Source organism: Apostichopus japonicus, chromosome 9, assembly GCF_037975245.1.
Source record: "Apostichopus japonicus isolate 1M-3 chromosome 9, ASM3797524v1, whole genome shotgun sequence".
Classification (NCBI taxonomy): Eukaryota; Metazoa; Echinodermata; class Holothuroidea; order Aspidochirotida; family Stichopodidae; genus Apostichopus; species Apostichopus japonicus.
In genome coordinates this window covers 33,548,006-33,770,543 of record NC_092569.1, presented here as the reverse complement: position 1 = coordinate 33,770,543, position 222,538 = coordinate 33,548,006, and the positions used below count along the sequence as shown (strand labels likewise).

The following is a 222,538-nucleotide window of genomic DNA, read 5'->3' as shown; positions in this document are numbered from 1 at the left end:
CACCTGAGAAAAAAATAATCGCGAAGTTAAAGATACGAACAACTCTTATCTTTGTGCGAGATTCTCGTGTATTAATGATATATTTATTTATTTCCGGTTTTCTGTGTGTAAACCATGTCTGCTCTGTAGAGAGTGTCTTTCGCTTAATTTTTCAATATAAAGTTGTGAGATATTGGTTTACTTTGGTCTACTTACAAAGATATCTGAATAACCACTCTCGTCCGGTCACTCTGACAATGTAATCATTTTGCAATGTAGTAAAACGTACGAACACCGCTGAATTGATAAGCAAAAAGGACTGTATTTTAGGAGACAAAGTACCAAAAACACTTTTTTTTTCTCGTACATTGTGTATACTGTTAGCTACACTGACACAATGAAAATATTTTGAGCGTCAATTTAGTAAATTTGTGAAAAAAATAGATTTGGCGCGCTTCGCGCGTCCTAGCTTCATCGATGCTGTGAGAATTATTTAATCCTTCCACATGCATGTTAGCTAGTTAACCTTAACATTTTCTGCGCACTTCACGCGCACTATAGCTGCATTTGTTTCCGAGTAGACTTTTCTTTGACGCTTTTTTATTCCTTGCCAGAGGCAATAGGAATCTATGCAGTCACGCATGTGAGTGTGTGTTTCTGTGACGCCGGATTGTAATCACGATAACTGAATGATGCAAGATCCGATCGGTATCATACTTGGTGGGTAGGTTACCCATAGTGAGTAAATTTTCCTATTGTTTTTGGTGCCAATCTCATTAATATTCATAAATGGACGGACTCCGTATCTCGGTAACAGAATGGCCGATTTTGTTCTTACTTGTTTCGTGGCATTGCTATGAGGTGGGGTACATGTGTAGGTTGATACCTTATCGTATCTCATTAATATTCATGAGGGGCGGGCCAAATGTAATTTCGTTAAAAAGTCAATGACGCAAGGTTTCATTATCCCCATACTTAGGTGGTGGATTACCCATAGTGAGTATATGGTCCCTATTGTTTGTGGTGCCAATCTCATTAATATTCATGAGTGGGCGGGGCTTCGAACAATATCTTTAAATGCTTCAGTGGGGAAGCAACAACAATATGTAAAAGAGAAATCTCCTCTTGCAGTTAGTTCTTGGTAAACCCCCATTCTTACTGGACTAATAGTTTAAACCCTCCTACATCGGCTGTCAATCAATCGTCGACATTTCCGAGGAGGGGGATTGTCCAGGGGAATTGTCCGGCGGCAATTGTCATGGTTGGGAATTGTACGGAGTGGGAATTCGCCGGTGGGCAATTGTCAAGTTTGGCAATTGTCCGGGTGGGAATTGTCCGGGGGGGGGGGGCAATTGTCAGGATTGGGAATTGTTCGGGTGGGAATTGTCCGAGGGGGAATCGTCCGAGGGGTAATCGTCCGGGGGAAATTCGGGGGAAACACATCCATGATTCGAAGCACTGTGATAATAAGGAGAACCAGTCTTGTTGAGAGTTATTGGTGACTAATAACATTAATGAACAATATATTGAGCAATTCCGTTTCTTTGCTCTTCCGTGTTGTTTCAGTTTGTTAGAAGAATGACGAATTGTATGATAAGAATGCGGAGAGGGTGAAGAGTCTGACTAGGCGTAAAAAAAACCTTAGTTATGCTATCAGTATAGGCTAAAATAGGCTTAGTAAAGGAAGATGGTCCTATCCGTCTTGAAACCGGCTCGCCGTGGTTGCGAGGCGTAGAAAGTGCTACAGGTTTAAGGTGCCGAAAGCGCCAATATCCTCTTGTCGAGAAAGGCCATAGTTTTGTCCAGTGGGCCAAAAGGGCTTATTGTTAAGGCCCCAGTACCGTCGGTTGGCTTACCGGAAGCATGCCCAATCTCACCATCATTAAGTGCCATACGCCGTAAAGCACTATATTTATATATATATATATATATATATATATATATATATATATATATATATATATATATATATATATATATATATATATAAATATATATATATATATATATATATATATATATATATATATATATATATATATATATAAATATATATATATATATATATAAATATATATATATATATATATATATATATATATATATATATATATATATATATATATATATATATATATATATATATAAATATATATATATATATATAAATAAATATATATATATATATATATATATATATATATATATATATATATCCATGGCACCGCAATGGGTACCAAAATGGCACCGTCCTTTGCCAACATCTTTATGGGAAACCTCGAGAAAGAATTTTTATCTCGACAAAACTTGAAACCACACACGTGGTTACGTTACATTGACGATATCTTTATGATATGGACCCATGGTGAGGCAAATCTAAAACTCTTCATTGATGACATAAACTCGTTTCATCATACCATCAAATTCACTGCTGATTTTTCTGGACTTGGCGTTCACTTTCTGGACACTACCGTGACCCTACAAAATGGTTCACTCAAAACAGACTTGTTCAATAAACCCACGAACAAGCACAACTACCTCTTACCAAGCAGTTGCCATCCACGTCACTGTACCAGAAATATTCCGTACAGTCAAGCGTTGCGCATTCGACGCATTTGCTCCTCTGAAGTCGATTTTGATTCACGCACTAAAGAACTGTCACAACACCTCCTAAACAGACAGTATTTTCGGGGTACTATTGAAAATGCCATCAAAAAGGCTAAAAGCAAACCCCGTACCGAAACATTGACGTACAAAACTCGTCAAACCAGTTCCAAAAGGGTACCATTGGTTACTGAATTCCACCCTGGTCTCCCACCACTGGCTAATATCATTCAGAAGAATTTTCACCTACTTCAAGGCACCGAACGCCTGAAATCAGTATTCCCAGAATTACCTGTCATCGCTTTTAAAAGACCCAGCAACCTACGGGATATCTTAGTTCGGGCATCCTTTCGGGATGACACCCCATAAGGGGAAAGCAAAACAGAAACTACAGGATCATCGCCCTGTACACAAAATTGCAAAACGTGCTTACTTGTCGATTCGACCGGGGCCTTTCAGAGCAACCAAACCAAACGCACGTTCCAAATTCGGCACAAAATTAACTGCCTATCCAAAAATGTCATTTACCTCATCTACTGCAATATTTGTAACTTACAATACATTGGAGAGTCAAAAAACACTCTTAGAATGAGAATGACACAACATAGATCGGCGATCAAAACAAAAAAGATCTACCAACCTGTTGCAAATCACTTCAATCTCCAAAATCATTCAATTGAGAATTTGCGTGTTATTGCCATTGACCAGAACGATTCTTGGACAGATAAATCTAGGAAAGCGAAAGAAAATTTCTGGGAACTAAACCTAAAGACCACGGCACCATTCGGTTTAAACATCAGAAACGATTTGCCGTCCCAGATAAACCAAAACAATTCCTTTACAATTACGACGGAATCGGATTAAAATAATCCGACGCGGATTAAAATAATCCGAATTTCTAAAACTTCTGCTCAATTCAGCAGAAATCAGTAAGTCGCTTTGCCCTTACAACCATGCCGACATCTCCTCTATAAAACAGTTTCAATTCCTGCTACTCCTTGTCACTTTCGGTGATCATGCACTGAAGAAGAGCTAGTTTTGCTCGAAAGCTCTGCAAAAACCTAACATTGGCTGTTTTACTTCCAATCACTTACCTAATTCAATTATTGTATCTCACTCGAGATCCAGCCTTTCTCTAAATGCAGCATAGTTGTTTAACAGTTTTTCCGTTATTCCTATATATATATATACATATATATATATATATACATATATATATATATATATATATATATATATATATATAAATGAAAATCGTAATGAGTTGGAAAATCCCGGTTGAGGCTGAAAGTTTTTTCACTGTTCTTGATTTTCCAACTCATTACGATTTTCATTTATATATATTCATTTGCCTTTGTCGTTTACCTCCATTGCATTAACAATATATATATATATATATATATATATATATATATATATATATATATATATATATATATATATATATATCCATTCAAGTGTATGTTACATTGAATCTTTACACTCCCATCGATGTATGATATAATATGTAGGTGTGTGATCCTAGAAACCACTTTCACGCAATTGTTAATTTCTGACAAACTATTTTTTTTTTGGGGGGGGGGGGGGCTAGGTGAGGGTAAGAATTGAAAACACGAACAGAAAAATGAACATGTTCACTTTGATTTCTGATCTTATTCTTTTGTGAGACTCATACAATAATCAATTGTAAACTATCAAACAACAGTAACCTTGTTAACATTTACAATTTGACATTGATTTCAATAATTGCTATAAATCTTCTCATTCCCTTAAACATGAATTATTTGTCGAATTGCTCTGGTTGGAATATTTGTTGCATTTTCTGCTTTTTTTCTTGTCTTCAGCCCGTCCTGGTTTCCGACACTCGAAGATCTGTATGGATCTCTCCCTACTTTCTAAGTAAAGCATGCACTGTTGGACACTGTGTTATAGGGTGTTTTGTCTACACCGGCCGTATTTTCATATCTGTGTATTGCAGGCTGCATCCATAACTGTTCAAACTATAACTATACCAGAACATGTTCGTTCCTCGAGTAGAGCCGTCGTAGTCTCCGTTGAGGTGAGAAAGAGCGCAATAAGCGCAGTTGTCGCTGCCATCGGGAAAATAATAGCAATAATAACTATAACCGGGACAGTAAGACCGACACTGAGAAGCAGAATAAAAACGTCTACAGTGATAATATTCATAGAACCACCAGGCTCCTCTGTGTCTCTCAGCACAGTCGTAGCTGCTCCATCCATCGTTGTCCTCGTCTTTTGTACTGAATTGTTTATTGTTGCTACCAGACAAACGATCATAGCCTGCAACAAACAAGAAAGAGTAAATGAACCGATCAATTTATAAACTTTGAATGAATCCAACATCGGATACAAGTTAGAGGGCAATGCGTTTTTGTCTTACCAAGATGAAAACGTCAGTTCCGCGTATTTTGTTTTTTGTTTGTTTGCGTGTGTTGAATATTTATGATACAAAGGTAGGTATTTTGTCTTTGCAAGTACGTTATTATACAATTTTGTTTTTGTTTCGTTTTAAATACAATGCCACAATAAGTGCCACATACAAATGGGGAAACTACTCAAAGCAATTGCCAGGGTTTGGTTAGTATGGAGTCGCTAATATCGCTCTTTATTTTACATTTATTTATCGGAATGTATTGGCAATACTATTCATTCATTCTTTTAGTTGATTCTTATTTCCATATAGCCATCTGATTAGTCTCCTATACTATCAAAACTCGAGTTATAGATTTCTTGTGTGTGTCGGTATAAAGTCGTATATTTCTTGAATACTATTATGTGTAATTTAGTTTGCATAACCGAATGTTCATTTCTGTGCTTGTACCACACATGTTAACTTAGGCTTTTTTCGAATCTGGGCCAGGAGGGGTAGGGGAGGTGGGGGGCTGGGCTGTATGAGGTACCTAAATATATCCTTCAAGTTAGGAAAGCAAGGGTATCATTTAAAGATCCAATCCTGAGTAATCAAAGGTCCCTGTTTTACTGGGCATGGCAAGAAGGGTCCGTGTTAATTGTCATCGATTGTTCAATTTTTTACCCGATTTTTATAGCATAATGCAATCTTTAGATTTTTCAACCTGAGCTTCCATGTTGGAGTTTAAACGTAGGTTACACCAGGCACATGAAAGATCATGAGATAAATAAGTTTAAATGAAGAATAGAACTGACATAAAGTGAATTGACTATAAATGTTGTAGCTAATTAGAACATCTACTGTAATAGTCTTAAAGATTGCGTATGACGGTCACTCCTATCACGTTAGGTGCTTGTTACGTACAAACACGGCAAAGAGACCTGTGTTGCCAAGGAACAGCGAATATTATCGTCTGCTTCTTATGTCTATACACATTGTATACAGTCCTGAAAACCTACGTGCATTCCAGCTGTAGTTCAAACGTTTGAAAGAAAATAGGAATGTTTGGAATTGAAAATTGCTGTAAACATTGAACTCATATATCATTTAGCCAGAAATACGGTAGCTATGAGATCAAGACATTAGTTGTTTTAGAATAAACATTTAAAGAGTACTACAAGAATGAATTGCTATAGGGGAGCACGTCACGTGATCCTCCTTGGTTGGCACGTTTCTTTGTGTTGTTGTATTTTTTTTTTGGGGGGGGGGGTCTTCACGCTTTTCGTAATTGACGTAATCGTTCCAGATTTATGTATGCTTCAATGATTAGAACATCAACTACTCACCTGTTCCACTGTATGATCCAATTGATAGTCGATACTTGTCTGCCTCGTTATTAATGCTAAAAGTCGAATAGAGGGCGTAATACGATGATGAAGCGGAATCCCTTAGATCAATACGAAGCTGGTACGTAGTCTGGTTGGTCATAGAATGGATATATTTGTTACCTAGCCAGTGGTCTTGATTTTTATTACCGAAACCGTTCTTGTAGTCCAACCAACCAAGATAAAAGTCAACGGAGGCACTCGATCGTCGCTGGAAAACCTATGAAATGAAGAAAAAAAGGTACTCCAACTGTATAATGCATGACATCCAAAGCCGTAAAGTAGTTAACAAAGAAATGGATATTGTGAAATTTAGATAATTCGCAAGAGTATTTTTTTTCTTTATTTTTTTTCCTAAAATGGTCAAGTTCATCTCAACGAGATCTGCGGTGCATCATTTTGAGGAAAGTAAAGTATAATGTGAGGAAGTTCAAAATTTAAATCATTAAATGTTGCAAAACTCACCGTCCATCCTCCTCCGTTACTTTCCATCTCACAGTAAACTTGAATGCCGCTTGGCCAACCATCAGGGTAAATGGTGTAAACACCATCACTGAGTGTACCGGAAACATAAAGCTCGTAGCAATCTTTTGGGAGTACGCTTGTGCACGTCTCTCCGTCCCCTTCGTAGTTTGGATTGCAGTAACATTTACGGACACCGTTCCTCTCAGCACAGGTTGCGTGATCACTACATTGGTAACTCGCCTCTATAATCTGGTTGTTTTGGCAAGTTGATCTTCGTGTACATCCTGAATTGACGTAAAAATCGCCAACCTGTGTTAAGCCAAAAAGAAACAACAAATAAACAAGTTATTGCAGTAACATTTACGGACATCGTTCCTCTCATCACAGGTTGCGTCATCACTACACTGGTAACTCTCATCTATAAGACGGTTGTTCCTACAAGTTGAATTTCGTGTACATCTTGAATTGATGTAAAACGTGCCCTCCTAATTTAAGATATTCAGAGAAAAAAAAAATAGTAAACAAATTATTTGTCACAAATTTTCACAGTGAAATGAACAGGATGTCAACAATGGATGACCAATGTTAAACAAGTTTTATGGGTTTTTTTTTAAACCAACTCCGATGTAGGGGGCCTATGGATCCGCTATCAAGAACAAAGGTAGTCGTCAAATGTTGCATTCAACGGCTTATTGCGACTTAACATTAGGCCTACAATTAGTTGTAACCGCAAGACTATGGTATGAAGTATCCATGAATTTTGTTTTTGGTTTATAAGGGGATGCAAACTCGTATGTCTTATCTTCCTGATTAATGTAATACGTTCCTGACTGACAGTTTTGCCAGAACTGGCGACGGAGGTGGGGTTTATGCCCCTTTCCCAACCGCGATGTGAGCGCTACTCGGTTATCTGTAAATGTAATGTGATAATCAACAAGTTTAAATAATAGAAGATTTTCTTCTAATGATATGGACAATGAAGTAAGAGTAAAGCTTAAAAAGTCCTGAAAGAACCGTACTGACCCCTAATACACTTCCTTTTTCATCAACGAAGCAGTTGCATTGGTTGAGAGGGATGCATTGTCCTTGCTCTCTCAGATAATCGCCGACGCAAACACATTGCTCTGATTCTGTGCGAGAGGTAGCCGAGATGCAAGTATCGAGGTCTTCACAAGTCCTCTCACATGTCTCATTGCTAAATATCTCATTAGCTGGACACCATTCAATTTTTAATTCTAGACAACAGGAAAGGGAAAAAATGGTGAATAAAAGTAACCTGATACAGACACAACGAATATGACAAGTGCCAAAGAAAATGTTTTTTTAATTACTTCAATAATTGGCTGTCAGAAGGTTAAAGGAAAGTAACACACTTTCAGAAGCAGTTCGAATGACTTCAGAACATTTTAAATCACGCAGTGACCGCTCCTTTGTCACATTTATATTAATAGTTATTGAACATTACGAGATTACACCCCATAATTTGTTGTACAACTGAAGCCAGATAGTCATAGCTTTTGTTACAGGGTTTCTCTCAATGAAAGTATACTGCTCTCTGACAAAAAAGACAATTAATAGAAACTTCCAAATTTCGTTTGCGTTGGTTGTGCTGATGAAACTGGGGGACGTAACTGTATTCAGTGTAAGCGTTCTGTTGTACAAACGGTACATACGATTCCTTGGTCAGAGACAAGGTTAGTGTTGAGTACAAGGCAGTCTTGTAGTGAGTTCGTAATCACACTTTAACTTATGGAGGCATTTTGGAAATATAGTATAGATACTAATGCAAGATTAAGTATTTACACACGCGCTTTGAGCCTGTACTCACAATCACATGGTCAAACTGTTATCGCTACTGTATGCATTGTATCGTCATTGTACTCGCTGATTTACTATATGTATACTTGTACGATATGTATTGTAGCAGTTTCTTCAAACTAAGAAAAGATAATTGACAAGTTAAGTCTACCTCCAAAAGATCAATTCGTTCTTAGAATACACCTTTCAGTTTATGCACGTTTACTTTTGACATAAATGATATTCTTATTATTTGGCTTTATATTGAATAAGAATGTAAAAGACACTTACCATCTGATATTAGGAATTTACCTAAACTTGATATATAATATTTCCCCCATTCATCTGAGATACGAAAATCGTCGTATGTGACATAGTAAGTTTCTCCAGCAACGTTCTCAAAGTCCATTCTCAGTTGGTACCGCTTTTGATTTGTTAAGTAGGCAATTTTCTCATTTCCGATCCAGAACTCACTCCCTAGAAAGCCAAATCCATTTCTGAAGTCTTTCCAACTTCTATTAACATTTACAGAATCCAATCTTCTTCGCTGTAATACCTACAACGAATATCAAAAAGTTAAGCGTTAACCGGGACGTGATTAAATATGTATATTCGTTCCCTTAGGCTGCAATGCGATTTGTTGCTAAAAATTATTACACAGAAATAAGAATTTATATTTCTAACTTCAGTTTATAGTGTGTGGGCTAGAAGTTTACTGTTTTCTTGGAAGAAGAACTACACTGTTCTTAAATTTTAAAATATATAACATTGATTTAAACACTAGCTTCAATAACAATTATCAAGATTCTATTTGAAATAACGACTTTTATTACACCGCTATACATTACTATATGCAAAATTGTAAAAAAGGAATTTTTTACATATCTATTTCAAGTTGAAAAGGAAACAACAAGTAATCGGCCATACCGTCCAACCACCAGTATCAAGATCATTATCACAGTAAGCCTCAAACGGTTCCGGATGGCCATCTGGTTTAATAAGGTACACTCCAGATGTATTGTGGGTAGAGGAACAAGCATTCGATACTTCTTTGCAATCTCTCGGATACGCAGGTTGTTGAAAAACAAAGTATGAAGAACCTGTATGGAAAGTAAAACAAAGTTAACATTTTATTGGGACTGAAAAATCATTTCAGTTAACGAAAGTATTGCCTTAGATTCTCAGCCAATTGTAAGAGAACTAGTTTCGTTACATAAGAGTTAAGGTTATACATCAGTTTAAATGCCAACTATTACTCAACTGCAATATAGGAGAATATTTCGCGACTAAAATTATATACGGTAATCGTTATTGAATTCTCAGATGTAACTGTTTTGAATCATTAGCTTTGATTAGTTTTCAGCCTGCAATAAAATATTCAAAGACCAAATAACTTGAATTTAGTTTTCATCAAACTTCCGTAGTTATCAGTCTTATCCAAGTGAGATCAAAAGACTCATGAAGACAGTCCAATCCCATTTTTTTGAGCGTACCTGAGAAAATATCGATGTAGCACGTAGGGTGTGAAGAGACCGAAAATACGCGACTCAGAGAAAATCAATCTCATAATAAATGTTCGGAAATGTTGACACGATTGAAAAACACACATTTAGAGCAAACACTATAAAGAGCCAATGTTTTAGCCATTCAGCTGGCCAACTTAGTGTTAACATTTTTAATACATAGCTGATATAACTCACAGAGGTTACTTGTCATAATAAGGTAAGTCGGATGGCATAACTACTACACCTACCTGAAGACCGTACCTCGGCACTGACGATAACCTGCGTAATAAAAGAAGGATCAATTGAATCTGTTCGATCGGAAGAAACAACATTTAGGCAAACTGGTCCGATTTGTTTTAGTTTAAGGCAGTGGTTGTTTCGTTAGTCTTCTACTGAAATTAATATCTAGTCTGCAAGTCAATAAACACAGAACTGAACTTCATATTACCACTTCCATCCAGGAAATATTAGATTAATGGCATTTTCCGGGATTAGATATGTAAGCTAACGTAAAAGAACAAAGGCAATAGCCGGATGCTTCCTTAATTAAACTTAGTTGCGCATTCCAGACAGATGTTCTTTGTTCAAGTGATATTTTGACAGAACATTTCAGACATGATATGTAACGCATTTGTGTTTAACAGTCCTTTATTAAACGGGCGGATCTTTTATATCGTCCCAGCTATTCTTGTTGGAATATGATTACCGTGTCTTGATTATTACTTAGCAAATGGTAATTCTGAGATTTAAAAGGTGTCATTTTAAATGTAAGGTAAGTTCTTCGTCACAGACTTGTATATCTTACTAAATAAAAACCTCCATTCAAATTATTAAGGCACGAGATTGAGGGGGATGCATTTGTTGTATTAAACTATAAGGCGTAAAATAGTAAAAACATAGTCTGCGATAATTTTTGTCTTAATTGTTTTTTTCAGTTTCTTGCAAATTTCACAACATTTAAAGTTAAAATGTATTACAATATAGCAGTACGTTATGAACGAGAGAATATAGGACAACTTAGTTAAACGCTTATTCTACAAATGTATGTGGTATAGAAAAATAATAGAAAACTTAACATTAAATTTGTATTCTATAACATGATAATGATGACAATTGCAAGAGATAAAGAATTTTATCAGAAAATAGACAAACAATAATGAGGAAGATTTCAAAGAAATAAGAAATGTTTTCTTCCTTTCAGACCAAGACATTCAATAAATACAATTATGTAATTGTTTTGCCTTATGTTGTACAATTCGTGGGGTTTAAACTGTTACAGTAAGAATGATCTTTAGCAACTTAACCATTTACATTTTTCTTGTTTGGTAAATTCCGAATACTGATATTTCAGAACAGGCGAGTATATGGGAGTTTAATTGTCATGAAATTATGATGTTATCTGTCAAGACAAAAATATTGTATAGCATTTCCAGGAGATGAAGTGCATTTAGACAACTCTCTGAATAAACAAAAGGAAACGCTTTAGTTCTTTCCTGAAATGTCAACAGTTCTTTGATATAATTTTGTCTCCATCAAATGTTTGATTTTTTTAAAACAACGTCTGCAGACGGGTCATCTTGTCATTATAGCGTTAACGCGTTTATAATGTCAAGAGTTACTTTATCACGGTTTGGAGAAGAATATGTTCCTTTGATACAAGAATATCAAATCCCCTTTAACTTAAGTCATGAAAAATAAAATCAATAGAATCGAAATAATTACGAATTTTGATATTAGCTTCCCTGGTGGTACACTATGTACCATTGTTACAAAGAGATTGACGCGGTCAAAGGCGAATATTTTGGGATATAGCCAAATTAGCTTTTTTATGCCGATAACGCTTTTGAGGAAGCAATGACTTAGACTGTGTGAGACGTTATACTGTTCTATCTGCATTTATCATTGTGTTTATCGCAGTAATTTGATTGTCACAAGTCGTGTTTTTCTTGAATATGTTGCTCGTTCGAACGATAGCCACAAAATATCATATGGAGGAATTTAATTAGGTATCTTTCAACAAATCAGTGAATCGAAAGTGTTTCAAGCGAATTATTACCATGGATGGAGTTGTTAAGTGTTATGATATACTTTCTAGTTTTTCTAGCATGTGCTAGTAAAGCGACATTTAGATACAGTGTAACAGATTTGATGAATTTGTTTAATTTTTTAAAGTCTATTTTCCATATTGTTTGAGGCATAGGAAAATTTTCCTTTTGTATACCGAATTAGTTTATATGTTACTTTAAAACGACAAACGAACGTTCAGATTAGTACTCCACCGACCAGCCACATGGTAACATGACGGGAATGTGTGAGTCGGGTGGGAGGGTGTAATGACGGCCAGCGAGATGGGTTGGGTGTGGGTGAACGTCGGTGACTACGCCTCTCACATTTGTATTTACCATATGTATAAAACCTTCAAAGTCTTAACACGATAAACTAGCTCGTTGTATTCCAAAGTTTGGAGAAAAATTATTGCAGATTGTCATTAAAATGTTGTTAAACTGGATTATGTAGAAAGTAGGTTGTTCTCGATTAAAATGAAATGAAATTTACTTGTCGGTGGAAATTGTCTCTCTGCAATTATGTTGTCTCACTTGTTCCTGCATTGATGTTACTGTTACAGATTATATCCCAATTTGAATTTAAGAAAGAAAAAAAAGAATGTATGAATGAATTTTCATTTAGTGTTGAACATTAAAATTATTTTAGGACAAACAAGCAGAATAAAAATAAGGTTTTTTTTTATTGTTAAACATGGTTTCGGCATTGAAACGTCCCTTTGCAGTTATTTTATGTCCTTTGATTTATTTTCATGATTGGTGAAAATGTACATTTGCTTGTCAAACTATGTCCAGAATATGGCTTATGTTTTTAACTTTAACCCCCCCCCCAAAAAAAAAACTATAAAAATTAACTTTTAGACAAGGCATTTATGTAGATTTTAAAACAATTTTCTTTGTATTACTCGTAGTTTGACTTGATTTCAAACTTACTTAAAAATGGTCTTGTTAGGAGTTTTATATTGTGTCTGATTTTATACAAAGAGGCTAACTATTATGCGCTTTTATCCACATTTAGCCTTCACATTGATTCGTTTTAATGGTTGGTTTTGAAATTTAAAGGGTATAAACGAGAGATCCAACACTAGCTTACATCTAAATTGTTATAATTATATTTATTCGAAGGATTGGAATAAATTAATTCAAATAGTACAAAAATGGCAAATGATAAGATAAAAGAAACATCAGTTATAAAACAACTTATACGTATAAGTAACGTCTATGGCATTTGAAATCGACTTTCTTTCTTTTTGTTTTCTTCCAGTTTATTTGATTGAATATCATGTTCGTGTCACAGTAGTTATTTTTTTTTCAGTAATGCTTTTACATTACTACTAGTTGTTATTATCATCGCCAAAATCGATTCCACTTACTAGACTAACGTTTTAGAACATTTTATAATAGCGCGACACGTGAGTAAGTGATAGATAGTTAAACATGTCGCACAAATTTGACAAACAATACTTGATAGGTATTTCATTTTAACTCATAAGAATTAGAACAGACATAAGAATAGGATACTGATCATATGTGTATTTAGAAGAAAGTAAATTCTTTGTTTAATATTTAAATTGATTTATTGAATGAATGCAATACGAGCACCCTTTTTTTTTAAATATAGATCTTCGGTTTGGTAACGATATATCATAAATTCAGATTTAAGTTTGCCGTTCTAAATGTATTTCGTCATTTCGATTCCCCCTTACATTGGTATTGTAATACGACATTATATCTGAGTTGCTGTCACGCAGTTACTTTTGGTTAAGCTATATTACTTCTCTTTAAAACTCAATTATTGAGGAAGTACATATACTCTCTAGTTTGAAATCTATCTAATTTAACTGTCACTTCAAAATGCAGGCGATATAGATTTTTTTTTTTACAAACTTCATCATGTCTTAAAGTTTTTCTACTCGTATATCTAGTATCTTTGCGAATGTGCGGTCAAACGGTTCTATTAATCAATATCAAATATAATCTAAATTTTGTTTACTAGAAGCAACTAACAATATAGATGAGAAAAGAAACACTGAATCAGGAAATCACCGTTGGCTAGACACTAAAATCGCCAGAGACATCTCTTATGATCTTTCGTGAAAGCAATTTAAAGTCATATAGTAGTGTCTGAAAATAGACGTAGCACTCACAAAAGGTAATTGTCAATGTTTGGGCTTTGTAGCAGTCTTTTTTTCTTTGCTAATTTTGTACTGCAATAAACTTGAGTAACCTAAGTTTATGATATTCAGCAATAATCCCGTCCATATGTTTATATTTATATCACATTGTTAAATTTCTTTAAAGTTAGATTGACATGTAAACCATTTAGTTTTAATGTTTATCAACCTTGTTTCCTTGAATATGTGTTTAAAAAGAATGATCATATAACATATAACAAATATCGTTATTGTTTGTTGCAGACTGTTTGCCAAACATAGCTACATAAATAATGACATCTAAACAATTGATATCTATGAGCATGTGAAGGATGTAACCATATCGGCGCTCTTTATACATTTTCGAGCTGCAAAATTTCGCGTTTATATGATAGTTCACTGCAGCGATATCACCAAACTTAAACTGAAAATGTCTTCAAATTTGATTACAAAGAATGGAACCTTCCACTTTTTTAAAGTTAAGATATCATAATAAAAGAATGTACCATATCATTATAGTTGTATTCACAGTAGCTATAATACTGTTTACTATTTGAATTATAGGCTAACTTAACTATCTTTGTACTGGTATTTTGACATTGAAATGTTGTCTTTGTTTTTAGATTATCAAACGTCAATGTTGCTTTAAACTTGAATACCGACAACTTGAAAAAGGACAATGAATAACATAACTGCTCGGAAATCATATCAAAATAACAGAGCCGACAAGGGAAGTTGCTTTTGTACAGATTAGACTCAAGTTATACGTTATACGTATACAGTTTATGTAAAAATAGCAAAGCCTTTATAAAACATCTGTTCAACTTTAGACTGCATAGGAGAATATTGTATATTACCCATACAAAGAGTAAAGCTCTGTTTCGATAGGGGAATCGCATGATTGCATTTATAAAAAAAAAATATTTGAAATTATGAATCTTGAAATAACTGAGTGTTACTGTTTCGAATTTAGTTATTATTCTAGAAGAGAGAAGAATGGCATATGGAGCATGAATTTAAACTAAAATTAAAAAAAATGTGAATCAAAGCTCAATAATTTGTAAGATGTAATGAAGGATTGTTGTAACGTGTTGGTATACGGTTAAACAGTGGGGTTGGATATTTGAGGGGAACCTTGTGCGCTGACGTTATGTACATGATATTGGAAAGCTGTATACTCGAAATATGAAAAAGTATATTTTTACCTGGCCACATCACGAAACGTTATTGATTAAAAATTGGTGCGTAACAAAAAAATTTGAGATGTATAATTGGCTTTTATTCTTAAAATTGTACATGGAAGCACTTTTTAAAGAAGAAAGTTGTTATGTATATATTATTAAGTTAGAACGTTATGTTTTAAGGCGAAACACAGTTGTCCTTTAGCGAAGTTGAAAATACTCAGTATTTAAATTGAAGGCTTTCTTACTGAATGTCATTAAGTATTTTAATCCGTGTTTACCTATTTCGTTTGAGATGCTAACACTCAGTTTGTCTTAACATTTAACTTTAATAAGATTGGCGCAGCAGCACATTGTTGCGACTTAGCTTTCAAAACTTGAAACAGTCAGAAGATATTCAATAGAGTCATATATTTTTTTTAAACAAATTAAAAAATTAAAATACTTACCATTTCTGTTCCAAACAAGTTCCAAATCGTCAAAACAGTTAAACAAACTTTGAAAAAAATCTCCATGATTTCGGGTTTGAAGAAATGCCACGCTGAAATATATTCGATGAAGGGCAAGATGACAAATGACACAGAGTACCCATTTAGGGGTTACCAACACCTCATTGGAATGACCGTAGTAGTATGGATGTCCATTAATGCCATCGTTTTATTTGAAACATGATTAGTTGAACAGCTTATACAAAACGTACTGCGCATATAGAGTATTCGTAGGCTTGTATGTAAAGAAGACTATTCGACATGCGCAATCCAACTTTATATTATGTACAGCTATCTATATCCTGAGATTTTAGTCAATAGTACAGTAAGCTTCAGTTGCATCATGTTGAATTGTCCTTGCTCCAATAAAACCATTTAAACCACGTATTGCATAGCTAACGAATAGCGTGTCTCTAGTTCCAAGGACAGCAATGGTATTGCAAATTCAATAACTGTTAATATATTTTAGCTTTTTGGTCGCTTTTAATGCATATTATATTTAGCATGGTTCATGTTCAAGGGTTTTGTAGTGGTGTGTTAAACAACGTTCAGGCTACCTAGTCGATAAAAAGAGTCAGAATGCTGATTTTGCTGATTGTGGTTAAGATGTCATTTCGATATTCAGTTAGCTACGTTAGCTACGTTACAACGCTTTTTTTTGGCAGGAAAAAAATCAAGAAGTGTCGACTGGATGAATGGAAGTGTTATTGAACTACTTGGACTAGTCAGCACTTTATAACATGCATGAACTGGTACACTGTATCGTGTAAACAGTGAAATGTAATGTATGAGTTATACTACACTATCAATCATGCAAGGAATAATCTACAATTTTTAAACTGTTTGAAATAGTTTACACTTTACGCACTGTATGATGTAGTATTTAAGTTAAACACTACATTAACTAGTCTACACTATACAATTTATGATCTAGTCTACAATAAGCACACTGTATGAACTAGTTTACACTATATTCAAGGTATGATCTGATCTATACTATACAAACTATATAAACTATACCCGATGTGAACTATAGTGTACACTTTACACACTGTATTGGCTAGTCTACACTATATGGAAGGTATTACCTAGTCCACACTACACTACACACTGTATGAAATAGACTTCACTATATTCAAGGTATGATATAGTATATACTATACACACTGCACGAATTATACACAATGTGAACTATAGTCTACACTTTACGCTCTGTATGAACTAGTCGTAAGTATACACATTGTATGAATTATGTATACTCTATACACACCGTATGAACAAGCATATACCATACACTATGTATGCATTACGGTGTACAATATACACATTATATGGACTCTTCTACACCATACAAATGTATGAACTAATATATAGTGCATCTACACATTATCACCAATAACACACTATAGGGTTTTCTTTTTCCATTTTTTTTCATCATGTTGGACACATCTCTAAAAGATGTGGTAATCAAAATAGCCCTAATTGTGCACCAAACCCACCACCTGCTCCCAACAAGGAAGTATTGTTCATACAGTATACCGCTGCAAAACAATTCGAAACGGTGTTAAATATATATTTGTATACATTCTCATATATCTATCTATCTATATATATATATATATATATATATATATATATATATATATATATATATATATATATATATATATATATATATATATATATATATATATATATTTGTGTACAAATATCTTATTAACACCGTTTCGAATAGTTGTGAAGCGGCATACTGTATGAACAATACTTCCTTGTTTTATACTGCCTACGTCACATCCTGTTTGCGGGATCGAGTATTCTCACATCTCATTGCAATGTCGGCTGTTTTATTGGACGAGGACTTTTAAGTGAACTATAGGATTTACATCCATATCTTCTTTATACGTTTGGTACATATGGTACATTCATATCATAATTTGCTTGGACATAAACCTTTTATATATTGAAAGGCGTAGCTATAGGTAGTTCAAGCAGTTAATATATCCCTGGCCAGCATTTCTCAGGAGAGTCCTGAGGGTTGGTTCCCAACAGTATTAGCCAACGGATGACAACTGCCCGTGATGTTCTAGCAATAATGATTAAATGAGTACCAGCATGCCTACACCAAAGTATTATTTCGGTGACAGTGGCGTAGCCAGGGGTAGATGGAATGTACACTCTCCCCCATTCACACAGGACTTGCGGTGTGAAAATTGGGATGGCAAAGAAATTTGACAAAAGAATAAATAGCTATGATATATGATATTGGATAGGCTAGCTAATTTTACAGCACGGTGTGATCTGCTAATCAGGTTTCTCTCTTTAGATATAGTCTCCTTAGAAAGATATTTACCTCGACAAGTTAACTTCGAGTCAGTTATTGATACTTCTAGACAAAGTTCCGTGAGTCGTACGGCACTGGATTGTCGTATTTAATATAAGATCACTGGGAAAGGAGATAAATGTGTATACCTACCTACCAGTATTAATATGTATTTGTAAATGTTTGATATCGTTTATATAAACAAGGCCGGGGCCATTGGGACCACGGGAGAAGTACTTGCCCTGTCCCCAAAGTTTCTTGCAATAGTTAGCATTTTATAAAGCACCTTAATGTAGTTCAAATAATGGTAATGATAGTATCATATTGCTTCTAAGATCTCTGACACTACTTACCGTAGGCCCCGCACATTAAGCCCGTCCTTGTACGGACGTCAGAACAATTTTGTGTGTCTTAAGGCCCAGTCACATCTCACCGGATTGCACGAACGGACAAGAGTCCGCGCGAAAAACAGTCATCCGGTTATTTCCGTTGGCAAAAGTTGTCGCGCATACATCTGGGGATTGCAACGTACCGGAAGTTCAACGGTGAAACGGATTACAAACGTACAAGGGACGGACAGCAATGGACGAACAACGGAAAACAACGGAAGAACAACGAACGTACTAACGAACATCAACGGATAGTAACGAAATTACAACGGACAATTAACGGATAAAGAAAATACAAAACGTAGGAGTACCGGAAAGTAACGGACATACCGGACTAGTAACGGAGAAGAAACGGTCTAAAACCTGGGCCTCCGGAGTGCCTTGATATCAGGGGGCATCCTCATGAAGTTGATGAAAGATTTTGGTCTTCCATTCGCAGCTACTGCGTTAGTTGGTCATAAAGACTAAACTGCCGTCTTCTCTGTGGACCAAGCCAGGCCCTAGACCAGCATTTACGCCGAGCACGTCTCTTCCGTCTCTTCTTGACTTGTTCATAGTTCTTGATATTGGCTTCAATGATAAGCATCTGCGCTTGTAAAACTGACACTGTGGTGTGAAGCTTAATCTTTCTGAAGGGTCCATGATGTAGGTGTTGACGGTAGAGGTTATAGGAGCAGAATGAGGCGTGGAAGGCTGGGAGTGGACAAGGTGGAAGTACGCTGCATCTCCGTTCTATGTCCGTCTGTTATACTTTTCTGGCCTGAGTTCTTCCGTTTCTTCCGTGTAACGTACGTTACCTATCTGTTCATTGTCAGTTCTATTCCTTTACACTTCCGTTATTTCTACGTTAGTGTCCGTCGAATATACGGTATAGGTACTGTACTTCTACGTTTCATCCGTTCTTTGTCCGTTAATGATCCGGTGAGCAATAGCAATAACCAAAGACGAACGGAGAAATACAGTATGCCAAACGCATACAGAACGAACAAAACGCATGAAAAACTGATAAAACGGAAGCTTAACGGAGTAGTAACGAATTAATAACGGAGACTTTTTTCGGTGGATGTCAGTTCCAAGTTTTGTGCATGTTCAAAATCGACGCCGGACAAACCGGACCTCACCGTTAATGAAACGTAGACGGACGGAGGAGAACCGCAGACTAAACGGACACTACCGTACATCAACGGAGTGCCATTTTTTGTCTTTGTTCCCTCTCCGTTATTGCAATCCGGTGAGATGTGACTGGGACTTTAAATTTGAATTGCCTATCATAGTACAGGCTGTATTTGTTATGCAAAATGATATCAATACAAGCGTCAACTCAAAACTGGTTGACATTTTGGGATACGGTGGTAGTAAGAATTGGAACGTTTCGATAAAAGTCGATTTTTTTTGTCATGCCCTACATTAAGTTTTGAGCGCATTCAGTAGGAATGTTAAAAAAAAAGAGAAGCATGAACCAAATTTTGGAAGTATTCCTCCTTATTTCTGGAGTGACTATAGTTGGAAGAAAAGAAAACAGGATTTCCCATGTGAGCTGTCCTTTTTCGGGCGCGGAACAGAAACTATGATAGTGCTGTTTTGTCTGTAATTTACACTTTACTCTGAAATATTAATTCTTTTAGACCTCCCCTTTGAATAGTGTATAGCCGAATTTCGACACGTAAAAGAAACATATTTCCCAATTTTTTGGGTAAAAGTTGACATCATATTTAACCAATTATTTCATGCGACAAAAATTCAACCGTTGAGAAATTGCAGAGTTGACAGAAATTTCGAACAAACTAACTTCAGTAAATAAGTTTTACAATAAATCTCAAGAATTATCTAGTTGTTTTGTAAAGTACCCGTCAGAAGAAAATGAGAAATGCAATACTTGATACAATCATTGTCTATTTTACAAATTTAACAAAGTTTGCTAAAATTAAAAGTTTATCTCGTCATTTATTTAAATTACGTCATTATTAAACATTTTATATTAAATTTTGGCTAATAGAGGGCAGCAGAGCTGGCGAAAGAAGAGGAAGTATGGAAAGTTCAAGAGGCTATAAAACAAGCCGAGAAAGCAGAAGATTTGTAATTTGTTCCCATTTAATTAAACCAAATGTGACCAAAGACATCAGACATTAATTAGCTTTTATAAGTTTTTGAATATCATATTTTTTATTTTGGTTGCCAACAATATGTCAAAAAATAGAAGAAGCAGAAGATGGGATTCCGTCTTAATTGAGAAAAATATCCTTAAATAAGAAGATATCCTCAGAAAATGTTTTCAATGAAATAAAATAGAACCAAGGGTTGCTGAAATCTAACCGGAGTGCTCTATAGCTATTGTAGGTTGTCACATGGTGCCATATTTCACCCTGAAGACTGTAAGAATAATTACAATTTTCGTGATGATAGAAGTTATCTTAATACCATACTCATATACTTTGCAAGACAGTAGTAGAGGAAATACTAATAAAATGTTTGGGACAGGAAAGAAAGTAAAGTTAGATCATTTTCTACCTTTTTCTTTTATTCATAACTGTTTTCCATGCTTTGTTTAAAATTAGCCAACACGGATTGTGACCTGAATAAAGTTGAAAACATTCTGAAACGGTTAAAAAGGACATATTTTTATTTCCATGATACTTTGAAATAATGCTTTATGTTGATAGGAATGCTTTGTTAATATGATTGACCTCGAATCAGGAAGCAAGAGAAATGAGAAGGAAACCAAAATTAAAATGTTCAAAAACATTGGTTTCCATTTCACAGTTCCTAAACTTGTTTGATCCTTTAGTTGTACTTATTTGACTTTTTTGCAAACGTTGTGCATTTTTTCTTTTTTATTCATCTATCATGTTTAATTGAATTGAATGTCAAACCTTTTTTACAGCAACATAGATAGTGGTGAAATACGATGATAGCTCATTAGAAACCAGACAATCTGCTACGGGTATCAAGTGGGGTAACGATGATGACTTCTTTACAACAGTTAGTGTCTGAAAGACTGTGGCAAAGATAGCTACTTACCATGAGGGCAACCTTTTGCAAAGCTACTTGTTGTATTGTTGATTGTATGTGATTGGATGACGACTCTCCATATTGGTAAACACAAGACTAAATGAACAAGAATTGATCGTTATTACATTAGCCTCATTTATAGACATAAAACCATTTTATTCTGGTATTTTACAGGATTGGGAGAAAATGCAAGCACTGATAGTTAAGACTGGAAAGGAAGTCTTGAAAAGACGAGTCATGGAAACTGACCCAAATAAAATACGTCCTGAGACAGCTACCGATGTGAAAAACATCCTGTCTGCCTTTGACTTGGAACAAGTCCGTGATGTCAGTGCTGGGGCTGCTATATTCTTTGCATGGGTGAGTTTCGTGTCCTGCATTGTTGTGTAAGAGCAATTTGCCTTACATCAAGTTTGTTCCAAGGCATAGTTTCATTACAATGTAGCTATTTGGCTTAAACATTCAAATGTCAGTCCATAAATGTGTGTTCAACATAAAGTAATTTCAATTCCCCAACTTCTGCATTCCCCCTCTCCAAAGTAGTATTATTTCAATACTCATATCCATCGTTGGTGACCATACTGATAGGGTCCAAGCTGTCCAAGTGTTTGTAAAACTTATGTATTAAATTATGTCTTCCAAATCGTAATGACATGACAGACTGTAGTCATGGAAATTGCTGAATGAATATGAAATTAAATTTTATGTGTTAGGTATTAAAGCTTTTAACAGCATAGGTGGTGAATTGCCCATAGTGAGTATATGGTCCCTATTGTTTGTGGTGCCAATCTCATTTTTATTCATGTGTGGGCGGAGCTTCGAACAATATCTTTAAATGCTTCAGTGGGGAAGCAACAACAATATGTAAAAAAGAAATCTCCTCTTGCAGTTAGTTCTTGGTAAACCCCCATTCTTACTGGACTAATAGTTTAAACCCTCCTACAGCTGTCAATCAATCGTCGACATTTCCGAGGAGGGGTACTGTCCAGGGGAAATTGTCCGGCGGCAATTGTCATGGTTGGGAATTGTCCGGAGTGGGAATGCTCCGGTGGGCAATTGTCAAGTTTGGCAATTGTCCGGGTGGGAATTGTCCCGGGGGGGGGGGCAATTGTCAGGATTGGGAATTGTTCTGGTGGGAATTGTCCGAGGGGGAATCGTCCGATTGGTAATCGTCCGGGGGAAATTCGTCCGGGGGGGGGGGGGGTGGGTTGCCCGGGTAACCTAAATTAACAAAGAGGAATTTAGACTCGATGAACTTCTTCGAAACAACTCGACATCAAATTGTTCATGTAATATCTGTGCATAGCATATATATTTCCAATGAATTCGTACAAAACATCCAATAGCATGAGGCGACGATATCGCGTTAGTTCTTGTGTACTACCTCCACAAACTAGTGACTTTGATCAATAGTTAGATATAAGACGGTATACACATGTAGACTACCAGAGTGCGTGGTCGAACTACGGTATAACACATCCATGATTCGAAGCACTTTGATAAAAAGGAGAACCATCCTTGTTGAGAGTAATTGGTGACTAATAACATTAATGAACAATATATTGAGCAATTCCGTTTCTTTGCTCTTCCGTGTTGTTTCAGTTTGTTAGAAGAATGACGAATTGTATGATAATAATGCGGAGAGGGGGAAAGAGTCTGACTAGGCGTAAACACCCTTAGTTATGCTATCAGTATAGGCTAGAATAGGCTTAGTAAAGGAAGCTGGTCCTATCCGCCTGGAAACCGACTCGTCGTGGTTGCGAGGCGTAGAATGTGCTACAGGTTTAAGGTGCCGAAAGGGCCAATATCCTCTTGTCGAGAAAGGCCATAGTTTTGTCCAGTGCATGCTTTCACGCAGTGCATGGGCCAAAAGGGCCTATGGTTTCAAGGCCCCAGTACCGTCGGTTGGCTTACCGGAAGCATGCCCAATGTCACCATCATTAAGTGCCATACGCCGTAAACCACTGTATATATATATATATATATATATATATATATATATATATATATATATATATAAATGAAAAATATCAATGAAAATCGTAATGAGTTGGAAGATCCCGGTGGAGGCTGAAAGTTTTTTTACTGTTCTTGATTTTCCAACTCATTACTATTTTCATTTATATATATTCATTTGCCTTTGTCGTTTACCTCCATTGCATTAACATAATATACATATATATATATATATATATATATATCCTTTCAAGTGTATGTTGCATTGAATCTTTACACTTCCATCGATGTATGATATAATATGTAGGTGTGTGGTCGTAGAAACCACTTTCACGCAATTGTTAATTTCTGACAAACTATTTTTTTTTGGGGGGGGGGGGGCTAGGTGAGGGTTGGAATTGAAAACACGAAAAGAAAAATGGACATGTTCACTTTGATTTCTGATTTTATTCTTTTGTGAGACTCATACAATAATCAATTTACGAACTTTTAAGCAACAATAATCTGGTTAATATTAATATTTGACATCAATTTCAATTAATGCTAACTTCTCATTCCCTTAAAAATGAATTATTTGTTGAATCGTCCAATTCGTAACTTATGTTGCATTTTCTTCTTCTTTCTTGTCTATGGCACGGCCAGCTGTCCGATGCTCGAAGATCTGTATCGATCTTTCTTACTTTTCTTAGTAAAAACTGTTCTTTTGTGCAACTTGTTATTTATACAGTGTTTTGTCTACACAGGCCGTATTTTCATATCTGTGTATTGCAGGCTGCATCCGTAACCGTTCAAACTATCACTACTCCAGAACATGTGCGTTCCTCGAGTAGAGCCGTCGTAGTCTCCGTTGAGATTTGAATATCCACAACGACGACAATAGTTGCCATCAGGGTAATAATGGCAATAGTAATCACGAATGCAGTAACTATAATAATAATAATAATAATAACCGTACCACCAGGCTCCACGATGTCCCTCTGCACAGTCGTAACTACTACCGTCGTTGTCCTGGTCTTTTGTACTGAATTGTTTATTGTTGTTGTAAGACAAACGGTCATTACCTGCAAGAAACAAGAAAGACTAAATAAACCGTTCAATTTATCGACTTTGAACGATCGAACAGTGTATACAAGTTAGAGGGCAGTGCGTTCTTGTCCTGACAAGATAATAACGTCAGTTCCGCTTATTGTTTGTTTTTTGTGTTCATTAACTAAGATAAATAAGTAGGTAATTTGTCTTTGCAAGGACGTTTTTATACTTTTTTTTTAAATTTTTGTTCCGCTTGAAATACAGTGCCGCTACAGGAGTAACATACAGATGGGGAAACTACTTTAACCAAATACTACGTTTGGGTTACTAGAGTCGCTAATATCGCTCTTTCATTTTTATTTATTTATCGGCATTTAACACTACTATTCATTCTTTTATTTATTTGATTGTTATTTTGAAGGTAAAAAATAAGCTTACTAACTCTGTCAAACTCTAGTTATAAATTATTGTTTGTCACGGTGTTTAATGTTGTAATTTGTTGAATAATATGATGTATAATTTAATTTGCATAACCAACTTTTCATTTATGCCCTCATTCAACCCAGTACTTATTTTTTTTATTGTACCACATAGGCTAACTAAGGCTCTCTTCGAACTTAGATAAGGAGGGTGTGAGGGGGGGGGGGCTGTGTGATGTAGCTTCCTATCTTATTCAATTTAGGAAAACAAGGGTATCGTTGAAGGATCTAGTCCTGAGTAATCTTACTTGTTTTTATTACATACAAAGTAATAATTGCATTTTGCTGAAAAGGCCATCTCCCAATAAAACAAAAATCAAATAGACGGCATAATTATTTATGTCATTTTTATGGTTGTAATATAATATCTGCCCGGCTCCAAGTTCCCTGTTCTACTGTATACATGGTATACAGGGTGTTAGTGCCATCGATTGTTTAAATTCTTTACCCTATATCTATAGCACTTTGTAATCTTTGTATCTTTCAACCTGAGCTCATACGTTGGACTATAAACGTAGATTGAAATTTACACTATACACAAATCATGAAATAAATATGTTTTAATGAAGAATAGAACCGACATTGTATAAAGAGAATTTACTATGAATGTAGTAGCTAATATTTTAGGTTTTGAGAAACTAACCACACGTCTATATATTACATTTTATGAAAATCTTGAATGATATTAACCATTGAAATTGAAATATTTAGTTCTTATCGACATGTGCCATCTAGTCTCGTACGTATAACTTCTTCAAACAGGCTGATTGATTGATCACAATTTCTCTAATCCATACAGACGAATATTTAAAACTACATCCTTTCTGATTCCTCTGTTTCAATGTTCTATGAATGATAAAACCTAGATGACTTTATATATAACATGATTATATTAACATAGCGCCTCAACATTTTCAGATATGAGAATCATCGAATATACATACCACAGTTACGTGAAGGCACATGTGACATACATCCAGGTACTACTCATATATTATTAACCCCTTTGTAAGTGTTGCGAGTTTCGTAGGCAACAGCGCGCGGTAAGGCAACAGACATTTACGTCAAATTTCAGAATATTCGTTTAGGTTGGGATGATAGTGATGTTGAGATTTAATTTCTCTGTGTCAGAAATACATAGAGCTTGGCTACTATTAGAATATCAACTGCCATAGTTTTATATATTGTTAGGTACTTGTTACGTGCAAACACGGCAAGGAGACCTGCGTTGCCAATGAAAAGCGAATCTAATCGTCTGCTTCTTATGTCTGCACACATTGTATATAGTCCTGAAAACCTACGTGCGTTCCAGCTGTAGTTCAAACGTTTGAAAGAAAATAGCATAACCGAATGTTCATTTCTGTGCTTGTACCACAATTGTTAACTTAGGCTTTCTTCGAATCTGGGACAGGAGGGGAGGGGAGGTGGGGGGGTGTATGAGGTACCTAAATATATCCTACAAGTTAGGAAAGCATGGTATCATTTGAAGATCCAATCCTGAATAATCAAAGGTCCCTGTTTTACTGGGCATGGCAAGAAGGGTCCGTGTTAATTGTCATCGATTGTTCAATTTTTTACCCGATTTTTATAGCATAATGTAATCTTTAGATTTTTCAACCTGAGCTTGCATGTTGGAGTTTAAACGTAGATTACACCAGACACATGACAGATCATGAAATAAATAAGTTTAAATGAAGAATAGAACTGACATAAAGTGAATTGACTATAAATGTTGTAGCTACTATTAGAACATCTACTGTAATAGTCTTAAAGATTGCGTATGACGGTCACTCCTATCACGTTAGGTGCTTGTTACGTGCAAACACGGCAAAGAGACCTGTGTTGCCAAGGAACAGCGAATATTATCGTCTGCTTCTTATGTCTATTCGCATTGTATATTCTTGGAAACCTACGTGCGTTCCAACGGTAGTTCAAACGTTTGAATGAAAAAAGCAATGTTTGGAATTGAAAATTGCTGTGAAAATTGAAAACATATATCATTTAGCCAGGAATGCGGTAGCTATGAGATCAAGACGTTAATTGTTGTAGAATGCACATTCAAGGAGTACTACAAGAATCAGTTGCTATAGGGGAGCACGTCACTTATCCTCCATGTTTGGCATGTTTTTTCTTCTTCTTTTTTTTTGGGGGGAGGGGTCTTCACGCTTTTCCTAATTGACGTAATTGGTCCACATTTATGTATACGTCAATGATAAGAATGTCAACTACTTACCTGTATTTCCACTGTGTGATCCAACTGATAGTCGATACTTGTCTGCCTCGTTATTAATGCTAAAAGTCGAATAGATGGCGTATTTCGATGATGAAGCGGAATCCCTTAGGTCAATACGAAGCTGGTACGTTTTCTGGTTGGTCATAGAATGGATATATTTGTTACCTAGCCAGTGGTCTTCATTCTTATTACCGAAACCGTTCTTGTAGTCCAACCAACCAAGATAAAAGTCAACGGAGGCACTCGATCGTCGCTGGAAAACCTATGAATGAAAACAAAAAGGTAATCCAATTGTTTCATCTACTAATCCTTAAGGATATGACCAAAGCCGTAATAGAACTAATAAAGATTAAATATAAGATATATATATATATATATATTAATATATATATAAGTTTATTGTGATAGAACTTTTTTCTATTGGTCAAATTCAACTCAAGGAGATCTTCAGTGCATCGATTTGCAAAATGCAAACTACATTGTGTAAAAGGTAACAATTCAAAGCCCTGTTTGCATTACTCACTGTCCATCCTCCTCCGTTACTTTCCATCTCACAGTAAACCTGAATGCCGCTTGGCCAACCATCAGGGTAAATGGTGTAAACTCCATCACTGAGTGTACCGGAAACATAAAGCTCGTAGCAATCTTTTGGGACCACCTCGCGGGTGCACGTCACTCCGTTCCCTTCGTAGCCGTCATTACAGTAACATTTACGGACATCGTTCCTCTCATCACAGGTTGCGTCATCACTACACTGGTAACTCTCATCTATAAGACGGTTGTTCCTACAAGTTGAGTTTCGTGTACATCTTGAATTGATGTAAAACTTGCCCTCCTAATTTAAGATATTCAGAGAAAAAAAAAGTAAATAAATTATTTGTCACAAATTTTCACAGTGAAATGAACAGGATTTCAACAATGGATGACCAATGTTAAACAAGTTTTATATATTTTTTTAAAACCAACTCCGATGTAGGGGGCTTATGGATCCGCTATCAAGAACAAAATGTTGCATTCAACGGCTTATTGCGACTATACATTAGGCCTACAATTAGTTGTAACCGCAAGACTATGGTATGAAGTATCCATGAATTTTGTTTTTGGTTTATAAGGGGATGCAAACTCGTATGTCTTATCTTCCTGATTAATGTAATACGTTCCTGACTGACAGTTTTGCCAGAACTGGCGACGGAGGTGGGGTTTATGCCCCTTCCCAACCGCGATGTGAGCGCTACTCGGTTATCTGTAAATGTAATGTGATAATCAACAAGTTTAAATAGTAGAAGATTTTCTTCTAATGATATGGACAATGAAGTAAGAGTAAAGCTTAAAAAAGTCCTGAAAGAACCGTACTGACCCCTAATACACTTCCTTTTTCATCAACGAAGCAGTTGCATTGGTTGAGAGGGATGCATTGTCCTTGCTCTCTCAGATAATCGCCGACGCAAACACATTGCTCTGATTCTGTGAGAGAGGTAGCCGAGATGCAAGTATCGGGGTCTTCACAAGTCCTCTCACATGTCTCATTGCTAAATATCTCATTAGCTGGACACCATTCAATTTTTAATTCTAGACAACAGGAAAGGAAAAAAATGGTAAATAAAAGTAACCTGATACAGACACAACGAATATGACAAGTGCCAAAGAAAATGTTTTTTTAATTACTTCAATAATTGGCTGTCAGAAGGTTAAAGGAAAGTAACACACTTTCAGAAGCAGTTCGAATGACTTCAGAACATTTTAAATCACGCAGTGACCGCTCCTTTGTCACATTTATATTAATAGTTATTGAACATTACGAGATAACACCCCATCATTTGATGTACAACTGAAGCCAGATAGTCATAGCTTTTGTTACAGGGTTTCTCTCGGTGAAAGTAAACTGCTCTCTGACAAAAAAGACAATTAATAGAAACTTCCAAATTTCGTTTGCGTTGGTTGTGCTGATGAAACTGGGGGACGTAACTGTATTCAGTGTAAGCGTTCTGTTGTACAAACGGTACGTACGGTTCCTTGGTCAGAGACAAGGTTAGTGTTGAGTACAAGGCAGTCTTGTAGTGAGTTCGTAATCACACTTTAACTTATGGAGGCATTTTGGAAATATAGTATAGATACTAATGCAAGATTAAGTATTTACACTCGCGCTTTGAGCCTGTACTCACAATCATATGATCATACTGTTATCGCTACTATATGCATTGTATCGTCATTGTACTCGCTGATTTACTATATGTATACGTGTACGATATGTATTGAAGCAGTTTCTTCAAACTAAGAAAAGGTAATTGACATGTAAAGTCTACCTCCAAAAGATCAATTCGTTCTTAGAATACACTTTTCAGTTTATGCACGTTTACTTTTGACATAAATGATATTCTTATTATTTGGCTTTATATTGAATTAGAATGTAAAAGACACTTACCATCTGATATTAGGAATTTACCTAAACTTGATATATAATATTTCCCCCATTCATCTGAGATACGAAAATCGTCGTATGTGACATAGTAAGTTTCTCCAGCAACGTTCTCAAAGTCCATTCTCAGTTGGTACCGCTTTTGATTTGTTAAGTAGGCAATTTTCTCATTTCCGATCCAGAACTCACTCCCTAGAAAGCCAAATCCATTTCTGAAGTCTTTCCAACTTCTATTAAAATTTACAGAATCCAATCTTCTTCGCTGTAATACCTACAACGAATATCAAAAAGGTTAAGCGTTAACCGGGACGTGATTAAATATGTATATTCGTTCCCTTAGGCTGCAATGCGATTTGTTGCTAAAAATTATTACACAGAAATAAGAATTTATATTTCTAACTTCAGTTTATAGTGTGTGGGCTAGAAGTTTACTGTTTTCTTGGAAGAAGAACTACACTGTTCTTAAATTTCAAAATATATAACATCATTGATTTAAACACTAGCTTCAATAACAAATATCAAGATTTTATTTGAAAGAACGATTTTTATTACACCGCTATACATTACTGTATGCAAAATTGTAAAAAAGTAATTTTTTACATATCTATTTCAAGTTGAAAAGGAAACAACAAGTAATCGGCCATACCGTCCAACCACCAGTATCAAGATCATTATCACAGTAAGCCTCAAACGGTTCCGGATGGCCATCTGGTTTAATAAGGTACACTCCAGATGTATTGTGGGTAGAGGAACAAGCATTCGATACTTCTTTGCAATCTCTGGGATACGCAGGTTGTTGAAAAACAAAGTATGAAGAACCTGTATGGAAAGTAAAACAAAGTTAACATTTTATTGGGACTGAAAAATCATTTCAGTTAACGAAAGTATTGCCTTAGATTCTCAGCCAATTGTAAGAGAACTAGTTTCGTTACATAGGAGTTAAGGTTATACATCAGTTTAAATGCCAACTATTACTCAACTGCAATATAGGAGAATATTTCGCGACTAAAATTATATACGGTAATCGTTATTGAATTCTCAGATGTAACTGTTTTGAATCATTAGCTTTGATTAGTTTTCAGCCTGCAATAAAATATTCAAAGACCAAATAACTTGAATTTAGTTTTCATCAAACTTCCGTAGTTATCAGTCTTATCCAAGTGAGATCAAAAGACTCATGAAGACAGTCCAATCCCATTTTTTTGAGCGTACCTGAGAAAATATCGATGTAGCACGTAGGGTGTGAAGAGACCGAAAATACGCGACTCAGAGAAAATCAATCTCATAATAAATGTTCGGAAATGTTGACACGATTGAAAAACACACATTTAGAGCAAACACTATAAAGAGCCAATGTTTTAGCCATTCAGCTGGCCAACTTAGTGTTAACATTTATAATACATAGCTGATATAACTCACAGAGGTTACTTGTCATAATAAGGTAAGTCGGATGGCATAACTACTACACCTACCTGAAGACCGTACCTCGGCACTGACGATAACCTGCGTAATAAAAGAAGGATCAATTGAATCTGTTCGATCGGAAGAAACAGCATTTAGGCAAACTGGTCCGATTTGTTTTAGTTTAAGGCAGTGGTTGTTTCGTTAGTCTTCTACTGAAATTAATATCTAGTCTGCAAGTCAATAAACACAGAACTGAACTTCATATTACCACTTCCATCCAGGAAACATTAGATTAATGGCATTTTCCGGGATTAGATATGTAAGCTAACGTAAAAGAACAAAGGCAATAGCCGGCTGCTTCCTTAATTAAACTTAGTTGCTCATTGCAGACAGATGTTCTTTGTTCAAGTGATATTTTGACAGAACATTTCAGACATGATATGTAACGCATTTGTGTTTAACAGTCCTTTATTAAACGGGCGGATCTTTTATATCGTCCCAGCTATTCTTGTTGGAATATGATTACCGTGTCTTGATCATTACTTAGCAAATGGTAACTCTGAGATTTGAAAGGTGTCATTTTAAATGTAAGGTAAGTTCTTCGTCACAGACTTGTATATCTTACTAAATAAAAACCTCCATTCAAATTATTAAGGCACGAGATTGAGGGGGATGCATATGTTGTATTAAACTATAAGGCGTAAAATAGTAAAAACATAGTCTGCGATAATTTTTGTCTTAATTGTTTTTTCAGTTTCTTGCAAATTTCACAACATTTAAAGTTAAAATTTATTACAATATAGCAGTACGTTATGAACGAGAGAATATAGGACAACTTAGTTAAACGCTTATTCTACAAATGTATGTGGTATAGAAAAATTATAGAAAACTGAACATTAAATTTGTATTCTATAACATGATAATGATGAAAATTGCAAGAGATAAAGAATTTTATCATAAAATGGACAAAAAATAATGAGGAAGATTTCAAAGAAATAAGAAATGTTTTCTTCCTTTCAGACAAAGACATTCAATAAATACAATTCTATAATTGTTTTGCCTTATGTTGTACAATTCGTCGGCTTTAAACTTGTTACAGTTAGAATGATCTTTAGCAACTTAACCATTTACATTTTTCTTGTTTGGTAAATTCCGAATACTGATATTTCAGAACAGACGAGTATATGGGAGTTTAATTGTCATGAAATTATGATGTTATCTGTCAAGACAAAATATTGTATAGCATTTCCAGGAGATGAAGTGAATTAAGACAACTCTCTGAATAAACAAAAGGACACGCTTTAGTTCTTTCCTGAAATGTCAACAGTTCTTTGATATATTTTTGTCTCCATCAAATGTTTGATTTTTAAAACAACGTCTGCACACGGGTCATCTTGTCATTATAGCGTTAACACGTTTATCATGTCAAGAGTTACTTTATCACGTTTTGGAGAAGAATGAACATGTTCCTTTGATACAAGAATATCAAATCACCTTTAACTTAAGTCATGAAAAATAAAATCAATAGAATCGAAATAATTACGAATTTTGATATTAGCTTCCTTAGTGGTACACTATGTACCATTGTTACAAAGAGATTGACGCGGTCAAAGGCGAATATTTTGGGATATAGCCAAATTAGCTTTTTTTATGCCGATAACGCTTTTGAGGAAGCAATGACTTAGACTGTGTGAGACGTTATACTGTTCTATCTGCATTTTTCATTGTGTTTATCACAGTAATTTGATTGTCACAAGTCGTGTTTTTCTTGAATATGTTGCTCGTTCAAACGATAGCCACAAAATATCATATGGAGGAATTTAATTAGGTATCTTTCAACAAATGAGTGAATCGAAAGTGCTCAAGCGAATTATTACCATGTATGGAGTTGTTAAGTGTTATGATATACCGTCTAGTTTTTCTAACATGTGCTAGTAAAGCGACATTTAGATACAGTGTAACAGATATGATGAATTTGTTTAATTTTTTTAAAGTCTATTATCCATATTGTTTGAGGCATAGGAAAATTTTCCTTTTGTATAGGCCCTACCGAATTAGTTTATATGTTACTTTAAAACGACAAACGAACGTTAAGGTTAGAACTCCACCGAACAGTTACATGGTAACATGACGGGAAGGTGAGAGTCAGGTGGGAGGGTGTGATGACGGCCAGCGAAAAGGGTTGGGTGTGGGTGAACGTCGCTGACTACGCCTATCATATTTGTATTTAGCATATGTATAAACCTTTAATTTCTTAACACGATAAACTAGCTTGTTGTATTCCAAAGTTTGGAGAAAAATAATTGTAGATTGTCATTTAAATGTTGTTAAAATGGATTTTGTAGAAAGTAGGTTGTTCTCGATCAAAATGAAATGAAATTTATTTGTCGGTGGAAATTGTCTATCTGCAATTATTTTGTCTCACTTGTTCCTGCATTGATGTTACTGTTACAGATTATATCCCAATTTGAATTTCAGAAAGAAAAAAAAAAGTGTGTATGAATGAATTTTCATTTAGTGTTTAACATTAAAATTACTTTAGGACAAACAAGCAGAATAAAAATAAGGATTTTTATTGTTAAACATGGTTTCCGCATTGAAACGTCCCTATGCAGTTATTTTATGTCCTTTTATTTACTTTCATGATTGATGAAAATGTACATTTGCTTGTCAAACTATGTCCAGAATATGGCTTATATTTTTAACTTTACCCCACCCCGCGAAACAAAAACTTTAAAATTTGTGGTGAAATTGAGTGAAATTAACTTTTTGACAAGGCATTTATGTAGATTTTAAAACAATTTTCTTTGTATTACTTGTAGTTTGACTTGATTTCAAACTTACTTAAAAATGGTCTTGTTAGGAGTTTTATATTGTGTCTGATTTTATACAAAGAGGCTAACTATTATTCGCTTTTATCTACATTTAGCCTTCACATTGATTCGTTTTAACGGTTGGTTTTGAAATTTAAAGGGTATAAACGAGAGATCCAACACTAGCTTACATCTAAATTGTTATAATTATATTTATTCGAAGGATTGGAATAAATTAATTCAAATAGTACAAAAATGGCAAATGATAAGATCTTATAAAAGAAACATCAGTTATAAAACAACTTATACGTATAAGTAACCTCTATGGCATTTGAAATCGACTTTATTTCTTTTTGTTTTCTTCCAGTTTATTTGATTGAATATCATGTTCGTGTCACAGCAGTTATTTTTTTCAATAATGCTTTAACATTACTACTAGTTGTTATTATCATCGCCAAAATCGATTCCACTTACTAGATTAACTTTTAAGAACATTTTATAATAGCGCGACACGTGAATAAGTGATATATAGTTAAACATGTCGCACAAATTTGACAAACAATACTTGATAGGTATATCATTTTAACTCATAAGAATTAGAACAGACATAACAATAGGACAATGGTCATATGTGTATTTAGACGAAAGTAAATTCTTTGTTTAATATTTAAATTGATTTATTGAATGAATGCAATACGAGCACCTATTTTTTTAAATATAAATCTTCGGTTTCGTAACAAGGTATCATAAATTCAGATTTAAGTTTTCCGTTCTTAATTTATTTTCGTCCTTTCGATTCCCCCTTACATTGGTATTGTAATACGACATTAAATCTGAGTTGCTATCACGCAGTTACTTTGGTTAAGTTATATTACTTCTCTTTACAACTCAATTATTGAGGAAATACATATACTCTCTAGTTTGAAATCTATCTAATTTAACTGTCACTTCAAAATGCAGGCGATATAGATTTTATTTTTTTATTACAAACTTCATCATGTCTTAAAGTTTTTCTACTCGTAATATCTAGTATCTTTGCGAATGAGCGGTCAAACGGTTCTATTAATCAATATCAAAAATCTAAAAAAAAAATCTAAATTATATTTACTTGAAGCAACTAACAATATAGTTGAGGAAAGAAACATGGAATCAGGAAAACACCGTTGGCTAGACACTAAAATCGCCAGAGACATCTCTTATGATCGCATACCATTCTTTCGTGAAAGCAATTTAAAGTCATATAGTAGTGTCTGAAAATAGACATAGCACTCACAAAAAGGTAATTGTCAATGTTTGCATGTAGCAGTCTTTTTTTCTTTGCTAATTTTGTACTGCAATACACTCGAGTAACCTAAGTTTATGATATTCAGCAATAATCCCGTCCATATATTTATTTTTCTATCACCTTTTTAAATTTCTTTAAGTTAGATTGACATGTAAACCAGTTAGTTTTAATGTTTATCAACCTTGTTTCCTTGAATATGTGTTAAAAAAAAATGATCATATAACATATAACAAATATCGTTATTGTTTGTTGCAGACTGTTTGCCAAACATAGCTACATAGATACTGATATCTAAACAATTGATATCTATGAGCATGTGAAGGATGTAAACATTTCGGCACTCTTTCTACATTTTCGAGCTGCAAAATTTTGCGTTTAGATGATAGTTCGCTGCAGCAATATCACCAAACTTAAATTGAAAATGTCTTCAAATTTGATTACAAAGAATGGAACCTTCCACTTTTTTAAAGTTAAGATATCATACTAAAAGAATGTACCATATCATTATAGTTGTATTCACAGTAGCTATAATACTGTTTACTATTTGAAATATAGGCTAACTTAATTATCTTTGTACTGGTATTTTGACATAGAAATGTTGTCTTTGTTTTTAGATTATCAAACGTCAATGTTGCTTTAAAATTTAATACCGACAACTTGAAAAAGGACAATGAATAACATAACTGTTCGGAAATCATATCAAAATAACAAAACCGACAAGGGAAGTTGCCTTTGTACAGATTAGACTCAAGTTATACGTATACAGTTTATGAAAAAATAGCAAAGGCTTTATAAAACATCTGTTCAACTTTAGACTGCATAGGAGAATATTGTATATTGCCCATATACAAAGAGTAAAGCTCTGTTTCGATAGGGGAATCGCATGATTGAATTTTTTTTTTTTTAATATTTGAAATTATGAATCTTGAAATAACTGAATGTTACTGTTTCGCATTTAGTTATTATTCTAGAAGAGAGAAAAATGGCATATGGAGCATGAATTTAAACTAAAATAAAAAACATGTGAATCAAAGCTCAATAATTTGGAAAATGTAATCAAGGATTGTTGTAACGTGTTGGTATACGGTTAAACAGTGGGGTTGGATATTTGAGGGAACCTTGTGCGCTGACGTTATGTACGTGATATTGGTAAGCTGTATACTCGAAATATGAAAAAGTATATTTTTACCTGGCCACATCACGAAACGTTATTGATTACAAATTGGTGCGCAACAAAAAAAAATGAGATGTATAATTGGCTTTTATTCTTAGTATTATACATGGAAGCACGTTTCAAAGAACAAAGTTGTTATGTATATATTATTCAGTTAGAACGTTATGTTTTAAGGCGAAACACAGTTGTCCTTTAGCGAAGTTGAAAATAACCAATATTTAAATTGAAGGCTTTCTTACTGAATGTCATTAAGTATTTTAATCCGTGTTTACCTATTTCGTTGAGATGCTAACACTCAGTTTGTATTAACATTTAACTCTAATAAGATTGGCGCAGCAGCACATTGATGCGACTTAGCTTTCAAAACTTGAAACAGTCAGAAGATATTCAATAGAGTCATATACTTTTTAAAACAAATTAAAAAATTAAAATACTTACCATTTCTGTTCCAAACAAGTTCCAAATCGTCAAAACATTTAAACAAACTTTGAAAAAATTCTCCATGATTTCGGGTTTGAAGAAATGCCACGCTGAAATATATTCGATGAAGGGCAAGATGACAAATGACACAGAGTACCCATTTAGGGGTTACCAACACCTCATTGGAATGACCGAAGTAGTATGGATGTCCATTAATGCCATCGTTTTATTTGAAACATGATAAGTTGAACAGCTTATACAAAACGTACTGCACATATATAGTATTCTTTGGCTTGTATGTAAAGAAGACTATTCGACATGCGCAATCCAACTTATTATTATGTACAGCTATCTATATCTTGAGATTTTAGTCAATAGTACAGTAAGCTTCAGTTGCATTATGTTGAATTGTCCTTGCTCCAATAAAACCATTTTAAACCACGTATTGCATAGCTAATGAATATCGTGTCTCTAGTTCCAAGGACAGCAATGGTATTGCAAATTCAATAACTGTTAATATATTCTAGCTTTTTGGTCGCTTTTAATGCATGATATATTTAGCATGGCTCATGTTCAAGGGTTTTGTAGTGGTGTGTTAAACAACGTTCAGGCTACCTAGTCGATAAAAAGAGTCAGAATGCTGATTTTGCTGATTGTGGTTAAGATGTCATTTCGATATTCAGTTAGCTACGTTAGCTACGTTACAACGCTTTTTTTTTTTGGGCAGGAAAAAAATCAAGAAGTGTCGACTGGATGAATGGAAGTGTTATTGAACTACTTGGACTAGTCAGCACTTTATAACATGCATGAACTGGTACACTATATCGTGTAAACAGTGAAATGTAATGTATGAGTTATACACTATCAATCATGCAAGGAAAAATCTACAATTTTCAAACTGTTTCAAATAGTGTACACTTTACGCACTGTGTGATGTAGTATATAAGTTAAACACTACATTAACTAGTCTACACTATACAATTTATGATCTAGTCTACAATAAGAACACTGTATGAACTGGTTTACTCTATATTCAAGGTATGATCTGATCTATACTATACAAACTATATAAACTATACCCGATGTGAACTATAGTTTACAGTTTACACTCTATTGACTAGTCTACACTACATGGAAGGTATAACCTAGTCCACACTACACTACACACTGTATGTAAAAGTCTTCACTATATTCAAGGTATGATATAGTATATACTATACATACTGCACGAATTATACACAATGTGAACTATAGTCTACACTTCACGCACTGTAGGAACTAGTCTAAAGTATACACATTGTATGAATTATGTATACTCTACACACACCGTATGAACAAGCATATACCATACACTATGTATACATTACGGTGTACAATATAAACATTATATGGACTCTTTACACCATACAAATGTATGAACTAATATATAGTGCATCTACACATTACCACCAATAACACACTATAGGGTTTTCGTTTTCCATTTTTTTTCATCATGTTGGACACATCTCTAAAAGATGTGGTATTCAAAATAGCCCTAATTGTGCACCAAGCCCACCACCTGCTCCCAACAAGGAAGTATTGTTCATACAGTATACCGCTGCAAAACAATTCGAAACGGTGTTAAATATATATTTGTATACATTCTCATATATCTATATCTATATGTATATATATATATATGTATATATATATATATATATATATTTATATATATATATATATATATAATTGTGTACAAATATCTAATTAAGACCGTTTCGAATAGTTGTAAAGCGGTATACTGTATGAAAAATACTTCCTTGTTTTATTGTGCCTACGTCACATCCTGTTTGCGGGATCGAGTATTCTCACATCTCATTGAATAACAATGTCAGCTGTTTGATTTGACGAGGACTTTTAAATGAACTATAGGATTTACATCCATATCTTCTTTATACGTTTGGTACATATGGTACATTCATATCATACTTTGCTTTGACATAAACCTCTTATATATTGAAAGGCGTAGCTATTGGTGGTTCAAGCAGTTAATTCATCCCTGGCCAGCAGTTCTCAGGAGAGTCCTGAGGGTTGGTTCCAAACAGTATTGGCCAACAGATGACAACTGCCCGTGATGTTCTAGCATGAATAATTAAATGAGTACCAGCATGCCTACACCAAAGTATTATTTCGGTGACAGTGGCGTAGCCAGGGGTATAGATGGAATGTACACTCTCCCCCATGATTTGCGGTGTGAAAACTGGGATGGCAAAGAAATTTGACAAAAGAATAAATAGCTATGATATATGATATTGGATAGGCTAGCTAATTTTACAGCACGGTGTAATCTGCTACTCAGGTTTCCCTCTTTAGATATAGTCTCCTTAGCATAGAAAGATATTTACCTCAACAAGTTAACTTTGAGTCATTAATCGATACTTCTAGTCAAAGTTGCGTGAGTCTTACGGCACTGGATTGTAGTCTTTAATAAAAGATCACTGAGAAATCAGATAAATGTTAAAACCTACCTACCAGTATTACTATGTATTTGTAAATGTTTGATATCGTTAATATAAACAAGGCCATAGCCATTGGGACCACGGAAGAAGTACTTGCCCTGTCCCCAAAGTTTCTTGCAATAGTTAGCATTTTATAAAACACCTTAATGTAGTTCAAATAATGGTAATGATAGTATCATATTGCTTCTAAGATCTCTGACACTACTTACCGTAGGCTCCACACCTTAAGCCCGTCCGTGTACGGACGTCAGAACAATTTTGTCCCTTAAATTTGTATTGCCTATCATAGTACAGGCTGTATTTGTTATGCAAAATCATATCAATACAAGCGTCAACTCAAACTCCTTCGTAGTTATGCAATTCACACACATTCCGTGAGTAGGTCTAAAATAGTACAATCATAAATGAATTGAATTTTTTTTCGTCAATGCCTGGTATATGCACATAAAATTAAAATAAATAAATAAATACAATTCTTAGTCTTTTAAACTTTGAAGGTGCAATCCATGGCAGTTCTAGATCGTCTAGCTCTGTCTTTGTACATCTTACAGAAACAAATACGTAAACTGGTTGAACTTTTGGGATACGGTGGTAATAAGAATTGGAACGTTTCGATAAAAGTCGATTTTTTTTTTGTCATGCCCTACATTAAGATTTGAGCGCATTCAGTAGGAATGTTAAAAAAAGAAGCATGAACCAAATTTTGAAAGTATTCCTCCTTATTTCTGGAGTGACTATAGTTGAAAGAAAAGAAAACAGGATTACCCATGTGAGCTGTCCTTTTTCGGGCGCGGAACAGAAACTATAAAAGTGCTGATTTGTCTGTAATTTACACTTTACTCTGAAATATGAATTCTTTTAGACCTCCCGTTTGAATAGTGTATAGCCGAATTTCGACACGTAAAAGAAACATATTTCCCATTTTTGGGGGTAAAATTTGACATATTAAACCAATTATTTCATGCGACAAAAATTCAACCGTTGAGAAATTGCAGAGTTGACCGAAATTTCGAACAAAATAACTTCAGTAAATAAGTTTGACAATAAATCTCAAGAATTATCTAGTTGTTTTGTAAAGTACCCGTCAGAAGAAAATGAGAAATGCAAGACTTGATGCAATCATTGTCAATTTTACAAAGTTAACAAAGTTTGCTAAAATTAAAAGTTTATCTCGTCATTTTATTTAAATTACGTCATTATTAAACATTTAATATTAAGTTTTGGCTAATAGAGGGCAGCAGAGCTGGCGAAAGAAGAGGAAGTAGGGAAAGTTCAAGAGGCAATAAAACAAGCCGAGAAAGCAGAAGATTGGTAATTTGTTCCCATTTAATAAAACCAAATGTGATCAAAGAAGACACATTAATTAGCTTTTATAAGTTTTTGAATATCATATTTTTTATTTTGGTCGCCAACAATATGTCAAAAAATAGAAGAAGCAGAAGATGGGAACCCGTCTTAATTGAGAAAAGTATCCTTAAATAAGAAGATATCCTCAGAAAATATTTTCAAAGAAATAAAATAGAACCAAGGGTTGCTGAAGTCTAACCGGAGTGCTCTATAGCTATTGTAGGTTGCCACATGGTGACATATTTCACTCTGAAGACTGTAAGAATAATTACAATTTTCGTGATGATAGAAGTTATCTTAATACCATACTCATATACTTTGCAAGACAGTAGTAGAGGAAATACTAATAAAATGTTTGGGACAGGAAAGAAAGTAAAGTGAGATCATTTTCTACCTTTTTCTTTTATTAATAACTGTTTTCCATGCTTTGTTTAAAATTAGCCAACACGGATTGTGACCTGAATAAAGTTGAAAACATTCTGAAACGGTTCAATGCGACATATTTTTATTTCCATGATACTTTGAAATAATGCTTTATGTTGATAGGAATGCTTTGTAAATATGATTGACCTCGAATCAGGAAGCAAGAGAAATGAGAAGGAAACCAAAATTAAAATGTTCAAAAACATTGGTTTCCATTTCACAGTTCCTAAACTTGTTTGATCCTTTAGTATTACTTATTTGACTTTTTTGCAAACGTTGTGCATTTTTTCTTTTTTATTCATCTATCATGTTTAATTGAATTGAATGTCAAACCTTTTTTACAGCAACATACATAGTGGTGAAATACGATGATAGTTCATTAGAAACCAGGCAATCTGGTACGGGTATCAAGTGGGGTAACGATGGTGACTTCTTTACAACAGTTAGTGTCTGAAAGACTGTGGCAAAGATAGCTACTTACCATGAAGGCAACCTTTTGCAAAGCTACTTGTTGTATTGTTGATTGTATGTGATTGGATGACGACTCTCCATATTGGTAAACGCAAGACTAAATGAACAAGAATTGATCGTTATTACATTAGCCTCATTTATAGACATAAAACCATTTTATTCTGGTATTTTACAGGATTGGGAGAAAATGCAAGCACTGATAGGTAAGACTGGAAAGGAAGGCTTGAAAAGACAAGTCATGGAAAATGACCCAAATAAAATATGTCCTGAGACAGCTACCGAAGTGAAAGGCATCCTGTCTGCCTTTGACTTGGAACAAGTCCGTGATGTCAGTGCTGGGGCCGCTATATTCTTTGCATGGTTGGGTTTCGTGTCCTGCATTGTTGTGTAATAGCAATTTGCCTTACATCAAGTTTGTTCCAAGGCATAGTTTCATTACAATGTAGCTATTTGGCTTAACCATTCACATGTCAGTCCATAAATGTGTGTTCAACATAAAGTAATTTCAATCCCCCACCTTCTGCATTCCCCCTCTCCAAAGTAGTATTATTTCAATACTCATATCCATCGTTGGTGACCATACTGATAGGGTCCAAGCTGTCCAAGTGTTTGTAAAAATCATGTATTAAATTATGTCTTCCAAATCTTAATGACATGACAGACTGTGGTCATGGAAATTGCTGAATGAATATGAAATTAAATTTTATGTGTTAGGTATTAAAGCTTTTAACAGCATAGTTCTCCGGGCAGAAGCCAGCAGACAGTAATACCAATGTTCTGAGCAAACGTGGCAACTTTTTATTCCAGACGTTTGGGATTTTAAAGTTTGTGTGAACTCATGGACCCGTAGCATATCTGTTACAAATGACTGTATTCTGAAACGCTGAGTTGATTGTATGTACTTCCAGAATGCATCACAATATACTACAATGAAATGGCGATTAAATGTAAGAAACCCTTTGAATATATTTTTTGTCATGAAATTTACGTTATTTGGCTGGAAGTTTATCTGGAGAAAGTCTACATTCCAGTAAGCAGACTGGAGATGTTAATTTTTCATAATAATACAGTGGAATGAACAGTACAAAACATTACTGGTGTAAAGTGTTAGAGACAGTGTCAAAGGGCAAATAATTGTAAGTTAGGGTGGTTTTATGAGGCACATGGGTGGGGTTAGATTGGGGTGGGTTGAGGGGGGCAGATACTGTTAAGTTTGAAGCTACCATTATTATACGTTATAAATGAGGGTGAGTGTAAGCTTAATGCCAAAAGGAAGATGCTTCATTAGTCTACTGGAATAACCCATTGACTGGTAGGTAAATCAACTGTTTGCGGTTTGTTAGTCTAATGTGTTACAAAATCCACATCATGTAAAATACATGTAAAATGTAATCATCTTTCAGATAGTAATCATATAAATATTCCATTTTATCATTAAACAGTCGTCAGCAACGGAAGAAGATGTCCTGGAGCGTGAGAGGCAAGGGCAGGAGGAATCACGCCAACTGAGTGAGAAGGAGGACATAAAAAAATTAAGACAGAAAGAACTTCTGGATCTCTAACCATTACCATCTGAGTCAAAGCAGCTCACATTAGTAAGTTGGTTAGCTACAGAATATTTCTTGTATTCATTATTGGTCACCTTGATATCCAAAGATATTTCTTTCAATCTTAAAGGATCATAGTAAGCTAGCGAACACGCCAGGTGAATTTGTTTGAAGATGGAGCTGGATGATTGATTCATTCAAAGTTCTGCTTGTGCAGTTTCACTGAATGAAAACATGTTTAATAGGGTATTCTGGTGACAGACAATTGTAAACATATAAATTATTCCACACTAATAGTTAAAAACCCCATCTCAATATCATACCATGAACGTTTTTGACTGGATAAACCCTCAACTACTACAGGAAGTTGGATCACGGTAGGGGGTCTCTGATATCATCTTGGAAAATGCTCTTTGGAAGCTTTACTAAGACTACTATAATCTTCTTGTTTATTTGTCCTTGAAACATGATTCATTTGGATGTTTGGAAATATCACTAAATTTTAAACATTGAATATTCACAATACAAAAAGCTATGAGGATGTGGTTTCACGGTAAGATTTATATTCAGCAATTTGTTCAGCAATCAACTTAAGCCAACAGAATATTCTTTAAGACAAAAACAAGTTCAGATGCTTAACTTAACTTAACTGGTCATATTTCGTAAGATTAGTTTCTATTATAGACCAGTATACATACTGTGCCGTACGATATGAAGGTGTTGCCGCAATTGAAAGGCCTGCCTTGTGAAATATGTCAACATCTCTGGTATATCTTCATTTGTTGTTGCAATTAATCGTGTTTGCAGTTAGTTTCCAGTCAGAATATGCAATTTTAATCGAATCCATTAAACAAAAAGCTTTGGGTGTTTCTCAGTCTCGCTGCCACAAAGTAAGGGTTTCAGAAAGTCACAACTCCACGAGAGCAGAAACACAAGTAAAGGGAACATCACCGTGAAAAAGCACCTGATAGATTCAATATTCCATATTCTAGTTTTAAATGTAAAAGAATGCGAAAACTTTTACAGTCACGTTAAAATATATACATTCCTACAATGCACATGTAAGTGTGCGTCGTTTCATGTCGTTGGTTCTGCTAAAGAGAACTAAGTAACGCCTGTGGCCTATTGTATAGCAGTGTACAACTTCTCTAGTGTAAAATGATCTTTTTTCCTTGCACCTTATGGTAGGCAATCAGTCTCAAATAGTGGGGAATCGACTGATACCGATTTAAATCGACATAGGATTAAACTATGAATATCTGTGGCTTAGAATACTAACGAATAGGATTGATCTATAGATATCTGTGGCTTAGAATACTTATTAATATGATTAATCTATGAATACCTGCGGCTTATAATATTTACGAATAGGATTAAACTATGAATATCTGTGGCTTAGAATACTAACGAATAGGATAAAACTATGAATATATGTGGCTTATAATACTTAGGAATAGGACTGAAATATGAATATCTGTGGCTTAGAATACTTACGAATAAGATTAAACTATGGATATCTGTGGCTTATAATACTTACGAATAGGATTAAAATACACCATAAACAAAACAGCTGTATATATGAATATATGTGGCCTGCAACACTAACATAACAGCTGTATCTATGAATATCTGTGGCCTACAACACTAACAAAACGGCAATATCTATGAATATATGTGGCCTGCAACACTAACATAATAGATGTATCATGAATATATATGTGGCCTCCAACACTACTATAACATATGTGTCTATGAATATATGTGGCCTACAACACAAACAAAACAGCTGTACCTTTTAATATATGTGGCCTACAAGACTAACATATAATAAATGTAGGCCCCTATCTATGAATATAGGTGGCCTACAACATTAACATAACAGTTGTATATATGAATATATGTGGCCTACAACATTAACATAACAGTTGTATTTGTGAATATCTGTGGCCTCCCAACACTTACATAATATATGTATCTATGAATATATTTGGCCTCCAACACTTACGTAACAGATGCATCTATGGATATCTGTGGCTTATAATACTTACGAATAGGATTAAAATACACCATAAACAAAACAGCTGTATATATGAATATATGTGGCCTGCAACACTAACATAACAGCTGTATCTATGAATATCTGTGGCCTACAACACTAACAAAACGGCAATATCTATGAATATATGTGGCCTGCAACACTAACATAATAGATGTATCATGAATATATATGTGGCCTCCAACACTACTATAACATATGTGTCTATGAATATATGTGGCCTACAACACAAACAAAACAGCTGTACCTTTTAATATATGTGGCCTACAAGACTAACATATAATAAATGTAGGCCCCTATCTATGAATATAGGTGGCCTACAACATTAACATAACAGTTGTATATATGAATATATGTGGCCTACAACATTAACATAACAGTTGTATTTGTGAATATCTGTGGCCTCCCAACACTTACATAATATATGTATCTATGAATATATTTGGCCTCCAACACTTACGTAACAGATGCATCTATGGATATCTGTGTCCTACAACATTAACATAACAGCTGTATCTATCAATATATGTGGCCTACAACACTAATATAACATATGTATCTATGAATATATGTGGCCTCCAACACTAACATAATAGATGTATCTATGGATATCTGTGTCCTACAACACTAACATAACAGCTGTATCTATGAATATATGTGGCCTACAACACTAATATAACAGCTGTATCTATGAATACATGTGGCCTACAACACTAACATAGTATATGCATCTATGAATATCTGTGGCCTCCAACACTAACATATCAGCTGTATCTATGAATATCTGTGGCCTAAAACACTATTATAATAGATGTATCTATGGATATCTGTGTCCTACAACATTAACATAACAGCTGTATCTATGAATATCTGTGGCCTCCCAACACTAACATAACAGCTGTAACTATGGATATCTGTGGCCTACAGCACTAATATAACAGCTGTATCTATGAATACATGTGGCCTACAACACTAACATAATAGATGCATTTATGAATATCTGTTGCCCTCAACACTAACATAACATATGTATCTAGGAATATATGTGGCCTAAAACACTAACATAATAGATGTATCTATGGATATCTGTGTCCTACAATACTAATATAACAGCTGTATCTATGAGTACATGTGGCCTATAACACTAACATAATAGATGCATCTATGAACATCTGTGGCCTCCAACACTAACATAACATATGTATCTATGAATATATGTGGCCTAAAACACTTACATAATAGATGTATCTATGAATACATTTGGCCTATACAACACTAACAATAGAGCTTTCATATGCCTACATTTTAACATAAATACAAACAACTTGTGACAAGCGTAAAACAATATTGTGATAATTCGATAACTTACCGTACTGTATACTGACATCACCGAAAAAGTGCACATAGCAAATTGAACTTGACGCGGTTTTATTTTCAGGTATGGAATTGCCGTACGGTATAGTGCGTTTTTACATATAAAAACAGTGGCTATTTTATCTCTTTTGTGGTCTTCCGTTCGCAATTATTTTGCACAATTGCATAAGTTATATCTAAGTCATACTTTTTTTTCGGGAAGGGAAGATAAGGTGTGGTGGAATGTCAAGGTAATGTATGTGGTTGGAAAAGTAAAACCAAACGAGCTGATGTCTAGAACATTTCTTTGAGATATTTCCTAACGAGGCACGGTGTGAATAATTGGGTGAAACGCTTGTATACTCAAGCGACATACTTTCATGAAAGCAAAATCATGTACTGTTTCGCTTAATTAGATATTTCAAAACAAAAGTTATTACTGAACTTTAAATGCAAGTGTCATGTCATAGTAGCGCCTTCAGCTACATAGTAGTGTTCTCCCCCAAAATTCTTTACAAACGTGCGCTTGCTGTAAAAACAAAACTTAAAAGTGGTGTACAGCAAAATCGTAAATTTGTTCTTTTCGCCATTAGCTACGAGGCAAAAGAAAGAATGGATACTTTCGTAGTCTTCAAATGAAGAACGTGGAGAGAACGTAGAAGCATGCGCTAAATATTGTTCTCTCTTAAAAAGGAGAATGAAATGTCAGATTTCTTTTAATCGCTGGTTAAAGTTGATCCACGTATCCGCGAGATAAGTTATGGAGATTTGTAATGAAAATGGAATTAAGTAATTAAGCAAGTTTTGTATCGATAACATTTGTTTAATTTCCCATTTGTAATTAGATACTTAAAAAATTGTTTAGATAAGTCCGAGTTTTAAGTACACCTTTTTTTATCGATAGATTAAATGGCTTAAAGACTGTCAATGGCTGTCAATGATAAGATATATAACATTGCAGTAACTGAAACCGCGATAAGGATCATTTGTCCGTAAATATTATTGGTGGCCTCAGGCGCGGCGGAACTGACAATTATTGGGGAGGGGGGGCTAATGTGTGGAGACTATCTAAGCGGAGCGCCACCATCGGTTGGCGCGGAGCATAGAAGAAAATGTTGGGTTTTATTCAAACGCCCAGATGGCCGGAAACGGCACTTCCCGAGTGTTTTATGCTGCGAATACCTAACCCTAAAATATTGATCTCAAGCCTGCAATTTCGCAAATTGCACGTAAAAGGCTGTAAAAACATTGTAATTTGTATATTCGATGGTGTTTTAAGAGAGTAGCTATTACTCGTAGTGTACTCGCAAAGACGTTTTTGAGTGTAGTAAGGGCAGTGGCGGAGCTAGGGGTATTGGAAAGGGGGGCAAGAATAGTCTGTAGGGGCGCTTTCGACAATATCTAAGCGGAACGCCACCACAGGTTGGCGCCCCAGATACTCCCCAGATTGCAGGAAATGACCCTTTCCGGGCCTTGCTAATTTGCAGATAAACGGAGAATAAATAGGTGTCGTCGCCATTTTGTCGGAAAATTACACCAACAGAATATGACAAATGTCAATAGGTATATGAGAGCGCAATAAAATAGTCAATAATCGCGAATAAGAAAAAAAGTAGTGAAAAGCTGAAAAGGACGCCAGCAGTCCATTTGAGTCGGTCAGGGGGGGGGGCATCCGCCCCTGACTGTATATATGGACGCTCCGCCACTAAGTAAGGGGATGTTGGAGAACTGGCTGAAATGAGGCAAGTCATTGGCCTAAGACGAAGTTGTGTTACGCTTACCGGTACTCACACTCACTGCCGTTCCACTTTTCACGGGGCGTGAAGACGCGGTTGGGGTGACAATGTGGTCTATAGCCAGGGAACGGGCCGAGGGTGCCCCAGCAATTACTAAAATTATTACACCTATATTTTTGGTTTCGCCGCCACTGGTAGGCCTACTAACATAAACAGGCCCGTATCCAGGGGGCGTTAGGGGCGCGCGCCCCCCGGGAAAGGAAAAGAGGAGAGAAAAAAAAAGAGAAGGAAAAAGGGGAAAAAGAGGGGGTAAAGAGGAGGAAGGAGAGGAGGGAAGGGAAAAGAAAAAGAAGAAAGAAGAAAGAGAAAAAAAGGAGAAAAAGACGCACCCATCACTTCTTGAGATTGTTCCCATCTGCATGAAAACGCGCGCCCACAACCCTACGCACCACCCCTCTAATCGCTTCCCGATGACTTACGAAACTTAATGACATTCCCCCGTAGTACCAAGACCTCTTGACAAAATCCGGCTACACACCACTTTATCGATAACAAGTGATTGGGTTGTGTATTAGTGACGTACGGAAGCGTAGAAGGGACATTGCATTGTCGAGTTACCAACTTGACAAAACGACAATTATCTGCAAATTGACGAGTTGTCGAGATGGTAGCGTGACAAAATTCAGAAAATTGACGTTTTGACGAGATAACGGATCTCGTCAATGCATCAATTTTCTGCAAATTGACGAGTTGCACACTTACTACGTATACCATCTCGACAAGATGACAAAATTGAAAAAAAATGATGCATTGACGAATCCGTTATCTCGTCAAAACGTCAATTTTCTGAATTTTGTCATCTTGTCGAAATGGTAGTAGCTGTGCAACTCGTCAATTTGCAGAAAATTGATACATTGATGAGATCCGTTATCTCGTCAAAACGTCAATTTTCTGAATTTTGTCGTTTTGTCGAGATGGTAGTAAGTGTGCATTTCGCCAATTTGCGGAAAATTGATGCATTGACGAGATCCGTTATCTCGTCAAAACGTCAATTTTCTGAATTTTGTCACGTTACCATCTCGTCAACTCGTCAATTTGCACATAATTGTCGTTTTGTCGAGTTGGTAACTCGTCAATGCAATGTCCCTTCTATGCTTCCGTAGTGACGTCTAGAGGTCGTGCACTGACCAACATGGAGTGTGACGTCTCCCGACTTTGCAATTTCCAAAGATCAGGCCCCGAAAAATCCAAAGGGCACTGTACTGTATAGACATCTAGCAATATCTAACGATATCTAGCGATTAAAAAACCCAAGATCTTCCCTAAACTGAGGGCAGATAGAAAATCGAAGCCTTCAGTGTGTAATGAACTTGAAACTGTGCGTCTTTCGAAATGAAAAGAATGTGGGCGCAACTCCTATGGGCTCCTATGGGCCCTATGCTTAGGTTTGATAACTGTATTTGTACAGTAGTCTTCATTATACTCCATACAGTAGGGGGGGGGGGGGAACTTGCCCACCCCTGGAAAATTAAAACAAAGTTAAGCATTTGACATTTCAATAATTTCCCCCAACCAACAGTTCTCTAGTTATGTTCATTGCATACTGACCCATAATGCATTACTGAAATTATTGAAAGTCAGAATCCTAAGACATGAGATCTCAAAATAACCAGTGTGTAAATGCAACTTGGACGGGAAGTGTCTTTTCCGACGATCTAGGAGTATTTTTTGGCAAAATATCGGCGTACGCACCGCGCCAACCGATGGTGGCGCTCCGCTTAGATAGTATTCAGTAGTTGCTAGGCCTCCTGATAGGGGGCCCCTTTGGGCCAGGAGCCCCCCCCCCCCCCAGGCTCATCGTTACGCCACTGATGGAGCATTGCACAATAAACAGATAATAGTTATTTATTACAGTCTCATTTCAATTATTCGAATTTTTAAAGCAAACTGCAAATATCACATCATATCAGTGAGCATGAAAATGGTGTTCCGGGATGGACAGCCTCAAAACTGTAGATGTGCGTAGTGTTCGGTTCTGGAAATATCTGGTATATTTTAATTTCCTTCAACGAAGTTTTATAGTAGCCGATATAAGAGGTTTAATATTTGTACACCAATAAATTAACTGTGTCTGAATTTTCGAAAATTCCCTGACCACCATTCATCATCATACTTCCCTCTACTCGTGCAATTTTGACCGGTCCATTAGGGTTGAAGGAGGTTTTTCTATTGGTGTCCATAGATGAATATTTGTGCAACATTATGGGTTTTTTTAAAAGTGAATTTATTCACGAGAATTGTGAATTTTCAAATTCTGAACAAATAATGGGCTTAAAACCTTGAAAAATGGTGCTTACGGCTATTGTGGGCCGCGAAGTATAAAATCACCTACAAAAAGCAATGATCCACAGGAGATGCAATGAGGTCGAACAGGATGTGTGACTTGTGACAATCTTCAAAAAGGTTATGAATGAAAAAAACACTATTGGGAAATTCTTGGTTCTCAGGCAAAATTGTACATTTGGTAGGTCATTTCAAGCCCGAGAAGTGCCATTTCCGGTTATCTGGGGGGTATCAAAACCCGAAATTTTCTTGTACGCTGCGCGCCAACCGATGGTGGTGCTCCGCTTAGATAGTTCGCGCCCCCCGGGTTAGAAAATCCTGGATACGCCTCTGATAAAGATAACTCAGTACCAAAACTGTGGAGAAGATCAGCTATTCCGAAGTGTGCAATTGAAGTTACTACTTTAAGAAAAGTCACCCAAAAACGAGCCTGTGTGACAACAAACAACTTGTGCTTTTTACGTGCAAAGAAAACGGACACGGACCAAAGGTCAACAAAACAAAAAACAATCCCAGTCTCGTTTCACTCTCAACCCCAGTCCCATCGAAGATAGTGGTTGAGTTAATGTCTGCTTATAAAGGCTGTATACTGAAAGCCCATGTACAGTGTACACAGACAGGCCTGCACGTGTAGGCCAATACAGTGCATCGATAGATCGGATACACCAGTCTTAATTTAAATAACAATATAGCATTTAAATTCCTGCATACTTGATAAATAGCTGATGAACGCACAAGCTGGTACGACATTCGTGATTATCTGAATCAAGGTATACTTACCCTGCCTTATCTAGCCTTCATGCGCTTAGTCCGACCACTGAAAAACAAAACAAAAAGAGAAAAGCCTTTTATAACAGTTTGGATGAAAGCATCATGCAACAGACTGAACGAATACAAAAGTTCCGCCGCCAAGGAAAAGAAGACAAATAAGAAAGAAAGATGATTTAGCTTTATATTGGCTATATTTTATTTACACTAATTAATTGTGAGCGGTAAACAAACTAACATTCTCTTACCATTATGAATATCCCGGCGCACTTTATTAATCTCGTGTCCAGGGACGTAGCTAAGGCCTGACGATTGTGAGGGGGGAGGGGGTGGGGTGTAGTGGCTGAAATTCCAACTGGGTGGGTTTTGAAGCCAGAAAATTCCGACTTCTGCCTTTTACCCGCCCCCCCCCCCCCCGCTGGTACTCGTCAACGCGGATACGGAGGGCCCCCTTTGAGACATTTTTGAACAATTGAAGGTTCTTAGATGCGTTCTGGTGCAATGTTTTGCCGTTTCATCATTATCATATGATATCATATTATCAGCGATTTTGCTTCCGGTTTGAATTATTCTCTTACATGTTCTTTTACATATTATCAGAAAGACAAACATAGTGCTCTTTTACAATGTTTCCAGTAGGATGGTTCTTGTTTATTGTCCAATGTCTGGACTTTAATTCATTTGACGAACTTAACTGATGGACAATTTTAACTTTCATATTTAGCAGTGTAATAATTATTTATAGGAAGCGCGTATCACGTACGATTTTAGCTTAGCGTCATAACATGCTGTTCGTGCAACAACTTATGACGCATCATAACGGATGAGAACGCACGTTTTCGTCGTCGTTGTGCATACGATTCGTGACTCTCCATCAAGTGCGGTTAGGTAGGCTATATGCATTTTATTACGCAGTAGCCAACTGTAGGCTGGTAATAGGCTATAGGCTAAATTTAGCTAACTGCATCTGCCTAACCAAGTTCCTGAATCAGTAGGTCTGAATGTTAATACGATTATAATCGAGTTAACGGAGCTGACGAGTATCAAGATCAAAAGAGCACTGACAAAATACCATGCAAAAAACACCCAACAGTTTTTAACATTTTTTCGACACTGAAAGGGAGGAGCAGTTGCTCCCACTGCCCCCCCCCCCCCCTGGCTACGCCCCTAATATAAACTTACCTGAAGCTAGTGAACAGGGTCAACCCACCCAATAGCAAAATTAGTACATATATAAACCGAATTGAAGCTGGCGAACGTTGTACGGTAGATCTATTAGGCATTTATTTAGACTTTTAGAGTATTCAAAATCATACGAAGTTTTGTATGGTGGAGTATAAGGATCGCGAGATACAATTTCTCAACGTGGCAACGAAAACGTGGTAATTATGACTGATTAAAGGTCAATTTTGACCGAATTTTTTCAAATTTTTCAGAAAACTCCCCCTGGACAACTCCCACCCCGTCGACTCCCCACTGGACTATTACCCCCCGGACAATTACCCTCCAGGACAATTCCCCCTGGAACCCCCCCCCCAGGATTATTTTCCCCACACAATTGGCCCACAGATAATTGTCAATTCGGGAGCAACCAATTGGGACGATTTTATAACGCTAGTTACCAATAAAAGTGTGTGTGCGTACTATGTTATTTTATATCAGCATAACCAACAGGCCCAACTCACCTGAGAAAAAATTAATCGCGAAGTTAAAGATACGAACAACTCTTATCTTTGTGCGAGATTCTCGTGCATTACTGATATATTTATTTATTTCCGTTTTCTGTGTGTAAACCATGTCTGCCCTGTAGAGAGTGACTTTCGCTTAATTTTTCAACATATAGTTGTGAGATATTGGTTTACTTTGGTCTACTTACAAATATATCTGAATTACAACTTTCGTCCTGTCACTCTGACAATGTAATAATTTTGCAATGTAGTAAAACATACAAACACCGCTGAATTGTAAAGCACTGTTGTAAAGGACTGTATTTTAGGAGACAAAGTACCAAAAACACTTTTTTGTTTCGCGTGCATTGTGTATACTATTAGCTACACTGACACAATGATAATATTTTGGGCGTCAATTTAGTAAATTTGTGACAAAATAGATTTGGCGCGCTTCGCGCGTCCTAGCTTCATTGATGCTGTGAGAATTATTTACTCCTTCCACATGCATGTTAGCTAGATAACCTTAACATTTTCTGCGCACTATCCGCGCACTATAGCTGCATTTGTTTCCGGGTAGACTTTTCTTTGACTCTGTTTTATTCCTTGCCAGAGGCAATAGGAATCTATGCAGTCGCGCATGTGAGTGTGAATTTCTGTGACGCCGGCTTGTAATCACGATAACTGAATGATGCAAGATCCGATCGGTATCATACTTGGTGGGGTAGGTTACCCATGGTGAGTAAATTGTCCCTATCATTTTTGGTGCCAATCTCATTAATATTCATAAATGGACGGACTCCGTATCTCGGTAACCGAATGGCCGATTTTGTTCTTACTTGTTTCGTGGCATTGCTAAGAGGTGGGGTACATGCGTAGGTAAATACCTTATCGTATCTCATTAATATTCATTAGGGGCGGGCCAAATGTAATTTCGTTGAAAAGTCAATGACGCAAGTTTTCATTATTCCCATACTTAGGTGGTGGATTACCTATAGTAAGTATATGGTCCCTATTGTTTGTGGTGCCAATCTCATTAATATTCATGAGTGGGCGGGGCTTCGAACAATATCTTTAAATGCTTCAGTGGGGAAGCATCAACAAAATGTGAAAAAGAAATCTCCTCTTGCAGTTAGTTCTTGGTAAGCCCCCATTCTTACTGGACTAATAGTTTAAACCCGCCTACATCGGCTGTCAATCAATCGTCGACATTTCCGAGGAGGGGTATTGTCCAGGGCAATTGTCCGGCGGCAATTGTCATGGTTGGGAATTGTCCGGAGTGGGAATTCTCCGGTGGGCAATTGGCAAGTTTTTCGCAATTGTCCGGATGGGGATTGTCCGGGGGGGGGGGGCAATTGTCAGGATTGGGAATTGTTCGGGTGGGAATTGTCCGAGGGGGATTCGTCCGAGGGGTATTCGTCCGAGGGGAAATTCGTCCGGGGGGGGGGGGGGTTGTCCGGGTAACCTAAACGGACAAAGGGGAATTGAGACTTGATAAACTTCTTCGAAACAACGCGACATCAAATTGTTCATGTAATGTCTGTGCATAGCATACATATATTTGCAATTAATTCGTACAAAACATCCAATAGCATGAGGCGGCGATATCGCGTTAGTTCTTGTGTACTACCTCCACAAACCATGTGCCCTTGATCAACAGTTAGATATAGGAAAGGTACACATATAAACTGACAGAATGCGTGGTCGAACCACGGTATTAACACATCCATGATTCGAAGCACTGTGATAACAAGGAGAACCATTCTTGTTGAGAGTTATAGGTGACTAATAACATTAATGAACAATATATTGAGCAATTCCGTTTCTTTGCTCTTCCGTGTTGTTTCAGTTTGTTAGAAGAAAAACGAACTGTATAATAAGAAATGCGGAGAGGGGGAAAGAGTCTGACTAGGCATAAACACCCTTAGTCATGCTATCAGTATAGGCTAGAATATGCTTAGTAAAGGAAGATGGTCCTATCCGTCTGGAAATTGGCTCGTCGTGGTTGTGAGGCGTAGAATGTGCTACAGGTTTAAGGTGCCGAAGGCGCCAATATCCTCTTGTCGAGATGGGCCAAAGTTTTGTCCAGTGGGCCAAAAGGACCTATTGTTTCAAGGCCCCAGTACCGTCGGTTGGCTTACCGGAAGCATGTTTAATCTCACCTTCTTTAAGTGCCATACGCCGTAAACCACTATATTTATTTATATATATATGTATATATATATATATATATATGTATATATATATATATATATATATATATATATATATATATATATATATATATATATATATATATATATATATATATATATATATATATATATATATATATATATATATATATATATATATATATATATATATATATATATATATATAGGGGAGGCTCGAATCCCGGTGGAGGCTGAAAGTTTTTTCACTGTTCTTGATTTTCCAACTCATTACGATTTTCATTTATATATATATATATATATATATATATATATATATATATATATATATATATTTAAATGAAAATCGTAATGAGTTGGAAAATCCCGGTGGAGGCTGAAAGTTTTTTCACTGTTCTTGATTTTCCAACTCATTACGATTTTCATTTATATATATTCATTTGCCTTTGTCGTTTACCTCCATTGCATTAACATATAATATATCTATATATATCCTTTCAAGTGTATGTTACATTGAATCTTTAAACTTCCATCGATGTATGATATACTATGTAGGTGTGTGGTCCTAAAAACTACTGTCACGCAATTGTTAATTTCTGACAAACTATTTTTTTTTTGGGGGGGGGGGGGGCTAGGTGAGGGTTGGAATTGAAAACACGAAAAGAAAAATGGACATGTTCACTTTGATTTCTGATTTTATTCTTTTGTGAGACTTATACAATAATCAATCGTAAACTATCAAACAACAGTAAGCTAGTTAATATTTACATTTTGACATTGATTTCAATAATTGCTATAAATCTTCTCATTCCTTAAAAATGAATTATTTGTCGAATTGCTCTGGTTGGAGTATTTGTTGCATTTTCTGCTTTTTTCTTGTCTTCAGCCCGTCCTGGTTTCCGACACTCGAAGATCTGTATGGATCTCTCCCTACTTTCTAAGTAAAGCATGCACTGTTGGGCACTGTGTTACACAGTGTTTTGTCTACACCGGCCGTATTTTCATATCTGTGTATTGCAGGCTGCATCCGTAACCGTTCAAACTATAACTATACCAGTACATGTTCGTTCCTCGAGTAGAGCCGTCGTAGTCTCCGTTGAGGTGAGAGTAAGCGCAATATGCGCAGTTGTCGCTGCCATCGGGAAACAATATACAATAATAACTATAACTGGGACAGTAAGACCGACACTGAGAAGCAGAATAATAATTTGTACAGTAATAACTATAATAGAACCACCAGGCTCCTCTGTGTCTCTCAGCACAGTCGTAGCTGCTCCATCCATCGTTGTCCCGGTCTTTTGTACTGAATTGTTTATTGTTGCTACCAGACAAACTATCATAACCTGCAACAAACAAGAAAGAGTAAATGAACCGATCAATTTTTAAACTTTGAATGAATCCAACATCGGATACAAGTTAGAGGGCAGTGCGCTTTTGTCTTACTAAGATGAAAACGTCAGTTCCGCGTTTTTTGTTTGTTTGCGTGTGTTGAATATTTAGGATACATAGGTAGGTATCTTGTCTTTGCAAGTACGTTATTATACAGTGTTGTTTTTGTTCCGTTTGAAATACAATGCCACAATAGGAGCCACATACAGATGGGGAAACTTCTTAAAGCAATTGCCAGGGTTTGGTTACTGAAGAGTTGCTAATATCGCTCTTTATTTTACATTTATTTATCGGAATACTCTTCATTCATTCATTTAGTTGATTCTTATTTCTAAGTCCCCATCTGATTAGTCTCCTATACTATCAAAACTCGAGTTATAGATTTCTTGTGCGTGTCGGTATCAAGTCGTATATTTCTTGAATACTATTATGTGTAATTTAGTTTGCATAACTGAATGTTCATTTCTGTGCCTGTACAACACATGTTAACTTAGGCTTTCTTCGCATCTGGGCCAGGAGGGGAGGGGAGGTGGGGGACGGGGGCTGTATGAGGTACCTAAATATATCCTACAAGTTAGGAAAGCAAGGGTATCATTTAAAGATCCAATCCTAAGTAATCAAAGGTCCCTGTTTTACTTGGCATGGCAAGAAGGGTGTTAATTGCCATCGACTGTTCATTTTTTTACCCGATTTTTATAGCATATGTAATCTTTAGATTTTTCAACCTGAGCTTCCATGTTGGAGTTTAAACGCAGATTACACCAGACACATGAAAGATCATGAAATAAATAAGTTTAAATGAAGAATAGAACTGACATAAAGTGAATTGACTATAAATGTTGTAGCTAATATTAGAACATCTACTGTAATAGTCTTAAAGATTGCGTATGACGGTCACTCCTATCATGTTAGGTGCTTGTTACGTGCAAACACGACAAGGAGACCTGTGTTGCCAATGAACAGCGAATATTATCGTCTGCTTCTTATGTCTATTCGCATTGTATATTCTTGGAAACCTACGTGCGTTCCAACGGTAGTTCAAACGTTTGAATGAAAATAGCAATGTTTGGAATTGAGAATTGCTGTGAACATTGAAAACATATATCATTTAGCCAGGAATGCGGTAGCTATGAGATCAAGACATTAGTTGTTTTAGAATAAACATTTAAGGAGTACTACAAGAATTAGTTGCTATAGGGGAGCACGTCACTTATCCTCCATGTTTGGCATGTTTTTTTCTTCTTCTTTTGTTTGGGGGGGGGGGGGGGGTGAAGACGATTCTCCTAATTGACGTAATCGTTCCAGATTTATGTATACGTCAATGATTAGAATGTCAACTACTCACCTGTATTTCCACTGTGTGATCCAACTGATAGTCGATACTTGTCTGCCTCGTCAGTAATGCTAAAAGTCGAATAGACGGCGTATTTCGATGATGAAGCGGAATCCCTTAGATCAATACGAAGCTGGTACGTTTTCTGGTTGGTCATAGAGTGGATATATTTATTACCTAGCCAGTGGTCTTGATTCTTATTACCAAAACCGTTCTTGTAGTCCAACCAACCAAGATAAAAGTCAACGGAGGCACTCGATCGTCGCTGGAAAACCTATGAAATGAAAACAAAAAGGTAATCCAATTGTTTCATCTACTAATCCTTAAGGGTATGATATCCAAAGCCGTAGTAAAGTTAATAAAGATTAATATAAGATCTATACATATATATATATGTATATATATATATATATATATATATATATATATATATATATATATATATATATATATATACATATGTATATATACATACATATATATATATATATATATATATATATATATAAGTTTATTATGATAGAACTTTATTCTATTGGTCAAATTCAACTCAAGGAGATCTTCAGTGCATCGTTTTGCAAAATGCAAACTACATTGTGTAAAAGGTAACAATTCAAAGCCCTGTTTGCATTACTCACTGTCCATCCTCCTCCGTTACTTTCCATCTCACAGTAAACCTGAATGCCGCTTGGCCAACCATCAGGGTAAATGGTGTAAACTCCATCACTGAGTGTACCGGAAACATAAAGCTCGTAGCAATCTTTTGGGACCACCTCGCGGGTGCACGTCACTCCGTCCCCTTCGTAGCCATCATTACAGTAACATTTACGGACATCGTTCCTCTCATCACAGGTTGCGTCATCACTACACTGGTAACTCTCATCTATAAGACGGTTGTTCCTACAAGTTGAATTTCGTGTACATCGTGAATTGATGTAAAACTTGCCCTCCTAATTTAAGATATTCAGAGAGAAAAAAAAAATAATAAAAATAAATTATTTGTCACAAATTTTCCCTGGAAATGATCAGGATTTCAACGATGGATGACCAATGTTAAACAAGTTTTATGTTTTTTTTTTAAACCAACTCCGATGTAGGGGGCCTAGGGATCCGCTTAAGAACAAAGGTAGCCGTCAAATGCTGCATTCAACGGCTTATTGCGACTTAACATTAGGCCAACAATTAGTTGTAACCGCAAGACTATGGTATGAAGTATCCATGAATTTTGTTTTTTGGTTTATAAGGGGATGCAAACTCGTATGTCTTATCTTCCTGATTAATGTAATACGTTCCTGACTGACAGTTTTGCCAGAAGGCGAACCCGACGGAGGGTGGGGTTTATGCCCCTTTCCCAACCGCGATATGAGCGCTACTCGGTTATCTGTAAATGTAATGTGATAATCAACAAGTTTATATAGTAGAAGATTTTCTTCGAATGATATGGACAATGAAGTAAGAGTAAAGCTTAAAAAAGTCCTGAAAGAACCATACTGACCCCTAATACACTTCCTTTTTCATCAACGAAGCAGTTGCATTGGTTGAGAGGGATGCATTGTCCTTGCTCTCTCAGATAATCGCCGACGCAAACGCATTGCTCTGATTCTGTGCGAGAGGTAGCCGAGATGCAAGTATCGGGGTCTTCACAAGTCCTCTCACATGTCTCATTGCTAAATATCTCATTAGCTGGACACCATTCAATTTTTAATTCTAGGCAACAGGAAAGGGAAAAAAGGGTAAATAAAAGTAACCTGATACAGACACAACGAATATGACAAGTGCCAAAGAAAATGTTTTTTTCAATACTTCAATAGTTGGCTGTCAGAAGGTTAAAGGAAAGTAACACACTTTCAGAAGCAGTTTGAATGACTTCAGAACATTTAAAATCACGCAGTGACCGTTCCTTTGTCACATTTATATTAATAGTTATTGAACATTACGAGAAAACACCCCATCTTTTGTTGTACAACTGAAGCCAGATAGTCATAGCTTTTGTTACAGGGTTTCTCTCGGTGAAAGTATACTGCTCTCTGACAAAAAAGACAATTAATAGAAACTTCCAAATTTCGTTTGCGTTGGTTGTGCTGATGAAACTGGGAGACGTTCCTGTTTTCAGTGTAAGCGTTCTGTTGTACAAACGGTACATACGGTTCCTTGGTCAGAGCCAATGTTAGTGTTGAGTACGAAGCAGTCTTGTAGTGAGTGCGTAATCACACTTTAACTTATGGAGGCATTTTGGAAATATAGTATAGATACTAATGCAAGATTAAGTATTTACACTCGCGCTTTGAGCTTGTACTCGCAATCATATGATTATACTGTTATCGTTACTATATGTGTTGTATCGTCATTGTACTCGCTGATTTACTATATGTATACTTGTACGATATGTATTGTAGCAGTTTCTTCAAACTATGAAAAGATAATTGACATGTAAAGTCTACCTCCAAAAGATCCATTCGTTCTTAGAATGCACGTTTACTTATGACATAAATGATATTCTTATTATTTGGCTTTATATTGAATAAGAATGTAAAAGACACTTACCATCTGATATTAGGAATTTTCCTAAACTTGATATATAATATTTCCCCCATTCATCTGAGATACGAAAATCGTCGTATGTGACATAGTAAGTTTCTCCAGCAACGTTCTCAAAGTCCATTCTCAGTTGGTACCGCTTTTGATTTGTTAAGTAGGCAACTTTCTCATTTCCGATCCAAAACTCACTCCCTAGAAAGCCAAATCCATTTCTGAAGTCTTTCCAACTTCTATTAAAATTTACAGAATCCAATCTTCTTCGCTGTAATACCTACAACGAATATCAAAATGTTAAGCGTTAACCGGGACGTGATTGAATATGTATATTCGTTCCCTTAGGCTGCAATGCGATTTGTTGCTAACAATTATTACACAGAAATAAGAACTTATATTTCTAACTTAAGTTTATAGTGTGTTGGCTAGAAGTTTACTGTTTACTTGGAAGAAGAACTACACTGTTCTTAAATTTCAAAATATATAACATTGATTTAAACACTATCTTCAATAACAAATATCAATATTCTATTTGAAATAACGATTTTTATTACACCGCTTTATATTACTGTATGCAAAATTGTAAAAAAGTAATTTTTTACATATCTATTTCAAGTTGAAAAGGAAACATCAAGTAATCAGCCATACCGTCCAACCACCAGTATCAAGATCATTATCACAGTAAGCCTCAAACGGTTCTAGATAGCCATCTGGTTTAATTAGGTACACTCCAGATGTATTGTGTGTAGAGGAACATGCATTCGATACTTCTTTGCAATCTCTCGGATACGCAGGTTGTTGAAAAACGAAGTATGAAGAACCTGGATGAAAGTAAAACAAAGTTAACATTTTATTGGGACTGAAAAATTATTTCAGTTAACGAAAGTATTGCCTTAGATTCTCAGCCAATTGTAAGAGAACTAGTTTCGTTACATAAGAGTTAAAGTTATACATCAGTTTAAATGCCAACTATTACTCAACTGCAATATAGGAGAATATTTCGCGACTAAAATTATATACGGTAATCGTTATTGAATTCTCAGATGTAACTGCTTTGAATCATTAGTTTTGATTAGTTTTCAACCTGCAATAAAATATTCAAAGACCAAATAACTTGAATTTAGTTTTCATCAAACTTCCGTAGTTATCAGTCTTATCCAAGTGAGATCAAAAGACTCATGAAGACAGTCCAATCCCATTTTTTTTAGCGTACCGGAGAAAATATCGATGTAGCACGTAGGGTGTGAAGAGACCGAAAATACGCGACTTAGAGAAAATCAATCTCATAATAAATGTTCGGAAATGTTGACACGATTGAAAAACACACATTTAGAGCAAACACTATAAAGAGCCAATGTTTTAGCCATTCAGCTGGCCAACTTAGTGTTAACATTTATAATACATAACTGATATAACTCACAGAGGTTACTTGTCATAATAAGGTAAGTCGGATGGCATAACTACTACACCTACCTGAAGACCGTACCTCGGCACTGACGATAACCTGCGTAATAAAAGAAGGATCAAATGAATCTGTTCGATCGGAAGAAACAACATTTAGGCAAACTGGTCCGATTTGTTTTAGTTTAAGGCAGTGGTTGTTTCGTTAGTCTTCTACTGAAATTAATATCTAGTCTGCGAGTCAATAAAAACAGAACTGAACTTCATATTACCACTTCCATCCAGGAAACATTAGATTAATGGCATTTTCCGGGATTAGATATGTAAGCTAACGTAAAAGAACAAAGGCAATAGCCGGCTGCTTCCTTAATTAAACTTAGTTGCTCATTGCAGACAGATGTTCTTTGTTCAAGTGATATTTTGACAGAACATTTCAGACATGATATGTAACGCATTTGTGTTAAACAGTTCTTTATTGAAAGGACGGATCTTTTATATCGTCCCAGCTATTCTTGTTGGAATATGATTACCGTGTCTTGATCATTACTTAGCAAATGGTAACTCTGAGATTTAAAAGGTGTCATTTTAAATGTAAGGTAAGTTCTTTGTCTTAATTTTTTTTCAGTTTCTTGCAAATTTCACAACAATAAAAGTTAAAATGTATTACAATATAGCAGTACGTTATGAACTAGAGAATATAGGACAATCTTGTTAAACGCTAATTCTACAAATGTACGTAGTATTGACAAATAATAGAAAACAACATTAAAATTTGTCTTCTATTACATGATAATGATGACAACTGCAAGAGATAAAGAATTTATCAGGAAATGGACAAACAATAATGAGGAAGATTTCAAAGAAATAAGAAATGTTTTCTTCCTTTCAGACCAAGACATTCAATAAATACAATTCTGTAATTGTTTTGCCTTATGTTGTACAATTCGTCGGCTTTGAACTTGTTACAGTAAGAATGATCTTTAGCAACTTAACCATTTACATTTTTCTTGTTTGGTAAATTCCGAATACTGATATTTCAGAACAGACGAGTATATGGGAGTTTAATTGTCATGAAATTATGATGTTATCTGTCAAGACAAAAATATTGTATAGCATTTCCAGGAGATGAAGTGAATTTAGACAACTCTCTGAATAAACAAAAGGACACGCTTTAGTTCTTTTCTGAAATGTCAACAGTTCTTTGATATAATTTTGTCTCCATCAAATGTTTGATTTTTTAAAACAACGTCTGCACACGGGTCATCTTGTCATTATAGCGTTAACGCGTTTATAATGTCAAGAGTTACTTTATCACGGTTTGGAGAAGATTAATTATGTTCCTTTTGATACAAGAATATCAAATCACCTTTAACTTAAGTTATGAAAAATAAAATCAATTTATTTTCCCTAGTGGTACACTATGTGCCATTGTTACAAAGAGATTGACGCGGTCAAAGGCGAATATTTTGGGATATAGCCAAATTAGCTTTTTTATGCCGATAACGCTTTTGAGGAAGCAATGACTTAGACTGTGTGAGACGTTATACTGTTCCATCTGCATTTATCATTGTGTTTATCGCAGTAATTTGATTGTCACAAGTCGTGTTTTTCTTGAATATGTTGCTCGTTCGAACGATAGCCACAAAATATCATATGGAGGAATTTAATTAGGTATCTTTCAACAAATCTGTGAATCGAAAGTGTTTCAAGCGAATTATTACCATGTATGGAGTTGTTAAGTGTTATGATATACTTTCTAGTTTTTCTAACATGTGCTAGTAAAGCGACATTTAGATACAGTGTAACAGATATGATGAATTTGTTTAATTTTTTTAAAGTCTATTATCCATATTGTTTGAGGCATAGGAAAATTTTCCTTTTGTATACCGAATTAGTTTATATGTTACTTTAAAACGACAAACGAACGTTAAGGTTAGAACTCCACCGACCAGTCACATGGTAACATGACGGGAAGGTGAGAGTCAGGTGGGAGGGTGTGATGACGGCCAGCGAAAATGGTTGGGTGTGGGTGAACGTCGCTGACTACGCCTATCATATTTGTATTTAGCATATGTATAAACCTTTAATTTCTTAACACGATAAACCAGCTTGTTGTATTCCAAAGTTTGGAGAAAAATAATTTTAGATTGTCATTTAAATGTTGTTAAACTGGATTATGTAGAAAGTAGGTTGTTCTCGATCAAAATGAAATGAAATTTATTTGTCGGTGGAAATTGTCTATCTGCAATTATGTTGTCTCACTTGTTCCTGCATTGATGTTGATTATATCCCAATTTGAATTTAAGAAAGAAAAAAAAGTGTGTATGAATGAATTTTCATTTAGTGTTGAACATTAAAATTATTTTAGGACAAACAAGCAGAATAAAAATAAGGTTTTTTTTATTGTTAAACATGGTTTCCGCATTGAAACGTCCCTATGCAGTTATTTTATGTCCTTTTATTTACTTTCATGATTGATGAAAATGTACATTTGCTTGTCAAACTATGTCCAGAATATGGCTTATATTTTTAACTTTACCCAACCCCCCAAACAAAAACTTTAAAATTTGTGGTGAAATTGAGTGAAATTAACTTTTTGACAAGGCATTTATGTAGATTTTAAAACAATTTTCTTTGTATTACTTGTAGTTTGACTTGATTTCAAACTTACTTAAAAATGGTCTTGTTAGGAGTTTTATATTGTGTCTGATTTTATACAAAGAGGCTAACTATTATTCGCTTTTATCTACATTTAGCCTTCACATTGATTCGTTTTAACGGTTGGTTTTGAAATTTAAAGGGTATAAACGAGAGATCCAACACTAGTTTACATCTAAATTGTTATAATTATATTTATTCGAAGGATTGGAATAAATTTATTCAAATAGTACAAAAATGACAAATGATAAGATCTTATAAAAGAAACATCAGTTATAAAACAACTTATACGTATAAGTAACGTCTATGGCATTTAAAATCGACTTTCTTTCTTTTTGTTTTCTTCCAGTTTATTTGATTGAATATCATGTTCGTGTCACAGTAGTTATTTTTTTTCAATAATGCTTTTACATTACTACTAGTTGTTATTATCATCGCCAAAATCGATTCCACTTACTAGACTAACGTTTTAGAACATTTTATAATAGCGCGACACGTGAGTAAGTGATAGATAGTTAAACATGTCGCACAAATTTGACAAACAATACTTGATAGGTATTTCATTTTAACTCATAAGAATTAGAACAATAGGACAATGATCATATGTGTATTTAGAAGAAAGTAAATTCTTTGTTTAATATTTAAATTGATTTATTGAATGAATGCAATACGAGCACCCTTTTTTTAAATATAGATCTTCGGTTTGGTAACGATATATCATAAATTCAGATTTAAGTTTGCCGTTCTAAATGTATTTTCGTCCTTTTGGTTCCCCCTTACATTGGTATTGTAATACGACATTATATCTGAGTTGCTGTCACGCAGTTACTTTTGGTTAAGCTATATTACTTCTCTTTAAAACTCAATTATTGAGGAAGTACATATACTCTCTAGTTTGAAATCTATCTAATTTAACTGTCACTTCAAAATGCAGGCGATATAGAATTTTTTTTTTACAAACTTCATCATGTCTTAAAGTTTTTCTACTCGTATATCTAGTATCTTTGCGAATGTGCGGTCAAACGGTTCTATTAATCAATATCAAATATAATCTAAATTATATTTACTAGAAGCAACTAACAATATAGATGAGAAAAGAAACACTGAATCAGGAAATCACCGTTGGCTAGACACTAAAATCGCCAGAGACATCTCTTATGATCGCATACCATTCTTTCGTGAAAGCAATTTAAAGTCATATAGTAGTGTCTGAAAATAGACGTAGCACTCACAAAAAGGTAATTGTCAATGTTTGCATGTAGCAGTCTTTTTTTCTTTGCTAATTTTGTACTGCAATAAACTCGAGTAACCTAAGTTTATGATATTCAGCAATAATCCCGTCCATATATTTATTTTTCTATCACCTTGTTAAATTTCTTTAAGTTAGATTGACATGTAAACCAGTTAGTTTTAATGTTTATCAACCTTGTTTCCTTGAATATGCGTTTAAAAAGAATGATCATATAACATATAACAAATATCGTTATTGTTTCTTGCAGACTGTTTGCCAAACATAGCTACATAAATAATGATATCTTAACAATTGATATCTATGAGTATGTGAAGGATGTAACCATTTCGGCACTCTTTATACATTTTCGAGCTGCAAAATTTCGCGTTTAGATGATAGTTCGCTGCAGCGATATCACCAAACTTAAACTGAAAATGTCTTCAAATTGTATTACAAAGAATGGAACCTTCCACTTTTTTAAAGTTAAGATGTCATACTAAAAGAATGTACCATATCATTATAGTTGTGTTCACAGTAGCTATAATATTGCTTACTATTTGAAATATAGGCTAACTTAATTATCTTTGTACTGGTATTTTGACATAGAAATGTTGTCTTTGTTTTTAGATTATCAAACGTCAATGTTGCTTTAAAATTGAATACAGACAACTTGAAAAAGGACAATGAATAACATAACTGCTCGGAAATCATATCAAAATAACAGAACCGACAAGGGAAGTTGCCTTTGTACAGATTAGACTCAAGTTATACGTTATACGTATACAGTTTATGTAAAAATAGCAAAGGCTTTATAAAACATCTGTTCAACTTTAGACTGCATAGGAGAATATTGTATATTACCCATACAAAGAGTAAAGCTCTGTTTCGATAGGGGAATCGCATGATTGATTTTTTTTTTTTTTTAATATTTGAAATTATGAATCTTGAAATAACTGAATGTTACTGTTTCGCACTTAGTTATTATTCTAGAAGAGAGAAGAATGGCATATGGAGCATGAATTTAAACTAAAATAAAAAACATGTGAATCAAAGCTCAATAATTTGGAAAATGTAATCAAGGATTGCTGTAACGTGTTGGTATACGGTTCAACAGTGGGGTTGGATATTTGAGGGGAACCTTGTGCGCTGACGTTATGTACGTGATATTGGTAAGCTGTATACTCGAAATATGAAAAAGTATATTTTTACCTGGCCACATCACGAAACGTTATTGATTACAAATTGGTGCGTAACAAAAAAAAATGAGATGTATAATTGGCTTTTATTCTTAGTATTGTACATGGAAGCACTTTTTAAAGAACAAAGTTGTTATGTATATATTATTCAGTTAGAACGTTATGTTTTAAGGCGAAACACAGTTGTCCTTTAGCGAAGTTGAAAATACTCTGTATTTAAATTGAAGGCTTTCTTACTGAATGTCATTAAGTATTTTAATCCGTGTTTACCTATTTCGTTGAGATGCTAACACTCAGTTTGTATTAACTTTTAACTTTAATAAGATTGGCGCAGCAGCACATTGATGCGACTTAGCTTTCAAAACTTGAAACAGTCAGAAGATATTCAATAGAGTCATATATTTTTTTAAAAAAATTAAAAAATTAAAATACTTACCATTTCTGTTCCAAACAAGTTCCAAATCGTCAAAAAAGTTAAACAAACTTTGAAAAAATTCTCCATGATTTCGGGTTTGAAGAAATGCCACGCTGAAATATATTCGATGAAGGGCAAGATGACAAATGACACAGAGTACCCATTTAGGGGTTACCAACACCTCATTGGAATGACCGAAGTAGTATGGATGTCCATTAATGCCATCGTTTCATTTGAAACATGATTAGTTGAACAGCTTATACAAAACGTACTGCACATATATAGTATTCTTTGGCTTGTATGTAAAGAAGACTATTCGACATGCGCAATCCAACTTAATATTATGTACAGCTATCTATATGTTGAGATTTTTGTCAATAGTACAGTAAGCTTCAATTGCATAATGTTGAATTGTCCTTGCTCCAATAAAACCATTTAAACCACGTATTGCATAGCTAATGAATATCGTGTCTCTAGTTCCAAGGACAGCAATGGTATTGCAAATTCAATAACTGTTAATATATTCTAGCTTTTTGGTCGCTTTTAATGCATATTATATTTAGCATGGCTCATGTTCAAGGGTTTTGTAGTGGTGTGTTAAACAACGTTCAGGCTACCTAGTCGATAAAAAGAGTCAGAATGCTGATTTTGCTGATTGTGGTTAAGATGTCATTTCGATATTCAGTTAGCTACGTTAGCTACGTTACAACGCTTTTTTTTTGGCAGGAAAAAAATCAAGAAGTGTCGACTGGATGAATGGAAGTGTTATTGAACTACTTGGACTAGTCAGCACTTTATAACATGCATGAACTGGTACACTATATCGTGTAAACAGTGAAATGTAATGTATGAGTTATACTACACTATCAATCATGCAAGGAATAATCTACAATTTTCAAACTGTTTGAAATAGTGTACACTTTACGCACTGTATGATGTAGTATATAAGTTAAATACTTCATTAACTATTCTTCACTATACAATGTATGATCTAGTCTACAATAAGCACACCGTATGAACTGGTTTACACTATATTCAAGGTATGATCTGATCTATACTATACAAACTATATAAACTATACCCGATGTGAACTATAGTTTACAGTTTACACACTGTATCGACTAGTGTACACTATATGGAAGGTATAACCTAGTCCACACTATGCACACCGTATGTAATAGTATTCACTATATTCAAGGTATGATATAGTATATACAATATACACACTGCACGAATTATACACAATGTGAAGTATAGTCTACACTTTACGCTCTGTATGAACTAATCTAAAGTATACACATTGTATGAATTATGTATACTCTATACACACCGTATGAACAAGCATATACCATACACTATGTATGCATTACGGTGTACAATATACACATTATATGGACTCTTCTACACCATGCAAATATATGAACTAATATATAGTGCATCTACACATTATCACCAATAACACACTATAGGGTTTTCTCTTTCCATTTTTTTTTCATCATGTTGGACACATCTCTAAAAGATGTGGTATTCAAAATAGCCCTAATTGTGCACCAAACCCACCACCTGCTCCCAACAAGGAAGTATTGTTCATACAGTATACCGCTGCAAAACAATTCGAAAACGGCGTTAAATATATATTTGTGTACATTCTCATATATATATATATATATATATATATATATATATATATATATATATATATATATATATATATATGTATATATATATATATACATATATATATATATATATATCTATATCTATCTATCTATCTATATATATATATATATATATATATATATATATATATATATATATATATATATAATTGTGTACAAATATCTAATTAAGGCCGTTTCGAATAGTTGTAAAGCGGTATACTGTATGAAAAATACTTCCTTGTTTAATGTGCCTACGTCACATCCTGTTTGCGGGATCGAGTATTCTCACATCTCATTGAATAACAATGTCAGCTGTTTTAATGGACGAGGACTTTTAAATGAACTATAGGATTTACATCCATATCTTCTATATACGTTAGGTACATATGGTACATTCATATCATACTTTGCTTTGACATAAACCTTTTATATATTGAAAGGCGTAGCTACAGGTGGTTCAATCAGTTATTGAATCCCTAGCCAGCAGTTCTCAGGAGCGTCCTGAGGGTTGGTTCCCAACAGTTTTAGTCAACGGATGACAACTGCCAGTGTTGTTCTAGCGTAAATAATTAAATGAGTACCAGCATGCCTACACCAAAGTATTATTTCGGTGACAGTGGCGAGCCAGGGTAGATGGAATGTACACTCTCCCCCATTCACACAGGATTTGCGGTGTGAAAACTGGGATGGCAAAGAAATTTGACAAAAGAATAAATAGCTATGATATATGATATAGGGATATGCTACTCGATTTTACAGCACGGTGTGATCTGCTACTCAGGTTTCCCTCTTTAGATATAGTCTCCTTAGCAAAGAAAGATATGTACCTCAACAAGTTAACTTTGAGTCAGTAATCGATACTTTTAGTCAAAGTTTCGTGAGTCGTACGGCACTGTATTGTCGTCTTTAATAAAAGATTACTGAAAAAGGAGATGAATGTGTAGACTTACCTAACAGTATTACTATGTATTTGTAAATGTTTGATATTGTTAATATAAACAAGGCCGTAGCCATTGGGACCACGGGAGAAGTACTTGCCCTGTCCCCAAAGTTTCTTGCAATTGTTAGCATGTTATAAAGCACCTTAATGTAGTTCAAATAATGGTAATGATAGTATCATATTGCTTCTTAGATCTCTGGCACTACTTACCGTAGGCCCCACACCTTAAGCCCGTCTTTGTATTATCTGTGCAACCGATGTGAATGCTCCGCATTCGACTTACGAAGTGCTAAGTACACAAGTAATACACGTCCGTGTCGCGGGCAAGTCCTTGTACGGACGCCAGAACAATTTTGTGTCCCTTAAATTTGACTTGCCTATCATAGTACAGGCTGTATTTGTTATGCAAAATCATATCAATACAAGCGTCAACTCAAACTCCATCGTAATTATGCAATTCACACACATTCCGTGAGTAGGTCTAAAATAGTACAATCATAAATGAATTGAATTTTTTTCGTCAATGCCTGGTATGCACATAAAATAAAAAAAAATAAATACAATTCTTACTCTTTTAAACTATGAAGGTGCAGTCCATGGCAGTGCTAAATCGTCTAGCTCTGTCTTTGTACATTTTACAGAAACAAATACGTAAACTGGTTGAACTTTTGGGATACGGTGGTAATAAGAATTGGAACGTTTCGATAAAAGTCGATTTTTTGTCATGCCCTACATTAAGGTTTGAGCGCATTCAGTAGGAATGTTAAAAAAGAAGAAGCATGAACCAAATTTTGGAAGTATTCCTCCTTATTTCTGGAGTGACTATAGTTGGAAGAAAAGAAAACAGGATTTCCCATGTGAGCTGTCCTTTTTCGGGCGCGGAACAGAAACTATAATAGTGCTGTTTTGTCTGTAATTTACACTTTACTCTGAAATATGAATTCTTTTAGACCTCCCCTTTGAATAGTGTATAGCCGAATTTCGACACGTAAAAGAAACATATTTCCCAATTTTTTGGGTAAAATTTGACATCATATTAAACCAATTATTTCATGCGACAAAAATTCAACCGTTGAGAAATTGCAGAGTTGACAGAAATTTCGAACAAAATAACTTCAGTAAATAAGTTTTACAATAAATCTCAAGAATTATCTAGTTGTTTTGTAAAATACCCGTCAGAAGAAAATGAGAAATGCAAGACTTGATACAATCATTGTCAATTTTACAAAGTTAACCAAGTTTGCTAAACTTAAAAGTTTATCTCGTCATTTTATTTAAATTACGTCATTATTAAACATTTTATATTAAGTTTTGGCTAATAGAGGGCAGCAGAGCTGGCGAAAGAAGAGGAAGTAGGGAAAGTTCAAGAGGCTATAAAACAAGCCGAGAAAGCAGAAGATTTGTAATTTGTTCCCATTTAACTAAACCAAATGTGATCAAAAAAGAGACATTAATTAGCTTTTATAAGTTTTTGAATATCATATTTTTTATTTTGGTTGCCAACAATATGTCAAAAAATAGGAGAAGCAGAAGATGGGAACCCGTCTTAATTGAGAAAAAGATCCTTAAATAAGAAGATATCCTCAGAAAATATTTTCAAAGAAATAAAATAGAAGCAAGAGTTGCTGAAGTCTAACCGGAGTGCTCTATAGCTCTTGTAGGTTGTCACATGGTGACATATTTCACCCTGAAGACTGTAAGAATAATTACAATTTTCGTGATGATAGAAGTTATCTTAATACCATACTCATATACTTTGCAAGACAGTAGTAGAGGAAATACTAATAAAATGTTTGGGACAGGAAAGAAAGTAAAGTTAGATCATTTTCTACCTTTTTCTTTTATTAATAACTGTTTTCCATGCTTTGTTTAAAATTAGCCAACACGGATTGTGACCTGAATAAAGTTGAAAACATTCTGAAACAGTTAAAAAGGACATATTTTTATTTCCATGATACGTTGAAATAATGCTTTATGTTGATAGGAATGCTTTGTACATATGATTGACCTCGAATCAGGAAGCAAGAGAAATGAGAAGGAAACCAAAATTAAAATGTTCAAAAACATTGGTTTCCATTTCACAGTTCCTAAACTGGTTTAATCCTTTAGTATTACTTATTTGACTTTTTTGCAAACGTTGTGCATTTTTTCTTTTTTATCCATCTATCATGTTTAATTGAATTGAATGTCAAACCTTTTTTACAGCAACATACATAGTGGTGAAATACGATGATAGTTCATTAGAAACCAGGCAATCTGGTACGGGTATCAAGAAGGGTAACGATGATGACTTCTTTACAACAGTTAGTGTCTGAAAGACTGTGGCAAAGATAGCTACTTACCATGAAGGCAACCTTTTGCAAAGCTACTTGTTGTATTGTTGATTGTATGTGATTGGATGACGACTCACCATATTGGTAAACGCAAGACTAAATGAACAAGAATTGATCGTTATTACATTAGCCTCATTTATAGACATAAAACCATTTTATTCTGGTATTTTACAGGATTGGGAGAAAATGCAAGCACTGATAGGTAAGACTGGAAAGGAAGGCTTGAAAAGACGAGTCATGGAAACTGACCCAAATAAAATACGTCCTGAGACAGCTACCGAAGTGAAAGGCATCCTGTCTGCCTTTGACTTGGAACAAGTCCGTGATGTCAGTGCTGGGGCTGCTATATTCTTTGCATGGGTGAGTTTCGTGTCCTGCATTGTTGTGTAATAGCAATTTGCCTTACATCAAGTTTGTTCCAAGGCATAGTTTCATTACAATGTAGCTATTTGGCTTAACCATTCAAATGTCAGTCCATAAATGTGTGTTCAACATAAAGTAATTTCAATCCCCCACCTTCTGCATTCCCCCTCTCCAAAGTAGTATTATTTCAATACTCATATCCATCGTTGGTGACCATACTGATAGGGTCCAAGCTGTCCAAGTGTTTGTAAAAATCATGTATTAAATTATGTCTTCCAAATCTTAATGACATGACAGACTGTGGTCATGGAAATTGCTTAATGAATATGAAATTAAATTTTATGTGTTAGGTATTAAAGCTTTTAACAGCATAGTTCTCCTGGCAGAAGCCAGCAGACAGTAATACCCAGGCCCGTCGCACCCGCTACGGTAGGTACGGTATTTACCGTACCACTTTTCAGCTAAAAAAAAAGAGAGAGGGGGAGAAGAAAATAGGTGAGGGAGTTAGAAAATACAGTTCGAATCAATAAAATGCACGAGTCTTCATGACCAAAGCCGACCCTCTGTACCATCATTGTGTCCTATGATGCGATGAGCCCCGGATGAGCCGGCACGAATTATTCAACGAATCTCAAGTTGTAGCTGGGGCGATAGGGGCCTACGATTCGAGTCGCACCGAATTTCCCCAAACCCCTGAATTCCCCCCATTTCCCTAAGAAGGTGTCAAACCCGGAGATGTTTTACTTAGTTGAGCAGTGTAACAGTAACTACCGTCCGGATAATTAGGGCAACGTACAATGTATAGGGCGTGTCCCCGCGCTGCGCTACACCGGCAACTCAACGCAAAGGAAAGTGCCAGCCAGATTAGTTTCTGGTTCGGCCGCGGATATCATGCCTCCAGAATCAGTGGAGGACTACTTCAGGCGAATATACCTGTAGGCAGTTGACACCATTGTCAACTGCATCCGCGATAGATTTGATCAGGAGGGTTACAAAATCTACTCAAAACTACAGCAGCTGCTTCTCAAAACGTGTAACCAACAACATGTTGACGAAGAACTGTTAAAATTCGTATGTGACTTTTACGGCGAGGATCTCCGTAAGGGCGAGCTCAGAGTCCAACTAGAAACCCTTGGGGAAACCATGGAAGCTACGGCCAAACAATCAGAGTGGACTTTGCCAGAGGTTGTTGACCACATGCGAGGGTTGAGTTTCGGTAATCGTGAGCTCCTTTCACAAGTGTGCACGCTTGTCAAACTAATTTTAGTGATGCCTGCGACAAATGCAGTAAGTGAACGCTCATTTAGTGCTATGAGGGTAAAGAGTTACTTAAGGTCTACAATGACCCAGCAGCGACTCAACCACCTTATGATCTTACATGTACACAAAGATTATGCGGATCGATTGAATCTAGTTGATGCAGCCAACGAATTTACCAGTGCCAAAGACCATCGACGCTCGGTGTTTGGTACTTTCCATTGATTTGAGTTCGCAGTAGAACGCTGCACACTAACCGATAGCCGGTGCTCCTTTTAACAGCGCCCATGCCCAGGAGCCCATGCTCTTCAGTATAGTAGTCGTTGTGATACCGGGAGCTTATAGGAGCATTAATTCCAGGAAGAAAGAGGGCTAAATTATACGAAAAATGCTCACATTTGCTGACCCTACAACTCTAATCCTCAACCCTAACAAAGGATACAGTAGATCATCCTATACAACTGAATTGCTACAGGCAATCGGGTAATATCCTATATTCTGCGCCCCAACTGCAGAAAGAACAATGCTTGGAATTTGGAAATTGGAAAAAGTACTGCAGTATGGAGAGGATTCCACCCAGGTGTTGGTTGTCACCAACGCCGTAACGAAATAATCATTGTTAACGTTTATTGCATAATTTCAAAAGCCTCACAGAGACTAACCGCACTCGGCGAAATCTTTGCTCACCCACAAAACATTTTTGAGGCCCTAACCTCAAAGGAAGGTAGACTAATTGAGGAATCATTTTAGATAATCGTAACACTCATAAGAACTAGCAAAATTATCAAATTCGGATAAACTGTAACTATTCAGGTGCGTATCCAGGGGGGGGCGTTGGGGGCGCGCGCCCCCCAGGTAAGGAAAAGAGGAGAGAAAAAAAAGAGAAGAAAAAAGGGAAAAGGAGGGGAAAAAAGAAAAGGAGGAGAGGAAGGAAGGGAAAAGAAAAAGAAAAAAGAGAGAAAAGGGAGAAAAGGAGGGAGCAGAAGATAGCCAAGACCTCGGGAAGAGAAAGACCCTATTATATACACAGGGTAGCCAGTGACAGATCAAGGATTACGGAGGGGGTGTGCGCCTCACCCTACCCCTTACCCCGACAACTCCATTTTTGACGTTCCGTTTTTCCTCTCTCACTAATGTACTTGAACTCGACCGAGTCGTCGGGGAACATAACGCATTTCGGGAAGGGGGCGACCGCCCCCCCCCCCCGAGCAAATTTTCTTTATGACATCGCTAGTAATTTCAAAATAGACAATGCTTAGATGCAACTTACAAGGCCTGGGAAGTGTCATTTCCAGCGATCTGGGAGGCATTTTCGGCCAAATTTTTCTTGTACGCTTCGCGCCAACTCATGGTGGCGCTTCGCTTAGATAGTTTGCCTACAGGCTTCGCCCTCCCTTGTCAATTACTCGCTACACGCCTGTTCGAATTTGTAAAGCAATGAGCAGATATAACATCATATCAATGAGCATTGAAATGCATGTTCCACGATGAACAGCCTCAAAAACTGTCAATGTGTGTAGTTAAAGGTGTAGGAGCCAGATTGGATTTGGGGGCTGTAATGACTTGCCCGAAAAAAAAGCTAAAATTTTTCGCATTTTTCGCGCATTATACATGTCGATGCCAATATCATATAGGCAAGATCGGTCATTACATTGTATGGCATCGTGTACCGCACGGTCCGTCAAAGTTGCACAGTATACCGCCGGATGCTAATGTAAACAACCAAATGTCTTATGTAGATGGAGAAAAAGCATACAGATCCATTTATGTCAAAACTCTCTTTTACAGTAGTAATGTCGGCCAAGCTTACAACTTTATTTCAATTACCAAGGAGATCATTTTAAGCTATTCATTGCTATTTATTTTTCTTTCAGTAGGTGCCCGAAAAAAATGGGAAAACAATTGGGGGGGGGGGGCTGCAGCCCCCGCCTCCTACGTGACCTACGCCTATGAGTGAAGTGTTCGGTTTCGATATACCTGATATCGGAAATATCTCCTATTTTTCTGTTCCTTCAACCAAGTTTTGTAAAAGCCATTATAAGAGGTTGCAATATTTCTACACCAATAAATTAACTGTGTCGGAATTTTCCAAAATTTCCTCACCAACATTCTTCATCATACTTTCCTCTACTCGTTCAATTTTCACCTGTCTGTTAGGGGTTCAAGGAGGTTTTTCTATATTGGTTGTCTATAGATTGAATTTTCTGCAACATTATGGGTATGTTTTCAAGTGATTTTATTCACGAGAAAAGGGAATTTTCAAATTCTCAACAAGTAATGGGCTTAAAACCTTCAAAAGTCGGGCTTTCGGATATTGTGGGCCGTGACGTAGAATAACCTACAAAAGCAATGATCCATAGGACATGCAATCAGGTCGAACATGATGTGTGACTGGTGACAATCTTCAAAAAGGTTATGGATGGAAAAAAACTTTTGGGAAATACTTGGTTCTCAGGAAAAAGTGTACATCTGGTTGCTCATTTTCAAGCCCGAGAAGTGCCATTTCCGGTGATCTGGGGGGTATCAAAACCAGAAATTTTCTTGTACGCTCCGCGCCAACCGATGGTGGCGCTCCGCTTAGATAGTAATTCGCGCCCCCCGGGTTAGAAAATCCTGGATACGCGCCTGCTATAACAGTACAGGCAGTTCTGAACCTTTCATTTATTTTTACTGGCGTAACGACGGTGCGGCCGTCCCGCCACTAAGTTGGAAAAGACCTCCAGCCCGTCGGAATTGCTACCATTCATACCCCTACTATAAGACCCTAGCTAGTAGCTATACCGCCCTGCATACACTTTGTAAGTTTAAAGTGATATATGCTCTTCCGGTGCAGCTGTGAAGGACATGGGCGCGAGAAGGTAGAACATCCATGACTAAAGATGGGATTCTTCAGTTCATGTAGTTATAAATGAAAAAATACTGAGTTCGCAGGAGGAAAGTGTACAACATCGTGGCCAAATTTTGCCCCGCAAGTGCCATTTCCAGCCATCTGGGCGGTTAGAAGATTCAAAAATTTTCTTGTACGCTCCGCGCCAACCGATGGTGGCGCTCCGCTTAGATAGTAAATCGAACCGGTCAACAAAAATACCGTACCACTTTCAAATACCTTCCGACGGGCCTGGTAATACCAATGCTCTGAGCAAACGTGGCAACTTTTTATTCCAGACGTTTGGGATTTTAAAGTTTGTGTGAACTTAGAGTCATAGACAAGTAGCATATCTGTTACAAATGACTGTATTCTGAAACGCTGAGTTGATTGTATGTAGTTCCAGAATGCATCACAATATACTACAATGAAATGGCGATTAAATGTAAGAAACCCTTTGGATATATTCTTTGTCATGAAATTTACGTTATTTGGCTGGAAGTTTATCTGGAGAAAGTCTACATTCCAGTATGCAGACTGAAGATGTTAATTTTTCATAATAATACAGTGGAATGAACAATACAAAACATTACTGGTGTAAAGTGTTAGAGACAGTTTCAAAGGGCAAATAATTGTAAGTTAGGGTGGTTTTATGAGGCACATGGGTGGGGTTAGATTGGGGTGGGTTGAGGGGGGCAGATACTGTTAAGTTTGAAGCTACCATTATTATACGTTATAAATGGGGGTGAGTGTAAGCTTAATGCCAAAAGGCAGATGCTTCATTAGTCTACTGGAATAACCCATTGACTGGCAGGTAAATCAACTGTTTGCGGTTTGTTAGTCTAATGGGTTACAAAATCCACATCATGTAAAATACATGTAAAATGTAATCATCTTTCAGATAGTAATCATATAAATATTCCATTTTATCATTTAACAGTCGTCAGCAACGGAAGAAGATGTCCTGCAGCGTGAGAGGCAAGGGCAGGAGGAATCACGCCAACTGAGTGAGAAGGAGGACATAAAAAAATTAAGACAGAAATAACTTCTGGATCCCTAACCATTACCATCTGAGTCAAAGCAGCTCACATTAGTAAGTTGGTTAGCTACAGAATATTTCTGGTATTCATTATTGGTCACCTTGATATCCAAAGATATTTCTTTCAATCTTAAAGGATCATAGTAAGCTAGCGAAAACGCCAGGTGAATTTGTTTGAAGACGGAGCTGGATGATTGATTCATTCAAAGTTCTGCTTGTGCAGTTTCACTGAATGAAAACATGTTTAATAGGGTATTCTGGTGACAGACAATTGTAAACATATAAATTAGTCCACACTGATAGTTAAAAACCCCACCTCAATATCATACCATGAACGTTTTTGACTGGCTAAGCCCTCAACTACTACAGGAAGTTGGATCACGGTAGGGGGTCTGTGATATCATCTTGGAAAATGCTCTTTGGAAGCTTTACTAAGACTACTATAATCTTCTTGTTGATTTGTCCTTGAAACATGATTCATTTGGATGTTTGGAAATATCACTAAATTTTAAACATTGTAATTCACAATACAAAAAGCTATGAGGATGTGGTTTTCACGGTAAGATTTATATTCAGCAATTTGTTCAGCAATCAACTTAAGCCAACAGAATATTCTTTAAGACAAAAACAAGTTCAGGTGCTTAACTTAACTTAACTGGTCATATTTCGTAAGATTAGTTCCTATTATAGGCCAGTATACATACTGTGCCGTACGATATGAAGGTGTTGCCGCAATTAAAAGGCCTGCCTTGTGAAATATGTCAACATCTCTATTAGATCTTCATTTGTTGTTGCAATTAATCGTGTTTGCAGTTAGTTTCCAGTCAGAATATGCAATTTTAATCGAATCCATTAAACAAAAAGCTTTGGGTGTGTCTCAGTCTCGCTGCCACAAAGTAAGGGTTTCAGAAAGTTTCAGAACTCCACGAGAGCAGAAACACAAGTAAAGGGAACATCACCGTAAAAAAAGCACCTGATAGACTCAATATTCCATATTCTAGTTTCAAATGTAAAAGAATGCGAAAACTGTTACAGTCACGTTAAAACATATACATTCCTACAATGCACGTGTAAGTGTGCGTCGTTTCATGTCGTTGGTTCTGCTAAAGAGAACTAAGTCACGCCTCCGGGGGCCTATTGTATAGCAGTCTACAACTTCTCTAGTGTAAAATGATCTTTTTTCTTTGCACCTTATGGTAGGCAATCAGTCTCAAATAGTGGGGAATCAACTTATACCGATTTAAATCGACATATACAAATTTCCTATGATTTATACCAGTTTCAAGCAACTTAAATTGACTTCTACCAATTTAAATCACCATATACCAGTTTATTTCTACATATCATCGATTTAAATCGACATATACCAGTTTAATTCGACATATCATTGATATGTATAGACATATACCAATTTAAATCGATGATAAGTAAAATAAATCGGTATATGTCAATTTAAATCGACATATTCCAGTTTAAATCGATGATATGTAAAATAAATCGGTATATGTCAATTTAATTTGACATCTTGCAGTTTAATCTGTGGAATTAAATCGGTAGAAGTCAATTTCGATGGACTTAAACCAGTTTCTAGAAGCTCAAATTGAAATATACCTATTTAAATCGACATATCTTTAGCTAATTTACATATTCCAAATCCTAATTTCAGTGATGATTGACATGTGAAGATACATCACGTGCAATAACCAATAATAGGCGGGCGAATAATTGAAAATAAACACGAGATATCGTGTCGAATTAAACTGGTATATATCGATATAAATCGATGATATGTAGAATTAAACTGGTATATGTCGATATAAATCGGAATATGTCGATTCCCCACAATTTGAGACTGATGGCCCGCCATAGCACCTATGGGGTAAATCACGGCTGAAGATAAACAATTGAGCATGCGCATTAGAATAGCAAGGCAGTTGTGGCTAATAAGTTTAGGCAAATATAAAACAAATTAGGGTGACTACCTTTAGAGGGCCTCTGCATAGACTATACTGCATATAAGTGTTTGCCTGTAGAAACCCAGTACAAAATTAATCCAAAACCTGTTACGTTTTTCGTCGGTTTGATGACTGGGAAACGTAAAGAAACTTAAACTTTGGTTTTCTGAAGTGTTTTTTTTTCAACCTCCTACTACACAATTCAATGGCATTTTGATAGTAACAGTATGACAGAGTGTCGTATCGGCGTAGTGTTAGTGCTGAAGTGAATAGCTTGATCAAAATTTTACCCTAAGAGACTTGGCACAAGTACGTCAGGGGTAACCTGCAGTCATCTGAGCGCTTAGGAATGTTTGCGAAAAGGGCAAATTTCTTGTACAAAAGTGCTAGGTTTCATCAAGTTTTACATCAATGGAAAGGTAAAGGTGTAAAGATTCAATGTAACATACAATTGAAAGCAGCGGCGTCACCAGACTTTTCAGTCTGGGGGGACAGGGGGCACCAGCATTTGATGGGGCACTTAGGTGGATACGGATCGCCGTCCTGGGGAGGGGTCTAAGGGGAGGGGGTGCCCCCTCTCCCTTTGGAAAATTTTAGCATACGGAAGATGGTCTAGATGCAAAATGGTGCCACATTTGATGCTAAATTCGATCTGAAGATATCTCCAGAAATTGCTATTTTTGAGGTAATGATTTTAACAACGCGCAGAATTTTGCAGAGGATATGAACCAGATGCTGTCGATATTATGCCTAACCCTATCAATAGAACCTACATTTATTGAATTAATGTGTGCATGACCCCCTACTCCTTTCTTGTCCTTCTCGTTTTCTCCCATTATCTATTAAGATGTAACAGGTTCCAGCATCGTTATTGGCTCCTACCAGGGATCTCACCATGCAATCCAAAGTTTGATCACACATCGAGTATGGCTCAGTATGCAGGTGTGAACATTCGCCATTTGTTCCTACAAGCATCTGACCTCAAATGACCTCTGCACCCAGTACACAACAGGGTTATGGGTCCACAACTATTGGCAAGTATGGTGCCTGCGGACCCTCACATTCTCACATTTCTCAGATGATGGGAGTTGAATATAACAAAATATATATATATTTTGTTACCAACCCAAATCTCAGATGGGGGGGCACTCGGGGGGCACTAGGTTTTCCAGGGGGTGCACGTGCCCCCCCGGAGCCCCTTGGCGACGCCACTGATTGAAAGAATTAGAGAATGTCGAAAACCACCAGCTATGCATTTTAAACAGTTTGTTTGCCGACTTCGAAATTCCTACAAATGTTTCCAAAAATGTCCTTTTAATTAATTAAAGACCTCATTTTATAAATGTTATTTTGTGTTATTTATGTGGCTATAATAATCCTATAATCCTATAATTCCCAGTATTCTCATCTTTGTACTGTTTGCTAATAATTAACGTCCACCTTGATCTGTACATATTTCCTACTGTATTTTATTTTACTACAGTTAGAGGGTGTATTTATAAAGTCATTTTATCATTCAGTTTGGTTGTGTCGCTGATTATTTACTATTTGAGTAACATTATCAATAGTTACATACATTTTGTGTAGTATATTGTCAAGAATCTCACATTTTAAAATAAGCAACACGAACGATCCAGGTCCACATATATTTAAGAATCTTTATCAAAGGAAGCTTAGAAAGAAATGTGATAATTTTTATGATAAATCAAGTAAAATCAGGTGATGCCACTTTCTAGTACTAAAGGTCAGTTTGAATGTGCTATTTTCCGTCCAAAAAAGCAATGCAATTATTAGTTTTTTTGTGAACTTAGGACCACATGTTATTGTATATTTAAATTTAAATGAAATTGATTATATTCCTAACAAAAGGACTGTGTACTCAACAGAGCACATGCTATCCCATTTGTTGGGATTTGTTTCAGAAATCATGATCAAACAACCATGGGCTCCTGAATAAAATGATTGCATGATGAGGAACATGGCAACCTAGCACCCCCCCTCTCCCAAACACACAACCTTTCCCAAATATGAGAGAAAGTAAATAATTAGCATGATATAATGTTAACTTTTACTGATGCTATTAATTAATGACAAGGCTAAGTCCAATGTTGCGGGTAGGAAGGGGCTGCGGTTTTTTTTGAGGGGGGGGGAGGGGATAATGGGTTGAGACATAAAGTAAGAAGATGAATATTACTTCACAAAATGATTATTTTAAAGATAAACTCATCGAGTGTTTTGAAGGCTTGACACACATCCTAATCCTTTGAGAGCAGGCATCACTACTTATGTTCGCTAATCCATTTAGACAAATGTCTTTCAAATGCAAATATATGTGAAAATATGAAAGAAGAGCTTCAAGTTTTCTTACCTAAATGATTCAATATTATCTCATATTTAGAACATTGTTGCAGAATGCACTATATATTAAATGTCAATATTTTATAGTTATCAAATTCACAATATTACAAACAGAAAAAAAGACAGAAGGTTAGTAACAGAATAAATATCAGGGCTTTAAAACCTTTTTTTTTTACTTCAAATGTTTGTTATTGAATTGAGTAGTTCGTTGTGACTGTATTGTAGTTCACATATAGCTTTAGCTGAGTTTTTCAAGCACTGTAGTAGATTATTTGTGGTTGCTAAATGCGGTTTTTCTCCTCTGATTGATGGGGCTCTCAATGACTTAGTATTTTTAGACTTCCTGCTTTATTAATTTTTCCAAAAACAGACTTAAACAACACCTAACTTAACCTCTCTTGCTTTATTCTAAGTTGATGAAAAATGACAATAACAACACTAGGAGGCTTTGTCACACTTTGAAATGGCCGCGGTAGAAGTAGTATATATATATATATATATATATATATTTATATATATATATATATATATATATATATATATATATTAATACCACTGAAAATACGTTTTGTAACTTCAAACGCCTACATGTTATTTACAAAGTTGAAGTTAGCAGTTACACTCGATACTTTTGTATAAGTTTTTATTTGGGACATTCTCGTATAACTTTTCGACACTCTAATATTATTTTGACACGCTTAAATTATTTATAGACATACTTAAACTAGTTTAGACATGTTTATATTACTTTGAACATACTCCTTTATTTTGGACATGTCTATATTATTTTGGACATTTGGACACACAACGAATGGCGTGAAATTTAACGCCAAAATGTTCACTACAATTATGAAATTAGCAGTTACATTTGACATGTTCATCTAATTTTTTGGGACATGCTCATTTTATTTATGGACATACTTATATGAGTTTCGACATGCTTATTTAAACATAGACATTCTTCTATTTGGACATGCTTATATACCGTACTACGACCAGTGTAAAAGAAAATTTGTCGGAACATTCTTCGACGTTTTGAAGTACGATTTCTAAATGGTTACAAAACTGAGTGTTTGTCGTTATCATTGAAAGAGCCCTTCTATTCGATTTCAAAAAGTACACGCTTTGCAGGAGAATCTTTACATAATTTACTGAAATGTTTATTTATGGATTTGATAAGCGTATATTTTAGCAATATCCGTCGATATTAATATCATCATTTATCAATTAATATCCTTTGTGGGAAGACTATTTGGTTGTTATAAATTGCTCTAGTGGGCTGATATGTGAGGGTTAAGGATTATGGAAAATGGTCCGGTAAAGTGCCAAAAAAATATACTCATCAATCTCCTTAAATGGAAACGTAAAACATCCTGTTCTCTGAGATAAAGATACGACCCGTGTAAATATGAATCTTTGAGAAATTTCTCTGCCGATATAGGTAGAAATACTACAATCAAAAACAATAAACATGTTTTTGAGTCACCTAAAATCAATAACAATGTTAACAATCCTGTCTGTACGAAACAAAAATAATGTAACTTCATGGACAAGGATAATACGTCGAGTCCGTTTATCTTGTTCTCCTTTCTTGATATATGTTCTACGTCATTTGAATTGAATTTAATGTATTGTCCACAATCGGAAATTCGGCTTACAAATTCGGTAAACGGAAGGAAAAAGAGCAATAGTATAACATTGATGTTGGTTCTACATATTAAGGGATACAAAACAGTCGGTTTTTCACATCGCATTTTCTTATCGTTTTAGTAATTTGCATCCATAAATGAACACAAAGCTATGATATTTTAGAAGAAATTCTAGTCACATTTTAGGTAATCTACTTTGAGGAAAGAGCGGATAGGGTAATTTCAATGAAATATGTGGGTATTAGAGACTTTGCTAACATCTTATCAGCCTTTGTTTATTTTATGTTTTCTAACAATTGTTATTTCTATTTACTAATACTCAAGGTTTACTCCTATACTTCCTATTTCGACATTGCTTGAATTTATTTGTGAACTAAAACTTGAAGTTGAGAGAAATTTATACCAGATATTCGATGAAGATAATGTGTTTTATATATGAACGCCAGTTTTTTTTTGTAATGTACAACGCCATTATCTGTTGTTGAATACAAAATCCACTGTCATCCCGTGTTTCATCCCCCCCCCCCTCTAACCTCTCTCCCCGCCCTCCAATTTCTGTGTTGTTTTTTTAAATGACACTCTCCTTTGAATTGTTAGTATCAAAGGGTTTTATGGCGGAATATCTCTCATATTTGTATATTTTAAACACAATAGTAAAGCTTTAAATACACGCTGGACTAGAAGGGGGTTGATAGGGATCAGACAGGTGTTTATCGCACTTAACTAGTATTTCGGAGGACGATAGTTTTTTTTTTATATCTGGGACAATCAAACAGACGATAAAATGAATAAACACTACATCATATCCTCACATGGATATAACTAAGGGATAAATACAGTTACGTAGACTAATGACAACGTTAGTAAAACTGGTTGAGTATAATTCTTTGACAAATAACTCATGAAAGGACTCGTCGGGAACCATGCTTATATGATCAACTTCGTGTGAATGTAAACGCTTCTTTAGTTATCGAACGCTAATACATTCCCCTATGTGTCACTGTAAGAAAGGTGATTCGAGAATAAGGAAGGCACATATTATGGTGGTTTCGTCTGGGTGTGTTCTTTCTGAATATAACAGAGGCTTTTAACAGAGGCTTTAACTCAGGAGTCTACTGGAATAACTGATCGTCAGACATACTAACTAAATAGCTCAGAAAGCATATCAAAACGTATATGATATCGTTCCCACGTTGCCAAGGGCTTCTATACAACATAATGGCAACATTTGAAGAAAAAAAAAAAATACTAGTAAGCATTCTGATGCATTGTTTCATATACTTTTATTTGTTTTTTATTTGATATCATACTCAGTGCCATTATTAAAGATGACCTTTTAATAAATATTGTTCAAGTTCAATACATTTATCGGAAACAGACAAAGTATCAAAAGGCATCGAGTTCCATGAGCTATACAGTTCACTGTCATTTGGTATTGTCCCTCAAAACATATGCATGTCTTGGAAGTAGTCTTTGGGCATAACAGATCGATGTTAAGGATACTGTACGTGATGTAATAACTATAAAATGTTCATCGGCTCATTAGTGTATCCTTCATTCACTTTCATCTTCCAATACACAAACTTTGCCAAGCTTTGATATGTACTTCCATATTAAATATATGTAAGTATATCGCCAACCGTTTCATATACTTGTTATCATGAAGACTTTACCTTACTATTTTTATCATTGAACTGAGCGAATTTTCATTGTTGTTGTTGTTATACCGCAATCAGAACCGTGAAGATTCTTCCAGAAGATACCGCGGTTACCGTTCAACGAGTAGTCACCGTTGAGATTGGAGTATCCGCAAGAATAGAAGGTTGTTTCATAGATCGGGTTTTTGTTTGCGCAGCATCTGTTTTTATAGTAATAATAATAATAAGGAAAATAATAACAATAATAATAACCACAGCCGTCACAATCATCGCATTTATAATGTGGACGACTAGAAGGGCAATTATAATAACTGTCACAATCAAGATAACAGGTACAGTCAGAGTACTCGTAGTCTCCTGTAGCTACGCGGTTGCTGAATGAGTAGCAGTTGCTGGATGAGCCCGTACTACTATCGTCTGGATACCACCAGCCACCTCGGTGTTTTTCTGCGCAGTCGAAGGTACTCGATCCATCATTATCTTGATCGTGCGTACTAAATCGATGTCCTGAATTTGCTCCCATTGCGTTATTACCTGGAAGGATGTGAGCAAATACTTAGTGAAGTTATATTTTTGTCAGATCTTATTTGCATACTGGACGTTATTAAACTACCGTGGGTCAGTTTGCTGTAATTGTCGGTTGTTAGTGCGTTTGTTGTTGTGTTAGTTCATGTTTGGGCTTGACTATTACTTTGTAGGTTTCATATGGAAGTTCTTGAGCTTTCCTTTCGCAGTTTCTTATTTGAAAATAGGTGTCAGTTTTCAGAGTTTCTGGAGAGGTTTCAATTTTGACGATTTCTGGGCAACCTTAGTTCATACATCGTTCGTAATTAAGTAATATATATTTAAAATATACTTTAAAAAAATATTTTAAATAGTAAAATTTATGGTACTCTTTCGCTTTGCCACGAATATCATAGTAAAGCGTTTTAAAGGTACATGTGAGATGAGTAGAAATGTTAACAGCTAATTGTTTGAAGTACTCAATTGCTGCCAATTGAAAAGTATAGTTTTGATTTTTAAATTACTATGTTTTCAAATAGGAGGAAAAATATGTAAAGTGTTGGATTTTTTCATCTTTGTCACAACCATCTTTTGTGAAACGTCTCATCTTTCATCTGGCGATTTTACATCCATTTGATCATGACAAAATAATGATTTGCCTATATTCTGATTATACATTCATACATATAATGATAAATACGGCCGGTAATGCTATTTGGAAATGTAACACACAGGACGTATCTCAATTTATCTCTCAAAAAACGTCCGAATTATTTGATATTTTTCTATTATCATTGTAATATTATAGGCCTCTTAATAATTCCATGAACGAATATTCAATGGTTTAATGAAACTTAATTTGCTTCTCTTTTGAAAACGGTAAAGCCATATTTCATGAAATTTCTAGGTTCCCAGGCGAGTTATTTTGCCTTTCTTTTCTAAGATTGACAAAGTCTGAATGAAAGTGCAAGGTTGATATGGTATATCATGATGTTACGATATATAATTATACAAACACGTGATGAAGTGTAAAGCAATTGTACAATCAACACTGGGTACGAGACTGTAGGCACGAGGTCTAGTACATACATTAGTATCTACACTATATTTGTAACATGACCTGAGTAAATGTACGAGTACAAATCCTACAGTGTGATTACGACTACAGGTAGTTATGCTAGAATGATATTACGTAATAACTACAAGTCTGCGTATGATTGACATTTAGCACAATACATACCAGCATTTCCACTGAAGCCACCCAATGACAGTTGGTATTTGTCTCTCTCGTTACTGATTCTGAAAGATGTATAACGGCTGTGGTATGTTGATCCTTCCCTGTTTGTCTTTTCTATTAGCAGTTGGTAGGTTTTTTGATTTGTCAATTTGTATATTTTATCGTTGCCAATCCAATGATCTCCTGTTGGAATTCCAAACCCGTTTTTGTACTCATTCCAGTTTCGATAAAAGCTGACGGATCTACCTGTACGTCGTTGCAAAATCTACAAAGAGAATCAACTAGTTTATAGATTGCAAGTGAGTAATATATGAAATGTATCATTGTACTGCAATACGTAAGATAAATTAATAGGTGAAGGTCAATAATCCGATTTGTTTTAAACTGATAGGGAGATGGATCAATTTAATTAGATAATGTTATGATTCACTTCCAATGTTAGTGAACGAAATCCTGTCATATGAGAAAACACAAGTTAAAGCATTTGCTTGCCAATGGCTAAACTTACTGTCCATCCCACACTAGACAATTCACAAAAAACTTCAAACTCAGAGCTTCCAGCGGGATAAATGGTATATTTTCCGTTATTTCTTCTACCCGCTGTGTGAAGATCAGAACAATCTCTCGGTCCACTGCGGGCACATGTAACACCATCACCTTCGAACCATTCGTTACAGTAACATCTACGGATATCACTCCGCTCCTCGCAGGTTGCGTCTGCACTACAACTGTACCTCTCACTAGTAAGTACGTTACTGTTGCAGGTTATTCGTAAGGAGCAGTCATAATTAATGTATGATTCACCCTCCTGAAAAGATAAATGTTAGACGACATATTCCAAAGATAGTAAAATATATGTTAATTTGTTACAGTTTTAACGACGTTTGATGACACACTGGATTAGAACTAAGATACGTTCATGAGCGTTTTTAATATATATTAGGTAACGTTCATCGTTCTAGGTGTATCATAATTGCGTTGCCATATCTATGTATTTTCGCTAGGTCTAAATGAATTACCGGCAAAGAATTTAAGATACCCTAAAAAAAAAATCGTACTGACCGTTACTACACTTCCTTTGGCAGCAACGAAGCAGTTGTGGGTGCACGTCACTCCGTCCCCTTGGTAGTTTGGATTACAGTAACATTTACGGACACCGTTCATCTCATCACAGGTTGCGTGATCACTACACTGGTATCTCTCCTCTATAATCTGGTTGTTGATACAAGTTGATCTTCGTGTACATCTTGAATTGACGTAAAACTCGCCTTCCTAATTTAAGATATGCAGCAGAAACAAATAAATCTGTAAATGTATTCTGTAATGTATTGCGATAATCGACAAGTTTAACAGTCAAAATTAATGTAAGTTACACGCTCCTGGAAATGATAAATGTTAAACGACATATTCCAGTGAAAGTAAAATCAAAGTTTATTTGGTACAACGCTTGGTAACGCTGTTAGAGTAAAACTGAATTTCTACTATTGAATGGTCGTGAGCATTTTAAATATGTTAGGTAAAGTTCATTATTCAGGGTGTAGTTCCTTTGGATGCCTTATTTTGCTAGGTCTCAATAAGAGGACTTTTGCAAGAACATGTAAAACCGAAATAGGGGGACAATCAATATCATCAATAATAATGAGAATTAATAACAGATATAATAAAGAGTAAGGTCAATCAATTGAAATCCAAGATTTTAAGTTATATTGTACTTTTCATGTTATATATTAAGAGTTGTGAACGGCATCATATAAACTTACTGCTAATACGACGCCTTCCCCTTGAACGTAACAGCCACATTGCTCCTGAGGTATACAGCTATCTCCAAGAATCATGTGGTTTTCTGGACAAAGACATCTCTCTGGATCCGCTGGATCCGGTATGACACAATCATTCGGATTCTCACAAGTCCTTTCACATGTATTGTCATAATTATCCTTGTTGGATGAGCACCAGGTAATGGGTAAATCTGGGAAAATTAAAACCAAAACAAGTTATTCATAGCTTGAAGTGTTAACTCACTGATATTAAATTACGTTATTAGCGACTCGTGTTACCATTGTTATGCGCTGGCCGCTCGGAACATTTGCTGATTGTTAACATTGGATCAAATGTAAGCCGGATTTTTTAATGTTCAGGCTCATTCAACTTATACTCATTTATGTCACACATACAAAATAATATTACATTTTCAAGTATTCGTTTATAGGAATCAATAAATATAGTTGTGTATGATAATCATTTCTTTAAGCATTCTTCAATTTCCGTGTTGAGTACAAAGATATGGAGAACATAATTTAAAAAAGTCTAACCTGTTATTCCTTCGACAACACCAAGACTTGTTATAGAATAATTCCCCCATTCATCGGCAATGCGAAAGTTGTCGTATGTCAAGGAATATGACTGGCCTGCATAATTCTCTAGCTCGATGCGCAGCTGGTATCTCTTTTGGTTTATCAAGTGAGCTAACTTTTCATTACCAATCAGAAATTCACTGCCTAAGAAACCAATTCCGCTTTTATATTCGTCCCAGGTTCGATTAAAACCGATGGAGCCATCAACACGTCTTTGTATGACCTGAAGAATTCAAAAGATAGGTAGACAACTACAGATAATTTCAATATCATATGATCTAAACCTTATAGCCAAAATTTGCGGCTCTCTTTGCAGAACACATTTGTAATGTTGCGTTATATCTTATCCTAATACATATCTAGATCACTACCTAGGTGTGCAGAGAAAATATAAATTTTACAATTGTATTAAAATTCAATGTAATTATTCTGGGTACTTTTGTTTCCAATATTAGCCTTCAAATATTCATACATCGTACAAGGTACATAATCCAACACACTGTAAAACAAAAATGAACTGAAAATTCTAATGTGTCCTCCAAAGTGTGTCTTGGAGATTAACGTCTGTGATTGTAAGTGTTTACGTCTTAAAATATATTACTTACTGTCCAACCTCCAGATGTAGTGTTATGATCACAATATGTCTGAAATGGTTCCGGATACTGGTTAGGTTTAATCAGGTATACACCGGATTTGGCGTTGGTAGAAGAACATTGGTTAAGTACTTCATGACAATCCCTTGGATACTCCGGAGTTTGGAATAGAAAATACTGCAAGTCTAGCACCAAGATAATGTGGGGAAGAAGATGAGAACAAATCGTAAAACTGTTGCAGATACAGTGCCATATGTAAAGAATTATTTCAAGAGAAATGTGACATATGGCTACATTGCATTAGTTTTGTCTAAACTACACAGTAAACATGACGTGGTAACTTCTATGAACCATAAGAAAATGTATCCAATCATTTTCGGTTAATATTCATGGGGGCTAATTTAAGCAAGTTTATTTTATTTGAAATGAAAATCTAACGCAAAAAACTACTGTGACTCTGTGGCAACATGGTCACAGAAGCAAGCATGATTAGTAATAGCTTTCCTCATCATTGGGTATGATTTGGACCGATTTCCACCTTACAACAATCTAACGTTCATCAGCACCGACCTGAAATTTGAAAGTGTCAAATTATTGAACGAGCCTACAGTATACAAAGTCTAAACAAAGTGCGTGTTTTGTCCCTACTGTTACTGTTATTTGCCATTTAGCCTCTGAAATAGATCCTGCTAGGATTGAAACATCAGGCCAACCTACTTTGCACAAATTACTGACAAGTATGAATAAATATAATCGGAACTTCCTTTATCCTGTAAATATATATTGACTAATGACTTGTATTTCTTTCAGTTTTATTATCGATGAGAATCTACAATTTACCCCAATCAGCGCTAAAACTACTTCAGTACACAATACAAGGAAATTGTTGGGAATTGTAAGTCATTATTTATCTTATAAATTAAAATAGATGAAAGTACCACATATGAATACATCTAGATTCTTTCTAAATTAAACTTTTTTCCTAACTATTTGTTATATAACCAATGTCTGCTAATTGTTTATTTCTCGTAAGTTTATATTAATCATTACCCTTACAGAACAAAAACTTACTTGAATCGTTGACTCTTGTGCTTGAAGATATCTGAAGTAACAAAAATTAAAGGGGATGTAAGATTAAGTAAAGTACATTCTATAGAAACAATATCGAGTTAAGAAGGTTGTACGAAGGTCAATGTATCACAAAATACGGGACATATGCATATCTATAACACCTTTACTTTAACAGATTCTATCATTTTAAGTTTAAATATATAGAACAAAATCTTATAGCTCATTAAAATAAATTTGATTTCTCTTTTTATTCAAATAAATGAACAATTTCCAACTTGTAAATTTTAATAGAAAAAGGTGATAAGAATGGCCAAAAATTTAAGCCGTAATATAATGTTTCAAAATCTTAATATTTATTTAACATTGATTTTACTGCTTATAATTATTATTATAGCTAAGATTAAAAGTAGTTTTTATTGAATAACTTTAATGTTTGAAAATATGATTATATGTATGTTTGCATGTCTTCGAATACGTCTTATTCTCATTATTTTTTTTTCACAATGAGACAATTTATTCTGTTCTTTTTGAAAAGAAATGAAGAAAATTCATGATCCGAAAATTTTGATCTCCTAGTGGTGTTCGTACAGTAAGCTAAGTACAATTATCTATAGCGGGAAACTGGATATATTATACTAATGAGGTACTTATACACTGGGACAACGTGCAATTTAGCCTCAAAAATTTGAAATTAGCCAAGTTTTGAAAAAATATCCAAAAAAAGAGCAACAAAAACGTATAAAAATTAAAAATTCATCGGTTTTGAAGAAGAATATTGTTTGTTGCGATACGTGCAAGCCACTTGATTGACTTAGACAAGTACAACAACACAATAGATCTTTTTTTTTTTCAACATCACAAAACACGTTTACGTTTTACGACATTTGTTGTTACAACTTTTTGCTTTATCATAGAAAATATGTCGATCTATTTGGAAATATTGCACTCAGAACGTATGCAATAATTAAAGCTTTTGATGTGTTTACATTATGCAAAGTTATTTGTTAGCTACAAAAACATGGTTAAAGTCACAATTTATATTTTTGTAAATAAGAAAAAAACAAGTTTAAGATCGCCTTAGAAAATATTTGGGCAAAGCCTAACACTTAATGGGAACTTCCTGATTATTGTTTTTCAACTTATCTAAAGTTAATTACCTAAACAAACAAAAAGGATGAAAATATTTACAAGACATGTGATGGAATGATTGCGAACTTTTTACGAGAAATGCTAAAATTGACGAATCACGCCCAATCAAAATAACCTCATGTATAGCAAAATACAAGTTAGCGTATCCATAACGAAAACTGTTTTGATTACCCTGTGTGAACATCAGCAAAAGCGGATACTCTTTCCGCAACTTTACGTTTACTGTATCTACATTAAGACAGAAAACAATTCTTGAACGCCCCAGAACATCCACATGAACCCAGCTCCCATGAAAACGCATCCTTGTGTATAAAAAAACGTGCATGAATATTTTGTTTTGACCTTTGCTTGGCGTAATTCTCTGAAGTATCCTAAATCAAGGATAACACATAATATCATAACGACACATATTTTTTTCTCTCGATTTAAAAGGAATTGTCATTTGACGCCTGTACGCAAAGCTTTCATGAAAGAAAATAAGATACTACGTTGAAGGAGGAAATGATTCAGATATATTGAATAAAAGTTAAACATCACATTTATCCTATTGAATATAACATATTAGAATTAGTTATTATTTTATATGTGCGTTGGTTCAGGACAACTCTTACATGGTTTATACATGTGCTGACATTATTCGAAAATTCGTTAATTAAGTATGTCGGGAGAAAGAAGCTAATGATACATCAGTCGTGCACAAATTCTTATTCAAAAAGATATTTTTGTCAAAGTAGTTATGATTAAATCTAAGTGTGTAAATAAACGATATATGTTAAATTTGAAATAAATGATAGGTAACAGACACATCACATTTCATATATGACTTCTCGTAAAACAATTAATAGAGTTTCTGTAAAGTTATATCCATTTGAAAATTCTTCACAATCAACATCATCTAGATTCCCTCAAAACAACAGGATTTTGAAAAATAGCCGTTCTTGGTTACGAGATCACGTGTTGTATGGTATCATTTTCAATATTTTTAAATTATAGACTTTGCAAGGATTAAACGAGGAAATGATGGATATAAGCCTGTCGTGTCGACGACGTAGCAAAAAAAAGCTCTGAATCATAAATTATAACATTTATACAGTTTTGTTCTTTTAAAAAATAGAATCAGGAAATTTACAACGGAAACGCACAGCGAGAAGGCATACGCATTTATTTATTGTTTTGTCTGGGATGATTGAGTAATGTTAATAAACAAGTCTGTTTACTATTCTCATTTTTTTATGACATTGGTTTGGTACAATTTAAAAAAGAAAATCTTGGAATGATTTTTTTTTATTATTGTAAGTTAGTCGATGATCTTCCTGATGTTATAGACAAAATTTCAAAACTAACAACGTTTCACATTGTCTTTTTTGTATTATACTTTATTCTCAATTTCTTATCACTTTTCATAACATTAAGGTTATAATTTTCGTACTTTAGTTTTAGTTTTAAAGCGGCGTTTCGTGTAAACTTGTTACAAACATGTTGGCTATTAGAATAACTTTATTTAGTTGATGATTATTACATTAATAGGGTCAAAATTATCCCTATGATAAACGCTCATGACCGAATCGAACATATTATTAACAGATGCATGAGTAATACCCCAATGACCGCCAAAGGGAAACAAGACATTGGAGAACAATCAGTGTTACCTTTACCCGAAAAATTTTTGTACATGAAACTATTAGAGACGATGTTTCAGTATTGAGCTAGTACAAAAAAGGGTTACTTGGCTTACAAATATCGGTTGCCAAATTACCTGTATAAAGTGTTAGGGGATATTTGGCAAATAATTGTTGATCATTTTAAGATACATTCTGTTTCCTGTTGTGTATTTGCATGACGTACTGATCAATAGATATGCGTACGTACGTTCCTGTATTGAAGAGTGTCTTACATTAAAGCGTTTATTGTGTTATGTTTTACAGATACCTGCCCAGCGAGCAAATTTCCAAGTTGTTGTCAGGTTTATTTTGTAATACTTAACATATTAACACTTTTGTGAACGAGAATTTAAAAGTGCTTGGAATGCTTCTAATGGTCAATCGATTCATAACTGTTTTTGTAGTTCAACATTGATTGTTAAATATTTCACACATAAACTGTTACAATACTGAGGTTTTCTTAGCTCGGCTTGAATAAAAATATTCAGCTAAATTGCGCCATTTTAATGTACACGAAAAACCTATCAATACTTTATGTTGACATATCAAATGTATTTGGATTAGGAATAATGCTTCATTCGAATATTAAATCCAACTTATTGATCATATCAGTATAGCGTTGTAAATATAGCAATTTGGATATTAAACTTATTCAAAAGTGTATTTATCATTTCCGTATGCATATTTGTTCTTATAAAAAATCATAGGAGAACTTTATCTATTTTTTGTACTAGTTGGGCTGTCATTTTGACGGAGAGGTCAATTTTGTATTCGGAAAATATGAATTGACAGAACAAATTGGCATCGTGAAGGTAATAACTTCGCAAGTTGTTTCTTGAAATTGTTACTTGTTTTATAAATTTGCGATTTAAACTTCACACGATATATTTTTTTTTTTGATAAACAAATGATAAGTTTACAAGATAATCATAAAGTTATTTTTTTTAGCATAGGTTAATGGATAATTGATCATATGTAGGGCTTCGAACAAATATGCTCTCGTTACAAGAACGTTTAGGCTTCTTGTAAAAAAATATTAGAGTTTCTATAAAATTAAATCCATTTTGAAAATTCTTGGCAATAAACCTCGTCTAGACTCACTAAAAACAACACGGTTTGAAATAAAGGTTCTCGTCTACGTGATCACGTGTTGTATGGTAACATTTTCAATATTTTTAATTACAGACTTTGCAAGGAAGAAACGAGGAAATGATGGCTACAAGCCTGTCTTGCCGAGGAAGAAGGCTCTAAATCATAATTTATAACATTTCTACATTTTTGTTCTGTTCAAAACAGAATCAAGAACTTTACAAAGGAAACGCACAGCGGAAAGCTGTATGCATTTATTTTGTTTTTTGTCTGAGATGATTGAGTAATGCTAATAAACAAGTCTCTTTTACTGTTTCCCTTTTTCTTGATATTGGTTCGGTACAATTTTCCTTTTCTTAGCATGAATTTGTTTGTTATTGTCGGTTAGTAGACGCTCTTTCTGATGCTAAAGGCAAAATTTCAAAAAGTAACAACTTTTCACATTGATTTTTTTATAAACCTTTTTTTCTATAACTTTTCATAACATTTTGTTTATAATTGTCGTACTTTATTTTTATTCTTAAAGCAGCGTTTCGTGCAAAATTCTTACAAATATGTTGACTATTTAAATATTTACATTTAGTAGATGATTATTATTATATTATTATATTGACATGCGTTAAAAATCATTCCTAAGATTAACGCACATGACCGAATCAACTACATTTATAACAGATGCATGTGTAATACGACGCGATGACCGCCAGAGGGAAAACAAAACGTTGGAGAACAAACAGTGCTACCTTAACACGCTAAATAGTAAAGGGAACGATTGAAATTAAGAGGGTGATACATTTTAAGAAGGAACATTAAGATTGATATTACTTTGTCATGAAAAAGAATGTTTCAAGATAAAATACAGAATTATTAAGATTGTACATAACACTAATGCAGACGATTTTTCAATATAATTCTGTTATAAAACGTTGATACTTGGATTTTAAATATTGGTTGCCAAATTACTTGTATCAAATATAAGGTGTTTTGGGGATGTTTGGAAAATAGTTGTTGATCATTTTAAGATACATTATATTTCCTCTGAGGTATTTACATGATAAACTGATCAATATATATTTGTACGTTCTTGTCTGTATTGAAGAGTGTTTTACATGAATGCGTTTATTGTGTAATGTTTTACAAATACCTGCCCAGCGAGCAAATTTCCAAGTTGTTATCAGTTATATATTGTAATACTAAGTATATTAACAATTTTGTGAAAAGCCAATTTAAAAGTGCTTTGATTGCTCTAATGTTAACTATTACAATACTGAGGTTTTCTAAGCTCGTTTTGAAAAAAAAAAAAAAAAACATTTCAGCTATACTGCGTAAAGCTGCTCTTTTTGTTTACACTAAGAACCTATCAATACTGTATTTTTGACAAAATTAAACTTCTGTGTATTAGGAAATATTTTTTGAATACTAAATCCAACAGATTGATCATATCAGTATAGCGTAATAAATATAGCAAGTTAGATATTAAACTTATTCAACTTGGCTTAATTATCATTTCCGTATGGATATTGTTCTTTTAGAAAATCAAAAGCTGAACTTTATTTACTTTAGAATACAAGTTGGACAGTCATTTTGACGGAGAGGTAAATTTTGTATTCGGAAAATATGGAATAATTTTATGAATTAAAGGAAGGAATTGTCATCGTGGAGGAATAACTTCTCAAGTTGTTTCTTGAAATTGTTACTTTTTGCATTTGCATTTTAAATTTCTTCCGATATTTTCTTTGATAAACAAATGATTAGTTCATAAGTTAATCATAACGTTATTTTTATTAGCATCGGTTAATGGATACTTAATCAAATGTAGGGGTATTAAACCCTTATGATCTCGTAACAACACCGTTTAGGCTTTGCACTCAATATGTACGAGAAACTTGTATTTAAAACAGAATTGTGTGAATTTGAGATATATTTAAGTAATAACATTGAGACATTTCAATATTTATATGTTTTTGTATGTTTCAGAGTTCTCCTCCAAACATATTCGTGTTGATTTAAAATAGTTTAGAATCTAAAAAGACATGAAAAAGATAGATGTTTTGCATAGTAAAATTCTGTTGTAGATTTTCTTTTTACGTGTTTGTTTGATTCTCAAAAATCAAATGATGTAATTCATAATTGGATATCAACAAATGATACAGAATGAACAGTACGAATAGTGGGGCTATCAGCAGAAAAATATAAGGGCAAGATCATAAATGGAATAAAGTAATAAAGAGAGATAATTGTGTTCAGAATAATGCTGGATAACGCACAACATTTAAAAAAAAAACATCAACATTTCCAAAAAGTTACAGTTGAATAGAGCGGATAGCTCACCAATCGTAATATTTCTACAAAGACTCGAGGTAACAAGTCAGCGCGGGTAGACCGTTGTTATATTTTATATGTAGACAAAAAAGTACAGGAATTTGTTAATATGAAGTTAATGAAATACTTAGTTCCAAATTGTCAATCAGTGAACAAAAGTTATACAAGTAAACCATATTAATTCAATTTTACTTTGAAGAAATTAATTTCATTTTATTAATATTTTAGAGACTTACCCGAAAACCACTTGAGTTTAAAAGCAGCAACACCGCAAAGACGAAAATACATTTGCTTCGAAGTTCTGCCATTGATCCAAAATGAAACATAGAAAAAAAGGTGCACGAAATAAAGGAGATACTTACTGACCGTCTGAGACAGTGACAGAAGTAATGAACGTAAAATCGTTACACAAAGAGGGACCTGCATACGTACGGATGTCTATTTACACCACGTAATTTATCAGTTGGTCACATTTGAGATCCATAATTTATGTTATGCAATCGAGTGTGTCCCATATCGGCATCTGTATATTAAGTATGTGTCATTATCATTACAGGGTAATTATGTGCTATATTTTACTTATAAGCTCTTTTATCTCGAATCGTTAGTTAGAATTTAAGAACTCTTGATTTTACCACAAGGAAAGGATAAGAATGGTTGTTTTTAAAGAGAGTTGTGAACTGGAATCACACGGTACAGTACCTACTTTACTTCAAACACATATCTAGCACAGTAACTACTGGTGCCACTTGTAACACATGTTACTACTTTTCATGTCCCACAACCGTGCATCATTAATATTTACTTTGTGTTCGTAACACGGTAACATGTGTTACAGGTGGCACCAGTACTTACTGTGCTAGTTATGAGCATCGGTGGGTTTTTATACATATTATTAAATTATTTGTTACAATCTCACTCATGCTGTGAACTGTTGAAATAATGTAATTCACTTTAAATGATCATAACCAGGAACTACCCATTTCATACGTAAATTGATGTACACCATAATATTTATTATGATTTCGAAGTACCTTAACTGCTTTAACGTTACCGATCATTTACAAGGTAATGCCTTTAATTTTCCTTGCTGGTATGTACAAGCTGCTATATGATAAACAACGTGGCTGGCAACTCACGATACTCAATGGAATCTGATGGACGTATAAACCGTATGATATCATGTGATTGAGCCACGTAGCACTGTTCCACGTGTTCAATATGATGACATCACAAGGAAATACATCTTGAATCATGACGAATCGTGGCTGGATTCTTTACTACAATGATACAAAGGCATATTGCCAGACGTTATTATCTGTGCCAAGAAATCGGAGTTTATACCTATGTTGTGATTCACCCGATACTCATAGCTAGTACAGTAACTACTGTTCATGTTCCACCACCGTGCATCAGTAACTACTGTGCTGTGTTCGTAACACGGTAACATGTGTTACAGGTGGCACAGTAACTACTGCAAAGCTGTTACACGTTGGACTACGAGCCCGAAAGCTGAAAATGCGCGGCGGCTGGGTAACGAAGACTACTCCCTAGCCGTTCGGACTACGGAGTGCATTGTCGGCGCTGGCACAACACGTAGCCGACACACTGCGGCAGCGGTTATTTTAAACTGCATACGAGATTCAGAAGGTATCTTAACTTTTCTCCAATCGTTTTGGTAAATCCATTTAATTGAAACCTTCTTCACGGACTGGTGAGTGTGTGCAAGTCTCAAATAGATACAAAACAGATTCACTTCTAAATTAGGCCTAGCCTAGTAACAGTAATACAATAGTTTACCAGCATAATGACTCGGCAGGTACTACTACTACTAGGCTAGTACAGTATACCCGTTTGTTTTTGCAAATGCTGGAGTGTTTGATGGCCAGAATTTAACACAAGTTACACTAGGTTATTAAAGTCGTACAGCCTCTATGCCAGGTACCTTTACCATAACAAAAGTAAACTTTAGAAGTATTTAACCCGAATCTTGATCTAGTGCTATTCCGCCATAGCCTAGGTACATGCCGCCATACATTTCCGCCATAGGATTCGAGCATTTCCACCATGGCACTACCTAGGGCGGAAACGTACATTTTAGGAAGTACTTTACCCTGGTGTACAGGAATGTACCTTGGTCTTGGTGTGGTACTGCAGTCCTTCGACTTTTGCTAATGGTGCTAGCTGCTGACTTTCCAGCATGATCGAACTTGAAGAAGGCGGTGTTTCCGGTGAAACCTACTTTAAATCGCATGGAAGGAGAGGTACACCGTCTTCAAATGTTCAATGGTTGGTTGAAGTAATTGAATTAAAATAAAAATTGACAGATTCTAGAAGACCTATTTGGGGACATAATTCTGGGAATTTCTTGTTCCCTAGCCCATCTTTACCCCATCCTAACAATCCACTCCTTGTTATTCCTAGCCTACATACTAACGTTACCCATACCCACAGTTATGTAGGCCTACTCTTAGTATTACCGCCATCATAGAAAAGTGCTTTACCGCCATGGTGCTAAATGGCGGAAAGGTATGCACTTTTCTAAGTGGTAAGTACCCCTTTTGACCCTAATTCCTAAAGGCGTGTGTAGTTGAAGAAACCATAGGTATTTTTGTGACATTTATGTTAGGCCTAAACGGTCACTAAACTGACAGACAGGCCTATGTACGAGAAGGTGAATCACTTTTAAGCAATGTAGCACCAAATTGTCGGTCCTTGCCCTTAAGTCTCGGAAAGAACAGGTACTTGATGCAATCGTTAATACCTTGTCACTGCAAAGTATAACCTTTTGGTTTGAGCTGAGCTGTTAACTATATATACTAAATGCATGAGAAAAATCTATGGAACACTCGTATGTAATTTGAAGGGGTAAAATTGAATGCAATTACGGCAGAGGAAATAGGATTTTTTTCTTTTGAGTTTGGTGCTAGATTGACGAGGAGCTTTTCTCCTTCTCGCATAGGCATAAATATATTAACAGCTACCCTGGAAATTGTATAATGCTAGGAAACAAAAATGGCCACTATTTGTGATAAACCTAACTGAAAGCCTGTTAAAGACATTAAAGGTGTGTCCTACATAGCGCTGTTTTCTTTTTTTGCAAATGCCAATAATTCAGTCAAGGTGGTGCAGTTTTCAACACAAGTATTGCTGTGTACGGTGTTTAATTCTTTGTATATTATCTAGTCTAATATTATTTTGTCTAACTTGCTAAGTCTAAGATAGGTCTTCTGTGCATTGGAAGATGAAATTTGCCCCTTAAGAAATGTCTGCTATAGCTAGTTTTCAAAGGGGTGATAATTCTTCAGCTTCTCAATCTGTATGCAACTAAATGAATGTCACTGCTAATTTGTTTACAGTATGTGTGATTATCACATTTGGTGATTACATGTAGTTGCTGGTAACCAGACAGTTGAAAAACCAAATCTGTTAGCCAGTGGGTGTGCACATACCCTGCATGGAGAGTCATGTGACATATCCCATGGCGGCACAGTTGTTATTTCCCAATATCCGACGGTGCAGTAATTGTAATGTACTTCAGTACAGTATAGGCCCACAAGAAGGGTAAGAAATGACATTTCAACGTCACATTGGTCCATGTACAACTATAGTGCCATCTTCATTTCATAAACAGTTTGTTCCCTGCTGCTGTATGATATTAGGCTTAGGTCAATGCTCTTCTATTACCACTATCTGAAAAATCTAACTGTTCCATGTTTGTCATGGCATCCTAGCTAGCAGTACTTAGTTGGACAATGTATAGCTTTCCACCAATGGAAGACACCTGAGTAGTCTTATAATATTCAACAATAGTTTAGGTAGTATATTAGGCTAGATGTTCATAATTGCTAGGGAACAGCATGTTGTCTGCTGTGGAAACCTGCCTGCATACATCATTACGTATGGATTTCACAAAGGGCATCATTTGAATATCTATTTTAGATCATTTCCACACTAAAATCTCTCTTTTTATAAAATATTACACTTTCTAAATTGTTGAATAAATTTTATTTGATAACTGATGTGCATTTATTTGCACCATGGATCTTTTATCCATCCAGTTTGATAAACAAGACAAATGTATCACGTGGTTTCACAACTCAAGACTATTCAGAGACAGCTCACCAGTGTGGATATTGCAAGGATATTGCCCAGGAATTTATAGGCACAGAGCAGGGCAGATCATGTTCCACATACCACTATATAGGATTAAACTGTTGAAATCTATGTTTTTAGTTTAATTAGTTAAAGGGCAGATGGCATCAATTTCAGGTAGTCAAGTTCTATTAGCATCTGACAAGAAGTGAAGCTTGGAGAAATCACATATGCGATATGAAGTGTACCACCCAATTGAGTACCAGACGCCTATTATTTTTGTGAGCTGTAGTGAAGATCAGAGATCATTTGGGTCAACAGTGGTTAAATTGTGAAAACATTGTAAACATGATACCTCAAGGGAAGATTTGACAAATCGCTAATTAATGTACATAACCATTGCATCATGCATAGAAATTATATCTTTTATATCTTGAAACTTTACCTAGGAAACATTGTAGTTAAATGAATCACATATTTTCACAGCTGTTATATTGTGCAACAGAGGAGAAGCTTTCTCACATCAAATTTGTATAGAAAAGTCGTGCTTACTCACCACTTCGATAAAATGTTACGTTGGTTACTCAGCATCCCTCTGAACCTAGAAGTGACTCTCTAAAGCTCTAAAATAATGCCTGTGTTTTTTGCCAAATTACAATAAGTCATTCAAGCTTGCATGTGGCAATATAACCAAAGAAAAGTAAAACCAACTGCCAGACATGTACAGGATTGTAAAAAAAAGATGTAAAAATACTTATCATCTTTTCACAGAGTATCATGCCTCCGAAGCCACCAATGAAAAAACAAAAATTAAAGTTTTTCCATACAAAGGTAAACGACGACCTGACCCAGACGAGGTCCCCATTTGAGTACACAAGATGTAGTCAACAGATGGAGAGGAGTGGCCCTTTGACTAGGACATACCCTGAGAGCAGTTTATTTGCTGGGGAGACATACCCATATCCAGATGCTACTGAGGAGCTCCATCAAGGTGATCCAAGCCCTCTCACAGGAGAACTCAGTATTCGTTCTCTGTCAGCATCATCATCACAATCATCTGATGGCTGGAGAAACAGGAAGAGAGAAGCTGCAAATGCTTGGCAGGCACTTCGTTCCAAGCTTACCAAGGCATTCATTGAGTCAGTTGCCCCAAGCTCCAACATGTGTGATTCCTGCAACACTGTAATTTCAGAACCAGTAATGTGTGAAGACTGCACCTCAAGACCTATCTTCTGCGGGGAGTGTGCGGTAGAAAGTCACAGAGAGAATGTACAGTTCCATCATTTAGTACAGTTTAAGGTAAAAGCCATTTTTGTGTGTTCAGAGAGCATATTTTACACCAGCCCGTCCAGATTGAGGTAGCCAATGCTCTAGTTGAAGATTACCAAACTACACACAAATAACTTCAAAACCAATTATATATTATATTCACACAAAGTAAAAAAAAAATAATGAGAATATGTGGCTTTGTTCTTTAGCGCCATGTTTAGGGATTGGCACTGCGATGCCAATTCCTGAAATTGGATCACAATCAAGTAGTTTTTTTTTTGGGTCTGTGCGCTGTGATATGTAAGTACAGTACTTGCACATGTACTGTATGTCCTGTCAAGTACGGGTTATCATTATTTCAAATTCCAAAATGGTTACTCATGATTTCTTTTGGTAGCTTCTACTGAATGATCCCAAGGTGGGATTTACTGTATGGAAATTACGGCTTTCACTAACAGTAGTTCCTCCTAGCTTTTGGTTTCTGAATAGGAACTTACAGTATATGCCAATTTCTAGTGTTCTTGCATGGTTACATTTCTAGGGTACTGTAATGGGTAGTGGCATGGATGAATTAAAACAGTACACTCAATGAAGCTACAAATTCTGATTCTCATGCACCTATTACAATATTATCTTTTATGAATTATGAATGTAACACATTTTGTCATACTGTGTAAAAAACTATGAAGTTCTGTGAAGTTCCTACTTAGATTAAACTGCAGGTTAGGACAATTGATTTTCATGCTTGTTTCGATCATAACCTTAATTGTTACCACCCTGTACTCTACTAGGCTGAGCTGTATGTAACACAATAACATGCAGGGAAGGGGTCGGTAGAGGGGCATTGAAGAGACCTATTCGCTAATGGTTGATCATTTCTGGTAAATTTGGATAAATAGTGACTAACTGTGTTAATTTAAACAGAAAAAGTTTAGTGTAACCTACTTCAATGCATGCAAGTCTCGTAGAAGGCTGCCTGTAGATTAATTTCAATGATATCCAACCTATTAATGTAATATCATGTACAGGAAGAGGAATATATATGACACCCACACCTGGTACACCATTTTTCATGGAGTCTGCTTTGGGGCCTACAAATCTGGTGCCCTATATTCCGATAAAAAAGTATAATGAGCATGGCAGACAGAGACATTACTCTAAGATCCAAGATAATAAAAAGACATGTTATTTAATGCAACAGTCTGTGCAAGGCAACCTCTCTTGCTCAAGACACCTCCCATCTGCACCCCCCCCCCCCCAACATCAAAAAACCATTTACAAGGAATGTTGCACATATGGAGCATCATAAACTTTCTACACCACCCTTGTAATACAATGAGATATTTTGGCATTCTTCAAAGTAGGGGTAGTACACAAATTTTCAAGATTCTTTATTAAAACTACCTTCTGGAGAGATTAAAAAGGACCCTGCTGCACAGTATTATGAAAATCTTCAAGAAATGAAAATTGCTTTTATTTGACCAAACTTTTTTTGACCTTTACCGTAAGTGATGAGCATAACACTATCTTTTTGCTTTTTATGTTTAATGCTCACAGAATGGATACCGCTCAACTTTTAACTTCTGCAGAGAGCTCAATGCCTCACAACACAGTTGTAACAAGAAATATTTGAAGTCAATGAGGTTATTTGACAAACATGGTAAGAATTACACCCCATAGTGGAATACATACACTGTTTAATACCATGCTGTGATATGCTTCTTTGTGCCATTCAACTGATAATGCCATGTTGCATTATTGTGATGTACGGATATGGGTTTGTGACTCTTTATTGTGTGGGATAACCACACGAGGGAGTAATTCATTATCATCATACTTTGCGGGTGGATTTATTGCAATGATTCTCCATATTAACCACGCCCTACTACATTTGGTCACATATGTTGAAGTGTACAGTAGTTGCAAAAATGTGGCAACCAGAATTTCTCTAAAATGGGTATGATGATACTGCATGGGATTATATACACATGCTATACACATAAAATTGTTTCTATTAATAAGGGGTTAGCTTAGATATATTCAGGATAAAAAGGTTGAGCTTTTGTATAAATTTTTCCTCAGAAGCAAACAAACTATGAAATTATTCTCTATTTGAAGATTGCAAAGAAACTATAACCATTGTGATCTCCTTCGTGTTTGTTGAGTCTCCTCTTCAGTGTGTATAGGCCTAGTTGTAATCTATATGTGCCTCTTTGCTCTTGTGTATTGGAATCAGAATTCACTGTCGATTGAAATTGATGATTTTCTTATGCAGCCTTTAATAATAATGCCATAAGTCATTACAATTTCTCAAGAAAGGGAACCACGATAATTACTTGGTATGATTTTGCCTTCATCGCTCTCCCCTGCATTAAGGAAACCTAATAGATATCAAACACAAGGGTTTGGTGATCTGTTGATTAAAGGCATTGAAGACACGCCTGAAACCGCTGCCATCTGGAAAAGTAAACTTTCTGTTGCTTGCAAGTGAATTTTTTTTCGTGCCGCTACAAAATGCAGACAGTAATGAAACGTGATACCTTGTTATCTTTAATCTAGCCCTGAGATGTCCATCGCTGCTATGTACACTGTGTTGTGGGTATTGACTGTAGCTGCATGTAAAGACTGTGCACAAGTGTCTAATTACAGTACCTACGGTAGCAAACTGTGTGTGTATTTTCTGGGATTGATGGTGGTGCGTAAAACGCTTCTGTTACACTTCATTCGAAACTAGGTCAGATGACCGGCATGAGATGTTTCTTTGTGCACGAGTCTTCAATGCCTTTAAGCATGCCTCCCTTTTCCCTTTAACCATTGCAGGAATGGCTTTTTCTATTCAAGTGACTTTTTGCCATTGCACAAATGATACAGAGAGTCTTGTGAGATGTGGTTATTGGCCATCCAGTCCGAGGAATCCAACTTGTGCAATAAGTATCTGCTTGCTAAAATGGATTGCAACATTTCTACTGGAGACCCAATCTTCTCTTAAGTCTATATGCCAATCATTGAAGTGGCTACATGGAATAGCAGATAACGATGTGAGTGTCAAGTTAACTTTGCAGCTTGTTGGATCCCCCTAGATGTGGGTCTTGAAAAAAAATTGTTGGTAAGAATTTCAGGTAATAGAATCAGAATTTAACATGTCGTAATACTGACTGCACATTGATGTTCACAGGAAACAATACGATATTGTTTTATCAGTGAGTAACCATTTGAAGTTGAGCACACATAGGGCACTCCACCGCATCTCACAAATGTCTTATTTAATACTTAAGATGGCTCGCTTTTTAAATAAAAAGTTGTTTTTTACACAGTTTAAACAGCCAAAAGGAAATACATATCTTAGCTTTGATTTTCATGGATATTCTGGTATCTAACATGCAGGCATTGATGTAGGAGTTTTTTGACCAACAGGTATGTGCTGCTTGCTTTACAGTCATTAAGTTAGCACATCTCCTATATCTTCATTTACAAGCAAAAATTGTATCCGACTAACATTTGGAATTTTCAGATATCCTACCTGTATCGCACCTTAACAGATGAGACCTTTGAGGAATTCCGTCACTTTTACTTTTTGATCAGCCACCTACAAGGAGAGGGTCTTGATATAGATGATGGAACATCTTGTCCCGCTTGTCCAAAGGTAACGTGAAACCTAAATTTAATCATATAAATTACTTAACACTTGCATTCAATTTATACAAAGGTTTGCAACTGGTAAGTTATAATAGCATTACAGGAATCCTTCAATCATTGGCAGCACAGGGGATGACGATGCCGTTCCTGATCTAAGAATAGGAATACAAAGAAATGTTTGCAAATATTTAAGTACTTTAATATTAAACATTTTGCATCATTTTGTATCTTGAGGATTCACTTGCTCACCCCCCCCCCCTGTTTTCTATAAATTATTGGATTCTCAGCTGTCAATTTTGGGCAAAAATGTAGCTATAAATTTGCTACAGCTCAAAAAAATAAAATTGTTAGGGTATTCTGCTTTTCTATAAAGTTTGTAGTTATGATTATTGCATAGAATGCTCCTGTAGTGCAAATTTCATTGTCTCTACAGTGGAATTTTTAGTTGGAATATTTATTGCATGCTCTAAATATTTGTGACAGCTCATTCAAAGATATTTCATGCTGACACCAGGAGAACCAATGCTGAAGTCCATCACTAATTGTCCATCACACATTGGAGAATACTTCTTAACATATCACAGGGTGTCTTAAAGCAGCATTTTGCGTCCTTTTCTATGAACTTTCTCAACCTCATTGACTCCACGATGCAATAACGACATACATAAATAGCTTATCTATTCAAATCTTACTTCAAATGGTGGCATAGAAAGTCAAAAAATTTACAACTTTCAACTTTGATTTCTCACAGATTTTTTCCGTTGGGCAATTGTACCAGGGAGTTCCATAACAACTCCCTGGTTGTACCAATGCAACGTTTGAATCTATTTTTTAGCAACGGCTCATAACTAAACCTGCATCTCTGATTGGTTCAATTCAAACTAGCAGGGTTTTGGGGGAACTGCATGCGATTAATTTTAAATGTGGATTTTGTCGTTATACACTTTTATCATTATCTGCAAATGTCCTTAATTACTCGCCAATTAATGCTGCTTGCAGGGAAAAACTTGGCTAATATCTTAGTTTGCTGTTTTGTGAGTGATATATGTAAAAACCTCAATGGACATGTCAAAAAAGTGGAAAATGGCAACAAATGCAAAATGTTGCTTTAATTTTTGCCTTGATTGCTAATATTAAAAAAGTAACAAGAAATAATATATTACCATGAAAGCATATGAAGTTACAGTGTTGGAATAAACATACACGGACCATTTCATTTTAAATCAAGCATGAAAAGTAGATTTGTTGCACTCTCTCCAAATTTAAATGATGCTTTGTTTGCACACTTAACAAGTGGAATCCTGAAAATATTATAAGCAGATAGTAATATTTATATCAAGTCCCTTGAGAGGACAGAATAGCGTGGATTAACGCCAATACATAATCCCTCTTCAATCTTGTTTGTCTTGCCATCTTTATCAAGAGGTTTGTGTCTGTAAACATGTGGTTTTATGTTGATCCCATCACTATTTACATGCAGAATGACATGTGTCAATTTCATTTACAGTTTATGGTAATCTTTCTTTTTACTTTTTTCTACTCCCCTAATAGGAAGAGGGGAACATTTTTGTCAGTTTTGATGCCAATTTTGGTCTTGGCAGAAAAAGCAACTCAGGTACAAGTTCACAGCCACCGAAGCATTCTACAAGGTACTTCCTTGATGATAAAGAAGTTAATTCTTTTGTAGACAGCTACCAATCTGATGAAGTGAACAAAGAAGACACTATGGTAGGAGACTTACACACTTGGAAAACAAAGACTTTGAAAGTTCAAGTATTTTCTTTTTGCCTAGTTCAAAGTTCAGATACTTATGATCAGTTAATGATGTAGTATCCAATGATAAGCTCACATTCTTAAACAATAATATTTGTCTTCCTGACCTAACTCAGGTCTGGGTTTTTTTTTTGTGTCCAAAACGAGAAGTTTGAGCTTTTCTGTTGTTGAAACACATTATTTGTATTCATTGAAGAAAAAATATACATAAAATTCTCTCATCTGAAATCTACCATATATCTGCAACTCTGATCAGCTCAAATGGTACAGCTTTTGCAGGCAACCAAATCATTTCTGACAAAAGGAGGGGGGGGGGGGGGGTGTTTATCTAACTAAACGGAGTTATTGCCCTCAAATGGCTATAATTGTTATCTTTGCATTCCTACACTTGCAATCTACGTAACAAGTATGTCTCTCAGTTTTGCACAGCTGGTGCACTCGAGTCTATCCTCTTTTGTGTTCTCTTGTTTTCAGTTGTTTCAAAAATATTGAACTTCTTGAGACATTATTCAAGTACATTCATTTTAGCCACATTTGAAATGTGCAATCTCCTTTGATGTACATTGTGTTGTATTTTGTGTCATATCTCTAGGATTGTAGCAACTTCCAGGCAGCCAATACAATTCGCTCAAAGAACAAATCCGCAAACTTGTCATCAAAGGGTGTATTCGGCTGTGCATGTAGACATGGTATTCCTCGCCTTTTCTTAAGCATGCGCCATGGTGAACGGTGAGTATATCAAGTTGTGCTATGATTGTAACTCAAGCTCTCTCAAAAGTATATAATTTACTCTGAGTGAGAAATTTAATTCAGATGTAAAAAAATAAACAAATCAAATTTATTAAAATTGATATTTCTCACATAATCTTATTCCATAAGTTATTGTATCCTAAACAAAGGAATATAATTACTGAAATATCTTTTCATGGGCTCTGTGCCAAAAACACTTCCTTGACGATAGGTCTGATGAAATGGATTAGTAGGCATAGTACAAATGCATAATGTTTGTGTTGCTTTGATTTATGGTGATATAAGTAAAGTTCAAGTGATGTAAACCAAAACTTCAAACCTATTTGGCACATTTGCATGTCAAACTCGACTTGCAAGAACTCTTTGACTATCAGGGATGAAATTTAGTTTGCATACTTTAGAAACTAGTGCATTGTTTGTAGTAACTCTCGAAGGTTATTCATCACATGAACACAATGAGATATGCTGGTGGTTGTCGTGAGCATTCCTGAATGAAGTCCTGAACTGCTGTTCTTTGCCCTTTTTTTATTTGAAGACTATGCTTTTCTTCAGACCCAACTACTATATCCTTTTAGAGATTTAAACATCTTTTCTTAGTGATGATAAGATGTATCAGAGGTGCAAAGCACACTGAGTATCCACAATCGAATTAATGCATTCATTGATCTTGTCATCCTAGAAGCCTGCACATATAACAAAGTTTTTCCACAAAAGAGCTACGGAACCTACTACACACAAATTATGTAAATGTCACTAAACGGCATCCGTAGGGACATCGTTTTTTGGTCCACATTTGAGTTTCCATCATATCTTTAATCTGCTTTTCAACATATCTTTTATTGTGATTGTTATGATGACCACATCTATGGACTTTTGAGTCGTATTATTGTATCCAGTGGAATTGTCTCCCTGAAATATAAAAGGATGAATTTTCCGTACGTTTTCACGGTAGGCCCCTCTGTTCAAGGTCAATGCACGACTATAACATTAGGTCCACTAAGTGCGGATATTGGTCTCCATTTGCCACTATTGCAGTAAACCCAACCGAGCAACGTGTCTACGGTGTCTCTTAAAAGACAATATTATTAACAAATTCGAAAAAAAAAATTAATCTCTTTGGTGTCATTTTAAAAGTATTTCTGATAACATTACGTACAGAATTCTTTTATATGAGAAAGGTACATATGAAAAACATGACAACGACCGTGATAAAACTAATTTCAAGATTACTAGCGATCAATTCGCTCAATTTGTGTCAAAAAATGATTGAAAAGTGATATGAATTCCTCCTCATTCATTCTTTTTATTTGAGCATGTTGAACGCTTGAGTTAACATGTCATTACGAATCATTGCAGACGCTCACCCAAACCGTTAAAAAGTACCGCCCTCTCCCCCCTTCTCTTCCTACACTGAGCTCCCAACAGTGGCGGAGCGTCAATACAGTCAGGGGGCGGATGCCCCCCCCCCCCACCAATGGACTCAAATGGACTGCTGGCGCCCTTTTTAGCTATTTATCACTTTTTTACTTATTCGCGATTATTGACTTTTTTATGGCGCTCTCATCTACCTATTGACATTTGTCACATTTTGTTGGCGATGAAACCTATTTATTCTTCGTTTATCTGCAAATTAGCTAGGCCCGGAAAGGGTCATTTCCGGCCATATAGGGAGTATCTTTACTCAAAAGATTTCTGTACGCTCTGCGCCAACCTGTGGTGGCGCTCCGCTTAGATAAAGTCGAAAGCGCCCATACAGACCATTCTCACCCCCTCTTACCAATACCCCTAGCTCCGTCACGATAACAGGAGTGACTTTCCATATGTTATTGGTAGGAAATTGCAGGAATTATTGGAATCCTCAATGAAAACTATACGTAGGTAGTCTTGTTTGCGTGGGATTGAGTTGTGTAGGTGTTACACAAAAATGTAGATATGCTTTCTTTATTCTTGTGGAAAGCCGCTTTCACTTTGATATCAGATAAACCTGTGGTACATGCAGTGACGTAGCCAGGATTGTTCCAGTGGAGGGGGTGGGCGCTTGGGGGGGGGGCTTGACCAATTCCTGGGAGGGCGTCTTGTTACTACCTGAGTGGAGTGCCAACATGGGTTGGCGCTCAGCGTACGGGAAATTTTCAGCTATAAAGACCTCCTAGATCGTTGGAAATAACACTTCCCAGGCCTTGTAAGCTGCTCTAAAGTTTCACAACATCCTTTATTTTGAGATCCCCATGTCTTGATATGGTCATCAAATAGTTTAGAGAAATAGAAGAAAAAAGACAATCTGGTAAGTTGATTTGAAATATCATGACATATCTCGGCCTATGCGCTATGTCATGTCAGGTTTTTCAGCAACTATAGCCTACTGCCGGTCCGCGGTCAAAGGGTCGTTCATGAGTGGTCATCATGGAGATTCGATACCATGCAGACCAATGAATGATATATTTTTCGCACATGTAATTTTTTCGACACCCAAAATCCCAGTGGGAGGGCGACAAGCTTTCATGGGGCTGTCGCCCAGCCCCCCTCCCCTCCCCTCCCTCTGGCTACGCCACTGGGTACATGGTGCCGAAGCACATATCTTCAAAGTAATGTCTCCAACTTTCAATTGTTTCAAGCTACTATGTGACCAAAAAGAAGTTCTCAAGATGAAGTTGCAGATCTGAAAGGACCAGTAATTTTACTAGGAAACCTTTCGACCACGTACACCTTTGAAGTAGGATAGGATTACACAGTATTTGAATTCTTTATCGATCGGCTTAAATTCTTAGCTTTATTCGTTGTATATCCATCTCTAGATAACACATCCCAGGTTCTACAAGGCTTTGTATTAAATTAGCTGAAACTCTATAGACCAGTCTTGCAAGGTTTACAGAAATAGCTCCTTACATAGTTGGCATGATTCAAATTCATCCAGTGCAAATTCATCCAGATGCAAATTCATCAATATAATTGGTCGAGAACTTGCTAGAACAGTAAGCTGTCTGAATTAGCATCTTCAGATCGAATATGGGTTTGCTGAGTTAGGGAGTAATATGTTCGAAGTACAAGGACCAACCAATGAACACAATTTTTACATAAGAGGCAGAGATAAGACACTATAGCAGAAATCATTATGTCTTCTTTCTGTTTATTACTGATAAATGCAAATATTTTCATTAAAAATCAATATGAAATTTCATGTTACTTTCAGAAATATATAAACAAAGCAACTTCTACAACTTCAGCTCATTCACATTCATGCTATCAGCTAGAAAATTTACCATGAGGCACATTTTCTATGAGGCATTGATGTGAATACCACTGACATAACTTGTGCTATTCAAATGGATAATGGGCTTGGTCAAGTCATGAATAAGGCTCTGCCCCATATATTGCACATGTACAAAAAGTGTTACTGCTGTACATGCAATACTTTTTTGATGGGGGAGAGAGGGGGGGGAAGATGTGCTAACATGTTGAAAAGACCACATCTTTTAATTTGTCATTTTTCTTTTGAACATATGCAAATGCTAGACATGAAAGCACTTGGAAATTTCTTAAAGAGATAGGCAGTTGTTGCCCTTGCACTGCTTTGAAGTCTGCACCACTGTAAATATTGTTGAAGGAGTGGAGTTCTACGAATCTCTTGATAGTCAAGTAATAAATTTTTCTTTCACTGTTTGTTAAACAGCTCCTAGCAGTAATATGTATTTACACGACCGTAATGTAACCGGTGTTTTCTACATACAGTCAAATTAAAAACCAATGTTAAACTTGTTCACCTGCAATGGTCTAAATTCAGAAAGTACATCAATATCATATCTCTTTTGCATGTTGTATAACGGTACTGAATTTGAAGTGGATTATATTTATCAATGAATATAGCAATGTTTTGGGTAAAAGCAATTAAAGCATCCACTTGAACTTCATGTTTTCCTTGCATTGTTTGCTACTTCCTCCTATCTAGATTCGAAAGGGAAATATAGATAAATGCTCAATACCTCAAACAACATTAGTTAACCTTGTTTCCCACAAAAAATGTTCTCTCCCAGTTTCTGTAAACTACTCAGGATAAATGGAGGGGTGGGGGAGTTGGACAGGTTGGGAAACTAAATATTTGACAGATGTTGTATTTGACAATAAAATTCACCTTCCCAAGGAAGTAAAATAGTTCTTTAAGTGGCATTTTATGAAGGACCTACAGTATGTAACGATAGCAAAATTGGTTATTGCCTCCTGCTGAAATGTCCAATAAAGACTCGCAGTATTGGAATGTTCATCAGATTTCTCATTTATAGAAACATCTGTGTTTATTGAAACTTTCCTAGGATGTTGCCAACAAGATGCAGTTGAAGTCTATTGTACCTTGTTGTGAAAGGTGGAGCTCACAAAAAGTCCTATCAACTAGTCTTATTCAAGCAGTGGCAACATATGGGAAAAAAGAAAAGCAAAATATGGTACAATTTTGTTAATATTATTTTGAACTATTTATCCAAACACCCTATCCTCCTTTTGAGACTTTTGCAAGCTTGTAAACCAGTTACAGCACTCATGCAACATGATATGACAAAGGTTCATTGCCAGAACATGAAACTAGCAATTTGGAGTAAATTTGTTAAAAGAATGATGAAGTTAATACACTGAAATATTGAATGGGGCTCAAAAGAGCTTAAGAAGTCTTTTGAGGTACATTACTTGTTCTGATAAATATATTAATTGCCCTAAGATTCAGCTATTAAAGCAGCTACTAGTCAGATACTAGATAGTATGGGATCATGAAGGTTTTCAGATTTTACCTATATTGGCCTCAAATAACCTTTGACTTGGCTAAAAGCATTATCGTGAACTCAGCACATGACAAACCTGCATACAAACTTCCATTCATCATTCCAATATTGAACTATCCTGTTAACAGGGCTTTCAGTTTCAGATATCTAGTTATCTCACATGGGCTTCTGCTATACTGTACAAATTTATAGAATAGTACTCAATGTCAGAAACCTATATGCACTACATATGACTACCAACTTTTCCTTGTTGAGTTAGATGCTCTATGTTACTCTACTGACCTTGAGTAGCCTTTGACCCTCAATGAAGCCAACACCTACTGAAAATTCCAGTATAAATATAAAATTAATGAAATGATTCAGAAAATACTTTAACAGAAAGAAAAACTATTATAAACACTTCTGTTCATACTGACCTCAGCGTAAACAATTTAGAGACCAAGAACAAATGGTATAATAACTATTAGCTAACATTTCTTCCTTCTACTCTGCAATTTTGAGAGACCAATAAGCAAAATTGATACTGGCAAATGTAACATGGCAACAATAACAATAATTCACAAATGATGATGACATCAGAAAAAGTAGCAACCATGACAATGATGATGATTTGAAAATCTTAATGAGCAATCCTAAATGTAACTAGAATATCACTTTTAGTAGAGCAGGGTTCTCACAAGCACGTTTTAACCTGGCGGTGGTCGTGGTTTGAATATGATTTTGTCTCTCCCTGCATGGTTTGAAAGTTGAGCGCCCGGGCTGAACATTTATGAACCAGGAAAAGCTTGCTGCCACTTATCTGGTCCGAAAAAATTATAGCATGAGGTAAATTTCCTCCTGGGTGCATAATTATCATAACAGTTTAAGAATTTTTACCAAAGGTGATCATATTTGAATATATGGAGTCGGCTCGGACTTGAAGGGTCTTGGATTTGGCTCATACCAAGTGGGCTCGGACTTGGCTCAGACTCTGGCTAATTGGACTCGACTACAGCTCTGCCATAAATATAAAAAGATAATGGATTGTTAATAATTTATGATATGATGTTGAGAAGGTAGAGACTTAGAAAGTTAACTCCTAAATGTAATGGATAGCATTAAACTCTTCGTTTCACTAACAAAAGCATTCTCAAATACAGTACTAGCAACATTACAGCTGAAATAATGGACCACCAATACGATGCAGTGAAGAAAGGGAGTTTAATAAAGAGCATCCCTCAATGTAATGACTAGGATAAAACTCTTAGTTTCACTAACAAAAGGATACCACATGCAGTACCAACAAGAGGGATGCCCATTATATTGAGGGTCCACTAGACTTAAGGTTTGCTAGACCCAACACCCCCATTGTGGGAAGCATTATTGAGCGTCTAGTTAGCATTTAGTGGGTAACTGAAAGTATTGAAGGACCTTGGTGTCTCCCCTCCCAGTAGTTGTATAACATTTATGAACCAGGAAGAGCTTGCTGCCACTTATCTGGTCCGAAAAAAATTATAGCATGAGGTAAATTTCCTCCTGGGTGCATAATTATCATAACAGTTCAAGAATTTTTACCAAAGGTGATCTTTGGTATCTGGAGTCGGCTCGGACTTGAGGGGTCTTGTATTTGGCTCAGACCAGATGGACTCGGACTTGGATCGGGCTCTGGCTAATTGGACCCGACTACAGCTCTGCCATAAATATTTGAAGAGATAATGGATTGTTAATAATTTACATGTCAGATTGACAAATTCATAAAATGAAACTTATTACATAATGGAAACCATGTTCAGTGCAGTTTGCATAATGGTGATCTATTTATACATCCAACCAGCTAGTATCGGATCATAACAACATGTTACCACATGTATGCATTTAAGTGTTTTGTCACACAGTACAGTGCTAACATCATACAAGGGAGTTTTAATTGTTCCATAACAACTCTGATCATAATAGCATGTTCGTGCAGGGAATTGTAATGGAACAACTCCCTGGTTTGTGCTATGGACATGAGAACTTTCTAGTGCCTGTTGAACATTAGTCTTGTGCATTTTCATGTTACTTACTAACACCAAATTACTGCACACAGATGGTCATTTTAAAAGTACGAAAACTGAATACAATCAAGAGCTTTTATTTGGACATGATACCCAATATGAAACTACTTTAGTTGCACATACTGTATGTATGCCGGTTTTTATCATGAATGATTTTTATAGGAGCCATGATTTTTTTTATTTTTATGAAGTAGGTCTGGTTTCCCTTGGCATTATAACCTGATTGAAATTTAACCTCTGTGATTGCTCTAATATGTGAGACCATTGATCAACCTAATTAATAGCTTTTAATGATGAAGACACTGATAACAATTTCATAACTCATTAGTGTGAACACAATGCAAGGTTCAATGAGGTATATACTGTTTATTTCCTTAAAATGCATAGCTGGTGGTTTTTCAACATACTCTAATTCTTTCAAATATGTTACATTGAATCTTTACACTTTTCCATTGATATATCACAGACTGTGTTTTTTTGTTATGGGACTCCGTAAAACTGGATCAAACCTAGAAATTTTGGACAAGGAATTTGCTCTTTTCGCAAAAACTTCTAAGTGCTCAAGTGACTGTACAGTAGGTCACCCTGTGAAGGCATTGTGGGACTTTGAGGAATACTTTTGATCAAGCTATTACTTCAGCACTATTAACACTACCCACATCATAATGTTAATATCAAAATGCCTAAATTACTTAGCCATGATTGCTTTGTTATCCTAAAATGAATACTCAATTGTTTACCTTCAGCCATGATTCATCCCATAGGTGCAGGGAAAAAAAAACTCATGTTACAAAAAATGGTTGTACACTGCTACACTGAGGCCCTGTGTGACTTAGTTCTCTGAATCAGAACCAATGACACACCACTACTACTGTACGCACAGGGCTAAGTGATGCACACTAACACATATAGAGAATATTGTGGGGATGAATATTGTACTGAGACGGCAAACGTTTTCACATTTTTTACTTTTGTAACTCGTTTATGGAATCTATCAGGCCCTTTCTTTTACTGTAGTGTTCCGTTTGCTTGTGTATCTGTTTTTGTGGAGTTGTGACTTTCTGACTGCCTTATTTTATGGCAGAGAGATTGAGACATACCCAAAGATTTATATTTCGTGAAATGGTTCAAAATTGCATCGCACGAATGCAAGTTTTTTCATACCCCTAAATTGACACATCTGTCGATAAGCTTACTGTAGTGAAGGCCTAAGTAAACATCCATTATCTTTGGATGCTGTTTGCTATGCTCTGAGCCTCTAACCTCAGAAAGGTCAGGTCCCAGAGATTAGTGGTATTATATTGAGGTAATTTTGGTTATTTTTTAGGGAGTAAGATTTCCAAATGCCCAAAAACATTCACAAACACAATTTGATCAGCATATACCTGAAATGGATTCAAACTCATGAAATATTTAACTCTGCTTGGCTGCAAAAAGTTACTGTTTGGTTGCCTGCTGTATCGTTGCTAGTACTAGCTACAGTAGTAGTAGGCTAGTACAGTATAGTACTAGTAGTAGGCCTAGTAATATTTGGAGGTGCGTCAATTATTAAGCCTTTACTTTAAAAGATCTGGAAGATCACCAGGCTGCAAAATGTGTAGGTTGACCAGTCTGTTACAAGTATATACTTTAATTTATTTATCACATTTTATATTCCGAGTATCAGCAAAGGCAGTAGCAGGCAGCTGTGATTTACCATAGCCAGTAATACTGATAGGTCCAATTTAGGGCTAACGTTAGGCCTAGGCTAGTCTACTCTAACTCTAACCATGGTCTTACTTTATTTGTGTTCAGCATAAAGGTATTTACTCTAAATGTTATTAATATATCCGGAACACTTTTAAGGAATTTACTTACAATGCATATACTCCACCAAAGTTCCAAAAGCCAACTTCAAATGGGCAACGTTTACGGTAACCTGCGGCACTTTCCTTTGTAGACTACATGGCTAGGCCCACATAAAGTAACGTTGAATGTAGGCTATTGGGATAGCAACAATACGATCCGATCGACTGCCCTGCCACCGAACACAGAAAGAACTGCTTATGTATGGGGGCGTTGTTTCGTTACGTGTAAATTTGCCAGTTAAAATAGAAACTCTTATTTTCTTAAATATCCCAAATTAATGGAAGAAAAAGTACAAACACGAAGATTTCAGTGTAATTAGAGGAACCTTTAAGTTTCGGAACTATATATAGCCGCATTTGGTCAAAATCGCGGTGTAAAGTTGGGATCAACATACCATGTTCGTAATTCTGTTATATACCCTTCGGAATTACCTCCACTTTTGAGGGGAAATTTTACCCTTCAAATGAACGATTTTTTTTTTGTAACTTCGGAATTGAAAAGTTTATGAGGTTTTCTCTTAACTTGAAATAATCATTCCTCAAAGGAAGTGAAATTGATTGAACAAGAAGACCCTAGACGTAAAACATATTGGCGACATTTAAAAATAAAATAATACAAGTCATCATACTGGTGTCATGTTTCATGTACTGTTATTGTATTTTATGTTATATCATTCTCAGTGCCATTATTAAAGATGACATTTTAACGAACACAATCCAATTTCAAAGCAAGTTTCAGGAACAGACAAAGTATCATAAGTCATCGAGTCCCATGTGCTATAAAAGTCACTGTCAGTTGTTATTTTCTCTCAAAACATATTAATGCCTTGATAGTCTTCATTTGATCACCTTTAGTCATAACATATCAACGTTAATAATAATGTACGTGATGTAATGACTATAAAATGTTAGCTTCTTATTTATTTATTACATATTATTATATCGCCAACCGTTTCCTGCCCTTGTTACTTTGGAGACTTCAAATTGTTACTTTGATCATTAAACTGAACGGATTTTCATTGTTGTTGTGATGATACCACAGTCTGAACCGTGAAAATTCTTCCAGAAGATACCGCGGTAATCGTTGAACGAGTAGTCACCGTTGAGATTGGAGTACCCGCATGTATGGAAAGTTGTCTCATAGACCGGGTTTTTGTTTGCGCAGCATTTATAATAATAAACATAAGTACATCCATCGCAATTAGAGCATTTCGCATGTGGACGATAATAATAACAGGACTAATAATGATAGCAGTCGCAGTCAGAGTACTCGTAGTTACCTGTAGCTACGCGCTTGCTGAATGCGGAGCAGTGGCTGGTAGAGCCCGTATTACTATCGTCTGGATACCACCATCCACCTCGGTGTTATTCTGCGCAGTCGAAGGTACTCGATCCATCGTTGTCTTGATCGTGCGTACTAAATCGTTACCCTGAATTTGCTCCCATTGCGTTATTACCTGGAAGGAAATTAATGAAGTAATGTCATTGTCAAGTCTACATATTTACATAAGGGACGTAATAAAACTACCGTGGGTTAGTTTGTTGTAAAAAACGGCTGTCAGTGGCTTTTGCTGTTATGTTATTTCATGTTTGGGCTTGATTAAGATTTGCTAGGTTTCATTAGAAGTTCTTTAACTTTCCTTTCGCAGTTTAAAAATTTGAAGATAAGTGTTAATTTCTAATTCTGACAATTTGTTTGGGAATTTTATTTCATAACATCGTTCATTATTCAGTAATATATTTGATATAAATAGTAAAATGTATAGAACTCTTTCACTTTTGCGACGAATAATATTTAGTATAAGCGATTTAAAGGTACTTTTGAGATGATTAGAAGTACTAAATTTCTGCCAAATGGAAAGTACAGCTTTGATTTTTAAACTCTTAGGTTTTCAAGTAAGAGGAACAAATGTAAAGTGTTGGATTTTCTCAACTTTGTCACCACCATCTTTCGTGAGACGTCTTATCTTTCATATGACGTTTTTACAGCCATTTGATAATTAAAAATTAATGAGATACCTTTGCTCTGATGAAACATTCATACATGGAAATGTAACACATACGATTTTTCTCGATTGATCTCTCAAGAAAACGTCCGATTTATTTGATATTTTTCTATTATCATAGTCATATTATAGGCCTCTTAATATTTCCATTAACGAATATTCAATGGTCCAATTGAACTTAATTTGCTTCTCTTTTGAAACCGTACGGTAAAGTCATATTTAATGAAATTTCTAGGTTCCCAGACTAGTTATTATATTTTATGTATATACGAATACAAATCATGTAGTGTGATTACGACTAGATGTAGTTATGTTAGAATAATATTTCCAGTTAGCCTTTGAAGAAGATTCTGCTAGAATCAAAACGTCAAGCCAACTTACGTTTACACACTCTCTTACACGGGCTCTCTAGTGGATTAGCAGTTTGCTAACAGTGTTAATTTTGTAGAAAAATATATGTAATAACTACAAGTCTGCGTATGATTGACATTCAGCACAATACATACCAGCATTTCCATTGTAACCACTCAATGTCAGTTGGTATTTGTCTCTTTCGTTACTGATACTGAAAAATGAATAACGGCTGTGGTATGTTGATCCTTCCGTGTTTGTCTTTTCTATTAGGAGTTGGTAGGTTTTTTGATTTGTCAATTTGTATATTTTATCGTTGCCAATCCAATGATTTCCTGTGGGAATTCCAAACCCGTTTTTGTACTCATTCCAGTTTCGATAAAAACTGACGGATCTACTTGTACGTCGTTGCAAAATCTACAAAGAGAATCAACTAGTTTATGGATTGCAAGTGAGTAATATATGAAATATCTTTTGTACTACAATAAGTAAGATAAATTAATTGGTGAAGGTCAATAATTTGATTTGTTTTAAAGTGATAGGAAGATGGAACTATTTAATTAAAAAATTTTATGATTCACTTCCAATGTTAGTAAAGAAAGTCCTGTCATATGAGAAAACACAAGTTAAAGCATTTGCTTGTCAATGGCTAAACTTACTGTCCATCCCCCACTAGACATTTCACAAAAAACTTCAAACCCGGAGCTTCCAGCGGGATAAATGGTATATTTTCCGTTATTTCTTCTACCTGCTGTGTGGAGATCAGAACAATCTCTCGGTCCACTACGGATACATGCAACACCATCGCCTTCATACCATTCGTTACAGTAACATCTACGGACATCATTCCGCCTCTCGCAGGTTGCGTCTGTGCTACAAATGTAACTCTCATTTGTAAGTGCGTTACTATTGCAAGTTATCCGTAAAGAACAGTCAGAATTAATGTATGATTCACCTTCCTGGAAAAGATAAACGTTAAAACTACATATTCCGAAGATAGTTAAATATGTGTGAATTTGTAACATTTTTACCACTTTTGACGACGCACTGGACGAACACTTATATACGTTCATGCGCATTTTAAATATACTTAATAACGTTCATCGATCTTGGTGTATCATAATTGCGTTGCAATGCTATGTATTTTCGCTAAGTGTAAATGAATTACAGGCAAAGAATTTAAGATACCCTAAAAAAAATCGTACTGACCCTGACTACACTTCCTTTGGCAGCAACGAAGCAGTTATGGGTGCACCTCACTCCGTCCCCTTCGTAGTTTTGATTGCAGTAACATTTACGGACACCGTTCCTCTCATCACAGGTTGCGTGATCACTACACTGGTAACTCGCCTCTATAATCTGGTTGTTGCTACAAGTTGATCTTCGTGTACATCTTGAATTGATGTAAAACTCGCCTTCCTAATATAAGATATTCAGTGGGAAAAATAAATCTGTAAATGCATTATGTAAATGTATTGCGATAATCGACAAGTTTAACAGTCATAATTAATGCAAGTTTCACTCTCCTGGAAATGATAAATGTTAAACGGCATATTCCAGTGAAAGTAAAATCAATGCTTATTTGGTACAACGCTTGATAACGCTGTTTGAGTAAAACTGAATTTCTACTATTAAATGGTCGTGAGCGTTTTATATATCTTATATAAAGTTCATCATTATTGATGTATTTGCTTTGGATGCCTTATTTTGCTAGGTCTCAATTAGGAGACTTTTGCAAAAACATGTACAACCGAAATATGGGGACAATCAATATCAACAATAATAATGAGAATTAATTACAAATATAATAAAGAGTAAGGTCAATCAATTGAAATCCAAGATTTTAAGTTATAGTGTACTTTCATGTTATATATTAAGACTTGTGAACTGCATCAAATAAACTTACTGCTAATACGACGCCTTCCCCTTGGGCGTAGCAGCCACATTGCTCTTGAGGTATGCAGCTATCTCCAAAAATCATGTGGTTTTCTGGACAAAGACATCTCTCTGGTTCCGCTGGATCCGGTATGGCACAATTATTCGGATTCTCACAAGTTCTTTCACATGTATTATCATAATTATCCTTGTTGGATGAGCACCAGGTAATGGGTAAATCTGGTAAAATTGAAACCACCAAAATGTAATCCTAGCTTGAAGTGTTAACTCACTATTATTACGTTACATTACTATCGAATCTTGTTACCATTGTAATTCTCTGGCCGCTCGGAACAATTGCTGACTGTTAACAAAGGATCAAATGTGAACCGGATTTATTATTGTTTAGACTCATTCAACTTATACTCATTAATGTCACACATACAGAATATTATAACATTTTCAAGTATTCGACTATGGGCATCAATAAATACATTTGTGGATGATATTCATTTCTTCCATTGAAACCTTTCTTTAATATGCTTCAATTTCCGTTTTGAGTACAAACATACGGAGAAAATAATTTAAAAAAAATGTCTAACCTGTTATTCGTTCGATATCACTAAGACTTGTTATAGAATAATTCCCCCATTCATCTGCAATGCGAAAGTTGTCGTATGTCAAGGAATATGACTGGCTTGCATAATTCTCTAGCTCGATGCGCAGCTGGTACCTCTTTTGATTTATCAAGTGAGCTAACTTTTCATTACCAATCATAAATTCACTGCCTAAGAAAGCAATTCCGTTTTTGTATTCGTCCCAGGTTCGATTAAAACCGATGGATCCATCAACACGTCGTTGTATGACCTGAAGAATTCAAAAATATAGGTAGACAACTAACGGATAAATTTCATTATCTTATGATCTAAACCTTATAGCCAAAACGTGCGGCTCACATCAATAAATACGAATAGGATAGAACATATTTCTGATGTTGCGTTATATGTTATCTGTATACATATTCATATCACTATCCGAGGTGTGCACATACAATAAGTTTTCTAATCGTATTAAAAGTCAACGTAGTTACTCTGGGTAGTTTTGTTTTCGATATTAGGCTTCTTCAAATACCCATACATCGTACAAGGTATATCATCCAACACAATCTACAACTAAAATGTACTGACAATTCCAGTGTGTTCTACAAAGTGTATATTGGAGAGTAACTCTGATATTGTAAGAGTTCACGTCTTGAAATACATTACTTACTGTCCAACCTCCATATGTGGTGTTATGATCACAATATGTCTGAAATGGTTCCGGATACTGGTCAGGTTTAATCTGGTATGCACCTGATTTAACGTTAGTAGAAGAGCATTGGTTAAGTACTTCATGACAATCCCTTGGATACTCCGGAGTTTGGAATAGAAAATACTGCAAGTCTAGCAACGGGAAAAATGTTAAAAAGAAGATCAGAACATAACGTACAAATGTTGCAGAATCAGCTCCATATTAACAAATTCTTTCAACATAAATATGATTGCTACTTTGCAACAGCTTTGTTTAAATTACACTGTAAAAAAAAAAGTCGTAACTACTATAAACCATAACTGAATGTTTTCAATCATCTCGACTAATATTCATGGAGGCAAATTTCAGCAAGTAGATTTTATATGAAATGAAAATCTAACGCAAAGAACTACCACGTTTCTGCGGCGACATGGTCAAAGAAGCAAACATGATTACTAATAGCTTTTCTTGACATGAGGGTTTGATTTGGCCCTATTTTCACCTTAACACAATCTTACGTTCATCAGCAGTAAGTGAGATTTGAAACTGCCAAATTATTGAACGAGCCTACCGTATGCAATGTCTAAACAAAGTGCGTATTTTGTCTCTTTTGTTACTGTTACTTGCCATTTAGCCTCTGAAGAAGATCCTGTTACAATCCAAACGTCAGGCTAACTTATTTTGCACAGATAACAAGTATGAATAAATATAATCGGAACTATCTTTATTCTGGAAATATGAATTGACTAATGACTTGTAATTCTTTCAGTTTTATTATCGCTGAGAATCTACAATTAACCCCAATCAGCGCTAAAGCTACTTTAATACACAGTACAAGGACATTATTGAGAATTGTAAATCATTATTTATCTTACAAATTGAAATAGGAGAAAGTACCACATATGAAGTAGCCTACATCTTGATGGTTCCACATTTCTGTTAATTGGTTAGTTTTCGGTAGTTTATATTAATCGTTACCCTTACAGAAAAAAAAAACTTACTTGAATCGTTGACTCTTGTGCTTGACGATATCTGAGGAAACAAACATTTAAAGGAATGTGCGATTTAGTAAAGTACATTCTGAAGAAACAATTTCAAGTTAAGAAGATTGTACGAAGGTTAATGTATCACAAAATACAGGACATACGCCAATCTATTGCACATTCACTTGAACAGATCCTATCATTTTAAGTTTAAATATTCAAAAGAGAATGTTATAGCTCATTGAAATAAAATCTGATTTTGCTTTTGATTCAAATAAATAAACTATTTCCAACTTGTTAACTATTATAGAATAGGTGATAAGAACGGAAAGAAAAGTTCACATTCCAACTTCTTATATGTCCGTTTGCATGTCTTCAAATACTTCTTTTTTCTCATTACTATACATAAAACAATCATAGGTCACCATACAATAACTTAATTAAACGATCATAACAACGATAAGCAGATGAAAGTAATATTTCTTGTGCATTATGCTAAATGAAATGTGAATGGCATATTATCTAAAAAGGCGAAAAAAAAACATACAATACATTATTGAAAGAAACTTAAGATTACAAAAAACAGCGTTATCTACTAGTTAAAAACAAATTGAAACCTTACCCACGTCTTTAAAAAACATGTATCCGACTGTACATGTTCCCGCATTATACTATTTTCTTTTTGGTAGTGAATGTTGTTCATTGCGGGTGTGTGTAAATTATGAATAAAAAAAATAGTCGATATAAATAGGCTTTTTTAAATATAACCACTCTTCACGACCGCCAAAGTTGTTTGGCACGCTCTCAAGTTGCATATTATAGACCAAAAGCGATAATTTTTACCTTGTTACCTTTTCGCATACTAAGAACCTCACTTAAACACGTTGATTTTAAGATTAATGAAATAATGCAATGTGTTTGTGTCCGTCAAACGCTTCCGTAACCTATTCCTAACAATGACAAGGTCTCTATTATGTAGAAACGTTTTTTGTTTTTAAAATTAAGTAAAAATTGGAATAATTGCAGTAATTTCGAACTATTTGGAAACGTATTCTAGTTACAATATTCATCAAATTGTATTCTATTTTTACAATGATTCACTTTATTCTCAGCTTCTTGAAAATAAATCAAGAAAATTCATAATCCGTAAAACGTTAATCTCCTAGTGGTGTCAGTATAGTAATCTATGTGCAATTATCTAGAGCGGGAAACTGGATAGATATGCTAATGAGGTACTTATACACTGGGACAATGTGCAATTTACCCTCAAAAGCTTGAAAATAGCCAAGTTTTGAAAATATCTCCAAAAAAAGAGCAACCAACCAAGTTGAAAATTCATCCGTTGTGAAGAAGAGTATTGTTGGTTTCGACACGTACAAGCCACTTGATTGACTTGGACAAGAATCAGCAACACAATATATCTTTTTTGTCTTCAGCATCACAAAACACCTACACGTTTTACGCCCCAGCTACTGACGCTAATTGTCAACATTCGTTCGCCTGAAAGCTAGAACTGCTACAACACCTTTCTGTGACAACAACTTTTTGCTCATAGAAAATATGTCGATATTTTTAGAAATATTGTACTCAGAACGTATGCAATAACTAATGCTTTCAATGTACTTACATTATGCAGAGTTATCTGTAACCTACGAATACATGGTTAAAGTTATATTTTATGTTTTTATCAATGAAAAAAACAAACTATAAGATCGGAGTAGAAAATGTTTGTCAAAGCCTAACACTTGTATGTCGATTCCCTCTCAATCGTTTCCATGTCGAGAACTGTTTAGATTACCCTTTGAGCACATCAGCAAAAATGGATACTCTTTCGGCAACTTCACGTTTACTGTATCTATTTAAGACAGAACATCATTCTTGGAAGCCACACAACATCCCCGTGAACCCAGCTCCCATGAAAACACATCCTTGTTCATAACGAAACGTGCATGAATATTTATTTTTTACCTTTCGGTGGCGTAATTCTCTGAAGTATTCTAAATCAAGGATAACACATATTATCATAACGACACATATCTTTCTTTTCTTCTCTTGATATAAAAGGAAGTGTCACTTGACGCCTGTGCGCAAAGCGTTGTATGAAAGAAAGTTAGATATAACGTTGAAGGAGGATATAATTCGGATATATTGCATGAATGCCCGATCCGTCGAATTCAGCAAAACATCACATTTATCCTATTGAATATAACATATAAAAATTAGTCAGTATTTTATTTGTGCATTGGTTGAGGACAACTCTTACATGGCTTACATGTGTTGAGATTATCCGATAATTCGTTAACTAAGTATGTTGGGAGATAGAAGCTAATAATATACGAGTCGTGCAAAATTCTTCTTCAAAAACATATTTTTGTCAAATTAGTTACGAAAAAATATATAAGTGCCTAAGTAAAAGATAACTGTTAACTCTAAAAAATGATAGGTAACTGTACAACAGTCACATCAAATTTCAAATATGACTTTAAAACAATTGTAAAACAATTTTTAGAGTTTCTGTGAAGCTAGATCCATTTTGAAATTTCTTGACAATCAACATCCTCTAGATTCCCTCAAAACAACACGATTTTGAATAATGACCGTTCTTGTCTACGTGATCACGTGTTGTATGGTAAATTTTCAATATTTTTAAATTATAGACTTTGCAAGGAAGAAACGAGGAAATGATGGATACAACCCTGTATTGTCGACAACGTGACAAAAAAAAAAAACTCTGAATCATAAATTATTACCTTTCTACAGTTTTGTTCTTTTAAAAAACAGAATCAGGAAATTTACAACGGAAACGCACAGCGTGAAGGCATACGCATTTATTTATTGTTTTGTCTGGGAGGATCCAGTAATGTTAATAAACATGTCTGTTTTACTATTCTCCTTTTTCTTGACATTGGTCTGGTACAACTTTTAAAAATACATTTTTAGCTTCAATATTTGTTTATTATTGTGGGTTAAGTAGACGATCTTTCTGATGTTATAGGCAAAATTTCAAAACGAACAACGTTTCACATTGACTTTTTGTATTATACTTTATTCTCAATTTCTTATCACTTTTCATAACATTGAGGTTATCATTTTCGTACTTTATTTTTAGTTTTATAGCGGCGTTTCGTGCAAACTTGTAACAAAATGTTCGCTATTAGAATAACTATATTTAGTTGATGATTATTACATTGATAGCGTCAAAATCATCCATATGATAAACGCACATGACCGAATCGAAAATATTATTAACAGATGCATGTGTAATACAATACAATGACCGCCAGAAGGAAATAAGACATTGGAGAACAATCAGTGTTACCTTAACCCGGAAAATCGTAAGGGAAACAATTGAAATTAAGAGGTTGGTACATTTTAAGAAGGAATATTAAGATTGACATTACTTGGTCATGAAAAAAAGTTTCAAGACAAAATACAGAATTATTATGATAAACATTTTGTACATAAAACTATTAGAGACTATGTATCAGTATCGAGCTAGTACAAAAAGGGGTTACTTGGTTTACAAATATCGGTTGCCTAATTACCTGTATCAAATATAAGGTGTGTTGGGGATGTTTGGCAAATAATTGTTGATCCTTCTAAGATACATTCGTTTCCTCTTGTGTATTTGCATGATGAACTGATCAATATTCATTCGTTCGTAGGCCTACGTGCCTGTTTTGAATAGTGTATTACATAAATGCGTCTATTCTTTATGTTTTAATGATACCTGCCCAGAGGGAAATTTGAAAGTTGTTGTCAGATATATATATATATATATATATGTATATATATATATATATATATATATATATATATATATATATATATATATATATATATATATATATATATATATATATTGTAATACTTAACATATTAAAACTTTTGTGAACGAGAATTTAAAAGTGCTTGGAATTCTCTAATTTTGAATTGTTCAAGGACTGTTTTTGTAGTGTAAACTTGATTGTTAAATATTGCACGCATAAACTGTTACAATACTGAGGGTTTCTTAGCTCGTTTTGTAAAAAAAGAAAACATTTAAGCTACACTGCGTAAAGCTGCCATTTTGATGTACACGAAAAACCCACCTATACATTATCTTCACATATTAAACGTTTGTTTATTAGGAATTATGCTCCTTTCGAATATTAAATCCAACAGATTGATAATATCAGTATAAAGTTGTAACTATAGCAAGTCGGATGTTAAACTGATTCAAAAGTTTATTTATCATTTCTGTATGCATATTTATTCTTTAAAAAAATCAAAAGCTGAAATTGATCTATTTTATCATACTAGTTGGGCAGTCATTTTGACGGATAAATACATTTTGTATTCGGAAAATATGCAATTTTTTTATGAATTGACAGAACAAATTGTCATCGTGAAGGAATAACTTCACAAGTTGTTTAATGATATTGTTACTTGTTCTAAACATTTTCAGTTTAAGCTTCATGCGATATTTTCTTTGATTAACAAATTTTGGTTAACAAGTTAATCATAAAGTCATTTTCCTAGCGTAGGTTAATGGATACTTAATCATATGTAGGGTTTTGAAAGCCATATGCTCTCGTTACAAGACCGTTTAGGTTTCTTGTGAAACAATTTATAGAGTTTGTGTAAATTTATATCCATTTTGAAAATTCTCGGCAATAAAACCTCGTCTAGATTGAATAAAAACCACACGATTTTGAATAATAGCCGTTCTCGTCCACGTGATCACGTGTTGTATGGTAAATTTGTCAATGGTTTTAATTAAAGACTTTGTATGAAGAAACGAGAATATGATGGCTTCAAGCCTGTGTTTTCCACAACGTGGGAAAATAGCTCTGAATCATAAATGACAACATTTCTACAGTTTTTGTTCTTTTTAAAAACAGAATCAGGAACTTTACAACGGAAACGCACAGCGATAAGATATATACATTTATTTATGTTTTTGCCTGGGATGATTGAGAAATGTTAATGAACAAGTCTGTGTTACTGTTTTACTTTTTCTTGACATTGTTTTGGTAAAACTTTAAAAAAAAAACTTTCTTACCATGAATCTTTCTTTCTTATTGTCAGTTAGTAGACGCACTTTCTGATGCTACAGTCACAATTTCAAAGCTAAAAACATTTCATATTGATTTGTTTTATTTATACTTTATTTCCTATCACTTTTCGTAATATTTAGTCTATTATTGTCGTACTCTATTTGTATTCTTAAAGAAAAGTTTCCTGCAAAATTCTTACATGCATGTCGACTACTTAAATATTCACATTTAATTGATTATTATTACATTGACATGCGTTAAAAATCATTCCTATGGTTAACGCACATGACCGAATCAAATACATTTTTAACAGATACATGTGTAATACGAAGCTATGACCGCCACAGGGAAAACAATTCATTGGAGAACATACAGTGTTACCTTAACCCGCAAAATAGTAAGGGGAACGATTGAAATTAGGAGGTTAATACGTTTTAACAAGCAATATTAAGATTGCTTGGTCATGAAAAAAAAGGTTTTAATATGAACTTCAGAATTATTAAGATTGGCTTTTAAATATTGGTTGCCAAATTACCTAAACCAAATATAAGGTGTTTTGGAGATGTTTGACAAAAAAATAATTGTTGATCTTTTTTAGATGCATTCTATTCCTCTTGGGTATTTTTATGATGAACTGATCATTACATATTCGTACGTACTTGCCTGTATTGAAGAGTGTGTCACATGACTGCGTTAATTGTGTAATGATTTACAGATACCTACCCAGCGAGCAAATATCCAAGTTGTTGTCAGTTATAAATTGTATTATTAAACATATTAACAATTTCGTGAAATTTTTAAATCAATGGCTGAACTTTTCCATTTTATCATACTAATTGGGCGTTCATTTTGACGGAGAGATAAATGTTGTATTCGGAAAATATGAATAGTTGTACCACTTGACGAAACAAATTAACATTGTGAAGAAATAACTTCGTTGTTGAAATTGTAAGTTGTTTTATACGTTCGGATTTTACACTTCATGCTATATTTTCTTGAAAAACATATCATTATTTCACAAGTTATCATAACGTTATTTTTCTTAGCATAAGTTAATGGATACTTCATCATATGTAGGGTTTGGAAACCCTTATGCTCTCGTTACAAGACCGTTTAGTCTTTCACTCAAGATGGACGAGAAACTTGTTGTATTAAAAACAGAATTGTGCGAATTTGAGATATATTTAAGTTATACATTAAGACATTTCATTATGTATGTTTTTTGTATGTTTCAAAGTTCTAATCCAAGGGATTCGTGTTAATTTTAAGTAGTTTGGTCTCTAAAAAAGACATGTAAAGGGTAGATGTACTTTGTAGTTAAATAATGTTGTAGATTTTCCATTTACGTGTTTGTTTGGTTCTCAAAAAAATCAATGATGTAATTCATTATTGTGTATCAACAATGATACAGAATGGACAGTACGAATACTTGGGCCACATAAGAAAATATAAGGCCAAGATAATAAATGCAATGATGTAATACAGAGAGATAATTGTGTGCAGAATAATGCTCGATAATGCAAAACATTCCTCAAAAAAAGGATCTTAGTTTCAAAAAAGTTAGATTTGAATAGAGCGGAAAGCTCACCAGTCGTAATATTTCTACAAATACTCGAGGTAAGTCAGCGCAGGTAGACCGTTGTTATATTTTATATGTAGAAAAAAAGTAAGTTTTTAATCTGAAGGTAATGAAATACTGAGTTCCAAATTGTAAATCAGTGAAAAAAGTATACAAGTAACACAAATTAATCCAATTTTACTTTGAAGAAATTAATTTCATTTTATTAATGTTTTAGAGACTTACCCGAAAACCATTTGAGTTTAAAAACAGCAACACCGCAAAGACGAAAATACATTTGCTTCGAGGTTCTGCCATTGATCCAAAATGAAACAGAGAAAAATGGGTGCACGAAATAAAGGAGATACTTGCTGACCTTCTGAGAGAGTGACATAAGTAATGTACGTGAATTCGTAACCCAAGGAGGGACCTTCATACGTACGGATGTCCAATTACACCACGTTATTTATCAGTCGGTCACATTTAAGATCCAAAACATGTTAAATGCAATCTAGTGTGTCACATATCGACATCTGTATATAATGTAAGTGTCATTATTATTACAGGATAAATATGTACTTTGTTTACTTAGAAGCTCCTATATCTCGAATTATTAGTTAGATTTTAAGAACTCGCGATTCAACCATAAGAAAAGGATAAGAATGGTTGTTTACATATCACAAAATAAATGTCAATTTATCAATATTTTGACCATTACTGGATTACATTACTATATTTTCATTATCTAAAGCTTACCACATATGTTTACGAATTAACATATATTAAGTCGAATATGGAACTGCAAATGATAAGCACTAAGAACCGTGTTTGTTCGTCGTTAACTGATATGGGACATCATGCATGCAAAATACGCTCTCAACGTATTAACATACTTTAACACCAAATCACTCGGAATCGTGACGTATCAATATCAAGCAGCACCTTTCGGATATTAGACGAATCACATGGAAAGTAATTTCTGCTGGCCTATCAAGGAATATAGTATTTCTATTTAAAGATATGGTTTTGTTTTTATTTACTGGGGTGTTAAAATTTTTCGATAATTTGATTAAAACAACAACAATCATATTGTTTTTCCACCCGATATTAGTGGCTCGTATAGTAACTACTATTCATGTCCTGTAACAAATGTTTTAAACATAAAGTAGTAATTACTGATAATTATTGATACCCGGTTGTGGGACATAACAGTAGTTGCTGTGCCAACCATTGGGTGCGAGTTCTTTACCATTCGATTAGAAAATAAAGTCGTATCTAGTCGTTTTATGCTATCAGTAAGCCTATGGGTATACCGGAACATTGCAGCTCTCCGTTCTCGGAATGACGAATTGGCGTAGTTTAAAGAGAGTTGTGAACTGGAATCAAACGGTACAGTACCTACTTAACTTCAAACACATATCTAGTACAGTTACTACTAGTGCCACGTGTAACACATGTTACTACTGTTCATGTCCCACAACCGTGCATCATTAATCTTTACTTTGTGTTCGTAACACGGTAACATGTGTTACAGGTGGCACCAGTACTTACTGTGCTAGTTATGAGTATCAGCTGGTTTCCACATATTATTAGTATATTATTTGTTACAATATCACTCATGCAGTAAACTGTTGAAATCATACAATTCACTGAAAATGATTATAACCAGGAACTACCTATTCCATGCGCAACTTGACGGACACCATGTTATGTGTTATGAAAGATACTTTAACTGCTTTAACTTGACACAAACATTTACAAGGTAATGCCTTCTATTTTCCTTGCTGGTATGTACAAGCTACTATATGATAAACAACGTGGCTGGCAACTTACGACACTAACGAAATCTGGTTGACATATAAACCATATGAAATCACGTGAATGAGCCAAGTAGCAATGTTCCACGTGTTCGATATGATGACATCACAAGGAAATACATCTTGACTTATTGACGAATTGTGGCTCGATTCTTTACTACAATGAGACAAAGGCATATTGTTAGACGTTATTATCTTTGCCGAGAAATCGGAGATCGTACTTCTTGGGTTAAAGCATTTATCAATCATTTATTTATTATCACATTGCAAACCATATACAAAATAATATATATCAGTATATGAAATAAATATAAGAACAAATCAAGGATTACAAAATAAACAATACGTGTACACTGAGATAAACGGAGACTAGAAAGAAAATTCTAAGGAGAGCTCATACAAAGTCTGGCCACCATGCTAGAAGAAAAACAAAAAAAAAACCTTATTAGGTAAGGGAGGGAATAAGCAACAAATCAAGGTTAAAAGAGACGAGTAGACTAAGTATTACACACATGAGTAATCATGCTTGAGTAAGGTGGAGTTTAAGATTCTTCTTAAAGATATTTACTGTAATGCAATGAATTCCAGAGACTAATACTAGTCAAATAGATGATGTTACGAATAAAAGCAGCACTGTTTGTATCATCGTTATGAATTTCAAAATTATTTTGTATGCAGCTACTTATTGTATCAGGTAGAAGACTATTTACAAGGCGATACAGGAATACACCATTGATGGTCATTACATCTAGTTTTTAAAACAGGGCTTGCGTATGGTTAATAAAACATGCATTGCACATAATACATACAACCCCTTTTCCGAAGTTTATGTACATTTGTATTAGTATAAATGTTACCCGAACCCCATACAATATTAGCATAAGAAATAACCGACACGATCAGTGCATTATACAAGAATAGAACTTTATAATCAAGTACATCTTTAAATGTATTAATAATACGGTACAGATATTGCTACTTTGTTACATAAATTATTGATATGTCATGTCCAATATAGATTCTCTTGAATAGTAACTTCTAAACATTTGGTACATGTCACTCTCCTGTTAATACTATTGCCTCTATTGATAGGTCTTTATGATCATAGAGAATAGTAGTATCATCAGCAAACATTGTACAATTTAATTTGTCAGAAGAAGCACTGATTTCATTCATATAGATAATGAAGAACAGGGGAAGAAGTATAGATCCATGGGGACACCATGAATTACTGTTTGTAGACTAGAACTTGTGGAGTTAATGTTCACATACTGAGTGCGAGTTTTTAAATAACTAGAGATCCAGTTGTAAATCTGCGTTTTAGGCCAAACGTGTGCAATTTATGTAATAATACACAATGATCTACAGTGTCAAAAACCTCGACAAGTCTAAAAATATACCAATAGAATACATTTTATTATCAAGGGCATATGTAACCTTATTAACAGCATTCGCAAGGGTCATAAATGTAGAGTGTTTCTTACGGAAGCCATAGTGATTATTACATAGAATGTCGAATTTACTACGGAAATGTGAAATTATGTTATGCATTAATCTTTCCAATACTTTAGAAAGAACAGGAAGTACAAATATAGGCCTGTAATTATTTACTAAGCTCGGATCGCCTGCTTTTAATATTGGAAACACCTTGGCAATTTTTAGCTTTTCAGGAAAAACACCAGTTTCTATAGAAACATTAAAATTATGGGCAACAACACCTGCAATAGCATAAGCACTTGCTTTTAAAACATCGTATGAAATCTGGTCAATGCCCGGGCTATTCCCACTTGGCATTGAAATAATTTTCTTTCAAACCTCATCAGGGTCAGTGGGAGTGAGGACCATCGAATAGTTAGGATTGTTAGTTTTACTTATTTTTCTGGCCAATGCTGGACCAACATTTATGAAATAATTATTAAAAGCTTTAGCAATGACTTGGGAGTCACTAGTTTTCCCCGCATCGGTCATAATGTGACAAATATTTGATGTATTACTTTTTGTCTTCATTAAAGTATTGATCACGCCCCATGTTACCTGATTTAACCTGCAGCAAAAGATGTTCACATTTTGTACAAATTAAATCAATATTTACATATGGAATAGTGTACGTATCGTTAAAGTACAGTGCTACACCTACGCCTCTGCCTGTTTCTCTGTCTTTATGCTCATATGACCGAGTAGACGTAAATCACCTAGTTGTGATTACAGGATTGTATTCGGAATGTGGTCACAGAGGATCATAGTGAAGTATTATATAAGCCAACTAGAAGAGATCACATTAAATTTTACTGTGTCAGACAAAATGTTTGACACTGGATTAAAATGTTAACTGGTAGTAAGGAGCAACCAAATGGTTGTACCCACACAGATGCCGTATTTAAACTGAATGATATCTAATGATGGGTGTATTGTACATGGGGATTTGTTCAAAATGATACCAAAATATGTCTATAGTTTCTCTAATTGTAATATTACAACAAGGCAGTAGGCGGTCTCAACGACAATCATTGTGTCGAATAACTTCCTCATTAACTCTCTATTTAGAAATATCCAGTACTCTTTATTGTTTATAATTTAATTCGTTAGACGCATTTTATATTACAGATTGGCTCACTAGTTCAGACATATTAAGTACAGTTTAGGCGTTAATTCATAAGAAAAACCGGCGATAACAATTTTAGTCATTTGTTTCCCATGACCAAGCTGAGCTGTATAAGATTTTGTTATTAAAGCGCCAGTTACCCCCGGACCTTACTTTAAGTAAACTGGAGTTATTCACAGGTGTTCTTGAGAGTTGTACTTTTAATCGCTAATACGAGGTCATCGTGGTCAGTATAGTAGGTAGCTGTTTCGTTAAGCTGCAGCTGCAGACTATTCTCATTGTTTGTCACCAGTGTTTTGTAACCCATGAAGGCTAAGTAAGTACTTTATAAAGCAATCGTCCAGATACTTGTTGTGTAAGTATTAAAGCAAGAGCGGAGTCACATATTGAATAAAAAGTATGATATGGTGGTGATGTAACTAATCACATTGATTCAGCCCTCAGCTTCATAGCTTGTTTTGTTGATGAGCCTATTACAGATATCTTCAATATACTTAATTAGTAGCACAGAAATCTCTGACGCCATACACGAAGTTAAAGCGAAATCACTTGGTTGAGTTATTAGATTGTTAAACCAATGGATTTACATGGACTTTTAGGCCTGCCCCGTGGAGCCAATGTCATCAGCAATTGTACTTGTAAGGATCGTTCCAGAGATTTAGCAAATTTTATTGATGAACGTCTTGAGAACCGCAATAGCTATTAAAACATATTCAGCACTCATTTTGTTTTTCTTGGACTATAATTATCAAGACGAAAGAGCTACCTTAAGTCATCGTTTAAGACACATACGATGTTTTTCTGTTGTACCTTACACTAAATTGATGTGTACCTGCATGTTTTTTGTTGTAATGATATGACTGTTAACAAACTATTTTCACTGGAAAATTCATAGCTTGCCACTTCATAATCGACGACGGGGGCGTGCAGAGACCGGTAATTAGCTTATTATAAACATTTTTGGTTATTGTATGTGTGCGCATGCACATATTAAAGTTATTTTCACTCATTGGGAGCAAAACAGAATCATGGTACCCCCTCCAATAACTAGGAATGGCGTGAATACTCCCAAAGTACGAAGTAAAAGGAAAATTTCTAATATTGTTTTCGCTTGAAACGTGTTATATGGAATTACCGAGCCATCATTTTTAATGAAATCTTTCACATAAATTGTTCTGTGATTTAAAAGATTATACTGGAAAATTACTTTATTATTAACCAATATATGACTGTTGTTTAAAATGATTTCATTACCATAATTACTGTCTGGATGTGTGTGTTACGGTATTGTAAATAAATATAGTGGGAAAAAAAAGAAGATTATTCAAACATATATTTTCTCCTATATGTTAGCAATATCCTTTATTTTATATTTAATCATTTATAAAATTCGATTACATAGTCGGAACGCTGTATTTGTTGTTAAAATTTTCCGGATAACCACATTATTTTGTACGTGGTTTTGAGAGTGGTAGTTTTAATCGATAATTAATCGTGGTAAGTTTAGTAAATAGCTGTTTCGTTAAGCTACAGACAGGTCTCATATTTTGTCACCAGTGTTGGTTTACCCAATACAGGTTAATCAGTAAGTATGGTACTTAATAAAGCGATTCAATACTCGTCCATAGAATTTTCGAGTTAGTGTTAAAGCGTAAAGTCACATAGGCCTATTTAAATAAAATATATGATAGGATGTTGGTGTAACTAATCATATTGATTCAATTCACAGCTTCATAGCTTTTTCCGTTGATAGGACTATTAAACATATTTTTCATATACTTAATTGTTAGACTTAATAGCACAAAATACTCTGACTTTATACATGAAAAAGCGCAAAATATAAGCAACTTGGTACGTTTGTCTATGTATGACATAAATAATAATTCCTCATGTTGTGAGAGTTGTGTATTATTGAAATACAATTAATAATTAAAATAAGAATTTGCGCATAGTAGACCAAATTGCATTTTGATAAAAAAAATCATTTCACGGGCATAAAGTGACGTGATGCTGGTGCTGTGGTGGCGCTTCAGTTCACAATGAAGTTTTAGAACTATGCGTCTATGTTTTATCATATTTTGTTTTGCTTCGATCACTTGTGTACGTAAGCATAATGGGTCTCATGTGGAAAGTGTTTGTACGAAGACGAAAATCTGTGGCCGTATAAGGCTTAGGTCGACGCATAGGTATCCGTATGGTTCCTTGGTAGCATCTGCAAACGCGTCCTGCATAAATTTGACTTCCTCTGGATACATCTGTTTTGCCAAATGTGAAACCTGGGTTTTGTCTCTAGGGCATTTAAGTAAGACTAGTTTCTAGTTTCCTTTGCCAGTTATGAAAAAAATGTGATATATCTCATGGAAATATATCATACGATCATCTTTCTATTAACATTATATTTCTATGATGAGTTTATTTTGGAAAACCAATCATTTATGCGTTGATCGTTCACATGTGACGTCATGATATGGAATAAAATCATCAACTTTTTGTAAGATGGGTCAAGGTTTGTCTCCAATTCCGACGGAAGACCCTCAACAAAAGGATTTTTATAGAGGGCTACATAAAAGCTTCATAACAGCTGGCTGGTATTCCCCATAGCAATGCACAATCCTCTCGGGCGTATAGTCGTAACTCCGGATTTATTGAGAGAAATGAATCATTTTTTTCAAATACCACCTTAACAATAAAGAAAAAATGTCTCGACTATGAAAGGACAATATAGGCAATTGTCTCATGAGAGCTACCGTCATTTTAGCTTACGAATACTTCAATCCTGATTACCACGCACAAGTCTTATTAAAATGATTCTGGCAATTTGAAATGCCAGAAATAAGACGTCAAAAGGAGTAAAATACAATGATATTCGCTCTACTCTAACAATAATTGCCACCCGATTACTTCCCGGTTCTCCTTTTATTTAATTGTTTTGTATTAATAACGGTTCCAGGAAAGAGGTTTAATTATCTATGAATACGTTGCGAGTGTAACCACTACTACCTCAGCGTCATATACAGCGTATAAAAACACACTCACGCTTCTGGTCAGGGCGTGCTTAAATTTCATTTCAAGACGCACATTACCCTTTTTCGGAGATTAAAGTCGCCTCCGCTAGTCATGTCAGGTGTCATATCAAAGGCATACAACGGGTTACTACGACTGATCTGATTGCCTTTGTCACTTAACATACTATTTAATCCAGAAGACAGGCAATGACGTAGCGATCACACGTAAAATTAGGGAGTAACGGTTTCCATGGTAGCTGTTCAGCGTCGACGTATAACTCTTAAAAATTGTTGGCCCATGAAGTTGAATGGTGCGAAGGCGTTGCATCCACAGTCTCTCTTTATATTTCAGCCGATTTGAAGTAGAATTACTACCGAAGCATTATACATGTATAAACATCACCAAAAATATTTGTGAAAGATAACAATTCTGTCAATAAGCCAGCAATTATCTGACGATATGGATAAGGATAATACGTCAGTTTTATTTATCTCTTTCATCATTTATTATAGTTGTTCTAGGTTATTGGACATTGCCTGGACATATTAAGGGAAAAGCAACCGTAGATTATTTCAAATATCATTTTCTTCTCGTTGTAGTAATTGGCATCCATAACTGAACACAAAGCTATGGTATTTCAGAAATATCCGAGTCATATTGTCACTGGTGTAGGTGCTGAAAAGAGCGGATGGGTTGCTGTCAGTGAAAATATAGACATTAGGGCATTTGTTATAATCTCTCCACTCTTTCAACGTTGTTTGTTTGTTATCTCACAATTGCTCTTAATTTTAAGAAGGAATATTAAGATTGACATTGCTTGGTCATGAAAAAAAAGTTTCAATGTGAACTACAGAATTATTAAGATAAACTTTTTGTACACTAATGGAGACGATATTTCATTATAATGCTACTACAAAACGGTGATACTTGGCTTTTAAATATTGGTTGCCAAATTACCTCAATCAATATAAGGTGTTTTGGAGATGTTTGACAAAAAAATAATTGTTGATCATTTTAAGATACATTCTATTTCCTCATGTGTATTTTAATGATGAACTGATCAATATATATATTCGTACGTACTTGCCTGTATTGAAGAGTGTGTTACATTAGTGCGTTAATTGTGTAATGATTTACATATACCTGCCCAGCGAGCAAATATCCAAGTTGTCGTCAGTTATAAATTGTATTACTAAACATATTAAAAATTTCGTGAAAAGCCAATTTTAAAGTGTTTTGATTGCTTTTAATGAACTGTTACAATACTGAGGTTTTGTTAGCTCGTTTATAAAAATAAAAAAATAGTTAATTTGCGTAAAGCTGCTATATTTATGTACACGAAAAACCTGTGAATACTTTAATTTTGACATATTAAACTTCTGTGTATAAGAATTTTTTTTTTTTGCGGAATACTAAATCCAACAGATTGATCATATCAGTATAACATTTTAAAAACAGCAATTTAGATATTAAACTTATTCAAAGTTTAATTATCATTTCCCGATGTATATATGTTTTTTTTTTAAAAGAATGGCTGAACTTTGCCATTTTATCATAATAGTTGGGCGTTCATTTTGACGGAGAGATAAATGTTGTATTCGGAAAATATGAATAGTTTTATGACTTGACGAAACAAATTAACATTGTGAAGAAATAACTTCGTTGTTGAAATTGTAAGTTGTTTTATACGTTCGGATTTTACACTTCATGCTATATTTTCTTGATAAACATATCATTATTTCACAAGTTATCATAACGTTATTTTTCTTAGCATAGGTCAATGGATACTTCATCATATGTAGGGTTTGGAAACCCTTATGCTCTCGTTACAGACCGTTTAGGCTTTCACTCAAGATGGACGAGAAACTTGTTGTATTAAAAACAGAATTGTGTGTATTTGAGTTATATTTAAGGTATACATTAAGACATTTCATTATGTATGTGTTTTGAGTATGTTTTAAGTTCTAATCCAAGGGATTCGTGTTGATTTTAAGTAGTTTGGTCTCTAAAAAGACATGTAAAAGGTAGATGTACTACGTAGTTAAATTATGTTGTAGATTTTCCATTTACGTGTTTGTTTGATTCTCAAAAAAATCATCGATGTAATTCATAATTGTGTATCAACAATGATACAGAATGGACAGTACGAATATTTGGGCCACATAAGAAAATATAACGACAAGATAATAAATGCAATGAAGTAATACAGAGAGATAATTGTGTGCAGAATAATGCTCGATAATGCAAAACATCCCCCCAAAAATATCTAAGTTTCAAAAAAGTTAGATTTGAATAGAGCGGATAGCTCACGAATCGTAATATTTCTACAAATACTCGAGGTAAGTCAGCGCAGGTAGACCGTTGTTATATTTTATGTGTAGAAAAAAGGGTAAGTTTTTAATCTGAAGTTAATGAAATACTGAATTCCAAATTGTAAATCAGTGAAAAAGGTATACAATTAAAATAAATGAATTCAATTTTACTTTGAAGAAATTAATTTCATTTTATTAATATTTTAGAGACTTAAAAAGCAGCAACACGGCCAAGTCGAAAATACATTTGCTTCGAAGTTCGCCATTGATCCAAAATGAAACAGAAAAATGGGTGCACGAAATAAAGGAGATACTTGCTGACCTTCTGAGAGAGTGACATAAGTAATGAACGTGAATTCGTTACCCAAGGAGGGACCCTCATACGTACAGATGTCCAATTACACTACGTTATATATCAGTCGGTCACATTTAAGATCCATAATCTATGTAATGCAATCTAGTGTGTCACATATCGACATCTATATATAATGTAAGTGTCATTATTATTACAGGATAAATATGTGCTTTGTTTACCAAGAAGCTTCTATATCTCGAATTGTTAGTTAGATATTAAGAACTCGCGATTCAACCACAAGAAAAGGATAATAATTGTTCTTTACATCTCACACAATAAATGTCAAATTATCAGTATTTTGACCAATACTGGATTAAATTACTATATTTTCATTTTCTAAAGGTTATCACATATGTTTACGAATTAACATATATTAAGTCGAATATGTGTGAGGATGTAGTAGACAGAAATAACAACGGATTTTGTGTTTCACCAATGGTCTGGTGGCACCATGTATTTAAACATGAAATTAGATATAATTGGTAAAATCAAGAGGGCAGTGGGTAAGACTCAAGAGAAACCCCCTGACACACTGCAAAGAGAAGAAGTAAGTAAAAGTGAAAAATAGGAAAAATGACTATACGGTATATATGCACTCTAGAGGTAAAATATTAACGTCACCTAAAACCAAGGCCAAAAAGGTGTACATGCACGGACATCGTTATGACATCTTTAACTTAACTAGCAGTGGTATTAATCCAACGTATAACAATACATAGTAGAAGTAGCTGCGACTATAAAGTCCCTGATACGTCTGTCAATAACAACAACTCAATACTAAACAAAAGGGTATTGTCCATATACGGCTTAACTACCAAACATATATACTGCTTTAAGTTATAACATTTTAGTAAAACAATACTAACTCGGATAGTGCATGGCGAAATTAATACAAACCATTGAAAACAGAGGGCGCTCTCCCAGAACATAATCTCAACCTCGTGTATGTGAGTCTCTTACGTAACTGGCTCCTAGAATTATCTCTATAATCTCTATAATACATTCCTTTAAAATATGAATATGAAATCGACCCTTAAGTAATACCTGTAGATTATTTATAAAGATACATCTTCAATAAAACAAGTGAAATATAAGTATATGTAACCCACAGTATGTCTACTCAACATAACGTTAGAATAGGGCTTCCCTATACCGGCATAATCTGTACAGTAGGATAGCGTACCCTAGCCAAGCCTTACCGATACGAAAATGGTCGATAATATTAAGTAAAATATACGATCACTGAATAACTCCAGTGCTACAAGAACTTAACAAGTTAAAGAAAGATATATTTACATCCAAGTGTCAACAATGTGATTGTCCAAGTGCATCACATGCTCGTTTATTACTTAGAACTAAAACTCTCGATAAACTATTCGTGCTTGTTGATTCGTCTTGAAATATATAGTGTGCACGCTAACTGAGCTATTCCCAGCTGGCTATATTGGGTAACACACAAGGACCCTTTGTTCGAGCCGGAAATGACTCATGGCTACTTGCCATGGAACGCACAGATTCCCTCACACTCCCCTGCTAAAACTATGATTGAAATTATTACTAAACAACCTTAAGAGTGAATACAAACATTCAGTGAAAAACATACATAACATGAAATACAACTGTTAACACTTTCCTTAAAGTATTGTAGTAGAGGTACCAGAAAACAACTACAAATGACTTAGGACACACTTTTCTGGAAGAGGCACTTCAGAAAGTAACAGCAATCACTGAAAAAGAGAAAAGGTTAATAAAAACAGCAACAACTGAGAGTATTCTAAAATACTTTCAGTTCAAGTAAAGTTGACTGGCTATTTACAATATCAACGCTGGTAGCCAAAGATTGGAAAGCAGAAATCCACTGGAATTTTCTACTGAATTTTTCTAGTAATAACTTTTACTAGTAACAACTTTGAACTGAAACTAAAACTTTTCAGAACTGATTTTGGAGAATTAATAGAAAATGTAACTTGAAGAAACACATATTTTTAGAATGTGTTAGGAGTAGAAGACTCTTTTAGGTAAGGGATGCAACTGCGTCCAAAATTTGTTTTGACCTATCATGGATAGACTGCAGTCGCCTCACTCGCCTGTCTAGACTCTCAGTCGGGTTTGTCTCTAAGAAGTTAGTTTGGACACTTCGTGGTTCATGGTACAGGTTTCTGTGTCTTCCTCTACCAGATCTCATGCTTCGTCATGGTTGGTCATCATAGTCTCTGTCACTGGTGCTACTGTCTGAGTTGGTGGAAGGACGGTGTGGTGGAGAGCAGTCATCATCAGTCGGGGAAACCTCAGGCTCCTGGTAAACGATCGGACACGGCTTTATCTCTCGTCGATGAACAGTTTTCTCTTCACCAGTATTGTCGACAAGCTGTATGGTGTAGCTTGCTTTACCCCCAGGTCTTCCAATAATCTTGTATATGACAGGGCTCTATTGATCTTGAATTTTGTGCCGTCCTTGAGGATGAGACCGGAGGTACACTCTGGTTTGCAATGCCAAATGTTTTTCCTGAGCATCCCTGTCATATCTAACCTTTCTCTTGGCAGCTTCACTGGTCATACGCTCCCCTGCTTTCTGGTATGCCATCCTCATGGTTTCAGCGTGATTTAGTAACCATTCATCAGTTGGACTGTCATCATCAGAGTTGTCAGAGTTGGCATTGAGCAGGAAGTCCACTGGAAGTTTTGGTTCTCTGCCAAACATAATGTAGAATGGAGAGAATCCTGGGTGTTCCGCAGCATTGTATACATACAGCACTTCTGGTAGATGTTCGGACCATCTCCGTTTGTGGTTTGCAGGTAGAGTTCTCAACAGGTGATGGAGAGTACGATTGAATCTCTCCACCTGCCCATTTCCTTCAGGGTGATAAGGAGTACTTCTTGTTTTCTTTACCTGGTACATGGAACATAGGGAACGAATTAGTGATGATTCGAAATTTCTGCCTTGATCAGAGTGTACACGCTGGGGAACTCCAAACTTGGTGAACCTTTCTCTCACCAGTACTTTAGTTATTGTCTCTGCAGTTTGATTCCTGGTGGCTACTGCCTGTGTATATTTTGAGAAAACGTCAGTCATCACCAAAACATTTTCTCGACCAGTTGTGTCCCTCTCAAGGATGGTGAAATCGATTGCCAATATCTCGTTCGGTCTGGTAGCGATCATGCTCCGCAGTGGATCTTTATTTCTAGGACCCATTTTAGCTTTAACACAACGGTCACATTGGTCACACCAAGAAGTAACATGTTCAGTCATCTTGGGCCAGTAATATCTACTCCTCACCAATCCAAGGGTCTTGTTAGACCCTTGATGCCCAGCCTGGTCATGACATGATACAAGGACATCATTCCTGAGAACACGTGGGAGGATCAGTTGCTTTTGCTTGTCCTCGGTTAGCCTGTACAGCAGCCCATTAATGGTCTTGATCTTGTTCATCTGCCGACACTGCAGTACAACATCTTCACTCTCATGTGCTCGTTCGTAAGGAGTAGGTTTTTGTTTGGTTGCAATGTAGTGCAGGAGTCGAGCAATCGACTTATCCTTCTGCTGCAGTTCTGCTAGCTGTGTGTTGTCACAACCCGGGAACATAGGTAAAGATGTAAGGGCACTGACATATACTGGTTTCTCTGGGGTAGGTGTGTGTTGAAGGTTGGCAGGAAGAGTAGTCATTCTGGCTGTATGCACATACTTTGCAGACGAAACATGGTTATATTGAACTTTATCCACAGGTCTCCGGGAGAGGGCATATGCTGCTTGGTTGCTTTTACCAGGTTTGTATGCCACAGAAAATTCGAAGGCTGTCAAAGCTCCAACCAAGCGTTGACTTACTGCATCTAGCTTCGCAGACTTAAGGTGGGCAAGAGGGTTATTATCAGTATAGATAACAAATGTTGAGCCTAGCAGATAGTCTCTAAATTTCTCTGTTATTGCCCACTTCATCCCCAGGAGTTCAAGTTTCATACTGGATTACTTCTCCATGTTGCGTTCTGGTCCACGCAAGGTCCTGCTTGCATAAGCTATGACACATTTTTTTTTTCCGTTTTGGACCTGTGACAGCACTGCGCCCAATCCAAGGAAGGCATCAACTTCCACTTCAAAGGGCAACTTGAAATCACCATAGGCCAGTATTGGTCTTGAACATAATTAGCTCTTCAGAGTGTCAAAAGCTCGTTGGTGCTCCGTCTGCCAGGTAAATGCTGCACGTTGGTTGTTCTTCCTTTCTTTCAAACAGTTAGCAACAAGGGCATGCAAAGGTCCAGCTATTTTAGAAAACCCAGGAACAATCTCCTGTAGAAGGAACAGAAACCAAGATATGACCTAAGCTCCTTTACATCTTTGGGAGTCGGCCATTTCTTCACAGCATCTACTTTCCCTGGATCTGTCATTACTACATCTCTTGTCACAATATGACCCAGGTATTTCACTTCAGGTTTGAACAACTCACATTTACTTGGTTTGATTTTTAGTCCAAACTTCCTTAACCTATCAAAGACTAGTGAATGGTTAGTGAGATGTTCTTCGAATGACTTGGAATAGACAAGGATATCATCCAGATAACAGAGAACGCACTGAAAGAATTGGTCACTCAGGCAGGCTTGCATTAGGCGTTGGAAAGTTCCCGGTGCATTACACAACCCAAAGGGCATTCTGTTATACTCAAACAGACCAAATGGTGTGGTGAAACTCGTTTTAAATCTGTCAGCTTTGTCAACTGCCACCTGGTGGTAACCAGCCAAAAGGTCTATGGAGGAAAACCACTCTGCTCCATGCAGTGCATCTAACGACTCATCAATCCGAGGTATTGGGTATGAATCCTTAATGGTCTTCTCGTTGAGTCTGCGGTAATCCACACACAGCCGTAATGAGCCATCTGTCTTACGGACAAGGACGATAGGAGAAGCAAAGGGACTAGTACTTTTACTTGTAACTCCTGTACCCAACAACTTTCTGACATGTTCCCTTACTTCCTCTATTTGTGAAGGAGGATTTCGTCGATATGGTTGCTTTATAGGAGTTTCATCTTTCAGGTAAATTCGATGGGTAACCTTGTCTGTATAACCTAGATCAGTGTCTGCGGCGGCAAAAACATCAGAATTCATCCGAAGCAGATTCTCTGCCTGTTGCCATTGCTCACTGGAAAGACCACTCCAAAGTAATATTGACATTTTGGATTCTGCATCTGGTTCTCTGTCCATCTGGATGTAGTTGATGTCTGCATTGAGCCTATTTATTCCCTCGAAGTTGACACTGCCATCATCAACACTAAGCTACACTTCTTCTTCGGAAAGGTTTACTACCTGAAGATTGAGACGAACTTTACAGGCAAAAGTCAAGGTGCAGCAGACGGGCACACCAGCAGGTAGGTTTTCCACCGGCTCCACAATAACCTCAGCAGCCTCTGAACATACAGGACCTGTCACTGGCACTACAATGGCAGATCTCGCTGGAATTCTGACCTTTCTACTTCCTGCAACTTTGACAACACCCTGGACTACTTTGGCTTTTATCTGAGGTTGATGAGTTGAAGGCAATTCCAAAAGTTGTGCCAGTTGTTCTGGGGCGCAATGGTTCAGAACATTCATTCATATCAGCATACATCCTGGTTTGGCTAATCTAACTACCAGAATGTCCCGCTCAGGGATTGTAATGCCCCCAAGTTGGACATCTGACAGGAAGAAACCTGTATAAGGAATGTCTGTATTGTTGGCAGCTCTGAGATTCAACCAGTTCAACTGTTCCAATGGAAGGTGCCCAAGATACTCCTGGAAGGTCTGCTCAGGTATTATAGTGACCTGAGAGCCTGTATCTATTACAGCCTCTATCTCCACATCCGCCAACTTCACCGTCACGATCGGCCTGTTCCCCACCAATGCTGTCTCTGAAATCGAGCCTAACTTTAAACAGTTGTCACCCAGTACATGGCTCCTGTCGCTGGGTGGTTCTAGTTTGACGCACTAGAGCTTACAACTACAGGACTAGGACATTCACTGGCGTAGTGTCCCAGCTCCTGGCACCATCTACATCTAATCTCTGACCTGTCTCGTTTCGGTCTTTTGGTGAATGTCCCCTTTCTGGCAGATTGGTCCTCCAGTCACTTAAACCGTGCATTAAACTCAAACTGTTGCTTACGCACAGCTTCAACTGCTTCAGTTTGTTTGGAAATTGCTGATGAAAGGCTTTCCAAAGTGTCAGAGAGCTTGTCTCCGACTGTCTCAGCAAAAGAAACAGCTGCCATCCTCTTGTCATGGCTGGGAGACTCATCTTTCCCCATATCAAGGGCCCAGTCTCTAAGTTGAATGAAGGACATGTGACCTTCATCTTTCATCAGTCTCTTCAACTCTCTGCGTAGGGTTTTGTCTCGAAGTCCATCGCAGAACTGTTCCCTTATGGTTTTCTATGGTTTGGGGATATCGTCAAGGGTAGACAGCTTCTCTGCCAGCGCCATTAATCTGAAGGCGAAGTCAAAGGTGGACTCTCTGTCGCCTTGGGTACAGTTGTACACTCGCCTCATCAGTGAGCCAAGAGTGTACCGTTCTCCGAAGGTTTCTTGAAGGACATCTAGTATTTTGTCAGGGTCGGAGCTCAGCTGACTAGGCCGGTGGCGTATCTCTCGACGTGCAGGACCATCTAAATGAGCAATAAAGAAATCTGCAGCACTTGCTCCAGTCAGCCTCCGCAGTTTCATAGCCGTCCTAACATCTTCTACAAAGCTTTCCACCTGACATCCATCAGATACAGAGAACGATCGGAGCTTCTTCTCCGGTGGAAGAACATAAACACTGTTGGGTTTCTCACTTTGTTTGGTTGCTTTGGCCACCTGTAGCTCCATAGTCAGCTCATCTAGTCTCCTCTGGATCTCCCTCACTGCCTTTCCAGACATCTTTCTTCACCACTACCCTCTTGATTTGATTAAAATTTTCAAATTTTGCCACACATCCTACTTCTGGCACCAAATTGTGAGGATGTAGTAGACAGAAATAACAACGGATTTTGTGTTTCACCAATGGTCTGGTGGCACCGTGTACTTAAACATGAAATTATATATAATTGGTAAAATCAAGAGGGCAGTGGTAAAACTCAAGAGAAACCCCCTGACACACTGCAAAGAGAAGAAGTAAGTAAAAGTGAAAAATAGGAAAAATGACTATACGGTATATATGCACTCTAGAGGTAAAATATTAACGTCACCTAAAACCAAGGCCAAAAAGGTGTACATGCACGGACATCGTTATGACATCTTTAACTTAACTAGCAGTGGTATTAATCCAACGTATAACAATACATAGTAGAAGTAGCTGCGACTATTACGTCACTGGCACGTCTGTCAATAACAACACCTCAATACTAAACAAAAGGGTATTGTCCATATACGGCTTAACTACCAAACATATATACTGCTTTAAGTTATAACATTTTAGAAAAACAGTACTAACTCGGATAGTGCATGGCGAAATTAATACAAACCATTGAATTTGGTCAAAGGGAAGGAAAATATCTTAGCTATTATGCATACTATCACTTTAAGGCTATATCTGTACTATCCCTTTAAATGGGTAGTCATGACCTTAAATATGATAAGAGAAAATATCTCTAAATGGTTAAAAGTAAAATAAGAGAAAGAATACTGATAATATAGAAAAAAAAAACACTTAGAAATAAAGATGCACATGGTGAGGCTATGCTGTTATGTTACGTTAGGTAACTACACGTTATGAACCTCATTCTTGTATACATACACAATACTATAAATTTAACGTTGCATGGGCGCCGCCATCTTAGCTGAAACAGAGGGCGCTCTCCCAGAACATAATCTCAACCTCGTGTATGTGAGCCTCTTACGTAACTGGCTCCTAGAATTATCTCTATAATCTCTATAATACATTCCTTTAAAATATGAATGTGAAATCGACCCTTAAGTAAAACCTGTAGATTATTTATAAAGATACATCTTCAATAAAACAAGTTAAATATAAGTATATGTAACCCACAGTATGTCTACTCAACATAACGTTAGAATAGGGCTTCCCTATCCCGGCATAATCCGTACAGTAGAATAGCGTACCCTAGCCAAGCCTTACCGATACGAAAATGGTCGATAATATTAAGTAAAATAAACGATCACTGAATAACTCCAGTGCTACAAGAACTTAACAGGTTAAAGAAAGATATATTTACCTCCAAGTGTCAACAATGTGATTGTCCAAGTGCATCAAATGCTCGTTTATTACTTAGAACTAAAACTTTCGATAAACTATTCGTGCATTTTTATTCGTCTTGAAATATATAGTGTGCACGCTAACTGAGCTATTCCCAGCTGGCTATATTGCGTAACACACAAAGACCCTTTGTTCGAGCCGGAAATGACTCATGGCTGCTTGCCATGGAACGCACAGATTCCCTCACATATGGAACTGCAAATGATAAGCACTAAGAACCGAGTTTGTTCGTCGTTAAAATCTTTCTACTGATATGAAACATCATGCATGCAAAAGACGCTCTCAACGTATTAACATACTTTAAGACCAAATCGCTCGGAATCGTGACATATCAATATCAAACAGCACCTTTCGGATATTAGACGAATCACAGGGAAAGTAATTTCTGCTGGCCTATCAAGGAATATAGTATTTCTATTTAAAGATGTGGTTTTGTTTTTATTTACTGGGGTGTAACATTATCAATAATTTGATTAAAACAACAACAATAATATTGTTTTTCCACCTGATATTCATGGCTCGTATATTAACTACTGTTCATGTCCTGTAACACATGCTTTGAACACAAAGTAGTAATTGCTGATAATTATTGATACACGGTTGTGGGACAATACAGAAGTTGCTGTGTCAACCATCGGGTGTGAGTTCTTAAACACGCCATTAGATAATGAAGTCGATTCTAGTCGTTTTATGCTATCAGATAGCCTATGGGTATACCGGAACATGTCCTTTCTTCGTTCTCGTAATGACGAATTGGCGTAGTTTAAAGAGAGCTGTGAACTGGAATCACACGGTACAGTACCTACTTTACTTCAAACACATAACTAGTACAGTAACTACTGGTGCTACTTGTAACACATGTTACTACTTTTCATGTCCCACAACCGTGCATCATTAATCTTTCGTGTTCGTAACACGGTAACACTAGGTGGCACTAGTACTTACTGTGCTAGTTATGAGCATCGGCTGGTTTTTAACATATTATTATAGTATTTGTTACAATATCACTAATGCAGTAAACTGCTGAAATGATGCAATTCACTTTAAATGATCATAACCAGAAACTACCCATTTAATACGCAAATTGATGGACACCATAATATGTATTATGATTTAAAAGTACCTTAACTGCTTTAACGTTACACAATCATTTACAAGGTAATGCCTTTAATTTTTCTTTCTGGTATGTACAAGCTAATATATGCTAAACAACGTGGCTGGCAACTGACGATAATTTACGGAATCTGATGGACGTATAAATCGTATGATATCACGTGATTGAGCCACGTAGCACTGTTCCACGTGTTCAATATGATGACATCACAAGGAAATACATCTTGAATGATGACGAATCGTGGCTGGATTCTTTACTACAATGATACAAAGGCATATTGCCAGACGTTATTATCTGTGCCAAGAAATCGGAGTTTATACTTCTTGTGTTAATTTATTTGCATATCCCCTACCTCACATAACCTAGTATAGGTATATCACCTAGTTGTGATTACAGGATTGTATTCGGAACGTGGTGAGAGAGGATGAGAGTGAAGTATTATATAGGCCTAATAAAAGAGATCACATTACATTGTACTGTGTCAGACAAAATGTTGACACTGGATTAAAATGATTACTGATAGTCAGAAACAATCAAAGGTTGTACCTTCATATATCATCTTCAATGATATCGATGGGTGTATAGAACATGGTGATTTGGTCAAAATGATACAAACATATGTCTTTAGTATCTCTTATTGTAATATTACAACAAGGAAGTAGGCCGTCTCAATGACAATCATTGTGACATATCGGAGGAGAGCCATCGCCTCATACTTATAAATGATAAGCGCTTACTCAAACACATTTCTAGTAATATTTAAGAAAATTCGCCAACAATAACTCATTGTCGGAGTATTATTAAATTTCCCTCGTGTTCTTCACCATTTTCTCCCAATTCCGTCTAAGTGTTTTTATGTTTACTGTACGTAGTAGCCCATGGAAATCTTAACCTCTATTGTTACTGATGACTTATTCGATCACTATAAAGAAATAACATTCCAAAGACGTTTAGAATACTTCCACCTGTTCATGCAAGTGTTATGTCCCACCCTCTAACACAACAAAGATCACTTTGAATTACTGGTAGCAATTTGGTAAACAAATATTCGGCGTCCCATACTGCTTACAAATTCCTGTCATCGGACATATCGATTTTCACAGATTCTAGAATACAAAAATGAATATTCATGTCTTTTTGCAATTACCAATAACATGTATGTGAATAATGATGTTTTGATTTAAAGTGTCGTATATGCCTCCTTTGTATATATAATAAAGTTGTGCAGTAATGAGTGTTATTGGGATGCGTTAGGAATATGGGATATTGGAAATGGTTCTGTTAAAGTTAAACAAAATATAATTGGAAGAGCCCCCTCTATTCGATTCCGGTGGGTATGTGGATCGGGGACAACCTTTACAACATATGCTCTATGAAATACTTATTTGTGTAGTTGATAAGCGATTATTCAAACATATTTTTTCCCCTATAATTAACAATATCCTTTATTTTTTTTATATTTTCATTTATAAAATTAGTTTACATTGTCGGAACGTTGTATATGTTGTTCTAATTTTCCTAGTAAACACCTTACTTTGTTCGTGTTTATGAGAGTGGTAGTTTAAATCGCTAATACGAATTAATCATGGTAAGTTTAGTAAATAGCTGTTTCATTAAGCTGCAGACAGGTCTCATATTCTGTCACCAGTTTAATCAGTAAGTACTTAATAAAGGGATTGAATACTTCGTCCATAGAATTTTCGAGCGTAAAGTCACATAGGCCTATTTAAATAAAATATATTATAGGATGTTGGTGTAACTAATCACATTGTTTCAATTTACAACTTCATAGCACATTCCGATGATAGGGCAATTAAAAATTTTGTTCATATATTTAATTGTTCGACGTAATAGCACAAAAACTCTGACGTTATACATGAAAAAAACGCAAAAAATAAGCAACTTGGTACGTTTGTCTATGTGTGACATACATAATAATTCCTCAATGTTGTGTATTATTGAAATACAATTTATATTTAAACTAAGAATTAGTGCATAGTGGACCAAATTGTGTTTCACTTGACCCACACTTCATTTGACACTATGTTAATATTATACTCCGATACAAGAATAAAAAGAGGAAATTTTGACAATTTTCGACAAAAAGACTCATTTACCTATATCAAAATGTTCAAGTCTAAACGTGATATAATGTCAAGAAAGAAAACGCACAATTTAACATGATTATTGAATAAACATCATCACTTGTAGTTATACAATTGTACATTGGTACAATGGTACATCAACTGAATTTGGTATGTTGTAGTCTCTTAACAAACACTATTATCAGCCCAGGGTGCATATCGATTCTTCGTTTAAGTTTTAACTGACCCTTTTACAGAGTTGAGTTCCATCAATTAAAGTGACTGCGCTATATTGTCTAGGACAACGACATTGGGTCGATTCCCCAGATGCAATATACAACAAAAACATCCAATTTTGTTTTGACAATGTGTTCAAAATTTGACCTTTGGTGTTGAAAGTCATGAGTTCCTCTGTTGCATATATGAAGTTATAAAAAAAAAAAAACTTGGTTGAGTTATTAGATCGTTGAAACAATGCATTAACGTCAAATGTAGCTTAAGATTTATCAAATATTAATGGTGAATATCGTGAAAAACCTCAATAGCTATTGAAACATACTAAACACTCATTTTGTTTTGTTTTTTTTACTATAAAATATCACAACGAAACAGCTAACTTAGGTCATCTTTCGAGACACGTGCAATGTTCTTGTGTTGTATAAACTCTTCTATTTTTTTCTGTTGTATCTTTTAATTACATTATGTACCTGAATGTGTTGTAATGATGTAACTGTTGTTGCATGCTGACCAAGTTATATTATCCTAGGCTGTTAACATAACATTTTGAACCACACCGCAACCTAATATTCCAACGTTTTGTTCTCTCCACCATTTAAGATAATTATTGAGGAAAATCAACACCTTCGACGGGTGAAGAGTAAAAATGAAAATGTGGTATTCACTAGATTTTCCCATTAAACTATTATTCTTACTGGGTAAAATCATGATGTGAAAAAATAGGTCTACATAGTTTACTTTACAGTTTGGCTGCAGGAGTACGTTTCACTTTTAGTTGGTAGAGCCCCCTCTAACTGCTTCAAACATATTTTTATCAATATTTAAGATACATTTGCCAATATTAACGCAATCATTTATTCAATAATACTTCGTTGTAGGAATGTAATTAACTTTCGTATTCTTCATCATTTTTTCCCACTTCGTCTATGTATTTTGTTTTGGTTAACATAGTAGCCTATGTAGTTCCTAACCATTATTGTTATTGAAAACTAGGATATAAAATGAATATTCATGTAAAATTGTCTATTTTCAATCAAATATGAGTTGAAAAAAATCTTGTAATTTTCGAGTGTCGTTGACGCCACCTATGTACATATATTGATAATGTTGTACAGTTATGAGTAGGATTTTTCTATTTATTAATACATCCTTGCACTTTTTATTGGATAGGCGTTTGATGGAAAAATCCCTTAGATGTTTCTTTTATCATGACAGTTTCGACTTTCTGGACGCAAGGTAACGGTACATTGCCATTTTTACCAAATTGGCGGCGCATTCACATGAACTGGTAATTAATTTGGTGTCTACGTGTAGTAGGAAACCTTTCGCCTATTGGGGGAATATTTTGATAAAAACAATCCATTTCACGGACATGTTGCTGGTGCTACGGTGGCGCTTCAGTTCACAAAGGAAAGTTTTAGAACTTTGCGTCTAAGTTTATCATATTTTGTTTTGCTTCGATCACTTGAGTACGTAAGCATACTGGGTGTCATGTGGAAAGTGGTTGTACGAAGACGAAAATCCGTGGGCGTATAATGCTTTAGATCGATGAATAGGTATATCCATATGGTTCCTTGATAGCATCTGCAAACGCTTCCTGCGTACGTTTGATTTGCTCTGGAGGCATCTGGTTTGCCAAATTTGAGACTTGGTTTTTGTCTCTATGGCTTTTAAATATGACGATGTAATGTGTGATATTACTCGTTTCCTTTGCCAGTTAAAAAGAAATGTGATAAAGCTCATGGAAAAGTTTCATATGATCATCTTCCTATTAACATCATATCTATATGATGATTTCTTTTAGAAAACCAATCATTTATGCGTTGATCGTTTTGATTTGATATCATAATATGGTATAAAATAATCAACTTTTTGTAAGATAGGTCAAGATTTGCCTCAAATTCCGACAGGAGACCCTCAACAAAAGGATTTTAGAGAGGACCACAGACAGCTCCCTATCAGATGGCTGGTATTCCCCATAGCAATGCACAACCCTCTCAGGCGTATATAGGTAACTTCGGATATATTGGGAGAAATGAATCCGTTTTCAAATATCACCTTAAATATAAAGAAAAAACGTCTCAACTATAAAAAAGACAATAAACGCAAATGTCTCATGAGATATACTGTCATTTTAGCTTACGAATAGTTGAATCCTGATTACCACGCACACTACTTATTTAAAAAGATTCTGGCAATTTGAAATGCCAGATATAGAACGTCCAAAGAAGTAAAATAAAATTATATTGGCTCAACCCTAACGAAAATTGCCATCCGATTACTTCCCGGTTCTCCTTTTATTTAATTGTTTTGTATTAATGACAGTTCCAGAAAAGAGTTAGGGTTAATTGTTTTAAATACGTTACGAGTTTAAACACTACTATCACAACGTCATATTCACCGTATACAAACACGCTCACACTTCTGGTCAGGGCGTGCTCAAATTGCATTAAAGACGCACGTTACCCTTCTTCGGAGATTAAAGTCGCCTCCGCTAACTAGGTCAGGTATCATATCAAAAGCATACATCGGGTAACCTTTGGCGTAGACACTACGACTGATCTGATGGCCTTTGTCACTGAACATACTATTTAATCCCGAATACAGGAATGACGTAGCGATCATCCGTAAAATTAGGGCTTAACGGTTTCCATGGTAGCTGTTCGACGTATAACGTTCAAAAAAAAATGTTGGGCCAATGAAGTTAAATGGTGCGAAGGCGTTGCATCCACAGTCTCTCTCTCTATATTTCAGCCGATTTGAAGTATAATTACTACCGAAGCATTATACATGTATATACATTACCAAATATTTGTGAAATGATAACGATTCTGTCAATACGAACCAGCAATTATCTGACGGTATAGATGAGGATAATACGTTAGTTTATTTATCCCTTTCTTCATTTAAAATAGTTGTTCTAGGTTATTTGATATTGCTTGAACATATTAAGGGAAAAGCAACCATAGATTATTCCAAATATCATTTTCTTTTCGTTGTAGTAATTAGCATCCATTAATGAACACAGAGCTATGGTATTTCAGAATTATCCGAGTCATATTGTCACTGGTGTAGGTGCTGACAAGAGCGGATGGGTTGCTGTCAGTGAAAACTATAGACATTAGGGCCTTTGTTATAATCTTTCCACTCTTTCAAATGTGTTTATTTGATGTCTTCTAACAATTGCTCTTTATATTTATAGAGACCGCACTTGTTTACTTCTTATTTTTGAATGTTTTTTTTTATTTCTTTTACCTCAAGTTTTACTTCGATGTTTCCTATTTAGATATTATTTGAAATATATTCAGGAAAATGAAAGTAGAGGGAAACTCCAAGGTTTGCAAACGATTACAACACTTCAGCATATAAAATGTTTCGTCAGTTTTATATTTATCCATGCGTTATGTCATTTCGATATCAAGGTAATTTAGATATTTACATGTGTTATTTTACTACTCATCTCGTCTGGCTTGTAGTTTTGCCCTCTTTACGAACTATCCGCAAGGTCGCAAATGATGTGACAATCTTTATCCAGTAATGTGATAGAAAACTAACGATCTAAGGTTTACAAAAAGCCGGCAAAGGACATCTTTCCATTAATCATAGCGTACCTGTTGTCACTTGAAAATAAAAATAACGTGTTGGTCATATTTGTTATTTTAAAGAAAGAAAAAAGTTTTTTGAATAATCAACAAAACTCCATTATCTGTTGTTGAATACCAGGGATGTGGAGTCGGAATACAAAGGCCACTGTCATCCCACGCCCACGCCCACCCTCCCCCCCCCCCCCGATGCTCTCCCATGTCTGTGAAATTCTTGACTTTGACACTTTCCTTTGAATTCGTAAGTATCAAAGGGGATTCAAGCAGGAATATCACTCATGTTTGTTATATTAAAAACACACCAGTACGCTTTAATTACGTGCTGGGGTTGGTGAGGATGATCTGATCAGGTGGTTATCGCACTTAGCTAGGAATTTGGAGAATGATAATTGCCATAGTCGGGACAATCAAGCAGATGAAAAAATGAACAATCACTACATAATATTCTTACATAGAGATGAGTGGGAAAGAAAGCTATGCAGATTAATGATAAGTTAGAGAGTTTGGTTGAATACGTACCTTTGGCAAATATCTAATTAATGGAGTCTCTCACAACCCTGGTAATATATGATCAACTTCGTGTGCATGTAAGCGCTTCTTTCATTATCGAAAGCAAATGTATCATCTTATTGTTACAATGTAAGGATAGTGATTCAGGAATAAGGAGGGCACATATTATGGTAATTTCGCTTAGTTGTGTTCTTTCTGCATAAACCAGTGCGCTTTACCCTGGCAGTAGAACTGATCTCTCGAAGATAATACATAAATAACTCAGAAAGTACATCAAAACGTATAAGATGTCATTGCTAGTTAGGCGATGTCATAACATTGTCATTAGCTTTTATTCAATATAATCGCAACATCTGGAAAGGAACATTACTGTTCAGCATACTAATGTCTTTTTTAATATATTTCATTTGCATCTTTTTATAGTATTCTCATTGCCATTATTACTGATAACCTTTTAAAAGACAAGTTTCAAATCCAATTTAATTATCAAATATAAATATATTATAAATATCAAACGCCATCGAGTTCTCGGTGCTAGCTGTCCCACTGGTAAAATGGTTTACCGTCGTTTGGTATTTTGCCCCGTAACATAGTATTGCCTTGGAAGGCTAGTTGGTGTCTCTGTTCTTCACTTCCATCTTTCAAATACACAAAGCTCCACTATCGCTTCGATATGTACTTCCTTATTTAAAACATGTCATTATATCGCCAACCGTTTCCTGTCCTTGTTACCTTGAAGACTTCAAATCCACTACTTTGATCATTGGCTTGGCTGTATTTTCATTGTTGTTGTTGTTATACCGCAATCAGAACCTTGAAGATTCTTCCAGAAGATGCCGCGGTAATCATTAGACGAGTAGTCGCCGTTAAGATTAGAATAACCGCAGGAATAGAAAGTTGTCTCATGGGCCGGATTTTTATTTGCGCAGCAATAATAATAATAATAACAAAAATAATAATAATAATAATAACAATTATAACATTTACGATGTGGACGACTAGAAGGACAATAATAATAACAATAACAGTCAGAGTAATCGTACCCTCCTGTAGCTACGCGGTCGCTGAATGAGTAGCAGTTGCTGGTAGAGCCCGTACTACTATCGTCTGGATACCACCAGCCACCTCGGTGTTTTTCTGCGCAGTCGAAGGTACTCGATCCATCATTATCTTGATCGTGCGTACTAAATCGATGTCCTGAATTTGCTTCCATAGCATTGTTACCTGGAAGGAAATTAGCAAATAATTAATGAAAGTATTTTCTTGTAAAATAGTTTTCATTAATTAAGTTTTCTCCTTTTATATATACTGGACATTACTAAGTCACTTTAGGTTCGTTTGCTATAGTTTTCGGTTATAATTGAGTTTGTTATTTTGTTCGTTTAAGTTGGGCTTACGTTATATTTTTGTGGTTTCATATACGAGTTCTCAATTATCGTAAGGGAGTTTACAATATCAACAAAGGAGTCAAGTTTGCGAATTTTTACTGGAGCGATTACAATTCTGTCAAATCGTCTGTGGTCTCATTTGAGAACATTTTGCTGAATGTCAGTATTGTATTTATATCATTGTTTCGTTTCCTTTGACAAATATTAATTAATAATATAGTAGTGAGTGACAGAATAGCAGAAATGTAATCGGTGCTTTTTTTTAAGTACATTCACTTTCGGCATTTTGTAAAATATATAGTGTTGACTGTTCAATATATGCTAGGTGCTCAAATAAAAGGGAAGGTGATAAAGTGTTTGATTGTATCATTCATGGCATCATATTCTCTCGTGATAACGTCTTAGCTTTCATATTGACAGATTACTTTCATTTGATATCGACGAGCTGATATGTGTATATTATATGTTATATATGTATGTTATATCATTGGCCTCTCAATAAATGTAATGAACACATATTGCATGGTCAAATGAAACATTATTTTCTTTTGTTTGGAAATGATAAAGTTGTTCTGAAAGAAATTAATTTAATTCACTCTTTAATAACAGATTTCAATCATAAAGTAAGCTGAAATGCTGCAGCAGTTCTTAGGTTTCCAGACTGGTTATTATTTCTTTGCGTTATAAGCTCGACAAGGTCATAGTGAAATTGCGAGAAAGCAGACGCTATTAAATATATAGGAGTGTGGTTGATATGATGTTACAACAATATATAATTCACCAACACGTAATACAAAGTAAAGCAGTTGCACGATAAGCAATACGCACGGGACTCTAAGCTCGACGTCTAATACAGCTCTACATTAGTATCTACACTAGAAGTATACCATGGCCTAAGAATATGTACGAGTACACGCAGTTATGCTAGAGTGAGATTACGCAATAACTACAAGTCTGCGTATGATTGACATTAAGCACAATACATACCAGCATTTCCATTGTAGCCACCCAATGACAGTTGGTATTTGTCTCCCTCGTCACTGATTCTGAAAGATGAATAACGGCTGTGGTATGTTGATCCTTCCGTGTTTGTCTTTTCTATTATAAGTTGGTAGTTTTTGTCTGTTTGTTTTGTCAAACTGTATATTTTATCGTTGCCAATCCAATGATCTCCTGTTGGGATTCCAAAACCGTTTTTGTACTCATTCCAGTTTCGATAAAAGTTGACGGAGCCACTTGTACGTCGTTGCAAAATCTAGAATGAGAATCAAAGAGTTTATTGATTGGATGTTAGTAATATATGAAATATCTTAATTTTACTACAATAATTTAGATAAATTGATTGGTGAAGGTCAATATTCGATGGGATTAAATCGATAGGAAGATGGATCAATTTAATCAAATAATTGAATTATTTAATTAAAATGTTAGTAAGGGAGGTCCTGTTATATGAGGAAATTAAAATTTAACATGGTAAAATTCTGTTTTTTCAATAGTTAAAACTTACTGTCCAACCGCCACTAGACATTTCACAAAAAACTTCAAAACCAGAGCTTTCAGCGGGATAAATGGTATATGCTCCGTTATTTGTTCTGTTTGCTGCGTACAGATCAGAACAATCTATCGGTCCACTGCGGGTACATGTAAAACCATCGCCTTCAAACCATTCGTTACAGTAACATCTACGGACATCATTCCGCTCCTCGCAGGTTGCGTCTGCGCTACAACCGTAACTCTCATTTGTGAGTACGTTACTGTTGCAAGTAATCCGCAAGGAACAGTCAGAATTAATGTATGATTCACCTTCCTGGAAAAGATAAACGTTAAACGACATATTCCAGTGAAAATAAATCAATGTTCATTTGGTACAACGCTTGGTAACGCTTTTTGAGTAAAACTGAATTTCTACTACTGAGCGTTTCAAATATATTAGTTAAAAGTTAATCCTTCTGGGTGTAATTGCTTTGGATGCCTTGTATTTTGCTAGGTCTCAATTAGAAGACTTTTGCAAGAACACGTAAAACCGAAATGGAAGTGAAAATCAATATCATCAATAATCATGAGAATTAATAACAGATCAAATAAAAAGTAAGGTCAATCAATTGAAATCCAAGATTTTATGTTAAAGTGTATTTTTCATGTTATATATTAAGACTTGTGAACGGCATCAAATAAACTTACTGCTAATACGACGCCGTCCTCTTGGACGTAACAGCCACATTGCTCTTTAGGTATGCAGCTATCTCCAAGAACCATGAGGTTTTCTGTACAAAGACATCTCTCTGGATCCACTGGATCCGGTATGACACAATCAGTTGGATTTTCACAAGTTCTTTCACATGTATTGTCATAATTATCCTTGTTGGATGAGCACCAGGTGATGGGTAAATCTGGGGAAGTTGAAACCACAACAAGTTAATCTTAGCTTGAAGTGTTAACTCACTGTTATGACATTAATTTATTAGCGAATCGTGTTACCATTGTAATGCTCTCGGAACATTTGCTGATTGTTAAAATAGGATCAAATGTAAGCCGGATTTTGTATTGCCAAAGGCTCATTCAACTTATACTCATTTATGTCACAAATTCAAAATAATATTACATAATCAAGTATTCGACTATGGGAATCAATCAGTATAGTTGCGTATGGTAATCATTTCCTCCATTTAAACTTTTCTGTAAGCATTTTTTTTTTATTTCGGATTTGACTACAAACTATGGAGAAAATAATTTAAAAAAGTCTTACCTGTAATTCCTTCGATACGCCCAAGACTTGTTATAGAATAATTCCCCCATTCATCGGCAATGCGAAAGTTGTCGTATGTCAAGGAATATGACTGGCCTGCATAATTCTCTAGCTCGATTCGCAGCTGGTACCTCTTTTGGTTTATCAAATGAGCTAACTTTTCATTACCAATTAGAAATTCACTGCCTAAGAAACCAATTCCGCTTTTGTATTCATCCCAGGTTCGATTAAAACCGATGGATCCATCAACACGTCGTTGTATGACCTGAAGAATAAAAAAAAATAGGTAGACAACTAACGGATAAATTTCATTAACTTATGATCTTAACCTTATAGCCAAAATTTGCGGCTCGCCTCATTTAATACGAATTGGATAGAACACATTTGTGATGTTGCGTTATATCTTATCATACATACATGTCTAGATCACTAGCCTAGTTGTGCAGAGAAAAAATAAGTTTTATAATCGTATACAATTTTAATGTAATTACTATGGGTAGTTTTGTTTCCGATATTAGGCTTCAAATATTCATACATCGTACAAGGTATATCATCCGACACACTGTACAACTAAAATGGACTGAAAATTCTAAAGTGTCCTACAAAGTGTGTCTTGGAGAGTAATCTCTGTGATTGTAAGTGTTCACGTCTTGAAATATATTACTTACTGTCCAACCTCCAGATGTAGTGTTATGATCACAAAATGTCTGAAATGGTTCCGGATACTGGTCAGGTTTAATCAGGTATACACCGGATTTGGCGTTGGTAGAAGAGCATTGGTTAAGTACTTCATGACAATCCCTTGGATACTCCGGAGTTTGGAATAGAAAATACTGCAAGTCTAGCACCACGATAATGTAAAGAAGAAGATGAGAACAAATCGTAAAACTGTTGTAGATACAGTTCCATATGTAAAGAATTATTTAAAGAAAAATATAATATATGGCTAACTTCGCAATAGTTTTGTTGGAACTACACAGTAAACATGACGTGGTAACTAATATGAACCATAAGAAAATGTATTTAATCTTTTTCGGCTAGTTTCATGGAGGCTAATATAAGCAAGTATATTTTATTTTAACGCAAAGATCTACCGTGAATCTGTGGCGACATGGTCACAGAAGCAAACACGATTGGTAATGGCTTTCCTCGACATGAGGGTATGATTTGGCCCTATTTTCACCTTACAACAATTTAACGTTCATCAGCACTGACCGGAGATTTGAACGTGCCAAATTATTGAACGAGCCTACAGTATACAAAGTTTAAACAAAGTGCGTGTTTTGTCCCTCCTGTTACTGTGATTCTCATTTTAGCCTCTGAAGAAGATCCTGCCAGGATCGAAACGTCAGGCCAACTTACTTTGAACAAATTACTAACTAATATGAATGAATATAATCAGAACTATTTTTATCGCTTGAAATAAAATTGACTAATGACTTCCAATCAGCGCTAAAACTACTTCAATACACAGTACAAGGAAATTATGGAGGATTGTAAATTATTACTTATCTTACAAATTGAGATAGGAGAAAGTACCACATATGAAGTACATCGAGATGGTTCCTTTCTATATTGAACTTTTCCGAATTATTATTTAGATAACAAATTTATGTTAATTGGTAAGTTCTTGGTAGTTTATATTAACCGTTACCCTTACAGAACGAAAACTTACTTGAATCATTGACTCTTGCGCTTGACGATATCTGAGGTAACAAAAAAATTAGAGGAAATGAACGATTAAGCAAAGTACATTCTGAAGAAACAATATCGAGTTAAAAGGTTGTACGAAGGTCAATATGTAACAAAAACAGGACATATGCATATATATTACACCTTCATTTTAACAGATAATATCATTTTAAGTTTACATATACAAAACAGAATTGTATAGCCTATTAAAATAAAATCTGATTTCGCTTTTGATTCAAATAAATGAACTATTTCCAACTTGTCAATCATTATAGAAAAAGATGATAAGAACGGAAAGAAAATTTCACATTCCACACTCTTAGCAGTAATAAAATGGTTTGCAATCTTAATATTTCTTTAACATTGATTTTACTGCTTATAAGCATAGCTAATATAAAAGTAGGTCTTATTGAATAGCTTTAATTGTTTAAAAATATGATTATATGTCTGTTTGCATGTCTTCTAATTCCTTATGTATCATTGCTATACATTAAACAATCACAAGTCACCATACACTAACTTAATTAAACGATCATAACTACGATAAGAAGATGAAAGTAATAATTCCCTATGCATGATGCTAATCGAAATGTTAATGATATATTATCTGAGAAAGCGAAAAAAACCTACAATATATTATTGAAAGAAAATTAAAGGTACAAACATCAGCGATCCATGGATTAAAAACAAATTGAAACCTTACCCACGTCCTTAAACAAACATGTATCCGACTGTACACTTTTCGCATGATATAATTATTTTGCAGTAGTGAATGTTGTTATTTGCAGATGTGTTGTGGAATATAAAAGAAAAATAGTTGATATCATTAGGCCTTTATCAATATAAATAACCTTGAAGACCGCCAAGGTTGTTTGGTACGCTCACAGGTTGCATATTATTGACCAAAAGCGGTAATTTTCACCTCTTTACTTTTTCGCATACTAAGAACATCTCTTAAAACGGTGAATTTAAGATTTATGACGTTTTGCAATGTGTTCGTGTCCCTCATAAGCTTCCGTAACCTATTACCAAAAATGAAATGTCTCTATTATGCAAAAACGATGCAATTCAAGAATTCAACGTTTTCTGTTTGGAAATTTAAGTAAAAAAAAAAATGAAATAATTGCAGAAATTTCGAACTATTTGCAAACGTATTCTAGTTACAATAGTCATCAAATTGTATTCTATTTTTACAATGAGACACTTTATTCTGAGCTTCTTGAAAAGAAATGAAGAAAATTCATGATCCGTAAAACTTTGATCTCCTAGTGGTGTTCGTATAGTAAGTTAAGTGCAATTATCTATAGCGGGAAACTGGAAATATTATGCTAAAGAGGTACTTATACACTGGGACAACGTGCAATTTACCATCAAAAGCTTGAAAATAGCCAAGTTTTGAAATATGTCCAAAAAAAGAGCAACCAACCAAAATTGAAAATTCATCCGTTGTGAGGAAGAGTATTGTTTGTTTCGATACGTACGAGCCACTTGATTGACTTGGACAAGCATCAACAACACAATACATCTTTTTTTTTTTCGTTAACATCACGTATACTTTTTACGCCCCAGCTACTGACGCTAATTTTCAACATTCGTTTGCCTGAAAGCTACAACTGCAACAACAGCTTTTTGCGACAACAACTTTATGCTCATAGAATATATGTCGATATTTTTAGTACTCAGAATAGATATTCTTTTGGCAACTTTACGTTTACTGTATCTATTTAAGACAGAACACCATTCTTGAAAGCCCCACAACATCCCCGTGAACCCAGCTCCCATGAAACACATCCTTGTGTATGACAAAACGTGCATGAATATTTTGTTTTGACCTTTGGTTGGCGTAATTCTCTGAAGTATCCTAAATCAAGGATAAAACATAATATAATAACGACACATATGTTTTTATCTCGATATAAAATGAATTGTCATTTGACGCCTGAGCGCAAAGTTTGTATGAAAGAAAATAAGATACTACGTTGAAGGAGGAAATGATTCAGATATATTGAATAAAAGTTAAACATCACATTTATCCTATTGAATATAACATTTTAGAATTAGTTAGTATTTTATATGTGCGTTGGTTCAGGACAACTCTTACATGGTTTACATGTGCTGACATTATCCGAAAATTCGTTAATTAAGTATGTCGGGAGAAAGAAGCTAATGATACATCAGTTGTGCACAAATTATTCTTCAAAAAGATATTTTGGTCAAAGTAGTTATGATTAGATCTAAGTGTCTAAGTAAAAGATATATGTTAAATTTAAAATAAATGATAGTGAACAGACACATCAAATTTCAAATATGACTTTTCGTAAAACAGTTAATAGAGTTTCTGTAAAGTTTTATCCATTTTGATATTTCTCCACAATAGACATCATCTAGAATCCCTCAAAACAACAGGATTTTTAATTATAGCCGTTCTTGTGTACGTGATCACGTGTTGTATGGTAACATTTTCAATATTTTTAAATTATAGACTTTGCATGGATTAAACGAGGAAATGATGGATACAACCCTGTCTTGTCGACAACGTGGCAAAAAAAGCTCTGAATAATAAATTATAACCTTTCTACAGTTTTGTTCTTTTAAAAAACAGAATCAGGACATTTACAACGGAAACGCACAGCGAGAAGGCATACGCATTTATTTATTGTTTTGTCTGGGATGTTTGAGTAATGTTAATAAACAAGTCTGTTTTACTATTCTCCTTTTGCATGACATTCGTTTGGTACAATTAAAAAAAACAAAATCTTGGAATGATTTTTTTTTTATTATTGTAAGTTAGTCGACGATCTTTCTGATGTTATAGGCAAAATTTCAAAACGAACAACGTTTCACATTGACTTTTTTGTATTATACTTTATTCTCAATTTCTTATCACTTTTCATAACATTTAGGTTATAATTTCCGTACTTTATTTTTAGTTTTAAAGCGGCGTTTCGTGCAAACTTGTTACAAACATGTTGGCTATTGGAATAACTATATTTAGTTGATGATTATTACATTGATAGCGTCAACATCATCCATATGATAGACGCACATGACCGAATCGAACATATTATTAACAGGTGCATGTGTAATACAATACAATGACCGCCAGAAGGAAATAAGACATTGAAGAACAATCAGTGTTACCTTTACCCGAAAAAAAACTCGTAAGAGGAACGATTGAAATTAAGAGGGTGATACATTTTAAGAAGGAATATTAAGATTGACATTGCTTGGTCATGAAAAAAAAAACAGTTTCAAGACAAAATACAGAATTATTAAGATAGACATTTTGAACATAAAACTATTAGAGACGATGTTTCAGAATTTAGCTAGTACAAAACGGGGTTACTTGGCTTACAAATATCGGTTGCCTAATTACCTGTATTAAATATAAGGTGTTTTGGGGATGTTTGGCAAATAATGGTTGATCATTTTAAGATACATTTGTTTCCTCTTGTGTATTTGCATGATAAACTGATCAATATTTATTCGTTCGTAGGCCTACGGGGCTGTATTGAAGAGTGTGTTAAATTAAAGCATTTATTGTGTTATGTTTTACAGATACCTGCCCAGCGAGCAAACTTCCAAATTGTCAGGTTTATATTGTAATACCTAACATATTAACACTTTTTTTTAACGAGAATTTGAAAGTGCTTGGAATGTTTTCAAATGGTCAATTGATTTATAACTGATTTTGTAGTTTAAAATTGATTGTTAAATATTTCACACGTAAACTGTTACAATACTGATGTTTTCTTAGCTCGGCTTGAAAAAAAAATATTCAGCTAAATTTCGTAAAGCTGGTTTTTCGTGTACATTAAAAATGTACACGAAAAACCCATCAATACTTTATGCGATGCGATGCTTCTTTCGAATATAAAACCCTACAGATGGATTATATCATTATAAAGTTTAAACAATATAGCAATTTAGATATTAAACTTATTCACAAGTTCATTTATCATTTCCGTATGCATATTTGTTCTTTTAAAAAATAAAAAGCTGAACTTGATCTATTTTATTACAATAGTTTGGCAGTAGTTTTGACGGAGAGATAAATTTTGTTCTTATAAGAAATCTTAGGTGAACTTTATTTATTTTTTTTTGTACTAGTTGGGCTGCCATTTTGACGGAGAGGTCAACTTTGTATTCGGAAAATATGAATACTTTTATGAATTGACAGAATAAATTGGCATCGTGAAGTAATAACTTCGCATGTTGTTTCTTTAAATTGTTACTTGTTAAATACATTTGCTTTTTAAACTTCATGGAATATTTTTTTTTGATAAACAAATGATAAGTTCACAAGATAATCATCAAGTTATTTTTTTTTAACATAGGTTAATGGATAATAGATCATATGTAGGGTTTCGAATGCTCTCGTTACAAGAACGTTTAGGCTTCTTGTAAAAAGATTATTAGAGTTTCTGTAAAATTATATCCATTTTGAATATTCTTGGCAATAAAACCTCGTCTAGACTTACTAAAAAAAACACGATTTGAAAAATAGCCGTTCTCGTCCACATAATCACGTTTTGTATGGTAACATTATCAATATTTTTAATAACAGGATTTCAAGGAAGAAATGAGGAAATGATGGCTACAAGCCTGTCTTGTCGACAACGGGGAAGAAGGCTCTAAATCATAACATTTCTACAATTTTGTTCTTTTGAACAACATAATCAGGAGCTTTACAACGGAAGCGCACAGCGAGAAGATATACGCATTTATTTGTTGCTTTGTCTGGGATGATAAAGTAATGTTAATGAACTCTGTTTTACTATTCTCCTTTTTCTTGACATTGTTTTGGTACAACTTTAAATGGAAAAAAAAAACTGAGTAGAATCTTTTTTTAGTTTTTAATGGTCGTAGTTTATTTTTATTCTTAAAGCAGCGTTTCGTGCAAAATTGTTACACATATGTCATTTTTTTAAGTATTTACCTTTAGTTGACGAATATTATATTGACATGCGTTAACAATTATTCCTAAGATTAACGAACATGACCAAATCCCAAAAAGTTTTTACAGATGCATGCGTAATACGAAGCTATGACCGCCAGAGGGAAAAAAGGCTTTGGAGAACGATAAGTGCTACCTTAACCCGCATAATCGTATGGGGGAAGATTTAAATTTAGCGGTTAATAAATTTTAAGAAGGAATATTAAGATTGACATTGCTTGGTTATGGAAAATTAAGTTTCAAGACAAAATACAGGATTATTAAAATAAACATTTTGCAAATAAAAATGTTGGAGACGATGTTTCAGTTATTGAGCTAGTACAAAACGTGGTTACTTGGCTTACAACTATCGGTTGCCAAACTACCTGTATCAAATATAAGAAGTGCTTGGAACGCTCTTATGTTGAATTGATCTATTACTGTTTTTATAGTTTAAAATTAAAATTGATTGTTAAATATTGCACACATAAACCTTTACAATACTGAGGTTTTCTTAGCTCGTCTTAAAAAAAATATCAGCCATGTTGTGTAAAGCTGCCATTTGAATGCACACAAAAAAACATCGATACTTTATGTTGACATATCAAATGTCTCTGTATTAGGTGCGATGCTTCTTTCGAATATAAAAAGTTTCAAGACAAAATACAGAATTATTAAGATAAACATTTTGTACATAAAACTAATGAAGATGATTTTTCAGTAAGCTAGTATAAAAGGGTGATATTTGGATTTTAAATATTGGTTGCCAAATTACCTGTATCAAATATAAGGTGTTGTGGGAATTTTTGGCAAATAATTGTTCATCATTTTAAGATACATTCTGTTTCCTCTTGTGTATTTGCATGATGAACTGTTCAATATATATTTGTACTTACTTGCTTGTATTAGAAAATGTGTTACATTAATGCGTTTATTGTGTAATCTTTTACAGATACCTGCCCAGCGAGCAAATTTCCAAGTTGTTGTCACTGATATATTTTAATACTTAACATGTTAACAATTTTTTGAAAAGCCAATTTGAAAGTGCTTTGATTGCTCTTATGTTAATTGTTACAATGCTGAGGTTTTCTTAGCTCGTTTTGAAAAGAAGAAAAAAAAGAAAAACAAATTCAGCTACACTGCGTAAAGCTGCTATGTTAATGTACACTAGAAACCTATCAATACTTAAATGTTTACATATAAAACTTATGTGTATTCAGAACTTTTTTTTTCGAATACTAAATCCAACAGATTGATCACATCAATATATTGTAAATATAGCAATTAAGCTATCAAACCTATTCAAAAGTTTAATTATCATTTCCGTAAGCTGAACTTTATTTATTTTATCATATTAGTTTGGCAGTCATTTTGACGGAGAGATGAAGTTTGTATTTTTTGAAATTGTTATTTGTTCTATACATGTGCATTATAAAGTTTATCCGATATTTACTTTGATAAACAAATTATTAGTTCACAAGTTAATCATAACGTTATTTTTCTTAGCAAAGGTTAATGGATACTTAATCATATGTAGGGTTTTAAAACTCTGATGCACTCGTTACAAGACCGCTTAGGCTTTGCACTCAATATGGACAAAAAACTTGTTGTATTAAAAACAGAATTGTGTAAATATGAGATATATTTAAGAAATAACATTTAGACATATCAATATGCATATTTTTTATTTAGTATGTTTCAAAGTCCTCCTCCAAAGAGATTCGTGTTGATTTTAAATGGTTTAGACTCTATAAAGACATTTTAAAGGTAAATGTTCAGCCTAGTAAAATTCTGTTGTAGATTTTTGTTTTACGCGTTTGTTCGATTCTCAAAAAACAATAAAGTCATTCATAATTGGGGATCAACAAATGATACAGAATGGACCGTACGAATAGTAGGGCTATCAGAAGAAAATGTAGTGGCGGGATAATAAATGCAATAAAGTAATAAAAAGAGATAATTGTGTCCAGAATAATGCGATAACGAAAAACATTTTGTTTTAAATATCTGTTTCAAAAAAGTTACTGTTGAATAGGGCGGATAGCTCACCAATCGTAATATTCTCTACAAATACTCGAGGGTAACAAGTCAGCTCAGGTAGACCGTTGTTATATTTTATATGTAGAAAAAAGTAAGTTTTTAATCTGAAGTTAATGAAATACTTAGTTCCAAATTGTAAATCAGTGACAAAAATGATACAAGTAAAACAATCTAATTAAATTTTACTTCGAAGAAATTTATTTCATTGTATTAATATCTTAGAGACTTACCCGAAAACCATTTGAGTTTAAAAGCAGCAACACCGAAAAGACGAAAATACATTTGCTTCGAAGTTCTGCCATTGATCCAAAATGAAACAGAGAAATTTGTGCACGAAATAAAGGAGATACTTGCTGACCTTCTGAGACAGTGACAGAAGTAATGAACGTGAAATCGTTACCAAAGGAGGCATCTTCATACTTACGGATGTCCATTTACACCATGTAATTTACCAGCAGGTCACATTTAAGATCCATAATCTATGTTATGCAATCTAGTGTGTCCCATATCGACATCTGTATATTAAGTATGTGTCATTATCATTACAGGATAAATGTGTGCTTTGTTTTACTTATAAGCTCTTTTATCTTGAATCGTTAGTTAGAATTTAAGAACTCTCGATTTTACCACAAGGAAAGGATAAGAATGGTTGTTTACATCTCACACAATAAATGTCAAATTATCTGTATTTTGACCATTACTGAATTAAATGACTATATTTTAATTGTCTTAAGCTTGCCACATATGTTTACGAATTAACAAATATCAAGTCGAATATGGAAGGCAAATGATAAGCACTAAGAACCTTGTTTGTTCGGCGTTCACTGATTTGGGACATCGTGCATGCAAAAGACGCTCTCAACGTATTCACATACTTTAACACAAAATCGCTCGGAATAGTGAGATATCGATATCAAACAGCACCTTTCGGATATTAGACGAATCACAGGAATAGTTATATCTGCTGGCCTATCACGGAATAGAGTATTTCTATTTAACGATGTGGTTTTGTTCTTATTTACTGGGGTGTTAAAAATTATCAATAATTTGGTTAAAACAACAACAATAATATTGTTTTTCCACCTGATATTCATGGCTCGTATATTAACTACTGTTCATGTCCTGTAACACATGCTTTGAACACAAGTAGTAATTACTGATGATTATTGATACAGGGTTGTGGGACATAACAGTAGTAACTGTGCCAACTATTGGGTGCGAGTTCTTTAACACGCGATTAGAAAATGAAGTCGTATCTAGTCGTTTTATGCTATCAGTAAGCCTATGGGTATACCGGAACATTGCATTTCTTCGTTCTCTGAATGACGAATTGGCGTAGTTTAAAGAGAGTTGTGAACTGGAATCAAACGGTACAGTACCTACTTTACTTCAAACACATATCTAGTACAGTAACTACTAATGCTTCGTGTAACACATGTTACTACTGTTCATGTCCCACAACCGTGCATCATTAATTTTTACTTTGTGTTCGTAACACGGTAGCATGTGTTACAGGTTGCACCAGTACTTACTGTGCTAGTTATGAGTATCGCCCATTTTTTCACATATTATTATATTATTTGTTACAATATCACTCATGCAGTAAACTGTTGAAATGATGCAATTCACTTTAAATGAACATGACCAGGAACTACCTATTCCATGCGCAATTTGACGGACACCATGTTATTTATTATGATTCCAAGATACTTTAACTGCTTTAACTTTACACAAACATTTACAAGGTAATGCCTTCTATTTTCATTGCTGGTATGTACAAGCTACTATATGCTAAACAACGTAGCTGGCAACTTACGATACTTAACGGAATCTGATTGACATATAAACCATATGATATCACGTGATTGAGCCACGTAGCAAAGTTCCACGTGTTCGATATGATGACATCACAAGGAAATGCATCTTCACTTATGGACGAATCGTGGCTCGATTCTTTACTTCAATAAGACAAAGACATATTGTTAGACGTTATTATCTTTGCCGAGAAATCTTAGATCATACTTCTTGTGTTAAAGCATTTATCAATCATTTATTTATTATCACATTGCAAACCATATACAAAATAATATATATATATAAGTATATCAAATAATTATAAGAACAAATCAAGAATTACAAAGTATACACTGAGATAAACGGAGACTAGAAAGAAAATTCTAAGGAGAACTCATACAAAGTCTGGCCACCATGCTAGAAGAAAAAAAACCTTATTAGGTAGGGGAGGGAATAAGCAACACATAAAGGTTAAAAGAGACGAGTAGACTAAGTATTACACACATGAGTAATCATGCTTGAATAAGGTGGAGGTTAAGATTCTTCTTAAAGATATTTACTGTAATGCAATGAATTCCAGAGATTAATACCAGTAAAATAGATGATATTACAAATAAAAGCAGCACTGCGTGTATCATGGTTATGAATTTCACAATTATTCTGTATGCAGTTACTTATTGTATCAAGTAGAAGATTATTCACAAGGCGATACATGAATACACCATTAATGGTCATTACATCTAGTTTTTAAAACAGGGATTGTGTATCATCGATAAAGCATGCATTGCACATAATGCATGGAGCCCCTTTTTGAAGTTTATGTACAAATGTAATAGTATAACTGTTACCCGAACCCCACACAATATATGCATAAGAAATTACCCACACGATCAGTGTATTGTAGAACAATAGAAGAAGTTTATAATCAAGAACATCTTTAAATTGATTAATAATGCCTACAGACATTGCTACTTTGTTACATAAATTATTGATATGCAATGTCCAATATAGATTCTCATGAATAGTAACTCCTAAACATTTGGTACATGTCACTTTCCTATTATTATTGCTCATTCTGTTAGGTCTTTATGGTCATAGAGAATAGTGGTATCATCAGCAAACATTGTAAAATTTAATTTGTCAGAAGAAGCACTGATATCATTCATATAGATAATGAAGAACAGAGGAAGAAGTAGGGATCCACGGGGGACACCACGAATTACTGTTTGTAGACTAGAACTTGTGGAGTTAATGTTCACATGCTGAGTGCAAGTTTTTAGATAGCTAGAGATTCAGTTGTGAACTCTACCTCTTAGGCCAAACGTGTGCAATTTATGTAATAGTATACAATGATCTACAGTGTCAAAAACCTCGACAAGTCTAAAATATACCAATAGAATACATTTTATTATCAAGGGCATATGTAACCTTATTAACAGCATTCGCAAGAGCCATAAACGTCGAGTGTTTCTTATGGAAGCTATAGTGATTATTAGCAAGAATGTTGTATTTACTAAGGAAATGTGAAATTCTGTTATGCATTAATCTTTCCAATACATTAGAAAGAACAAGAAGTACAAATATAGGCCTGTAATTATTTACTTAGCTAGGATCGCCGGCTTTTAATATTGGAATCACCTTGGCAATTTGTAGCTTGTCAGGAAAAACACCAGTTTCTATAGAAACATTAAAATTATAGGCAACAACACCTGCAATAGAATAAGCACTTGCTTTTAAAACTGACGTGACCTATAACTGTAGGTATTAACCAACTAGAATGAGTAAACACAACAAGCACCGTGGTCGAGGGTGAACTCAACTAAATCCTGACTGCGATCCAGGGAGCATACTACTAATAACATCACATTCTCCCCTAACTAAACAATTGTCCTAAAGTTAATGTAACTAATAACTAATCAACTACAAGTGTTCTTTAAATGTCCTGTATAACACAAACTATCCACAAACTCTGACTCACAGATCTAACCTGTCCGGTGGCTTTCGAGGCCTTTGCGACCTTCTCAGAGAAGGCACTTCATTACTATCAATTAACTCTTGGCCCTGCTCAAGTTCTACTGGGCCATTGTCCCCGATTGATGATTCCATTTGATCAGTACTTTTCTCCAGTCTTGGGGTAGCTTCCCCGATTGGTGCTAGGTGACGTACAGAGACAGTTGTCTCTCTCCCATCTGACAGTCCAAAATGGGCATATTGTGGGTTTGCTTGGATGACCTCGACCTCATCCACTAAAGGATCTGTCTTATGTTACCGAACATGCCTTTTAAGAAGTGCAGGACCTGGATTGCAAGCCATGAAGGTTGCAGACTTCCGGGGGAAACTGAAAAACCTTTCATGAGGTGTCACATTTGTTGCCGTGGACAACAGAGATCTGATGGAATGAAGGGCAACTTTAAGGACTTCTTGCCAGTACTTAGGTGGCAAGCTGCGTGCTTTGAGTGCAAATGTAATAGCCTTCCATATGGTGCCATTGTAACGTTCTGCTTGACCGTTTCCTTGTGGGTTATAACTAGTAGTTCTACTACTAGCAATACCCTTGCTTGTTAGAAAGTCTCGTAGTTCCTTACTCATGAAGGCCGATCCTCGATCTGAATGGATCCCTGGTAGAAATTCCAGTAGAACCCAGTTAAAAATTCAACTAGGTTCTACTAGTACCTACTATGTTTAACTGGTTTTTAACTGTGTTTAACTGGTTTTTAACTGTGTTTAACTGGTTTTTAACTGTGTTTAACTTGGTCTTACTGGGTTCCAACTGGGCTATGCTGAACATGAGCTAGGTTCAACTGGGTTTACACAATGTTCAACTGGGTTTGTTCAGGCCCAACTGAGTGTGAACTATGTTTGCACTGATCCAGTTGGGTTTCAACTGGGTTTCACTGGTTTTTGCACTAGCCCAACTGGGTTTGAACTATGTTGACTGGTGAACTTGCCCTGTTGGGGTTGAACTAGGTTTCAACTGGTTTTGCACTGGCCCAACTGGGTTTGGACTATTGGCTGGTGAACTGACCCAGCTGGGGTTTAACTAGGTTTCACTGGTTTGCATAAGCCCAACTGGGTTTGAACTATGTTTACTGGTGAACTTGCCCTGTTGGGGTTGAACTAGGTTTCACACTGGCCTAACTGGGTTTGGACTATGTTGACTGCTTTTATATTAGGCGTAATTATCAAGAATATTATAATGTAAGTTCGTAAACAGTAACCTTATCGTAATATATTGAAAATGCTAAATTAGCCAACTTATGAGGGGTGTAAAATAAATCTTTGTCATATTTATCACAGTTATGATTAAACGATTACATTTTTGTACCGCAATGATTAAAAATATGAAATATTTACTATATAATAAATTTGAAAAAATTATTTTATACTTTGTTCGTCGATTTGAACAATTGGTAGGCAAAATGCCTTCCTAGTGCAAAATAGTATGATCCGACTAAATTTGAACTTTGACATTTGTCCCTTGCGTTAGCGCTAAATTTATAAATTCCGAATCCGCAAACCACATACGCCAACAGAAGCTTTGCAGAATAATCGCATTTGTAACAGATTTTGCCAACAATTTTAAATTATTACCGCGGCTAAGTTCCCTCCTTTGTGATCTTGCAGTATCTTTATATTATTGACACATACTTGTAACATTATAATTGATTGTAAACGTGCTCTCTATAAATATTTGAATTGAACAGAAACTTTAAAGTGACCTAGGACTATAGTATAGGCTAGGCCTAACAAACCGGTTCCCTACTAGGTATACCACATGGTTCAATTACTAACGTTAGACATATCCTAACGCTATAGTTGCATAGCTTATAGGGAATTGAACAGAAACTTTATATAAAGTGAACTAGGCCTACTGTAGGACTATAGTATAGGCTAGGCCTAACAAACCGGTTCTTTACTAGGTATACCACATGGTACAATTAGTACTAACGTTAGACATATCCTAACGTTATAGTTCCCTAGCTTATAGGGGCCTAACCTAGTTATACTCAAGTTAACACCTATATTTAGCCGCATGATTTTAGGAAAGTTATCGTCAACTAGCAAACATATGGATGCCCTACACTGAACATTATGAACATATGATTAAACTATCAATCTTATTTCAAGTGAGGCTTCATTTGTACAGTGTAAGAAGGTCAGCTCTTACATACAGTTTTGTTTTGTACAATAATTTTACTTGTTTATTGGTGTGCTCACTGTACAGAGGGCTATACATCTGTACAGTATATTTGTATGTTGTCTTGTAACATCAAAAGGGTTGATTAACAACTCTCTCTTCTGGGTTGCTAGGCAACTATCTTGTTCTTCCTGGAAATTAGCCCTCACAGGAAATGGGGTCTGTGTGTATATATTTTGGAACAAAGGAGTTTTGTGAGGGTATAGGGAGTTGGCAGTTGGCTATGAGTATCTGAGCAAAGCAGTTGTAAAGGAAGAGAAAGATAGTTTAATGGCTGGATAGTTTGTTTTAAACCTTAATTTACATAGTTCAAGTTACTGTAGACCTTATTATTTTATGGAAGTTGTGATATTCAACTGACAGTCTGGGACACCATTTATTATAAAGGATACTATTTACTATAAAGGACATTATTTTACTACAAAGGATATTGACATTATTTTACTGAAAGGATACCCTGGAACACTATTTCATATAAATTAAAGGATACTTTTTGTTGGGATCGGACATTCATCATACCATTTATTGGGTTCAACTTTACTGATGTCGTAGAATATCTGATGTCGTGGAAGATCTGAGGTCCTAGAATACTTGATGTCACCAGTAGGCCAAGTCACCAGAACAGACTTTTAAATTAAGTGTATTTCGTTATATTTTGGGTGCGCACCTCACGACTGTAAGTTGTTTCATTTAATTCTTTGACTGGGCCCAGATCAGCTGTACATTGTTTGTTATTCATAATTATAATTTCTTTTGATCAAATCCAGTTGAGTTCTCCATTTTTTATGTGTCTTGCTCTGTGTTAGGTCATCACACCAAACCCAGAGTTCTCTGATCAAGAACAAACATTTATTTTCAGTGGCCAAACACCCTTACATACAGTATAGGTCTACTGTTAAAAAATGAAAACTTCTTATAGTGTGGTGTTATATAAGTGTAGATAACACCAGTTGAGAATCCCAGTTCAAACTATTTAAAAATATAAGCAGTAAAACATAGTACACCCAGTTGAACCCAGCAAAACATAGTTTACCCAGTTGAACCCAGTAAAACATAGTTGACCCAGTAAAACATAGTTAAACCCAGTAAAACATAGTTGACCCAGTAAAACATAGTAGAACCAGTTGGACCCAGTAAAACATAGTTGAACCAGTTGGACCCAGTAAAACATAGTTGAACCAGTTGTACCCAGTAAACATAGTTGAACCAGTTGGACCCAGTAAACATAGTTGAACCAGTTGGACCCAGTAAAACATAGTTGAACTTGAACCAGTTGGACCCAGTAAAACATAGTTGAACCAGTTGGACCCAGTAAATCATAGTTGAACCAGTTGGGAACCCCAGTTCACCCATTTCAACCTAGTTCAAATTTGGGCCAATTTCCGTATAGAAAATTCCAGTTGAACCCAGTTCCAAAGTTCAACTGGAATTTCCACCAGGGATGTAGGACGGCATGCCAAATAAAGCGAAAATGTGGCAAAGGCATTGGATGGCAGTGGACGAAGTTATGTCAGAACAAGGAAACACAAAAGGGAATCTTGAGAATTCATCAATAATGGTAAGGAAGTAAATGTTTTTGTTTGTGCTGGGCAATGGGCCTTTAAAGTCAATATTAAGCCGTTCAAATGACTGGGTTGCCTTGATCAGGTGAGCTTTCTGTGGTTTGTAGAATCTAGCTTTACATTTTGCACAGATACGGCAAGACGCTGTCATTTTCTTGACATCATCTACAGAGTAGGGAAGGTTCTTTGACCTAACAAAGTGAAACATCCTGACAACTCCTGGGTGACTGAAAACATTATGCAATTCATACAGAATCTCAGTGCCCATAGTTGCAGAACAGATTGAGCGTGAAAGCGTATCAGGGGGAATGTTCCCTTCGCCAGGGCGATAGATTATATCAAAGACATAGCAAGATAGTTCCATCTGGCAACGCATTATTTTCTCATTTTTGATCTTTCCTTTGTGATTAGTGTCAAACATGTACTTGACTGGTTTTTGATCTGTCACAAGAACAAAATGTTTCCCAGTTAGGTAATGCCTCCAATGGCGCACAGCTGCTATGATCGCTTGTGCCTACTTTTCAACTGATGCGCGACGGCGCTCTGAGCCTTGTAAGGTGCGTGAAAAGAAAGCCACTGGGCGACCCGCTTGGTATAGAGTTCCTATTGCAAATTCTGAAGCGTTCGTTTCTACTTGGAACTGGGGAGACTCATCAATGGCAACAACCACTGAATTCTCAATTTCCATCTTTAATTTCTCAAAAGTCTCATTCGCTTCATCTGATGTTGGAAACATTGTGACTGTTGCTAATGGACGAATCTTTCGAGCATAGTCTGGAATCCATTTAGAATAGTAAGCAAATAATCCAAGTGTGCGTCTTAGTGATATCATGTTTCAGGTGATTTGAGTTCACGAAGGGGGCGGAGACACTCGGGGTCGGGGCGCTTTGTACAATTTTCCACCAGATACCCTAGGATACTTAATTTGGTTGTGAAAAATGTGCATTTGTTCTCATTATACACAATATTCTTTCTCTTTGCAGCCTCTAAAAATCTTTGCAAGTTATGATCATGCTCTTTCTGGTCCCTACCACAAATGGTGATGTCATCCAAATAAGCAAAAGTATCTGTGAGTTTTTCTTCCTCAATGAAAGAATCCATGATCCTTTGAAAGTATGGGACCCAATTCGTGACACCGAAGGGGACTCGAGTAAACTGATAGAGGCTTCCGTCTGACTCAAAGGCTGTGTAGCTTTTATCATCTTCCTTGAGTTGGTACTTGGTGATATGCGCTGCGCAGGTCTTTGTTAACCACAACTTGAGCTCTCCATGGAGAATTGTTTTTCTCAATGATTCCTTCGCGTAAGCGGCGTTGAGTCTCAGCTGCTATAAATTTCTTGTCATCTGAGCTGTAGCGACGAGATTTTGCAGCTACTGCGTGGATGTCAGGACTAAGGTTAGCAAATAGTTGCGGCGGTTCTGTTCTCAAGGTTGTTAAACCGCATAGGACTAGGAGAGGGAGATCCCCTCCATACTTAAGGATGACACTTGAATGCTTGTGCTGGAAATCCTGACCGAGTATAACATCCGCACACAATCCTTGTAATACTCCTAAGATCACGTTTCTATGGCAATGCCTGTTGAGAACAATGTCCACATAACAAACACCTTTTGTTTTGACAGATAATGAGGACGAGGCTATGTCAACTGAAACCGCTGAAGGTTTTAGTTCCAAAGAGAGTGCTTTAGCGAGCTGTGGGTGAATAAAGTTTTCGGTACTGCCACTATCTATGAGGCAGTCAGCTAGCCTGCCGTTAATGATAACTTGTACACTGGCTTTGGCGAGTTTTGGTGGGCTTGCTGCACTCGTTGCAGTGGCTAGGGTGGAGAGGGAGGCTGAAGTCTTTGAGTTTGATTTGGATTGACATACCTTGGCAAAAATGACCCCTCTTATCACACTTGTTACATGTCTCGTCTCTTGCAGGGCATCGTGAACGTGGGTGATTTGCATATCCACAAAGGAAAAACTTTGCAGTAGTTGTGGATGGCATTTGACTTTTTTGCAAACGTTGTGCATTTTTTCTTTTTTCTATTCATCTATCATGTTTAATTGAATTGAATGTCAAACCTTTTTTACAGCGACATACATTTTTTTTTTTTTTTACGTTTTTTTTTCCACTGTATTTATTTACAATACCGTAACACATAATACAAAAGAATCAGCAAAAAGACTTACATAAGAAGCTTACATAAAGAAATCATAGAAGTCGTTAAGGTTACACAAATTGTTGTTTTGCTTAGAAATGAAATAGTGCAGGTCAAGTTGAAAGCGAAACTTAAAATAAAATTCGTGCACATGTGGGATTTTGTTATTCAACCTACAAGTATAAATATACTTTTTTTAAAAGTTCACAGGATTATCTATATCACCAAAATCACCAAAACAAATGTTGGTCAAATTAAAAGTATAATTAATTTTAATGCAATTTGAATTCGCTGCCTCCCAGAATCGCTCAACGTGACTACAATTAAAAAACAAATGTATACGCGTTTCATCGGCATTCTTGCAAAATGAACAACGTGGAGAATTAACCATTTTCATTTTATAAAGCAAGCTATTTATGCATAAAATACGTTGTAGAAAACGCAATTGTAAATATGATACTTTGGGGTCATTCACAGCCGTATAAGGCAGCCTAAAAATCTTATTCAAAACTATTTTCACTGGAAATTTCATAGCTTGCCACTTCATAATAGACGACGGGGGCGTGCAGAGACCGGTAATTAGCTTATTATAAACATTTTTGGTTATTTTTATGTGTGCGCATGCACATATTAAATTTATTTTCACTCATTGGGAGCAAAACAGAATCATGGTACCCCCTCCAATAACTAGGAATGGCGTGAATAATCCCAAAGTACGAAGTGAAAGGAAAATTTCTAATATATATTTTCGCTTGAAACGTGTTATATGGAATTACCGAGCCATCATTTTTAATGAAATCTTTCACATGAATTGCTCTGTGATTTAAAAGATTATATTGGGAAACTACTTTATTGTTAACCAATATATGATTGTTGTTTAAAATGATTTCATTACCATATATACTGTCTGGATGATAAATATTAAACTCAGCCCAAGCCTCACACACTTCTCTGCAAAAAATATTAGAAATACAAGAAACTGCCTCGTTATTGAAATTACATTTAAAGAGAAAAGCACCACCGAACTGTTTTAGGTACAAATCAAAAACTATTTTCCAGTTTCCTCTCTCTAAAAATACCGTTTTACCCAGCTACAGTTAAGACTTTTAATAAAAGATTCAATATCTGTCATATCAAAGCCACCATTAACTTTCTTATTAACAAGGGTGCTCCGTTTAATCTTATAAGGTTTATTGTTCCAAATAAAATTATACAACATTTTATTAACCTCTTTAATGAAACTAAGAGGAGGATTTGGTAGAACACTAAAAAGAAAAACAAGTTGCGAAATGGCCAAACTCTTAATTATAGTTATTTTACCAGTTGGTGTTAAGTCACGTTTTGACCACATCCCAAGTAATTGTTTGAGCCTGGATAATTTGGGAAGATAATTCAATGAAAAGAAATCTTCATTCTTTGTAGTAAATGTGACACCAAGATATTTCACGGACAAGATGCATTTGAAACCTGTTCAATGAAACAAAAAAATTGTCCGTAAATCATATAACTGAAATAGTAATTTTACTGTACACCCCAAGCTTAATTGTATGCGTAATGAATCTGGTAATGACCAAATCATCAAACATACATGTTTATATCATACCTACCCAAGAAAAAATATGAAAGAGAAAAGTAACAAACAAACACTTAGGCAGATTTCAATAATAACATATTGTTAACCCACAATGATTTAAACCCAGATAAGGATGAGATATTCTTTCATACTCTTCTTCAACATATCCATAAACCGTGGTACCTTTCAAGAACATTGTGAGGATAATTTTGTGTTGCCAAACTGCTTGCCCAACAACTTGAGCTCACATGTCAATGTACAATTTACTATGTAAACTTCCTGTCTTAGTGAACTGATTGGTTTCATATTGCTAAAAGATGTCCAGTCTTTTGATCAAAGTTTGATGTACACTCATTATTTACCTACTGTGTAAACTTCCTGTTTATGTGAGCAGTTGGTTTCATGAGTGAGAATTGAGATGCTAGCTTACTCCATGACATAAGCCCACCATTGTGAAAAATTCCTGTTTACATGAATAGCTTGATTTCATTTTACCATTAATGCTAGCTTACTCTCCACAAGAGATAGTTTCGGCCACCAAATTTAATAGATATTATAATTTTTGAACACTAAACATCAGATCATTCACAAGAAGCTGAACAAAAACAAGCATAGTACTGACTTTACATAAAAAATATGATAACTTAGCACAGCATCATAAAGTACAGTATGAGCATCAGGCCTACACAAAGAAAACTGGTACTTTCTTACCTCCAGGCATGGCTATATAAAGGTTTATATAGGTGTAGCTATATGTACTAATATGGTCCCTCAACTTGTGAGGCTAATTTACCTAATTTCTTGCATAGCAGTTGGGTTCCTTCAAAAATCCCAAACACAGAAATGTACACATGATTGCTGGAATATTGGACAGACAGTCAGTAGATAACAGTATAACACCCTGTTGCTCAAATGAACCATTAAAACTTGATTGCATATATGCAGGCTGTGGCTGACCTTAGAAAAACCTAAGGTCTAGTTGCATACGCAGCGGTGTGAAAACATGTGAATCAGTTAGGAGTGATTCTAAAGTATTTATGTAGATGCATTATTTTTATAGAAAAATTTGCAGGTCCAAGTGGTTGTACTTGTACAGCACAGTAGGCCTTCCTCACTGGTGCATATTACAAAATTAGGGAATACAGTTACTATGAACACTAAGTTCAGATACTTATTACTAATACTATAGGCCTTAGTCCTATGTTACATGCCTAGTTAATTATGACTGAGCATAGGTGAGGCTTCATACTTAATACTTTTCTTTCAAATGCTCATTCACAAGAATTATCCTTCAAACAAGGACAGCTGATAACAATTTAGAACCTGGAGGGGGTGGGGATGAATAGATCACCTACATGTAGGCCTTGTGGTTAGAAAATATATTTCCATCAATTTGTTGAGGCAAAAACAATTTCCTTTTTGGTGATGAGAAGGCCCAGCTTTCCATGGCATAAATATGAGGAGTGAAACTAAAGACCCCAGTCCCTGTCAGTCTTCTTTAGGAAGGATATTTTAATTTTTAACCGTATACAATACAAAGTGGCTATTCTTATGACTAGTCGTAAGAATAATTTCGGACTATTCATGTGCAGTTGCTATTTTTAGGACCAGGAGTACTATTTTTAGGACGAGGAGTAACAATATTTTCCGGTTAGGGTTAGGATTGAGGTTTAGGGTTATGTTAAGGGTTAGGGTTACCCCTACTACATGCGCAGTTGCTTTATTTACTTTACTGCGCTTGAATTCGCCTTTGTCTTAAGAATAGTTTATAAATAATTGTTACACTAGTCATAAGAATAGCCACGTCCTATACAGTATCTTCATGACAAGCATTCACAAACAGTGATGATAATGACTCTGTAATACAACTTACTGCTATTTTGTGCTAGGATAAGTATGATAAGGTTAGCATACGCTAGGTCCATTGGAAAAATAATGAATGATAGGCCTAGTTACAAAGCCTAGGCTCATCAAATCATGTATGTTACAAATACAATAGCATAGACACTGCGAAGTTCGAACACCTAAGCCTTAAAATACCCCAAAAACTATCTTCATTTTATTGACAAATATGTACGTATATACTTTTGCACGGGTCATTTTGGAGAGGAAATAACTGTAGCTTCCTAGTTTTTAGTTACTTTGGCTTTTGCTTGTAGGTTATCATGGTGAAATCGTGTATTTTTTAGGGGTGTCCGAACTTCGCAGTATTCTGTACTTAGCAATACTGACAGTTACCTAGGACAATACCCTGTAGTAGTACTACTATGTACTAGTATTAACCTATACAGTTTTAGCCTAGCTAAGCAAATCATTACCTTTTTGTGTGATCCTAGAGCAAATGTTCTGCGAAATCTGCGTTGCTAACAGAAGTCAAATCATGGACATGTTTGTAGAGTTCTTTCTCCATTTGCCAGTTTACGTAAGAACGTAGAAGATAGATCTTCGTGGCATCTCTTCGTCGCTGTTGTTCCTTTGCACTGCTGTTTTTGTAAGGTCCATGCAACAAAGGCCTTCCTCCACTTGAACCTACGCTCGTTCCAGGATAAGGCCGTTTTCTTTCGCCCGGTCCTCCTTGCCCTCATCCCTTTTCCAGGAATGTCACTATACTCTAGTCTAATCGAATGTATTTGTACGAAAATCGTACAGTATTCTTTACTCAAAAGGCACACAAACAACAAGCTATCGCGTACGAAAATCCTTTGCGGTAAACAGTACAGTAATCTGAAATGCTGTGTTATAACATTGTGTGCATGGGTACGGGCTTGTTACGAATACGCTTGCCTGTGCTATTCACTGATCTAAATTTGCCACCGAGGTCACGTGAGTTTTTGGGGTCCCAGTAAACCTCGCTGAAAAAAAGTCTTCGGGCGATATCGCCTTTAACATTAAAACCATACACATGAAAATACCAGGGAACCCTTGAAACCATAGCACCCAATGCAAAAAGAATGATTTGCTGAAATTAACTTTTAAACCCGAAGCGGCAGAGAAATTATTAAGAATGTTTACAACCTCTACATGAGAAGCCCGTGAACCATCTAAAAATAAACAGTATCATCGGCATATTGTGAAATTCTAATTTCAGAGTTATTAATAGATATACCCTTGATACGACAGCTTGTTTTAACCATGAATGTGAGAAATTCTGAACATAAGATAAAGAGGTAAGGACGGAGTGGACAACCCTGTCTTACACCTCGAGAAATACTAAAATACTGAGAGAGATGACCATTGTTAATAACACAAGATGTGACGTTCCCATAATAAGTTCTAACCCACCTAATAAAATTTGGACCAAAATTGAAGAATTTTAAACTTTGATAAAGAAACTCCCAGTCCAAACAATCAAAAGCCTTTTTAAAATCTAGAAACAGAAGAGTACCTGAAATATTTTTGGAATTACAATGATCAATGAGGTCTAAAACTAGTCTAATGTTCTCACCGATGAAACGTCCTTTTAAGAATCCAGTTTGCTCATCACTAATAATGTAATTTAAAACTCGCTTAATACGGGTTGCCAAGCATTTGGCTCCAATCTTGTAGTCAGTATTTAAAATTGCTATATGATAAGATGTCCTCCAATTTTTCAAATATTGTAAATCTTTTGAAGGCTTTGGAATCAAAGAGATTATTGCCCTGCCCTGTGAATCGGCTAAGTGTGTACAACTGAAAGCAAAATTAGGAGAATTAACTACAAAGTTACCTAGAATATCCCAAAACTGTACATAAAATTCAACTGATAATCCATCAGAACCGGGGGTTTTATTCTTATGCATGGACCCAATAGCCTCTTTACATTCATTGATGGAAAAAAGACCCTCGCACAAATAACTCTGATCATCGGTAAGACTCTTGTGATTAGTACAAACATCATCAAAAAACGAGACAGGGGAAATATTAGGACACTTAGTATAAAGTTTACGATAAAAACTAACAGCTTCACTTAAAATATCCTGACAATTTGACACAATATGGCCATCTTCATTGCGAAGCTGTAATATGTTATTATTTACCTTGTTGTAACGTTCAAGATTAAGAAAATACTGTGAATTTTTCTCACCATATTCACACCATCTAGCCCTAGAGCGAATAACCATGCCCTGAAATTTATAATCGTATAACATATCTAAATTGTTTCGCAGATCTGCTAAAGTGCTATTTAAACATTCAGATGGGCACATAGTGATTAAACTTTCCAACCTGGCAATCTCATTTACTAGATAGTATTCATACCTGTTACGCTCTTTCGCACGAATGGAAGAATAACGCATACTAAAAGAACGGATGTTCACCTTAACAGCTTCCCAGAGAAGGGAATCATACAAATAGGAATCACACGAAGCAGTTCTGTTAATAATATCAATAATAGAATCAGAATAGCACAATTCTTCTAAGAGTGAAAAATTTAACTTCCAGTAGCCACGGCCCCTTGGCTCAATCTTACAATTAATATTGAGAGTAACGCCAGAATGGTCGGACCTAAATATAGAAACAATGTCAGCTGCACTCACAGTTTGAACAATGTGTCTAGAACACCAAAAGAAATCAAGTCGACAGTGAATAGAATTATCAGAAGAATGCCAGCGACATACATAGTAGTGAAATACGATGATAGTTCATTAGAAACCAGGCAATCTGGTACGGGTATCAAGTGGGGTAACGATGATGACTTCTTTACAACAGTTAGTGTCTGAAAGACTGTGGCAAAGATAGCTACTTACCATGAAGGCAACCTTTTGCAAAGCTACTTGTTGTATTGTTGATTGTATGTGATTGGATGACGACTCTCCATATTGGTAAACGCAAGACTAAATGAACAAGAATTGATCGTTATTACATTAACCTCATTTATAGACATAAAACTATTTATCCTGGTATTGAAAGGAATGGGAGAAAATGCAAGCACTGATAGGTAAGACTGGAAAGGAAGGCTTAAAAAGACGAGTCATGGAAACTGACCCAAATAAAGTACGTCCTGGGACAGCTACCAAAGTGAAAGGCCTTTGTCTACCTTTGACTTGGAACAAGTCCGTGATGTTAGTGCTGGGGCTGCTATATTCTTTGCATGGGTGAGTTTCGTGTCCTGCATTGTTGTGTAATAGCAATTTGCCTCACATCAAGTTTATTCCAAGGCATAGATTCATTACAATGTAGCTATTTTGCTTAAACTTTCAAACGTCAGTCCATACATTTGTGTTCAACATAAAGTAATTTCAGTCCCCCACCTTCTGCATTCCCTCTCTCCAAATTAGTATTATTTCAATACTCATATCCATCATTGGCGACCTTACTGATCAGGTCCAGGCTGTCCAGCTTTTGTAAAAATCATGAATTAAATTATGTCTTCCAAATCTTAATGACATGACAGACTGTGGTCATAGAAATTGCTGAATGAATATGAAATTAATTTTCATGTGTCTAGTAATACAGCTTTTAACAGCATAGTTCTTCTGGCAGAAGCCAGCAGACAGTAATGCCAATGCTCGGAACAAACGTGGCTACATTTTATTCCAGACGTTTGGGATTTTAAAGTTTGTGTGAACTCATAGACCAGTAGCATATCTGTTACAAATGACTGTATTCTGAAACGCTGAGTTGATTGTTTGTAATTCCAGAATGCACCACTATATACTACAAGGAAATGGCGAGTAAATATAAGAAACCCTTAGGATATTCTTTGTCATGAAATTTACGTTATTTGGCTGGAAGTTTATCTGGAGAAACTCATCATTCCAGTCGGCAGACTTGAGATGTTAATTTTTCATAATAATACAGTGGAATGAACAGTACAAAACATTACTGGTGTAAAGTGTTAGAGACAGTGTCAAAGGGCAAATAATTGTAAGTTAGGGTGGTTTTGTGAGGCACATGGGTGGGGTTAGATTGGGGTGGGTTGAGGGGGGGCAGCTACTGTTAAGTTTGAAGCTACCATTATTATACGTTATAAATGGGGTGAGTGTAAGCTTAATGCCAAAGGAAGATGCTTCATTAGTCTACTGGAATAACCCATTGACTGGCAGGCAAATCAACTGTTTGCGGTTTGTTAGTCTAATGGGTTACAAAATCCACATCATGTAAAATACATGTAAAATGTAATCATCTTTCAGATAGTAATCATATAAATATTCCATTTTATCATAAAACAGTCTTCAGCAACGGAAGAAGATGTCCTGGAGCGTGAGAGGCAAAGGGCTTGAGGAATCACTCCAACTGAGTTAAAAGGAGGACATAAAAAAATTAAGACAGAAATAACTTCTGGATCTCTAACCATTACCATCTGAGTCAAAGCAGCTCACACTAGTAAGTTGGTTAGCTACAGAATATTTCTGGTATGCATTATTGGTCACCTTGATATTCAAAGATATTTCTTTCAATCTTAAAGGATCATAGTAATCTAGCGAACACGCCAGGTGAATTTGTTTGAAGACGGAGCTGGATGATTGATTTATTCAAAGTTCTGCTTGTGCAGTTTCAGTGAATGAAAACATGTTTAATAGGTCTTGATATGAAGGTGTTGCCGCAATTGAAAGGCCTGCCTTGTGAAATATGTCAACATCTCTGGTATATCTTAATTTGTTGTTGCAATTAATCGTGTTTGCAGTTAGTTTCCAGTCAGAATATGCAATTTTAATCGAATCCATTAAACAAAAAGCTTTGGGTGTGTCTCAGTCTCGCTATCACAAAGTAAGGGTTTCAGAAAGTTTCAGAACTCCACGAGAGCAGAAACACAAGTAAAGGGAACATCACCGTAAAAAAGCACCTGATAGATTCAATATTCCATATTCTAGTTTCAAATGTAAAAGATTGCGAAAACTTTTACAGTCACGTTAAAATATATACATTCGTACAATGCACATGTAAGTGTGCGTCGTTTCATGTCGTTGGTTCTGCTAAAGTGAACTAAGTCACGCCTGGGGCCTATTGTATAGCAGTGTACAACTTCTCTAGTGTAAAATGATCTTTTTTCCTTGCACCTTATGGTAGGCAATCAGTCTCAAATAGTGGGGAATCGACTTATACCGATTTAAATCGACATAGGATTAAACTATGAATATCTGTGGCTTAGAATACTAACGAATAGGATTAATCTATAGATATCTGTGGCTTAGAATACTTATTAATATGATTAATCTATGAATATCTGCGGCTTATAATATTTACGAATAGGATTAAACTATGAATATCTGTGGCTTAGAATACTAACGAATAGGATTAAACTATAGATATCTGTGGCTTAGAATACTTACTAATATGATTAATCTATGAATATCTGTGGCTTATAATACTTACGAATAGGATTAAACTATGAATATCTGTGGCTTAGAATACTAACGAATAGGATAAAACTATGAATATATGTGGCTTAGAATACTTAGGAATAGGACTGAAATATGAATATCTGTGGCTTAGAATACTTACGAATAAGATTAAACTATGGATATCTGTGGCTTAGAATACTTACGAATAGGATTAAAAAACAAAACAGCTGTATATATGAATATATGTGGACTGCAACACTAACATAACAGCTGTATCTATGAATATCTGTGGCCCACAACACTAACAAAACGGCAATATCTATGAATATATGTGGCCTGCAACACTAACATAATAGATGTATCATGAATATATGTGGCCTCCAACACTACTAAAACATATGTGTCTATGAATATATGTGGCCTACAACACAAACAAAACAGCTGTACCTTTTAATATATGTGGCCTACAAGACTAACATATAATAAATGTAGGCCCCTATCTATGAATATAGGTGGCCTACAACATTAACATAACAGTTGTATATATGAATATGTGTGGCCTACAACATTAACATAACAGTTGTATTTGTGAATATCTGTGGCCTCCCAACACTTACATAATATATGTATCTATGAATATATTTGGCCTCCAACACTTACATAACAGATGCATCTATGGATATCTGTGTCCTACAACATTAACATAACAGCTGTATCTATGAATATATGTGGCCTACAACACTAATATAACATATGTATCTATGAATATATGTGGCCTCCAACACTAACATAATAGATGTATCTATGGATATCTGTGTCCTACAACACTAACATAACAGCTGTATCTATGAATATATGTGGCCTCCAACACTAATATAACAGCTGTATCTATGAATACATGTGGCCTACAACACTAACATAGTATATGTATCTATGAATATATGTGGCCTAAAACACTATCATAATAGATGTATCTATGGATATCTGTGTCCTACAACATTAACATAACAGCTGTATCTATGAATATCTGTGGCCTCCCAACACTAACATAACAGCTGTAACTATGGATATCTGTGGCCTACAGCACTAATATAACAGCTGTATCTATGAATACATGTGGCCTACAACACTAACATAATAGATGCATCTATGAATATCTGTGGCCCTCAACACTAACATAACATATGTATCTATGAATATATGTGGCCTAAAACACTAACATAGTAGATGTATCTATGGATATCTGTGTCCTACAACACTAATATAACAGCTGTATCTATGAGTACATGTGGCCTATAACACTAACGTAATAGATGCATCTATGAACATCTGTGGCCTCCAACACTAACATAACATATGTATCTATGAATATATGTGGCCTAAAACACTTACATAATAGATGTATCTATGAATACATTTGGCCTACAACACTAACAATAGAGCTTTCATAAGCCTACATTTTAACATAAATACAAACAACTTGTGACAAGCGTAAAGCAATATTGTGACAATTCGATAACTTACCGTACTGTATACTGACATCACCGAAAAAGTGCACATAGCAAATTGAACTTGACGCGGTTTTATTTTCAGGTATGGAATTGCCGTACGGTATAGTGCGTTTTTACATATAAAAACAGTGGCTATTTTATCTCTTTCGTGGTCTTCCGTTCGCAATTATTTTGCACAATTGCATAAGTTATATCTAAGTCATACTTTTTTTTCGGGAAGGGAAGATAAGGTTGTAGTGACCGAGCAGTAACAGAACAAACTAAAACACATGCAACCAACAAAGAATGACACAAGACAGACAGTTGACAGCTTGGATGCTGGAGGAGCTCTGGTTTGTATTATCCTCTTGTAACATCATCTCCAACATACATAACAAATTAACACTCACATAAACCAACACCCTAGTATAATACAATCCTAATGGTAGGTGGAAGACCACTGACCACTCCCACTAGGTCATTCCATCTCTCACAAACATCTACACCTGTATAACATGTGATATCACACCAGAGTGTGTGCACCTGGGTACTCTCCAATTGACCTGGCTATAACAACTTCCAAACATAACGAACTTACAGTGTAAACAATAGACAAAATACCAACAATGCCATAGATGGCTATCCTCAGTGGACTAGACCAAACAGTGACCAGAATAGTCTAATAAATGCCAGCAAATACAAAAGACTGGCCAAGGATAGGATAAATAAGCTAGGACCCTACAAGGTGTGGTGGAATGTCAAGGTAATGTATGTGGTTGGAAAAGTAAAACCAAACGGGTTGATGTCTAGAACATTTCTTTTAAATATTTCCTAACGAGGCACGGTGTGAATAATTGGGTGAAACGCTTGTATACTCAAGCGACATACTTTCATGAAAGCAAAATCATGTACTGTTTCGCTTAATTAGATATTTCAAAACAAAAGTTATTACTGAACTTTAAATGCAAGTGTCATGTCATAGTAGCGCCTTCAGCTACATAGTAGTGTACTCCCCCAAAATTCTTTACAAACGTGCGCTTGCTGTAAAAACAAAACTTAAAAGTGGTGTACAGCAAAATCGTAAATTTGTTCTTTTCGCCATTAGCTACGAAGCAAAAGAAAGAATGGATACTTTCGTAGTCTTCAAATGAAGAACGTGGAGAGAACGTAGAAGCATGCGCTAAATATTGTTCTCTCTTAAAAAGGAGAATGAAATGTCAGATTTCTTTTAATCGCTGGTTAAAGTTGATCCACGTATCCGCGAGATAAGTTATGGAGATTTGTAATGAAAATGGAATTAAGTAATTAAGCAAGTTTTGTATCGATAACATTTGTTTAATTTCCCATTTGTAATTAGATACTTAAAAATTGTTTAGATAAGTCCGAGTTTTAAGTACACTTTTTTTTATCGATAGATTAAATGGCTTATCTTGAATATGCGTATAGTTAGTTTGGAATAACATATAATTATTGATAATTACGTTGGGATTTGTAATTTATTACGCTTTGTTTGGTACCTGTTGAATAAATGGTTTCAATGGGTCTCTATGTACGTCAATGAAATTGTTTGAGTGCAACTTTTTGCAGTGTTAGTAAGACAGTCCGGAACATTAGTATAGAAAAGTGTTCTCACGGTTTTCTTCTTCATCTGTTCCCTTCCTCCCCCTCGGTCCCCTTACTGTTCTTAGATACTTACCACGGACCGGCAAAGTAAGACATCAGGCGATCACCACGATGGAAAAATATACTCTAACACAACTTAGATTGGAAAAAAGATATCCCTTGAAAGTATCCAGGGCAAGGGAATTCAAAATGGCGCCGTTTGATTGTTTGTGTTCCATACGGCGTATAGGCAGAGAGCCTCCTTATCCGGGGCAGTGGTTTGCCAAACGCAGTTCATTGATAAACGCATGTTCCTTTTTGAATCCAATCAATCCGAGAACGCAAGAAAATCCCGTATTTAGTTCCAAACATCCTGAGTTTAGTTCCGAAATCCTGAATTTAGTTCCGATAGTCCTGTTTTTAGTTTCCTGAATTTAGTTCCAAAAATCCTGAATTTCGTTCCGAAAATCCTGTATTTAGTTACAAAATTCCTTAATTTAGTTAAGAAAATTTTGAATTTAGTTCCCAACTCCGTATAATATTACGAGTTGGAATTGTTCGCATTGACTTCTACCGGACTCAACTCGCCAGCAGCTAATTGTACATGTGGAATAAACGCGAGTTTTTCCGGTTATATTATCTGTCAATGATAAGATATATAACATTGCAGTAACTGAAACCACGATAAGGATCATTTGTCCGTAAATATTATTGGTAGGCCTCAGGCGCGGCGGAACTGACAATTATTGGGGGGGGGGGGGCTAATGTGTGGAGACTATCTAAGCGGAGTGCCACCATCGGTTGGCGCGGACCATAGAAGAAAATTTTGGGTTTTATTCAAACCCCCAGATGGCCGGAAACGGCACTTCCCGAGTGTTTTATGCTGCGAATACCTAACCCTAAAATATGGATCTCAAGCCTGCAATTTCGCAAATTGCACGTAAAAGGCTGTAAAAACATTGTAATTTGTATATTCGATGGTGTTTTAAGAGAGTAGCTATTACTCGTAGTGTACTCGCAAAGACGTTTTTGAGTGTAGTAAGGGCAGTGGCGGAGCTAGGGGTATTGGTCAGGGGGGCAAGAATAGTCTGTAGGGGCGCTTTTGACACTATCTAAGCGGAACGCCACCACAGGTTGGCGCGGAGCGTACAGAAAATTTTTGAGTAAAGATACTCCCCAAATTGCAGGAAATGACCCTTTCCGGGCCTTGCTAATTTGCAGATAAACGGAGAATAAATAGGTGTCGTCGCCATTTTGTCGGAAAATTACACCAACAGAATATGACAAATATCAATAGGTATATGAGAGCGCAATAAAATAGTCAATAATCGCGAATAAGAAAAAGAGTAGTGAAAAGCTGAAAAGGACGCCAGCAGTCCATTTGAGTCCGTCAGGGGGGGGGGGCATCCGCCCCTGACTGTATATGTGGACGCTCCGCCACTAAGTAAGGGGATGTTGGAGAACTGGCTGAAATGAGGCAAGTCATTGGCCTAAGACGAAGTCGTGTTACGCTTACCGGTACTCACACTCACTGCCGTTCCACTTTTCATGGGGCGTGAAGACGCGGTTGGGGTGACAATGTGGTCTATAGCCAGGGGACGGGCCGAGGGTGCCCCAGCAATTACTAAAATTATTACACCTATATAGTATACGTGTGCATCGGACAGATCGACAAGTATGCATTGAAAAATGGGCAGATGCACGTTTCGGAGCCTTGGTAAATATTGGGGGGGGCTTATCATGCATTTGCCCCCTCAACTTTTTAATTGGGGGGCTGAGCCCCCCCCCCCCCAAGCCCCCCCCCCCCCACCCCCTCCACCCGGTTCCGCCGCCACTGGTAGGCCTACTAACATAAACAGGCGCGTATCCAGGGGGCGTTGGGGGCGCGCGCCCCCCGGAAAAGAAAAAGAGGAGAGAAAAAAAAGAGAAGGAAAAAGGGAAAAAGAGGGGGGAAAGAGGAGGAAGGAGAGGAAGGAAGGGAAAAGAAAAAGAAGAAAGAGAAAAAAAGACGCACCCATCACTTCTTGAGATTGTTCCCATCTGCATGAAAACTCGCGCCCACAACCCTACGCACCACCCCTCTAATCGCTTCCCGATGACTTACGAAACTTAATGAATGACATTCCCCCGTAGTACAGACCTCTTGACAAAATCCGGCAACACACCACTTCATCGATAACAAGTGATTGGGTTGTGTATTAGTGACGTACGGAAGCGTAGAAGGGACATTGCATTGTCTAGTTACCAACTTGACAAAACGACAATTATCTGCAAATTGACGAGTTGTCGAGATGGTAACGTGACAAAATTCAGAAAATTGACGTATTGACGAGATAACGGATCTCGTCAATGCATCAATTTTCTGCAAATTGACGAGTTTCACACTTACTACGTCTACCATCTCGACAAGATGACAAAATTGAAAAAAATGATGCATTGACGAGATCCGTTATCTCGTCAAAACGTCAATTTTCTGAATTTTGTCATCTTGTCGAAATGGTAGTAACTGTGCAACTCGTTAATTTGCAGAAAATTGATACATTGACGAGATCCGTTATCTCGTCAAAACGTAAATTTTCTGAATTTTGTCGTTTTGTCGAGATGGTAGGCCTGATGATTGTGAGGGGCGGGGGGGTGTAGTGGCTGAAATTCCAACTGGATGGGTTTTGAAGCCAGAAAATTTCGACTTCTGCCTTTTACACGCCCTCCCCCCCCCCCGCTGGTACTCGTCAACGCGGATACGGAGGGGGGGGACATTTTTGAACAATTGAAGGTTCTTAGATGCGTTCTGGTTTAATGTTTTGCCAGTTTCATCATTATCATATGATATCATATTATCAGCGATTTTGTTTCCGGTTTGAATTATTCTCTTACATCTTCTTTTACATATTATCAGAAAGACAAACATAGTGCTCTTTTACAATGTTTCCAGTAGGATGATTCTTGTTTATTGTCCAATGTCTGGACTTTAATTCATATAACTGAAGCTGGCGAACGTTGTACGGTAGATCTATAAGGCATTTATTTAGACTTTTAGAGTATTCAAAATCATACGAAGTTTTGTATGGTGGAGTATAAGGATCGCAAGATACAATTTCTCAAACGTGGCAACGAAAACGTGGTAAATATGACTGATTAAAGGTCAGTTTTGACCGAAATTTTTCCAGAAAACTCCCCTGGAAAATAGCCACCCCGTCAACTCCCCACCGGACATTGCCCTCCCCCCCGGACAATTACCCTCCAGGACAATTTCCCCTGGAACCCCCCCCCCCAGGATTATTTTTCCCCGGACAATTGGCGCACAGATAATTGTCAATTCGGGAGCAACCAATTGGGACGATTTTATAACGCTAGTTACCAATAAAAGGGTGTGTGCGTACTTTTTTTATTTTATATCAGCATAACCAACAGCCCCAACTCACCTGAGAAAAAATAATCGCGAAGTTAAAGATACGAACAACTCTTATCTTTGTGCGAGATTCTCGTGCATTACTGATATATTTATTTATTTCCGGTTTTCTGTGTGTAAACCATGTCTGCCCTGTAGAGAGTGACTTTCGCTTAATTTTTCAACATAAAGTTGTGAGATATTGGTTTACTTTGGTCTACTTACAAAGATATCTGAATAACCACTTTCGTCCTGTCACTCTGACAATGTAATTATTTTGCAATGTATTAAAACATACAAACACCGCTGAACTGAAAAGCAAAAAGGACTGTATTTTAGGAGAAAAAGTACCCAAAACACTTTTTTGTTTCGCGTGCATTGTGTATACTATTAGCTACACTGACACAATGATAATATTTTGGGCGTCAATTTAGTAAATTTGTGACAAAATAGATTTGGCGCGCTTCGCGCGTCATAGCTTCATTGATGCTGTGAGAATTATTTACTCCTTCCACATGCATGTTAGCTAGATAACCTTAACATTTTCTGCGCACTTCGCGCGCACTATAGCTGCATTTGTTTCCGGGTAGACTTTTCTTTGACGCTTTTTTATTCCTTGCCAGAGGCAATAGGAATATATGCATTCACGCATGTGAGTGTGTGTGTGTGTCTGTGTGTCTGTGACGCCGGCTTGTAACCACGATAACTGAATGATGCAAGATCCGATCGGTATCATACTTGGTGGGTAAGTTACCCATAGTGAGTAAATTGTCCCTATTGTTTTTGGTGCCAATCTCATTAATATTCATAAATGGACGGACTCCGTATACCGGTAACCGAATGGCCGATTTTGTTCTTACTTGTTTCGTGGCATGGCTAGGAGGTGGGGTACATTCGTAGGTTGATACCTTATCGTATCTCATTAATATTTATGAGGGGCGGGCCAAATGTAATTTCGTTGAAAAGTCAATGACGCAAGGTTTCATTATTCCCATACTTAGGTGGTGGATTGCCCATAGTGAGTATATGGTCCCTATTGTTTGTGGTGCCATCTCATTATTATTCATGAGTTGGCGGGGCTTCGAACAATATCTTTAAATGCTTCAGTGGGGAAGCAACAACAATATGTAAAAAAGAAATCTCCTCTTGCAGTTAGTTCTTGGTAAACCCCCATTCTTACTGGACTAATAGTTTAAACCCTCCTACATCGGCTGTCAATCAATCGTCGGCATTTCCGAGGAGGGGTATTGTCCAGGGGAAATTGTCCGGCGGCAATTGTCATGGTTGGGAATTGTCCGGAGTGGGAATTCTCCGGTGGGCAATTGTCAAGTTTGGCAATTGTCCGGGTGGGAATTGTCCGGGGGGGGGGGGGCAATTGTCAGGATTGGGAATTGTTCGGGTGGGAATTGTCCGAGGGGGAATCGTCCGATTGGTAATCGTCCGGGGGAAATTCGTCCGGGAGGGGGGGGGGGGAGAGTTGTCCGGGTAACCTAAATAAACAAAGGGGAATTTAGACTTGATGAACTTCTTCGAAACAACGCGACATCAAATTGTTCATGTAATGTCTGTGCATAGCATATATATTTACAATTAATTCGTACAAAACATCCAATAGCATGAGGCGACGATATCGCGTTAGTTCTTGTGTACTACCTCCACAAACTAGTGACTTTGATCAATAGTTAGATATAGGACGGTATACACATGTAGACTAACAGAGTGCGTGGTCGAACCACGGTATAACACATCCATGATTCGAAGCACTTTGATAATAAGGAGAACAATTCTTGTTGAGAGTAATTGGTGACTAATAACATTGATGAACAATTATATTGAGCAATTCCGTTTCTTTGCTCTTCCGTGTTGTTTCAGTTTGTTAGAAGAATGACGAATTGTACGATAAGAATGCGGAGAGGGGGAAAGAGTCTGACTAGGCGTAAACACCCTTGGTTATGCTATCAGTATAGGCTAGAATATGCTTAGTAAAGGAAGATGGTCCTATCCGTCTTCAAACCGGCTCGTCGTGGTTGCGAGGCGTAGAATGTGCTACAGGTTTAAGGTGCCGAAAGCCCCAATATCCTCTTGTCGAGAAAGGCCATAGTTTTGTCCAGTGCATGGGCCAAAAGGGCCTATGGTTTCAAGGCCCCAGTACCGTCGGTTGGCTTACCGGAAGCATGCCCAATCTCAACATCATTAAGTGCTATACGCCGTAAACCATATATATATATATATATATATATATATATATATATATATATATATATATATATAGAGTAGGTTGGCGTCTATCTTGGCGCAGAGTGCTCTATGTCCATTGGACAGAGCGTAATATATGTTGCAGACCAGTTGTCTGAAGATCGCTATAACGCGTGAAACTCCGAGTAACAACCACTAGTGTTCCACTAGTCTCATCTAGTATCAACATATATATATATATATATATATATATATATATATATATATATATATATATATATATATATATATATATATATATATATATATATATATAATGAAAATCGTAATGAGTTGAAAAATCCCGGTGGAAGCTGAAAGTTTTTTTACTGTTCTTGATTTTTCAACTCATTACGATTTTCATTTATATATATTCATTTGCCTTTGTCGTTTACCTCCATTGCATTGACATAAAATATATCTATATATATATATATATATATATATATATATATATATATATATATATATATATATATATATATATATATATATATATATATATATATATATATATATCCTTTGAAGTGTATGTTACATTGAATCTTTACACTTCCATCGATGTATGATATAATATGTAGGTGTGTGGTCCTAGAAACCACTTTCACGCAATTGTTAATTTCTGAAAAACTATTTTTTGGGGGGGGGGTGGGGGTGGCTAGGTGAGGGTCGGAATTGAAAACATGAAAAGAAAAGTGGACATGTTCACTTTGATTTCTGATTTTTTTCTTTTGTGAGACTCATACAATAATCAATTTACGAATTTTTAAGCAACAATAATCTGGATAATATTAATATTTGACATCAATTTCAATTAATGCTATCTTCTCATTCCCTTAGAAATGAATTATTTGTTGAATCGTCCCATTCGTAACTTTTGTTGCATTTTCTTCTTCTTTCTTGTCTATGGCACGTCCAGCTGTCCGATGCTCAGAGATATGTATCGATCTTTTCTTACTTTCTTAGTAAAAACTGCTCTTTTGTGCAACTTGTTATTTATACAGTGTTATGTCTACACCGGCCGTATTTTCATATCTGTGTATTGCAGGCTGCATCCGTAACCGTTCAAACTATCACTACGCCAGAACATATGCGTTCCTCGAGTAGAGCCGTCGTAGTCTCCGTTGAGATTTGAATATCCACAACGACGACAGTAACTGCCATCAGGGTAATAGTAGCAATAGTTTCCAAGACGGCAGTAACTATAATAATAATAATAATAATAACCGTACCACCAGGCTCCGCGATGTCCCTCCGCACAGTCGTAACTACTAACGTCGTTATCCTGGTCTTTTGTACTGAATTGTTTATTGTTGCTACCAGACAAACGATCATAACCTGTAAGAAACAGGAAAGACTAAATAAAGCGATCAATTTATCGACTTTGAACGATCGAACAGTGTATACAAGTTAGAGGGCAGTGCGTTTTTGTCCTGACAAGATAATAACGTCAGTTCCGCTTATTGTTTGTTTTTTGTGTTCATTAACTAAGATAAATAAGTAGGTATTTTGTCTTTGCAAGGACGTTTTTATGCTTTTTTAAATTTTTGTTCCTCTTGAAATACAGTGCCGCTACAAGAGTAACATACAGATGGGGAAAATACTTGAACCAAATACTACGTTTGGGTTACTAGAGTTGCTAATATCGCTCTTTCATTTTTATTTATTTATCGGCAGTTAACACTACTATTCATTCTTGTATTTATTTGATTGTTATTTTGAAGGTAAAAAAATAAGCTTACTAACTCTGTCAAACTCTAGTTATAAATTTCTTGTTTGTCACGGTGTTTAATGTTGTAATTTATTGAATAATATGATGTATAATTTAATTTGCATAACCAACTTTTCATTTATCCCCTCATTCAACCCAGTACTTATTTTTTTTTATTGTACCACATAGGCTAACTAAGGCTCTCTTCGAACTTGGATAAGGAGGGTGTGAGGGGGGGGGGGGCTGTGTGATGTAGCTTCCTATATTATTCAATTTAGGAAAACAAGGGTATCGTTGAAGGATCTAGTCCTGAGTAATCTTACTTGTTTTTATTACATACAAAGTAATAATTGCATTTTGCTAAAAAGGCCATCTCCCAATAAAACAAAAATCAAATAGACGGCATAATTATTTCTGTCAATATTATGGTTGTAATATAATATCTGCCCGGCTGCAAGTTCCCTGTTCTACTGTATTCATGGTATACAGGGTGTTATTGCCATCGATTGTTCAAATTCTTTACCTTATATCTATAGCACTTTGTAATCTTTGTATCTTTCAACCTGAGCTCATACGTTGGACTATAAACGTAGATTGAAATTTACACTATACACAAATCATGAAATAAATATGTTTTAATGAAGAATAGAACAGACATTGTATAAAGAGAATTTACTATGAATGTAGTAGCTAATATTTTAGGTTTCGAGAAACTAACCAAACGTCGATATATTACATTTATGAAAATCTTGAATGATATCGACCATTGAAATTTAAATATTTAGTTCTTATCGACATTGCCATCTAGTCTCGTACGTATGACTTCTTCGAACAGGCTGATTGATTGATTACAATTTCTCTAATCTATACAGACGAATATTTAAAACTACATCCTTTCTGTTTCATCTGTTTCAATGTTCTATGAATGATAAACCCTAGATGACTTTATATATAACATGATTATATTAACATAGCGCCTCAACATTTTCAGATATGAGAATCATCGAATATACATACCACAGTTACGTGAAGGCACATGTGGCATACTTTCAGGTACTACTCATATATTATTAACCCCTTTGTAAGTGTTGCGAGTTTCGTAGGTAACAGCGCGCGGTAAGGCAACAGACATTTACGTCAAATTTCAGAATATTCGTTTAGGTTGGGATGATAGTGATGTTGAGATTTAATTTCTCTGTGTCAGAAATACAAAGAGCTTGGCTACTATTAGAATATCTACTGTCATAGTTTTATATATTGTTAGGTGCTTGTTACGTGCAAACACGGCAAGGAGACCTGTGTTGCCAATGAAAAGCGAATCTAATCGTCAGCTTCTTATGTCTGCACACATTGTATACAGTCCTGAAAACCTACGCGCGTTCCAGCTGTAGTTCAAACGTTTGAAAGAAAATAGCAATGTTTGGCATTGAAAATTGCTGTAAACATTGAACTCATATATCATTTAGCCAGAAATACGATAGCTATGAGATCAAGACATTAGTTGTTGCAGAATAAACATTTAAGGAGTACTACAAGAATTAGTTGCTATAGGGGAGCACGTCACTTATCCTCCATGTTTGACATGTTTTTTTTTTTTTTTTTGGGGGGGGAGGGGGTCAAGACGATTCTCCTAATTGACGTAATTGGTCCACATTTATGTATACGTCAATGATTAGAATGTCAACTACTTACCTGTATTTCCACTGTGTGATCCAATTGATAGTCGATACTTGTCTGCCTCGTTATTAATGCTAAAAGTCGAATAGACGGCGTATTTCGATGATGAGCCGGAGTCCCTTAGATCAATACGAAGCTGGTACGTTTTCTGGTTGGTCATAGAGTGAATATATTTGTTACCTAGCCAGTGGTCTGCATTCTTATTACCAAAACCGTTCTTGTAGTCTGACCAACCACGATAAAAGTCAACGGAGGCACTCGATCGTCGCTGGAAAACCTATGAAATGAAAACAAAATGGTTATCCAACTATTTATTCTACTAATCCTTAAGGGCATGACATTCAAAGCCATAAAGCAGTTACAAAAGATATGGATATTGTGAATTTGCAAGAGATTTTTTTTTTCTTGATTTTTTTTCCCCTCAAAATGGTCAAGTTCATCTCAACGAGATATGCAGTGCATCATTTTGAGGAATGTAAAGTATAATATAAAGAAGTTCAGAATTTAAGTCCTTAATTGTTTGCGAAACTAACCGTCCATCCTCCTCCGTTACTTTCCATCTCACAGTAAACCTGAATGCCGCTTGGCCAACCATCAGGGTAAATGGTGTACACACCATCACTGCGTGTACCGGAAACATAAAGCTCGTGGCAATCTTTTGGGAGGCTTGTGCACGTCACTCCGTTCCCTTCGTAGTTTGTATTGCAGTAACATTTACGGACACCACTCCTCGTAGCACAGGTTGCGTGACTACTACACTGGTAACTCTCATCTACAAGCCGGTTGTTCCTACAAGTCGATTTCCGTGTACATCTTGAATTGATGTAAAAGTGGCCCTCCTAATTTAAGATATTCAGCGAAAATAGTAAACGACTAATAAATAAATTATGAATTTGCGGTTGTCACAGTGAAGTGTACAGAATTTCAACGGTGAGTGGCGAATGATAAATCCCCCTAGAATGATATAGGTATGAGTATGAACCTTTATGAAAGTTTTATGAAGTATTTGAAGCCAACTCCGAAGTAGGAGGCGAAAGGATCCGCCATAAAAAAGTAGCTGCAAATATTGCATTCAACGGCTTACCGCGACTATACATTAGGCCTACAAATAGTTCTAACGGCAAGACTGTAAAAAGTATCTATGGATGTTTGTGTCAGGCTCATAAGTGGATGCACTCTCGTAGGGAGTGGTCTCGTGATTCCCGACTAAACGTAATACTTTCCTCGACTGACAGTTTTGACTGGACTGGAGACAAAAAAATGGGTCAATGGCCCCTCCCCAACCACGATGCGCACGCCACCTCGATTTTCTGTAAATGTAATGATTTTATCGACAAGTATAATAATAAAGGTTTCCTTCTCATTATATGGACAATGATAAAGAACAAAGCATTATAAAATTTCCTGAAAGAATCGTACTGACCCCTAATACACTTCCTATGTCAGCAACGAAGCAGTTGTGGGTGCACGTCTCTCCGTCCCCTTGGTAGTTTGCATTGCAGTAACATTTACGGACACCGTTCCTCTCAGCACAGGTTGCGTGATCACTACACTGGTAACTCGCTTGTATAATCTGGTTGTTTCGGCAAGTTGATTTTCGTGTACATCTTGAATTGACGTAAAAATCGCCAACCTGATTTAAGACATTCAGCGAAAAGAAAAACAAAAACTTATAAATAAATTAGGAATTTGCGGTTGTCACAGTGAAATGTACAGAATTTCAAAGGTGAGTGGCGAATGATATATCCCCCTAGAATGATATAGGTATGAGTATGAACCTTTATGAAAGTTTTATGAAGTATTTGAAGCCAACTCCGAAGTAGGAGGCGAAAGGATCCGCCATAAAAAAGTAGCTGCAAATATTGCATTCAACGGCTTACCGCGACTATACATTAGGCCTACAAATAGTTCTAACCGCAAGACTGTGAAAAAAGTATCTATGGATGTTTGTGTCAGGCTCATAAGTGGATGCACACTCGTAGGGAGTGGTCTCGTGATTCCCGACTAAACGTAATACTTTCCTCGACTGACAGTTTTGACTGGACTGGAGACAAAAAAATGGGTCAATGGCCCCTCCCCAACCTCGATGCGCACGCCACTGGATTATCTGTAAATGTAATGATTTTATCGACAAGTATAAATAATAAAGGTTTACTTCTAATTATATGGACAATGATAAAGAACAAAGCATTATAAAACTTCCTGAATGAACCGTACTGACCCCTAATACACTTCCTATGTCAGCAACGAAGCAGTTGTGGGTGCACGTCTCTCCGTCCCCTTGGTAGTTTGCATTGCAGTAACATTTACGGACACCGTTCCTCTCAGCACAGGTTGCGTGATCACTACACTGGTAACTCGCTTGTATAATCTGGTTGTTTCGGCAAGTTGATTTTCGTGTACATCTTGAATTGACGTAAAAATCGCCAACCTGATTTAAGACATTCAGCGAAAAGAAAAACAAAAACTTATAAATAAATTAGGAATTTGCGGTTGTCACAGTGAAATGTACAGAATTTCAAAGGTGAGTGGCGAATGATATATCCCCCTAGAATGATATAGGTATGAGTATGAACCTTTATGAAAGTTTTATGAAGTATTTGAAGCCAACTCCGAAGTAGGAGGCGAAAGGATCCGCCATAAAAAAGTAGCTGCAAATATTGCATTCAACGGCTTACCGCGACTATACATTAGGCCTACAAATAGTTCTAACCGCAAGACTGTGAAAAAAGTATCTATGGATGTTTGTGTCAGGCTCATAAGTGGATGCACACTCGTAGGGAGTGGTCTCGTGATTCCCGACTAAACGTAATACTTTCCTCGACTGACAGTTTTGACTGGACTGGAGACAAAAAAATGGGTCAATGGCCCCTCCCCAACCTCGATGCGCACGCCACTGGATTATCTGTAAATGTAATGATTTTATCGACAAGTATAAATAATAAAGGTTTACTTCTAATTATATGGACAATGATAAAGAACAAAGCATTATAAAACTTCCTGAATGAACCGTACTGACCCCTAATACACTTCCTATGTCAGCAACGAAGCAGTTGTGGGTGCACGTCTCTCCGTCCCCTTGGTAGTTTGCATTGCAGTAACATTTACGGACACCGTTCCTCTCAGCACAGGTTGCGTGATCACTACACTGGTAACTCGCTTGTATAATCTGGTTGTTTCGGCAAGTTGATTTTCGTGTACATCTTGAATTGAGGTAAAAATCGTCTTCCTATTTCCATCAAAAAATAAATTAAATTAATTATGAATTTGCAGTTGTCACAGTAAAATGTACAGGATTTCAACGGTGGGTGGCCATTGCAAACTTCCCCTGAATGATCTAGGTAAGGGTATGGATTTTTATGAAATGTGGTCTTTGAAGCCAACTCATATGTAGGAGTCCGTGGGGTTCGCCATGAAAAGGTAGCCGTCAAATGTTGCATTAAAACGGCCTATTGCGACTATACATTAGGCCTACAATTGGTTCTCACCGCAAAACTATCGTTAGTAGTATCCATGCATTTTTGTGTAAGGTTTATAAGGGAATGACATCTGAAGGAGTAGTCTTTTGCTTCCTGACTAAATGTAAGTAAAACATTTGCTTCTTATTATGTGGAAAAAGTCATTCAGAGCAAAGCACTTAAAATGAAAGAACCGTACTGACCATTAATACACCTCCTTTGTCAGCAACGAAGCAGTTGCATTGGTTGAGAGGGATGCATTGTTCTTGCTGTCTCATATAATCACCGACACAAACACATTGCTCTGACTCTGTGCGAGAGGTAGCGGAGATGCAAGTATCAGGGTCGTCACAAGTCCTCTCACAGGTCTCATTGCTAAATATCTCATTAGCTGGACACCATTCAGGGATTGTTTCTAGAGAACAGAAAAGAAAAAATGAAAATAATAGTAACCTGATACAGTCACGACAAATATGACATGTGGCATAGAATAGTTTGTCGTCATTACTTAAATACGTGGTTGTCAGAAGGTTAAAGGAAAGGAACATACACTCAGAAGCTGCTCTAATAAATGTAGAACATTTTAAATATGTAGTGGCCGTTCCTTAGTCACATTAATATTACTATTTATTCTGATAACGAGATAAAACACCATCATTTGTTGTGCAATTAGTCTGAAACCAGGTAGTCATGGCTTGTTTCTGTTTCAGAGTTCTCTAGGTGTACGTATACTGCTTTCTGACAACAATGGTAATTAATAACAACATCAAAATTCTTTCGTTGGTTGTTCTGATCAAACTGGGAGACAAACCTGGTTTAATTGTAAACGTTATGTTGTACTAACGTTAGGAACGGTTCCTTGTTCAGAGCCATGGTCGGTGTTGAGTACGAAGCAGTCTTGTAGTGAGTGCGTAATCACACTTTAGCTAATGGAGGCATTTTGGAATTCTAGTATCGATACTAATGCAAGATTAAGTGTTTGAACTCGCACTAGAAGCTTGTACTTGCACTTATATCATATCATGTTGTAATTTCTACGATATGTATTGTAGCGCCGTTGTACTCGCTGATATACTATATGTATACTCGTACTATATATATTGTAGCAGTTTCTTCAAAACATATTTGACATGCCAAATTTACTTCCAAAAGATCCTTTCGTTTTCAGAATAAACCTTTCATTTTCTGCACGCTTACTTTTGACATAAATGATATTCTTATTATTTGGCTTTATATTGAATAAGAATGTAAAAGACACTTACCATCTGATATTAGGAATTTACCTAAACTTGATATATAATATTTCCCCCATTCATCTGAGATACGAAAATCGTCGTATGTTACATAGTAAGTTTCTCCAGCAATGTTCTCAAAGTCCATTCTCAGTTGGTACCGCTTTTGATTTGTTAAGTAGGCAATTTTCTCATTTCCGATCCAGAACTCACTCCCTAGAAAGCCAAATCCATTTCTGAAGTCTTTCCAACTTCTATTAAATTTAACAGAATCTAATCTTCGTCGCTGTAGTACCTACAACGAGAAGTTAAGTGTTAACGTTCCATTCTGCATGCGATTTGTTGCTAACAATTATTACACAGAAATAAGAATTTATATTTCTAACTTCAGTTTATAGTGTGTGGGCTAGAAGTTTACTGTTTACTTGGAAGAAGAACTACACTGTTCTTAAATTTCAAAATATATAACATCATTGTTTTAAACACTAGCTTCAATAACAAATATCAAGATTCTATTTGAAATAACGATTTTTATTACACCGCTATATATTACTGTATGCAAAATTGTAAAAAAGTAATTTTTTACATATCTATTTCAAGTTGAAAAGGAAACATCAAGTAATCAGCCATACCGTCCAACCACCAGTATCAAGATCATTATCGCAGTAAGCCTCAAACGGTTCTGGATAGCCATCTGGTTTAATAAGGTACACTCCAGATGCATTGTGGGTAGAGGAACATGCATTCGATACTTCTTTGCAATCTCTCGGATACGCAGGTTGTTGAAAAACAAAGTATGAAGAACCTGTATGGAAAGTAAAACAAAGTTAACATTTTATTGGGACTGAAAAATCATTTCAGTTAACGAAAGTATTGCCATAGATTCTCAGCCAATTGTAAGAGAACTAGTTTCGTTACATAAGAGTTAAGGTTATACATCAGTTTAAATGGCAACTATTACTCAACTGCAATATAGGAGAATATTTCGCGAATAAAATTATATACGGTAATCGTTATTGAATTCTCAGATGTAACTGTTTTGAATCATTAGCTTTGATTAGTTTTCAGCCTGCAATAAAACATTCAAAGACCAAATAACTTGAATTTAGTTTTCATCAAACTTCCGTAGTTATCAGTCTTATCCAAGTGAGATCAAAAGACTCATGAAGACAGTCCAATCCCATTTTTTTAGCGTACCTGAGAAAATATCGATGTAGCACGTAGGATGTGAAGAGACCGAAAATACGCGACTCAGAGAAAATCAATCTCATAATAAATGTTCGGAAATGGTGACAAGATTGAAAAACACACATTTAGAGCAAACACTATAAAGAGTCAATGTTTTAGCCATTCAGCTGGCCAACTTAGTGTTAACATTTATAATACATAGCTGACATAACTCACAGAGGTTACTTGTCATAATAAGGTAGTTCGGATGGCATAACTACTACACCTACCTGAAGACCGTACCTCGGCACTGACGATAACCTGCGTAATAAAAGAAGGATCAAATGAATCTATTCGATCGGAAGAAACAACATTTAGGCAAACTGGTCCGATTTGTTTTAGATTAAAGCAGTGGTTGTTTCGTTAGTCTTCTACTGAAATTGATATCTAGTCTGCAAGTCAATAAAAACAGAACTGAACTTCATATTACCACTTCCATCCAGGAAACATTAGATTAATGGCATTTTCCGGGATTAGATATGTAATCTAACGTTAAGAACAAAGGCAATAGCCGGCTGCTTCCTTAATTAAACTTAGTTGCTCATTGCAGACAGATGTTCTTTGTTCAAGTGATATTTTGACAGAACATTTCAGACATGATATGTAACGCATTTGTGTTTAACAGTCCTTTATTAAACGGACGGATCTTTTATATCGTCCCAGCTATTCTCGTTGGAATATGATTACCGTGTCTTGATCATTACTTAGCAAATGGTAACTCTGAGATTTAAAAGGTGTCATTTTAAATGTAAGGTAAGTTCTTCGTCACAGACTTGTATATCTTACTAAACAAAAACCTCCATTCAAATCATTAAGGCACGAGATTGAGGGGGATGCATTTGTTGTATTAAACTATAAGGCGTAAAATAGTAAAAACATAGTCTGCGATAATTTTTGTCTTAATTGTTTTTTAGTTGATTGCAAATTTCACAACATTAAAAGTTAAAATTTATTACAATATAGCAGTACGTTATGAACTAGAGAATATAGGACAACCTAGTTAAACGCTAATTCTACAAATTTACGTGGTATAGAAAAATAATAGAAAACTTAACATTAAAATTTGTCTTCTATTACATGATAATGATGAAAATGGCAAGAGATAAAGAATTTTATCAGAAAATGGACAAAAAATAATGAGGAAGATTTCAAAGAAATAAGAAATGTTTTCTTCCTTTCAGACCAAGACAATCAAAAAATACAATTCTGTAATTGTTTTGCCTTATGTTGTACAATTCGTCGGCTTTAAACTTGTTACAGTAAGAATGATCTTTAGCAACTTAACCATTTACATTTTTCTTGTTTGGTAAATTCCAAATACTGATATTTCAGAACAGACGAGTATATGGGAGTTTAATTGTCATGAAATTATGATGTTATCTGTCAAGACAAAAATATTGTATAGCATTTCCAGGAGATGAAGTGAATTTAGACAACTGTCTGAATAAACAAAAGGACACGCTTTAGTTCTTTCCTGAAATGTCAACAGTTCTTTGATATATTTTTGTCTCCATCAAATATTTGATTTTTTAAAACAACGTCTGCACACGGGTCATCTTGTCATTATAGCGTTAACACGTTCATTATGTCAAGATTTACTTTATCACGGTTTGGAGAAGAATATGTTCCTTTTATACGAGAATATCAAATCGCCTGTAACTTAAGTCATGAAAATAAAATCAATAGAATCGAAATAGTTACGAATTTCGATATTAGCTTCACTAGTGGTACACTATGTACCATTGTTACAAAGAGATTGACGCGGTCAAAGACGAATATTTTGGGATATAGCCAAATTAGCTTTTTATGCCGATAACGCTTTTGAGGAAGCAATGACTTAGACTGTGTGAGACGTTATACTGTTCTATCTGCATTTATCATTGTGTTAATCACAGTAATCTTATTGTCACAAGTCGTGTTTTTCTTGAATATGTTGCTCGTTCGAACGATAGCCACAAAATATCATATGGAGGAATTTAATTAGGTATCTTTCAACAAATCAGTGAATCGAAAGTGTTTCAAGCGAATTATTACCATGTATGGAGTTGTTTAAGTGTTATGATATACTTTCTAGTTTTTCTAACATGTGCTAGTAAAGCGACATTTAGATACAGTGTAACAGATTTGATGAATTTGTTTAATTTTTTAAAGTCTATTATCCATGTTGTTTGAGGCATAGGAAAATTTTCCTTTTGTATAGGCCCTACCGAATTAGATTATATGTTACTTTAAAACGACAAACGAACGTTAAGGTTAACACTCCACCGACCAGCCACATGGTAGCATGACGGGAAGGTGAGAGTCAGGTGGGAGGGTGTGATGACGGCCAGCGAAAAGGGTTGGGTGTGGCTGAACGTCGCTGACTACGCCTATCACATTTGTATTTAGCATATGTATTAAACCTTTGATTTCTTAACACGATAAACTAGCTCGTTGTATTCCAAAGCTTGGAGACAAATTATTGCAGATTGTCATTTAAATGTTGTGAAACTGGATTATGTAGAAAGTAGGTTGTTCTCGATTAAAATGAAATGAAATTTATTTGTCGGTGGAAATTGTCTCTCTGCAATTATGTTGTCTCACTTGTTCCTGCATTGATGTTACTGTTACAGATTATATCCCAATTTGAATTTAAGAAAGAAAAAAAAAGAATGTATGAATGAATTTTCATTTAGTGTTGAACATTAAAATTATTTTAGGACAAACAAGCAGAATAAAATTAAGTTTTTTTTTATTGTTTAAACATGGTTTCCGCATTAAAACGTCCCTATGCAGTTATTTTATGTCCTTTTATTTATTTTCATGATTGGTGAAAATGTACATTTGCTTGTCAAACTATGTCCAGAATATGGCTTATGTTTTTAACTTTAACCCCCCCCCCAAAAAAAAAAAAAAAAAAAATTAAAATTTGTGGTGAAATTGAGTGAAATTAACTTTTTGACAAGTTTGACAAGGCATTTATGTAGATTTTAAAACAATTTTCTTTGTATAATTGGTAGTTTGACTTGATTTCAAACTTACTAAAAAATGGTCTTTTTAGGAGTTTTATATTGTGTCTGATTTTACACAAAGAGGCTAACTATTATTCGCTTTTATCCACATTTAGCCCTCACAATGATTCGTTTTAATGGTTGGTTTTGAAATTTAAAGGGTATAAACGAGAGATCCAACTATAGCTTACATCTAAATTATTATAATTATATTTCTTCGAATGATTGGAAGAAAGTATTCAAAAAGTACCAAAATGGCAACTTGTAAGATTTTATAAAAGAAACATCAGTTATAAAACAACTTATACGTATAAGTAACGTCTATGGCATTTGAAATCGACTTTCTGTTGTTTTTTTTCTTCCAGTTTATTTGATTGAATATCATGTTCGTGTCACAGTATTTTTTTTTCAATAATGCTTTTACATTACTACTAGTTGTTATTATCATCGCCAAAATCGATTCCACTTACTAGATTAACTTTTAAGAACATTTTATAATAGCGCGACACGTAATTAAGTGATAGATAGTTAAATATGTCGCACAAATTTGACAAACAATACTTGATAGGTATTTCATTTTAACTCATAAGAATTAGAACAATAGGACAATGATCATATGTGTATTTAGAAGAAAGTAAATTCTTTGTTTAATATTTTAATTGATTTATTAATACGAGCACCTATTTTTTAAATATAGATCTTCGGTTTGGTAACGAGGTATCATAAATTCAGATTTAAGTTTTCCGTTCTTAATTTATTTTCGTCCTTTCGTTTCCCCCTTACATTGGTATTGTAATACGACATTAAATCTGAGTTGCTATCACGCAGTTACTTTTGGTTATGTTATATTACTTCTCTTTACAACTCAATTATTGAGGAAATACATATACTCTATAGTTTGAAATCTATCTAATTTAACTGTCACTTCAAAATGCAGGCGATATAGATTTTATTTTACAAACTTCATCATGTCTTAAAGTTTTTCTACTCGTATATCCAGTATCTTTGCGAATGTGCGGTCAAACGGTTCTATTAATTAAGATCAAACAGTATCTAAATTATATTTACTGGAAGCAAATAACAATATAGATGAGAAAAGAAACATGGAATCAGGAAAACACCGTTGGCTAGACACTTAAAGCGCAAGAGATATCTCTTATGATCGCATACCATTCTTTCGTGAAAGCAATTTAAAGCCATATATTAGTGTCTGAAAATAGACGTAGCACTCACAAAAAGGTAATTGTCAATGTTTGGGCTTTGTGGCAGTCTTTTTTTCTTTGCTAATTTTGTACTGCAATAAACTTGAGTAACGTAAGTTTATGATATTCAGCAATAATCCCGTCCATATGTTTATATTTATATAACCTTGATACATTTCTTTAAGTTAGATTGACATGTAATGCAGTTAGTTTTAATGTTTATCAACCTTGTTTCCTTGAATATGTGGCTAAAAAGATGGATCATATAACATATAACAAATATCGTTATTGTTTGTTGCAGACTGTTTGCCAAACATAGCTACATAAATAATGATATCTTAACAATTGATATCTATGAGAATGTGAAGGATGTAACCATTTCGGCACTCTTTATACATTTTCGAGCTGCAAAATTTTGCGTTTAGATGATAGTTCGCTGCAGCAATATCACCAAACTTAAATTGAAAATGTCTTCAAATTTGATTACAAAGAATGGAACCTTCCACTTTTTTAAAGTTAAGATATCATACTAAAAGAATGTACCATATCATTATATTAGTTGTGTTCACAGTATCTATAATACTGTTTACTATTGAGATATGTATAGGCTAACTTAATTATCTTTGTACTGGTATTTTGACATAGAAATGTTGTCTTTGTTTTTAGATTATCAAACGTTAATGTTACTTTAAAATTTAATACCGACAACTTGAAAAAGGACAATGAATAACATAACTGCTCGGAAATCATATCAAAATAACAGAACCGACAAGGGAAGTTGCCTTTGTACAGATTAGACTCAAGTTATACGTTATAGGTATACAGTTTATTTAAAAATAGCAAAGCCTTTATAAAACATCTGTTCAACTTTAGACTGCATAGGAGAATATTGTATATTACCCATACAAAGAGTAAAGCTCTGTTTCGATAGGGGAATCGCATGATTGATTTTTTTTTTTTATATTTGAAATTATGAATCTTGAAATAACTGAATGTTACTGTTTCGCATTTAGTTATTATTCTAGAAGAGAGAAAAATGGCATATGGAGCATGAATTCAAACTAAAATGAAAAACATGTGAATCAAAGCTCAATAATTTGGAAAATGTAATCAAGGATTGTTGTAACGTGTTGGTATACGGATAAACAGTGGGGTTGGATATTTGAGGGGAACCTTGTGCGCTGACGTTATGTACGTGATATTGGTAAGCTGTATACTCGAAATATGAAAAAGTATATTTTTACCTGGCCACATCACGAAACGTTATTGATTACAAATTGGTGCGTAACAAAAAAAAATGAGGTGTATAATTGGCTTTTATTCTTAGTAATGTACATGAAAGCACTTTTTAAAGAACAAAGTTGTTATGTATATATTATTCAGTTAGAACGTTATGTTTTAAGGCGAAACACAGTTGTCCTTTAGCGAAGTTGAAAATACTCAGTATTTAAATTGAAGGCTTTCTTACTGAATGTCATTAAGTATTTTAATCCGTGTTTATCTATTTCTTGTAAGATGCTAACACTCAGTTTGTATTAACATTTAACTTTAATAAGATTGGCGCAGCAGCACATTGATGCGACTTAGCTTTCAAAACTTGAAACAGTCAGAAGATATTCAATAGAGTCGTATATTTTTTTAAACAAATTAAAAAAATTAAAATACTTACCTTTTCTGTTCCAAACAAGTTCCAAATCGTCAAAACAGTTAAACAAACTTTGAAAAAATTCTCCATGATTTCGGGTTTGAAGAAATGCCACGCTGAAATATATTCGATGAAGGGCAAGATGACAAATGACACAGAGTATCCATTTAGGGGTTACCAACACCTCATTGGAATGACCGAAGTAGTATGGATGTCCATTAATGCCATCGTTTTATTTGAAACATGATTAGTTGAACAGCTTATACAAAACGTACTGCACATATATAGTATTCTTTGGCTTGTATGTAAAAAAGACTATTCGACATGCGCAATCCAACTTAATATTATGTACAGCTATCTATATCTTGAGATTTTAGTCAATAGTAAGCTTCAGTTGCATAATGTTGAATTGTCCTTGCTCCAATAAAACTATTTAAACCACGTATTGCATAGCTAACGAACAGCGTGTCTCTAGTTCCAAGGACAGCAATGGTATTGCAAATTCAATAACTGTTAATATATTTTAGCTTTTTGGTCGCTTTTAATGCATATAATATTTAGCATGGTTCATGTTCAAGGGTTTTGTAGTGGTGTGTTAAACAACGTTCAGGCAACCTAGTCGATAAAAAGAGTCAGAATGCTGATTTTGCTGATTGTGGTTAAGATGTCATTTCGATATTCAGTTTGCTACGTTAGCTACGTTACAACGCTTTTTTTTGGCAGGAAAAAAATCAAGAAGTGTCGACTGGATGAATGGATGAATGGAAGTGTTATTGAACTACTTGGACTAGTCAGCACTTTATAACATGCATGAACTGGTACACTATATCGTGTAAACAGTGAAATGTACTGTATGAGTTATACTACACTATCAATCATGCAAGGAATAATCTACAATTTTCAAACTGTTTGAAATAGTGTACACTTTACGCACTGTATGATGTAGTATATAAGTTAAACACTACATTAACTAGTCTACACTACACAATTTATGATCTAGTGTACAATAAGCACACTGTATGAACTGGTTTACACTATATTCAAGGTATGATCTGATCTATACGATACAAACTATAAAAACTATACCCGATGTGAACTATAGTTTACACTTTAGACACTGTATTGACTAGTCTACACTATATGGAAGGTATAACCTAGTCCACACTATGCACACCGTATGTAATAGTATTCACTATATTCAAGGTGTGATATAGTATATACAATATACACACTGCACGAATTATACACAATGTGAACTATAGTCTACACTTTACGCTCTGTATGAACTAGTCTAAAGTATACACATTGTATGAATTATGTATACTCTATACACACCGTATGAACAAGCATATACCATACACTATGTATGCATTACGGTGTACAATATACACATTATATGGACTCTTCTACACCATACAAATGTATGAACTAATATATAGTGCATCTACACATTATCACCAATAACACACTATAGGGTTTTCTTTTTCCATTTTTTTTTCATCATGTTGGACACATCTCTAAAAGATGTGGTAATCAAAATAGCCCTAATTGTGCACCAAACCCACCACCTGCTCCCAACAAAGAAGTATTGTTCATACAGTATACCGCTGCAAAACAATTCGAAACGGTGTTAAATATATATTTGTATACATTCTCATATATCTATCTATCTATCTATCTATATATATATATATATATATATATATATATATTTTGTGTACAAATATCTTATTAACACCGTTTCGAATAGTTGTGAAGCGGCATACTGTATGAACAATACTTCCTTGTTTTATACTGCCTACGTCACATCCTGTTTGCTGGATCGAGTATTCTCACATCTCATTGCAATGTCAGCTGTTTTATTGGACAAGGACTTTTAAATGAACTATAGGATTTACATCCATATCTTCTTTATACGTTTGGTACATATGGTACATTCATATCATAATTTGCTTGGACATAAACCTTTTATATATTGAAAGGCGTAGCTATAGGTAGTTCAAGCAGTTAATATATCCCTGGCCAGCATTTCTCAGGAGAGTCCTGAGGGTTGGTTCCCAACAGTATTAGCCAACGGATGACAACTGCCCGTAATGTTCTAGCAATAATGATTAAATGAGTACCAGCATGCCTACACCAAAGTATTATTTCGGTGACAGTGGCGTAGCCAGGGGTAGATGGAATGTACACTCTCCCCCATTCACACAGGACTTGCGGTGTGAAAATTGGGATGGCAAAGAAATTTGACAAAAGAATAAATAGCTATGATATATGATATTGGATAGGCTAGCTAATTTTAAAGCACGGTGTGATCTGCTAATCAGGTTTCTCTCTTTAGATATAGTCTCCTTAGAAAGATATTTACCTCGACAAGTTAACTTCGAGTCAGTTATTGATACTTCTAGACAAAGTTCCGTGAGTCGTACGGCACTGGATTGTCGTATTTAATATAAGATCACTGGGAAAGGAGATAAATGTGTATACCTACCTACCAGTATTAATATGTATTTGTAAATGTTTGATATCGTTTATATAAACAAGGCCGGGGCCATTGGGACCACGGGAGAAGTACTTGCCCTGTCCCCAAAGTTTCTTGCAATAGTTAGCATTTTAGAAAGCACCTTAATGTAGTTGAAATAATGGTAATGATAGAATCATATTGCTTCTAAGATCTCTGACACTACTTACCGTAGGCCCCGCACCTTAAGCCCGTCCTTGTACGGACGTCAGAACAATTTTGTGTGTCTTAAGGCCCAGTCACATCTCACCGGATTGCACGAACGGACAAGAGTCCGCGCGAAAAACAGTCATCCGGTTATTTCCGTTGGCAAAAGTTGTCGCGCATGCATCTGGGGATTGCAACGTACCGGAAGTTCAACGGTGAAACGGATTACAAACGTACAAGGGACGGACAGCAATGGACGAACAACGGAAAACAACGGAAGAACAACGAACGTACTAACGAACATCAACGGATAGTAACGAAATTACAACGGACAATTAACGGATAAAGAAAATACAAAACGTAGGAGTACCGGAAAAGTAACGGACATACCGGACTAGTAACGGAGAAGAAACGGTCTAAAACCTGGGCCTCCGGAGTGCCTTGATATCAGGGGGCATCCTCATGAAGTTGATGAAAGATTTTGGTCTTCCATTCGCAGCTACTGCGTTAGTTGGTCATAAAGACTAAACTGCCGTCTTCTCTGTGGACCAAGCCAGGCCCTAGACCAGCATTTACGCCGAGCACGTCTCTTCCGTCTCTTCTTGACTTGTTCATAGTTCTTGATATTGGCTTCAATGATAAGCATCTGTGCTTGTAAAACTGACACTGTGGTGTGAAGCTTAATCTTTCTGAAGGGTCCATGATGTAGGTGTTGACGGTAGAGGTTATAGGAGCAGAATGAGGCGTGGAAGGCTGGGAGTGGACAAGGTGGAAGTACGCTGCATCTCCGTTCTATGTCCGTCTGTTATACTTTTCTGGCCTGAGTTCTTCCGTTTCTTCCGTGTAACGTACGTTACCTATCTGTTCATTGTCAGTTCTATTCCTTTACACTTCCGTTATTTCTACGTTAGCGTCCGTCGAATATACGGTATAGGTACTGTACTTCTACGTTTCATCCGTTCTTTGTCCGTTAATGATCCGGTGAGCAATAGCAATAACCAAAGACGAACGGAGAAATACAGTATGCCAAACGCATACAGAACGAACAAAACGCATGAAAAACTGATAAAACGGAAGCTTAACGGAATAGTAACGAATTAATAACGGAGACTTTTTTCGGTGGATGTCCGTTCCAAGTTTTGTGCATGTTCAAAATCGACGCCGGACAAACCGGACCTCACCGTTAATGAAACGTAGACGGACGGAGGAGAACCGCAGACTAAACGGACACTACCGTACATCAACGGAGTGCCATTTTTTGTCTTTGTTCCCTCTCCGTTATTGCAATCCGGTGAGATGTGACTGGGACTTTAAATTTGAATTGCCTATCATAGTACAGGCTGTATTTGTTATGCAAAATGATATCAATACAAGCGTCAACTCAAAACTGGTTGACATTTTGGGATACGGTGGTAGTAAGAATTGGAACGTTTCGATAAAAGTCGATTTTTTTTGTCATGCCCTACATTAAGTTTTGAGCGCATTCAGTAGGAATGTTAAAAAAAAGAGAAGCATGAACCAAATTTTGGAAGTATTCCTCCTTATTTCTGGAGTGACTATAGTTGGAAGAAAAGAAAACAGGATTTCCCATGTGAGCTGTCCTTTTTCGGGCGCGGAACAGAAACTATGATAGTGCTGTTTTGTCTGTAATTTACACTTTACTCTGAAATATGAATTCTTTTAGACCTCCCCTTTGAATAGTGTATAGCCGAATTTCGACACGTAAAAGAAACATATTTCCCAATTTTTTGGGTAAAATTTGACATCATATTTAACCAATTATTTCATGCGACAAAAATTCAACCGTTGAGAAATTGCAGAGTTGACAGAAATTTCGAACAAACTAACTTCAGTAAATAAGTTTTACAATAAATCTCAAGAATTATCTAGTTGTTTTGTAAAGTACCCGTCAGAAGAAAATGAGAAATGCAATACTTGATACAATCATTGTCTATTTTACAAATTTAACAAAGTTTGCTAAAATTAAAAGTTTATCTCGTCATTTTATTTAAATTAGGTCATTATTAAACATTGTATATTAAGTTTTGGCTAATAGAGGGCAGCAGAGCTGGCGAAAGAAGAGGAAGTAGGGAAAGTTCAAGAGGCTATAAAACAAGCCGAGAAAGAAGAAGATTTGTAATTTGTTCCCATTTAATTAAACCAAATGTGATCAAAGAAGAGACATTAATTAGCTTTTATAAGTTTTTGAATATCATATTTTTTATTTTGGTTGCCAACAATATGTCAAAAAATAAGAAGAAGCAGAAGATGGGAACCCGTCTTAATGGAGAAAAATATCCTTAAATTAAAGGATATCCTCAGAAAATATTTTCAAAGAAATACAATAGAACCAGGGGTTGCTGAAGTCTAACCGGAGTGCTCTATAGCTATTGTAGGTCGTCACATGGTGACATATTTCACCCTGAAGACTGTAAGAATAATTACAATTTTCGTGATGATAGAAGTTATCTTAATACCATACTCATATACTTTGCAAGACAGTAGTAGAGGAAATACTAATAAAATGTTTGGGACAGGAAAGAAAGTAAAGTTAGATCATTTTCTACCTTTTTCTTTTATTAATAACTGTTTTTCATGCTTTGTTTAAAATTAGCCAACACGGATTGTGACCTGAATAAAGTTGAAAACATTCTAAAACGGGTAAAAAGGACATATTTTTATTTCCATGATACTTTGAAATAATGCTTTATGTTGATAGGAATGCTTTGTAAATATGATTGACCTCGAATCAGGAAGCAACAGAAATGAGAAGGAAACCAAAATTAAAATGTTCAAAAACATTGGTGTCCATTTCACAGTTCCTAAACTTGTTTGATCCTTTAGTATTACTTATTTGACTTTTTTGCAAACGTTGTGCAATTTTTCTTTTTTATTCATCTATCATGTTTAATTGAATTGAATGTCAAACCTTTTTTACAGCAACATACATAGTGGTGAAATACGATGATAGTTCATTAGAAACCATGCAATCTGGTACGGGTATCAAGTGGGGTAACGATGATGACTTCTTTACAACAGTTAGTGTCTGAAAGACTGTGGCAAAGATAGCTACTTACCATGAGGGCAACCTTTTGCAAAGCTACTTGTTGTATTGTTGATTGTATTTGATTGGATGACGACTCTCCATATTGGTAAACGCAAGACTAAGTGAACAAGAATTGATCGTTATTACATTAGCCTCATTTGTAGACATAAAACCATTTTACTCTGGTATTTTACAGGATTGGGAGAAAATGCAAGCACTGATAGGTAAGACTGGAAAGGAAGTCTTGAAAAGACGAGTCATGGAAACTGACCCAAATAAGATACGTCCTGAGACAGCTATCGAAGTGAAAGGCATCCTGTCTGCCTTTGACTTGTCAGTGCTGGGGCTGCTATATTCTTTGCATGGGTGACTTTCTGTCCTGCATTGTTGTGTAAGAGCAATTTGCCTTACATCAAGTTTGTTCCAAGGCATAGTTTCATTACAATGTAGCTATTTGGCTTAACCATTCAAATGTCAGTCCATAAATGTGTGTTCAACATAAAGTAATTTCAATCCCCCACCTTCTGCGTTCCCCCTCTCCAAAGTAGTATTATTTCAATACTCATATCCATCGTTGGTGACCATACTTATAGGGTCCAAGCTGTCCAAGTGTTTGTAAAAATCAAGTGTTAAATTATGTCTTCCAAATCTTAATGACATGACAGACTGTGGTCATGGAAATTGCTGAATGAATATGAAATTAAATTTTATGTGTTAGGTATTAAAGCTTTTAACAGCATAGTTCTCCTGGCAGAAGCCAGCAGACAGTAATACCAATGCTCTGAACAAACGTGGCAACTTTTTATTCCAGACGTTTGGGATTTTAAAGTTTGTGTGAACTCATAGACCAGTAGCATATCTGTTACAAATGACTGCATTCTGAAACGCTGAGTTGATTGTTTGTAATTCCAGAATGCACCACTATATACTACAATGAAATGGCGATTAAATGTAAGAAACCCTTCTTTGTCATGAAATTTACGTTATTTGGCTGGAAGTTTATCTGGAGAAAGTCGACATTCCAGTCAGCAGACTGGAGATGTTAATTTTTCATAATAATACAGTGGAATTAACAGTACAAAACATTACTGGTGTAAAGTGTTAGAGACAGTGTCAAATGGCAAATAATTGTAAGTTAGGGTGGTTTTATGAGGCACATGGGTGGGGTTAGATTGGGGTGGGTTGAGGGGGCAGATACTGTTAAGTTTGAAGCTACCATCATTATACGTTATAAATGAGGGTGAGTGTAAGCTTAATGCCAAAAGGAAGATGCTTCATTAGTCTACTGGAATAGCCCATTGACTGGCAGGTAAATCAACTGTTTGCGGTTTGTTAGTCTAATGGGTTACAAAATCCACATCATGTAAAATACATGTAAAATGTAATCATCTTTCAGATAGTAATCATATAAATATTCCATTTTATCATTAAACAACTGTCGTCAGCAACGAAAGAAGATGTCCTGTAGCGTGAGAGGCAAGGGCAGGAGGAATCACGCCAACTGAGTGAGAAGGAGGACATAAAATAATTAAGACAGAAATAACTTCTGGATCTCTAACCATTACCATCTGAGTCGAAGCAGCTCACATTAGTAAGTTGGTTAGCTACAGAATATTTCTGGTATTCATTATTGGTCACCTTGATATCCAAAGATATTTCTTTCAATCTTAAAGGATCATAGTAAGCTAGGGAACACCCCAGGTGAAATTGTTTGAAGACGGAGCTGGATGATTGATTCATTCAAAGTTCTGCTTGTGCAGTTTCACTGAATGAAAACATGTTTAATAGGGTATTCTGGTGACAGACAATTGTAAACATATAAATTATTCCACACTGATAGTTAAAAACCCCATTTCAATATCATACCATGAACGTTTTTGACTGGCTAAACCTTCAACTACTACAGGAAGTTGGATCACGGTAGGGGGTCTGTGATATCATCTTGGAAAATGCTCTTTGGAAGCTTTACTAAGACTACTATAAACCTTCTTGTTTATTTGTCCTTGAAACATGATTCATTTGGATGTTTGGAAATATCACTAAATTTTAAACATTGAATATTCACAATACAAAAAGCTATGAGGATGTGGTTTGCACGGTAAGATTCATATTCAGCAATCGACTTAAGCCAACAGAATATTCTTTAAGACAAAAACAAGTTCAGATGCTTAACTTAACTTAACTGGTCATATTTCGTAAGATTAGTTTCTATTATAGGCCAGTATACATACTGTGCCGTACGATATGAAGGTGTTGCCGCAATTGAAAGGCCTGCCTTGTGAAATATGTCAACATCTCTGGTATATCTTCATTTGTTGTTGCAATTAATCGTGTTTGCAGTTAGTTTCCAGTCAGAATATGCAATTTTAATCGAATCCATTAAACAAAAAGATTTGGGTGTGTCTCAGTCTCGCTGCCACAAAGTAAGGGTTTCAGAAAGTCACAACTCGACGAGAGCAGAAACACAAGTAAAGGGAACATCACCGTAAAAAAAAGCACCTGATAGATTCAATATTCCATATTCTAGTTTCAAATGTAAAAAAATGTTAAAATATATACATTCCTACAATGCACATGTAAGTGTGCGTCGTTTCATGTCGTTGGTTCTGCTAAAGAGAACTAAGTCATGCCTGGGGCCTATTGTATACCAGTGTACAACTTCTCTAGTGTAAAATGATCTTTTTTCCTTGCACCTTATGGTAGGCAATCAGTCTCAAATAGTGGGGAATCGACTTATACCGATTTAAATCGACATATACCAATTTCCTCAGACTTATACCAGTTTCAAGCAACTTAAATTGACTTCTACCAATTTAAATCGACATATACCAGTTTAAATCGACATATCATCGATTTAAATCGACATATACCAGTTTAATTCGACATATCATCGATTTGTATAGACATATACCAATTTAAATCGATGATAAGTAAAATAAATCGGTATATGTCAATTTAAATCGACATATTCCAGTTTAAATCGATGATATGTAAAATAAATCGGTATATGTCAATTTAATTTGACATCTTCCAGTTTAATATGTAGAATTAAATCGGTAGAAGTCAACTTCGATGGACTTAAACCAGTTTCTAGAAGCTCAAATTGAAATATACCTATTTAAATCGACATATCTTTAGCTAATTTACATATTCCAAATCCTAATTTCAGTGATGATTGACATGTAAAGTTACATCACGTGCAATAACCTGACAATGCGGGCGAATAATTAAAAATAAACACGAGATATCGTGTCGAATTAAACTGGTATATATCGATATAAATCGATGATATGTAGAATTAAACTGGTATGTGTCGATTTAAATCGGAATATGTCGATTCCCCACGATTTGAGACTGATGGTCCGCCATAGCACCTATGTGGTAAATCACGGCTGAAGATAAACAATTGAGCATGCGCATTAGAATAGCAAGGCAGTTGTGGCTAATAAGTTTAAGCAAATATAAAACAAATTAGGGAGACTACCTTTAGAGGGCCTCTGCATAGACTATACTGCCTATATGTGTTTGCCTATAGAAACCCAGTACAAAATAATCCAAAACCTGTTACTTTTTCGTCGGTTTGATGACTGGGAAACGTAAAGAAACTTAAACTTTGGTTTTCTGAAGTGTTTTTTTCAACCTCCTACTACACAATTCAATGGTATTTTGATAGTAACAGTATGACAGAGTGTCGTATTGGCGTAGTGTTAGTGCTGAAGTGAATAGTTTGATCAAAATTTTAAGCGCTTAGGAATGTTTGCGAAAAGAGCAAATTCCTTGTACAAAAGTGCTAGGTTTGATCAAGTTTTACATCAATGGAAAGGTACAGGTGTAAAGATTCAATGTAACATACAATTGAAAGCAGTGGGGTCACCAGACTTTTCAGTCTGGGGGGCACAGGGGGCACCAGCATTTGATCGGGGGACACTTGGGTGGATACGGATCGCCGTCCTGGGGGAGGGGTCTAAGTAAAAAAAATTTCGCATACGGAGGATGGGCTAGATGCAAAATGGTGCCACATTTGATGCTAAATTCGATCTGAAGATATCTCCAGAAATTGCTATTTTTGAGGTAATGATTTTAACAACGCGCAGAATTTTGCAGAGGATATGAACCACATGCTGTCGATATTATGCCTAACCCTATCAATAGAACCTACATTTGTTGAATTAATGTGTGCATGACCCCGACTCCTTTCTTGTCCTTCTCGTTTTCTCCCATTATCTATTAAGATGTAATAGGTTCCAGCATCGTTATTGGCTCCTACCAGGGATCTCACCATGCAATCCAAAGTTTGATCACACATCGAGTATGGCTCAGTATGCAGGTGTGAACATTCGCCATTTGTTCCTATAAGCATCTGACCTCAAATGACCTCTGCACCCCCTACACAACAGGGTTATGGGTCCACAAATATAGGCAAGTATGGTGCCTGCGGACCCTCACATTCTCACATTTCTCAGATGATGGGAGATGAATATAACCAAATATATATATATATATATTGTTACCAACCCAAATCTCAGATGGGGGCACTCGGGGGGCACTAGGTTTTCCGGGGGGGGGGGGGGGGGCACGTGCCCCCTGGCGCCCCTTGGCGACGCCACTGATTGAAAGGATTAGAGAATGTCGAAAACCACCAGCTATGCATTTTAAACAGTTTGTTTGCCGACTTCGAAATTCCTACAAATGTTTCCAAAAATGTCCTTTTAATTAATTAAAGACCTCATTTTATAAATGTTATTTTTTTATTATTTATGTGGCTATAATAATCCTATAATCCTATAATTCCCAGTATTCTCATCTTTTTACTGTTTGCTAATAATTAACGTCCACCATGATCTGTACATATTTCCTACTGTATTTTATTTTTTCTACAGTTAGAGGGTATATTTATAAAGTCATTTTATCATTCAGTTTGGTTGTGTCGCTGATTAGTTACTATTTGAGTAACATTATCAATAGTTACATACATTTTGTGTAGTATATTGTCAA

General features: G+C 35.5%; 9 protein-coding genes across 12 annotated transcripts; 2 read left to right on the top strand and 7 right to left on the bottom strand.

The window, feature by feature from the left end:
• Positions 1–4,221: 4,221 nt before the first annotated feature.
• LOC139973187 (uncharacterized) lies at positions 4,222–211,992 on the bottom strand. 2 transcript variants are annotated; one of them, XM_071979686.1, is made up of 11 exons: positions 211,857–211,992; positions 206,226–206,256; positions 205,401–205,573; positions 204,799–205,063; positions 203,740–203,951; positions 203,098–203,307; positions 202,300–202,509; positions 201,502–201,711; positions 200,612–200,917; positions 6,301–6,559; positions 4,222–4,884 (listed from the first exon to the last, which is right to left on the bottom strand). In XM_071979686.1, the coding sequence occupies exons 1-11, from the start codon at positions 211,920–211,922 to the stop codon at positions 4,526–4,528; spliced, it is 2,301 nt and encodes a 766-aa protein (XP_071835787.1). In that variant the 5' UTR covers positions 211,923–211,992; the 3' UTR covers positions 4,222–4,525. The 2 variants fall into 2 exon arrangements, with proteins under 2 accessions (XP_071835787.1, XP_071835788.1); XM_071979687.1 differs by lacking the exons at positions 4,222–4,884; positions 6,301–6,559 and adding exons at positions 197,400–198,028; positions 200,094–200,355.
• On the bottom strand, positions 7,119–16,082 carry LOC139973826 (angiopoietin-2-like). The gene is made up of 6 exons (XM_071980699.1): positions 15,953–16,082; positions 10,355–10,385; positions 9,529–9,701; positions 8,893–9,157; positions 7,828–8,039; positions 7,119–7,289 (listed from the first exon to the last, which is right to left on the bottom strand). The coding sequence occupies exons 1-6, from the start codon at positions 16,016–16,018 to the stop codon at positions 7,119–7,121; spliced, it is 918 nt and encodes a 305-aa protein (XP_071836800.1). The 5' UTR covers positions 16,019–16,082.
• Positions 24,349–37,064, bottom strand: LOC139973190 (uncharacterized). Its single transcript, XM_071979690.1, has 8 exons — positions 36,937–37,064; positions 31,295–31,325; positions 30,469–30,641; positions 29,829–30,093; positions 28,764–28,975; positions 27,930–28,241; positions 27,407–27,668; positions 24,349–24,726 (listed from the first exon to the last, which is right to left on the bottom strand). Exons 1-8 carry the CDS (start codon positions 37,000–37,002, stop codon positions 24,401–24,403), a joined length of 1,647 nt encoding a protein of 548 aa, XP_071835791.1. The 5' UTR covers positions 37,003–37,064; the 3' UTR covers positions 24,349–24,400.
• LOC139973189 (uncharacterized) lies at positions 55,984–67,601 on the bottom strand. Its single transcript, XM_071979689.1, has 8 exons — positions 67,478–67,601; positions 62,029–62,059; positions 61,204–61,376; positions 60,568–60,832; positions 59,519–59,730; positions 58,662–58,973; positions 58,036–58,297; positions 55,984–56,644 (listed from the first exon to the last, which is right to left on the bottom strand). The coding sequence occupies exons 1-8, from the start codon at positions 67,541–67,543 to the stop codon at positions 56,286–56,288; spliced, it is 1,680 nt and encodes a 559-aa protein (XP_071835790.1). The 5' UTR covers positions 67,544–67,601; the 3' UTR covers positions 55,984–56,285.
• On the top strand, positions 62,067–80,986 carry LOC139973192 (uncharacterized). 2 transcript variants are annotated; one of them, XM_071979694.1, is made up of 4 exons: positions 62,067–62,552; positions 72,565–72,750; positions 77,817–77,969; positions 80,718–80,986. In XM_071979694.1, exons 1-3 carry the CDS (start codon positions 62,511–62,513, stop codon positions 77,919–77,921), a joined length of 333 nt encoding a protein of 110 aa, XP_071835795.1. In that variant the 5' UTR covers positions 62,067–62,510; the 3' UTR covers positions 77,922–77,969; positions 80,718–80,986. The 2 variants fall into 2 exon arrangements, with proteins under 2 accessions (XP_071835795.1, XP_071835794.1); XM_071979693.1 differs by lacking the exon at positions 80,718–80,986 and having other exon boundaries at positions 77,817–78,209.
• LOC139973188 (uncharacterized) lies at positions 85,161–97,887 on the bottom strand. The gene is made up of 9 exons (XM_071979688.1): positions 97,752–97,887; positions 91,295–91,325; positions 90,236–90,408; positions 89,589–89,853; positions 89,037–89,245; positions 88,339–88,548; positions 87,785–88,084; positions 87,280–87,541; positions 85,161–86,069 (listed from the first exon to the last, which is right to left on the bottom strand). Exons 1-9 carry the CDS (start codon positions 97,839–97,841, stop codon positions 85,564–85,566), a joined length of 2,046 nt encoding a protein of 681 aa, XP_071835789.1. The 5' UTR covers positions 97,842–97,887; the 3' UTR covers positions 85,161–85,563.
• On the top strand, positions 99,042–109,024 carry LOC139974040 (uncharacterized). 2 transcript variants are annotated; one of them, XM_071980956.1, is made up of 7 exons: positions 99,042–99,165; positions 102,382–102,909; positions 104,437–104,539; positions 105,700–105,917; positions 106,391–106,522; positions 108,067–108,243; positions 108,881–109,024. In XM_071980956.1, exons 2-7 carry the CDS (start codon positions 102,388–102,390, stop codon positions 109,019–109,021), a joined length of 1,293 nt encoding a protein of 430 aa, XP_071837057.1. In that variant the 5' UTR covers positions 99,042–99,165; positions 102,382–102,387; the 3' UTR covers positions 109,022–109,024. The 2 variants fall into 2 exon arrangements, with proteins under 2 accessions (XP_071837057.1, XP_071837056.1); XM_071980955.1 differs by having other exon boundaries at positions 99,053–99,229.
• On the bottom strand, positions 147,271–147,853 carry LOC139973824 (uncharacterized). The gene has a single exon (XM_071980698.1). It carries the CDS (start codon positions 147,754–147,756, stop codon positions 147,271–147,273), a length of 486 nt encoding a protein of 161 aa, XP_071836799.1. The 5' UTR covers positions 147,757–147,853.
• LOC139973823 (uncharacterized) lies at positions 156,690–177,827 on the bottom strand. The gene is made up of 10 exons (XM_071980697.1): positions 177,630–177,827; positions 173,214–173,494; positions 171,258–171,399; positions 162,449–162,479; positions 161,442–161,614; positions 160,774–161,038; positions 160,209–160,417; positions 159,535–159,834; positions 159,015–159,282; positions 156,690–157,863 (listed from the first exon to the last, which is right to left on the bottom strand). Exons 1-10 carry the CDS (start codon positions 177,825–177,827, stop codon positions 157,400–157,402), a joined length of 2,331 nt encoding a protein of 776 aa, XP_071836798.1. The 3' UTR covers positions 156,690–157,399.
• Positions 211,993–222,538: the final 10,546 nt, after the last annotated feature.

Coding starts and splice junctions, on each gene's coding strand:
- LOC139973190 (XM_071979690.1), bottom strand. CDS start 37,002: ATGGAGAATTTTTTCAAAGTTTGTTTAAATGTTTTGACGATTTGGAAC. Junction 28,242..28,763: donor AAAAAGGAAGTGTATTAGGG/GTCAGTACGGTT, acceptor ATCTTAAATTAG/GAGGGCAAGTTTTACATCAA. Junction 24,727..27,406: donor ATCACACAGTGGAAATACAG/GTAAGTAGTTGA, acceptor TGTTTCTTGCAG/GTAATGACCGTTTGTCTTAC.
- LOC139973823 (XM_071980697.1), bottom strand. CDS start 177,827: ATGATATCACTAAGACGCACACTTGGATTATTTGCTTACTATTCTAAA. Junction 173,495..177,629: donor ATGAGTCTCCCCAGTTCCAA/GTAGAAACGAAC, acceptor CGGTAACATAAG/ACAGATCCTTTAGTGGATGA. Junction 157,864..159,014: donor TGGCTACAATGGAAATGCTG/GTATGTATTGTG, acceptor ATTTCCTTCCAG/GTAACAATGCTATGGAAGCA.
- LOC139973187 (XM_071979686.1), bottom strand. CDS start 211,922: ATGGAGAATTTTTTCAAAGTTTGTTTAACTGTTTTGACGATTTGGAAC. Junction 202,510..203,097: donor ACATAGGAAGTGTATTAGGG/GTCAGTACGGTT, acceptor GTCTTAAATCAG/GTTGGCGATTTTTACGTCAA. Junction 4,885..6,300: donor TGGATCATACAGTGGAACAG/GTGAGTAGTTGA, acceptor TGTTTGTTGCAG/GCTATGATCGTTTGTCTGGT.
- LOC139973188 (XM_071979688.1), bottom strand. CDS start 97,841: ATGTTTCATTTTGGATCAATGGCAGAACTTCGAAGCAAATGTATTTTC. Junction 88,549..89,036: donor GGGAAGGCGTCGTATTAGCA/GTAAGTTTATAT, acceptor ATCTTAAATTAG/GAAGGCGAGTTTTACGTCAA. Junction 87,542..87,784: donor TGTCTAGTGTGGGATGGACA/GTAAGTTTAGCC, acceptor TTCTCTTTGTAG/ATTTTGCAACGACGTACAGG.
- LOC139973824 (XM_071980698.1), bottom strand. CDS start 147,756: ATGTCTGGAAAGGCAGTGAGGGAGATCCAGAGGAGACTAGATGAGCTG.
- LOC139974040 (XM_071980956.1), top strand. CDS start 102,388: ATGCCTCCGAAGCCACCAATGAAAAAACAAAAATTAAAGTTTTTCCAT. Junction 106,523..108,066: donor CTTGTCCCGCTTGTCCAAAG/GTAACGTGAAAC, acceptor CTCCCCTAATAG/GAAGAGGGGAACATTTTTGT. Junction 108,244..108,880: donor TGAACAAAGAAGACACTATG/GTAGGAGACTTA, acceptor TCATATCTCTAG/GATTGTAGCAACTTCCAGGC.
- LOC139973189 (XM_071979689.1), bottom strand. CDS start 67,543: ATGGAGAATTTTTTCAAAGTTTGTTTAACTTTTTTGACGATTTGGAAC. Junction 58,298..58,661: donor GTAACGGAGGAGGATGGACA/GTGAGTAATGCA, acceptor TTCATTTCATAG/GTTTTCCAGCGACGATCGAG. Junction 56,645..58,035: donor ATCACACAGTGGAAATACAG/GTGAGTAGTTGA, acceptor TGTTTGTTGCAG/GTTATGATAGTTTGTCTGGT.
- LOC139973192 (XM_071979694.1), top strand. CDS start 62,511: ATGGTAACTCTGAGATTTAAAAGGTGTCATTTTAAATGTAAG. Junction 62,553..72,564: donor GGTGTCATTTTAAATGTAAG/GTAAGTTCTTTG, acceptor GGTATTTTACAG/GATTGGGAGAAAATGCAAGC. Junction 72,751..77,816: donor CTGCTATATTCTTTGCATGG/GTGAGTTTCGTG, acceptor ATCATTTAACAG/TCGTCAGCAACGGAAGAAGA.
- LOC139973826 (XM_071980699.1), bottom strand. CDS start 16,018: ATGGAGATTTTTTTCAAAGTTTGTTTAACTGTTTTGACGATTTGGAAC. Junction 8,040..8,892: donor TAAATTCCTAATATCAGATG/GTAAGTGTCTTT, acceptor CCTGTTGTCTAG/AATTAAAAATTGAATGGTGT. Junction 7,290..7,827: donor AAAAAGGAAGTGTATTAGGG/GTCAGTACGGTT, acceptor ATCTTAAATTAG/GAGGGCACGTTTTACATCAA.